General features: G+C 40.2%; 4 protein-coding genes across 34 annotated transcripts; all 4 read left to right on the top strand.

The window, feature by feature from the left end:
• Positions 1 to 12,224: 12,224 nt before the first annotated feature.
• On the top strand, positions 12,225 to 110,583 carry TRERF1 (transcriptional regulating factor 1). 10 transcript variants are annotated; one of them, XM_069009662.1, is made up of 17 exons: positions 12,225 to 12,459; positions 40,646 to 40,701; positions 80,816 to 80,913; positions 90,251 to 91,896; positions 92,502 to 92,548; positions 93,258 to 93,408; positions 94,350 to 94,598; positions 98,028 to 98,397; positions 98,982 to 99,042; positions 99,784 to 99,923; positions 100,629 to 100,732; positions 101,940 to 102,015; positions 106,835 to 106,923; positions 107,752 to 107,865; positions 108,553 to 108,741; positions 109,199 to 109,407; positions 110,046 to 110,583. In XM_069009662.1, exons 4-17 carry the CDS (start codon positions 90,514 to 90,516, stop codon positions 110,365 to 110,367), a joined length of 3,504 nt encoding a protein of 1,167 aa, XP_068865763.1. In that variant the 5' UTR covers positions 12,225 to 12,459; positions 40,646 to 40,701; positions 80,816 to 80,913; positions 90,251 to 90,513; the 3' UTR covers positions 110,368 to 110,583. The 10 variants fall into 10 exon arrangements, with proteins under 10 accessions (XP_068865763.1, XP_068865755.1, XP_068865759.1 ...); XM_069009654.1 differs by having other exon boundaries at positions 92,499 to 92,548; XM_069009656.1 differs by lacking the exon at positions 12,225 to 12,459 and adding an exon at positions 12,522 to 12,765 and having other exon boundaries at positions 92,499 to 92,548.
• A 3,313-nt stretch (positions 110,584 to 113,896) lies between these two features.
• On the top strand, positions 113,897 to 120,692 carry MRPS10 (mitochondrial ribosomal protein S10). Its single transcript, XM_069009665.1, has 7 exons — positions 113,897 to 113,952; positions 117,019 to 117,077; positions 117,185 to 117,257; positions 118,310 to 118,449; positions 118,931 to 119,039; positions 120,142 to 120,231; positions 120,494 to 120,692. The coding sequence occupies exons 1-7, from the start codon at positions 113,917 to 113,919 to the stop codon at positions 120,578 to 120,580; spliced, it is 594 nt and encodes a 197-aa protein (XP_068865766.1). The 5' UTR covers positions 113,897 to 113,916; the 3' UTR covers positions 120,581 to 120,692.
• Positions 120,693 to 127,867: 7,175 nt separating this feature from the next.
• On the top strand, positions 127,868 to 143,255 carry UTP25 (UTP25 small subunit processome component). Of its 2 annotated transcripts, XM_069009652.1 has the most exons (12): positions 127,868 to 127,975; positions 129,182 to 129,221; positions 130,441 to 130,690; positions 131,440 to 131,646; positions 133,742 to 133,830; positions 135,173 to 135,583; positions 136,651 to 136,870; positions 138,896 to 139,098; positions 140,313 to 140,495; positions 141,138 to 141,250; positions 141,649 to 141,894; positions 142,709 to 143,255. In XM_069009652.1, exons 1-12 carry the CDS (start codon positions 127,875 to 127,877, stop codon positions 142,953 to 142,955), a joined length of 2,310 nt encoding a protein of 769 aa, XP_068865753.1. In that variant the 5' UTR covers positions 127,868 to 127,874; the 3' UTR covers positions 142,956 to 143,255. The 2 variants fall into 2 exon arrangements, with proteins under 2 accessions (XP_068865753.1, XP_068865754.1); XM_069009653.1 differs by lacking the exons at positions 127,868 to 127,975; positions 129,182 to 129,221; positions 130,441 to 130,690 and adding an exon at positions 130,714 to 131,113.
• Positions 143,256 to 149,014: 5,759 nt separating this feature from the next.
• Positions 149,015 to 266,634, top strand: SYT14 (synaptotagmin 14). Of its 21 annotated transcripts, none has more exons than XM_069009637.1 (15): positions 149,015 to 149,449; positions 155,556 to 155,641; positions 158,665 to 158,744; positions 160,084 to 160,227; positions 162,819 to 162,902; positions 166,984 to 167,024; positions 168,097 to 168,380; positions 168,963 to 169,003; positions 175,037 to 175,199; positions 188,649 to 188,696; positions 203,137 to 203,301; positions 234,986 to 235,254; positions 238,440 to 238,889; positions 252,474 to 252,663; positions 256,955 to 266,634. In XM_069009637.1, the coding sequence occupies exons 11-15, from the start codon at positions 203,190 to 203,192 to the stop codon at positions 257,266 to 257,268; spliced, it is 1,335 nt and encodes a 444-aa protein (XP_068865738.1). In that variant the 5' UTR covers positions 149,015 to 149,449; positions 155,556 to 155,641; positions 158,665 to 158,744; positions 160,084 to 160,227; positions 162,819 to 162,902; positions 166,984 to 167,024; positions 168,097 to 168,380; positions 168,963 to 169,003; positions 175,037 to 175,199; positions 188,649 to 188,696; positions 203,137 to 203,189; the 3' UTR covers positions 257,269 to 266,634. The 21 variants fall into 21 exon arrangements, with proteins under 21 accessions (XP_068865738.1, XP_068865739.1, XP_068865733.1 ...); XM_069009638.1 differs by having other exon boundaries at positions 168,002 to 168,334; XM_069009632.1 differs by having other exon boundaries at positions 168,002 to 168,380.
• The last annotated feature ends 264 nt before the right edge of the window (positions 266,635 to 266,898 follow it).

The following is a 266,898-nucleotide window of genomic DNA, read 5'->3' as shown; positions in this document are numbered from 1 at the left end:
TTTTAGGATACAAAGACGTCTGTGAGCTGGTACCAATAAAGTCTATGTTTGTGGCGCAGGGGTGGTCAGCTTTAACACCTAGGAATGTGCAAGAACCACTTGAAATTTATTTCAAGGCTAACGCCCTTCTCCTGCACTTATTGATGCCAATGAATGTACAGGTTATGTTGCAACCTTCCCCTTCGCAGGACTTTCTTTCACGTGGTTGACTATTTCTCAAGTTTGGACTATCAGTTATCCTTGAGACTTCTGCCACTTGTGTTTGAGTGGCAAACGAAGTGGCAGGAAGGAGGGTATGCAGATAGGTAGTCATATGAAGTGTATGAAGTGCAACTGTTGACGCTGTGCTGCCGCAGGACCAGACCTTTAGAACCTCTGCACTAAGAAAGAGCAGTCACGGTACTCAGTATCCACAAGGAAGTGCACTGTCAAAGTTCGCAGCCCCAAAGCCGTTCCAGCGGGTGTAGGATATGGTGAGATAGGCAGGTTAAGCAGTCCTCCTGAGCTGTGCCCGCCGTGGGGGCTCCCCGCAGGAGCCTTCGGCGGGAGGAGAGTGAAGAGCCCGGGTCTCCTTGCTCTTCCCGCTGCCGGCGCCAGGTGTCGGCAGGCGGCGCGGGCGCGGCGGTGCAGGAGCGCCCCTCTCCCGCCGCTCCCAGCCTGCGCTCCCGGCTCCCGCTCCCTCCAGCCTGCAACCGGAAGGGTGTGGGTGGGTGGTGGGGCTGGAGCAGCCATGCGACTTCATTTTGTTTTCTTTTTTTTCTCCCCCCCTCTCAAATCAAGCTTTAACTGCTTAGTGGCTGATCCTTCGGGAAATTCAAGGTATTTTTTGAATGAGTCAAATGTTTGAAGAAGAGCTATGTACTGTGCGATGCATGGGGTCCATGGATAGGACTTTGGGTGGTAGGAGAGGCAGGAGAGGGAGAAAGCAGAAGTGACCAAGGAGTTGCCTGCAGAGATGGATGGCAGGACGAGTGCTGCAGTCATCCTTTGGGAGAAGAAACTGGAGCAACCTCCTGTAGCAAAATCCCTGATTACAGCACTGCAGAGGAGCTTCTGGGTGTCGTGAGCAGCTGGGTATCCGATGGTGACACTCGGTGATAGTGCTTGTTCTTGGCTGATGGAGACCACAACTGATACTGAACCGCTGGAGAGAGAGTTCCTGACTCCATCTAAAGCCACATTTATGCGCCGTTATGCAGGGGATGCACAAAGGAAATGGGAACATTCAGCCCACAAGCAAAAGCAGGGTGGATGAAAGATTTATCTGGGAATATGAAAATGCTTTGAACAAGTGAACTAACTCTTCTTCTTTTCCCCTTCATTCACACAACAGAGCAATTTTAAATTAGAACAGGTTGTAACAGATTTAATTTAGATCTCTATGGTGCCTAGTATAATGCTACAGCATATTCTAGTTTATCTTTTCCCCCAATTTTAAAGGGCTAAACAGTTTTTTAATTGTGGATTTGTTATAGAATGTATGGCTGCTAGGCAGTCCTAACCAATTAGAAATTTTTTACTGCACCATGATTAATTTTGTTAGATAAAACTACTGAAATACAACTGAAGGTAGAAATAAAAAGCATTTAAGTGCTCTACAGCCATGATTTACTCTTCAGAGATGCATTTAACGCTGTCTCCGGCAGAACAGCTTCATCCATTTTCCAAACATTCATTTGTTTATTTCAAGATTAGTCTCAGTTATAAACAGACATTAAATCACCTCCAGGCCCTAATACATTGTAATGAAGTATTGTAAACCATGTAGTATGTTGGTTTAAACAATGTAATCAGAAAGCAACAAAACCATTTTCTCCTGGTTCTTGCTGGCTCCCTGACTTCTGTCTGTTCAAAGAAAAGTTCTTTCTAGTCTGTAAATGTCAAGGTCACTCAGAGGTCAAGTTTGTGCTTTTGAGTCGTGGTTCCTTTCAGGTTATTGGCTTTGTTTTATTACTGAAAGGAACCATCAATTTTGGCATATAGAGCAAAGAAGTCGTGTAATCCTATTAAATACAAAACCAACATGTACAAATAATGGTGAGGGTTTGACAATTGCACAAAAGCCCCCTTTTCTGCCCATAGTTAAGCCTGCACTGAGTAATTAATGGTCCTTCCATGAGCCTGTCTACAGTGGGAAAACTGCTTAACTAGTTTTCAAAACACTTGCTCAAAAACTGGCCGAGAGCCCCTTTTGGGCAAGCTGGCATCCTTCTACTGCGATGCTCAGGAATGGGAGTGGGACAGAAGCAGCTACCTGTCGCTTTCCATCTCAGAGCAGAACATGGCACAGAAGGAGCCAGGGACAATCCTAGCAGAGGATCCTTGGAAACAGAGAGAATTAATTAACAAAGAAGGAGGAAAGCATTTTTAGAAAGTTAGGGATAAAAGGAGGTATTTTAAGTTATTAGAAAATAAACTTGCTTTGTTGGCAGCAGAGAGAAGAAGTGGAAAGCAGAGGTTACAGCATGCAAGTTGAGATGTAAGTGGATCATTATGTACTGGGCACAAAATCTAAGACATAAAAAATTAACAACAAATAGCTCACTGATTTCCCTATGAAGAATGTTTATGCATAGTAAAAGGTCAGTAGAAGAAAAAATTAGGAAGAGGAAATAAGGTATAATCAGAGTTTAAAATGGAGCAAAGAAAGTTTAGAATGATTTAAAGAAAACTGTCCTCAAAGTGGTATCTACATAGAAGTAACTGAGGGAAAATGCTGAGGATTTTCGTGGTCAGTTAGTTAGGGTCAGATGTGAATGATGGGCTTGCCATGCTGTCCGTTCTGTTTGTCACTTCTTTGAGGACAGTCAGCTACAGTATGTGAAAACAACTGAAGGCTGCAAACCCCAGTTTTCATAAACAACATTCATAACACTATTTTCACATCCCTCAGACAAGCATATAGGTTATCACAACTTTAAAATCTCTGTCTGCTGGCAAGACAAAACATTACCATCCTAGAGTGTATGCAAACATAAGAACTGACTGGATCTATTACTAATAAAGAGAGATGAGCTGATTGAGAGCACAGATAGCAATTGCAGATAAGATGAAGAACTGCATGAAATGTAGGCAGGAGCTGCAGAAATGAACCCAAAGACAGACATACAATTGAATATAACAAACATTACAGAAGTGGAAATGGGAAACTGAGAAATCTGTATTACCCAGTAAAAGTTTCTGGCCTATCATATTGCCAGGACAGATAGACAATAAAGATGCTTGGAGTTTAAGTGTGGAACAGTTCCAAGATCTTCAGTCTTCTAATAGGAAGGGAAAAACACTGGCACACCACCAGGGAAGGACCTCCATGCAGGATTGCTCCTTAAACACAGACTCAAGAGGTTTTTGGCAGACACTTCAGCGAGAACAGCCTCTCATGGCGCAGTCTTGAAACAAGTCTGGAAGAAGTCTCACTCAACCCTGGGTTTGCTTCTTGGGTTGAGCATATTTTAAGAAGGCCACAAGTTCAGTATGAGTAATTAGGGCTGAATTTCTTTTTTTGCCCTCCTTTGTTCCCAGCACATCACTCAAGTAGTGCAAAAAAAGTGAAATACACCCACAGCTCCTCATTTGGGGATTTCCTCAACTGATATACAATCAATGTATAATTAGCTCCCCTTTGCCCCTGTCTGGGTGCAGAGGAATTATCAGTGCCTCAATCTTCAGCTATTGCTAGCTGCTAGATTAGTCAGATGGCATGGGAATCAAAAATCCATGGAGCTGTACTTGTCCTCCCAAGTGGATTTAGAGGATGTGTTGGCATGATAAGAGGACACAAAAGCTGTAAAATGTATACCCAGAGAAACACAAATGTATGCCTTTTTGTTGTTAGAATTTTTGAATAAAGTGAAATGGATTCTGCAGACCAACACATCAACTAAAGCAAAAGTTGATTTGAGAAACCTCTTTTCCCTCTCCATATTCCTACAAGCTTTTTTAGCAAACTGGAAGTACTGTGGGTACTGCAGATTCCAGAGATGAGCCTTCTGGTCCTTAGGTTGTCCAGTCGTTATTGGTGGGTTCCCAGGGAGCTCTCAGATATGGGAGGACCAGCTTGTACTGCCCACGGCTAGAAGAAACCTTTGGAGACTTTTTTTTGAAAATTCGACACTTTAGTACCCAGAAGAAAGTCTCTTCTTTTTCACCTCTGAAAAAAAATCTCATGCCCAATTTCACCATTACCTATTTTCTCAACAGCAGAGACAGAAAAGTCTGAGACCTTTAGTCTCACAGACCTAAGCTTGCATCAGGAGCGTTACAGGAGGTTGTTCTGGGGATCCCCTGTTTAATTTCCCAACTTCCACATTAATTTGGAGATTCACAGGCCATTTGAATGTGATGGAGCTAGTTTCTTCTGCTCTAGAAGCAAAGTTGGTCCATCAGAAAGACTTCACGTATTTACATATGCCTGGATTTTTCATCTGCTGCCCTTCAGCTGCTGCTGGCAAAACTCTCTCAGGTATAGAGCAAGTTGTTTTTCCTCTATTATTAATTTTGTTAACCTGCTTTATAGGGGTTCCTTGCAGTTCCCTGTTTCACTGCAGTTGTACAGTAACTCCACTGCATATTCTGCTTTCTGTTTTTCAGGGCAGCTCTCACCTCCTCAAGTGTTTTGGGGCCACCAAACAAAAACACTGACACAGAAATGTAAAGGAGCTTGTCTTCTACTGTAAGTGCATTTGCATCACTGTAAAAATGTGAAACGATACAGCTTATTTCTGTTTGATGATGTAAAGTGCCCTACATCACTATAAACAGAATATACTGTATATATATTGGATATACAGTATGAGTCTAGCCATGGGAGTTAATAGCATTTTTAAATCTTGACAGCTGTATCCCAACAGTTTAAATGCATATCTGCCCACTGTCACATACGTAAGAAACAAATGAGTAAGACACAGTGACAACTTGAAGTAACTGGGATGTATATGACCATAAAAGACTTGTGTAAAAATTCAGATTACAGTTCTGAATGGGAAAATTCAGAGCAGAAGATGTGGATGGCTGTTTTAAACTCCTTCAACAAAACCTACACAGAGTACCTTCAACTTTGAATTAAATCAGCAAAATATTTTGCTTCTGTGCTGAGGAATATGAAATAGAAAACAGAAATGGCTGAAAGTTGGGTGACGGGATGACAGGGATAGTTCTGATCAGAGGTGGCTGTCTGCTCTTCCACACAATATGCAGTGTGTTATTGCCAATATTGCATCCACTTCCAACAGACAAAATTCTGAAAAAGGAACAAAACTTTAATCTTCATCTCAGTTGTCAGTGTGGACTTAAGACACATTGCACATTACAATAGAGAACCACAGTGACTCAATCATATCTGTTTAGAGATTATCCTTCTGTTACAGAAAGTTATTTAGATTAACTGTAACTTAAAGTTAATATGCCAGGCTTCCTTCTACTCTCATCATACATCTTCTCTATAACTTTTATTTTTAGAAAACTTTTGGTAGTAATCAGCTTCATTTTTCCTTCCCGTACTCAAAAATAGGATTTTTCTTGTTCAACAAACACATTAGAAATTAATTACCACTCTCTTTAGCAAGCCGTCCTAAAGCCTTTTTTTTATATATCAATTTTACCACATAACAGATTTTTAAAGCCAAGAGAAAACAATTCAGAAGGATTGGTGGAGGCATTCAACATAAGTAGTAGGAGACAGTACCTTAAATCTGTCATTTCCATGGATTTCACTGGATTTCAAGTTGATGGTGTCTCTGTAAAGGCAGTTTTCATCAAACAGTGTAATTGAATTGAATTTTTGTCTGCAAGCAGAACTACGTATTTCTTTCCAGTAGTACAACAGCAGCACATTTAGAGTAAGGTGTGCCTCTTCATAGAGCGGCTTTCAGCTGTTACCACCAGGGGCGCATACAAAACCAGTGGGATAAAGCTTCTTGCGTGTCAGCCAAAGCTCCGAACATTTCAAATTGGGCATAAGATTTACTTGAACAATACTGGTCAGTCTTCAAGACATAACAAGGTGCAAAGACTTAGGAGAATTTTTTTCATACTTGTCTCTGCAGCTACATTCCTGGATGACGCTGGACCACCTCTGTTCCCTACTTGACCCATCTGTAAAATGGGGACAGTATTACTGGCCCCTGATTGTATTTCCAACTCAGATCCACAGTGAATGGTTTTAAAGTGTAGAATAGCTCAAGCCACACCATCAACTTGAAATCTAGAAATTATTGAAAAAAAAAATTTACTCATGTTAGTTTTATAAAGATACATGAGTTTTATATGTTTATGCATTCATAATTTACAAGTGCATGTAATATAATTTACATAGTACGTATACATTAAATAATTTGTAAATTTACAAATACATATGTCAGTTTATTGTATAAAATAAAACATTTCCTCTTTTCTGGCATGTGAAAAAGCCACACAAACTGGAGCATTGCTCACTAGGACAAGATCTTGCAAGATGGCCCATGTCACTGCATCTCTTATGTGCAAATGTACATGCCCACAGATTATTCCTGACAGCATAATAGCATAAGCAGCTCTTCCAAGAGGAATGGGAACTGGCACAAACCAAATGAAGCAAGAATGTCTCTAGCTCATTTTCCTCTCTAGGGTTCATACACAGTTGCAAAACACTAATAATGTTACTGAAAAAAAGTCTTGAAGTCTTCACTATTTCTCACTTGCCTATCTGTAATTTCTTTACCAAAACATTCCTAAACACTTTACACGGTTTGATTTACTTCAGAGCATCCCTATGAAGTGGTATTGTATCTCCCGTGTGCCCAGCTGCAGGGAGATGCAGAGAGGTCAAGGCCATGTCCCACCACGAGCTGCCAGGACGATCCCACATCCAGCAGCACCTGGCTCCACCAGCACTGGGCCAGAGCCCCAGCACCTACTGCAGGTTGTGCTGAAGGAGCAGCTCAGTGGCTCAGTGATGGACTTATAGATGGGCAGCTTTAAGCTTTGCTAAAAGGCTCCTGAGGTTGAAGTTCAGAGAAAACTAGTGCTTGTGGATTTCCAGAGCTGACTGCAGTGCAAACAGCTGTGCAGAATCAGTTTTCCTTTTTTTTTTTTTTTGTCCACTACCTGGACCGACCTTCTTAGAGAGCATCTTATCTGCCAGATGAGATAGCAGCTGTGGCTTTGTGACAATTAGAGGCAATTTAAACTGGTGTGGCTGCAAATCCCACTTTCGAGCACACAGTCCTGCCTCCTTTTCTGTTGTTTGTCTGGCTGACTCAGTGAAGCTGTCTATGGGAAAAATGACAGGGAATTTCTGCCAGCACTGGGAGGTGATCTGGCTCACCAGGGAAGCAGTGTCAGCATTGGGTGCAAACAGGAGGCAAACCCATGCAGCTGGAGGCAGTAACTTGCATAAGGGATAGCAGGACCCTAGCCATCACAATTCACTTTTGTTTTAGCCTTCATGGAAAGAGTCATAGCATCGTTTAGGTTGTAAAAGACCCTTAGGATCATTGAGTCCAACCATTGACCTAACACTACCAAATCCACCACTCTCCCTTAGCACCACATCTTGCCTATCTTTTAAATCCCTCCAGAGATATTAACTCCACCACATCCCTGGGCAACTTGTTCCAATGCTTGACTACATTTTCCATAAAGAAATTTTTCCTAATACCCATTCTAAAACCTCTCCTGGTAAATCTTGAGGCCATTTCCTCTAGTTCCATTGCTTGTTACTTGAGAGACCAACCCCCACCCTGCTCCAGCCTCCTTTCCGGTGGTTGTGGAGAGCAGTGAGGTCTCCCTTGAGACTCCTTTTCTCCAGGCTAAACAATCCCAGTTCCCTCAGTCAATCATCATAAGACTTGTGCTCCAGACCCTTCACCAGCTCTGTTGCCCTTCTCTGGACATGCTCCAGCACCTCAATTTTTTCCTGTAGTGAGGGACCCTGTGAGCAGGGCTTTTACCAGCAGTCTGAACGAAAGCAGCATGCTTTCATCCTCTTCCCTCCTTGGCACAATTCCTGCACCATTCCTTATGCTCTGCAATCAGCAAAGCAATCTGGCTGAAAGAGAAAAATAAAATTTAAAAGTCTTACTTCCAGGATTAGTTTTCAAATGGCAGCAGCATGGTCTGAGATCAGATTAGGCTGCTGGTAAAATCCTTGACTTCACCTCATGTCTGGAATTAGAGCAGCCACTTCACTGGACAAGAGGCAACTTGGACCAGCAAGGCTGGGATGTTGCTTGTCTGACACAGGTCTGCTCCTCACCTGTGTGGTGAAAGTGGACAAAGGGAAGTACGTGATAGTTTGCAGCAGCTGGGGTCCTGATGAGTTTCTACTAAAAATTACTCAGTTCCATTTCAACCCTTGGCCATTTTTTCTAACTCGCAGTGGATGTGGTCAGAAGTGACACCGAAGAGGGCAAGCTGTTTTATTCTGCAAGCTCTCCATGTCCTGAGCTTCCTGGTGAGAGGACCTAAGAGGGAGAAACACCACACCCCAACATACATAAAGGCAAGAGCACCAAAGCGAGAGCAAGGTTAACATGACCTTGAAACAAAGCAGAGATACTGTTTCTTGAGCACAAGGACAACCTGGAATTATGCATTTGCTGTTCTCTGAGCAAGCCCATCACCAACTGTAATGTATTTGTTTTTGTGTTCGGGTTATGGGAAGCTGTGACTACTTCCCTTTTGATGCACAGGGAATGTGATCACAGAAAAGACACGTTTGGCTTTTTGAACTATTCTGGCCCTGCCAGTGTCACTCCTGTAAGACCCCAGTGTGTCTTATGCATCTAATAAGAAAGTGATAAATGACTGACTAAATCCATGGGATTCAGATTATACTAAACTGATTTAGAAGGGAAAGAACCAGCAACTTCATGCTGGAAAACTCACAAATTGAAAAGAAAAATCAAGGTCAAGCATTTAACCAAGGGGTGGATCAGTAATTACACCAAAATAGCAGGTAGCAAAGGGCATATTTGTCATCTCTTGAAATTTCCATAATGGCTTTTATTTTTTCTGGAAAATAAGGTTATAATCTCAATTACAAATATAATGTCCACATTATGTCGAATGTCAGGTTCTGAAACTGAACTTGTTTTTAAACCTAAATCTATCAGTACACTTTATGGCTCAAAAGCTCCCCCTTGAAACAAATCTAAGCCTGTTATTAGTCTTGTTCAATGAACTCAGATAATTGTGGTCTGATTATTTGTTTTAGGATAACATCCACAATTCAAAAGTCAACCTGGAAGCAGGCATCTAAAACCAAGAAACTGGATGAACACCCGTATTTTGGCTGCTGCGACTTTGACCAGTAAGATACTTGCATAAACGTGATTTTTTTTAAGGTGTCTTAAATGGTTTTATTTTAATGACTCCAGTTGTTGAACAAAGATATGTTGCCTCCTACAGCCATACTGTGTTTTCTTCAGCGTTGTCTTTCTTGGAAAGCGTACAAATGCAAGGCAAAGCCTTCGAATAAAAACTAAGGCGTTTGGGAAAACAATGACACAGCAATTCTGTGCCAGAAAAGAATGAACCAGGAAGATGATCAGAGACCTCTGTCACTTCTAAACTTCTGTAAGGCTTTCATTTTTGAAACAGCCCTGCTTAGAAAAAAATTAAAACGCATTCATTGCTAACAAGACTCTGACAGAGTGATGGCAGTTACCGTAAGACATTTGCTGCTTTTGTGGTGTTTGTAAGCAGTGGGAGCTTTCGGAGGCAGCTGAGCCACCTTGCCAACTTGCTGCAGGGCTCCCCTGGCCCTCCCCGTCCCATGGCCCCCCAGCTCCCCCTGTGCTGACCTCCCAGGGATCTCACCAAAATGGCAGGAACTTAGCCCAGGGAGGGAAGAGTATTCTGGCTTGGAGAGCTGAACCAGCTCGGCAGGCAGGGAAGAGAGGGCAAGGTCTCCCTCTTCTGACTGCAGCAAGCGGGCGGCTGGGCCGGCCAGGACCTCACCCCGGCTTGAGGGCTCCCAGCTCACCAACTCGCCAGGTATCGCTGCCAAATCCTTGTTGAACAACGCCACGACAAGCTCATGGAATTATTCCGAGGTTGAATACTGTAAATAGCAGTCTGGTTTTTTTATTCAAAAGTGGGAAGCTTGATACTCAAATCCTTAAAAGATTAGAAGAAGGATCAGGAAAACCAAGAACACAAATTAAGGCTTTGTGCTTTTGATGGAGACCAACTCATAACTGGCAGGATAAACACAAAGAATGCAGTCTGGCTATAGCCAGCCCACACAATTTTGTGGAAATGTTGTCCAGAGCTAAGAGTTTTGCGTAGCTATACTTGTTACGGCAGAGTAAGATGGGTCCAATTTATAGCATGTCAGAAAGCTGCTTGATAATCACGGAATATTCTGAGTTGGAAGGGATGCACAAGGATCAGCAAGTCTGACTCTTAAGTGAATGGCCCATACTGGGGGAAAACACACAATCTTGGCCTTACTAGCACCATGCTCTAACACACTGAGCTAATGATTCTTTGTTCAAATTAAAATTAGACATTTGCTTCTATTTTGAGTTACAACACAAACCCTTGTGTTTAAGGTAAATCAAGTAACACCTAGCTGATTCAACAGGGATTTGCTTGTATTGATTAACTGGACAAGTAGAGATGCTGAGACAAACCTAGAAAGACTGTTAAATTCCATTGCTTATTTTCAGAGGTCATTTTGGAAATCACAAGTAATATGGGCTATTCTGGGTTTCAGACTAGACACAAAAAACAAACAGAGGCAAGGCACATGTTGAGTTGTGGTTTTAATTCTATTTGCAACATAGTTTATATGACTTAGGACTCCAGCAAGCAAACAAGCCAACCATTGAATCCAAACTCAGCATAGATTTTGCATAGCTCAGCACAGAGAACCTACAATATCTGAATGGTATTTTTCAGTTAAGTAAAAATAAAATTAGAAAATTAGTAGCTGGCTGGGGAAAAAAAAAAAAGCCTTTCTCACATTTGTGTATAGTTCAAAGAAATTTAATAGCCAATGGGTGATATCATACTTTTTCACTCTTGCTCTAATCTACACTGTAAATCAAAACAATCTCATAAAAGGTTAAATTATTAAGAACAGTGGCCCGATGGAAGTGTCATGCAACCAGGAAACCAGGATGACCATAAAAAGAAAATGAGGCTGCTGGTAACCATTATAATGTAAGGCTGAATCACAAATGCTAACATAACACCAAAGACCTTTTTCTGTTCCAGTTATAACCCTTAAGAGTTTTGTCTGTTGGGGTTTTTTTCCCTCTTTGAAGGCAGAAGTAGGCCTATAACCATCCCCGTTTCAGTTTCTCTCTTACCAGCTATGGTTTCTTACAGTCTGTCATTGTCCGTGAGCTTAAACAGAGCACTGCATAAGCTGTATGCATCACATATCTGTCCTCAAGATGTAAAATCTTTCCCTGCGAGGGAACATTTTGGTGCAATCTAATGCAAATGCTGAGCCCAAGGGAAGCAGGACCGATGAGGTATTTCACCAAAATATTTCAGTAGAATTAAAAAAAAATCATTTACGACTACCAGTGGCAACGATCAGTGACCACAGGAGCAAGTTCCTACGTGGTTCGCTGTATTAGAGAATTAACTTCTCAATTAACCCAAAGCGGAGGAGCCGCCCTGGAGCCGGAGGCGGCCCCGGCAGGCGCAGCAGCCCTTCCCCGCTCAGGGCAGGAGAGCTCCCGGCTGAGAGAGAGCGCGCCTTTACCGCGGCCACTTTCCCCCTCCGGCGCCCCGGGGCTGGGGGAGGCCGGGCTACCGCGCCCGCAGCCCCCGGCCCCGACACGGCTGCCCCACTCCGCATGACACCCCTGGCGCCAGGGGAGCACCCCCTCCACCCAGCCCCTCGGCGGCGGGACCCCCTCGGCCCCAGGGCTGGCGCGGTGTCGTCCCCCGGCGCCGCCGCCCGGGCGGGAGCGGGAGCGGGAGCGGTTCCCGGCCCCACCGCCCTGCGGCATGCGGTGGGATCCCGCGGCACCCCTTCGCCCGTACCCCGCCGACCCGGCGGGAGCCGCTGACAGGTCGCCGCCAGTGGCCCCGGCACCTGCGCTGCGCTCACCGCCCTGAGAGGAGGGGCTGCCGGCCAGACCGCGGCGCGGCGGAGCGGGAGGGAGGGAGAGAGGGAGGCGGCGGCGGCGCACGGCCGGCGGCGGGCGGGCCCCCGGGGGCGGCGGGCGCCCCTCGCCCTCGCCCCGCCGCGGGGCCGGGCGGCCGCGGCGCCACCGACACCTTACTTCCTGCTTCGCTACCCGGGGCCAGACCCATCGCGGCGGAGGGATCCTGCCGCCTCCCGCAGCCTCCTCCCCCTCCTGCTTCTGCTTTTCCCGGCTCCCTGCTGCAAGGAAATTATTTGACAGCGATTTGCTGACACCGGGGTTTTTTTTCTTTCCTTTTTTTTTTTTTTTCTTTCTTTCTTTTTGCATCACGGACTCGGCAGCGCGGCGGGCGGGGGAGGCCGTGCCGGAGGTAAGTGCCGGTGCCCGGAGCCTCCCCCGGCGCGGGGCCCCCGCCCCGCTCCGCTCCATGTGCCGCCGCCGGCGGGGTGGGTGCCGGGCAGCGGGGCCGCGCCGGGCCGGGCCGGGGGAGTGCGTTTCCTGGCGGAGCGATATTTGTTTACAGGATGGGCGCCGTACTGTAAGTGAAGTAGGACCGAGCCCGGGGCAGCTCCGTAATAAATTAATATCGCGATTTGCTCCCGCCTCGCAGACACCGCCACGAGCCCCGCGCCCGCCCCCCCTCGCCCGCCTGCACTTGTTGCAGACTTCGCGCCAGGTAGGGGCAACGCTTCGCAAGTTTCGTTTTTGCAGGAGCCGGGGCTGCGCTGGAAGGAGAGGAGAAAAAAAAAAAAAAAAAAAAAAAAAAAGGGAGAGGGGGGGAGGGAGAAAAAAGTTTGCAGCTCGCGGTTGACTTTCGGTCTGCAGCGCCGAGGCCCTGCCGGCTGCTGCCGCCTCCTGCCCGGCCGGGCGGGGGGCACTGCCCGGTACCTGCCCGGGCCGGGCGGGCGGCGGGGCCGGCGCGGGGCGCCCCCACCGCGGCGCTGCTGCGAGTCCCGGGCGCCGCCGCGCCGCGCCGTGCCGGGAGCAGAGGCGGGGAAGGGCGGCTCGGCGGGGCTCGCCGCGGAAGTTCTCCGAGCCGCGCTGCCCGTCGCGGCCCCTGACACGAGTGGGCGACCCGCGCGCTGCTCCTCCGGTCCTTCTTCCCGCAGCGCGCTCGGTGCCGTCTCGGTATCAGTGTTGGAAGCGGAGCGGTCCCGGGGCTCGGCTGTGGAGCCCTTCCCGGGCGGCACCGCGTGGGGCGAGCTCGTTTTGGAGGAATGGGAATTTCTCCCTCCATTCCCGCGGGAGAGTAGCGCGCGGCGAGCTGGGCGCTGGCGGGGCGCTCCTGGTTTCTGGCCCGTCAAAATTACGGGGTGGTAAGGAACAAAAACTCTTAGCCAGGTGTTTAAATACTGGAGAGGCGATTTGCAAGTGAAATTAATCGGCAGTTAACCAGTTAATGGATAATGCCTATTCATCCTTCTGCTGACTTTACAGAGTGGTTTTCACGTCTGCCTGTCAACTAACCGGGCTTGACTGATCGAGATGTAAGCCTTCGTCCAGTAAAATCCGACCTGCACTTGCTGTCCTTGTGCATCAGTGCTGGTCATCATTCAGATAGGTACAGGTGAAGTTCACACATTTTTAAACACTGACATGATGGCAGCAAAACACATAGGATGACCCACAGAGTAACTATTTATGGAAAATACTGCGAAGTGCTTAACTGCGTGATTAATGCTTTAAGCAGGTAATCAGTGAGGGGGAACTTTTATGCCTTTGATAGCTACAATTTTACTGTAGATATGGGAAGAGGAGAGAGTTCACCTGGCACGGTTGGCCTGGCTGCTTAGCAGGGCTGCTCTGCTGCCTGTACCCATCCTGCCTGGGGCTCTGGCCTGAAGAGCTCCCCTGGGGACCAGGGGTTTGCCTGCTGCCCTCACTCAGGATGTAGTGTCCCAATGAAGTGACCCATCCTTACAGTGGCGGTGTGTGCGTGAGTTGTTCCTGCATGCAGTACATGCAACTGTTTGCTGTCATCGCTTATCTACTTTGTGGTGTTGGATGTTCAGTTGGATCAGAACGGAGCCATTGCATTAATAATGTGCATCTATCTAGAAATAACCCATTTCACTTTGTTGCCCACTGAAGTGATGGCGTTTGATATGCCCTGGTTGGCATCTTATGTTTTTTCTGAGTGTTGTCCAAGGCACACATATAACTACAGAGGGGCTGCTCCATGAGTGCTCTATGCATGCATACTATGCAGCTTTGCATAAAACAAATAAAGACTTTTTATAGCATTTAGATAAGTGATTTTTCGTATGAAGAAAATGTGTTGTATGTGTTTTTCTTTCTTCTGTAGAGGATACTCGGATAAACTTAGAAAAATTAAAGGCTTAAGTATAGCCTACTCAAAAAGTTTTGGTGCAAATAAACACTCTTACAATCTGTTCTGCTACCGTTGATTAGCAGCTTGTGTTTCTGAAGTTGGGAGACCTCAGTGAGGACCTGAGCAGCATAGTGGTGTGGTAGTCAAACATGTGTGTCTTGAAAAAAGCCAAAAAAACTCAAATACAAGTAAAGCACTTCACTGTGAAACTTGGCCTGAGTGTGGAGTGGAGAACTGGCCTCTCGGTAAGACTGAGGCTTAATCATGCTGCTATATCAATGTATGTCCTGCTGTTGGCATCCCTCCCTGGGGAAGAGGGATGAGGCCACGGGTAGCTAGGCAGGCATCCTGCCTCCAGTGTTTAATATCATGGGCCAACATGAGCATAAATAAACCACAGCATGACTAACCTCTCTACCTAACATTGACTCATGTTGTATTTTGATAGACTGAAAAAGTCTCCATGCCTGAGCCATTTCATTTTCTCAACCTGTATGTTACTGATGATGACCTGCCTATTGGGAATACTCCAGTATGCATTAAAGGCCATAAAGCAAGACTTTGTTTCAGGTTTGTTTTGCTTTTGGGTAGTGCTCAACTAGCCTAGATAGAGAAAAGGAATTCCTGTATTTTAAACTCAAAACTCTGTTACTTCTCTTCTTCTGGCCATTTTAATTCTTTGAGTGATACAGTGAGGCTTGCTATTGGAAACTGGGCTCATACTTGGCATCTGGCAGGGAGTGTGAGAAAAGTATAAGAGCAGTTCTGTAAATCACTGTAGGTTTCCTAAAGCAGTAAGTTAATATTTTGCTGTGAATATTTTCATCTTACTTTATTTTTTTTGTTTGTTCTAATCAAGTGGGGGGTATGTCACCTAAAAACTTACTCAGCCAAGTGTTTGAGAAGGCCCTTCTCTCCCTTTGCCAATACTGTAATGGGACACTATAAAAAAGAAGGGCCCTGCATTGTGCCTCCTTACTATGCGTCATAATAACTGTGAGATAAGGCAGTTTCATTTCAGCTTCCTTAGAAATATGTGTTTGTTTTTTGTTTTTTTTTAAGAAAAGCAAGCAGTGTTTGACAGATACAAAAAAATGGTTGATGTGGAAACAATTTGTCTCCTCCCCTTGCATTCTTTCGAGAGCTGCTTAGCTGCACAGATCCAATGAAAAATTATCATCAGAACTGTAATTTTTTCTGTCCCTAAAATTAACAGATCCTTTTGCCTGCCCTCCACCTGAGAGAAGTAGGCAAAAGCATCTTTTAAGTGCGTGTATGCATTCTGCCTGGAGTAGCTACCACACCCTTGGTTATTTACGTAAGGTGAGGAGCACAAGTGGTCACACTGACTTCCATGGCACTGCTTACAAGAGTAGAGTTACTGTGTGTGTAAGTGGGGAGAGGGGGGTTGCATTCAAAACTAAAGAAAAACGAAGGCAGCAAATTCCATATCTTTTGCTGCATGTGAAGTTATAAAACCTCTTCTTAACTTGTTCATCTCTGAGAAACCTATTACTGTAATCAGTTGCAGGTCTGTGAGGGGAAATCAGGCCTTCTAAGATAAAGACGAAAATAGCACATTCAAATATATTTTAAGAAAGGCGACTCTTCCTTCAAAGAGTAGGTTTGAACCTGGTTCAAAGAACAGTAGCAATAATTTTATTGGGTTGTTTTGTGTCTCTGACGGCTCTTTGCTTGAAACCAAACAGATTTAAGAGACTCACTGAAATTACTTTTGAGCAGCATGCATTTAGGCACCAAGAGTTAGCTTAGGGAGCTTGTGGGAGTATCTCCTATTAGATCTGAAATGCTGAGAATGGACTCTTGCACCATCATCTCCTTGCTGCTGCCACTGGCCAGACTGGCCAGCAGGACAAAGTAGGTGACACAGTTGGTCAGCAAGTCATATCAACACTGGTTCTTGCTGGATGTTGGTTTCTGCGGGCAGAAGGAATAGTGTTTTTGATAGCAGTTTGTTTTCTCTCTTTCTGGCTTGCCTGTGTCACTCCATGATGGTGGGGATGTGGGCTCACCTGGACCTGCTCAAAACAGCAGCAGGAAAAAACCCGAGACCATTGATTTGTGTGGGGAAAACCTAGAAAATGTGCTCATTTTTCTGCCACAGAAATTTGAAGGCAAATACATCATTTATGTTACTTTCTACTCAAGAGGATAATGGTCTGGGGAACCCAGGACATGGTCTAAATATAAGCCCTATTACCCTGTAGTAGTGTTTGATTTTATTGTTTTTTTAAGTTTAAACTCTTTGCATTTGAGTGGGGTGTTGCAGGGTTTTGGGGCAGTCGTGTAGCGTTAGGTATATTTTGAGGTTCTGAGTGAAATGAGTCTTGTGGTTCCAGCTTACTTTGTAACAAAGCGTAATGTGTTGCACACAAACAGCCCACCTAAGTTTTCATAATTGACTGATGATTTGCTCTGGAAAGACCCAAAATCCTGATATGAGGCAGATTCAAAAGGTAGTTGGGTTTTTTTTTAGATTTTCTTTTTAGTTTGTCATTTTCCAATTTACAGTTTAAATTTTGTTAGAATTTCAGACGAATTGCTTGTCTTCAGCTTCCCATCCCACCGCTCAGGTGGGCTGTTGCCACTTCTCAGGCACATGGTGACAAGTGCTGAGGTTCCATACCCCACCAATGTCTAAAGCAGCCATCCTGGGTCATGTAAAAATTTTTCTCCTGTCTGTTTAGTTCAGCAAGAAAATGGTTTTTGTCTTTCCCCTCCCTCCCCTCATCTACTGCTCATGTTAAGATTTTTTTATAGAGCCCGCATTGTGATATGTCCTTGAAGTGCAGAGCTGCAAGGTTTTGTTTTCCTTTGCCATTTTTTCTCTTCATGTTTAAAGTTCATTGCAACTATAGCAAAGCAAGATTGCTATAGATGGTCTTTTCTGATTCCCTGCCCCCCGCCCCTTTGTCAAAAATCTCACGTTCAGTAATGAGGAAGAACTCAGACTTAGGTACTAAAACTTACTCCAGCTAACCTTGGAGTGTAAAGACTGCAAAAATACGGATTGGGGAAGGATTGCCCCAGAAAAACAGGTAGGTGTAAGTTAAATGTTAAATTATCAGCACCTCCTTTTTAAAAGATCCCTGATGGTGAGGTTTTTGTTCACGCCATCTGGCTAGAACAAGACTTACCAGGACTCTTAAAGGACAGGGGCCATTTGAGGTGCAGAATTTATATCAGGTACTTTCTTTTTAAGTGAATGTCAAATCCTAAATAATTTCAGCATCAGACTGCAAAAAAAGTTTAAAATTTGAGAATGGCTTAAGTTCTCTGTCTTTAAAAAAAGAAAAAGTAATTTTTGTCTTTGTTCTGCACTCCCTCCTTTCTCCTCCACACCCCCCACCCCCCTCACCCCCCCCCCCCCCCCAATTTTCATTGATGGGGAAGTTTCATTTCCTTTATTTATATATTTTTAGTGTAAGTGTATTTGGGGGGGCATGAGGGCAGATAGGAAGGAAGTCTGTGTTCTAGTTTTTATATTTAAAACCAAAAAATATTTAATGCCAGTGTGTTTAGAAATGATCTTAAATACATTTTCCCCAGTAAACCAAAAATTCTGCTGGTGAATAGTGAATATTATTAGGGAATTGAGGGGTTTCACAACACTTCTGTGTCGGTGAGGGTCCTGTCTAAGTTCCAGCTGTACTAGCTGAAAAGTGTTTTTCCCAGTACTGTCATGTTTCACACGCCAAATCAGAACTAGAAGTGCATTTTCCTGGAAAGATCTCTATTTACTTGGAGGGTTATGCCAATTACAGCTACATTAGGGTTTTTTTTTTTTATTTTTAATTCCACACTTGACCTACATAGTAACTTCTTTCATTTTCTTAGCAGAATACCCGCTACAATCTTGGAATGTCAGTAAGGTAAACCTGCTGTCCTGTGGCTCTAATGCATATGGGTACTCTTGCAAGAGTATGATCTTAAGTGAGTCCTCGTGGAATGAATGCTGTTAGAGCTTTGCATAAATTGAAATAGCTCTCTGTTCTCCAGGCAGAATTAAACACATTATTGGGGAGCAGGAAATATGTTACGAAGTACGTCGTCCACACGTAATAATATTTTTTCCTCAAAAGAGATCCCACATACTTTAATTTTGAATACATTTTTTAAATACTGCTGGTTAGGAAATACTGCATTGCAAATCTGTGGAAGTTTGGAGACATAAGATGAGGTGCTTTTAATACACATTTTGATCAGAGACTAAAAATTATTTACTCTTTTGAACAGTGCAGCAGTTCATGAAGAAGAAGGAGGTAAATGGGGCTTCTTTGGCAAGAGTCTGTAGGTGCTGGGTGTTGGAGCAGGAGTGCAGCTGGCAGTGCTGCCTCCTGGACTTTTACCACCAGGGCTTCATTCTGCTGCTACCTTGCTGTCTCTTTCTGCTGGTGGAGAAGATGTCCTAGTGGAAGATCTTGTTTGTACCAGAAAAAAAAACAACCCTGGCTAGTAAATAGTGCTGTTGTTATTTTGGAAGGGGATTTGCTACCTACTTGCTCTTTTGGTGATGCTATAATTTGCATTGTTAGCAACAAGAGCAATGTATTAAATTAAAAAATGGATGCTGACTAGGCTTTACATGGTTCACAAGTATGAGTACTTGGACGACCCTACATAGCTAAACTGAGCTTTCTTTTCCCTAAAATGTAGGCTTTGAAATATTTAGCCCTGAAATATTTAGGATATTGACTTAAAGTTTCATAAACATCTTCTCAATTGCTTCTTTTTTGGTCTGCCTCTTTTATATTTTGTTTTATCCTGAGTTTGGAAGCTGAGCTTACTTTGCAGAGAGGTGGTGGTGGTTGAGTTGACCCCTTGCTGCTCTCAGCAAGGAGAGGGCTGCATGTTGCACTCTTCTGAGAGGCTGAAAGCATCTTCAATGTCTCCTAGGCCACAGTGGGCCTTGAAATAACCTTGAGCTCTGTGGCCATTACCAAAGCCGAGCTGGAGGCTGTAGTCACCTGAACCACAAGTACACGCCACGCGTAGCTCAATGCTGAACGCAGCAGTTTTGTCACTGCTTATGCCCCTAGTATATTTGGGGGGAAATGTGTGGAAGCAGTTCAGATGGTAACTCACTGGCATGATTTTGGGGTTTTTTTTTGGTTACTTTTCAAAAGGTTATATTCAAGTTGCAGAGGAACCCCTTAGGTATCTTGATAAAACGAAAGAAATGGTTAATGTTCAGCCACACTGAGTGGTGCAGCTTTGCAGGAGCACTGGTGCTTTGGCCTGCCACGCAGTTCAAATTCAAGCAAAGGTCTCCCACGTGGTTGCTTGCATGTGTCCTCCTATCTCTGTTTTATATCTGCAATTTCAGTATATGCTTCCAGGATGATTTTTATTCATTTCCAATCATTCTTTAAAGATAACTGGCAAAAACCAACAGGCTAGTTGTGATTTTACAGCAGTAGAAGGTAGACAACTTTGATCTTGTTAAATTAATTTTCTTCGTGTGTGGGCTGAGTGTGTAGTGTGCTGATTTAGTTTTTATTGATCATTGTAAAAACGTGAATTCAGCATCACAGCAATGATAATAAACAAGTACTTGCAGTGATATTCTAATGAGTTCCTGGCAAAAATAAGGCAGAAAACCATCTTGGAGATGGACATGCTTTAGTGGTGAGATGCTGAACCAGGATACTTTTTATGAAAGGGTTGAGTAAAACTGTTTGAAGTTCTAACTCTCTCTGGCAACACACTTGCTGCGAGCAGGAGCATGCCAAACGGGGCAAGATGCAGTCTTTTATGGAGGCATTTGAGTGTCAGAAATGGTATTCTTGCCTCTGTCTGGAAGGGCTTTCCTGATCATGCCAAGGTAAGACAGGTTGTGGGAACCAAGTATCTGCTTTGTTAGAAGGTGTCTCTGAGCACAAGCAGTGAAGCGCTAATGACCTTTCCATCTCCATCCGCAGGAATGCCCTGCGAACCATCACCATGTGTTTCAGTAAGTCTGCATGGCAAAGCGTCAGGTACAGAGTGGGGGAGTGGAGAGAGGTTGCTAAATTAGCAGGCAATTTATGTCTGGAGAAGTGAGATTCATATTCATAACTACGTTAAACACATTTCTGAATATGGTAGGGGCATATCTCCATTTAAGGTGGCAGTAATTCCTCCATGCCAAAATATTTGCAGAAGTATGGGCAGGCAAATTCTCTCTCATTCTTCAATTGATGCTGTTTTTCCAAGAGGCTTCTCAGTTGTGGTGGTGAATGGTGATTCTCTGGTTTGGTTTGTTTTTTTTTTTTGTCAGTTAAGCTTGTTTTATGCTGTCAGAGTTCAGTAAATTGGTATCTGAGCAGCATGCATCACAATGAAAAAGTATTGCTGCTGTCTGCATGAGTTTGATAAAATTAGAAAATGAGAGGAAAAATTTTTCTAAAGTGAGGAAAAGAAGGTTTTTTTAGGTCTATGAAATTTTGGAAGAGATGGTTTATAATGAACTTTAATACTTTTCTAAAGTTGCTGCTATTATAATGAAAGAGCATGAATAAGAGAATATGCCTTGCAGGTAAAATGAAAAAAGATTTCACCATTTATATACTTGAAAACCAAAGATGCATTGCAGAGGATGAATTTTACCGTTCCTATATTGCTTGTAGTAGAAAGTTAGTCTTTGAAGTTAAAAACAGCTTTAGATTTAAAGAAATAATGCACCTGAAAAGGGAGGTGCAAAGAAAAAAGACATTGGATTAAGTACTGTTTTGTTAATGAAAAGAATGTAAGTTAAGCCAAATGTGGTTGCCTGCATAGTAAGGTACTGCTTAACATGAGTGGGAATGATAAAATAAGGTCTTAGCAGACTTTTATTTCAATGATTTCCAACTTTCAGAAGTTTTAATGTGGACGTTGCATGCACATACATAAACGATAGACTAATACCACAGAATTACTCTAATTTATGAAAGGAGCAATACTTTGATGCTGGAAGTCTGTCAGCATATGATCCCTAGGGTAACTACTTGATCGTTAGTTAAAGTAGGGGTTCATTAAAATAACATGGGCTCATCTGGTTTTAAAGGCCACCTCTCAACCAGTAGGCAATGGTCCAAAACTAATAAGGTTGTAGTGCAGACATTATATGGCAGTGGCATGTAGATTACTACATAAAGCTGGCTGATGGGAAGGCTTCCGTTGGATTGCGTGCTCAGTATTGGACCAGATTTTTCAATTTTTAGTCATCTGTACCAACGCCTGCTTTTGCTATAGTTGGTTGAACTACCTGTGTGACTGAAAGAAGGTGCAAGGTTGGGTCTGTGTATGACTGCAGCTCCTTGTAATTATTTTACTCTGTGATAATTGTATTCTTCTAGTTGAAGTATCGTAATTACAAAGTGGATGATGGGCTTCAGTTATATAAGGAAAATCCTTTCAATTTAACCCCACACTATCCTTAGCATAAACTGCTCTTTTTTTTTTTTTCCGGGTAGAACTTTCAGGTTATTTCTGGAAAATCTGTACTGCTAATTATGTAAATTAAAAGAAACGAAAAAAGAGAACAAAAGAGTGGGGCATTTTATTCTAGGCTTCAGCAAATGCAAAGTCATATGTGGCCATTACAGCTATCTAGAATATGTACCTGCATTGTTCTGCTGCTGCTTTTGTTACCAGTAAAACTTAACTGGGCATTTCTCACAGGCTTTGTGTGTTAGACTGCCAAATGTGGGAACCGGGAAGTTTTTCCAGTAGCAGGGTCAGCTTGTGCCCCCTGGAGAGTCCCTCCCTGCAGGGCTCCTTCCTTGCACTCACAGAAGTTTCTTGCTGAAAGAAAATGTAGGGCTTTCTTTTTTTGGTCTGTTTGTTTTTATGCTGTTGTGTAGGTAAGCGTGCGTTTTCTTAGGGCAATCCTCTCCGGGAGCAGCAAGTTCTTGTACCCGCACCTTTTGCCTGTTCTGGCAGTGAGAAGCTCTCCTTGAATGGCGGAAGAGCAGATTTCAGATGTGCCTGCCGATCAGAGAGAGAGGAGAATGGAAGAAGTGGTGTTTGAGTGAATGAACAAACTTTCAAGCTGACTCAGTGATACACGCTGTAAGGATTAGTCACCAGCTTACGGTAAATCTGTATGGTGCTTGCTGGGGATGTGTCTCTATTGAGCTGCACTTAGCGAGCTTTGTAGACTGAGAATGCAGGTAAATGTTATTTCCACAGTATTTTCCCGGTGAACAACAACAACAAAAGCCAGTGAAACTCAAAGACTTGTAAATTACTAAGCTAAAGGCAAAAAAAATCTTTTGGTTATCTCATGGTGCTGCTATCTTCATCTGTGAAACTAGTAGGAAAGTGAATAAATTATGCAACAGCCTTTTTTTTTACTATTTAGAAACCTGTGCTTACATGTTATTACTACTGTTCTACCCTGTTCTGTGCGGGTTGGTTTTATCTGGGGTTGTTTTTCTTTCAGTAGGTAGGTTTCAAGCTGCATTTGTGTAAAACACCAATTTACATGATGGCAACAGAATAACAATTACAGGGAAGGATACTCATCTGTTGAAAACACTATTTTCATTTGCCAAACAGAAATTTCAGGAAAATTACCCTCCAGGTTGAATTTTCTCATAAATGTTCTCAAGTTCTGAAATTATTTAATGGCATAATAGGTAAGCACAGCACTTATAGCAGAGTTCCCAGTAAGAAGTTAGTTTTTTTGAGGGGGAAAAAGTGGAGGGTTTTATTTAAAATAAGTTATTATTTTTAAAAAATGGTAAAATTATTCTGCAGCATTTCCCGAGTTACCCAAATCTAGTAAGTATATTTTTTTTGTACTTTCAGATTGTTCTTTCAGCAGTTTCTTCTCTGTTTGGCTGAAGTTTTTTTATCTTTTGATAATTTAGCTGAGCATCTTTCATAATTCTAAGATGCCCTTTCTCTCTGATCTTCTGACCTGTTTTGCTTGGCTTGTTTAATCTGTCCTTAGAGAATAGTTAATTTCAGCCATAATGGTACCAAAAAGTACTTTAGAGCTGTTAGAGCAAGTTGGTTTGTTTCTTTTTTGATACTTTGTTTAAAATTACTTCCTCCAAAATAAAAAAAAACACCAAACCAAACATCTTGTTGAAGAGTGAGAACCAGACTATGCTGGCACTGCTGGGTGGGACGGCGCTGAGGGTGCGTGTCTGTACAAGTGGTTTGGCTCACTGCTCTCCCAGCGAGCTGATCCTGTCAAAGGCTTCAAGTCCTCTGAAGAGCAGGAGTGAAGGCTGAAAGCGTTATTAAGTTTTGGGGTTATCTCACACTGTTTATTTGAAATGGAAGCCAAGCAATTTAAATATCTCTGTATCTTAGATTTGAAAAAAAAGATTTTTTAAATTTTTTTTTTTTTCACTAGCCTATGTGTGGAAATGACATCACAGCTTACATCAGCCATGCTAAATTCAGATGTTTTTTCACCTCCCTGTTGGGTTATTAACTGAGCATTAGCTCTGTGCTGCGAGTCTTCCTTTGCTGACTGTGGCACATCGATAACTTCATCGTAAATACTCTGAATTTTGTGCGATGGGGAGAAATGAAGATCTGGTGTAAAGCCTTTTGAAGCTGGTGGGAATGTAGCTCGTTTGCTTGCTGTGCGTGCAGCCAGGCTGGGTGACCCCCTAATGCTGCGTTGTTCCCAGGATCCCTGCTGCAGCGGAAGCAACCGAAGGACGGCACTGTGCCTTTTGGCACTTCTGGTGACCAGGTCAGGAGTTTGCTGTGGCACATTGTTGGGTAGGTCATGTCCCCTCAGCCCTGCAGGTCAAAACCTGCTCTTGTGAGACTGAGTAGGTTTCGAACTAAATCTCTTATGTTGTGGCTGAATGTCCCATGTGCAAAGCTGAGCTCTGTGGCAGGGAATAGAGAGCTCCTCATCTCTACCAGAAATATCCAGGTTTTGGAGCTGCCCTTCTGAGGTTGATGTAGGGCTACAGCTGTGGCAAAGTGTGAAATGGAGGCATGGGGGTTTCCTGTGAGAGCCTGAGGAGCTGGGAGAAGGGAAACAGAAATCAAATTAAAGTTGACATTTTGAAAAGTTGATTGCTGTGTTTTTTAATCATAAAGCAATTTTTAAAGTAAGTCATATCCCAGAGGAAAAATAAATACATTAAGAAAAGGGAGAAATGTGATGTTGAATTGATGCATTTGAGTGCAGCAGACTTGATAGCATGTTGGTGGTGGTACCAGTGTGCACTGAGACAAAGCAAAAGGACAACCATTATTCTGACTCTCCTGCTAAATTTCCAGCCATAATGTCCTATATGCAGAACATTTTAATTTATCTTTACTATTTTGGGAGGGCTGAGGCTGTGGGGATGGGACTCATCCCAATAACTTAAAAAAACCCCAAAAAACACAGCAGAACAAACTCACCTGACACTTCAATGGATGTGGAGAGATTTCCCTTCTTGTCATGGGGCTCATCAGCTGCCCTTTGCCCTGGGAGAAAGGCAAGGAGGCCTCCAGGCACCTCCAGTAGGAAGACTTGCAGTTAACAGCTTTGGATTGGGCTCATAGCACGTGAAAGTTACAGATATCCGTTCACACGCTTTGTGTCTTTTATGTCTCTTCTGGCTCAGCTCTTCTGCTGCTGTAGTCAAGAGCAAGGGGATGCAGGGGGAAGGGCTGAGGGATGTCCTGGGAGGGCCCATGTTGGTGTAACCCTGTGTGTGTGAGCGGTCAGTGCTCACACACGCCACGGAGCTGGTGCAATTACTTGTCTTTTAGATCTTGCGAGGAGCCCTCCGTTGCTGCAGTTATTTGTATAGCCATATGCTATTTTTTTTCTTACATATGTTCTCTGATAATTGTCAGTAGCAGGTGCCTGCGAGCCAAGGCGGAGCAGTATTTAAAAATCAGATACTTAATAGGATTAAAGAATTGTGTGAGCTAAGCACCAGCAAAAAGGCCAGATTGAAAGCACTGGCCTCTGAAGGTCATGTTCCCCGCAGAGCAGCAGCATGGTTGGTCCTTCAGCTCCACTATCCACCTGTAGAGATGTGACCTTCAAGAACTAGTCAGGAGGTGTGGTTTTGGGTGTGTATATGTGGTTTGGCTAAATCAGGGAAAACACAAAGTCCCTTCTGATGTGTCTGCCAGCCCCCAGGAACAGAACTGGATATGTGCTGCATCCCTGCTTGGTGACTTGGGTGGTAGAGGGCTGGTCAGAGATGTGACATGAAATACCTAGTCTGGAAGACTCCCACTCTTTGAACCTGCCTTTCCCCCTGTGTTTGTCAAGCATCCCGAGCTGTTCAAGTTGCATAACTGGTTGCTGTTTCTTTGCATGTGTGTGCATTGGGTGCCTGTGGATCACTGCTGTGATAGTAGTTGCTGATGCTGCATCTCCTTCCATCAACTGAGAAGCAACCAGCAAGAGGAGGATCTGGGGAGACTTGTAGTCGCTCTGGACTTGGAATGATGCAGCTGTGTCCACTGAAAATCATTTTGGGGCATTGCATGACCAGAATCCCCCAGTATGCATGATATTGCTGTCACATCATCTTCACATCTCCACAGATAGCTCTCTGAATTACCCCTCCTTCTGTGTTTCAGTTGGGGGGAACTTAGAGCTGAGTGTAACAGATGTCTAGGTGACCAACATTCTAGCGACGAAAAAGTCAGAAGTATCGTGTATTTCAAAGTGTCAGGAAAGACATAATGCCCCTAACATTCTTTTATGGGGGGGTTGTTGGTTTGGGGTTTTTTTTTCCTTCATTTCTGGTGAAGAACTAGTAAAATATAGAGCACATATGGAAATGGCAGACGTTGTTGGGTTTTTGAATTTTTTTTTGTTGTCCTTGTTTCTAAAATTAAGCACACAGGAGTTTGTGAGATCTTGCAAAGAATTTAAATCATATTGCACAGTCATGTGTTCAAGGAATCTTTTTAATCTAGTCACATATATAGTGAACAGATCCAGATTTTAAAAAATATATTGCAGTAAGGAGAGATAAACCAAATGGGATAAAGACAAAAGACTGCTAAATATTTTGGATTGTACTTACATAGTTTAGTTTGCTGCCAGTAGTCTGTTCCCTTCTTGTTTGGTTGTCCCTCATGTTCTTCCTATGTAAGAAAGAAACCTGTGGTATGAGCTATTCTGCTTATCCCTTGCATAATGTTGGCAGCTGAGAATTGGATCACACGACTAAAGTAGGTCTGTCTCTGTGTGAGAAAACTAACAGTTTCTCCTTCCTGTGGGTGGGCATCCATGCACAGGGGTAGTAAGTTTTTATTCTGCCATGGTGTGTTTTTGTAGTATGTTTCTGAGCTGGATTGGAGGAGGAGGAGTGATCTCACACCTTGACCACAAGTGCACTTGGCAGTGCTCACATGGGCAGAACTGGTTGCAGAATTTGGGTCAGTGGGACAGTATCCTGGTGAGCTGTCTGGCATAGGACCCTCTAAGACTGACTAGCTGTATTAATTTACCCTAATTCTTGCTATATATACCACTAAAAGCTTTCTTGAATGTTTTTACTCCTGCATCTGCAGAACGTCGACCTTGGACTACTACAAAACCTTTGAAATAATTTTGGTGGCATGTCCCGCACCACTTCAGAGCACAAGCTACTCCAGTCAGACATGCTGAAGTCAAGCTTAGGCTTTGTAACTGGAAGAGATGTACAGCACATCATACAACTGTATGTGACATTGTTTTACTTGTTTCTCACAGTAAATTTAATGAGGAACTCTTGGGAGATACATGTATATACACACATGCCCGAGGCAGATCTGGAAGCAGTGAACACGGGCATATATGCATTGTGTTGTAATTGTTTTCTCTTGGGGGTTCTGTTATTGTTGTCCCTTTCACTAACTGTGAACCTGTAATTTTTCATGTGCTGTTCTTTGGCCCTCTCTGCCAGAGAGGCTCAATCTATCATGTTAAAAGAAATCAATAAAAAGTCTAGAGGTTTATTTATAAAGTAGAGCATGGAGAGAGGGTGCAAAAATTCCATTAAAATGGCAGTTTAGCACTAGCTACATCTCTTTGGGACTAAACTCCAATATTTTAAACTATTAAAATTGTTACAAGAGTGCTTTTAAAGTACCACAAATCACAGTAAAGCTTTCTAGCTGAAACTTGCCTTTATATAATGCACTAGAATTTAGTTTATATATGTTTTTGGAGTGTCTGATGCTGCCCTCAAACACCATTTTAGCATCCATTTTAGAGCTTTATTATAGTTAATAATCTTACAGGTTTATCCTCAGGGGAAAATACGTGAATGTAGGAAGTCAGAATTTATTTTCCTTCAGAAATGTGAGTGTATGTATGTCTTTGTGCAGATGCAGCTCTGAGCAAATTAATTATTTCTGAGAAGTCTATAGGCTTCTAATGTAGTTCATCAGGATTGCCTGGCTTGGCACATGCCTACTTGGTTACAGGAACTTATAAATTCAGGCAGCTGTGTGCTATTTTATGACATAGCAGTTTTCACCAGTGATGCGATGGTCATCTACTCCATGTTTTCTATCCAAAGAAATAAATGTGTCTGTCTGCTCATAAACACAGTACTGGAGAGTTTATGGGATACTATCTGTGTTGAACCTCTCAAATATCAGAAGCAGTGTATCTGAAGTGTGGGCTTTGCCTCCACTCAGCATGTTTTTGATTTTTTTTGATAGCTGAAGAAGATTGATCTTCAAACTGTTGAGTTTAAAATGCAAATGGCACTGTATAGTTTTGTGTTGTACCATCTTCTATCCTGGGATAAAATTGTTTCTACTGGAAAGGCCCTTTATTTACTTCCAAAAATATCCAGAAAAAAAAGGTGGACTCTTACTTGGGCCAAAAGTAGGCTTCTTCTCCTCCAGGAGACAGTGCAGACTGTTGGAGAGCGTGGCTCTTGGTAGGGGCCGTGAGAGCAGGCTCCATAAGTGAACATGGCAGAAGGCAAATGAGAAACTCCAATTCACCAAACATTTGTGTGTGGTAAAAATATGCACCCTGTGCCACAGTCATGTCCATACATACAGCTCAATAACCCAATTCATCGTTCCTGCGTTGTTCATCAATTTTTCCTTTTCTTACTGACCTACAGTCTAGTTCTAGATTACTTCTTGTTGTTGACTGTGAACATTTTCTTCTTTCCTTGCCATGTGGAGTAAAGTAATGATCCCAGCAAGCTTAAAAAAAGCAAAGCTATTAACACTGCCCTTTCACTGTTAATTAACATCTGAAGTTTCAGAAGAAGGGCTCTAACCTGTGTAGTTTCTGTGTGGTGGAGATGCTAAACGGAAAGCATTAAAGCTTACTTTCACAGGCGCAGGCAGCTAAAATAATTTCTGTAAGGTGCTTCTCAGTGTGGAAAAGGAAAGCCTCTAGTTGTTACACAGCTCTGAGCAGAAGTGACAGTTAGCTTCTCTGCTTTTGAAAAAAATAAGCAAGTGATGTTAATGAGGATAAAGTAGAAGAGCATCATTCAGGAAGATGGAGTTTCCTGTGAAGTCTGAAGTCAGCAGCCCACTGAAACTGGGATTGCAGGTGGGTTAATTAGGTTTGGCCAAATTGTGTTTGCTGCCAGCTAAGGTTGGCTGCTCTTATGGTGAAGGGGCTCCCCCTTCCTCTTGCTCCTCCTGGGCTTGCTCAAGCATGTTGGCTCCCTAACCCTTTGGTGCTGGGCAGTGCTGCTGTGCCCAGACCTGTGCAGAACACCATTATGTAAGGAGGGGAGTCTAGTGAGAGGTGTGAGAAGAGGCAAGTGAGAGAATGCCCAAAGCATTAGGCTGCAGCCTTTGGAAGGCATTTGTGAGGTCAGGGTGCTGCAGCAGTGGGGAGGCTGCCTGAGATCATTTAGGTACTATGATGTCCTTGAAGAGAAATGAGAGTCTTCTCCTCTCAACATACCGTGCTGACAGAGCTCTTATGGCTGTGACTCCCTCACTGTGTCCCTGTTGGCAGAGCAGCTGGTCATCAAGCTTTGAACATCCTGTAGTTCAGGCCACTGGTTTCCATTTCTCCCTCTTCCTTCCAGTGGTGGACATGTTCTCAGTCTAGCAGGATGTTTGTCTCCTTGCCTGCAACATTGACCTTTTGCAGATTGTAGTAAAACAATCTCGATGGAGTGTTGGTGGTTGTTGGTGCTGCCCATGAGGAGAACGGGCCTGCAAGGTGCACACCGAGCTGGCTGTGAGCAGCTGGCACACACTTCGTGTAACAGGTTAAATCTGTTGGATTGGATTGCTTCTGCTTCTAAAATTTCCTTGGGAAGAGCACTGCTTTTAGCCAACTGCTTGTGGGGCGAGTCTGGTGGTACACTGGCATCTGGGTCGCAGTCTTTGTGCTGGGGTTGGGGCATCAGCCAGCTCCTAAAGAAAGCCCCCAGTCCGCCTAGCGCGTTTTTCCTATTAGGGCAGTTTGGGGCTTGGTGATATCCTACTGTCCCCGTGGGGAGTGGGGAGCTGTTTTTTTGGGTTTGCCACAGTGAGGAGGTGGTGTGTTTTAGGATGTTGTTATGACCTTGCTGTGTTAAACAGCTGTCGTGTAGCTGTTGGTGGCTGGAAATGACTGTCCCCCTGCAAGTCTGATCCTTTAATAGTTTGAGGTCTGATTTTCAGAAGAACAGTGCTCTGAGACAATTAAGTCACTATTTAACCAAACTGGCAAAACCACATGTCTTTGGCTTTAAGGAGTTGTCCCCACCAGGTCTGTTTGGCTTACCCTTTCTCAAGGTGGTGTGTGAATACCTGCACTGGCCCTCTCTTGTGCTTGGGGTTGAGCCCACAGTAAGGGAGGGAGGACTTTCTCAGCTTTTCTAATGCTGTTGGCAGAAGGGAGGAAGTGGTAGATACAAATCTTGCCCTCTCACACAGCCTTCCACACGCATCTTGCTGGTGGCCACCCGAGCTGTCCCACAGAGATGCTACCCTACCATGACTAATTTCCTGGCTTTTAATTTGAAAATGCAGTTATCAAAGTTGTGCCAAGTTCCAGCTTTCGTTGTATATGAAAACCTAGAAAGCATACTTCTGGGAAGAGGTGTTGGAGATCGTTGGGTTTTGGGTATTTCTGGTCACTGGAAGACAGGAAGGGGATTAGTCAGTGTTGAGGATTTGAATAATTTAGTTGATGTACCTTGATTTCAAAATCAAGACTTAAGTGCATTGGAAGTAGTAGATGTAAACTCTGTCAGGTACAAAGAGTAATCAAGGCTGTGATTGTTAAAGATTTATACTGTCACTTGTAATGCCATAAAAGCTGAATCTAATTGATGAGTTGATCAACCTATGTAATAAACAGGTTATCTTTCTTCTGTTGTTTATACAAATACTTTTGTTTGTAGTATTTTGTGGGCAGCAGTATTGAACTGACCATACATGTTAGACATAACTGTTAGTTAAACTTCCTTGGGAAATATTTTGACTAGTAGATGTACAAGCATGTGAATCTAGTAAATTCTTTATGCATAGTTTTCCCAGCTATAAAAATGTGCCAGTTAAGGGAAATAACTTCTTTTAGTAAGTAAATACTACTCTTAAGGAAAAGATTTTGTGTTTTCTTGCGTGTTTTTCCTTTGGGATATGTGTGTGTGTTTTAAAGAAGAGTGCTAACTGAATAAAAATGCTTGCTTGAAGTATTCGTGAGTTGGTAATGCAAGGTCAGATACTTGTATTACTTATATGGCCACTTTTTAAAAAACAAACAAATTTTAATATGCATTTCATGTATATTTACAGCTACAGATGTTGTAAAATACAAAGCACAGAGTAGAATAATAGAAGTAAGTTATAAATATAGAGGCACTGAATTAACTGAGATGCCTAGGGAAGCAAATTTAGAAAAAACAGGTATTGAGATGGCTCCTTTCTTTATCTGAGCAATTCAAATGTCAGAAATTGTCTAGAAGGAAATTTTTATGGCTTGTACAGTTTCAATATCTGAAAACTGTTTTTACCAGATTTTGCACTTATTGGTGGAGCTATAAATAAATGCAGAATAATTTTGCTGGCCTTCATGGAGTTTTTGCAGATCAGTATCAGTCCAACAGCTCTGAGAGTCTGGCCTCACTTCCTCCTTGGCTGGAAGAGCCAACCCAGTTCTTAAAAGCTGTGGCAAAACTAGCTGGGCATTAATCTTAGATAAATTGGTTAATTAGGGGCTTTTTTGTTTTGTTTTTAATTAAAAGATATCTTTTTCAGACAGACAGTTTCCTGGGAATGCTGGGAGAAATGGTTAACTAAGCAATCTCTCATTACCAGTCTTAGTCCCAGTGCTTGAAAAAGCAAAATACAACACCCCCCTGCCCCAGCCTCTCAGAAGCCCACCAGACAGACAGCCTTCACTCTCCAGGGGCCACTCCAGCCTGAGCACCCCTGAGGGAAGTGTGGAGCACAGAAAATGTAGCAGTTTGGTGAATGAAGTAAAGGGGAAAGTAAAGTTCTCAACTGTTTCAGTGTGGAAAGCAAGAGAGAAAAAACAGGGTTGGCTGTATGTTAGCTTAAAAATCAAGGTTAGGAAGTTCCTTGGATAGTATGAACTCAGCTTTTTTTTGCAGGGAGCTGCTTTTGGATTGCTTGGCTCTTTAGGAATTGGCTGATAAATTTTAATTTTAGCAAAAAATGAGTTAGTCAGTTACCTAAAATAACATTTTTATTAATGCCTTGGCCTAGTGTAAAACATTTGAAATTTAAAAAGAAATAAACCCCCTTTTTTCCTGGATTTCTTCTGTCTTTAAAATTGTCTCTATGATCTGACAGCAAGCTGTGAAATGGTTGTGACACTCACTATCTTGACTTAAGGCCTGTATCAAGACTCCACGCCAGGCAGTGCAATCATGCGATAAGCAAAGTAGTCAAACATGTCTTAATTGCTGCATTTAGTTGCTTTCTGGGGCCTTCTCTTCATGGGGTTTTGCAGGATCAGGACCATGAATTAGCTTCTCCATACACTGCTTGTGACCCTTGACTGAACAGAGTAAAGGGGAAAAAAAGATAGACTGTGTACTCGTAGAGACATGGCAAAGAAGAGGACAGTTCACCTTTTACTTTAGCTTCTGGAAGTGCAATTTTTGTTGAATTGCTGTTAAGGGAGGCTTGGTGAGATGTAAAATGGACTTGTCCTGACTTCTTCCAGTGATCCCAGCACCGAAGTGCTGTGGGGCCTGTCCTGTGTTTCTTGGGTTAAGAAAAGTGAAGCGAGGCAGCAGGAAGCAGGGATGTAAACTTCTCAGAAGCAGCAGGAAAATAATGACATCACTGTTTTTTCAAACTTTGAGCAGTCTTAAAGTTCTAGAGCTGTTTTCATCATATCTATTTCATGAGGAAAAATGTATATTTTTCATAGTTCTTGATGTGATCATATTCTTAACTTTTCGCAGTGGTGGCATTTACAGACATGGCAACTACTTTGAAATAGTGTTTCTTTTATTACAGATCTGATTAGTTGGGAGGGAATGGGAATTAGAAATTTTTATAAGAAGTACTGGCAGTATCTCATGCCCCCCCCTTTAAATATCTTCCACTTTTATTTCTTTTTATTTGAAGTCATTGTGTGAGGAGCATGTTATCCACTGAAATAGAAGTACGTGAGGCGCTTGGAATTCAGCATTTTTGTGATGTAATCTGTTTCAGCAAAAAAAAGGGCTGTGAAACTTTTAATAAAAAGTAAAGAAAAAGTTCTGAAAGTTTCTGACTCTGGAAACCCACTTTTTTCTTCTGAAAGTTTTACTTGTTGGTGTAATTCTTTAAGGAGGTTGTACTGCTTTTGAAAAAAATGATGCTGAATGAATATCATGGGATAATACAGAAGCCTTTGTAGGATGTTCACTGACCTACCTAAGAAACCCAAGAGAGATAATTACAACCTTTGGTAGTCTACATGTAAATGCACTTTGCAAACGATTTTCCATGCAAAAAATGCAAACCAATTACATTTTGGAATCTGTACCTATGTGGAAAATGGATTGTAAAGGAGATGCTTATTTCAGGCAATTTTTGATGAGTTCCAGATTAAAAAAAAATAAAATTATGGCATATTAAATTATTAGGCATCTTTACTAGGGTATAAGGAAGATTTATGGTGCAATGAAATATAGCTGCAACCTAATTTAGGACTTGACAAATCTGGTTTTATAGTGTTGAATTATAAGGGATACCTCATTACTTGTGGGGAAAACTTTTTTTATTGTTATTTTTGGCACCCTGGTCTCCTCTTTTGTTGGGCTGTGCTCTGTAGAGGCTGCTTTGGGCAAGACGTCTCAGCTGATTCTTTTTCGAGGGAGCTGTGTGGGATGAAGTCATAATTAAGGATCACATCCTGGCAGGCCTTTCTTTCCACGTGTGGTCGCTGATTTCAAGTTAAATGCTTGCAGTCCTCATTGCTCTTCTCGGTCAGAAATGTAGTTCTTCTTAAAAGCATGGAATTGTACTTTATTGACAGATATTCCTTACTGATAGTGAATATCGGGTGCTGTATGTACAGTATATAAATAGAAAATTTAGCTGCGCCAAAATTACATGTGTGCTGCCTTTTTTAAAATCTTTATTCCTTTCTTCTGCATGCAGGCCTCTTGATTGCACAAGGGCATGCTTTGAGCTTAAAGCAAGAGGCAATTTATATGGAGTATGACCTGGCATTATGGCTTGCAGCAGTAAATAGAGAACATAAAAAAAAATCCCATGATTTTCTCAGTTTAGGAAGTCTATGAAAAATCTGGGGTAGCAAATACTTCGATCCTCTTTTGAGACTGCTGACCGTATTCTTACATTGCTTTTTACAGGTTCTCAGTTGAGGAAAAAACCTGGAAACTAAGTCTGTGCATTCGACTAAACTGAAGAGCAAATTTTACCTGGAAATGGTATTTCTTCATAGGGTAATACAAAGTTTCCTGTGTGCAGTGTTTCCCCCGCTGCACTGACATGCAGATTGATTGATCTTAAGCAAACTGCACACACGTGTAACTACAGCCATCAGTGTGCACATATAGGAGCATGTGACAAAAGAAAACAAAACCACAGGTTTTGAGTTCAGACAGTAGATCTTTCAGGGACCCTTCCTCCTCATTTTTGTGAGAGAGAAGTCTCAACTTCTCCCGATGCTGTCTGTGTTACCTGACGCTGTGGCTACACAAGTGTGCTTTCCGAGCTGTTGTGCCTACCACACGGGAGGAGTATGGCATTGCTGGATGGCTTATGTGGTCAGGTATAAGTAGCAGAGGAAGTGTTTACGTTTAGGAGACTCTCAGATTGAGCACTTAAATGACTTACTGGTAAGCACAGCTTCAAAAGTTTAAGGACAGTCGCAGTTTGGTGTGTGTTGAATGTGCACTATGTTATGCACTTAGCTTCAACTATAAACCATTTGCTGAGTTTTAGTGACTCTGATGTTTAGTCTTTGCCCCCCCCGTTTAGACATTAGTAGCCAAGTGTTTTGCCTCTGTATGTAGCCTTAAGCTGCACTTTTTTCTGATGTAGTCATCAGATCAAATTATTTATAAAATGAGGACATCCTTTTGGACTTCATGTGTAAACAGTCTTAAATATGTGCACAGGCAGAGAGATTCTTCTCTGTTTATCCACAGTTGCAGGCTAAACATTAATAAATGCTAACATTAAATAGTGGATTTTCTTCCCTCCTCGTTCTTCACTCAAGTTTTGCCTTTAAAGGTTCAGATTGCTTCTCTAGGTTATCCGAAGAACTTTCCCCTTGCCCTTGATCAAGGTACTGGTTGCAGTATGTCTCTGCTACAGTGATTATTGTGAGCTAGCGTAAGCAAGTGGTTCCTCTGAAGTGGTTCCTGCTGGACAGGTATTAATGTAATCAAAATTACGTCTGCAGCGCTGGCACGTGTGTTTGAGGGTAGGATCTACTGTCTTCAGGCAATATGGTGACTCCAGGACTCTTAATTCTGGAATTAGCAGTGTGAACTGGAAACATGCCACCAGCTCACCAGAGTACCATTTAAAATTTCCTTGGAGCCAAGTTGGTCTTGGACTTGGCTTATATCTAAGACATCTCAACAGGCAAAAAACTTGTAGTATGGATTTGGAGTTGATGGGGAGGGATTCTCAGTAAAGATCAGAGATGACTGATGATGTCTCAAAGTGCTGCAGCAGAGAGACTCTCCTTTTGCTCTCTCTGCTGTGTCTTTTTTGAATATGATGTGCTGGAGACATGGGAGGTGCCCATCCAAGAGGCTGCCTTCAGCTGGAAGGGGAGATGGAACAGCAAGCTGTAAAACGGGGTTTGAGAAACGTTCATATTGCATAGGTTTTAAAGGTACCTGCTGCTGCCAAGGTAACTTCATTTGTGTGTTTGTTTCAGCTTTCTGGCTTTTGTTTTTTGCCTATTTTAACAAAACTTCAAACATCCTCTTAGCCAATGACAGCAAGGTTTGCAAATCAAAACCAAATCTGAGCATAGCACTACACTTGAGTGAGCTGTGCTAATCTAAGACAAGCTTCTGTTTCCTGCTTGGAGCTTCTTCCCCATGCTCTCGTTTGGCACATGTACAGCACTGTGTGCTGACAGGCACCTTTGAGGCACAGATCAGTTAAAGAAGTGTCTGTGGTGGCAACTGCTCCAAGCTTGGTATTTCATGTGCTTTTTGGCTACCTACTTGTGGTTAGGAAGTAGGTGTTTGGAGTCATGTAGGCTAGAGAGAAGTCCTACACTCGTGAATTAACATCCGTAATGGAGTGGTGTCGGGTCATTTTTGTGTTCCTATGAGCAGACAAAAAGCTTAATCTGACAGTGAAAGTATTTCCCATAAGAAGTCAGAGTGCAAGCAGCATGTGAGCAGAATATTTTAGGCAGCAAATATGTTGAACTGATAGAGTCCTGCACAGCCCAGCGCTGCGGTTTGCATAAAAGCAGCCCCTTAAAGACCCTGTGGTCTCATGTTCTATCAGCAACTCTATGACTGACTTTCACTTTCCCTACAGTAAGAGAAGAGATAGAGAAGAGAATCTGCCATCAGTTTTCTCTCCTTGCGTTTTTCCAGACAGTTTGGCCTCAACAAATTGTACAGCCTCCCTCTCGTCTGCGTGGGAGAGTACAGACTGCTGCTGGCGGCAAGGAGGAGAGATTAACATTCATCTGTTCTCCTCGCTCGCTTTTCCATCCCGTGGGCATGGGAGACTTACGAATGTTCCGCTCCTTTGGGGTGCATTTCTACTCATTGCCCTGATGGGAAGACCACAGAGACACCAGTAAGGTTGTGCAAGTTTCACATTGCTGATTAAATAGGCATATGAGGAAGTCAAGTGCAGTGGCTCCCTAGAAGAGGCCAGAGGGGAAGGTGGGAGGACTGGCATAAGCCTTAGGTTGCTCGCTTGCTCAGAGATCTCCTTTTCCACAGTCCGTGCACACTGAGGGCTTCATGGAAAGTGCCTCCTCACTTGGGTCTTCCATGAAAAGTGTGTTTTGACACACTTTGAAAAGTCTGTTCCAAGCAGAGATTCTTACTTCTTTGATCTTTACTCTCTGTTTTAATGTTGCATATATAGCCAGAAAATCAGATGTGGAATATGGGGAAAGAAATGATGGGGGGTTTTTGTTTATTTTTTGGGGTTTTTTTAAGGAAAGTCGTTTCTGGTGTGGAAGCTGAAGTTGATACTGTATGAACGTCTGCAGTATCAGTTCACAGCAATGCTTGGTAACACTCACATGTAAGATGAGGAGTTTTACTTTCACTTTGTGGCCTTGTCAGGGGCAAGGAAGGGTTTTGCAAACAAATCTTTCTGAGTGACCCTGCTGCAAGGGGAGCTCTCAGCTGGCATTGTCCTTTGGTACCCATTTACCTACCTAGGAGTCAAGTACCATGGTGGGTGCACACCATGAGGGGTGATGGATCTGCTTGCTCCTGCTTCATTCTGCACGACACCAGTCTCAGCCTGCCTGTGCAGGAGCAACAATGGCCTCATTGTCCCCAGCATCTTCTGCTACTGCCAAATTAAAGACTCTCTCTCAAGTAAGAGCCAGGTATTCTTTCCCCTACTGCTCCCCATCCTAAATGAGGAGTGGTTGACAGTCAGCATTTGCTAATTTAGGACTTTGGAAGGTTTGTTCTCAATGAAATGCAGTTGGGAGGTCTTGCTCCTTCTTCAGTTAGTTCCTGCAGGAAAGAGGGCAGTAGGCCTCTTCCCATTGTTCCCAGTGCTAGCCACTGCCTGGTGGGATGTGATGAGCCAAGTGCCACCGCCATGGTGGCCTGGAGGTGATGGAGCTGCCAGTGTGGATGGTGGTTGCGAGAATCGCAGAATGTGGGAAGCCTTACAGCCGGGCAACCAGCTTCTTGCATGAGGTGGTGGAAGAATACAGATGTGGTAATTTCTTGAAAGATACGGTGAGGATTTTACCTGGGGTAGCATGTGTATTGCTTACAGTGGCAGGGAATTTCTACAGAGCTTGTTTGAACTTCTGGAAGGATGTTGCTAACAGGCATCAAGTCTGGTGAGGTCAGTACAAGAGGAACAAAACCTCCCATTCAGATAAAAGCAGGGAAAGGGAAACACTGCCACGTGTGGGACTGGTTCAGGCTAAACTGGTCTGTGCAGTAATTTCTGCAGCTCTCCAGAAGCATACTATGGGTTTGAGCTTCCCAGCTCAGACAGGTCTACGTTCATGTTCCAGGCTTTGGGAAAGCAGGAACGTCACCATCTGTGTCCTACTTCATTTGAAAATTAAAAAAAATCTTGAATGCCAGCCATCTGCTGATATTGCATCCAAACTTTATCCCCGTATCTGGGGGCAGAGCAGGAAGATGGTTTCTTTTGTGAGAGGCACTGTTCAAAGAGAAAGAGCTGGCTGTACCTGGGATGCTCCTGGATCCAGAAACCATCAGAGGAGCATGTGCAGGATGGCTTGGCGTCTCAGTCCAGCCACTTTCCGTAGTACCAAAACAGTCTGGCCTAGAGAGAGTGAATCCGAGTCCCATCCTGCCCTCAGAAGCTTCAACACTTGGTTTATGGATTATTAAGAGGAGATTTGAACATTTCTGTGCAGTGGATGCACGGTGATGGGTGCTTAAGAGCTACCATATTGATGTTTGACACGAAGAGATAAGTCACTTTTTCCTTGTAGCCCGGTCATTGGGCATAATGCTGTTTCAGAAATACATTGGGTTGTGGTTTTCCACAAGCTGGCTATGAAAATAGGCACACAGTCTCGATGGGAGCTAACACAGGCCCTTGGCTGGACACAGGACAAGAGCAAACTTGCTTCTGTTAAATTCTTACGACAGATCTTCCCCAGCAAATGCCCATTGAGTTTGGATTTGGTTATGAGGGTGCTTTTTCTGAAGTCAACATGTTGGGTTTTTATGTTGTATTTCTCTCCTCTGTATTACGGCAGTTGAATGCTGCTTCTGGCTTGATAGCTCTGTGTGAATGTGAACACAAGCAAGGCAGTAGAGAGTTAAAAAAAAATCCATTAATTAAAATATTTACATTGGAAGCTGCAAAACATTTACTCTTTGAGTAAAACAAACTTCCCCATTGTTCTTGTATGATTGCTACAGTTACTCTGAAAATAGCCAGGAAGAGGTTGTGCTCTGAGGAATTTTACTGGGTTGGCAGGGGAATAGGAGGGTAGGGATACTGAAGTGGGCTCTTGGTCAGTGGCTCTCTTTTGTTCAAATCTGCCTGTAACATGGACAGATCTTTTCTTCCTAAGGAAAAAAACCAAAAAACTAACCAAACAAATTGAAAAAAACCCAAACCCCATAGCAGTGTAGCTGTGTTGTCACATTATTCTGGTAATGCCAAAAAAAAAGCGATCATCAGTAGAATCTGAGAAAATGGTATTTACAGGATGAACAGTTTATTTTTTAGCACTTAGTGTGTACTAGTGTACACTTAGGGGAAAAAGGATGTACCTTTTTCGGAGAGCTGGCAATTTGGACCCCAGCTGGGGACCCACATGCTGCCATCCCCATTTTGCCAGTGGGGAAATGGCAGTGCAGCGTGGTGAAGGATGTCACCTCTCTGTGGCACTGAGCACCTGTGCTTTCCTGCTGGGGTCTGTTGGCATCATGGCTGCTCGGTGTTCAAAGGAAACCAAGTGAGGGTGCACCTGGTTTTGTACTTTAGGCACAGGGATTTACCTTCAGCAGAATCACTACAGGAGAGGTAGGCAAACATGAAAACTGTTTGCTTCAAATCGTTTCATTCCTGTTGTATCTTCCCCCAGGTGCCTGGATTGAAAAGTTAAGCATTGGTTGTTTTTTTTAATAGTATTCTCTTGTCTGCCGTTTCACCACTGCACGTTTCTGACCTTTTCCAGCCTGGCACTGGACTCAGAGGCTTCTGGGCTTCGTGGGCAGGACACTGAAAGGGCTAAAAGAGTGTGAAGGGATTGGTTTGGCTGGTTTTTTAGGTCCTTCATTCACACTTCTTACTCTAGGCAGACGCTTAGAACTTTTCAGGTTGCCAGATGGGAGGTCTCTCTTCTGCCCTAGTGACTCATGGGCTGGTTGGATTGCAGGTCATGTCATCTTTTCTTAGTAGTGCTGTGGCAAAGTGTTTGTTCAAGCCTGAGTCCATCCTGACTGTAAATTTTATTGGCAATTTTAAGGTTGCAAATTTGTTGGCTTGGTGTGTGGTATTCTTTCGTCTGATCCCAAGAATGCCAGGCTGTGTCGTGTTTGCCTATATTATAAGAACACTTTGGTTGCTTTGGAAGGTTGGTCTGTAAAGGAGCTAGGAAATTAAATATACTTTTTCGGGGTAGGCTTCATTTAAACTTGAGCATGAGAGTTTTGTTCCATCCATTTCTTGCATGCTTTACTGTTTTTAAGAGAGGCTGCATGCTGACAGTTTCTTGGCCTGGAGATAAAAAGCGCTGCTTACCCAGGTTTGATAGTCTGATGGAAAATTGTCTCCACGATGTATAACACCGCTGGGATTGTTTCTAGCCATTACCATTGGTCTCATTTTACAACTGTTCACATTATGTAATTTGATGCTCATTTAATTTAATGAGAGGATGCTGCAGACTTACTTATGACTCTGCAGGACAACCTGTATGCTTTGGCCACCTCTGTTAGCCCTGCCCGAGGAGGAAGAGCATGTTTCTTACAGGGCATGTTACAACATCTTTAACACCTTTATTATCCACACTTCCCAGATTGCCACAAATGGGGGAGCAATTTGCCTGGGGTGTAGATTATACTGGAATGGCAGGAGAAATTTAACTTTTTTTTTTTTTTTTTCTTGAACTGGCTATTAGACTTTTGTTGTAAGGTTATCAGGAAGTATTAATGGGCTTTTCCTTTTGTTGCAGATGGAATTTCGTGACTTGCTGTATTTTGAATAGGACGAGGAGATGTGTCTGATAAGGTAAGAGAGAGGGTAAGATAAACATGTTCCTACACAAAACTGTCACACTAGTTGGTTTTTTGGGTTGAGGATAATATTTTTTCCATGGTAGAACCCCGCAAATAATTGCAATAATTATTTTTAAGTTAAATCTGCCTCTAAGCCTCTGAGCAGAGGCCATCTCTGTTCTAAATAGTTTCTGACCGAGTCCTTTCTCCCGGTGAACTGATGCACAAAGACCAGAAGACAAAACTTAGGCCCTTTTAGGCATAGGGGTTAGCAAGATAGTCGTGCTATTATTTTACAGCTTTTTTTTTTTAATGTAACAGAGGGTGTGGAGCAGTTTTTCTTTAGTTTTGGTATATTGCCTCCCACCACATCCCCACCCCTGATATTTAAAAGTTCAAAAGATCTTCAAACTGTTTTAACTTCTACACTTTAAAACTTGTTTTTCTTGTTGAAGTATTTTTAAATTTGGACTGTTTTTTATTAGGACAGAGTATATATTAATAGAAATGCTCTAGATTTGAATTTGAAATTAATATTTGCTGTCACTAATGTGCTGAAGGAAGCTGCAAGTTTGCTGATCTTTTAAAATTAATTTTTTAATAGTTTTTTTAAAAGGCAGTGTTTAGATGGATACTTCTTTCAGTTTCTACTTATGAGGTTTCCACTGTTAGAGAGGAGTAGATGTCTCTAAAACTCTTAAGTGTTGGGAGAACCATATTCAAACAACAAATGGCCAATCACAAAAGTAATATTATTACCTAGGGGTTGTCACTGTCTTTCAGTGTACAATCCACACTGCAACTATCCAGCTCTATCACTTGTGTGTTTAATTTTTGTCTCCCCCTTCTTCTTGAGTTCTGTACCATTTACAGGCTTCAAAAATCCCTGTTGTTCTTTTTGGCTCTTGGTTGGAAAATGTCATGGAAACAGCTAAATGTGTGCTAAATTGTATGAGGATCAGAACTAAATGACTTTTTCCTTGGATTCAGACATTTAGCTCATGTAGATGCTCTTGAGGTTTTTTGGTTTGTCAATTTGGTTTTTGTTCTTTTTTTCATTTAAGTTTTAATTTCCAAGTAGAGTTGGCCTTTGGAGGGTGGCTGCTCAAGCAAGAACTGAAAACTTTGAATGGCTCTTGGCACTGTGTGGAGTATGTAAGAATCAAAGACTTGGTAGCTGCCTGTTTTTTTTTTTTTTTTTGCAAGTGTTAGACATTTTGTCCATTCAAACCACCCTCTTTCATGCCACTGTTGGATCGTGTTATGAATATTTTATCTAAAGGCTTTCTTCTCTCTACACAAAGGTGGTCTTGTGTGTGTATAGTTGGTAGAACACAGCTCTCCAGGTGAGAGAGCTTGCAGTCTGCAGCGCTGTTACACAAAGCACCTCGCATGCATACCTCAGTTTGTTATGTAAACAAGCTGCTTCACTTGCACGTGTTCCAACCAGTCCTCCTGTACTCCAAGAATGGGTAATTAAAATTGTTTTCAGGACTTCTTAGAGCTTTCAGCCCAACATTCGCTGGCACCCCTCTGCACCACCCCATCACACTGTGCCAGTGGCAATACTGTGGCTGGAGACTGAGCAGTAGTGGCACCAGTGTGCATGTGCTCTTGTTGAAAAGAAGCACAGCCAGAATGAGACAGGTAGAAGTGCTTGTGTTCAGGCTGCTTTGTTCAGATTCAGTTCACTGAGAAGTCTGTCCGGTGTCAATGCTGGGGACTTTCGGAGTGCGTCAGCAATTGGGACAGGACAATCTGGTGAGACAATAGTTTAGTCACAGTCATTCAGCTGCTAGTATTTCCTGAAGACATTATTCTCATGTATCATATAAGTATTTTATAGTGTACATATATTACATTGTTTAATTTTATGTACTGCTCTCTTCTGTGGAGTAAATATTGATAAATCTGTGTGCTGTAGCAAGGGCAGCTCTTGTGGCACAGCAGCTGATTGCTGTTGTACTGTCTCTGTCAGTGCAAGCTCACTCTCCCCTTTCCTCCTTAAACAACCACGGAGGAGGCTCTGTTTCTAGCAAGTTCTGCAGCTTGAGGCCATGACACCTCCTCTCACCACTGCTTTATTGCCAGCCCCAGGCACGTGCAAATTGTCAGCTAGGTCCCAGCAACTGGACTGGTTTTAAAGTGAGATTCTGTGATGAAGAAGTAGCACTTCCCACTGGCTCTTGTCTTTCACCTCTAGAAGGAAATAGTCTATCCTCATTTTTTATGATACCTTCTCAGTGTAAAATTAAATTCTGAGCCACTAATGGGTGTATCTTGCTCTCCTTTCTCTGAGAGGGCTTTGTTATCCTTTCCCAGCAGCCTGGGCTGGAGAAATGCTGCTGTTCCACTCCTGGTCCTCCTGTGTTGCAGGAAGTGTCTGTCCTGGTCATGTTCCTTCTCAAGGCTGCAGGTGTCACTCATTCTTCCAGCTGTCTCTAACTACTAAAGAGGTCATCAGCGATAGTTCATTTATTTAACTTTTTAACCTTTTGCTCCCTTTCTGCATTCCTTCTCCCCATTTCCATTTAGGTTTTCATCCTTCCAGATGGTCATCTGGATTCTGCCCCAAACATGCCCTCAGGTCTTGACTGTGCCTCCTATCAATGTTTTCCCTTGGTTGCTTACAGTTTTCATGGATATTTCCCGACCCATTCCCTTCTGTTTCTTCTTCTGGAGGAGTCAGTCTGAAGCACTCCCATGTTTCTTGCTGCCATTGCAATTAAAGGGGTTTAGATCCCATTTAAAACAACAATAGATGGTCCAGTCTTTGCAGAAATAATCTGGTTTTAATGCCAGCCATGGTGACTTATAATGTCTTGCTTTTGGCATCTGTTCTACTGATTATGTGATGGAGTAGAATAAAAAAAATGAATAATAGCTTTTTTAATATTCCTGAAGCCTAGTGATGAAATTACGAGACTTGGCAAGCTTGCAGCAATGTTGATAGGTGCCAGACCTCTCACCCAATATTTTCTTTTCCTTCCCCCTATTTCCCTGTGCCTTTATCTTGCTTCCTTCCGAGCAACTCGGAGCACTTGTGAATAGCAAGTCCAGTTTTGCTTGAGGTCTGCCCGGCAGCTCAGGTCACAAATACAAAATCATTCTATAAGGCCTAATCTATTTTCAGAGGTACGTTTATGAGATAAAAATTACTTTAATCGCTGAAACAGCATTGTGTCATTTTTGAAAGGAAATGACAAGGAAGTAACTGTTATCAGGGTTATTTTCACCCACCGTTAGCTTAGACCTGACAAATGGTGTCTGCAAGGTCTCTTGTCTTAACAGTTCCAAATTAGGCTGCCAATTAATATTGACTATCTAAAAAGCAGTAGGTTGATGTATATTCTATTATTAATAGCTGTTAATGCCCTTCATAATAGTAATCTGTTTTGCAAACATTTTCTGGTTGTTCTTTTCTAACGAGTCTTGGCAGTGAAACCCCCGATTTTACACATGCAGAACCACAGTAACTCGCTGAAGTGTTTGTGTGGGTTTTGGTTTTTTTTTTTCATTTTGGGCGTGTTTGTCTTGTTTACTGGGAGTAACGCCTGGTTGTGATGAGACCAAATAGATGCAAAGTCCAGCAATTATTTCTGTCCAAACTGGTACATTGTGGTTTCTTCTTGTGTTAGTGCAGGTCAGCACAAAACCCTTGCATCATTGCTAGATAAGTTTAATAATTTCCTTTGACATTGCCTGTGAATATTTTTGTCTCTGCAGAAGCCATCTTAGGAAAACTTTCACAGTAAGAAAGGTAATTAGAATAAAACGGTAGCAGGTAATTTGAGTTTCTTTTCTTGTGTTGTTTAGCTGTTATGTCACAATATGTGGAAAGTACCTGGAAAGCACAGGGAGAGAAATGGGAAATATCATGCATGAGGAAAAGCCTCTAGATAAGAGTGTGTAGGGGGAGAATATATACATAAATGTAGACATCAAGGTAAATGCTTTTTCCTTTTCTTTTTCTTCCAGAAAATTTGAATATTTGCACAATCTGATGTTGCAAGTTTTAAATGCTTAACACTTCTAAAAGAATAAATTATTTTAGTGCCTGGATTCATAGATAGCTGTCAGCTTGAAAGGATCAAGTGAGTTGGAAGGAATGTCTGGAGAACTCAGTATAGGCAGGTATCAGGCAGAATATAGAAACGAGGGAAGTATATTCAGCTAATATAACAGAGACCTAGATGTAATTTTATATATAAATTAAGACTAATTATGCTACAAAAAAAACAGACTTCTGTGGTTCTGCTTTTAGTGTAAATGTAGGATACTCACTTCCCCCTCCCTGTCTCTGTCACACTGGATTTCTGAAGCTGCTTGTTACAAGAATCGTGTGGCTTCTGTAAAAATTAAGATGAAAAATTCACCTATTTAATGCTTTTCCACCTACCCTTACAAAAAGGACTACCTTTGGCTTTGGAATATCCTTGTTGTGAGCTTGGCTGGCTCTGTAAGATGTAAGTAACTTTGCATTCTTGACTAAGCAATTAAGAGAAACTGAAATCAGTACTATAAAATGCCCATTAAAGCTATAGGGATGAGATGGAAAGAGCCATTTCAGCTTCAGCTTGAGAAGGGATCTGCAGCTCCCCTTGGAGTGTGTAAAGCATGAAGATGAGGTGTAGCTGAGGTGCTTGTTGCTTGTCTTCCACTCCACCCAGTGAACCAAGGCAGGGTACTAAACCTGGCCACAACCACTGGCTTAGACTTCTCCCTGGGGTTATTTTTCTGACCTAAGTTCTTTGGGCTTCAGGGGGAGCACAGGCACAAGGGGGTGTCAGGGCAGCTCCTGGGGTTGCAGCTGCCCCTTCAGGGTGGGCACCCACTGCAGCAGGACTATGGGGTGACGGGAGCATCGCTGCTGGTGCTCATCCCTGAGCCCACCACCCTGGCTGGACACACCCTCCTTTCATCCTTCTCTGATGTTGGTGGTGTGACTGGAGCTGGCAGATGGCGAGTGGGGAGCAGGTGACCCTCCCCCTGGGGGCACACAGGGTACCAGCTCTGGGGCTGTGGACTGGCTGCCAATTTAGGTGATGAAAATAACACTGGCAGCCAGAAACTTCCAACTGCAGCTCTGCTAATGACTGGTGGTGTGGTTTTGGGCAACTCCCTTGGTTGTCTTTGAGTCAGCTCCCCTTTCAGTAAAAAGAGGATGATACCAGTGAAATGATTAATTATTGTTCTTCAGATGTCAAGATCCTGCCATGTATTGTTACCCTTGGTATGGAGAACCTTCTGTGCTTTTTTTAAGCCTGGCTCGAAGAACATGACGTATTGTAGGGACTATTTTGTTTTGTTTTGTTTTTTCCTTTCTTCCTGTCAGTTGATGAAATGGATCCAATTGACTCTCAGTACCAAAGTGCCAACCACTGCTACCACTTGGCCCCTCTCTTCCTCTTTTCCTTTCTCTCTGCATCTCCCTCTTGACTGTCCATTCTTCATATCAAACCTTTCCTAAATTAAAGACAGGATGCCAGATAAGAGTTAAAAGGAAAATTTTAGTTGAGGCTCCTAGCAGTGAGGTTAAGGGTTTGTTACTGGTATAGTGAGACAGAAATGTTCTGATTTTTTCTCTGAAACCTGTTCCATGTGAAGGTTGTGCAGTTTCCAAGCTCAGACTTGGCTGCCAACTTCAGACATGCTAGTAACTTGCTGGTTTTTAAAAAATATAGAAAACAAACAAGTCTAAAAATAATATTTGGGGGGGAGGGGGGCTGAGTGAAAAATTTCATAATTCATACATGAGATTAAATTTAATTTAACCCCCCCTAGATATTTAAATTAAAGGAAAATATTAGTTAAGGTACCCAGAGAGAGCTCAGAGAACACCCAAAGCTAGTTTACTGTTAATCTCCCACAAAAAATGTTCTCTTTGGGTTCATGAGTGGCCTCCAGCTGCAGGTGGTAACTTCCTGCTCCAGGTGGAAGAGAGGAAGTATTGAAGGAGCTGAGAGGAATCCATATTCCACCCACTGGGATGCTGGGGCTGTAAGGGGCAGGCAGCTCTCAGTGCTCCTGCTGGGTGCCTGTCTGCAGCCCAGGCAGCCAAGCACATTGGGTGGGACTCTTGTTCACTCTCTGGTGGCCCTCTTGATGCTCAGACAGTAGCCAGGGCTCCTGTGACTTGTGGACTTCATAAACCCCAAAAAATGGGCTTTAGTTTTAGAAAACATAGTATTTGAAGTACATTCAAAGTCTTCAGTCTCCAAAATGAGCCTCTGGTGTCTGTTCATCCTGCCCTGCTGGAGCAGATCATGAACTCTCACTCACTGATTTCTATAGGAAGTCCGTAACTTCTGGTGTTACCTTACAAAGATGTCCATTCCTGGCTATAAATGACAGTAGGAGGCCTGTCCCATATTTTTTCCTCTGTATCCATGGAGGTATGTAATACAGTACCTGGGTATAGTATAATGCATGGTGCTTTTGTTAAGTACAAGTTGCTGTCAGTTAAAAAGTGGAGACATATATGGATATCATAAACTTTGTTTCTCGAATCTGCCATTTCCATACTTGGAAATCACTTAATGTGCCTCGTTTATGCACAGAAAAATTTGAATCTCCAGCACCAATTAACATTAGGTAGAGCAGCAGAACAGTAGATGGCTGTCTGTCCTGGAGCTCTGGAAAAAGCCTTGAATACCCTGAATGGAGGCCATGAAGCCCTTTGAAGACAAATGAACTTTGATTTTAATATTCTGATGGTGTGTAGGGAGCAGCAGGTGCTTCTGAAGAGTTGTGCTCCAAGAGCCATGCTTGTTGGAGTTACCTGAATGCAGAGGTCTGTATTTCTGAGTGGATGGCACTGCTGCAAAGTTGGAAAGATGGAAATACCAAAGGAATTGCACAAGATTTTAGTCAGCTTGACAAGATAGAAAGTGGTTCTTGGAGAAACTGCATTTAGCCAGCTTGCTGTCAGTGAATTTCTGAGCACACTACGCATTATATCAATCAAATGTAATTATGTACAGTCAGGCGGAGAAGATTAATTCTGAATTCTTCAAAACCTTTTCATCTGACCAGAAGCATCTTTTGGGGACCTGGTTTTGGCTAATGTATTCTTTATCTTCTGAGTAAATTTTGGTAGAGACATTTAGCCATTTTGTTGGTAAGTCACTGATAACCATTATCCTCTTGGATAAGCCAAATATGCAGACTGTTTAAACACTTGATATAAGATGTATTCTCTGAATCTTTCACTGTTCTTTTGGTATTTTCTTTTCCAAAGTGAATAGACCAGAAAAGCATGTTGCCCTTGTTGTTACTGTTTCTTAGATAACACTTTCCCTCCCTGCCTTGTCTTGCACGAAATAATGCTCTTACCCATCCAGAGGTTATGTTTCCTCGCTTAGCTGCAGATTTGTGCAGGAAATTTAGTGTCTAGATGGTGCCTGCTGTGACCCTTAGTCATTTTTTACAGGATTGCTGCCTTCCCAAATGCAGTTCCCCAAGGGTATCTCTCAGAGTTCTTTATTCTTTTTTTTTTTTTAATTCCTAGAAGTTTGTAATTTTGTGTTATGGCTGTATTAAAACCAGCTGGTGCTCTGACAAACTATACCTAGCTAAAAATATACTTTACCAGAAAGTAGCCTTAATAGTTTTTTGCTTATCATTGCTCCAGGTTTCATGTTCTGTACAGATGAGAAGAACTGATTTCATTTTTTCTTTCTGATCCCTGGTAATGGCTATGGACAGCATCCCATTAGGCCCCCAAAATGCCAAGAAAAAAATAAGGAGTAGTACATGGTGTCATTACAAATAACACAGGATTTTGTATCACTGAACTTCTTGTACCCTGCAGTTTAGGTTTGTGTGAACATAATTACAGCTTTGAATTCTTTCTTTTAAATATTGCATGTATGTGGGGGAGTAGTTGTTTTGTTTTTGCTAAGTAGCATTTTTCCAGACAATTGCATTCATACCACTTGTGTTCTTTTTTGAAGGTTAAATTTAATATTGATAGGGTTTTTTGGTCTAGTTTTTATATGAGATTAAGTACCAGACAGTTGCACGTTTACCATCAACTAATAGTCAAAAGGTACAGTCTCACAAAGACTTGGCTAAAACTAAATGAATAGTTCTCAATTTCCTGTGGGTGTGGGGTTTTGTGTGTGTGTGTGCACTGCTTACCAATAAGGAATGGAGCAACTTTCTTCTGAGATAGCTATGTTGCCAACTTTTATACTGCTGAAGTAATTTTGTTAAACAGGAGGAAGAAAAAAAAGTTCATAAATTGTCAAAAGGAATTTGACTGCGAAGTGTGCCAGCAGGGTTGGGTCTGTTTTTCCTCCTCCATTTTATCAGGAGGAAGGTAGGCTTGTTGCTTTTGTGCTTTATTGCCCTTCTGCTTTCAGATGGTGAGCCCTCACAGTATACTGCTTTCATGATTTATTCCAACAGTTGCCTGTGAGTGTAGTGTTTGAACACAGCTCATGGAGATTAAAAAGGCCAAGACTTTTACTTTCACTGAGGTGTCGTACTCGAGTAACCTCCTTAGGGCAGTGTGAGAAGGCTGGGGGATTTGAGCGATGATACCCTCCCACCAAAGGCATCTTCTTCTGGTCAGGGGATGTTCTGTCTGGTCTGTCTGTTACAGGTGCAGATGAATTTTACCTCTAATACATACTAGTGTTGTCACTTTAATCCTGTTCATTGCTAGGTGTCATTCTAATGATGGCATGGTACTTCTTTTACAAAGGAAGGTGTGCACTCTCTGGACCTTGTCCTAGTCTGTGCTGTTAAAAGACAGGGAAACAAGTAGACCTGACTGTATGCCACTTAAACTGCCTCTGGGTTTCTTGAGTAAACAACTTGGAAGAACAAATTATCTCCTGTCCTTTTTCTCTCTCTGCTTTCTTCTCCTGACTTGCAGCTTAAAATATCATCGCTTTTGTAGCCTTAAGAGAGGTGGATGATTAAGTCTTCATTAGAAGTAGTCTCTGAAGTTGAATTAGTTACACCATCAATCCCAGTAACAAAGCTCAGTGGAAGTAGAGCTTTTTGACACCGTGCTAGGAGGATATGCACCAAGCTTTCACTGATTGAAAAACGTGCTTGGGATATACCTGTGCAGCTTGCTGTGTAACTTTTTCCTTTGATGATCTTTTGGATGGCCCATGCTGCCTAGAAAATTTGGCATTTCTACCAAGAGAGGTTGTTGAAGAACTCTCCAGGGATGTCTACATTATCTCTCTAGCTATTGTTAAATGTGTACTCCCTGTGTCACTGACTCAGGGAGCAGCTGTTGTTCCTCACTTCTGGTTTGAGGGTCGGAGCAGGATGAGGGTGTGTTCTTGCTTCTCCAGTTTTCAGACATGGTGTGAGGGAATGAAAGGAATAAGATGGCATGCTCTGAGTACCCTGATGCAGAGTGGGTCTTGAAACTATTTGTAGCTCTGATTATTTGACACACAAAAGGAGGTGAAAACTATTGTTTAATGTAGATTTCAGCAGGATCAGTAGTTAAGTATCATCTGTAGGATGATCTGAAATTCTGACATTGGTTTTTGGTGAGACCTGGTATTACATGAGGTTTGAGTGAAAGTAGCAATGGCCACTGTTCAGCAAAATCATAGGTGATAGTGGTTAATACAAGGTATTCTCTTACGTTATTGAAGTGCTTTTATTAAAACAAGAAAGATGACTGTATGGCCAGATGTTGATGGATCCTGGTGCAAGAATCAAGGCAAGCAATACTCTTTAGGCACTAGTGAGTCATGTACAGTTTGGAGATCCTGTGCTGTCTGTCATGCAAGACAAGTTCACATTTGCATAGGCTGCCTTTTTTTATGCATGGCTTTTGTTTTCACTACTGATTAAATTTTAAATTATTTCCTTATGTTTTTAGCTGTTGATATAATATTAAAGTGTTAATCCTTTTCTGATTGCTTGTCATGTGTATTTACTTCTTATTAAAGAAATACTTTTTTATTTAATTGTAGAATAGTAGCTAAAGAATAGTAGAAAGTGAGAGGTAGGCCTTCTATGTTACTTTTCTCCTATTTAAAACAAATTGAGACTTATGTGATATTTACTAGCAGTCTCTTGCTGATCTAGGGAAATTATTTTTAAAGATCAGGTCCTGAGAGTATTCTTTTCATTTGGAAGGGGTTGAGCTTTTCATGTTCAGCCAATGTGGCTGGGACATAAAAACACAACCAGACAGATTGCTGTAGGTGAGAATGTGGTTTGTATAAGTAGTTTTCTTAGCAGGTGATGAACTTGTTCCTTAATCATTTAATTACTTAATTTCAGGAAATCTTTTGGGGGGAAGAAAATGTCTGGGAAGTTCTGCCAGAGACCTGCATAGATGTGGTAATAGAGAAACAAAGAGATGATGACATCTGAAGTTGGATGCAGGGCAGGAAGCGCTGGAGAAAAGGTTGGCCAGAAATGCTGAAATACAGAATTCAGGGAGGCAGGACATGAGGACTTCTGGTGGTCAGCCCAACAGCAAGTCACTTTAGCCTCAGAGTTTCCACCTGTGTGAGACAATTTATAATACAAATCTCAGAAGTGCTGTGAAAGTAATTAATGCTTTCAGTGGAAGATCACAGGATGCTTTGAATAAAGCTTTACAAAAGTGCACAGTGTTCTTACACACAAACTATTTGGTATTAATAGTACCTCTTAAATGACAAGGAAAGTGAAATGTGCCAGATTTGTGAAGCTGGAGAAATGTTTGTTCATTATTTTGAAACAGATAGAAAGTGCAGATGGAGAAGGGAGGATTGAAACCTAGGTTTGGAGCAGAAAGTCCTATGGGCTGTCATCAAGGATGTGGTTTGGAAAACCTTCATTTTGTTACCTTGTGTCTGTCAATTGGCTTTGTAGGTGGCTGAGCATGTTTCTGAGGAGGTTGAGGGGGAAGAGAGTGTTCGTCAGTGCAGAGTAATGGAGGGCAGAGGAAGCTGCTGTGCGAACTCTCTATTTGAAGATGTGGCAAACCAGGAACTGCTATAGTCCTTTTCTGAAATAGGAAATACATGCAGCCACAAAAGACAAGTGACTGGCTGGAGCCTATAATAGAAATATGAAGTTGCAAGAAGTAGTCTTTCAGCCTGCTTTGGTGTTTGGATAATATTTCAAAAGCTGAAAAAAAGGCCAGTGTGCAACCTTGCCTGCAGAATTACAACTGGCAACATTTTAGCCTGCGTGTGCACAGTACAGTTATGCTTTCACAGAATCAAAGAATGTTTTGGGTTGGTTGGGAGCTTAGGGATCATCTAGTTTGAACCCCCCTGCCATGGGCAGGGATAGCTTCCACTAGACCAGGTTGCTCAGAGCTCCTTTCAACCTGGCCGTGAACACTTCCAAGGATAGGGCATCCACAGCCTCTGTGGGCAACCTCCTTCCAGTGCCTCACCACCCTCACAGCAAAGAATTTTTTTCCAGAAGTATAGTGATGCCTTTATCCATGCTGCTTGATGTCACCAGGATGCAGGGACTCTTCATAGTGGGGGATCATTGCTGCCCTGTTCCCAGCTTTGGAGCGTCTCTGTCTTGTCCATGCTCCAGTTCTCCTCTGCCACAGGCTTGATGTGGGCTTACAAAAATGGTTTGGTTTGCTTGAAACCAGTTCACAGAGAACAGGAAAGATTCCCATTGTCTCAGATGGCTGGAGCTTCATGCTGTATTTCAGTTGAGTTGTTAACAGTGAGGTGTGACCTTTCTGTGAGCAGGTGAGAAGTGAAAGTTCTGCCTCTCCCTTGCTTGGATACTAGCATGCTCAGAAATGAGGAAGTAGCTTTAACTTTGTGATGGAGGCCAAAGCACTAAAAAAAACCTCAAACCCACTTATTCAGAGAAGTGAGTCCTCTGCTTGATTATTTAGGAATAGCTACATGATGGTCAGGGTGTGTTCTCCTGATGGACCAGTATGGCAAATGAAACATTTCATTTTTAAATGAGCTGTGGTAGATATGTTCCAATATCCCAGGGAAGGCTTTGTGGCTAGTGATTAATTCTGGTAATTAATTCTGCTGTTGGGCTAGTGTTCAACAAATGACTGCACAGTACTTAAGCAACACTAACCTGAGGAGTTGTGTTGAAATTTCTTTGACCTTTGTTAAAAAGTTAAAGCTCTATTGAAGTTTAGCCTAGGAGAACACCTTTAGGTCTACATTATATTCCTGTTCTGTGAATAGATCCATGTGGGAAAAACAGCACTGAGCACTTGGGTCTGGCATCTAGACCCTTGCTTATAAAGGGAATCCTCTCATACAAGCTGTAACATCAGCTGACCTCACCACCTCTGGCTCTGCTGTGACAATGGGTTCGGATTCTTCTGCTCCTGCTCCCCTTCGTGCTGCTTTTCCAGCACACCACTGCAATGCTGGTGCCATTTGTCTAAAAGATGAAGTGCTCTTACTCTAGAAAAGTGAAAGTAGTACAACTGAATTGCTACTTTTGTCTATAAATATTACTGCTATTTAATAATGATGATAGAAATTCTCTTTTTTTGGGCTGAAAGCAGAAGCAGCACTATGTTCTGACTCAAGTTCAACCACAGGGATTTTTTTTATAGTCATTAAACGCCTTATTGTATTTTAAAAAAACAAAACAAATATTTTTGCTTTGGAAGAATGAGTATCTGATATGACAGCACAGAGCAAAAGTTTATTATGCATATACAGTTGAAATAAGTTAACTTGTTTAAACTGTATTGTAGACGCAGTGCTTCTGCATTTGAAAAAGTTTCATGACTTCATATAACCATATCAACATGTTTCCATAGTTAATTTCCAGCCTACAATTGTATTATCCCTTGTCTAATGGAACATCATAATATTAAGTAAACTAATAACCCTAATGTTAATGTTGCTGATGCTTTATTAGATACTACATAAAGAAAAAAACCCAACCAAACACCAAAACAACAACAACAAAACAACAAACTGCAATCTTGCACTGACTTAACCAGGGTATGTTTTAACTCGTGAAGCTTTTCTGTAGGGGGAAAGTGGAGGTCACATCTAAAAATGCTGTATCCAGTGATCAAAATGGAGCAGCACACAACAGTATGCTGAGCTGTCGTGTACTGTTGCTTGAGAGGACATCAGATATGCACCCAGTGCTGTTCAGTACTTCTCTGCAGAGAGGAACAGACTATGCTGGAACTTCCATCACGTGTATTTATGTCCACATGCATGCAGCAAATAGAGAATTAATGTAGTGAGTATGGATGGGTGATGAGGCAATGTGGAAAGGGAAGGGAGAAGTAACAGCCTTTAGTTGGTAGAACTGAGGTAATTTTATTTCAAGGGCACTGGTAATTATGCTGAACAAAGCTATTTCTTTCTAAATTTGAAAATTCCATCGAAAAACAGGCATATGGCAAATATGTCCTCTGTCACACTGGGAGTTAATTTCCTTTTGGTGTGGGCTTATTTGAGTAGTCTGAATGTTAGCACAGGCCAGTCCAACTCTGTACATTATATAGAGGGTAGGGCTTGCTACACTCAGGAGAGAGTTTACATTGGAAGGGAGCTGGGGTGATGGGAAAAAGCTAACAAAACACAGAGGCCTTGCAGCACTGCTAAAAGAATGGATATGTTTTTTGGATGCTAAAGCCAAACGTGTCTTCTAGTAGCATACGATGTTTATCAGTGTATGATGGCACAGGATCATTACTGGAATACAGAGTCCCAATTCTTATGTGCCTGCAGAAAGCTGAGAGATTGATTACAGTTGGAAAACCTGTTTTACTGTTAGACTTTTTTTTTCCTAAATAAAAAGCTTTGCACGCTTGCTTCAAGTGAAGTGGATGAGTTGTATTTTGCAAATATCTAGAGAGGAAAAAAAGTACAAAACTCTTCAGTTTAGTAGGAGGAGGTGTAATGAGATTGAATAGCTGAAAGTTGAAACCAGATGAATCTGGGCTACTTGTAACACACAAATTATTAAACAGAATAAATTATTCGCTAAAACAGCTCCCTTTGGGTGTGATGGATTCCTGATCACTTGCCTGGGAGTTAGACCTACATGTTTTTAGCAGGGGGGAGTATTGCTGTGCATATGTTTATAGCAAGCAATATATCTGCATGTAGGTCTGTGGCACACCTTGGGTGCAAGGTCACACTGGTGATTGCAATGGGATGCTCTGTTTTCCACATCTGTGGGAGGTGGGTAGAGACCACCTGATGCTGTGAAATATTCTATCAGCCCAGTCTCCTGAGTATCATCTCTAGGAGGTTGGTAAGGTTTTCTGGTTTGTTGTTTCTTTTCCTCTCTTTGGCAAATCTGCTGGGTTTTGATACGTGACTCAGAAGGGAGAAAGCACAATTTAAGTCCTGCCTACCCATCCGTGTGGAGAGGGGCTTCTGTAGCTAGATTACAGGGAGTCCTGAGGGCCTTTGGGGTTTTTTGTTTAATAGTTGAGGGTGTGGGGTTTTTTGGTTTGTTTCTTTGAGGAAGATTAAAGGAGTCAGATAAGTCAAGTTTTGCATCGGTGCAGTATCCTGCTGGAGAAAAGAATGTGACTAGTAGAATAGAGAGGAAAATGAACTTACGATCAAGGGTTTTATTCAATTTTTGTTTGATCTTATGGGAAGTAGGTGAATTTGCACAGGTCATGGAAAAAGAAAAGCTAATGCACTAGGGAGCTTCCATCATTAGGCTGGTTTTCCAGATTCACTCCATATCAGTAACAACTGATTATTTTTCTTTTCCTGGTGACTCTTTGTTCACCCACATAAAATAAAATCTGTGTTAATCTAATTTCAAATAGAGACGTGTTTCCATCGCTGTGTCAAACTTCTGGCACGCTTTTTGCGATGCGTTGCCATGTGTTCCACAGGGAGAGGGAGATCAATACTAGTTAGGTTGCCTGCTTGCCTCTGGGTTTGCTGCTTTGGGTTGGAGTAGGGGACACGAGGTAGAGCTGTACAGCACTGCAGCATCTGGACAGTGGACCTAAGATGGCAATTCCGTATTATTCACAGGGGTGAAAATAAAATTCATACATGCAATTTAAAAGCAAAGGACTCGTACTTCCTCTCCCCACAGTAGCAATGCTTGTGTAGAAGTCTCTATCTGGACTGTGTTGGTGGGGGGAGCCTTTTGTGGGGAATGAAGTTTTGTGTTTTAATGACAATCCAATGTTCTCGTTGCATTTGTGACGTTACAGCAGAGCTCTGTTTCGCTGAGTATGGGAAGCTTCGTGAGGATGGCAGAGAAAATGTCACTGCCTTCACTTCTGACGTGTATTATGTGAGAATTATTTATGGTACTTCATTGCAAATGGAGTGTTCCATAGTATATGTGTAAATAATGAATTCTTTATGACAGGACATCTGTGTCTGGGGATCCTGTCTCATGGAACTAGTTTTCTAAGTATACTTTATGATAAGGTATCTATCCCTTTTCCTAGGCTGTCCTGTAATAAAGTATCTTTGTATTCCTGGTGTATGTTATCTATTCTGACTCTTAAATGATATAGGGATAGATACATATGTAGAAGTTTGTACTGTTTGTTGAGTCATTACGGTGTTAAGTTCACTTTATATTTAGTAGGTATCTTTATATGTAAACAGTCTGATTTTTGTGTTCTGTAAAATGAAGTTAGTGAAAGACTTATGTGCCTCATAAATTTTACTTATTCTAACTTTCCTGAAGAGAATGTATTTTGTAAGACAGTACTCTTTTTTTTTTTTAATTATTTTTTTAGTTAATAAGAACTAATTTCTGGTTATGCCAGTAGTTTGTGGGGGTAATGAAAATGCTAAGTGCAGTGTACAGTTCAGAATGGTGAAACAGGAAATGTGGGTTGAATGCCTGTTTGGCCCCAGTACATGACTTTGGGGATAACATTTTCCCTTGCTTTTCTGTGCTGCCACACTGGGGGACTTGAGATTCACCACCAGTGGGTGGCTGAAGGGGTTGGCATTGCCTGTGCTGACTTGTACAGCTGTCTGGTGAACCAAGCCAGTGAAAAAAATCCCAGCTGGAAAAATAATTTTCCACAAGAGAAAGGCCAGTTTATCATTTCAGTAATCATTTCAGTAATCTGGCTTTCTGTGTGGTGCACAGCTGGATTGGGCTATCTCAGTGAAGGGGCAGCTGCCTGGGGTCAAGGCTGGGAGCTCTGCAGGGCAGATATGCTGCAGATCCCTGGGCCAGGTGGGAGGATGGCTGTGCGTGGTCAGCGTGATATGGAAGCATGTTTGGAGTGACTGCAAACAGAACAGCACCATTACCACATCTGCTGAGCCAGTGTGATATGTTGGTTACAGTGCCACATGGATGAGAAATGTGCCAAGAGGGAAAAATGCTTTCGTTTTGGTATGCTAAAAAAAAAATAAAGAAATACTGTATTCCCAATTTCTGAAAAGGATGGGGAGTCTTCCATTAAATTATCTTCTCCATACCCTCCCTCAGTGCGAGCCTGGTCCCCTGCTGTCCTCTCCTTATCCCCCATCACTTCACTTCCCTTTCTTCTCTCTGCCCCATAATTACTCTCAGGAACTCAGTACCAGCGACCAGTTTTGCAGCTAAATGTACTGTTGTAAGCCTTTTGAATTCCCTCAAAACGAGAAGTTGACGCTGGGTGCCTGCCTGGCCCTGTGTGCTGCTGCAGTTGCTTAGCAGCCAGCGGGAGGCACCGGGGAGGAGCGGCTCGGCCCTCCCTGAGTCATCTGCGGGGAGACAGGAGAGCACGGTTATTACTGGGGAGCTCCGTTAGCATCCTGCTTTCTGCCTCTCCTGCATGCTCACACACACCCTCACCTGCCTCTGCTCAGCAGCTTCTCACGAGCTGGGAAATGGAGTCTGCTGCATTCAAGCAGCCCTTGCTGCTTGCAGGCTCACACGAAAGAGGCAGCAAAACCATCCCAGGCAGCTGCAAGGCCTTGGTCCAGAGCATGGCGAATGTACTGCGTAGATGTTTTACCATCTCTTGAAAGAGTGGCCTTGGTTAGGCGCCTCAGCTCACAAGGTTGTGGTTTTGCACAGTGGCCTCTTAAGTTTTCCACTTTTAGTTGTAGGGTGCTCATCACTTCTCATCTCTTTTCCTTGCAGGCTCTGACAGAGTAGCTCTGCTCAGTGTTCCTGTGTTGTCTTGGAGAAATCTCCAGCTTTCAAGCCAAAAGTTGTGGCCTCTTCTGTCACCAGGAGTGGTGGTAAAGGCTGCCAGCCCCTGCCTTGGCCTCACTTGCTGCAAGGTGGTCGAGATCTTGGATAGAGGGATGGGCTGTGACTGGGGAGGTTGAGGTGTGCTGGATTACTCTGAGGCTGCCTCAGGGAAAAAAACACCCTGAAAACACAGCAGGTGGCCAAAAATGATGGTGTCCGTTCAACTGCCATGGCAGTTTTGTTACACTTCAGGGCTGGAGACACAGGTCTTTGAAAAAGTATGAGTAATGAGATGTCATTTGTAGAACTTCAACTTTATTCCAGAGGGGTTTCTGTAAACCTGACCAGAGAAGAAAGAATTATTAGGAGTGCCTCAAACCCCTGGTATATCCAGTTAACGAGCTCACTGCGTATCTCGCCCTGGTTGTAAATGTCAAGGTAATGTACTGTTTTGGAGCAGAGGCTATCTCAAAGCTGTGACGTGTCCACTGCCATGGGATCCTTCCTTGCTTATTTCTTCTTTAAGAACATTTGTTTCTGATGGGCACCTCAGATTTCATAGATGCGAATGATCCAAACAGAGCAGCTGCTGGCTGTAACAGTCACACATCAGCCAGTTTGGTGTGTCATACTTTTCATTTTAATGCAGATTCCTAGATAGCCACAAACCTAGAGTTGGAGGAACAGGCACATGATTTATATGAAGAAATATAGTGGGTAGTGCTTGGATTTTCTTTTTATAAGGCTAATTGTGTTAATTTGCTTGAGACACAATTATCTCAATGGGATTGATTTGTTTAATTAACTCGGGATGCCTGCAGGTGAAATAGTGAGTATAAATAGAAGGACAGTGGGGAATGCATCACTAATGTTTGTATTGCAGAAGGATTGACTCATATGTAAATGAAGTGCTGCAAGCCTGCCAGGCTAACCTAGTTCTGGGGTGGTTTCTAGATAAAAAAAAAAAAATCTCATGCTGTCATGCTTAACACAGGGCTCGTACACTCAGGAATAAGTTGGTGAGGAGTGTACGCTGTAGTACTAAGGACAAGCATACCTTGCTCCTGTTGTAAATACCTCGTGTACGAGCACTTCCGTGAACACTGTGACAGGATGGTGTCCGAAGGACGGAGTTTGTGCCAGACCACTGTGATGGCACTGCCCTGATGCAACCCAGCAGCTTCTTCAGAGTGTCAGTCCTCAGTGGTGAGAAATCAGTGTGGTTTCTTGTTCCAAATGTTCTAAGGGCCACTTCTGAACAGAGCACACGACCCTGTATGTAGCATTCCTGAGATGAGAGCCTTGTGGCAAAGCTGTACATGTTCTCCTGCTCGCAGATTCCTCTGCCTTACTGTGTGGACATACCACTCTGCAGAGGATTAGGTGTCTTAAGAGACCAGTTCTGCAACCGGTGTGCGTGTCCTTTGCCTGCTGTTTGCCAGGGCCATATCCAACACTCTTAACATGTCCTTTGTTCTAAAGTGGGTGGTTATGTTTGAGGCCCAGAGGGGAAATTCTGAGTCTTTTCTGTCAGTTTGGTCCTGTACCATGAAAATCTTACTTCTTACAAATATAGAGGACAGATTGGCGTTTCTGATCTTTTCCCTACCTAAAGCAGATTACTAGTTTTCATTAAATTCTAGTCTTTCTGTGAATCTTTCAGAGATCTCCATCGTAGCTTGTGGCAAAATATTGTGCAAATTGAGTTTTGAATATAAACAAAATAAAACTAGATCAACAGAGCACTGCCACAGAACCAAACCAACTAAACAAACACACATTTCCTTTTAGCAGCCCTAAGTGTATTGCTATTTAAAAAATGCCTTTGCTTCTGCAGGACAAGAGTGTGTAGGAGCACTGGTGTCTTCACCACAATTCCATTTTTTTTTCCATCCTCAGTAGTTTATCCATCTCCCATTAGTGTGGTTGCTTCAAGCTTCTCCATTTTCTTCTGCACAGAAATCTGTCTTTGTTCCAAATTGTTCTTGTCCCCATTTTCTGAGGCTTTTACTACATCTGCTATCTCAAGAAGAGATCAGATGATAGGAGCTGAACACAGCACTCTGATGGAGAATACGCTTCTGATTTATGCTGTGGCACAACAGTGTTGTAGGTCTTATCCTTTAGATAATCATGTGAATGCTTTCATCTTGAAAATGGAAAAAAAATATTATTTCTGAGTTGTATCCTTGTATATCTAGCAGTGTGTTTCACTTATTTGCTGAGGACTTGATTCAAATATTGAGTTACTCCAGAACCGTTAAACCTAACAATCAGTTTTGAGTGCTTCACATTTTTCATTTAAATGCACTTTGCTTTTTATTGATCTGCAGTGGATTTAATTTGCCCCTTGGTCTGGCCTTGCATGGTTCATCTGGAATTCTTTCCAGTCTTCTCTGGTTTTGAACAACTGTAAATTTTGTCATCTGTGGGATTTTAGCTGTTCAGATTTTTGGTGGGGAGGGGAGAGAAGGTGTTGCCTTCCTGTTTTTCAGTTCATTCAAGAGCATATGGTAACACTGCTATCCTGGTATAGAGATGAAGGCATCCCTCCATTGACCCTTTTTTTTCCGTATTGAAAGCTGATTGTTTAGTTCTCATGCATTTTGTGTGTCTCTCTGCTGCTTTCAAATCTACATGCATGCTCTCCCTAATAAACCTCAATTTTCTTAGTAGCATAAAAGGAGTTTTTCAAATATCATTTCAAGTGCCATTCCCAGCCTCTTTGAATCCATACTTAGGCTGATGAGCCAAAAGTACTCATTAACAGCAAAGTATGGCAGTGTTTATCTGTTGGAGAAACTAGGCTTGGAAAATGGTATCTTGTCAGAACTATTAGAGTTGTGTGCACCAAGTCTAAAGCTCTTCCACCTTCAGGACACTCTTGATCCAGCCTTTGTTTGCCTTTTTTTTTTGTTATATGCTAAATCTTTGTGTAGGCTCATTTTGAATGCAGAGAACTCTTTCTGTCTTACTGTCTCTTGAAATAGTTTGAAATTGTCCTGCTTTATTATTTGTCTACCTGAAGGAAAGCTGTAGTTGGGGTTTTTTGGGTGTTGGCGCCAGGAGAGTGCTGTTTGATTTTTGTACCCAGTCCCTCAGCTTTTTCGCCCCTGCCTTGTTCTGAAAAGTTTCCCTTTCCATACATGTCACTCGAAGGTGGGACATCTCTCTGTGTTTTAAATGTCTTATAAAATATTGGAACCCTCAAGAAATGTCACACTTCTTCCATCTTGCCACCAGCCCTCTGAGTGCTGTTATTCTGCTGTCACGGTAGAGGCCTCGACCCTTGTGGTGTTTAACGCAGATGGTTTTTTGCCCTGGCTTGCAAATGTGTTTCTGTCCTGCCTGTCATGTGGGGTTTAGCAGGCTTTTGACTAGAACTAAGTTCACCCAGTAATGCCAGTTTATCTTTTTCAAGTTAATACTACAAAGGCAGGTGGTGGGGAGCCTTTTTAGCTCACATCACTGATCTCCCAGCATCTGTGGTTGCAAGGAGGGGTTTGGTTCCCTTTTGCCTGTTCTGTTTGGGTTAGGGTAAGATGGCAGTATCTGAGGATGATTTGACATCTGTTGAAGGAAACATTACAAAGAAACTTTCCTAAAGTTTCTCTGAAACTCAGGAGTTAAGGAATAAGAACTCTTCTCCCCAGGACACAGTTTCTGACCCAGTTATGTAGATTTCACTTACAAGGTTTCATTGACGTAAAGGAATTTTGGTTCTGCCTTAAAATCACTGCAAGCAAAGGTCTTTGTAGAAGTTTCGGTTTATGTTTGGTTTTTTTTTTTAATCTGTTACACTATTGAAGTATTAAATAACTTAAAACTGCAAGAGCTTATTCTTTCCAGTCCATGGCTTTCCCTGAGGAAAAAGTAAATACGCCTCCTCAGAGACACTTTGAAAATGATGCTCCGCAGATGTGCAGGGATGCACACACACACGTGTGCACCCCGACAGCGCCGTGAGCTCCACTGTGAAAGCCTCTGGTGCAACGGGGTAAGACTGTGGAGGGGGCACAGTAAGCTGATCTGACTGGAAACTGTCTATCAGAAGTCATGGAAGTATCATACTTTTACCATGTACTTATTTTATGTCTTCAAATGCATACTCAGGTGTGCTCAAAAATATTTTTCCAGCGCATGTAATTTCTAAATTATTAATTACTTGCACGGAAAAATTGCAGTGTGCTTTTCTACAAAATTGCAAGGAAGTTTCTTCCATACTCTGCAGAATAGCGAACTAAAGCATTTCTAGGCATTTTGTTCCTGTCTATAATTTGAATCAGGAAAACACATCAATGTAATTGATGCATTTAATGGCCTCTCAGGTTTCTTAAAGCTAGGTTCAGAAACTTGCACGATAGATTATAGTAGATTACTGTTGGCCAGGTAGAGAAAACTGATTGTGAAAACACATCAGGCACTGCAGAGGAAGTTAAATTGAAGTGGAAATCATTGTTTCTCTTGAGCTGGATACTTACAGGAATACAAACTGGGTAATGCAGCTTGGTGGAGAGGGCAGGTTGCATCTGTTGCAGGAGCTGTTTGAGAAAAGGCAGCACTGATAGAAAATGTAGCAAAGGGGCCTGGACATGGGCTAAGGAGTATGTTGATTCGAATTCTGGCTTTATTTTTAAAAAGTCCTCCAGGATGATGTTGTGAAACTGTGAAGAATCATCAGAAATGTAATGAAAAACTAGAAAAGACATCAGGTAGAAAAAAAAGTCAGAGAACAAGGATGGTTTGGAAAAAGTTCAAGGTTTTTGATGCAACAAAAGCTATATGTTGCTGCTCTTGAAGTATGCCATGCAAAGCCCCAACTGTCTCTTCACTGCAGGAATGCCTTCTTTTCTCTCTGGTATTTTAGAAAGCCACATCTTCAAGTAAAATTGAATTTGACTTGCTTTTGTCTTTATATTGTTGACACTGAATTACTTGCTTATTGGATACATGCTTGTCATGCAGGCCATCTAAGATGCCACTGAGGGTTGGTAACCTTGAAGAATATTTTCTATATCGTTTTAAATATAATACATTCTGAAATGAAAAATGCCTTTCTCCATATTACTTTATAAGATTTAAATATTTTTCCCCTGTTGCCTTCACTGGAGTGCAGAAAATAGGTTGACTGAAAGGCTGACTATCAAATTAAATTTGTGCATGTTTTAAATAACTTTTCACATTGAATCTCTAGAGATTTTTATCCCTGTATCTGCAGAAATGTCATTTGAAATTTTTCTTCCTCCAAGATTTTACCAGGGCAAAATTTCAAAAATGTATGCATTCATTTCCTTCACCCTCTTTCTTCCAGTTCTACACCAAGTTGTGCCTCTTCTCCTTCCTTTAGGTGTCCTTTCCTAGTGCTACTCACCCAGATGAGTTTAAACTTGGGGTACACAGGCGTACCTGCTTCCGTGAGGCAGCTGTGCCACTCCTCTGCATGTGTATGGATTTCTGTTTGCAGTAAACCAGCTTGTTTATACCTACTGTGTAAAACATGGCTGGTGACTGGAGGAGCTTCTTAGCACTACATAATATTCTGTGTGAGGGGAGGTGGTTGGAGTTGGGAATAACTAGTCCATAAAGTAGGACGAAGCTGTTTTTACAGGAAAACTTGCTCTATTTTGCATCTGTTTCTTTTGAGTGATAAGTTGGGGGAAAAGAAATCATGATTTTTGCTTTTAATTCTGTGAATTCCCGTAATGTTCAGAAAAAATGTGAATAGAATTTACAAGATTATTGAAGATTATGCAATGGTCCCGTATCTGTGAGCAGTTCAGGGAAAAAAAAGTCACTGCTACTTGTACTGTCACTTAAATATGATATGAGAGAGACACTTCCCTCCCCTGCTTCCTGCCTCCTTTTATGTTCTTTGCAATGTGAATATACTAACATCTATTTGAAAGTTATTTTTGTCACCTAGGCCTTCTCTTTCACATCTACCTCAGAAGCAACGCACGCATCTTGGTGGCGTGTGTTTGTTTAATCTAAGGAAGAGCAAAACTTGTTCAGATGACTGCAGAAGCAGAAACAATTGTTTGCCTCAAGATCATGGTGTGCATTTGTTTATCTCACCTTTAAGGTATTGCGTAATCACGTTTTCCCAGATCCAAAAGATAATGTCCTAGGAGATAACAGCTAATAGATGCAAATACTGTGTGAGTTACACTTGCACCTACTTGCATCAGTCACCCTGTGCGACAACAAAGGAAGAAAAAGAAAACAGATAGTGGTCCTTGTTCTGCACTGTGTTGAGGGCCCTTGACTTGCCCTGAGACAAACAAACAAAATGGATGGATACAATAGAGCAGAAATTACTTTATTTTTTTTCCACTCTCAGCTCTTCACTGCATCTGGTTCTGCATAGATGTGATGGAACTGTTGTTTTCGAGTGTTAGATAATATACATACTTATATAAGAACGAGCTCAATCCCTTTTTTGTGGGAGTGGTGCTGTGTGTTAGGATTTTTTTTCAGACACGACAGGAGCTTTGAGGGCTGCTCAGATCCTCGTAAAATTTTTTCCTCACGTTGCTGTCCAGTGGGAAGGGCCGGCTGGTCAGTGGCTTGTCCGTGGTGCACCTGGGGCATTTACTGCATGCCATGGCATTTGCTGCCGCAGCGGCCTGGTAGCACGCGTGGCACTTTGGTATGTTCTGCAGCTGTTCTGGTGGAGGTGCTTCTTGAGGTGGTTTGCTGTGGGTGGGCAGCTCTACGTGTTTGGGTGGGTGGGTGGGTTTGGTGTGTTTTAGTGTTAAATACAATTCCAGAGGTTGTTCTTTTGTGGTTCTCTCGCATAACAACAGGAAAGTATTGGATCTTTGATGTTTGCCTGGCAGAGAGTTTTCCCTCCTCTGTGTTTTGTACCACTTGCATCTGCCTCTTCAGAGCCTGCTTTCCTGTAACCTTGTCTTCATTAACAACGTGTTGTAGCCCCTCTACAAATGAGATGATATCTTGTCCCTAATAGGCTGATAATGCTTAGCTGCAAAAAAGGCTTAACTGAACTTACTGCAGTTGCAGTTTATTTCAAACAACAGAAGTATCAATAATAGAATGTTCTAAGTTGTCCTAAGTTTAAGCTTCTGATTGGACCAGCTCATTTCCTTTGACACCTGACTTGTCCTTGCAATCAGTAGAGACAAAGGGTCTTTTCTTTAGGGCAGCTCAGCAGAAACTGAATTTCAGTGCTCTGGTCACATTCTCTTCTGGAAAAGTTTTCTTGTATTTTCTTTTTTTTTTTGTTTTCTCATGCTTTTTTATACTGGCTGTAGAGGAAACCTGGAGACATGAACCAACCAAGTTGTTGGTGGTATCAGTTGCACATTTGTACCCACAGTTACCAGGTCAGGCATCTTTGGACAGTGATAATGAAGGCATTTGTTCAGAAGACCTGTTCTAGTAGTTTGCCCAGTGCAAAGTGTTTTTTAAAGACTTGAAGGAATGCTACATCTTAATGTAATAATAAAGGTCTGCATTTCTTGCTCTTCTAAATGCAGGCCTTTGTAAATGACAGCAATACAAGATTGTCTCTAGAATCTTCTCTCTGTTAAGAGCAAAATACGAATTGAAACTACCTGTAGTCAAATGGGTTTCAGAAAGTAACACACATCTCTTACTCCTTTCAGTGAAGTGCTCGCTAGCATATGAGCATCTGTATACAGATAGATCCCTCCTGTGCTGCTGACAGATGCTGCTGATAGACATTTTTTATGGTATTAGAAACTGCTTCAAAATCTGTCGAATGGTAGCCCAAAATGTAGGTGGTTCTTTCCTAAGTGAACCACAAGCCAGGGAGGGGAGTAGCATTTGAGAGCATGCAAGTGTTTGACACAACCTTGTGAATTTGAAAAGATGGAAAATTCTGTATCTGGCACAATTTGGAAAAGTGCTGTAAAACCAGGCAAAATTAATTTTGTTTCCATTTCAAAAATTAAATGAAAAATGGCTGTAGGAGTTTTCCCCTATGATGTTACATTTTGAACAAAAGCATAACCAGTTGGACCAGGCTGCTGGACGAGGTCTTCTTTGTAGGGAAACTGTGGGAGAACTAATGTGGTCTGAGCATGGGTGTGAGCCCTTTGACTGTGCAAGCAGGTCTGCTGTTCATTACTGGAGTTGGTTGTTTCTGGCTGTAAACTGGGAACTGAGGGGTAGAAGGGTGGGGATGGTATCACTCCAGCCTGGGCTGTTGGCATCTAAGGAGGGAGCAGTGCCATCTGTGAGGGGCTGCGCCTCAGCCCTGTCACTGAATGGATTGTGGTGGCAAAGTTGAGTTGGTCATTTGAACACGTGAGGTCAGTCCTTGGTGAACCTGCTCCGGTTTCAGGGAGATGATTCAGCCACTTTTTTGGAGATTTCAATAGCATGTTGCCTTGCTTGTGCGCTCTAGTTTCTCCCACAAATGGATTTTGTGGGAGAAACCACATGGTTTCTCTACACTTCCTTTCTCCTCCTGTGTGCTGCTGTTGCTGCAAATAGTGCAAAAGGGGCTGCCTGGGCAGACCCCAGCTTTGCCTTGTAGAACCGTTCTTCACTCTGGTTGAAGTCAGTAAATGTAATCTTTCTGAGCAGAAAAGACAAATTTCTATCTCCAGTGGTCACTTCTTTTGAGGGTGGAAAGAATGGGTTCAACTTTATATTTTGATGGAATGTAGATTTAAATATTATTAAAATGAGATCTTAAGAGAAAATGTTTATGTATTTATGGGGAAAAAAAGAACTATGTTAGATAGTTCCTTGAGGTAAATGTACTTGTCAGAGAATTTATTATTTGAGTGCTGTGGTCTTTCTGAATGCATTTGACATGATCATTATTCACTTGTACCGTTTGTTTCCTGTCTCATTATATAAGTTAGCAAACCACTCTAGGGTTGCCTTTACTTTTATTTGCATTAGAAACTGCACCATAAAAAATGTTCTCCTTGGGTTGCCTGCTGCTGAGCCAAGAGCTGTAAATAAAGTGGTTTCTAATTGAAATCCAGGAGAACCACAGAACCATTATAATTAATGTACCCTCTGGTTTTTCTCTCTTTTTTTTTTTTTTTTAATATTACCACATATCTTTTTCTATAAAGTGAACCAAGCTTCTCTTCTTTCTAGTTACCCTTAACTTGAAATAGTCACATCTTGCTGTTAGTGTTTCCATGCACTTTTCTGGATAAATGAGCAGTGCCAGTAAGAATACTTGAGGCGGGGGTTTATTTGTTGTTTTGTTTTAAAATTTTTTTTCTTTATTTTTTTTCCAATTCTTTTTATTTACAGAATTTACTTATCAAGAAGAACAGTTTTGGACAAGAGTAAGGAAAAAATATTTTGTGGGTAAGCTTGGTGTGAGCATCTTGTGATTTATGGGCAGATATTACAGAGAAGTGGTTTTCTGCTTTTGACTGGGAGGGTGGGCACATGTTGCCACTCATGTTTTAATGGAATACTCCCATCTGCTGTCAAGCCAAGTCTCTTTCTGAACATGAAAGTTTTGTGCCAAATGCAACATCAAATCCAGATAAAAGCAGTGGGGTGTTTGCTTCAGCACTCTGTAAATGTTAAAACCCAATGTGTCTAAGAGGGTGGGCAAATCCAGATCATCTTGTGTGTCTGGTTCTTTGCTTGTTTTAAAATGGTAAATACATGTAATTCCAGTTGGTTGTTAATTTGAAACACATAGGCAGGTATTCTTTTGATCTGTAAATGGCTCTTTTGTTGGGGATTTTTTAGTTAACTGGTTTGGTATTATCTGCTTTATTCGTAGAGTTCTCATCACAGATTACCTAATGTGTTGGATTCCTGTCTCTTGTGCTGCATGTTATTTTTACCCTTTTTGCAAAGGCTGGTGCTATGCCACCAAAGAGATATTTTTTTTCTCCCAATGTTAAGGAGATGCAGCAAGTCTGTCATCCATTCTTAAGGTTCAGAATCCATAATACTCCTGTATTTTTGCTCTAATCATCTGCAGTGTAATTTTTTTTTTTTTTATGCCACATATTGAAGGGGTAATTTTTTGTTCAGATATGACAGCCGTGAATCATCCGCTAAGTTACTTGATTTACATGGATGTTGATTCTCTTTTTTTTTAAAAGCACCTGGTGGGGAAGGCAAGAACTCCTTTCTTGCTGCTTTACCAGATTTAGGAGTGGGAGCTGTGAGGGTCTTTGCTTATCCTGCTTATTAGAAAGAAAGCAGATGCTAACAGCCCTGTGAGCCTAGAACTGCTTGTCTGCGGTGGTCCTTTAGGCATTGGGATAGAGTCAAAATCCTGAATTATGTTAGGATTTCCCATCTTAGCTAAGGTCTTTCCATTTAGGACCTTCCAAAGTACAGGAACTCACTGGAAATTGTGACGTTCTCAAGTCTAGGGCAACTTCCTTCCGATAACAACTGAGGCAATTTACCCATTTGAGGATATGGCTAAAATTGAAATGGAAATGAGCCTAGTTGCCGAAGTCTTGCCAAAGGTTCTATTTTTATTGAGCACCATCTTGTTGTTAAGAGCCTATTGAAGCTGAGAAATAGAAGTGAGATCTGGAAGAAGTAGGTGATGATGATTTAAAATATATGAAACTGTTCAGGTAATACGAACCAGAAACTTCTCGGTGACTCAGTGTTCTATTATTGTGGCCATATAAATTGCACCATTCTCGTGCTTGTGTGAAAGGTCTGTACCTGGGACAGCAGACCAGGAAAGTCACGTCCACAGAGTTATGCTACCGTTTTCGTCTCGGGTTGAATGGACTGTGTCACCCCATAAAGATGTAAAAATAGTCATCAACCACAGAGTGTAGAGTGAAACTGCCTGTCTGTTACCACTGGAGAAGTTGTACAGACTGCACTCGGTATTTGTCCTTTGAAAACGATGGACAGCTGTGAGGATTCCCAAACTGCCTCTTTCTCACCAGACTCACCAGAAACCTCAGAGAGGTCTATGGTCTCTCTGTCTCAGGATTTCGTGTCTTAAGTAGTCCTGTTTGTCCGGAGAAAATTACTAGTCATGTAAATGTTTTGCTGTAAGAAATATTTTTCAGTTCAGGACTTCATAGCTCACACTAGTGAATAAATCATCAGAATCTCATCTTCACGTTTTCCTGACAGAAACAGGTGTATCTATTGGAAATAAGGACATGATCATTTATCAAATGGATCTCCAGGACTATGCTGTGTAGTTGTACTGTGGTTTGCTGATCAGTGTAGAGAGGCATGACCAGCTGCCTCAGCACTGCCTGTGCACAGTGTACCAGAGAGGTGTTTTTCCTCTTGCACAAACAGAAAGATTTTCTCCATTCATCATCATCTCTTGATGTCTTTGTGGGGAAGGAGAGGACTCCTGGGTTGTGGCTTCTGCTGGTACACCAGGGGCAAAAAGAGGAGGCTGGAGCTGGCTGGAAGGAAGGCACACCAGACCAGCACTCCTCTGTTTTCAACAGGTGTTTGTATTGTGCAAAACCACTGCAATAGTTTTTGAGAAGAAAAAACATTATTTGTATGTCAGAAGGTCACTGGGGAATGATGGCCAATGCAGGGCTTCAGAAAGCACAAGAAAAGTTTGATAATTCAAGGTCTCTCTGTGAAGGAAGATGACTTTATGCCATCTCTCTTCCTGAAAAGGGCAGGAGATCTCAAAGGAACAGGGCACTGCAGTTGGTCTATTAAGACCATTTCAGCCTTGCAGAACTCAGGGAGGGTGCTGCAAGAGAGAACTCTGGAGTTAATGAGATTGAAACTGGAACTTTCAGTGTGTAGAGGAATTTCAGTCCACTCTTGGATCTAGACTTGGTGTCATGGCTTAACCCCAGCCAGCAGCTAAGTACCACGCAGCCACACCCCAATGGGATGGGGAGGAGAATCAGAAAAGGTAAAACCCATGGCTTGAGATAAGAACAGTTTAATAATTGGAAGAAAGTAAAATAAAATAAAAATAACTGTAAGGAAAAGGGAGATAACAAAAACAGAGAAGGACAAGTGTTGCACAGCACAGTTGCTCCCCACCTCCTTGCTGGTGCCCAGCCAGTCCCTGAGCAGTGATCCTCCCCCCAGTGTATATACTGGGCATGATGTTCTATGCTATGGAATATCCCTTTGGCCAGTTCAGGTCCGCTGTCCTGGCTGTGCTCCCTGCCAGCTTCTTGCTCACCTCTGCACTGGCAAAGCATGTAAAACTGAAAAGTCCTTGACTAAGAGTGAGCACTACTTAGCAACAACTGAAACATGAGGGATGATATTCCCTGTCATCCTAAATCCAAAACATAGCACTGTACCAGCTACCAGAAAGGAAATTAACTCTATCCCAGTGGAAATCAGACCACTGGCTAAAATTAATGTAGGAGATGGAGAGAGATGCAGCATTTGACATAGCTAGGCATTGGTGGAAAATATACCAGTAGAGATGAGACTGCATAGACTGATCTGAGTCCTGCATTACCAGAGATATTGACAAAGGGGAAGATGAGGTAAAGAATGCCTTAAGGTTTTTCTGTGAAATGGTCTTCCTCCAAGGCAGTGCTCTGTAAAAAACTAAAATGAAAATCAAAGCTATACTGGTGTTCCCAATATTTAAAAAATAATTTAAAAAAATTTTTAAAAATTAGGCTTGCTGAAACTCTTCACTTTTCAAAGATTTAGATTTTCATGCTGTTGTTATCTGGTACAGCACCTGATACAGACTTTTCTTGTAGCCTGAATTTGCAGTCCAGAAATGCTAAGAACATGACAGAAACAGTACTCTTGATTATCTTTTGTCTTGTGCAGTTACTGCTTTTCCAGAAGGCTTGTCTTCAAATTTTCCATAAGTACAATTGGATTTAAAAAAAATAATAATATTTTTTTTTAGGTAGGACCATTGCCTATTAAAAAAACAAAACATTATTTTGTACAAGCCAAAATCTTATTACTGTTGTTCTAGCCTGATTCTTGGCATCTGAAGGAAAACAAATCTTTGTGCATTAGGTATTCAGAGGCAACTTTAAATTATATGTGCAGTGCCTTCATTATATGCTATTCTTTCTTACTGTCTTTTGACTGAAGCACAATAATAGGAACTCTCCATTGCAAGACAACGGAACAAATGTAAGGTTGTTCATACATAGGAGAAAATCCTTTAATAATCTTGTAACCCTACCTGGGAGGTCTCTGCTTGAAGTCTTTATCAGATGAGGCTGCTGTACCTAACACTCCTGCAGGTTGGTGCTTTCCTCCTTTGGCTGTAATCTTGGGAGAAGGCTGTTTGGAATGCCCTGGTGCTATGCAAGTCTTGCAGCCTGCACCTAAATTCGAGGCCATGAGGTCTGGCCAAGAGGAATAATGGTGTTTCCTTAGCACGAGTGCTGGTGTGCCATTGGAGCTAAGCGCAGGCAAGCAAGGACACGGCCTGGGATCTCTTGGACCTGCAGGCCACACTGTGGTAGCACCAGCCTTCCCTGTCACAGTGTGCCACCATGCTTTCAGCGTGGGAATGGGTGTCACCATGGCAGGGCTTCTCGGGAGACCTATGGCCCTGCTATACCTTCCCTTGAGTCTGGCTGTGTTGAAGCTTTGGGGAGATACCAAAGCTGCTTACTCTGGGTGAGAGAAGCTGAAGCACTGCCTGCTGAGGTCTGGTTGGTGTTGCCCGAGCTGCTTTTGCTTCTGACCTGATTAGCACACTTCAATGTCTCTCACCTTCTCTTTCTGCTGAAGTTTTTAATCAACTCACAATCCCTCCTCACTCCCATTCTACAGCTCCTAGTTATGTTTTCTGGTGTTTGCAGTGATGAGGGTTGTTAGAAATGGCATTTTTGGTTGCATTTTTTCAGTCCATGAAGTCCACAGTCAGAACTAAAAATACCAGAGGTCCATGGCATTACTTGGCAATCCTCTGGTCATACTGCTTGTAGCCACTGTTGCTTGGGCAGTTCCCAAGGGTGCTTCAGTGGGGAGCATCCATGCTGCTCAGAGTTACAAATTACCAGTCAGATGTCTCGAGTAGATAATCCAGAGGTTTCAATCTGCTGTAAATGAAAAGTGAACAGAAGGGAAACCACGAGTGTGTCAGCATCACCATCTTCTTTCCAGAATCCTGTGATAAATCTGATAACACTGTTCTGAGAATTGCTTGCCTACTAATTATTGGAAAAGCATTACCTTTTCTTTGTGTCTGTAATTAGCATTTCAGCTTGAGTCTAAAGCCTGATGATAAATGAGCCTGGTATGCCATCAGTTCAGTAAATGATGAAAATCTGAAGTCTGTGTTTGCTTACTTTCTTTCTCCATAAAACAAACAAAACTTGAGCTGATCTCTGAGTAGAAATGGTGTCAGAAATGATGCGGTCTAAAAGAGGAGGTTGGTTTTATTTCTCCATTTCCTCATCGGGTGGCTCACAGTACATGTAAACAATGCAATAAATAAATAGTCCAAGTCCAATCTTAGCTAAGATAACCATGACAAATCTGTTTATGTGTTCCTAAATCAGAAGACAGAAATGCATCTCCTACAAACCGATAGGAGAATTATAGAGTAAGTCTTTAAAAGTATGATCCGGAGCAGCCAAGATTTCCAGATAGCACACTCTGAAACTTAGTATCCCTGTAAAACAATTGATAACAAATGTTTATGTAAACATATTGTATGTTCTTTGAGATAAGTCTTTTAGGGACAGAGAGCAGACTGAAAAGTTAAGGCAAGCTTTGTGAAATGGTGCTCGGGTTCTGTCTGCTGTGCTGGCTTGTGGGGTTTGAGATGCAGAACTTGGTACGTGGCCATCTGAACAACAGCGTGTCTGAACACGAGACTTTTCTGAGCAGGATTTGTGCTAAGCGTGTTATCTGGTTTGTTTAAAGGTATGAGCTTGCTCTGAAGGTGTCGGAGGTCTCTTGCAGACTATTTGGAGAGATAATTCATAGAGGCTTCTCTAAATGACAGCAGATGGGAAATCACAGAATTTAGCTGTAGTCTGATGTCTCAAGGAGAGGTAAACCAGTGGGCAGACTGTGGAAGGTTATTCCAGAGGGGAAACCTCAACAGCTTAAGTAAACAGGACTTGAGAATACGTCCACTGCTACCTCCTAGCAACAAAAACTTATGAGGTTCAGCTGGCGCAGATCTGCTTGCTTGGAGGACGATTATGCATAATTCATGCTAGATTCAGGTCATTGTGACCTCAGACAAAATTTGGACTTGAAACACTATCCTCTGGCTCCTCTTGTAGTTCCTTCATCTTCATGCAAAACCCTGTGCCAGGGTGCCAGTGGGATCATGGGCAAATGTGGGCAGAGCCTGTTGGCTCTTGAATTGTCTGGGACAGTAATTCAGGGTCTATCTGTGATAGAGTTGAAAATGGTATGAAAAGGTCAGGCATGCATTGCTTTCAGTTGGAGGAGTGATGCTTGGTAACATTTCACTAATTCTGAAGGATTTCTTGGTCAGCTGGTAAGACAGAGTCATAGATGACAAGCAAGTTTATCGTCATCTTCAAAGTGTTTCCTACTTATCATTTACAAGAGAGGAAGCTGTAGTGGTGTACTGTGCCTGCTATAGAGAAGGTTTCTTCCCTGGTGCTTGACAGGCATTCACTGGACACTCCTTCCTCCTGTTCTACTAAGAAACAAGATGGCGGTTTGGTCAGAAATAAAGCTTTAGCTGTTAAAATATTTAAAAGACCCTTTTCTTACTTGCTCTTGTTTTCTTCTTCTCACCCCACCCCCCCTCCCCAAGTTGTTCACAAAATAAAAACAAACAAACAGAACCCCAAAACCAACTGAACCAAATAAACCCCCTCTAGCCAAATAATTATCTTTAGCCTTCCCAGGAAGGGAGACATTACTCTGATCTGTGGGGGTTTGTTTATATTTCTCTCAAATAAGCGTTAAGCAGGATGAACTTGCTTCTTGCAGAATGGTATGTGGTTACTTTGTCATGGCCGTAACAATAAAGGTTTTCTGTGTGCTTTACAAGTTGGCAAACTGGAGTGTTGTGCAGCTGGACTTGGGCTGAGTCTGGGCAGTACCTGGAACACGAAGCTACAGGGCTGGGAACATGCCTGCTCCAAAACTGAGGTGGTCTTTGAAGAGGAATTGCAGAAGCCAGTACTTGAAGCTTCAGAGGCTGCGTATCTGTACCTGGATGGTGAATGGGTGAAACGTTCATAGCTTAGCTAGGAGACCTTTTGGGAGCATTGTTGTTATTTTTGCAAGTATTAAATGAAAAATCTGAATTTGTTACAAGAAACTGTCCATAAATTGGGCCTAGTTCTTCCTTGCAAGCTGAAGGCTCCAAGGTTTTAAAAAGCACTGCCCTTTCCCCTCTTCTGTGCTACTCCTGGTTATGTGGAATACTCAGAAAGGAAACTGACGATTGGCAAATAATACCCACCCTGCAGGAAAGTCTGTATAAGGGAGAAGATTACTACAGGGATGGCTAAGAGCTTTTAATGTAATGATGAAGAAAATAGTCAGTGGAGCTAATACTTGTGGGGAATAAATTCTTCATAGAAAGTTGAGAAATGTTCTTCTGAAAATGGTAAAAGTAATTGTAAAAGCTGAATGGCGTGGCATTTAATTATGTAAGGAACGAAAGAGGCTAAAAAAAATAATAACCTGGTATATCAGAAAGCAATTTAAAATATAAGCTAGGGAAAATGGAATATTTCTGTCACAATAAGATGAATTCCACCACTGGCTGCATTGATTTCGTGTCTCAAGTTTTGTTCCAAACAGATCTGTAACTGGAGGGGAATGGGGATGTGGGAAAGGCACACTTTTGTTCCCTCAGCCTTCCAAGCCAGCCCATTCCCCTGCTCAGCAAGAATGGTGAGAAAGATATGGATAAAAATACAAACAGGACTTAATAATTTAATTAGCACTGATGGTCATCCAATCCCCAGTTGTCTGGTAATTGTCTCTTTCAAAGGGATCATTTGAAGCAGAGCTTGATATGCTTTGTGCATGTCAGTAAACTAAGCTTGTTAGTGTACAGTGCAAAGGCCAAAGCTGAATTCTTCTGGGTATTCACAGCCTTTAATAAATAGCGCGGCAGTGCCGAGGAGGAATCATTCCTTACACCCACTCGCCCTTAAGATGTTTCCCTTCAATTCAGGAATTAATATTCAGTTGAAAAGTTATTTTACATTTTGTGTCTTTCAAAATATTCTTGGCACTGCATAGGAGTCAGTCTGCAGAGGGGTGGGATGGGTTGGGGTTTTTTTTTTTCCCCCACCTACCTTCTGCAGGAAAGATCTGGAGCCAAGAAGTAGCTGTTAGACTTGTAGGTCTGTCTGCTTATTGGCTTGAGGTTGGGGTTTTTTTCGGTCTCATAGTGCTGTTTCCTGAGCTGTGGAGCTCCTGCTCCATCTTCTTAGGGCAGGGTTGGCATGTTACTGTGGCATGAGAGGTCCAAACATCAGGTTATCAGGCTGTTGGCAGAAGATCTTGCTGTGACATGGTCCCAACTCTGCCAAATTGGAACAATTAAGGCTAAAGCTCTAATTGTGGCGAGTGTCCACATAGAATTTTTTTTCAAGTGATTGGGGAATTTCTTTTAGGAGAGTGTCTGGTTTGCAGTAATTTTGCAAAGGGGAAGAATAGTTTGAGGTTTTTTCAAGGAAACAGAGTTGTTTATGGATGTCATTTTTGGCAATGATTTTGTTTGAACAGTTTTAGTCACCTCATAGTTTTAAGTAAGAAACTGAAATTTTGCAAGAGTGTGGGCTTGAGGTATTAAGAATAACGAAAAGAAGGGCTGGCTGAAATGTGTTGCAGAACTCCCTGTGCTGAATGATTGGATGATAAAATGCTGGAGGAAATTGCTTGTAGATAAACGAAAGCAATGCATGTAGGAGGAGGAGGGCAGTCACAATGCAGAGCATGCCTGATGAGTGCTGCACCAGGCGTTAACTGCTCTGGAAGAGACTTAGTGGTTGTCCTGTAAAAATGGCAGCGAAATGACAGACAAAACAGGTGTCAGTATGTGTTAGTGAAGGAACAGAAGACAAAACAGAAAGCATGAACATGCTGCTGTGTAAATGTGTGGTGCTCCCCTGTCTGTAATACCATATGTGGCTCTGGTCCTCCCTGTCTCCCATTTCACCTCCCCCAGTCCGCAAAGTGTTGTACAAAAGAAGAAAAATACAAAGTATGGCATGACAAAAAGCTACCAGGAGTCCTTGGTCTGGAAGGAGACCTGCAAAAATGATGAATGTCACAAAGAGATGGGGAGTGAGTGTCTGCTGGCCTTCCGAGGAGATGAGCAGGAAATGAGTGCAAGAGAGCTGTGAAGAGGAAGATGATGGGTTCTGCTGCAGCTTCTCTTGTACTGCCAGCCAGCTTGCTCTCTGAATTCAATAAGAAGAGGACAAGAGATGGTCATGGGGTAGGAGGTACAGGGTAATTTTCTCCTGGATGGGCCAAGCTGAGTGCTGCTTGAGGGAGCTGGGTTACATTCTGGCCAGTGCCAGAGAGCAGTCACTTGATGCAGCCGCCAGGGCAGGAACCTCCTGGGTTATGCCTGTGGTGTAACTGGTGGTCACCTCTCATGTGAGCACCTATTTGCTTTGTGTGATGGGCATGAAGCTGACCAGTAGCTCAAGTCAAAGACACTTTAAACATAATCTCACGTTGTACTGTATGTGTTATCTGAAGCCATGCACCCTACACATGAAAAACTAATAAATTTTGGAATTCGTAATCTTTTCTGTGGAATAGTGTCTCATCTGTAAGATGCTCCCTTTGTCTAAGCCATTTTCTCTGAAAAGAAATGTCATGCAATATTCCCGAAGCATTTCAACGATGTAGAAATGAGCACATAAAAACAATTATGCATGCTTGGAGAAGCCTGTCCTTAGAGGAGAATTTGAATTCCTAGAGTTTTTTTAGAAAGGTGCAAGCAAGAAGCTGAACACGGACCAGGGAAAGGGAACAAATTCATGAGGCTGAAGATTAAGAGAGGACTTCCAGCATATGAGGATAGATTCTGCTCAGATGTAGTTGTGTTAAGTGAACCAAAGTAATGGTATATGATTGATGATGATAATTCTGGTACTGGTAACTATTTGGTTGCTGATTTAGCCAGTTGATATTACAGTCTTTGTTGGTATTGCTTGTTTGAGACATACTCTGTTGTTGTTCTTGCATTTCCTATCTTACGATGGCTAACTTTTCCCTTTCCTGCTCCAAAACTAATTAAGTGCTGTTTAATCATAACCAAGCAGTTTAGATAAGAAGATGCTCTTTGATAATCATGATTTTTTTAATATATGTATTTTTTTTCCTTTGGTATATTCTCAGAATCATATTTTGGATGCTCTGTTGATCTACAGGAAGTCTGAGTTCCCAATTTTAACACCTGGGTTAAGTTCTTAATATCAAATGATACAAAGTTAATGCCATCTAAATAACCCACAGAATCACAGAATGGTTTCTGTTGGAAGGGGCCTTAAAAACCATCCAGTTCCAACACCCCTGCCATGGGCAGGACACCTCCCACTAAGCCAGGGTGCTCAGAGCTCCATCCAGCCTAGCCTTGAACACTTCCCAGGGATGGGGCAGCCACAGATTCTCTGGGCAGCCTGTTCCAGTGGCTCACCACCCTCACAGAAAAGAATTTCCTCTTAGTATCTAATCTAAACCTACTTGCTTTCAGTTAGAAGCCATTCCCCCTGTCCTGTCACTAAATTTGCTTTGTGAAGACTCATGCAGGACTAATTCAGCTTTCATCTAGAAATCTTCCTCTCGTGTGTTGCAATAACATGCAAGCACGTGGAAACTTTGATTTTCTGAAGAGTAACATGACTGGGAAAAAAACACCAAATGTCTTCGGTGTGATGCCTAGAGTTCTACTGCCATCCTCCATTTTATTCCTGGGAAAATACCTACTTTAACTTGCAGTGTGAAGCTTTGCTGATCAATATGTTACAAGCACAGTAAAGTTCAAGAAATTGCCTCCATTACTATCTTGAGATGAGAAATTGATTCAGCTGCATTCTCTTTCTGCTAATTCATCTGTGCTTTACATTCCCATAAAAGGTATTATGTGCTCCTTATTTTCCAGCAGCATCATCAATCCTAATGAAGAGAGAAGACTGAAAATTTATATTGTGTATATGGGATAGCTGATCTCTGACTTAGCTCTTAATTTGTAAATTTTGCTGTGGGCTTCACTTCTCAGCTTCTCCTTACTGTGCTTTGTTTGTATGCAAAATCTAGGGGCTGGGATGGAAGCAAAGCTGAAGAATATGGCAAAGGAATAAGGAATATAAAGCTAGATTGCTTTCTAATCTAAACCTCAAAAAAATGAGATGGTGATTAAATTTGATGGAAAGAATTAAAATCTCCTTTGTGAATTTGATGTACATCTGCAGTGCTTGGTCCTGCATTAATTATGTTGGGACTTTTTTCAGTGCTTATCAGCCATCAGTTCTCTACCTCTGGCTCTAAAATGTCCAAAGTTTTACCTTTTAATTGTGTTATTATGTATGAGACCTTTGCACATGTCTGGTAATTTCTGTAACCCTGCATAGGGGTGGTATTGTAGCTCTAACGATGAAAGTGGTATAGTGGGAAAAGCAGCCAGAACAAATATGAAAAACAGGAAAGGGCTTTCCTGGGTATTTCAGTTGTTGTTTTTCTTAGTGTCCATCAGCCTGGCCTCTGTAGGAAACTACCAGGAATGATTTGTCTGTAGAATATTTCGGCATTTTTACACTTAATAGTAGCATCATTTATTCAGAGCAGACGGATAAATAAAAAAGAAAGCAAAACTATATATTGTGACTTTGGTCATAGCTCATGATATAGCAGTTATTTTTTTTAATCAAATTTAAACATATTGGCAGGTTCTAAATAGCTGTGTTAAACTGAGGCAAGAAATGCCAACATTTTCCCTCTTGGCTCCACTGATGTTCATCTCAGGTTTTTTCTGTGTGTCTAAGTATTTTTTCTTACAAACAAATGGTACTCAATTTTTAGTCAACTCTAAGGTTCAACATGCCTGTTACAAATCTAGAGGTGTTTAAATAGCAGTGTGAAAACCAAGTCAGATAAAGCATTAAGTACATGGGAGTTTATTAACCTTATTTCAACAAAGAGGCAGGTTCGTGGATTTGCTTAGAAAAGTTGTGAGCAGACAGGATGCGAGCAGGTGATGAATGGTTTGTGTTTGGGGGCATGTAGCATTTAGGCTCACGTTTGTTGCAAGACATGGGTGCACACAGGTTTTAGTTACTGGGGCTCAACATGATAATGTTGGCATCAAAAACTCATGTAGATCCAAGAAAATCCATGCGATGCTACCAACATTGACCATCAGCCGAGGTGTTCTGTTAAAGAGAGACCTTGTAAGCAGGTCAGACTTTTTAAGGGGCTCTGCTGTCTCTCATGGTGCACACTTTGATGGGTTGATGTCTGGATTGTGCTGTGCTGTTTTCTGTGGGCTTGGGGGAAGATGAACAGGGAAGAAGAGGCTGGTGTTGGGCAGGACAAGGGAGTTGCTTGCGTTTCTCTCCCTCACCCTACTGGATAACTAAGGGAGGACACTTGTTCTGTGCAAGGATCTGCTGGACTTGGGGGGTGGCTTTTTCCTGTCACAGTGCTTGGGACCCATTATCAGAGATTTTAAAAGAATAATTTTAACAAGTGAAGGTAGTGTGATGGTGAGAGGAAGTAAATGTTGGTTGAGATCACTGAGGTTATCTGTGATCATTTCTACATTTTCCTCTTAAGCCTGGAATGACTTTCCAAAACCCAGCAGGGCTTAATGCAGATGAAGAGTTTTCCACTGATACCAGTGAGCTGTGAATTGCACCCCAAGTTTCCAGGCCTATTTCACAGAATCATAAAATACCAGATGGCAAGGCACCTCAAGGACCATCTGGTCCAGTATGGAAGACCTTGCATGTTTTTGCTGTACGCTGTAAGGTTCTTGTCAGCCCACTCTTCCAGCCTATCCAGGTCTTCCTGCAGGGTGGCTCTTCCTTCTCAAGTGTCCGCTGCCCCACTTAGTTTGGTATCATCAGCAAACTTTATCAGGGTACACTTGATTCTGTCTTTCAGATCACTTACGAAGGTATTAAACAGCTCAGTGTTGGGGGACCCCCACTTGTGTCCCTTTGCCCTTGGTGAATCCATGCTGGCTTTTCCCAGTCACATGCTTCATTTGTGATAACCCCCCTGCAGGATTTGTTTTGTAACTTTCCCCAGGGACTGAAGTATGGCTGATGGGCCTATAATTTCTCAGGTCCCTCTTTAAGCTCTTCTTGTAGATGGGGTGGCATTAGCTGCTTTCCAGTCTTTTGGGATGTCCCCCAATCCTCTTGATTTCTCAAAGATCACGTAGAGTGGCCTCACAATGATTTCAGCCAGCCTTCTTAACACCGTCAGGTACTGAGGGCCTTCCCATCTTGGCAGCAGCATTGACAAAAACAAATGTGTTGTTTTCATTTAGATAATTTAAGATGCCTTGTCTAGATACCTCTTCTGCAGTGGGTGACAGCCTGATTGTATCTCCCACATCTTTGACTTTCATTAATCCCTCCCTTCCTGGTTGCTGTACCTGCTCTTGTTTGTGTGATACTTGTCATGTAGGTTGCAAGCTCTGGGCCAGCAAATCTCCTCTCAGGGAGAATGTTTACCCTGCCACTGGATTCTGTCAAAGCAGCATGAGGTGCTGTGAAATCTTCATGGTCTCTGCAATAGAGGCAAGATGTTTTATTTACTGCATCAACATAACCCATTCCTCATTTTGCAGTAGGCGCCAAGCTGAGTAAGAAGGAAAGAGTCACTTACTTGTATTTCAGTCTGTAATTTGAAGGTCTGTGGATGTATCAATCCCAGAGATTTGACAACAATGCAGTCTCTCACAGTCAATAAGGGAAAGGGGTTCTTGGTTGTTCTTTAAAGGAGTTAGAGTACTGATAGTTGCCTTCTGCCACAGTGACTTAAAGGATAGAGTAACCTGGAGACATTGTATTGAAGTCAGTATTTTGTTGTGTTGCAATAGGGAGCTCATTGTCACAAACCTGCTTGTGCCAGCTGGAAGATAGCCACATGTGGGGAAAAACTAATTTCCATTCTTTTGCTTTGTTTAGATACATCCCTTTGAGATCACAGAATGAAAGCAGCATGAAATGTTATGGCAAAGACAGCACAAAAAGATACAAGAATCTCACAAATCCTCAAAAATCAGGTAATGTCAGAGCATCATATGTCCAGTTTTTCAAAGGCTGTCTTGTTTAATAAGATTCAGTGCTTTTTGACTGTTTTTCAAAATTTGGGCTTCCGAGTCCCTGTGAGTTTATTGATGGACCTCTCAAATCTGGTTAACTGTGTGTCGGTTGTGTATCTAGTAAAATATTATTTTGTGTTCCACAATATGTCTGACACAGGAGATGTACACACATTTATATCTTGAAGGACTATGTTGGCTATGTTGTCTCATACAAGCAGAAGGACATGAACTTAAGAAACAAAGAAGCAGCAACCATGGTGGTCATGTTTTTTTAGCCATTGGATTTGACTTGGCTCCATTGCTAGGTACCAACATGGTGTGTTTTAGAGGGATGGACTTTTCAGAGGGTCCTGCAGCTGCATTTCTCAAAACTCTCCTTTGGGGGAGACACCAGGCTCAAAATAGGTGTTCCCTCCCCACTGAAAGCTTAGCCAAATGCTATTTACCACATGCTACTACTTGTGCTTGGTTGTTTTGATTGTTCATCTGTCTCAGGATGTTTCCTCCTTACCTGTTTTTGCAAATCCTAGCATATGTTCTTTGACTGTTTCGGAGCATTTCCAGTTACAGAAAAAGGCAATCACATTGCACTCTTCAGAGTGTAAACACTGCAGAGGTCAGGAAGAAACTGCTCAAGTGCATTACAGCAGTGCTCCCCTTAAACTAAACTTGTAGGCTTATCATGGCTGTGGTCACAGCAATAGCTGATGGATTAATGTTTGAAAATTTCCCCTTCTCCCCCAAATCAACAGCAGTGACCAAAGGTTGTAATGTAGCCACATACAGTAACTGAATGAGGTTTAACCTCTCTGTCCTGAGTTCTTTTCATGTCTGCAGAACCAGGATCTTGCTGGGGAATAACAAGTCACTCAGTTCAGTAATAGAAGTAAAATAAAATATGAAGCTGAAGACAATTTTGATGATAGGACGTGTTTATTTTCCAGGAAGCGTTTGAGAATATTGCCCTTGATGCAGGACTTGGCAGAAGGGACTACAATTTCACCTAAGCAGTCAGTAAACCCAGGTTGGCTGAAGAGATTTCAAATCAAGTTTCACTTGATCAAATATGCAGTAAAGTATCAGCAAATATTAAAGAAAATAAAAGTACTGTGTTTATCACAGGTGATCAGTCCCTTTAGTTAGTGCTGTCTTTGGTATGCTTTTTAGTCACTTAGTCATGGAACATGCAGTTCAAGTGCCCTTTTGGCCTTAGTCAGGGCTTGTATTTTATTTTTATTCCTAATCAGTATTGTGGGGAGATCACATCATTTTGTGTTTGCCATTTTTATGAAGTAATGTGATACCTGCTTCAGTTGCAGTTCTCCAAACCCTTCAGAGTACCTTGAGACTGTAACACCAATTCACCGACAGCAAAGATAATCAGATTTGTTGAAGCAACCTTCTTTGTTTCTTTGGGACTCATGAAATTGTATCTGCCTTAAACTAAATTCAGTTAATGGCTTTATTTAGAAATCAGCCTTCTCTTCTTGAATAACCAGAATTCTGTTAGTTTGGGGAAAAAAAGTTTTCATTAAATTACCAGTGCCTCAGAATGCATTTTTTACATAGATCAAAAGGAGAGGAAAATGTTGCTGATTGTTTGTCTTCCTCCTTTCTTCTCCCCCTTTTCTAGAGACTTTCCTGAGATGATCAACTCTTGTTTTTCCTGTTAGGTTCATTGGGGTTGGTGTTTGGTTTTTTGGTTTTTTTTTTTTTTGGCTGCCTTTTTTTAAACTTCACTGAAGTAGAGAAATTGCTCGATTCCTCTCCCAAGGCCATCGTTGTTCTCCCCTCCCCCAAGTCCAATGTGTTTTTTATTAAACTGAATTAGGACATTCTAGTCTCTCCTAAGAGTGGAAATGGGAACAGCTTAAATGAGCAGCCACATGAGACTCAGCAGCCTCTCCAACTGCACTGCAGAAGCTTAGCTGCAAAGGGAATGATAATTTTTGAAGGATTTGTGCAACTGTTGAAGAATTACCAGCATTAATATTAAAAAGCAGCTAATCTGTTTTTCTTTTCCATTTTAAGAGTATATAGCTTTTTTACTATGCTTGCTATAAAAATCAGTCTACTAAATATTTTGCTTCCTTTCAGTCCTCTTCCCTTTTGTAATTCATCTATTTGCATACTTTCTTGTATACTGAAGTGGGTTTTTTGTTGTTGGCTTTGCTTAAAAACGTCAGCCTCTGGGTTTGAATGCAGATACAGGAGTGGGTTTGAGATCCCTGCCATTCAAAACAGCCAAAACTGAAGTGCAGTAGAAACCATAGGAGCAACTGTATCCAGGATTGGGATGAAAATGTTTTCATCCCTATAAACATTTGTCCGTGAGAGCTGTAGAAAATTTTTGGTCCTTGAAATCCATATTGCTACTTCAGCGTTTACTCTAACCAAAACAGCCATGAGTCCGATATCTTCTGACCCTTATTTTCAGTCTCTGCCTCTCTTTATTGCTATATCAGATGTCTTCAGGATTTCTATAGATACTTTTTTTTAAAAAAACAGAGTAGGTCTTTGAGTTATCGTCTCACCTCTTTTTCCCTTTTCCTCTCTGCTGGCTCACCCAACCACCTTGCCTGGCATTGGAAATTATTCATTCTCTTTGAGTACTGTGCTGATTTTTTTCCCAGGCTTATTTTCTTTGCCAAGCAAAAAGGACCAGGGGCTTGAACTCTTGTCTGCATGAAAAGTTATGAGGGCAAACCTGGTACCTAAACAGGCTACAAGAGCACAGGGGGTCTCTGAAATATGCCACTCTTACTCTCCTAATTCTATGCTGCTCAGCCTTCCAGCATTACTCTGGTCTGAAGATGTAGGGACAGTGCCAGCTTCACACCTGAGAGCTGGGTGTGAGCAGTGCAGATGGGTCTGTTCTTGGGTAGCACTCCCTTGCTTTTCAAAGCTGCCCTTCTGGCTGGGGTCGCAGTGGTGTAGTGGCCAGCTGAAAACTGTGCCTGTCTGTGCCCAGCCTAAAGGCTGGCTTATGGTCAGCCAATGTGGCAGGGCTGCTGGTAGCACTGGTGTTAGCAGAATGCAGGCTGTCAGGGAAGGAACTGCTGTTTGTTCCTGTGTCTCTCCTAAAGGAAATCAGAGAGCAAGATGATGTGAATGATGGCTGTCTTGGTTTAGGAATAGCTTGGCTGGAGATCTGACAGTTCTGAATAAAAAAACAGGTCAATGAAAACATTCTCATAAAAAAAAAAGGCTAAAAAATGAATAAGAGAAACCCTGGTTTGTTTCTATGGAAGCTAAGTAGGGGGAAAAATTGAAATGAAAGAAGGGAAGGGAGAACTTGATTTTGGATTTCATATTACCCAAAGTTAAGAATGAAGCTCACATTCCAGTGGCAGAAAGACAGCCACACAAGAGAGCCCTGTGTCAGCCTGTGTGACTGAGGGGTGGTAAGGCATGATTAAAACATGAGAACACACAGCAGTGACGCATTTCTGTGCAGGCCTTAAGTGTTAAAACACAGTTTAGGCTGCTAAGGGTGGTGGTCAACTTCACTTTAGCAGACGTTTTACCATCCCGGAGGGAGGGATGGACACAAGGAGGGATGGTGCCCAGCAAATGAGTGTCTGCTGGTGCTGTTGCTTGCAAGTAGCTGCAGATACTCTGTCCTGAAAAAGCTGGTTGAACATGGAGGGGTGGGGGGTTTTTTGCCGCCTTATCCAGTCTTCTTTTTTTCAGGCTAGCTAGTAAGTAGTCTTTAAGAGCATGTAGATTTTTAGCTGAAAGGGACAGCTGAAAAAACTTGAAATAAGTTGGACAAACTGTAGGATCTAATTCCCTTTTGATACACAGCCATGCAGCCTACTGAGATGGGTTAGATTAGTGCTGTAATAACTTTACAGCCTTTTAGTGAGTCTGCTTCCTTCAGCATTTGCTCTCGTACAGTCTTTTGTCATCCCTCTCCATTAACTAAGTTCTGAAACTGGCTCTGGCTGACATTCAGCCCTGGTTTTGAAGCCCACACCCAGCCCAACTTTTATGCATTGACTTATTTGTAGTGGATGTCTTGTTCTGAAATTCATGTGAATTCAGGCAGTTCAATTGTGGGACTGTCATTTGATCTGTTATTTTACTCGAGTTGAAAAATTCTGTGGGTTTCGGGTTCTGTGGTGTGTGATGGAGCCAGAAGTATTTATTTTATATAACTATCATCTTCTTGGTATTTCACTGCCTGTTGTCTTCTCTAAGTTCATAGAATGGCCTGGGTTGGAAGGGATCTTAAGCCATCTAGTTTCAACCCCCTGCTGTCAGCAGGGACACCTTCCACTAGACCAGGATGCTCAGAGTGCAATCCAGCCTGGCCTTAAACACTTCCAGGGATGGGACACACACAATTTCTCTGGACAATCTGTTCCAGTGCCTCATTACCCTCACAATAAATAATTTCTTCCTAGTATCTAATCTAAACCTACACTCTTTCAGTTTGAAGCCATTCCCCCTTGTCCTGTCACTGCATGCTCTTGTAAAAAGTCCCTCTCTATCATTCTTGTAGGATCCCTTCAGGTACTGGAAGGCCACAATTAGGGCACCCTGAAGCCTTCTCTTCTCCAGGCTGAACAATCCCCATTCTCTCAGCCTTTCCTCATAGGAGAAGTGCTCCATCCCTCTAACCATCTTGGTTCCCTCCTCTGGATTCACTCCAGTGGGTCCATGTCCATCCCATGTTGGGAACCCCACAGCTGCTTCTGGCTCTCCAGTGAGATAGTTTACAAAGGAAAAAAATTGAATCACCTTTATTGAAGGCTGATATTTTCTTCCATTTCGTGTTTACCAGAATTAAGTTATGGTATGCTTCCAGGAGAGACTATTTATATTGCCTTTCAGTTTCTTGTGTTTGAAGAGGGAGACAGCTGGAGTGTGTAAAGGCATTTCAGCCAGCTTGGTGGGCCTCTGGCTTTCAGTCTGGAGAATGGGGCTGTACAAGTTGCAGGGGACCTTGTCGAAATTATGAGAAAAGAGTTGGAGCAAACCCTTGTCTCTGTCGAAATCAATTGAACTACCATTAGCTTGAGTCCAGATTTCATCCATAAACTTAAGTAGGGTATTTCTCTTTCTAGGCAGCCTACAGAAATGTTTCTGTCTGTTGGCATTTGTTTTCATGTTTCTTTGTAATGATTGCATAATTGGGATGTATCTGTAATGTCAGAAATGTAATAGGTTAAGTAGCATAAATGACTTTTAGGAAGAGAAGAAACACAGAACTGCAGAACCATTGTTGCTTTAAAACTTCTACCAGTTTAGTTGTTCAGTTTAACCATTTAGTAGTCAGAGTTGTGATAAATGGCAGTGATGGGTGTTTAGGCATCAGTGCTAAACACAAAGGGGGAAAAGCATCCTTTTCTTCCTGTCTCTTAAATGGAAATCATTGAGTGTGCTGCTAATGGCTTCTCAGTTGGCCAGAGACTAACTTTGGTGCCCCTGAGCCTTAATGATGTCGTGATATACTCTGGTTTTAATCTGACAAGAAATGTTTACTGTTAGCATTTTGTTAAAGCTGATAGCAAATGCTGTGTGTACAGCATCAAGCCTTTGAATTTAAGCCTTTAGTTCAAGTACTAAAAAAAACATTTGGTATCTAAGGGACTGGTTGATTACTGATTATGCTTTTATCAATGTGCATATCTGGGGTTTTTTCTGTTACCTGAAGGTAGAATAACAATGCTTTTTAAACATTTGCATTTTTTCTGTCCAGATCAGTGATGCCTTTGAAAGGAATGTTTTCATCTTTCTTTTATTTTTATTTTGGGGGAGGGGAGATGATTGTTTGAAAACAATGCAGTTTTTTTCAAATGTGATTCTGATTGTGACTAAACTTTCCAGTCCTTTTGTGGCTTGATTGGTATTTTAATGTAAAATCCCATTATAATCTTTACAGATTTTTACAGATGTTTCTGTATGACTCTGATGATAACTCTGTAATCTACCTGGCAGACAGCAGCATGTCCCAACTCCCAAACCAGAGCTGAGTTGAGGATGCTAGAACTCCTGGAGAGGAAATTTCAATGAACCATTTTTTAATTTTTTTTTTTTTATTCTGAGAGAGGGGAAGGAAGGTGTTTGTGCTAGTGCCACAGCTGTAAAACCTTTTGACTGCTATCCAGTGTCCTGAGACCTGTGACAGGCAACCCCCAGGTGAAAAGGTGCAGTAAGTGAAATTTGGCACGTGCCCAAGGGACAGCACTTTTTGTGGTGACTACAACACTAGCTGTGGCTGGTGGTACAGGTCACAGTATCAGCCACCATTGTGCATTGTGGGAAGAGAAGGGGTCAGGGGCCTGGTTGGCCACTTTATTCATTTTTGTAACAAAATCAGGTTGTTTGCAACCTTAAGTCTCTTACTGTCCTTACTCCTGGAATTCTTGTGGTTTTTTAATTGCCTCCTGGAGACGTTTGTTCTCCCTCACTGGTTTGTATTGTTTCTTGTCCTTCGACTAATACTTGTCACGTCAGACTTTAAAAAGAAGGGCCAAACTCAAGAAACTTGGTGTAAATTACAGCTCTGTTAATAGGTGAAATGGGACAAAGCTCCTATACAAAAGGTGTACCTATAGATCCAGAAGTGCCCTGTTTCTATGGGAAGATGTGTTCTGAGCATCTTGACTGAGTTTCCTTAATTTGGCAGGCATGAAAGTAGATGCACGTTCCCTCTCTTCCTCTAAACGTTGATGGCCTTTCAGTGTGAAACACCAAACAGTGTTTATTTTTATGCCCTTTTAATGTTTTGTGGAGGGTTTGTTTAGTTTTCCTTCATAATTTTTAATAGGAAGTCTTTGAAGTTGGGTCACGGATGAAAAATCATGTTGGCAGCCTGACTATTCATTGTTGACTCCTATCTTCTTTAATTGTTCATCTATAAAAATCTGGAAGGGAGTGTGTTCAGAGAAACTGTGAAGCAATGTATATTTCTGGAAAGGGGAAATAAACTTGCAATTATTCTCAGCTATTATTTGTCACGTGAAGATGTTACATACTAATGGTTGCAGATGGTTTACACAAAAACTATACACACTGCAAACCCTCTTCATTGGGAGCTGTGGGTTTCTGTTATACATTATGCTAGAATGGAAAAGGTTTTTTTCTGCCTGCAGCTATGTATTACCCTTATTTGCTGTTGCTAGCACAAACTCTCTTTAATATGCATCCGGCAATGGTTAAAATTTTCTCCATCAGTGACTTCACGTTTATCCACGTGGATCGAGGATTCTTCTAAGGTTAAAAAGGTAAGGACATTAGTGTGCAGGAGTCTTTGGTGGAGAGCTTTGCATTTAGAAAATCAGATGTGAAGGAGACAGAGTTAAGGCTTTGCTTTAATATTTCTGTGTTCTTGTTCAAGTTCAGGATCTGCTTTTATTTTAAAATGAATTTATGAGCGCATAAGCATATTGTACCTCTGTGCATATGTGTGACTGTAGACAAAGGGATTGCTTCATCTTGTGGAATAGTAAAACAGTCTTATCGTGTGCTTATGTGTTTTTTGTTCTTCAAAAACAGTACAGACATCTGTAAAATGTTATTTGAATTACAGTTTATGTAGTAAAAATTATAAAAGGCTGCATTCAGTAAAAATTTGCCTGTTAAAATCATGCAGCACAAAGAAGGAAGGGTGAGAAGGAGGAACAGAAGTTGGAGTTCAGCATCCCTGACGTAAGGTGACTGGGCAGAAAAGATATCAGTTGACTGGTTTGGTCTTAGCAGACATACTTCAGGTCAGTCAGCCTCACCTCCATCCCTGGAAAGGTGATGAAACAGCTCATCCTGGATGTCAACTCTAAGGATGTGGAGGAAAAGAAGGTTGTCAGGAGTAGTCAACAGGGATTCACCAAGGAGAAATAATAGTTTGACCAATCTGATAGCCTTCTATGATGGAATGTGTGGCTGTGTGGGTAGATGAGGGGAGAGCAGTGGATGTTGCCTGCCTTGACTTCAGCAAGGCTTTTGACATTGTCTCCTGTAACATCCTCGTAGGTAAGCTCAGGTAGTATGGGTTAGATGAGTGAGCTGGATTGAGAACTGGCTGAAGGGATGGTCCCAGAGTTGTGGTCAGTGGTGCAGAGTCTGATTGCAGGCCCATTGCTAGTGGTGTTCCCTAGGGGCCAGTACTGGGTCCAGCCTTGTTCAACTTATTTATCAGTGACCTGGATGAAGGGACAGAATGTAGTCTCAGCAAGTTTGTTGATGATACAGAACTGGGAGGAGTGTCTGATTTGCCAGAAGCCTGTGTAGCTGTTCAGCAAGACCTGGACAGGCTGGAGAGTTGGGTGGAGAGGATCTTAATGAAGTTCCATGAAGGCAGGTGCAGGGTCCTGCACCTGTGGAAGAATAACCCCATGGACCAGCACAGGCTGGGGGCTCAGCTGCTGGAAAGCAGCTCTGTGGAGAAGGACCTGGGAGTCCTGGTGGACAACACGCTGTCCATGAGCCAGCAGTGCCCTTATGGCCAAGGATGCCAAAGGTATCTGGGGGGGCATTAGGAAGAGCATTGCCAGCAGGTCAAGAGAGGTGATCCTGCCCCTCTCTTTTGCCCTAGTGGGGCCTCATATGAAGTGCTGTGTCCAGTTCTGGGCTCTCTAGTTCAATAAAGGCAAGGAACTACAGGAAAGAGACTGGAGCATCTCTTACATGGAGAGGCTGTTTAGCCTGGAGAAAATGGGATTTTATCAATGCATACAAATATCTTAAGGGCATGTGTCAAGAGGATGGAACCAGGCTTTTTTCAGTGGTGGCAAGGGGCAACGGGCACAAACTAAAACACAGGAAGTTCCATCTAAATATGATCCATCCATCCTTACTTTGAGGGTGTCAGAGCACTGGAACAGGCTGCACAGAGAGGCTGTAGAGTCTCCTTCTCTGGAGATATCCACAGGTCAACCTGCTTTAGAAGGGGATTGAACAGGTAATCTACAGAGGTCCCTTTCAACCCCAACCATTCTGTGATTTTGTGAGTCTTCACAGTCAAATGTCTGACTAAAACTCGTCACGAGAGCACAGTATATGGCCAACTTGAAACTGCTTGAATGTTTATATACTTTAGGGGAAAAGACAGTTTTGAAGAATAAGCTTTTATTGGTTTGGCAGAATGATTTTATCGGAGCACTAGAGGAGAGGCAGGATAATAGGATGAGATGAAGTAATCTAACTGCTCTGAAATAGCCCAGCTGCTACAATTTTACATCTGATTATGTATTTCAAACTAGAAGATCTTACAGTTTCCTTTGAGGCAATAACAATAACAGTTTGTGGAAAGAGCCAGCACTTACCTTGTCTTTCTCTTACTCTGCAGGTGCTTGGCACACTGAACTTCCTGATCTGTGTAGGATTTGTGCTGTGGTCCATTTCTTGAAGATGTGAAACAACATCGAGTCTGAGATTGGAATTACTGACAGACTGGAGGAAATTTTAGTCCTTGTGATGCACATGGACATGCTGAATTATAAGTAATTCTAGCTTCTTCTCCCCTCCCCTCCCTTCCCCTCAGCTATCTCAGGGTTCATAGAGATTTCAATGGTTTGTGTGCCTGTAAGCTTGGAACAGAAGTGACCAAAAATGGGGGACCAGCAATTGTATAAAACTAATCATACTGCCAACAACAGTGAGAACTTGTACTACGAACAACACCAAATGAACTCCCTTCCATCTCTAAATCATAGCTATGGGACGTCTGTTATGGATGCTCCCCAGGCATCCCCCCTCTCCCCTCCATTTCCCCAAGATTCAAGGGACAGTATAGCTTTGCCTGTAGGTTCAAAAAGTCTTGGGTCAATGGATACATCTAGACAAACCAGTTGGACACATTCTGGCTCAGGAAATCATGTCCCAGCGAGGAACAATTTGAATAATCAAAGCGCAATGTGGAGCCCCCTCGGGCAGGGGGAGTCCCATGACGGATACCAATATTCTTACCCCCAACCCAGTGAAAACCGATCGCAAAAAATTACCAGTGGGGTCCTGCACAAATTGGACTCCTTTACACAAGTATTTGCTAACCAAAATCTGAGAATTCAAGTCAACAACATGGCTCAGGTTCTGCACACCGAGTCTTCGATGGTGGATAATTCCGGTGACAGTGCGCTCAGGCAGCTGCTGTCCCAGAAGCCGGTGGTTGAGCAACAGCCTGTAACTTCCACCGTACAAAGATACCAACCAGTGCCACAGCAAACACACCAGAATTTTGCAAGCACACAGCAAAAACAACAAATGCAAGTCATGCAGCACCAACAGTTGTACTACGACTACCAGCAGCACTTATCACAGATGCAGATGCATTCTGCGCTCCAGCAGGGACAGGCGCACGTTCCTCAAATGCAGTCCCAGCAGCTCCTACCGCAACAGATGCAGCACTTGCAGCAGCCTCAGTACTACGCTCAGCCCCAGCAGGGACACCAGCGGCTCTCGATCCAGGAGATCCAGCAGCAGCAGCAGCAGCCAGCTCGGCAGCAGCGGCAGTGTCCAGTGCAGCTCGCTCAGTATTACCAAACACAACCTGTCATGCAGCAGTTACAGCAGCAGCAGCAGCAGATGCAATTGCCGCTTCCTCCGTATCACAGGGAACCCGATCCAAAGACTATGCATGAACCACACCAGTACTCTCAGGATCCCAGTCATCCTGTGCAGCTTATCCAGTTGGGAGCAGTGCCTCAGTATTGCTTCCAAGATCCCCACGAACAGTACAGGCACTTGTACCCCCAGAGTTTACTGCAGCAGCAGCAGCAGCAAGATCAGCAGAAGCAATACCTGAGTGAGAGCAGAGTGCCATCCCTGAACTCCCACCTTGGCCTGACTCCACCAGAGACCGCCGAGGATCCTGCACGGCAGGAGATTAATTCCATAGGGAATGCTGTCCCTCATCGAACTCTTTTGCCGCCCTTGGGAGTTCATCTGAACAACAAAAGTTCTCAGCAAGACTCTCCCAGCACCACATGGCCTCAGGTAGGTGGTATTTTAGATCCATGCCCAGCCAGATTTGTTTGCAGAGGAGTAGCAAAGTGTGGAAACTAAGCGGTTTCAGCTTAGTTAGTCAGAAAGTTAGGATGTGAGCAGTGGGCATCTCTGGGATGTTTTGGGGAACTTCATTAACAGACTTCTGTCTATAGCTCTGGATTGGCTTTGGGCCAGGTTGGCAGCAGCACAGAACTGCTGCTGTGAGGCTGCTGCTTTCCTTGTGAGAGGCTTTGGGAAGTTCTGCCTCGGTTTCTGGGAAAGAGGGACCCAGTTACAACAAAGCCTTCCTGCTAATTTTTCAACACTGTGGGCTCAATTGTTCAGGAGCAGTTAGTCAACTTTGTTTCCAAAGGTAGTGCTTCTGGGTCAAAGCAAAGGCTTCAAACAGCAGGTGAGTGAAGAAAACTTGAATTAGCTGTGCTCACAGGGGCAGATTTGTTGTCTGGGTCTCCACTCAGAGGCTTTTAATAGTAGTAAAATCGTATGCAAAATGCAGTCTTAATGCTGTGAGGACCTTCATTTACACAGTATTTCCTGAAAAATTCTTTTCTCAACTTTTTCCCCTCTATTCCATTCTCCTCTTTTGGTAGCAGGTGCAACTGTCAGATGGCAGACTGCAGCCACTGTCCCCAGAACAAAGGTATTTTTAAAATACTCTTTCTGTCTTTTTAATTAAATATGAGAAACGCAAAGGAGATCTGTATTTAGAGGGAAAAGAATGCAGTCTGGGTGGGTAATAATTGTTGTTCTTCTAGAAACATCTTTAGTTGTGTGCTTTGTGATTTTAAATTTGTATGATTTCCAGCATCCCCCCAAAGTAATAGAATCAAAGAAATACTTTCTTAAAAAAAAAAAAAGAAAGGGAGCCAAAGAAAAACCAAAATCAGGGAAGCTCCAGTGTTGCATTTATAAGAAAAGGGATGCTCCGTGGTTTGGATTTGTATCTTTGGCAGCAGAGATCTTCCATTTTGTTCTTAAGATCTCACTTCTGAAGGGCCAGGGTGTCCATCAGAGTGGTTGTTAGGGGCATTGTGTCCAAGTACTTGTTAATTGCTGTCATGAGTGGGGAAATGCAGGTCTGTCAGTCCCGTGGGTTCTCAGGCTCTTCTGTATTGATGAGCATGTCCTGCTCAAAACTTCCCTTCTCCCCATCTTGGGAGCAGCTGATCTAGGTTATTGGCCATGTATTCCACAGCAGTCACCACGTGCTTACTTGTGACTTCATAACCATCTAGCTGTAAAATGTTATTGACTTTCTTGATTAAAAAAGCTCCCTCTGCAACAAAGGGAACATGCCAGACTAATGTTTTTTCTTCTGTTCCATGCTTAAAAAATGAAAATGAAAATAGTGGCCAGAACAGAGAAACACTTCCTGAGAGAGCTGATGCGAAGAACAAGCTAATGTGTTCAATATGCTTGAAGGAATTTAAGAGTTTGCCTGCTCTAAATGGTCACATGAGGTCACACGGAGGAGTAAGAGCATCTCCTAACTTCAAACAGGTAGCAGTCCATTTGACTTCAGTATTTGGCACAGTCGTTTTGTGTTGATGTTTGCTTGCTTTGCCGTGCTTTGCTTTGCTGTCAAAACTTGTTCCTCTCAGCACTGTTTTGTTATGTCATACCCCGTGGAAGTAGAAATGCACATAATTCTGTTAGTTTGTAGGCCAGAAGTCTTGTTTTAAAGACAGAGGCAGTGGTGGAAGACAGATCAGTGTTTGTCCTTCTCTGTTTCTCTGCACGTTACAGAACACCCTACCAAGTCATGTCAGGAGTGTCTTAATTTTTTTCCTCCTCATGTTTGTTTATTATATTAGAAATACCAGGAACACCAAGTCTTCCTTATTTTCATTTGAACTACTTGGATGACTAAGGAATATTTATTGGAAGCTTTCCCAGGCTTTAACTGGAGGAGCAGAATTGTTGAATCTTTGACAGCTTTCTTCCAAAGTGTTTTAGTTGTATAGGTATCAACAAATACCAAACCAAAAATATGTTTGAGTTGTTCTGCATAAAAATAACTTGCCCTGTCAGTCAGTCTTTCACTATCCTGAAATTTTAGAAATTCTGTCCCAACAGGGAATACCATAGGGAAGGCAAAGAACTTACCAGAGTTCCACAGTTTGTGTTTTTGTTTTTAGTTGGGTGATGGAGAATTCTGTGTTTGTAATGATAAAAAGAGACATGTTTTTCTCCCCTCCTGCAAGTTACCTTGTAAAGATGCTTCAGGTGATTATTTGTCACCAAGATGGAACCCTATGTAGGAGTCACAAGTAAGCTGCCATCTTCATTTGAGGCAGATAAAGAGTCCCAAGAAGGAACACTGTTGTGTGTTTTGTAACCCTGGCCACTTCTTTTCAGCCACGGTGCACACGTTGCATAGTGCATCGATCCAGAAGCAGCGCTCCCTCACTCGGGCTGAAAGCCTTTAATTGTCTGTGCAGGATGAAGGAGAGAAACCACCACAGCAGCCGCTGCCTAAAGAGGTGGATGGCCTCGCGCCCATCGTCATGCCAGTGTCTGTCCCTGTAAAGCTTCTGTCACCTGAGCCCAGCACGCAGCCCTCTGCCAGCACTGCCACAGTCACAGACAAGCCTGCCAACTCTGTGTCAGATGACGAGATGCCCGTTCTCGTGAAGATGACTTACTCTCCACCGTGCAGTCCAAAAGTGGCCAACCCCTGCTCATCCTCTGTGAGTGCTGTGTTTCTTGCCACTAACTGTCCCGTGCTTGTTAAATCCCTTTGCTTATAGTGCTGCTGCTTTCTAAAACATCATTTGTATTTTAGAATATTTTCTGGAATCTTTACGATCCCTAATAAATAAAAAAAGTCCTGGAGCATCAGAGCATTACTTCCTCAATCATTTGAAAATATTAATTTTCCTTTGCTGAGGAATCAAGATCTCAGTTGAAAACAAATAATTTAAAATTGGAAGGTGATATTCTTTTATCACACTAGAACAAAGGGATTTACTATCTTTTTACTGGTTTTGTTTTTTCCTTTTCAGGCTGCTTCATTGTTACGTTATTGCTTAAAATCGGCAGTTTTATTTCTTCCTGTTTTCTGAAGTCAGATATATGTGCTTCTCATTTCAGCTGAAGAGAGTGCAGTGCTTAGAGTGTGTGCTCTAAGCCAATATGAAACTCGGAGTTTTGCAGTGAAGTCATTTTTCCCTTTCTCTCTGCATGCATCAGCTCTAAGGGTTAATCACTGGGATTTCTGATACAGGAAAAATAGCTCTGCTCAGTGCTTTCATTTCACGTATAAAATGCAAAATGAAATAGCCAGGCAGCACGAGGTATTGATGAGTGCTTGAATGAGATGTGAGAATACTCATTATTATTTTCCTGGAGGAGTCCTGGAGCAAACAGTATTTATTTCGTGTTCCGGTGTAGAAATGGATTCTGCTCATTCCTTCAAATCCATTTTGGCAGACTACACCATGATAAGGGATTATTGGGGAGTATAAGTACTGTATGGTATTATCTGTACAATGCAGAGAAATATCCTTGTGATATTTTTGATTTTCCTTCTCTGTGTGAGGCTGATGGCCAAATGAGGGGATGGCATTATACCATCATGGGTGACTCCTTACAATATTCACTCCTGACTCTTCATTCAGACATACACACTAATTTTAAATATATATAATGTATATAACTATATAAAAAATCTTTCCTCTCTTCCTTTAAGACAGAGGTTTTACACATCAACTTCCACTTTACTCTGAAAGCCATCATTTCACAATACTTAGTAACTCAGCAGTACAATTTTTCATTTCTAATTCTAGTTCCTCTAAAGAATAGGGACAGTCTTTTCTGAATCCTTGAGCTCTGAGTGGGAGATCTTCTCTAGAGACACCAGAGTAGGTGGCTTGGGCTTGTGTATTTCTGCAACGTATGTAAAGTGACTGTGATTAAATCTGCCAGTGTTTGGCTAAATGCACATTCATTCCTTCAAAATTATGCTTATGGTCTTTGTTATGGCCCAAGCAAACCAAACTCACGCAGTTCCCTCTGAACCCTATATTTTATATAAGCAGTAGCATTGGAAACATAAAAAGATCAAAAGATTCACAGCTTCCTCTTCTTCTGTAAAAAAATTGTGTCATTGGAGAGGGTTTTTTTTTAATACCAAAGAAATGAAGCTGTGTTGTATTTATTTATACTGTGCTTTGAGCTGTTCAGAAAAGCTCCTACAAAACTCATGGAATCAGTAAAATGAAACAGCAAAAAGGAGCTAAACATTCAGCAAGGCTACACAATGGTGAGCTGAAGCTAGCAGTCAAGTGAGGTCCATCTGGATCTGTCCAGAGTGGATCTATCAAGGTGCAGCAGCAGGGCCCACAAGGATGCATTCTGTCTCAGATAATGGGAATCAGTTACTCAAGCTTCAGAAAAGTATTGGGTTGGTTCTGCACTGAGAGCACAGGGACACCACTATGTCCTTTACTGTTCAACGTGACCTTTTTTGAAAGTAGTGTTGGCATAGGTATGCCCTAGGTGAAGCAGTGTAAGAGATGGAGGTGTTTGGGATTTCTAAGATGTTGCACTGGTTTGCTTTACACGAGAGAGAAAGGAGTACCAGCTCCTTCACACATGGAGAACAGAACAAAATGAGCCCTTACTCAAAGACTTGGATCTAGCCTTCTGGATCTCTTTTTTGGGTTTTGGGTTGTTAAGGTTTTTTTCCTTGAGTTTAGGCATTTTTTTCCCCTTTCTCTTTTGCGAACACTAAATGTTCACCATCCTGATGGACTATATCTGTCATTACAGGTAACTTTCACTGTTCTGAATGTCCATTATCAAAAAAATCCTCTGCAAAGATGCATTTTCTTCCCTGCAGAAGCAAAGCGCTTCCAGAACTAAATTTTTTTTTATAGAGAAAAAATGTCAACAGCTGTTGGAGATGATACAGCCATGATCTAACAACAAGGACAGGACCTCTGTAATCAAAACCATTTCTTCAAGCTGGAACTTATTAACATAAGGGATTAAGGGTGACAGCACTAATGCTCGTTTAACATGATTTTTATTGGGTGAATGTGATTCTCAAGAACCACCCATGGTGTAAAGATGTATGTTGTCTAAACATACATTGTAGTAATTTGCTTTATGTAGTAGTAGAATTTACCAGATGATGCAGACATTCTGGAGTAATGCTGTCAAAATTTTCTTCTGCTTCCCAAATTTATTCTAAAGATGGCCTACAGCCTAAGTATGTAAAAGCAGTACATTTAATAATACTGTGTTCATCTACCAGCTTGTGTGTTTTTAAAGCACAACCTGAGGACCTGTTTCTTCCTACCTCATCCCCACCCCCCCCAGAAATTCAGATTCCAGGTTTACCTTCTGTGCCTTCCACTCCAGTATACTCTAGGGATTTGTTATTAAATGATTTTTAACATTCAAATTCTAGAAGTCTGGGCATGTTAACGGTGTGTGAATTTCCCAAATGGTCATCTACTACCCTTTTTTCTCCAAGGGAAGAGGAGAGAGTTAAGTTCAAGATTTGTTGCAGCTGGACTGTAATCAAGCTGATGGGAATGTAGCGATAAGAGGCAAAGAATTTGAATTTATTACATTTTTCTTCCTTTCCTGCTGCTGAGTACTGCAGTAATTTCACTGAGCTCATGTGTCCTTCCTGGTCTCACTAAATAAATGCATTAGAAAGCCTATCATATAAAGTTTCTAATAAACTGTGACTGGATAATGAAGTATCTGCCACCAGCCTGTGTGTGTGTTCAGTGCAAACAGAAGTGCCCAAAGTGTCTGGGTAGCGGTGAAGAAGGGTGTGGGAGACTCATGGTCTGGGAGAGCTGTTCCCTGCACTTTCAAAAGCTGACAGCAGCCTCTCCATGTCTGTGTCTGTGGCTCAGCCCCACCTTGACCCAGAGGGCTTGCTGATGGAGGTGAAGGGTAATTTGTCCTGGTTTTTCTCACTCCCCTGAGGTTTCTGTGTAGTGCCAGATACTGTACTGGCCAGGGTTATTATAGTGGTACCTGAATAACTGCCTGGTGGTAACAGCTTTTCTGTGGCCATTGCCGAAAGCTGTAGAGGATTGTGTGCAAACCACATTTAAATGTGCCTAAATGCTAAGATTCTATGTGTTTTCATTTAGGAAACTAGCAAAAAGCCTCATCCAAGTGCTGTAAAATTGGAAGAAAACTTCAAACCGTTGCAGGACAAGAAGAAGTATCGGCACAGACCAGAACCTCTCTTCATACCTCCTCCTTCCTTCAACCTCAGCATGTCCCACTCTGGTGCCACTCTGTACCAGAGTCAGCTTCGCTCTCCCCGTGTTCTGGGCGATCACCTGCTGGACCGGACACATGAGCTGCCCCCCTACACTCCACCACCGATGCTCAGTCCCGTCCGGCAAGGATCTGGTCTCTTCAGCAGTGTTATCACTTCTTCTCACAGCACATCACATGCTCAGCTGCCACTTACTCCATTGACTCCCACTCCACGGGTGCTCCTGTGTCGGTCTAGTAAGTATTGCATTTACAGAGCAGCAGTACAAAGGAGAGACCACTGTCCTCTCTTCTCATGTCACCACACTGATGGGTTTTGTGTGTGCTCACATGCATGGCCAGTTCTGCTACTTCACAGGAAAAGTCCATCTTTAGTGGCAGTTTTGCCTTGGATTTTGTGAGGTGAGGTTAAGGCATAAAGTGAATAGAGGAGCCTAATCTGCCAGTAAGGCTGGAATCATTCCATGTGGTCTGCCTCAGGAAAGGACCACCATGCCTCTCATTACATCTGGGCCTGCTGAAGTGGAGGAAAAAGACCTAGTTTGAGACATGGGGCTTGCTTTAAGTATTTGTTGTTTAGTACTTCACAAGAAAAGGTGTCTAATCACTCCAAATCGGGGCAGTAGAAACTTCTGCAAGTTCAGACATTTCTATTATCTATAAAAATTTCTAATATCAGTATAAAGTTTCTAATATCAGTAAAGGGTCTTTTTTGCATCATAGACTGGAGTAATGCTGGTCTTAGTAGGGAGATGGCAATGCAGCCTGGGAGGGTCACCAGCAGCAGAACAGCAATACTCAAATTCCAATCTCTGTTTCAGATAGTATTGATGGAAGTGTCATTCCGGTGACGCCTGGACCTGGAGAACAGACTGTTGAACCGTAAGAAAAACCATTTTGTCACTGCTTTTGTAGATTAGCTCCAACCTAGAGCCATTGGCCTGAAGTGTTTTGAACCAGGCAGGAAGTGTTTAACTCCATTTAATGTTTCTGTGGATGATGGCTAAGGACATTTGGAGCAAAGTGATTGTGGAAGATTTAGGTGTCATGGCTCAAAAATGCTAGGGAGAGGCTTGGTGGAAGCCACTCAAAGTGAAACAACAGTTAGTGATGGCTGGGAAGAGTGCTGTGAGGAAAACGTGCTAATCCTGTACTCTTACTATTATGTGTAAATATTAACAGTGGGGCTTTGGTGTGGTGCTGTTACCTGGTAGGTTCCGCAGGGCAAAGTGCAAACAGGATGGTCCCTCAGCAGTAATGGCTCTTTTTGCTCTCTGCTGAAGAGTACCATTCTCTGTGGAAAAGAAATCTGCTGTTTCTGATGTCTAGCCTCTTCGCTAGTCATGCATATAAACTAGCTTGGGTTGTCCCTACGGTATGATGTCTCAGTATGGCTTAAATTGCATATTGAAATTTTTGTTTTTCCCCAAGAGATCAGTTCTCTCTAGTATTCAAAATACTTATCCCACTGGGAGTAAAGCATTGCGTAAAGCAATCTGACACAATTTCCTGCCACTTCAGTGCAATAAAAGTTTAGTTGGAAATAAAGTGAACACTAATCTGACTTTTGTTTTTTCTACACATTGTGTAGTTGAATACTTATTTATTTATTCTTCTTTATAGGCGAATCAATATTGGGTCCAGGTTCCAGGCTGACATTCCTGAGCTGCAGGACAGATTGTTAATGGAGAAAGATGTGCACAAGGCTACTTTGGTTTGGAAACCGTGGCCAGAACTGGAGAACAAAGTCTTCCAACAAAGAGGTATAATGACTTGCCATTTTAGAAGTTCCTACGTCAGCCTGTGCCTGTTGAAGAAATACGCATTGATTTCTCGTGTGTGTACTGAACAAACCGTTCAAGAGAATATTAATTACTGAGAGTGCAGAGCAGGAGACTGGAAATACACAGTATAGGTTCAGAGCAACAGCATTATATAGTGGCATTTAAAGGGAAGTCTGGATGAACTGTTTTCTGGCAGCCAGGAGGGAAAGGTCATTGCTGGGAAGTTGGGTACTGAACTGCCTGGTAAGGGCAGAGGTCACAGCTGAGAGGCAGCCAATGGATCCTGGGCCTGTCCTGTGACCATAGTTGAGAGGAAGTGTGGCAGGCTTGATGGGCTCTACCAGTCCTGAGCAGAGTTTTGTCCTGCTAACATGGTTCCTTCTGTTTCTCCACCCTGGCTGGAGCCTTCTTGGCACAGCAACGTTACTGGTGTGTGCAAGTCACTGCCTCACAGGCAGATCTCGGGCTCTGTAGTAGCCTGTCCCATCCCAAGGATGTGCTTCATTACATCCTCTCTTCAGTGATCCTAAAACAAGGAGATGAGATGCTGAGGAGAAAAAGTGTGAAAGAATCTGCTGCCCTGAACTATGTGGTCTTTGAGGGGCATTAGAGAATCCCTGGGCTCCAGATGTTTGACTGACAGGCTACTGTATTAGCAGTAAAATGTTGACTTGTTTCTGACAGTGGAAGACCTTTTAAATATGAGCTGTTCCAGTGTGTTACCTGGTGGAGGAACTAACTCAGAATACGCTTTGCACTCTCTCTTTGAAGCAAAAGGAGATATTATGGTAAGATAAAAAGCTGAAAGGGGAGATGTGATCCTCTTCTGGAGATAAATTAGCATGCTTTATTAAATGGATTTAGATATGGTTATATAAAAAAGATTTCTGATTGATTTGCAATGATGCTTTAAACATCCTGTAACATTTTTGGGGAATGACTTTTCCCTTTATTCTCTAATAAATTTAAATTTCAAAGCAGTGCCTCTCTGAAGGCTTACTGTATATTTCATATAGATAAGATTACTTAGTTTATAGCCTTGGGGCTTTGAATGTCTCCCAGTGCTTGCTCCAGCCCTGATATTTCACAGGCTTTATATTTGGTCACAGAGAGCTTAGTCCTCCTCTAGCCCTCATAAAAAACCTTTTTTTGGAGCAGCAATCACATCTACTTATTTGTTCAGAACTGTGAGGTAATTGCACACAGTTCATGTATAAATAATGCATTTCAAATATTTGCATTAGTTTAGTGAAGGGAATGTTATTAACTAAGGCAAAACATCCATTTTGCCCAGTGTTAGTGAAAGGCAAGGCCCCTTGCACCAGTTCCTGGAAAGCCAATATAAAACCAAATGCAACAAGACATGGGGCTGGAATGAGTCTCACTGGATAGGCTAATACAGTGGGTTTTAGCTTGTGTCCCAGTTTCCTTAGGCTCTGTTAGCTGTATCTGAGAGGTCTGAGAATGTCAGGATGTGGAATTTGCTTTACAGAGAGTCTGCATTTTCAGGGGAAAAATTTTAGCAATCCATAAATCCTCTGTTTTCCTGATCTGAAGGACGATTAGCTGTACTTGCTGTCATTCTTAACAGATGTTGACCTAAACAGATATTCTAACATACTTTATGCTATAAATACTAACGCTGTCAAACCAACCATTAAATATTAGTATTAATTAACACTATCAAGTCAAACACTATAAATGTATTTGTTTGTGGCAAGCAGAAGGGAGGGAAAGAGCTGGAAGTTGCCAAGTAATAGCCACATTTTTGCTAATTAAGGCAGGACCAGATGCACATTAGGTACTGTGTATTAGGTATTATGTACTGTGAGGTACAGTGTTACTGGGCCTCAGAGTAATTTGATGTGATTTTGTATGACAGAAAAGAGAAAAGAGAGAAAATTAATATGCTTGTACCAAATAGTCTTTAAATGCAGTTTTATTACACAGCTGATTGCTTTTCCTAATTCTGTTTTCCCCTGCTTTTTCATTTAGGTTGCTCTTGAAAAGCTGCTGTTGAGAAAGCCAGTGAGATTGAAGTGTCATCCTTTGGCAAATTACCACTACGCCGGTAGGTTTCCTTGTGATCTCTCTATCTGTTACACAGAGTCCAAGCCTAGCATCCCAAGCTGGAGCATGGGATCACATTGCACTCTCTGCTGTCTGCTGCAGGGATGGCAGTATTTAATAGAGAAGTGATGTGGACGGTGCCCAGGGTGCTCCCAGAGCCATTTATTGCAAGTTTAGCAGTTTCTTACATGACTGACAACATACAGAAGCTTTGCATCCATGTTGCTGTGTAGGATTCTACAGATTTAAAACTGCCTCGGGTGATTCTTTTTCTCTTTTAAACTGAAATTTAACAATTTAATCTCCTTTTAAAACTGCTGCTATTTGTAATTTATAATTTACTATTGGTAATGTCTTAATTTCCTGGTATCTGCCATCATGCCTGCTTCCTCCAAGGTGATGGTGCACAATAAATGCATATGATAATCATGAGCATCCTTCCAAAGAGGCAGTGCTGTAACTCTTGCTAGGATCCTCGTGCTGCTTACAGAGCCTCTGTGTGTGGCTCTAGTTGAAAAAGTCTGGGTTGGTGACTTGTTTCATAAACACAGCAAGAACTGCATTGTGGTGATGAAGCAGAAGTGAAATACAAATGTGGTGTTAAGCCATTGGACTTGAGTTGTGTCACCTGAGCATAGATGGCAAATGTCTCTCCTCTGCAGCTCTCCATGCTATTGCTTAATGCTTTGTAGTGGCTAACAACTGCTGAGACACAGAATAGGGTTTTACATAAGACATTTAAGACTTCATCTCCAGTTCAGGCTCAATAGGAAAGGAGCCAAGAGTCTTCTGGTGGTCAGTCAATCACAGTGTCCAAGGTCATGTACTCATTTCCAGTTACGGTCACTGTGCAACGTAAGTATAGAAGCAGGCTACTTCCTGGCTGTAGCAGCTCACTGGAAAGACTTCCAAGTAACAAGAAATCTTTGTAAAGCAACTCCTCAACCCCTTGGCCTGAGAAGAAGAACAGAAACATGTTTGATGGTACCTGGTAATGACAGTGAATAAATGTGAATGTTAGGTTTTCGATTTTCTCTGAGGGAGGTGCCTGGTGCCTGTGATAGCAGCTCTGTTGCAATCCAAAGGGTGGACATGGGAATGGATGGAGGAGGACATCAGCCAGGAACTTTGATCAGGGTATCTTGTCTGAAGAGATGACACCAAATCATATTTGTGAGACAGTTCAAGGGCATGAGAGCAGGAAGATGAGGAGATATCCCACAGCCTCATCATCAGTGAACAATCTAATTAGCAGAGCAGATAAGAAATTTCTGCCTGTGTGGAAGAGGAGGAACAGTCTTTACTAAGGCAATTTCCCAGTAGCTTCAGAAGGAATTCATTGGGATTCAGGGAGGAGCCAAGAGAGACCGTTTTGTTTAATCTTTCACATGAGATGATGCTAATCCTTGGTAACTAGCTCTGAGACCTGTGGACACCTGTGAATCCCTATTTCTAGAGAAGGAAAGAAGGTTTTTATCACAGCATGAAATAAAATTTCACCAGTCTGGATTTAAATGACATAGAATAACTAGACAAAGCATTACTTTCTAATGCTCTTGCATGCAACGTGATTGCAACTTATATTGACAGCATTGCTCTAGCAATGTGCAGCAGCTCTTGAATAACAGTTTTTTTCTGATTGATAATCAGCCACTCGAGGAAGATGAGAATTTTTCACAATCTAGTGCATGAATAGCTTTAATATGACTTCAAGTGGCATTGATTTGGGCTAACTTTGTGTTTTCTGCTCCATACTCAGAAATCATAGCTCTCAGGCCTGCCACATTTGAAGGTGGAGTACACTGAAAACAGAGCACGCCACTGACTCATGAGAATTAACTTGTTAGAGTACCACAAACAACAGATACCCAAACTCATCCTTAGCACTGCCTTTGAATGAGGGTGCAAGCAAATAGCTCACCTCTGAAACCTGTTGGCTTGTGAGGGAAGCCAGTTGTAAAACTTGAGGATTTTCTGTTGTGTGCCAAGAGAGCTGGGGATGCTGACCCACTGTTCCTTGGAAGAACACCCTAATCTCTGTCCTAAGACACTGCCATCTGTCAGGATGGTGTTTTAGGGAAGAGAGAGGGAACATGTATGTCATACAAGAGGGGCACTGTTGCAAACACTTGAATTGTTGTCCTTTCAACAGTGGAGTTTCTCTGGTCAGAACAGCAGGAGAGATGGTCTCTGACATAGGGCACTTGAGGCAGTCTGGAAGCTTCTTGTATGTGCTGTGACAGGGTGTGGATCAGAGCCAGCATATGTTGTACATAGTGGATTTCAGCTCCTCTCCGTGGGGCTCCCTGGGTGTACATGTAGCCCCCTTGGAACCCACAAGTTTTTTTGTGGGCCCAAAGCACACAAATGAGTAGAAGATATTTAACATCAGTTAGTCAGTGCAAAAACAGTATGGCAGGTAAAACAAAATCTAGAATAATTATGTAAACATAAAGATCAGCTTTAAAATTTGATCTGTATTCTAAAGCCCCAAATTCTTTTTTGCTGCATTGCAGATCTCCCTCTATGCACGTTCTCTATATCTCCCTCAAGCTAGCAAGAGCAAAAGTGGTTTCCCAGCAACCAGAGTTAAAAACAGCTTTTCTTCTGTTGCTTTTCCTACACAGGATTTATTCTATTAATTAGGTTACTTCCAATTAACCCGCATAATCTTATAAGGGTCTCTGCTAATACCACAGCTATTGGGGAAAGCCTGTAAGGCCCAAATTCTCCATAGGTGTACAACAAAATTAGTTCATGGAAGTGATTCTATGTTATTATTTTTATTGTGTTGGTTTTTTAGGAGGGTGGGGTAGATAGAGGCAGGAGAGCAGAATAAGTAGAAAAAAAATCTCTCCTGGTGTTGTCATGCTTTTTAAAGTTATGTTTTGGCATAGAGTAGCCCCCTGGACTGAATGAGTGCATTTACCCCTGCACAAAGGGAGGGTAAATGCAAATGACTGACAAGTGGTGTAAGAAGGGAATGATGCTGGTTCAGGGTGGGAAAGATGGAAAGGCAGTGTGTCAGCAGAAAGATCTCTGGGTGATAACAGAATAAGTAAAACTCGTGGCTTGAAGCCAGTGCCTTTCTCTGATGCTTAAGAGAGCTTTAAGTGTAAATCTCTGTGGAAATAACTAATGCATGCTTATATCCAGTACTGGAAGAATCTACAGAAAACAGGTTGCGGAAAAGTTAATTTTGTCGTTTTCAGCTTATAAAGGAGTGATGAGATACCTGCTCAGAGCTTGTAAGCCTGGGAGCTGATGCTGAAAAGCAAAACATTTGCAGTTAATAACACTGATACTTTTTTTAGACGAAAGGAAAAACTGTAGAACTATAGAGTTCAATGCCATGTGTGGCACCAATACCAAGTTAATTGAAATCAGTGCAAAGGCAAGCATTTCTATGGAGAGTAGTAACATTGACAGGAATATTAGGGACTTATTTTCATAAAAGTTTTAGATGTTTCAGAAATTCTCAGACTGAAGTAGAATCTTCTCATAGTGCAAGTCATTTCAAAGGCAGCCACTTTATGACTTCTTGCATATCCTTCCTTTAATGTATGTAATGCTGCCCACTCTTAACAAACAGAATACTGCTTTGATGCAGTAGAGCAACCCTGTGTTCCTTCTTTTTGACTAATACTGAAAGCATAAATTCATTTCAGTTTAAATGTTGATTTCACATTTTCATGGGCACTTAGGCCAGGGGACCAAACACAGAATAACACTATTTAGAAGTTTTATATACAGCTTTCATTAAATGATACAAAACACTTTGTGCAGATTGCACATGGCTACAGTCTCTACCCACTTGAAACCTCTGTCACAGAGGATTTAAATGTGTTATCCCAGACCATGCCAGTGAAGAGCTGCAAAAGGATGTTACAGAAATTATTGTCTGGAGAAAAAAAGGATGTATGAACTTCTGTGTCATTAAATGTAAAGTGGCATACATGGGAGTAAACAATACAAGCCTTACATAGGAAATGATGAGCTCTGTGGTGGTACTTCTCAATTAGAATGAGAGTTTGGGATTGTAATGCTAGTTCTAAGAAAGTATCAGCTGTATTTTACAAGAGCTAAAAAAAATAGTCAAGTGTTAAAAGAGTAGAAAACATGGTGATGCCACTGTGAAAGTCTGGATTATATGTGGACTGCTATGTGCCTTTCTGGTCCTGTTGTCTCTGTAGGAATGTTTTAGTACTGGAAAAGGTTCAGAGGGGGACAGCAGTAATGATCAAAGGTTTGGGAGTAATAGAAAGAGGGTGCACAATTCTGAATAGCATGGAGGTGATGGTCAAGGTTGGATTCACTTTCTCCTCCATTTGAAGAATGAAGGGTCATCCAGTGAAGCTACTGGGAGCCAAGAAACAAAGAAAGGGAGGTGGCTCTTCATGCAGAGGGTCCACTGATCTGTAAAATTCCTTGGCAAAGGATGTTTTGGGTACAAGAAGTTTAATTGGTTGAAAGGAAGAGTGGCTCAGCACTTGCGAGGGTAGTTACTAAATAAGCAAATTGCAACAGACTTAGGAAATCCCCTGTGCCCAGCGTGGTCAGAGGTTAGGAGAAATTAGGGGGAGGCATTGTATTTGCTTGCCCTGATCTTACTGTTTCCTAGGCAACTGCCTGTCACCGCTGCTGGAGACCAAATACTGGTTAGATGGACTTTAGGTCTGAGTCAGTACAGCCATACTTGTATTTGAGTAGCAGCAATCACTTGCATGTGCTTGAGACTTCCCAGTTCTTGTTTCGGATGCGGCATCAACATAAAGGTGGTGACCTTTTATCATTTGTAATGATTTCACTTTCTTTTTAAGGCTCTGACAAATGGACACATCAAGAAAGGAGGCTGTTCAAAGAGGCATTGTCCACCTACAGCAAAGATTTCATATTTGTACAGAGAATGGTAAGGTTATTTCTGTTCTGTCAGTTGCTGGGGATTTTTTCCCATTGCTCTCTTCTGTTCCTCTTCATTTTCCCTCCAGTGCCAGACCAGCTGATTGCAGGCATAGAGGCAGCAGTGGTTACAAGAACACTGATAGGAGTGGTATATTCATTTGGTGTACCTGTGCATTAGGTACCAGTAAAAAACAGTTATAAATAAATAAAAGGTGTTCCTCTTGTTATTACATGTGAAAGTTTTCACACCTGGAATCCAAATCATGGCATTCTATGTGTCGGACAAGTATGGTTTTCCACTATCATCTTGGTGTTCTCTGGCAGTTTGTTACAAGGTACTTGAGTCACTGGCATTGAGCTTGGCACCAGAAAGGGTTAAAATCTGTTAATAAAGAGAAAACATGTTTGGGCTTACTTTTCATGTTCTGCCACAAAGCAGAAAAGACTAGGTTATAAATCTCAGGGCACAAGACCTTACTTGTTAGCTCAAATGTTGAAAAATACGTGGGTTTATGTGAATCAAGCCTTAATGCCTAGTTTTCTCGGTGCTGTACACTTGAGCTACAAAAGTATATTCTGAGTCATTTTCTGTCTGGAGTCAAGAGAATTCCAGAGAAATCTACTGAAGCTGGAAAAGTCAACACAAATTTGACTGAAAAAAAATTTTAAAAGAAGTGTTCTACAAGAGTATTCCTGTTGTAGTCAAACTACCTTTTTTTTTCCCCTCCATTTGAATGTTTGAGTAATAAATCCTGCCTCTTGGAATATAGTAAAATTGTGTTGAATGAAAGCAAAAAATTAAGGCTGGACTACTTCTGCAATTCCTTAACTACAGGTTAAGTCTAAGACAGTTGCACAGTGTGTGGAATACTACTATACCTGGAAGAAAATCTTGCGTTTGGGACGGAAACACAGAACACGCTTAGAGAAGAAAAGAGATGAGTGCTTGGTAAGTCTAAAAGAAGATGAGAAAGTTTAACACTTGATAATTTTTGTTTGTCCTGTTTTGAGGAGGAGGTTGAATTAGGTGACACAGGTATCTTCCAATAGAAATTATTCCATGACTCTAAATTATGTTCTGTACAAACACTGTGTGACCTCAGCTACACCAAGATTTGTGTGGATGGACTGCAACAAGGTAAAAGTGCATTACCTAACTGTGGTCCAGGTACACCTCTGTAAATTGTGCCTCTGCCCACGTGTACTCTTAAGGGCTGCTCTAACATGCTAGTAGAAATACCACTTGAGATATGTTGGTTTGTGGGTTGGGGTTTTTTTGGTTCGTTGTTTTGGGGTTTTGTTAAAGTAACTTGACTACAAGTACAGCATACATGGCCTTTCTAATGGCAGGAGGACACCACTGTGCCTGGCATCTGTAGATCTTTGGAGGCACGGCTCCCTAATACTGATGGAGGCTGTCTTGAGCAATGCAGAGGAGCTTTATGTGCTATAACTTATCCATTAAGGGGTGGTAGCTCCAGCAAGACTAGAAGTTCATTAAGGATAGGAAGAAATACTGATACTGGCATGCACACTTGACTAAACAGCATGCTGTTCCAGAACTGTATATGACCTACTATCCAGTGCTGTCTTTGACCCTATTTGTAGTATTTCTTAAATGCACCGTCTGTTTTAGACAAGTGGAGAAGAGGAAGTGTTAGAGGAAGATGAGGAGATCGAAGAAGACAGAAAGGAAGAAAGGGAAATGCAGAAGTCACCTGACCCACCAGCTATCTCTCTTGTTGGACCTATAGATCTGCCAGCTGTTCAGGGTCTTTCACTTTCTTCGTCCTCCTTCATCTGTGAAATGCCAAACTGTGGCGCTGTACGTGTGCTTGGTATATTTAAGGGGGAGAGGGGGGTGGTGGTGGTGGTGTGTGTAAACTAGTGAATTGTGATTTTGACTGCTTTTAATTCTCACCCCACAAAATATAAGCAGTTTGATCTGTACTGAAAACTGAATTCTGAGATGATATATCAGTCAGAAAGGCTATATGGCAAAAGCTCCAGTTAGGTTACACAACTTCAGTAATAGGATACCTCATTGCTTTGTTTTATTGGGACTATCTTCAACTACAGTGGGATATTGCTGAAAGCACGCACCATTTGACTGAGTAGATGGTGCATATTAGATGTGTACACTTGTTCTGTTGTGATACGCATTCAGCATCCTACTTTCTGCAGTTCCTGTTCCAGTGCCTTCTTGTGATTTCTTGGGCTTTATTTTTTTTGTCTGTGTGTTGGTTTTTTTCCCCCCTCCTCTGCACCCTGCCCCCTGCCAGGTGTTCAGTTCCCGACAAGCGCTGAATGGCCACGCTCGCATTCACGGAGGTACGAACCAGGTGACGAAAACACGCTGCACCATTCCCAGCACTAAGCAGAAATCTGGTACGCAGAGCGGATACTGTTCCATCAAGAGCTCACCTGCCCACAGCACAACAAGTGGCGAGACTGACCCAACAACAATTTTTCCTTGCAAGGAGTGTGGCAGGTAAGTGTGACTGTCTGCAGTACTGTATCGCCTTTGCCTCTTTAGATTCCAGATCAGTAGCGCTGTGAACAAACTTTGTACTTTGCTCTGATGGTCTTGGAAGAAGTTTTCCCCCTAGATGATATGTTCTCGTACCAAAACTGTCAGAGATAGGTTTGCATGACATTTTGGATGCCCCTGCAGTATTTACTCCTATTTTCCACTTACCTGCTAGAATTTCTACATCTGACCTTCCAGCTTCCTGCTTCATCACAGACTTGGATGTGACAGTGGGCAACTTTTTCTGTGTTTCTGTGCTTGAGTTTGTCCATCCTAACATGGATTCCGCCACTTTTTCCTTGTTGTGCAAGATGGTTGTGAAACTGATGCAGGGAGAATTAGGATGTGCATAGATACTGAAGCTGGTGTGGGAGCTACAAACTACCTCTGGCAGAGTCAGAGTAGGCCATTTTGATACCATCAGGATGTATAAATCTGGTAATATGTCCCTGAAATTCGCACCATGGATTTGCAGACTTCACTGACTTCTATTTCAGGACAAGGAAGCAAATGTACTGATAAGTTGTTGAGTCTTTTTTGGCTCATTTCATCAAAAGCAGTGCATTTTTATCTGATTTTTTTTTTCCTTTAAAATTTAGGGTCTTTTTTAAAATCAAAAGCCGCAATGCTCATATGAAGACTCACAGACAACAAGAAGAACAGCAAAGGCAGAAGGCTCAGAAAGCTGCTGTGGCAGCAGAAATGGCAGCCACTATTGCAAGAACTACTGGGCCAGCTGGGCATAGTTTGATCCCCCTGGATCACATGAGTCTGGTTAAACATGTGGAAAATGTTGGTGACATTGATGATGATGTTGTTCCGGATCTGGGTGATGTCATGGAAGAGAATGAAGTTATGGATGCTGACCTCTTACTGGATGATGAAGATCCAGATCTACTGCAGGATGATGCTGAGTTGTAAATAAAGTTGTTTGATAGACAGCTACTGAGCACACCCTGAATGGATCAATCAGGAAACCTGGACTGCTTGTTTATTCCCACTGATTGTAAACTACCTGTTGAAAATTATAATTCTTTTATCCAGGTCTAGAAAAAAAAAATCTGCTTTTTTCCCTTTTTTTTTATTAATTTGTGTTTTGGGGGAAGAAATAAATAATTGGTACAAATATTCTTATAAGGTGTTTTTATCTGAGCTCTTTTTGCAGATAACTTCCAAGGCCACTAATTACAGAAGTTCATGGTTCTGCTATCAGTTCCTACCAGATGGTCTTGGTAGAATCTTTAGTCTTTAACTCTTCCAAGTTTCATTTTGCCCCAATTACAAGAATAAATTTCACACACTTCTGATGAAACATTTTTTGCCTATATTGGATAATTTCCAGCATCTTCTAGAGAGTAAATGTCATCTCACTTAAAGATATGATTACATTATTTGTCTTTGTGCTGCCATTTTAAGGGAGATGGAGGGAAAAAAAATCTGGTTTAACTGTGAAAGAGTTATTAATATTGCAGTTCATTTTCAGTTCTGTCCTGGTTACACAGGACATTTTAGACCTTCCATTTTAGCAAGGTTTTGATCTGCTGATTTTAAAATTACCTAAATCCAAGGATTGAAGAAGGAAAATGATTGTACTGTGGTTCACATCCTCTGATGCGAATACTGAATCAGGAGCACTGCCTTGGTAATGAGATTGCACTGGAAATATTGTCCTGTGACAATAGGTCACACTGTGGAATAGCCATCTCAGTGGTTTTAGGGGAGTGTGTGCTTGAGCAATGCTTGCTCTCTCACCAGGCAAACACAGGGAAGCATTCTTGCCATTGGAAAAGAGCCTGATACACTTTCAGCACCTAGGTATAATGTGTTATTCTTGTGCCATTTTCAGTCCTCTTCATGCCATCAAATTCAGCTGTTTATTTATTATACACATACTGCAAAGGTGAGTTGATATTGCTGTTTAATGACCATTTCTTCTCCCTTAGGTTCAGATCTACATGCTGGACACCTGACACAGTATATATAAATTTAGATTTGGTTCTCTGATTAAATAGGATATTGAAAGAATTGTACTTTGCAGAATAAAACAATTAAGGAAGAAATGGAGTTAGGTTGAGTAGACTTTTAATTACAGAATATGAATGCTGATTGCTGAGCTTTCACAGGCAGCAGCAGTGATTTTCTTGTGAATTTTGCACAGTAGAGGAGTATTGTTAACTTTATAAAATATTTTATAAGACTTATTTGAGATCTTCCAGGCTTCAGGTTTGTTTGGGGTTTTTTTTATGGGTTGGGTTTTATTTTATTGGGTTCTTTTTGCCATATTCCTAATATCTTCAGCAGAATCTGAGGGATGGTGGGTCTTATCTTCTACTGTCTTTCATCCTTGTTTAACTATGCAAAATGAGGGTAAATCATGGCACTTTTATAGGTGTACCGGACCACACAAGTTCACAACCAGTGGGACTTACTGACAGAGAGAGGTGCCTTCTCTGTCAAAGCCAAATATGTGAAGCCAAATGACCTCAAGCTTCTACTTAAGGTCGAATGTTCCGATACTAAAGAACCAACCCTTCAGGAGAATGGAAATAACTTCTCAGTTTCCGGTCAGTGAAGTTCCCGTGTACATGGTTGTTTTAGTGTTTTGGGGGGTTTTCCAGAGGTTTTTGCAGTTGGTTTTCACCAGTGGGTGGAATTTCACTCCTGTCACGCAAGAAGTGATGTTCTCAGTCATTGCACCCTTGAGCTTCTGGAGACCAGGCAGCAGCAGCCTTTTCTTTCCCAACCTGCCACTCAGCACATTCCCCAGCCGTTTGTTCCTGTCCATGCTGTGACATTTTACTTTTACAGGGGCCGTATGCAACCCAGCTTCAGCAGACTGGGTGCTCAGCTGTGTACCACCAGCAAGACTCACTGACAAAAATCTCATAGATCGTGCAAGTCGTCATGGTTTGCAAAGTGGAGGCTTTTGTGAGCAGTAAAATGTGTTGGCTTTCAGGAGCCTCTGGTAGAAACAGCCCAGCAGAGTCTACTCTTTCTCTCCCAAGCTTGTATAATTTTGAACTTTTAAAGATCTTTGTGAGAATGGCTCTACCGTGGAAAATGGACATGTTTTCAGGTTCCTGGTGGGGAAAAAACTGTTCAAGCAAAATGATGATTGAAATCAGAGTTCTGCTTGAAGAACTGAGTGGAATACAGTAGAAACTTAGCAGTTTGATTCTGAAGAGCAGCTCTGTATTAAAGAATCTACAGTGGCACTTTTTAGTAACAATTGGACAGGACCTGTGCTAAACTTAGTATCTATAAATATATATCTATATATATACACACACACACACAAATGCCTGGTTAAGTAACATTAATCGGGTGCTGTTTTATTGTACAGCCAAGAATATAATAGAACAACAATAACCAAAGAAGCAATTCATCAAGGAAAAAAAAAGAAATGCACATTTCCTAAGCAGTACATGATTTAGGCCTCAAACATTGACTTCATCATTATTAAGTGTTGCATTAGCTGATGTTAAATGTGCTGTTCTGCCTATTTGTACATGAGTTGAACTTAGTTTTGTTTCAGAAAACTTTTTTCTTGTTGATGGTTGATGATGGAAAACTATTCAATATTGAATTTAGTCCTCTTTGATAAAACCTGTACATACAGAAAACATATTTTATGAGAAAAATCTTATTTTCAATATTTAACTGTTATTTTATTAGAAGATGGTTGTGTAAATATTTTAGGTGTTTTAGTGTAAAAAGCAGACTGTAATTTTAGGTGGCAGAGGAAGTAACAAAATAAAAAAAATATATATATACATTTGATAGAACTTGTGATCTCTGCTGGTTTCAGATTCCCGTTGTTAGCATTTGACTTGCACACAGCTTAATTTCAGGTTACTGCCTACCTGACTGTGTGTATTTAAAGATCGTTTAGTGGCATAAATTAGTACTTGTTTATTTCCCCGCCCCCTGTAAAGATTTGGTACCTATCAGAAGGTGTGTTGTATTATTAACCACTATGCGTATGTATAAAAAGAAAAGGGTTTATGTGCCATTTCCAGTCTTTTTTATAATTCAAAATACAGTCGGATGGGTTTTGCTCTAATGGGCTTGTATCCCTTTTTAAAATATTTTTGAGAGCGGGGAGAAGGCTGAAAACTAGGGTTCGTGTAATTGGTTTTGCTTTTTTATTTTTTAAAGGATTCCTAGAGAACAGGACCGGGAGCGCCTGTGAGAGGGGACCGGGGGCCGCCGTTGGCGGGAAGCGGCTGAAGGGGAGCCGCTGCTCCGTCGGTGCTGCCCTGAGGCAGCGCTCGGGGCAGGCGGGAACCGGGGTGGGGAGCCCAGCTGGGACCTCGTATGGCTCATTCGCCGCCGAACGAGCTCCTAGGCCGCCTCCGCACCCCCGAGCCCTGCCCCGTGGCCTCAGCCCCCGCAGCGGGGAAAGGAGGTGAGGGAGCCGGCCGCTCTTCTCCTTCCGGGCGATGGAGGGCGGGCTGGGGCGGAGCCAAGATGGCGGCGGGGTGGCTGTGGCGGCGGCTCTGTCAGGTGCGGTGTGTGGCGGGAGAGGGGAAGCGGGAGCCCCGATCTCCTCCTCGTCCTTTTCCTTGGTGTCTTCCTGAGGGGAGTGGGAAAAGGGAACATGGCAGATATTATCCTTCGGGCTGCGGGAGGGTTGGGGCTGTACAGCGCGGGACTGTGTCTCTGCACGCCATCATCGCGTGGCGGGTCCACGGAACTCTTCCCTGCAGTTCTGTGGTTTTCCCGCAGTTAGTCCGCGTGGAAGGGATAGTGAAGAATAGGTGGGTTTGGAGGTCGTGCTAGGCGAGTTCCTAATCTTAGAAGTTTCAAAGCTTGGAAGTTATAACGTAAAATAATAGGAAAGCATTTCGCACTGCCGATGTTTGCTAGTTTGGACTTAAAAACAGTGATTGCTTCTTCTCAAATTGAGAAAATTGGATTTTCTGAAGCCCTAAGCTCTCTTTTGTGTATGCACTGTTTTCTGGACTTGCTTTTCAGGCATCTGTCTCCCCCTGACACTTCAGAGGCTCTCAGCCAAACAAAATTAAGGCTCTTTTGCCCTCGGAGATGGGTAGTTATGTTTTGTACAGAGTGTTGGTTCACCCAGGGAGTTGAATTCTGTTACGCTGCAGTCTTTGAGTGTCTTTTCCACCTTCTGTGATGGCCATTAGCGAGAGCACATCATTAAATCGGGGAATGAAGCTGTTAAAATACACTTTCCTGCCCACTGAATGTCATCTCTACCACCTAAGGTATTCAGTGTATCATTTTGTAAAAAGTTAAAGCAAAATTTAAATAGTGCCTTTAATTTGATGTTACAAAAACTTTTGACTTGATGCATATCTACTTAATTAGTAACAAAGGGAGATGGCATGTGGTGGGAATAACATGCGCTGTCACAGAATATTGGAAAGGCTGCAGACCTTAGTGTGTGGGATGGGACTTACTGCTTCATCAGGTTTTGTTTTATTAATTTTTATTGCACGAAGACTGAAATTTGTGTATCTAAAACCACATAGCACAATACACTATGAGTGCATATATCTTTGTATGTAAATAATAAATCCTTATTACCAGGTCAAGCAGTTATAAGTAAAGAATACATGGCATAGACTGCATACACACACACATAAACCCCAAAACAGATAACAATGTTAGTTATGATTACAGTTAACAGCCTCACATTTGTTATCTGGTGTCAGATTCTGTGCTATGTACTTGCACAGACAGTTTAAGCTCTGCACTGAATACAGTCTTTTATGCTCATGGGTCTCTCTGCTTCCTGAAGTGGTGTCAGGTGATTGTTACTGTACTTCATAGTGGCAATGGATGGAAGGAAGGGAGCATTCTGACTTCAGAGAGAGAGAATTGAGGTGCAAATGTCAACTTAATTTTGTCACAGAATCATAGAATGGCCCGGGTTGGAAGGGACCTTAATGACCATCTAGTTCCAACCTCCTGCCATGTGCAGGGACGCCTTCTGCTATATCAGTTTGCTCGGAGCCCTGTCCAACCTGGCCTTACTTCAGGGATGGGGCATCCACAGCTTCTCTGCACAGCCTGTTCCAGTGCCTCACTGCCTTCACAGTCAAGAATTGTTTTCTAGTATCTAATCTACCCCTACCCTCTTTCAGTTTGAAGCCATATCCCCTTGCCTTTCATTACATGCTCTTGTAATTAGTCCCTCTATTTTATTAGAGTCACTAGAAAATTATCAGCTGTATTTCATTAGTTTTAGGCAATAAGGCTCAAGTGTAGTTCCCAGCATAAACTTTGAAACTTTCTGAATGATTACTGACTACAGTGGGAATATTCAGTGCTCCTAAAATTGCTTATTCTGTCATGCACTTAAGGAATGTAACAGTAGTGCCTCTGTGAAGGTCTGGATTTAAAAGGATTGCTTAAGGGGAGGCATTTGTACCACAGTCAGCTTTGTAAGCAGAAAACTCTCCTGCCTCTTCCTGCAGTCATCTTCTTTATTGGAAGCAGCATTTGTAGGATAAACAGTGACTGAAGCAGAATTACTTCAGAAAACAGCTTTGTTCACTGCTGATGTGTAATGAATGTATGATGCATACTGGAAAAGGTTAGGGACCTAGTAGCATCGTAGAGTTATGCATATCCATGAGCAACTACAGTAAGATTACCTGGAAAAGTGTAAACTCTGGCTCTTTTCTGGTGTTTTGATTAGACAGTCACCTATATAACTCTTGGGTGGGGTATCTGTCTCTCTCTTGAAGCTATGACTCCAGCATATGTCAAAAAAGAGCATCAAGGAGCAAGATAAGTAACTAATTTGGCTTCAGCATTCTGCTGCAGTCTTGAGGTTCTGTTAAGCAAGTAAGAGTTCCTTTTCTTCACCCCTCAAGTAGTCTATAACTGTTCCAAATGAAGAATCAGTGGAAGGAAGCCACATAATGTTCTGAAGGGAACAATTATTCTAGTATGAAAGATAGCACTGTTGCATGATTAACAACTATATTCCTTTTCTAACACAGAAAATCATGTTATCTTTTAAACATGATTCTTTTACTTGTAAGAAGTATGTCTATTTAAATGTTCTCTTCAAAAGAACAAGTGTTCGAAATCACAGGGAACTTTTTTTCTGAAAAAACAGTAAATTTCCAGTTAAATTCACAAGTTGAATTTTTGCTTTTATAGGCTACTGATTTCAATTGCTTTTACAAGTACTACTTAGGCTTGTTACTTGACAAAACTTATATTGTACTGTGAAAGTAAAACTAAGCAGAAAATATTATTGTATACAGAAATGGTATTCAATGCCATAAAAATGCATTTTTCTGTTAAAAATATGCTTTGTGATTGCTATTCCGGTTCCTCAGTAGTAAGTGCATACTGTTACTGTGCCCTTAATGTGCTTCTTTTTTTAGGTGCTATTGTATACTGAAACACATTTCCATGCTCCTGTTTTCCTGGGTTTTCCAATGGAGCAAACTTCCTAGTGTGTCATGTCAGTGCCTAGGAATGTGCTGTGCTTGGTGTGCAAAAAGTAATCTTTAATTAACCTGTATTAACTGGCTGCTTTCTGGTTTGGGGAAAAAACCCACAACATAAATTATCTGTTTCATACAGGGATCAGCTTTTCCTGTCAGTTATGCAAGCAGAATTATGCAAAAGCAGTATTTTCTTCCGTAAGTATAACAGCCCCTCCTCCTTCCACTGCTCCTCCATAGTCCCTGAAAAAATAAAATCCAACTTTAACAACTTATTTTGCGCTTTCCCCATGATGTATTTCTAGGAGCTCCAACTTGATGGGAGCACGGCTGGCTGGATCCCATGGTGATACACAGGAGCCTAAGATTAATCCTTTGGTGAGTGTTCTGTAGGACAGTGTTTTGTATATTGTCTTAGTAATAAGCAGGGCATCCAGAAAAACTTGAATTCCTTTCTTGCAGCTTTTTAAAGTTCTGTCTTAGTGATGTCAAATTTGTCCTAGATTATTGGTACTTGAGATCTTCTGGGTTCTTTTTTTTCCAACAAGATTTCTGTAGCTCACAGTTGCCTCTCAGTAACTTTGTCCCTTTTCAATGCAGCTGTAACTGTGAAATACCAACTTTTTGGCCATATTCAGTTCAACACCTGGGGACCTTAGCAGCCTTTTGACAAGGGCTTCAAAAACATCTGACAGGCAGTATTAGATCTACAGTGCTGATCCAGCCTTCCTGCTGTGTCTGGTACCTGCTGGATTTGGTGTGCTGAACTGCCTAGGAGTGAACCTCTGGGAAAATCAGCACTTCTGCACTCAATAAGGCTCTTCCAGTTGATCAGCAAGCCCAGACCATCAGAAGTTGAAGTTCTAACTGAAAGTCATAAACTTGCACTTGTACAAACATGAAGGATAACGCACCTGGGGAAGCCTACTGTGTTTAAAGTAGTCTTAGATCTGACTTAGTAAAGTGAGAATTCTGGTTGCTGTCCATAATGTTCTATTTAATTTCCATACCCAAGCAAACTCTTAGCGTTTTGGGTATTCACACACTGTTATTTACAATACAAATATTGCTGCTCCAAACTTGCTTTAACAATGAGTTCTGTTCTTCCCATTGCTAGTGTTGTCCTCCTTATATTTATCTAGCATCCCTTTTTTTGGATGAAGAAATTTTACACAAATGTTCAGAAGTTAAGTATCGCCTCACACATTGCCTTCCCTGGTAGAGTGAGACCTACCTGTCAGTCAAGGTATTATAGTCAGACTCTGTTAGATAAACTAAAATAAGCAGCTCAACAGGTTGTGGGGTGTTTTTGCTCTTTTACAAATGGGGCATGCAGGCTAAGGAAATACATGCATGCATTAATTAAGGATGCATGCATTAATTAAGGAGAACATGGTGTGGTAACTCTTGTCCATTCTTCAAAAATGCAGGTATCTATTTCAGATGAGCCAGAAACACTGTACAAGAGAGTGTCCATTTTAGTTAAAGGCCACGATAAAGCTGTGTTGGACAGCTATGAATATTTCGCAGTGCTTGCAGCTAAAGAACTTGGCATCTCTGTTGAAAAAGTGTAAGTAACTGATCTGTAGAGTGATACAGGGTCAGATGCTTCTTCTGTCATCTACTGTAGTTCAGAGCCTCTGCTTAGAAGTCTTATTTTAATTTTTTTTTAAGAAATGGCTATAATCTGACATTTTTTTCTCAGATTGTAGATCTAACACTTCTTTGATGGCAGGATGGTGATGAGAAAGCAGCAGCAGTTCTGCGCTCAGCACTGCCATAGTGGAAGGGCTACGTGAAGGATATTGACTTTGTATTTTATGTACTTTCAGTACAGCTGTCAGCGTTGTAGCTTCCCTCACCTAATGCTGGTTAATACCTGAGTGTTAACCATGCCCATGTCAGTTAATAACAAACTGTACCAGTGTTTCATACTTCCTTGTAGATCTTCTAAACATCAAGTAAGAACAGAGATTTCAGCATAATCTTTCAGATAAACTTTTATTATCATCCTTTATATAACATGAAAGTTTCTTTTACTTCTTACTCAGAGATAAACCCCCAAAGACGATAGAACGACTTACACTTCTCAAATCCGTACACATTTACAAGAAGCACAGAGTTCAGTATGAAATGAGAACACATTACATGTGTTTAGAGGTAAGAAAGAAGGAAAGAAATTGTTCTAGGTGTACAGTTCAAAGATATTACTAGATCCTAATGCATGAGTGAAAATGATTTGGGGAGGTGAATGCAGGGGAATATTGGAAAACAGCTGACCTAGTTACATAAAATGCAACACAAGTTACGTTCAGCCTACATAATTTTTGGACCAAAAAGTTAATTTTGACCATCATCTTAACAGCTGAAAGAATGACTAAAGAAAATAAGGTAGAATTGAGGGTTACCTTTAGTGTGTTACGCTCTTGGTTTCCAAAAATCATTGGGATGAGAGTTTTCTCAGGAAGGGAAGAAGATGCAGCTAAATCATTGGCATTGCCAGCCAAGAAGAGTTCTCTTCTTTGTGATTTGATGTTTTTGAGCAGACAGACTTTTGTCCTATGCAGCATCATGTGGCAAGCTAAAACTGCATGTAGGAAATAGAAGAAAGGAAGCACAGACAAACCACCAGTTCTGTGGCCGATGACACAGACATCTGTATGGTTTAGAAGGCAGCTGTGGTTGACTTTCTTAGAAGAAACGTTTACTGCCAGCATTTTGTGGCTCCTGGGTGTCTTTCTGTGTATTTGCGCAGTGCTTGGCAAAATGGGACTTTAAGTCCCCTGACATGAGTGCCATACAAGTAGCTGCCCACAGACCATAAGCACTATTTTTGCCTTCCAGGAAAAACGAAAAGATTGGTAACTGAGTGGGACCAGGAGAAACTAAAAAAGCAGTATTTCAATGGCACTCTGGAGTTGCAGGATTTTTAACAGGCTTGAACTTTGAGAGTATACAAAAGCTGGTGATTCTTGCATAACTGGTCGTTAGTTTCATCTGATACCTGCAGTGTTAAGATCCACCACTTCCATCATAATCAATGTATGTGATCCCAGGCAGCATGTGGAGTTCTGTGAAGTAACTACCTTATACTTGCATGAGAGCTGAGTACAGGTGAACTGCTTCTGTTCAGTATTATGGAAGCTGCCTTCCCGTAAGATGGTTGGTCCCATAGCAAGGGCTAAAGAAGCTAGGGCAAACTTTTTTTTAAAATTCTGTATTATTCATAGTAGTTCATTAAAAAAAATTCTTTCTGTTTTAGTTAAAATACCTAACAAGCAGTACTGCTGCAGTTTACTTGGAGTATGTACAACGAAACTTACCTGAAGGGGTTGCCATGGAAGTGAAAAAGGTCAGTTTCCACCCCACATTATTTACGGTTACAAGTCCTGATGCAAGTACCAGTAACCACTGAAGTCTTTAGAAAGTCAGCCAAGAAAATGGGTGGTTTCATAGGAAAATTTTCCCAAGTACTATAAAGAGGCTGTATTGCTTGGAAGTGCCTCTAGGTGGCATTTTAAATCTGATACATGTCTCAAACCAGAATAAATAAAGCAAAGTAGTTAGATGGTAGCTAGCAGGTCCAGTAAATGGTTGTTTTTCTTTCCTTTTAGACTAAGATAGAGAGAATACCTGAACACATTCAGAAACCTGTTTGGGATACACTGCCTCAAGTAGAAGAAACTGAAGTAAAGTCATGAGCTCACCAGGTACTTGGCTCCATTAGTACTGAAATTCGTTGCTCCTATCAACCTAATTTACTGAGACAGTCCATCGTTAAATAAAGGTTCTCTTATAAAGAAATTATATAAACTCTTGTTTCATTAAGTTTTTTTGCTCGTAACTCCAGTACATGTAGACTGAACTGCTATGAAGTGAAGAAGTTTGACTGTGTTCTGTGATCAGTGACTATGGTCATTTATAATAAGTTTGTAGAAAGGTAAAGTTTATTTTTACTTGTATATATAAAAGTGTGTGTGTGTGTATATATATATATATATATATATATATAAATTCACCATCTCCTTTTGATAATACTAGATGGCTTCTGGACACTGAAATACTTGCAAATCCACTTCATGTTTGTGTAATATTTAATATTGTGGATGCCAGATTGTTATCCATTTATCAATTTTGGATAAACTAGTTTGTTGGATAAACTATTTCCCTTCTTTACTTATTTTCTCCTACTTATACCACATTTCTCTAGTTTGCTTCCTGCCACATTTCTTACCAAGTGCCAACAGCAACACTACAACCATTGCTTTAGGTCTTGTCTCAAGTAGTCTTACTATTGACCATCCCCTCTCATTTTCAGTCAGAAAATTTGTAGTTGCATTTTAGAGGAAGTTAATAAAAACCCCATGCTTCATACCATTTATAAACATCAGTGTTTGAGCATGCTCTATTGTATTCTTAGGAGTCAGACTTCCAAAGCTTAAATGATCCCTGTCTGAAGTGCCTGCTTTTGCATCCATACAGCAAATTTGTCAGGAACAACAATTTAATTCCCTTAAACAAAGGCAATGTATGCCACATGGGATGTTCTGTGCATCACAGCAAAGCTGTGTGCTTCCCAGAAATGTGCAGCACTTTCCTACCTTGCTAGAACTGCAGTTTGAATATGAAAGAGTCAAACCACTGTCATTTTCGCTGTATGTGTAAATTCGCACTTACCTCCTAAGGAGAGAGGGAGAGGATTTTCCAACATGAAACTGAACTAAATCCCTAGGATCAGTTCAATATCAGTTCAGTATCACTGCCTTTTTTTATGAAGGAAGGGTGAAGAAAGACTTTGCAGTATGCAGTAGCAAAGCTTGACTTCAGTATCCAGTAGCCTGCAGTCTCACCTTGTAATCAGGACACAGATTCTTAAGACTGCTGCTCTCCCCGCTGGCTGATAGTGCATTAGCCTCATGTAACAAACAAGTCTAACCTGAGTCAGTCATTCAGAGGAGATTTTTGGATGTTTGGTTAAGCTAATGCTTTGTCTTTCTGGATGGAGCTCTACTGTACATGAACTAGGGCAACAAAAAACCTTCAGCATAATTTCCTTTGCTTTCCCTCCCCCTGTAGTCCCAGTTCCTGTAAGATACAGGAATCAGAGAGGTGTTTCATTTACAGAAGGAATATGAGAAGAGAAAACAAAACCTTTCAATGCAAACAATTTACTTGTTCAGGTTGGTGCACAGAGTACAGGTAACGATTCTCTTCTGCAGCACTTTTGTACGATAAAAGGAGAGCAGTCTGGGATTTGGGGTTTGCATACCTGTCTCATTGTTCCAAGTTTCTAGTTCTCTTAACAAAATGTACCTTTCTTTTGAAATGCTATGCACTGAATTACAAGAAACACCAGTAACAAAAAGTGGAAATTTAATTCTTTCTACTTCAATAAAATGCCAGTAGATATTATCAAAAAGCACACAATCAGTGTATTGCATCTGCTGATGCAAGGTCTTTCATACATCAGCACATTGTTATCACTCATCTTTCATTCCCCCCACCATATAAATATTAACTCTTCTTTGCCTTGGTATTAGAATATTAAAATAAGGTATTAAAATAAGGGTTTTTTTAGTTTAGCTACTGAAAATACTCATAGGGCTTTATCCCCAAGCCATTAGGGTACCCAAGTTTCACCTTGTGCTCAGATAAAGTTACGGTATCTACATTATGGAAGACACAGTGACCTAACTGAGTAACAGACTCCAAACATGTACAGCAGCTTCAGATACCTGGAACTGACTGGAGCCACTTTAGCCTGCAGTAGCAACACTGCTAAGAAATGAAAGAGCAGAAGGCTTAGTTTGCCATCAGAAATCAAGTGCAGTGATGAAACTTCCTGACCAAAACAATCATTCTGCATTACTCAGGAGGGAGTCAAAAAATTAAAATATAGCTTAGTTTGGTAGGTACTTAGGAAAAAAAGAAATTCTGATGTTTTAAATAAGATCAATTTTAAAAGGACCAATTCTTCCCTAATGTTGGCACCCACCCAAATGTAGAGAAAGTCACAACAGATTTCTTTATGCTTTTCTCTAGCATCTCATTCAAATCTAGCCATTTATTTAACCTGTCCCAATGCAGGGTATCAAGGCTTGGAAAACCTTGCCTTGCATTCTCTCTGCTTTCAACAAACTGGATGTGGATGTACTGCAGAACTAGTTGGAAACACTGAAAAGAGTTTTGTCTGGGTGCGTACAGAAAGCTGAGGGCTAAGTCCCCATCCCCTTCCTTGACATTCAGTTTTGCACTTCTGGCATACAGGCTTGCAGTTAAACTCTCTACTGCATTAGACATGCTTTTGCAGAAATGATCCTGGGGTTTTTTAAGCTAATGTTGCTATGGACAACACATGGATTCCGGCAGCTTATGTCGTTAGCATACCCTGGATCTTTCTAAAATGCTGGGGCCCCCTCTTGCCCAAGGGACTAAAATTTTAAGATCTATTGCATTTTAGATGCTACCTTATTCTCTGTATTCCGTATTTCTCCAGTGTGTAAAGTTGGTAGTTCTCTAAAGAAGATTAATTCATTATGGAGTTTTTTACATTGGCAATGCGTTATAGTAACTGCAGTGCAAGGAATTACAGCATCGCTAAATAGATCAGCCATTTGTCAAAAGAATTGCAGCTTGATTTTCAATTACATCACTCAAAATACAGTTCATACTGGCAAAAAACAACCCCAACAAAACAGTGGCAAAGCAGTTTCTAAACTTAGCTTCCATCAGCAAAATAAGAGTATTAGGCTAAATATGGCTGAGAACAGATGTAGAATACAAAAGCCCCCAGCAATTCTGTTCTGAACTAAATTAGTTTTGCTTAATGATAAACAAACAAGTGGCTTGAATACGTAAGTAATAAATATTTGCCTGGATAACTTTTTGTTGATGATTAATGCTAGAGAAAGGGGGATAAAGTTATAAAAATCTGTCATGCAAGGATGAAGAAAAGCATGAAAGTGAGTTGCTGTGAGACAAAAGAGTGAAGGCAATAAGCCAGCAAGGAGGAATCTGTTCTGTTCAGATTAGCAGAGTTCTCCATAATAAAGGAAGTGTCTTTTATAAACCATCTGTTTCTGGAATGTCATGCAGATAAAAAGTGCTCGAGATACACAGGTAGCAGCAGCAGCCTTCTGCTGACGGGGTTTAGTTGCAGTTGCTGACAGAATGGGGTCAGCAGAACAGATTTCAAATAATGCAAGCTTTTCTCCTTCCTTTTCTTTCCAATATTATTGCTGGAATCAGAGATGCTGGTACATCAGAAGTCTGTAAAAAGAACATTGCTGGTGATATATTAACCATGTTAACAACTAGGAGATCCAGGGTAATTTTACAAGTCCATTTAGAAATTTGATTTAAAACTTTCAAGTGGAGAGATCTAATTTAAGAAAGGACTTATCATAAAACTGGGTGGTTACACATTCACTGGTCTATGAGCATCAGTGCTGCTTTACTGCCCATGCCTCACCACAGAGAAGCTGAGGTGTTCATCTCCTGGGAAACACACCTTCTAAGACACACATGAATGGCACCACAATGCTTTAAGTAGTTTAACCCTACACACCAAATGCTGCCCAAGTAGGATCCTTCTCACAGAAGGAATGGGGAGGAGGGAGGAAGGAGTTGAGCAGAAAGAAGGAAACAGTTCCAGGAATATCCTTGGTTTCAAGGGTTAAATTGAAGTCAGGATGGAGAGAGGAAAAGGGAGTGACAGTAGACATCAAGCTACAGAGCCAAATCTAAGCTCCTAGATAAGCTTTCCCATATCGATGAAAAGAAGTGTGAATAAGTGGCCACAGAAGCAAGTGCTGGCATTCAGAACATCACAAACTAACATCAGTGAGACCAAAGTTTTCACCTTCAGGCCAATTTGTAATTATTTCCAAAATCCCAGGGTGATTCAGTTTTCCGATACGGGTGCGCTGTGTGATGAGAGCAATCCATTTGCTCCGTGTGGCATTGGTGGCGTGGTGGGTAGAGGGAACCTCTGAACATCCACCCCAGCACCGGTAGTCGGGGTGCCAGGAGGAGTTGTGCCTCAGTTCCAATTACCTCTGAGGCAGCTTGGATTCCTTCATAGGCTGCCAAGATTTCCTTCTCTGTTGGGGTGTAGTTGGCTTCAGACCCTCTGCAGCTTCGGCTCCAAAACCCCAGTGGTCGACCTCGAGTCTAACCAGACACCTTCTGCCAAAGGCTCCAGGACAGGCCATGGCTCCCAGCTGCAGAGTAGAGCACGTTCTTCACTTCGGGTCCTGGCCCTGGCCAAGCCCTACGTTGGGCGCCACTAAATTTGTACTGGTTTGGCCAAATTTAGAAATATATCCTCTAAGAGAAGGCACAACCACCCCTCCCCCACCAGGTTCAGGAAAAAAAAAATTTCCTCGAAGGAAAGTGAAGAAGGTAAAACTGTTTATTTAACAAACACACGGGAAAGGAAAATGAGGTTAAATGGTAAAATCTTTCACTGTGGAGGAAAAACCTGGGAAGGCGTTAGAGTCCTCCCTTTGGTCTCCTCGGAGCTGGGGCTTGGCCCAGGGCCAGGCCCTCTGTGCCCAATGGAAAGTCCTCCTGATGTGCTCTGAGGTTGAAAGCAGTCCAGTAGCAAAGGGAGAAAATCCGGAATTCTAGGGAAGGAAAAGCAAAGTCCAACTCTCAGTCTCTCTCCGGAGAACCAGAAACTGAAAACAACTGGCCAAAAGCTGACTGGAACACAGCAAGCCGGGTGCTTCCTCCCTCCCCTGCCGCAGCTGGGGAAAAAAAAATCCTCCTATCTTTATGTGACCTTGAACAAGCTGCAAACTGCTTTGAGAAAGTTTTGCTCTGTTTTTCTTTCCTTCCCCCTCTCAGGCTCAGTTTAGAAGCATAGAAAGGCACAAAAAATTAATTTCTGGGCATAGGCAGTGATATGGGATACACATCATAACGTCACCCCAAGACATTAGATTAATGCATTTTTAATTCATAAGGCAGTATTAAAAAGCAGACTGAAACTCCACAAAGTAGTGTGAAGTATCATCATAACCAGAATTTTGGAAAGAGTGTACAAACACTGGAGTCCAAACTATAGCCTTACTATCAGCAAGGTCCTATAATTTTCCCTTTTTAAACACACAAGAATGCAATCCCCAAAGAGTTCCTGAGCTCTCCTGATTCAGCTCTGAACAGACTCCTGCTCTTCCTGCTGTCTTAAAATGCCAAATTATAAGTCAACAAGAAACAATTTTGCAACATAAAAATATACTGGCTTTTTCACACCCCTGACAGAGGTGGGATTGATTGGCAATATTTTTCCTCTTACAGAGTATGGCTGCCAACTTCACCAAAAAACCCTGGTAGTTGGAAATCATTTATTTTAGTCAGTTGTTACATAACATGTTGGCTTTGACAGAACCTGCCAAGGGAATTTCTGCTGCGGGGCACAGCCAACTGCTGCTGCTCTCTGTGTGCTGCGGGGTACTGGGTAAAGCAGGTCGGTAGAATGGTTTGGATTAAAACAACTTCCTGCACTCCAGAGGGGTTTACTGAAGAGACAGACTGTGGGATTAACAACACACAGGAGTAACTCCTGGAGGCCTCTGTGTAACTGAAGTGCAGTTAATGTGCTTGCTGCTTCAGTCAAATCCGTGGGTGCTCTCAGGTCAAGAGAGTCAAGAAGCTACAATCCAAATGCTAAACTGTTTTTCCCTAAAATATTCCATGCATGCCTCCACCCTATTTGGAATGACATTGCTGTCACTTAGTTCTTGTACTCCCAGAGATAAACTGAAACCTATTATATGTGCTTTGCACATTACAAAACCATTTATAACTCTTTTTTACTAAAGATCAGAGGAGTTTCAGCTAGGTCATACAGAAACACAGGGATATAAGGATTATAAAGAACTTTAAAGCAAAGAACTGAGTTTGAATTTACTTTATTTGACACAATGTAAGGTCATTTCTGAAAAACTGTTTGTCTCCATATGCAGAAAAGCACTCTTAAGCAGCACTCAGTAAGATACAGCAGTGTGGCATGTTAGAAGAGCCAGAATTTAGTCTGGTTTCATTTGAAGCTTTTGATTTTACCTTTTGGAATAAAGCAATCTGAACATTAAGGACTTGTGTTGGGTCTCTTCCTCTAGCCTTATTATAGAGGTTTTCCCAGAAAATGTTTAGCTTTTAGCAAAGCACTGCAGATCATGGGTCAGTTGGGAAAGAACCTGTAGCTCAAGTAGTGTGTACCTGAACAGGCCATTTGCAGTGGTCCCAGGGTGTGGAGAGGGTCAGTCTCTTAGGTAGGTCAGGCTGCATTTAGATTATCACTGCTTCTGTAGCCAGGGATCGGAAGTAACGTTGCATTCATGCGTAATGATGCGAGAATTAAAAATTTTCTTCATAGGAGTAAAGCTCAGTGCTTCCTCTCAGTGACTCGGGCAAACAACAGAGCTTGTCTAATCATATCTCCCCACATGTACCCGGGAAAAATGTTATACACAAAAGCTTGAGGCTACAGCGAATCCGGTGCAAAGAGAAACACAGCAGGTCTTCAACATCTCTCGTACCCACCCTCATTACAACCTGCGGTCAGTCAGCCCGAGGCGGTGCCGGGCCCCGGGTTTGCGGTGCCCGCCCCGCTGCGAACCCACTGCTCGTCAGCCTCACCGCCGCTCCGGCAGCGGAAACGCGTCACGGCCCGCACCAAGCTCGGGGTCGCGGGGCGCAGCTTCGGGACAAGGTTGGTTTTGGACACAGTCTGGGACAAAGCGTTCCTTGCCGGTACTTGGTGTTCCCCAGTGCGGTTCGCAGGCATAAACGCGCTCCCGGCACGACACACCGGCCGCCGGCGGCGGGGCGAGGCCCGGCCCGTGAGCTCACCCCCCCTCCGCCTCTCCTTCCAGCCGCCCGAGACCCCGCCTTCCCAGGGCACGGCGCCCGCCCCGGCATCACCGGGCGGTGCCCGCCCCCGCCGTGCGACAGCGCAGCGCGCCGGGCACCCACGTGGAGCGGGCCGGGATGGGCAAGCGGCGAGCCGGGCGGGAGCTGCTGCGCAGCCTGAGCAAGAAGCAGAAGAAGCACCTGCGGGAGTTCGGCGAGGAGCACCCGTTCTATGACAAGTGAGTACCGGGCTGGGCGAGCCCGCGCGGGGCCGCCCCTGCCCCGCGGTTCGGTCCCGGGGCTGCAGGGCCGAGGAGCCCGGGCTTCCCTGTCACGCTTCCCTGGGCTCCCGACGGAAGGAGGGGAGTTGCACCTGCGTGGCGCACTGCCGCTCGTGAGCCGGGAATCGCGAAAGCAGAACGGGAGGCAGGAAATCTCGGCTCGGACTTTCTTTCAACAAATGTAAACTCTTGTGGGAAGCCCGGAGGCTGGCACGAGGAGTGGGGAAGTGGCGGAGTGCGAGGTGGGCTCCCATTTTGATGCCAGGCCGGTCCCTTGGCTTGTCAGGGATCCAGCTTTCCCACTGTTTGCTCCGTGCTCTTTTCTGGTGTCGGAGAGGGTATGAAAATAGAGCAGCGAAGATCTGTGTGACAAGAGCCATTCCCTTCTCGGCGGGATGCCCTTCTGTCAAAATGACCACCTTCCTTCTGTACCCCCCGTGCAAACTTCTAAGGAAAGAGCTGCATAGTCCAAATGCTGTGCCATCTGTGCTGCTGCTGTAAAGCCTTTGGGAGCAGGCACACAGTGTTAAAGTTTGTTGTTTGGGTGTCCCCTGGGACCCTTCCGGCGTGGGTTGGGATGGAAGGCCTGCTGGAGAGAATGTCCTGTGTGTACAGTGATGCTCAGTCCCACACAAGACTGCATCTTTTTGAAGGAGTTGAGGTTAGTTTAAGCCCAGCTTGTACAGTGGCTTCTTTGAAGAATTGCAGTCCCAACACTGGTTAGTTAATGCTGTTTTACCTTTAATTTGTGTCTTTTTCCCACTTCACAGACCAATATTTAGCGCTAGTAGTCTCTGTCTCTGGTTAACTTTGTTACAAACTACCCTTCTAGCTAGATTCTTTTAATTCCTTTTGAGACCTCATTTTCTGATTAAAGCATTTAATCACAGAGATTAAAGCATAAAGATTTTCCTTTAAAATTTTTATTGATAAGTTGTAATGCCTGAGCACTTAGGCTTCATGTACAGAGGGTCACATCACCTGAGAGGGTGACCCTTAAGGGTCTTTTTTCTTAGGGAGACGTGTGATGGTTTGGTTTTAAGCTTTCTTTTAACTTCTTTAAACTTGCATAACTAATCAATTCACTCTTCCCCTCATTTCTTTCATCTTTTGACATTTCTTTCATCATTGACAGAGTAAGGTATTTTAGTGCTTTCTTTTCAGGGTTTCTGGAAGACCAGAAGCAACTCAAATATGTGAACTGGTAATGTATTTTTATTTCTTCCTTACTTTCATCTTTGTGTAGTTCAGTGAAGTGAAAAACTTAGCATTTCATGTTTCCAACTTATTCAGGTTGATTAAGTTGTTCCACTTGGAAAAACAGTATTTAGGAGAAAAAGATGAATGTGATTTTTTTGTGGCTCTGAATTGTTCTCTGTAATGTCTAACTCAAAACTGTAATACCATCAGAGGGCAGAAGCAGCAGGAAATAACTGCAGTTCTTAACTTTTTTTGTGTATTATTTAGTCACAGTGAAAATTAGATCATGCTTTAAGTTGTTTTAATAATGTTGATAAACTTAGTGTTGCATGAATTAGGAGACATTTTCTTCTTTGTTGAACAAAGAAATATGTTAATACTCCTTCAGATTGCTAGTGCTTTACTTTTCTTTCAGTCAGGATTTCATAACCTCCTGTATCATCAGATTAATAAAAGATTTCAAAGTTTTAGTTAGGAAAAATTAATTACTCTCTTTCAGTTGTTTCCTTTAGCAATTTGGTGCATTAACATAGTATTTACCGATTTTTTTTTTTTTTCCTTTTTGGGCTAAAAGGAACTAAGAAAGGAGTAAATAGTGTTGTGTTGATACTCACAGTTTCACTACAGTTTTGGCTGTAATCTGGATATGGGTTTGTGCAAGCCCAGGACAGAACTGGCTCAAGTCTGGCTTGCTCACAGTGTAGAGCTGTACAGCTGAACAAAGCCTGACCAACTACCTGGGGAACCACTGTCCATTGACAGCTATTTCACTTACCTTCTTGAAAGCCAGAAGCATGTCCAGCATGCTCTGTCCCTTGTATGGATGCCCTTCTACAATTTTCAATCTGTATGTGGTTTTCTTAGAAGATTCTAGTGCCAGGTCAGTCAGAGCCTTGCCTGTGGAGATCAAGTGTCCTCACTCAGCTGAGACTGAAAGCACTGGGTTTTGTGATGCTCCAAGTCAAGTTGGTGCAGAATGAGGCACTTCAGTCTGTGTCCCAAGATGCTCTCAAAATCTAAATGGGGATATCCAGCATAATTATTGGCATAAAATGGTGGATTTTGAAAAATTCCATTTTTCTGTGGGTTCTATGGGTTTTCTATGGCATCTACGTAAAGGTTTCATGGGAGAGGGAAAACAGAGCACTTAGAGGTAAGGGTATTTGCTTGCTGCTTAATAGGCTGTTACTGTGGTTGCTGTTAACTCGTGTTTTCCTTTCCAGTCTGAGGATTCTGATAAATCGAGTGCAGAAAGTGATTCAGAAACTGAAGTGGAACAGGTCTCTGGCTATCATAAGCTCCTGGCTACCCTGAAGACCTCCCCTGAGTCTGAGAGTGAGGAAGAGGAAGATGAAAGTGAATCAGAAGAACCTGAGGAAAGTGAGGCAGAAATGGACAGCGAAGGGTCCCAGGAGACTGGAGAAGCAGAGGGAGGTGAAGAAGATAAGAATGATGTTCCAGAGGAGGAAGAAGGTAGTTTTTCTTTTCCCATGCTTCTTTGGTAAATGTTGTTTGACTAACGAATGTTTTTAGCCAGGATCCTGCTGTAGACTGGCTGTTGGCTGGGTGCTCTTCTGCCTTGGAGACTCTGTTGCTCCATTGGCTTTGTGTGGGTGGGAGCAGCAGTTGCTGAAGGATTTAGCAGGGGAAAGGGTAGCTGTGCTCATTTTCCGCCAGACAGCCCGCTGCTGCTTCCTCAGATGTTGTTTGTGCGGCAGCACAGAGGAAATCCACATGGAGCAGCAGACCAGGGGTTCTCACCCACTCATGGGAGACACAAGCTGTTCTCTCAAGCAGCATCTGGCTTGGCTGTGCAACCGAGAGGAGGGAAAGGTTTGCCTCACAGCACGGGAAAGAATATGGAAATTGGAAGGAAACCGCCGCCTTTACAGCAAGGTATCCTCATTCATGAAGTCTGCAAAGAAATGCTAGGAGAGAGGAGTCAACTTTTTGTTGTTTTCAGTTATTTGGGGTCTTTGGAAACTAAAAGTTATATTCCCCAAATAGGTTGCTTCTTTAATTTTCTCCAGGGGACGACATTTTGTGTTATGTAACATTTGGCATCCTAGCCAAAAGTCGTCTTTATGGTAGAATACAAAGCCTGCTTTTATCTTTTTTGATACAGTACTGGGAGAAAAAAATCAGTAGCTCAAAGGGAGCAACATCTACAGACAGTAACTTTTCCAGGAGAAGATAACCTGTTTCTTTCTAACAATTGACAGTCACAGACACAGCAGAGCAGATACTCAGCCAGGAGCAGGCTGATGGCACAGATACCTCTTGTGACCCACGTCATGGAGTAATTGAGGAGTTTACTGATGTGAAACACGAATCTGAATTTAGCTTGGAAACCAATTTCATGGAAGAGGAGAGTGGAGATTGCAATGCAGATAAGAGAGACAGCAGTTCTTCACAAGCTCTTCCAGAAGGTAAAACAGTGTGTGTTTGTGTTTAGGGATCTGCCTTTAGAGGAGTATCTGTAAACATGTTTAAATTATCCAACACCGTAGCGATAGGCTGTATAGCTTCCAAGTTCTTCCAGTGCTTTATTCATTGTACTGCCCACATGTCAGCTGGTTATATAAGAGACCCTTAACACTAATCTGCATGTGTAGCTGAACCGTTTGTTCTCTGTAGCCCCTGGGAACTGGGATTCACGTGGGGTTTCTGCTATGACTGCTAAAGCTTGACGTATCAAGAACTAGAAAAGTGTCTGGAAGGTGTTGTTTTGTTCTGCTGCTCTAATAGTCTTTTTAAAAGCCACTGTAATAAAAAGGGCTCTGCCAGCCTGCACTTGACTGTGGAAGTTATTCTTGGCACAAACAGCACAGGAGATAATCACAAAGCTGACCTGTGAGGGCATCCTTCACATCTCAGTGGAGTTAGAGGTCAGATTCTGAGAAGCTTGGAACAGCCACAGTAATTTAGACAAATGCTCAGCGCCCTCAGAATTTTGAAGGTTATGCAGAGGAGTCTGACTGCACCAGGATCAGGAGAGTATGAAGCATCAGCAGAGCACATGTAGTGTCTTTTAAGGGTGTATCCCAGAATCTCAGTGCACTGATGGATGCATCTGGGCTTGGGTGTTGGAGTCGTCCCACCATATGTAACAAAATAACTGTGTTGCACGGGTGTGCGATCCTTCAGCGACATGGCACACACTGGCACTTGCACAGCTTCTGCTCAGATTTCATGCTCTGTGGCTTTAATATCAGATGGCGTCGTTTGAGAGAGAGAAATATGTTTGTAGCATCCCTAGTGATGCTGGCTTGTCATCTTGGAGCAGCAGCTGACATTAGATCTGGGAGGCAGCCTGGGTGATACATGAAATGTGTGGAAGCATCAAAGGGCCATGTGATAGAAAAAACAGCTCGTTCTTGTTACCATGAGAATATGACTTAGGCTGTTGGCATTGCATTTTAATGAGAACAGTAGCTCTCCAACTGCATGCTAAGTATCCTAACAGCTTTGTTCCACCTATAAATGATGCACTACTTCTCGGTGGGTTCTTGTAGCTTGGAAGTGTCTTTATAATCTATTGCAGAAAATGAGTCACCTAAGATAGCAGAAAGGGGATGAATTTCTACTCTGGTCCCAGGGTCACTAAAATTCCTGAAAATGCATCCCATTACTCCCTCTACTTTATTGGGAAAATGCTGGAATCAGTAAAACAACTGAGGGGAGAGCCTGCAGTCCAATTAAGTGATATCCTGTTCATTTGTGTTTCTGGGAAGATTTTCTCAATTTTTTTTCAGTGTCGTGATCAGTAAATGTCTTGACTTTTGCCTGGGTAACTTGTGTGGGGGGTGGATATTTGTTGGCAAGCACCAGTATTCCCTAATTAGTTTTCTTTATGCAGTGAGTGCTGCTGTGCTGCAAGCAGGATACAGGGTTTGGCTTTCAAAACAAGCTTTGCATGTGACTTTGTGCGTGCCACTGTCTATGAGTATAATATGATTTAACAGTTCTTTGCCTGTCCTTTCCAAAAAGAAATGCTGATTAGAAAAATCAGACTTTTTCTCACTTCGGGCAATTTTTGCCTCCCTTCGCCAAAACTCGCTTAATATTTCTGTGCTTTACTACAAACTGTGATCATATCACTGGCCAAAGCCCTGGGCAGAGCTGTTTGTAAATTAGGAGCAAGTTCTTGGGACTTTACTATTGACAGCCTTTTTCACCTGCAAGCAATGGACATGTCAGAGCTTAAGGCAAAAAATTGCCGCCGTTTTCCACTACATACTGTTTTCCTGTCTAACATTTGATTAGTGCTTGAAAATTCTAGTACTTCCATAAGTGCTTCTTTTCATTTTAAAAGCAATCTGTCAAATCTGTTCTCTCTGTTCTTCGCAGAGAGAATTTGACAACCTTTCTCTCATCTCCAAGTGCTTTGAAATAACTAGTTTTAATTGTGGTGTTGGCCAGCATGGAAACTGCTCATCTCATTTGCAAATCCATTCTGCAACTTGATTCTACTATTAGCTGCAATAGTTCTCAGGCTGTTTTTTTTGTTGTTGCTATAAATAGATCCATTTAAACAGCACATGGACAAAGAACTTGAAGATAAAGAAATAGAGAAAATGTCTTCGCTTCCTAAAGCTTCAAGTCAAAGCCAGGTAATAATGTTCTGTAGCCATCCAGCGTTCCTAAAGATGCCTGGATTAAAATAATCCTTTTTTTATACAAGTGAAGTAGATCATAATTATTATTATTAGCTGTTGGCACTAGAATTATCGAGATTTTGTCACTGTGTTGTTGTTGAACTGTTTTCTTCTTCACTTACTGCTGAGTAAGAGTTGAAATGTGAAGTCTGCTGTTTTGAAGGCATATGGTGACGCATCTGAAAAACATAGCTTTAGAGTTTGAGCTGTAGTCCCAAAACCTTGACTGGGGGTGGAAGCAAGGCTTGTTTCTGAGCGGTGATAGGACCATGCCAGGGATGTGCTCTGCAGCTGAACTTCTGTGGTGACCATGTACACTTTTAAAAGTACTTGTTATGCACTTTCATGGTCTTGCTTCAGGATGGCTCTGTCCCTGTACCCATTTACAAGCCAGTGAAGGGGAATTTATGACTTACATTGTTAATTCTGGCAATAGTATGTGGATTACAGTACCAGAAAACCACCTCCTTGCTTGACAGAGAGTACTGGTTCTCAAAATACTCATTTTTAGGAAAACCTTTGCTTCATAACTTTTCCACATCTGATTTTGTTTTGGAGAGTTGCCTCCCATTCTGGTCAGCCATATGCTGGGTGACATTCATTGGAAGATATCCAATGGTTAGTTAGTCAGAGAGAAAGCTGTGATTTTTTTTATTTCTTTAATTTAATTTACTTTTTTGGCACATGGCCAAAATTACCAGTGCCACCTGAAGCAATGCATGATATATCTTTGCTTAAATTGGTGTAGCTACTTTGCAGGGACAGCTTGGGACAACTTGCATGGCAGAAGGCTTAAAGTTTAGAGTTTTCCTCTACTACACTGATAGCTGTTCAAAATCAGACAGACATCCAACAAGACTGCATTTAACAACTGAATCACAGCTTCTGGGATTAGCCCTTAATGGGTTTATTTTCATCTTTAATCAAAGCGTGTACCTCAGTGGGGTGAGTTGGTAAGCATAGTTGGACTCCAGGGTTCTCACCTTGTCCCTGTTTTGAGGCACTGATTTGCTGGGTGGGTTAGGCAGAAAATTCCTCGATTTCCTCTGGCATGGAAACAGTTATAGACACATCACTGCAAAACTTATCCAGATCTACAGAGCTGAAGTTCATTCATCCTGGTAGACTCTGAAAGGGATTGCATATTGAAAAAAGTTTCCACTTGTATTATGAAAAGATAATTTCCTTAATTTCATGAACTTGATTAAAGTTGCTATCACCAGCTGTGGTGATGTGCTTTCAAGTGTGCAGGGTTTGGTACATATGACTGCTCAGTGTTTACTTGGTTTTTTTTCAGTGGCCAAGGGTGGGTCAACTAATCTTTTCTTCCACTTTGGAGAAACACAAAACTTTGAAAGCAGACAAAGAAGTTGATGTGAAACAGCTTCATCTCCACAAGCCTTTGGAATCAACTTGGCCAAAAGTGAATAAACAATTTCTGTCCTCAGTGGACAAACCAAGCGATTCCCCTTTTACCCCGTTACAAAGAGAGCTCTTCTGTATCATGAATTCGTACCGGGACTTGCTCTATCCAGAAAGAAATGCTTTAACAAACGGCGAAGAAATCCGGCATGCTTACTGCCTGCATGCCCTGAACCATGTCCTCAAGGCCAATGCCCAGGTGCTCAGCAACAACACCAAACGGAGGGACCGAAAGCCAGGGACTGACACCGATGACTACAGGGATCAAGGGCTCACTAGGCCTAAGGTAAGAGAGCTCTGATTCCCTCGTCCCCACCCTGCCTGCTCAGGCCATACAAACATCCTCGTAGTTTATCCACAAGTATTTCTGTTGCTGCTCTCTCAGGTGATGTGTTCCCGGGCATGTGCTTTTCCACATCCCTTTATCATGCCTGGAGGTTTGTCCTCCGTGGCCAGGGCAAATGCCCTGTGAGAAGCAGTGAGCTCAGGGTTGTTAGCCAGCCTGGTTTTGTGCCATGAGTTTGACTTATCTCTGTTTGTCCCCCTACCACCACAGTTGGACAGGTTTTCCTGTGTCCCTGTCTAAATCTGCCAGTGCAGACAGGTGCCTCCACATCAATGTTCGGTATCAGTGCAGGTAGTGGAGGCTGTCACCCAGTGTGGGACGTGCCAGAAATTTTTTTGTCCTTAGGCAGTTGTAAGGACTTGCCTGCATGGAAGGATCTTTCTGTACATGGGAGTACCTCAGGGAATTCCAGCCCCATTGTCAAGGCCAGCTGTCGTAGTTGGGGGAGTGGGCCCCAAACCAGTCCTAGCTGGATTCACAGCAACCTCTAGTTGATAGCCAGGTGGATTCAGCTATGGCAGCCTGTCACCAGCGTGCCAGCTGCCTGTTGAGCAGTTCCAGAGTTGGCTTTCAGTGTTTGCTGCATGCCTGGCAAATCTTTGGTTTCTATGTTGAATCCCCCATTAGCCATTTATATTTTGGAGTTCTGTGCAGGGACTATTGCCACCCATCCGAGAGCCAGCCCTTGGCTTGTCTCTGTGTCACAGAAGCTCTTGCTTGCCTGGGGGTTAAGGGAGGACAGGAGCACGTGCTTAGTTTTCAGTTCCGCTGTACTAGTACCCTGAGTGAACTGGGAAACCAGGCTGAGCTGCTGACCACTACCAATTCAAGAGCCCACTGCATCCCAGTGCATCTTCCCTTGCTGCTGCTTGTCAGAATGGCTTTGTTTTGATGGTTGGGATGCTCCATGGGGGCAGATCCAAGCCAAAAGTTTAATTAACATACAGTTAACAGCGAGTGTTCACATTTTATGGGTTATTCTCTTGTAATGGTTGATCTGCACGCAGGTACTGATGATAGTGCCCTTCAGGGAATGTGCTCTGCGGATTGTGCATGCTTTCATCAGTCTTCTTGAAGTGAATGACAAGAAAAAAATAGATGTAAGTAATAAAAAGCGCTTCAAAGGGGAGTTTGGCTCTGACCCAGAAGAGAAGCCCCCCAACCTGAAAAGACCTGAAGATTATGAAGCCATCTTTTCTGGCAACATTGATGACCACTTCAGAATTGGTAAGGACCTACTGAACAGATGATTTTTAGCTTGTAAAAATCAGGACTGCTAAGTAACAAATTCTTCCCAAATGCCTAGGAGCTATCAGGGCTGCAAGTTCTGGTGAGACTCTAGGCTGTGTGGTATTCCTGCTGGTTTTGTACTGGCAACTTGGATTTTTCTGAAAATCTTTCTTGCCTTGCCAGAACTTAAAAAGGAAGAAAAAATAGAAAAGTAATTAATTTCACAACAAGTTCAGAATCATTTAAAATGCAACGACAGCTTTATTCTAGCAGGACTGCCCACACCTCATTTTCAAGATAGCCTTGATTATGCAGCAAAGTCTTTTCATGTTATAAAAAAAAAAAATCTTTTGGGTTTAATTAGCAGGTTCACAATGTCTCTTGTAATGGCTGGAACAAAATTAAAGCTCAATACTGAGCAAAGCAGTTTTCTGCTGTGCTTCCCATGGTTTTCATGAAAGCAAATGGGTAGCCAGCAAAGTAGGAGTGTTGGACAAGCAGAAAATTTGAGACTGTTTCATAATATTGTAATCTTAATGCTGTTTAGTAACTCAGTATGCAGAGAACTAGCTAGTGGCTTGGTTCCTGGAGCTGCCAAGGTGAGAAGGCAGTTTTTCTAACTTAACTTGGCAGATCAGAGGCTTTTGAAATACTGCACCTTGAAGGATAAATTGGCACCCCAAGAAATGTAATGAAGCAGTGGAAGATGTGAGCAGGTCACACTCAGTCTTTCCTTCTTCCCCAGTGAATATCTCTCAGGCTGAGAGCATCTTACTTTCAGTAGCATAATAATTTTCCTTTCAGTCCTCTCCCGTACCACACTCTGCTTGTTCCACTTACTAAGTGTTAAGAAATGATTGAAGAAACTTTTAGTGCTGTTAACTCGCAGAAGCAAATTATAGAAGCAGAATAATTTCTGTTTCTTACTGTGCTGCACACCCTGTTACTTCTGCACAAAGATCTAATTTAAAGCACATTTGTTATGTCTTACTGAAACCACCACTCTTTCACATTTTTAAGCAGAAAAAAGACTTGATGTTTCTAAACTGTGTATATGCTTTGACAAGTGATGTCTTCTTCTTGGAAATTCAACCAATTGAACCTTTCTTCTTTTTCTTTCTTTTTCCATTTTTATGGGTTGAAATAGACAGCAGGAGGTGTCCCTACTGCTGTCTCTGAAATTCTTGGAAGGGTCTTCTGCTGTACCCATGATACCTGCCTTCACATGGACAGGGAGAGACGTTGGAGAGACTTTGTTGGGCAGATTGAAGGGGGTGGTTTGAATGTGGTCTGGACTAGCTGGATTTTTAAGACCAGAAAACTGTGGGTTCTAGAAATACTAGAAAAACATGTAGTTATGACACAAACTACTTTGATTCCTTCCCTTTCCTGTCTATAACATGAGAGGTGATGCATAAACTGGTTCAGAATGTACCCTGCAACACATGGTGTGAGAAGCAGTGGGGGTGCAAGACTGGTCATGCCTTTGATCATTGTAACATGAAGAACCTTGTCCTTTGTGGTTTAGTAGCAAATCTTTCAGCCCTGTGAATAAAGGCAGTTGCTAGTCAAGAGATCCACCCCAGAACTTTCGTGACAGGTTAAAATAAGTTACTATAATTCCCAAAGGCAGAGACCAAAGTTCAGAATTTAAGGAGAAAGGAGTAGTTAATTTCTGCATTTTTTTTCTTAAGTTGTTCAGTCTCTTCATTCCCCTGTTCAGCAGAAACTCACAAACAATATGTTTCAGTTAAAAATTTTTGTTCGGATTATGGAGAATCTTAATAATACAGAAATGCTTTGCCAAACTTCATGAAAATTTTCCAAATGCCTGTCAAATGGGGGTAGGGTGGGTAAGCACTTTTTGGAGAAAGGGAGAGTTTCAGCTGGATTAGTTGTGTCCAGCTATATTCATCAGTGTGGGTAGAGGAAATGGGGGGAATCACTGTTCCAGAGCCTGCTGGAAGAATGTGGTTGATAATTGATGTTAACTGAGACATTGCTCTTGGTTTTGTTGGACAGGGGTTGCGATTCTGCAGAAGAGCATGAGGCTCTATGCACCCTTCTACTCCTCAGACATCATCATTGCCTCTCCCCTGGGCATCAGGACTGTCATTGGTGCTGAGGGGGAGAAGAAGAGAGACTTCGATTTTCTGTCATCAATAGAAATCCTCATAATTGATCAAGCAGACATTTACCTGATGCAGAACTGGGAGCACGTTCTGGTGTGTTTTCCATATATGTGTTCATTTTTGTGCTGGGCTGGGTCTTGCTGGTCTGATGTTACTCAGTTTTGGCAGTGAGCAGCATTGCTGGTTTTTACTGACTTGATTCTAGACATGGATGTTCATTTCTTTTCCTCCCTCCACCCTGATATTTTCCTTATACTAAGAATATTCTTTCTGCAGATTTTGGTAGTATTCAGGACATGTTCTCTCTAAAACTTTGTTTGGTGCTTTAGTAGTATATTTCATCAGAGGTGTTTTTTGGACAGTTTTAATTATCTTGCAGCATGAGGTAATGATGGTTCCTTTAATCACATCTGGGAGAAATTATGCCAGCTGTCTGACTGCCCAGTGTCTCAGTCAGATTGCAGCCATGTGAGGAATCTGTACAGCCTAATTCAGGTTTTCACAGAAAGCAAGAGGAGCTGCCTCTTGTCTCCACTGACTGCAGAGGTACTAAGCATTAGTCATGTCCAGAGTTAAACAGTATGAAGGGATTCCTGTACATTTTATGAAAATAGAGCTCTTGGGGTTGTGGCAAGTCTGCAGCAGTACCCCTGCTTTTCAGCTTTTGGTTAGTAGAAGTTTTCAGGGTTGAAATGGTAGGGTGTTACTTTCCACATAAAAACACCTCAGAGGTACCTGGACCACATGTTTTGACTACATGATGTCACTAGGCATTTTGAATGAGTCCAGAAGATCATCTTTCCTCAGGAGTCCCAGAAAGGGCACATGAGCCTACACAATATCCAAGGAATGAGTCCTGGAGCCTGCTTCCCATTTTTCCCTTTAGGTGCAACTGCCTGCCAAGTGGTGGCAGGGATGACAGTCCTAGGCATCATTCCCTGAGGGCAAAATGCAGTGAATTTCTTCAGAGTTTCTCTGAATGTGATGAGCTTCTTTTAGCTCAGAAACCTTGGGCACATTGACTTTTAATACAAACAAATCCATTATGCTTGCCCCAGGAGAAGACTGGAAGGAAAGGTTACTGTTCCTGATGACTAAAGAGATGGTAGCTTTCAGTTCTGTGGCAGGAAATCAAGTAAATTGCTCTTGCTGTGGTCAATAAATTCCAGACAGTGGTGTCTTGGGAGATGCTGGATGTTTATATTCTGTGCTGCCGTGCTGGCCCCTGCCCTGTTCCCCACTGCAGTTAAGGCTTTTGCAGGCAGTCAGGGATGACAGCAGTGATGTGTCTCCATCTGTCTGTGCAGCACCTGATGAAGCACATTAACCTGCTGCCTCTGGATTCCCACGGGGTGGACTTCTCCCGGGTGCGGATGCTGAATCTCAACAACTGCTCCAAGTACTACCGGCAGACGCTGCTGTTCAGCGCTCTCCAGGACCCCCAGATTAACTCTGTCTTCAACAAACACTGCTTCAATTATGCTGGGCAGGTGAGTTCACAGAGGAGCTGGAATGCTGGTGGGGAAGGGAGGGGGAGAGGAACACGAAACCCAACATAAGGAAAAATTCTGTAACTCAGTTGCTGAAAGACTGTGTGTGCCTATCATTTCTCTCACCCAAATGTTTCAGTCTGCATTTCCATGACACTGCATACTTTGCCAGAGGTATGAAGAACTGCTCCTCATGCAGTGATGCTTATTTGATACTTTTCTTTCACAGTAGCTGCTGTCTCATGTCAGAAATGGGATTTTGTTTTTTTAATTTGACAGTCTCAAGTTATCTTGTTTTATATTTTTTGTTGTTAAACGGAGGGTTCATCTGCTTCCTTTTTTTTATCTCCTACTGTGTAAGATGCATGAACTGTTAGTATTTTGAAAGAAACAGGAAAACTAAAAACTTCAGGAGACCATCTCAGGTATAAAGGATTCAGGGCATAAGCAGTCGTGTATTTTACAGACTTGGTTTGTGTACCATGACTGTAGTTTTGTATTGGAGCTTTCTTAAAAACAGCCTTGTGCACTGGTTTTCATAAAAACAGCCTTGTGCTGTCAGATGTGAGCTGCAGAAAGCTGGCTGCAGTGTGCCTGCCTTTGGAATGCTGCTGCCCTAAACATCCTACTTTCTTCTCTCAGGTTGCTGTCCGCAACATGCCACTCACTGGCTCCATCAGCCACGTTGTGGTCCAGCTTCCTCATGTTTTTCGGAGATTAGAAGCTGAAAGTGTAACTTCTGTGATAGACTCAAGGTACTGTGTGTCTCAGACTGTGCCCCAGTGGCTGCAATTTCAGGTTTAGTGGAGCGTGTTGCAGAGTACACTGTGGGTTCACAGCAGTACATCTTCATTAGTCCTCGGATGTAGGCTGGGCTCTGCACAGGTGGAGGGGAGTAATGGCCTTCTCCTTGCCAAAGGCACTGGAAAATATAGTCTGGGGAAGAAATACCAGTCTCTACCAGAATTGTGTAGTGCTGGTAAAGCCTTTTATCTTCTACACATGTAGAAATCCTGTGAAGTTAAAAGAAAGACAAATGTAGTGAAAATCTTTGGTAGTCTGTTGTTTGATGATATTCCTGTTTGAGCTCATATCAGTATTGGGAAGCTGAAGTTTAACTCTGGTTAAAATGTATTTATTTTTTTTAACTGAGGTTTCAGTTTTTCATTGACAAAGTTCTGCCCGAGTACCGCGATGCCATCATGTCCCACACGCTCATTTACGTCCCGTCGTACTTCGACTACGTGCGCCTTCGAAACTACTTCAAGAAAGAGGACCTGAATTTCACTCACATCTGTGAATACACTAAAAAGGCTGCTGTCTGCAGAGCAAGGCGCTTCTTTCTCAAGGGAGAGAAGCAGTTTTTATTGTTCACCGAGCGTTTCCACTTCTACAAAAGGTGAATTGTGGATCGAGTTTTCCCTCTGAGTTGCGTGTGTGCTGTTCTGAAGGTAGAGGGTGATCTTAGTCATAGATGGGCTCTGCTGCTTTTTGAATCTGTTGGATCCCTCTGAGGACTTCTTTGACTGAAATAAGAGCTGTTAAGTTTACTTTCAAGTTTTTGCCTGTTGTCAGCAGTCCCTTTGCAGAGACTTTAATATTTTGTTACGAGCAAAGCTTTATTCAGGGAGGTAAGTGCTGCCAAGTCCCAGTGATGTCAGGACAGGGTGATATAAGCCTGCAAATGGGATTCATTGGGCCTTTTATTTGTGTTCATCTGTGCCACAGTAATTGCATAAAATTTTGGAAGGAGTATGTAATTGGTTCAATAATGCAATACAGCAAGCTGAGGCCACTTGGAAAATTTGCTACATCCTGACTGGAGCTGTTTACAAGTTCCTAATGGAACAGGATTTTTTTGTATTAGCAGATGTTTTGGCAAATATGAAAAATTTCATGAGGCCTGATATGGTCAGTCTTCACTGTATTACAATCCAAGCTGAAGAAGCTGACTGCTTCATAAATTGGTGGTGGTTGGTACTTCAGAGGAAGCCATTGTGCCTGGCAGTGTTAGATTTTCCCCCTAAATTCCACTTCTCTGTGTAGTCTTCAGTCCGTGACACAGGGTTTGTTAAGTTGAGCTACAGCTGATGTGCACTGAGGTTCATGGAAATTGGAAGACCTGATAGAGGATTGATGTTTTAACATGCATATTTTGTAAAATTTGCAACAAATTTGTTTGTTTGTTTGTTTGTTTGTTTTTTCTGCTACAGGTATACAATAAAAGGCATTAGGAACCTAATTTTCTATGAGTTACCAACATACTCCCACTTCTACAGTGAGATTTGTAACATGCTGAAGGCCACAGACAGTGGGGTGGATGCTACCTGGACTTGCACTGTGCTCTACTCCAAGTATGATGCTCAGAAATTGGCTGCAGTGGTTGGCATAGACCGCACAGCTCAAATGCTACAGTCCAAGAAGAATGTGCACCTCTTTGTTACAGGAGAAAATGATTAAGTGATCCTACAGACTGGGTGATTGGATGGACCTGCATTTTGCTCCTAATGCAGATTTTTATATTGCTTTTTAAAAAAGTGTTAAGCTTTTCACTTCCTTTTGTTAAATATTCTGTTGAAATTGTTCATATAGTATTAAACTTTGTATTTCAGTACTCTGCCCAACAAGAAATTAAGGATGTCATTCAAAAAAGCAGGGCTTAGGGGGTGTTTTCTGTGTAGAAACAAAATCAATCCAGGACTATTTTTCTTGTATGTTAAAAAACTCATGGGTCAGTAAAGATTCATGCAGTGATAAATAGCTTTTGATTGGACTGTTTCATTTCATTTTTAGGTGTAGCAAACTCACCTTCTTTTCTCAAAGGGAAGTTTTTCCTCTTGTCTAGGATAAGAAAATGCCCAAGTATTTAATGAGTCACTATTCTGTAAGCCTACACAAGGGAGCTGCAGGCAGGGCTTCTAACACAAGTGTGCTGCTGAATGAGAGTTGGACTTGCTTCCAGCTGACACTTGTGAGAATCCTTAAATGTGCTTGGGTAGGAGCTATGGTTTTGTGTTTTTCCTGGAGTGACCTAAATATCTCTGCCTCCTATTTCCAACAGACCCTCTGGCTGTTCAGTTTTACCAGGGATAAGTACAAAACCAGGGGATTTGCAGTTGCCAATGCCCATGGTCTGGTATCTCACACCACAGGTGGAGGTGAGGTGGTTGGTTTGTCTGGTTTTTCCTCCTGATGGTTGCATATGGACAACAGGGAAGCATCTTGGTGCTGCCTTTTTCTTCTTCCAGGAAGCTACTTTAAAGGGAGCTAAAAGTAGAGTTTTTGTAAGCACGTGCTAGAACTGCAGGAAGATTGTTCTCCAGAGGGGCAGGTGGGCCTTGCGTCAGCCCAAGTGCAGGAAGGAAACAGCCATCCTGTAATAAGCTTGTCTAGGAGGCTTAAGTAATAAGACCAAAGTGAAATACACTCCTCGAGGCACATAATTTCTGCCAATTTTTGTCATATTTCTGATTCCTATATTCCTCAAAGGCTGTGTACTTGAGTAGTTATCATTTAGTAGACATGAAAACCCATGCAGTTTCTTGCTTTGCATTTTAAGTAATGCTTTCTATTAATTTTACATACCTCTGCTGTAGCACACAAGAATTAAGAGCCCAAGCAAACTTTTCCTGGTGGACACTTGTCTCCTGTACAGCACAGAGCAGCAGTGGCAATCAAGGATTTTTATTGCATGGCCCAGGCTGGATGTGGGAGAATTATGGCTGTGCCTATGAAAACAAGCCCACAAAATAGGATTAAGGAATTTCCTTTCTACACCGGATGTACTTAGCAGAGATAATAGCTGACCTCTGAGGAAGCTAAAGTGGGATAGCTGCTTAGGGAGATAACATGAGTAAGTGCAGCTCCTGTTTAAAGAAGCAGCAAGAGTTTTGTACCAGAGCCTTAACTCTGCAAGGATTTTTCTGCCCACACTTAAGTTAAAAGCAAAGTGCCTTGATGGGAGGAAGGCCAAACTGTAGACTGAGGCAGTCATGATTTTTTTATCAACTACCTGGGTTTGTTCCTAAGACAAGCATGCTTTGAAATTTGTAATGTATATATACCAGTGTCACATTTCTGATGTTGATTACTAATTATAACTCTCGCTGATTGCCAAAGCAGCAATGCCTCTTCAGTGCCTTCAGTAGGTGCTCGGAGCTCCCAGCACAGAGCCTTGGAGAGCTCGTGTATGAGGTGTTTGTGCTCTGACAAATTCTTGCTTGCCTTAGTAGGGAGCCTCATCAACCAGCACTGATCCTAGGTAAGGGTTCTGCCTAGGGGGCTGCAGTAGTGACTCAAACAGGTTTGCTGATATGGGGAGCCCTTCTCTGTACTGGTGTGAAGGTCCCTTTTATATCATCTTAAATAATTCCCTGGTGCAAGGCTTTGTCCAAGAGTGGTTCCGGAGACAGTTACTGGGAGGTGGTGAGCACCAGGATCAGAGTTTGGCCCATTCTGGATGTGTGTTCATGGACACAAATGCTTTGTTTGCTGGGACAACTGCTGGCTCCAAATGAGTTACTTCAGAGCCCATCTTCCTGGTGATAATGTGGCTTTCAGAGATGAATTTCTGTGGGAACACTAAGTTTTAGAAATGAAATTTTAAAGGGTTGCGGTTTTTTTAATTGTTCAACACTAGTTCAAATTCTGACACAAATGGAATAAGAAAGGCATTAGCAAATACAATATTTTGCCTATTTTTACTTGACAGCATGCAGTCTCTGCAGGGTGAGAATTTTGCCATTTTTTCACCAAAATGCACTAATGATGAGTAATTACTCATCTTTAGGAAACAAATGTAAAACAAAATCCTGTTTATTTTGACCTCAGTACCACGTCTTCGTGGAGGTGATGGTGTTCTTAAGAATCCATTTTTTGGTCATTGTTTCAGGAGGATGTCAGAGCACTGACAGCTAATCCTGTATTCTTGGGAAATGTGCTGTACCATAGCATAGAGCCGACTGCCTGTTCCCTGCCCTACCACGCAGTGGTGCCGAAGCATTAGCACCTAGCTTTGGGAGATTCAAACCCAAGGGTAAAAAGAACTGCTGTTAAGATGCTAAACAAGAATTTCTTCTTAGCATCTTCTGCCTCAGGAAATTCCTAAGGAAATCCTACTAATGGATGACCAAGGGAAAGACATACCTATCTCTGTAGGAAGACTGTTCTTGCAGCTAATGAGTTCATGTTCTAATGGATCATTTTTTCACTAGCAAAACCTAATCAGGGTAAGAGGTCTTTTACATTTTGTTGCTCCTTTCAAAGATGACAAAAAGGCAATTTTTTTTTCTCTGAAAATGTGTTTGCAGGATAGGAGCCAGCCTTCTGCTACTGCCTGTATTAATGTGGAGGAGGGAGGGAAAGGTGACTTCGGGACAGTCTGTCTCCATGCTGGAGAGCTGCCTCCTGTGAAGAGGCAGGTTGTTGGTTTTGCAGCAGTTATTGGGAAACACGGGACGAATCACATGAGAGAGGAACTGGAGCATTCCTGTTAACAACAGCAGAATTAACAATTACTTTACAGCTGTGCTGTCACAGGCTGCTAGGGTTTCTCAGCTCTGCATTAGTCATGCTTCATGGCCTCAGCCCCAGGAGTTACTCTCCAGGGTTTGGGGTTTTTTTGGGCTTGGTAACCAAGCATGTCTGATGAAACACTTTGTGAGGGGGCAGTTGAGAAAGCCCATCCACACCATCATGAGGGGATGTACGAGCAGCCTGTGCAGAGAGGGAGAGGGGTGTGAGCAAGTGCAGGATGCAGTCAGTCCCTGCTGTCACCCAGTTGCCCAACACTGTCCTGCCTGGAGACAGCAGAGAGGGCTCCTCCCTTCACCACAGGGGTCTGGTCACAGAGCTTCCACAGGTTCTGCACAGGGAAGGGAACAGGTGCCCTGGGGGAGGTCACTGGGGTGAGCCTTCATCTTCCCCTCCGCAGATCCAGGTGACCCTTAATCCCCTAGGGAAGGTGAAGGTGCAGCTGGTGTGCTGGCTGAGCTGGGCCAGGCTGCAGCCCAGGAGGGAGGCAGAAAGCCAGAAGCCTGACTGGAAAACACCACACGAGGTTTAAGATACACGTGTATTACTGGAGCCAGATCTGGTGCTTTTGCTCACACTAGATCCAAGACACAGTTCAGTCCCTCTGGCTTTAAATCTCATCTTCTGTGCTGAGCTTGACAGTAAAGGGTAATTAACTAGCCCGGGGCTGGTTGTATTTTGGTGCTTGAGGGTTGCTTGTTTTATCAGGTGGACTGGGAGCTGGGCTGAGACCACCAGCTCTGGGATGGATAAACAGCTAACAGGTGTGAGCTGGTAATGGGAATTGGTTAGCTGAAATGGAGATGCTGGAATGGCCATAACATTGACTTGTACTTAAGGAATAAATATTTGATTATGTGAGAGAGGCACAGGAGTTTCAGTAAAGGAGATGGGAGAGATCAAGGTAAAGTACAGAAAAACAACACACAGGACAAAACCAGGATGGTAAACATGGAGCAGTTGACAATATAATTATGTAGCTGCAACTAAAAACAGGAATTTGGCCTTGTTCTTTCAGACAAAACAGGGAAATCACACTGATGTCTTACATGCTGTACATGACATTACATTTCTAGGGTCACTTACCATAAATCTAAAGAGATGTTGCCAGAATCGCTAAAGCAGGTTTATCAGGATGCTGTAAGGTCTCTTATTAGCCCCTCCTTTATGCTCTTACAAAAGGGGGACTTGGTAGCCAGGACCATAACTAAAAACCATTACGAGTATCTTGTTATTACTCATAAAGAAGCAGAAATTTCCATTTTATTTACTTGCCCTGGGTGTCAGGTGTCAAAAGCCCTCATTGTTAGTAAACAATGTTTAGCTTTAAAAAGTATGGTTTTTTTAAATCAAAGTAGGAAAAACTGGATCTGTTTTGTACCAAAACATGAGCTTAGACATGGATAAATGGGAACCAGTTCATACCATTTATTTGTACTTTTACAAGGTTTTTGAGAAGTTCCTTGGTAAGGGGGGATTCTAAATTGTTTGGTGAGGCTGGAAGGATCAGAGCAGCTCATTGCAACAAAAACCTCTAAGTTACTCCGTGCCACGTTCTCTGCTGACTACCTCTGTAGCATGAACTATCTCATTTCCCTCTCCAACATTATTCTGTGTGTTGGTCTGGCCCCACTCATTAGCTTAATAACAGAATTAATGCCCCTTTAGCCTGGGGAAGAATTTGAAAGGAGGGAAGCATACCTGGCCTTGCAGCTGTTTGGAGCTGAACTCAACAGGGAAGACCTGTCCAGGAAAGCCCACTGGAGCATCAAGAAATGGATGATCAGTCAGGAGGTGTCTTTCTGAAAGGAAGCCTTGTGGGTTCCTCCAGTGCATCCAGTGCTGAGTAACTGGAGAATAAGCCAGATTTTCTGACAGCTCATGTTTCTTAGACATCACTGAACACAGTACTATGACTTAAACGTTAAAATTACCTGCTCCTAAGCATGGCCTCATCCTTTCCCTGTTAAATTAATGGACCTGTTTAAATTAACTTTAAAAATTGCATTTGAGATTGCAGGTCTGTAGCTTGGCTTACTTCTGCTCTGCTGCCTGTTGCCCTCTCCCAGAGCAGGGGAATAGCCAGTGGTAATTTGGATCATCTCTTCTCTCATTCCAGATCCTTCAGGCTGCTTTGTGCTTCATTTCTCCCTCCCGTTCTCCCACACAGGTATTGCCAGTGGAGTTGGGTGGAATGCAGTTAAATGCTGGTAAAATGCAGCTAACCCAGGAAAGAGCCCCAAAGGAAGAAATTAGTGTCTCAATTAATTCCTGCTACAAGCTGGAAGTTCTCCAGTAACTTCAGAAGCTGCTTCCTTGTGTCCAAAGGAAGGGAGAGATCATTCAGAAATGGAGGTGCAGAAGCTCTTGAAGTGCTTACAGACTTTGTGAAACAGCTCACCTGAACTGCAGGCCTGGGAAGGTTTGGTGGAATTAGCCCATGGCAGACAGGGAGCCCATGGGCGCAAAGAAGGCCACCTTGTCCACAGGGATGAGAAGAGGCAGAAGTCAGAGTCACAGTGAGGTCCTGTTTCTAAAGAAGGAAGACCAAATGATCATGCTCCAGTTCTGAGCACCTAAATGCACCACATGAGGTACTTTTGTGTGGGAAAACACAGCAGGGCAAGTCTCTGTTACTGGAAGGAGTCTCACAGTGTGGGGTGTCCTGGGGCAGTTCTGTGAGCACAAGGGACAGGGCGTTTCTGGCAGTGCACAAGGAGCTCTCAGCATCACCAAGACAGTGTGACTGAAGCAGCAAGCAGCACCAGGGGCAAAGCTTCCTCCTGGGAGAAGATTTGACTCTAGGAATTTTGCTGCACTTCTTTTAGAGGTACACAACAGACAGAGTGTGAAACAAACTCAGATCAGGGGTTATTCCCCCCAAACTTTGCAGGAGGGAAGAAAATTAATTGTATAAAGTACATCTTTTTTTTCCATCAGTCAGATGCAATTAGGTATGCTTTTCCTTCTGCTGACTTCTGCTTAAGGGAGGAAAACAGTGAAGAGCCTCTCTTCTCTAGAAACTTGTGAGGTCTGAGGCCAGCACAGAACAAGCAGTGAGGGAAGGTGCAAAGCCTCCACCAGGCAGGGGGTGAAGCAAGAGTTGCCCTTCAGGTGTCACCCATTTACAATAAACAGATCTGCTGCCTATTTAGGGAGGGTTATACCACAATACCTCACTGTAGGTCTGGGTTTGCACGTGTGTTGTTTTTATTTTTAATTTCCCCCTAGTCTTTCCATGTTTTTTTGTTTTCTTGGAGGAGGGGTTCAAGCAGAGTTTAGCAATGCACATAGGTATGGTACAGACATTTTGCCTGTGGTGGTGAAACAACAGTGGTTTTCCTTCTAAAGCAGAGAAAAGAGCAGCAGGATTCGCTTGGGTGTTTTGTAGCAGGAACCTCAACAACCTCTTGGAGAGTAAGGTTAGTCTTTTCCTGGTATGGTATTTGATTAAAGTTGTGGAAAAAAAAGAAAATATATTCAGTGGGTAACAGAGAAGCATCAGTGATCATATTCTGGAAACCTCTATCCTTAAACTTCTGGTCTCATGTGGCAGTTTTTCAAATTTTTTCCCTTGGTCCAAAAAAAAAAAAAAAGGTAGTGTCTTCAGCAGGCAAAATATTAACATGTTCCACTTGCAAGTGGTGAGCAAGGGGCCAGGACTTTTCAGCAGGTTTCAGCATCTAATAAATAATTTATTGGGCAAGATTTAGAGCCATCGAACCTAAAGGAGAGCTTTTTGCCTCGACTCACCTTCTGTCCGAACTTTTCAGATGCTTGTGCACGTGTGTAGTAGTAAATTAAACAGATACAAGGCTCCTATCTTACAAACAAAAGACGTATTTGTTTCAAACTCTTTGGCTATGTGGGTTTTTTCAGTTCTTGGACGCAGGGGCTCCTTGAAGGCAGGTATAGAGAGTTTCCTGTAGTGGTTTCCCTCCCCAGGTGCTCTGGCTGGAGGTTCTGGGACACTGTGTTTGTCTGAGGTGGCCTACCAAGGCCTCCAAGGGTGTGTAAGCCACCTTTGATGCAGGAAGGGGCAAAGCAGGGGGGGCACCATAGAAGTGCCTCCAGTGCTTGGAAGGTGTCGCTGCTCTCAGTGTGGATAGGAAGAAGGTGGTGAGTAATTGAGTCTCGATCCTCCTGCTCCCTGGGGCTGGGCAGTAGATGTGTTACTGTGTAACATTCTCGTGTTGAGAACTGACATTTCTGCAAGTGTCACTGTGCTGAGGAACCCATTCCAAAGCCAAGTCGAAGGCTGTATCAGCCTTTGGGCATCTTCTGTTACCCGCAGAGTAACTCAGGCGTTTTCTTGTGCTGTGCTCCCTCTCTTCCCACCTTTCCCAGTATGCAGATAAGTTCCTGACTGACCTGTCAAGCGGGAATGGTGATGAGGAGTCGCAGTGATTCACAGCGAGGACACGTGGAGCGCTCCACTCCCTGCTCGTACTGTGAGGCAATTAATGCAATTTGTGCTGTTTGGCTGAATGAACAGTTTGAAATGAACCATTGAGCCATCTGTTCCTCCAGCTGACATCAGGCGTGGCAGGAGTAGCAGCTAGCTTTTGCTGGGAAAGAAACATCTCGCTGTCATTAAGGAAAGTTCAAGAAAGGGGGGCGTGGGTTTGTTTTTTTCTTCCCCTTCTACTATCTTTAAAACAAACTCTTCCTTTCATATTTTCTTGTGGCTCAGACTGTGTAGCCCTGTGAGACTTCTCTGGCCTCTGGTCAGTGTCTTGGCAGCAGGAGAGTGGCTACACCGAGTACCTTCTTCTCTGACTTGTGGCATGCATTTGATGAGAGGGAGGTGCTCGGCAGCATCTGAGTTTTACAGGATTCTTTTGCTCTTCCTTGTTCTGTCCATCTCCATATGCTGCTTTTTTGAGCTGAGGTGTTCTAGAAACAGTGTCCCTTGAAACCAGCTCTCATTAAGGTTTTCAAAGGGTCTTCTGGAGGTTGTATTTCATCCCCTGAAATTATTACGGCTACCTGATACAAGAAAAAAATCATTATCTCACCTAGTTGCAGGGAGACGAGGAAAAATTTGACCTGTTTCTCATGGAAAAGAAGTGCTATGTACAGATGACCCTCAGGAACTGGGTGTTTGATGCTTACTCTGTGTTTGTGCTATGGAGCTATGCTGGTGGCAAAGGGACAAGATGAGCTTAGGGCAGGGAAAGTGTAAGCAGAGACTTAAGCAGAATGTTTTAAGATTAAGTAGGCCTGGTGGACTGCATCTCTGAATAATACACAGAGATGTGATGCAAGGTTTCTGGAAACCTGTTGTGGACCTCTGCAAGGTGCCAGGAGACTGGGGGAAAGCTAGGACAGTGTCTGTTTTTAAGAAGAACGTCTGTAGGGAGTAGAGCAAAGTTAGGGAATTCTAAAGCCTTTATACCAGCTTAAAACTTTTAGGACAAATTCCCGAAACAGTCTGGAAGCACTTACCAGAGAACTGACTGATCTAAAAATAACAACAACAGAAAGAAACTACATCACACCAAGCTCATTTTGTTCTAGAAAAGAGTGGCCAGAGAAGAAGCCACAGATGCTCTTTGTCTTGATTTTCAAGGCTCTGGCAGTGTGGCACAACATTCTGGTTAAGAAAGCTAGGAAAACACTGACAGGCCTGGGGATGGGCCTGAGCTGATGCCCTGCTGGATGAGAAGTATCTCTGGAAGGCAGCAGACATTACATCACAAGCTTTCCATCATTGTCTGCTCCGGAGCAGGTCTTTTAATGGCTTTGTTAATAGCCACTGCTGGGCAAAGGCCTGTGCTTATTACATCTGCAAATGATAAGAAGCTTCAGGATCTGTAAAGGGCAGGGTTTGAATGCAAGATGTTATCAGCAAATAGGAAAAATGGCCTGTGAAAGAAAAACAAAACTAAAGAAATTCAACTAGGACAAGATTAAGATCATGGTCTTGGGCTGGAATAAACAAATGCACAACACAAGGTAATACAATTACCTTGCTGCTTAACAAAAAGATCTGCAAAAACACAAGGCGGTATTGTCACGGGTTAAACAGGAGTCTGCAGTATAATGATACTGATAAAAATAAATATATTTTAGATTTCTTTACCTCTCTAGGAGTATATTCAAAAACATCAGATACTGGAGTACCCATCTAATCTGGGACACTGCATTCAGAGCAGGTATGGACCAATTGGTCCAAGGAAGATTGAAAAACAAAAGAAGAGACTGAGAGGTGAAATGCTTTGGTCCTCAATCCACAAAATCTTGTCCTGAGAGTAGGAACATCTGCTCTTATGGTGAATAGGGTAAAAAAAACAGGGAAAATTAAGGCCCAAAACTAGGAGAAACATCTCAATGGAGATGGTATGAAGGCACAGGAACTGATTGCTCAAGGAGGTGGTGCTTGTGTGAACCTTGCTGCCTTCTTGGCATAAATAGAAGCAAAAGTGCTGCTGCCATTGCTGCAGGAAGATCTGCACATCAGTGCCAGGGGGTGGGACAAATGACAAGGGCAGGTGTTTGTGCCTTGAAATGGGAGAGTGGTCAGGGCTCTGAGGGCACCAGCAGCCTCTGCTCCTCTGCCCCAGCCCGGCCCAGCTCCCCATCCTGCTGCTTTCCCCCGTGGGGAGGGAGGAACCCTGGTGCAGCACAGCCTGGCAGAGCTGGGTGTGCTCTGTGGATGGTTAAAGGGCACCTGCAAGGCTTGGGCTCTGGGCTGAGTCGGGTGGGGGAAGTGCCAGGGAAGGCCATGCTTTAAGGTAGTCACCGACCCACCACCCTGCCCCAATTCCCTCAAGCAGTGCATTCCCAGTGGATGCCATCTCATGTTGCTGGACTTCTCTGTTTCTAGGAAAGAAAAGACATTTTTAGCAGAACAGTGTTTTCTCAGAAAAATGAACCAGGATTCTTCCTTTACTGCAGAAAGCATTTGTGCTAAATGGACAATAATTTAGCCAATTTTATGGTCCATTATCCCTTATAGCAGAAGAAAGTGAAGAACTATCTTAAGCAAATAGATAACAAAATAATTTATTTTTTAATGCAGACTGAATGTTCACTAAGCCCTCTGCAGTCATTTTTTTTTCATATAGCAGGAATTGCAGCCAAACCAAGTTATGTGGCTCATCTCTGTTTTGTGATCATTTCATTTGTTCATAATTAATGTCCTACATCCTGCAAAGCCAAGCAATAGCATCTGAGGGCTTCTTTTCTCTCCCAGTAGTCAGTAAACAGGCATCTGGCTGAGACATGCTTGGCATTGTTTAACCAATAGACAGTTGTGTTTTATGGGAGTGTGGCACACTGGGCCAAAATCCAGTCCCACTGGAAATCCTTGGGCCTGCTCCAAGGAATTCAGGATAAGGACAACAGAGATGTCAGGGCCCATTATTTTTATTCTGGTAGGTGGATCCATCCGTGCCTTATCAGTGGCTCCTCACTGGTATAGGGAGCATTGCTCTAAAGCTGTCGGCTGCTCTGGCAGGTGAGGTGTGGACTGAGGTGCCCCATGCCAGGCTGTGAGACAGAAGGGCATGAGGGAGTGACTCAACATCAGCTTTCTAATTCATCTATTAACTAAAGATGGTGGGGCAGTTTCCAAAAACTGCATCTAAACAGCACCCAAAGACGTTTTGGCTGCCTCTGTGCTTGGTATTTGTCACAGCACATGCAATCCTTGTACCTGTTTGTTTGGGATTCCTTAATAGGCAGCGCTTAATTGGAGAAGAATGAAGAGGCCAACTGTGCTGCACTTCCAACTGGAACAATTTAGGATGAAATGTCATGATTGTGCATCTATTTTAGTAGTTAAAAATTAAAATGTAAGTAATACCATCCTCCTTCGGCAGAGATTTTATGTTATTCAATGCACTTTGCAATGTTTCACATTTAATTTTATCTGTTCAAGGTAAACATCCCCTTAGAATCCACACTTACTAAACAACCTTTCCAAAATCCTTTCCCTATAGTATTTTACCAGGATCTCATGGACAAAACCCATTGTTTCCTTTTTTGAGACAGGAATTATCTCTTTACCCTATAAAATGCATGCCCTGACAGGATTTGCTGTCCAGGTAAAGGGTGAGAATTAATAAAGTGAGAACATCCTTTTCCCAGGCTTAAGAGGCAGTCCCCAAAGGGCTCCTGACGGGGTCTGGGGAGGAGAGCACTGGGGTCCAGCCTGAGTCCAGCCAGGGCCAGCCTGGTGGCCAGCCAGGAGACTCCTGAGGGAAATGCTGCTGGAGCAGAGAGGATGAGAGGAGCCAAAGCTGCCTCCTCTCCTCTTTTCCTCTCCCTCTCCTCGCTGTTACTTCCCACGCTTCTCCAAGTGACAGAAATTTTTCATTAAAAGGAGTGCTGGATTCCAACATTTAGCTTCCTCTCCATTAATGAAACTATTTTATTATTTGAAATTTGAATGGAAATCATCAATTTCTCCAGAAGAAGGCCAAGAGAGAGCAAGAGATTTTTTGAATACCCAAAGTTCCTCAGGATTTCTCAGGTTCAAGACTTTCTAGTGTGAACATGGTGATAGTTTCTTGCCAGCTAAATATTCTTTATGTTGCAGGAACATTTTTCTGTGAGGGCAGATGGTGTTCCATTGGTAGTCAGAATAATACATGAACAGCAGAGAATATGTGGGTTGATTAAATAATTAGCATACTGTGACATTCTATTGCTTCACTGTAACTTAAAGCTAGGTCAAAATGTTGGTCTATATTGCACCTCCCTCCCTCCTTCCTTTCTTTCTTCTGGTTGTTTTTATGCTCACTCCAAAGCAAAGTTTAACAGAAATCAAATAATTTCCTGGTAGCACAGTGTTCAAATTTGTTCCTCAGCCCTGTATGTTACAGAGTAAAAGTAATATAAAGGAAATTAAATTTTTCTAAATGAATTTCAGTTGCCCAGCAACATATCATACCCAGTGTGGGATCCAGTCAAGCATCATTGTGGCTTAATATGTGGCACAGATCAGTGTTCAGGCCAGCACGTGTGATCTCAGAAGCCACACTGCTGGGAGGGCTGAAGCCTGGTTTTCCATCACCATGTCTGTCTGAACAGCTCTTTGCCTGTTTGTTTGCATGTCCACCAGAAGTCCAATTAGTTAATCTTATCACCTCCACTGCTTCCTGTCCCCCTCCTCTCCAATGGTACAATAACAGTAATTACAGGCAGTTTGCCCTCAGCTGAGGAACAAACATAGGAAACATGCTTCTCCCAGCAAGGATGTCATTATTCACTTACTAAACACAACCCACTGTATTACTCATCCTCCTCTCTAACTCCTGCTATCTATTCTGGGATTTTGGGGACTTTCTGTGAATAAAAATGCAAGAAGTTGTCCCGCTAAGAAATCACTGTCCTATAAAATGTTAGTGCTGACTAAAAAGAGAGCAGTGTCTTTGGCTGCCGTGTAACCACTAGCCAGGGTGTAGGGGAGAAGTTGCTGTAGTACCTCATTGGTTTGGGGGTCTGAGGCTTTGGATGGTGGGGTACCTCCACCAGGAAGAAAAACACAAGAAGTGAAAGAAGTTATCTGCTACTTTCTAGGTGTTACTGCTGTCTCTAGAGCAGTCTTCTGGATGTCCCCAGTGTTCTAGTGTCTTGAAACATCCAGGAAGAGTCCCACGGAACTGGTAAATCACCTTTTCTTGTTTTGGCATGAAATCAAGGTTAAGATAAGGATTAACATTTCATGTCTGAGAACCATCATGGTAAAATTGACCAGTTCACAACCTCTGCTCGGGTGGGCTGACACTGTGAAGGAAGAGCAATAGTGCTCCTGGAGCAGCTGGAGAGGATGTACACTCTCACTCCAGCATCCATCTGAAGAAATGAGTTTAATATTTCTGTGTCAAAGTGCTGCAAACCCAAACTATACAAGAAATGCTGATGTCAATAGGTCCCCTCAGAGGTTGCAATTGGAAATTAAATTTGTCTTCTTTTGCTTCTTTAGAGAACAAAGGTTCAAAAGTGACCATAAAACAATCCAGTAAATTTATATTATCTGGAAGACATTTTAATATAAATGCTACAGTTAGCTACTGTTATTTCTGTGACCAAACACAAAATATTTGTACTGTGTGCAAGTAGAGTGTCAACCAAAAGTACAAAAAAAGAGAAATCACGTGCTTACAAATATGCATTGGGAAGGAGGAAGCTGCTGCCCTTAAAGGGATTGATGGCACCTTCCACTCTGCAACTCACAGCTCAGCTCCAGACTCATTTGCCTCCTCCTAAAGTCTGCAGAACCATTTGCTGCTCAGGACTGTGGCGTAAAGACCAGGTGCTACTCCTGAAGACACTTTCTGCCTCCCAGATTTCTGGGTGAACATTTATTTGGAAATTACGTTCTTTGATTCCTGTCCTGGTTTTCCTGTTAGGTTAGGACTTGCCTCCTGTGCCAAGCAGTTGCTTTGTTCTTCCAAATGATTAAATTCCACTGCTGCGAGAAATTATTCCAGTATACTCCTGTTCATCTTACAAAATGCTACACAACTTAATAAATGCATAATTTTAGGGTCTTTGAGTAATTACTGCTATTATTGTTTTTAAAGTAGCTTTTTAATACAACTGGGCCAGGAGGTTGGAATCATTGCTAAGTTATGCCCTCCTTGCACTTGAACTTGAAGGAGTGACATGACAAAGACACTGCCTTACTCAAGTACTGAGACCCACAGCTACATTTCAAGATGCAAGATAAATTGACTTAGATCACATAACTCACATTCATTTACTTTTTTAATTTATAAAATGCACCTTGAAAAACATATTTGCTTAATGTAGAAGCTCAAAGTCAAATAAAGAAGTCCAGACTGGGCAAGAACAAATATTCCAAAGCTGGCATCCCTTTAGCTCAGTCACAAGCAGCAAACTCACAGTGTTCCTAAAGTTCTTATTCACCAGATGAATTATGGGGTTAATTTTCTCCCTAGCCTAATGGAAGGAAGAAATCAAATTACATTCAGAATCCTCAAAAAGAACAGGTATAGCTCTTCACCTAGTTATTAATATTTACAACTGTCATCAGAGGGATTGTTTAGAAATACAGCAAATTCTCTTTCCTTCTTGACCTCTGGAAGGTTTGAAAATTTGCTATCCATAAAACATGAACAGAAATGGGTGCTCAGATGCAGGTAGTGGAAAGGACAGGCTGTGAGTACAAAGCAGATGATCTTTGAATAAGCATACTGTTGGAAAAATATGTTTATGGTATTAAAGCTGTGATTCTGAAGGTCTGGAGGGCAGTGGATATGCAAATCTAGTTGAAAGTCAGTGGGAGTGGTGGCATGATTAACACACTCAAAGTCAGCTGGTGATGCTCACCTCCGTTTTGTAACAAAACCCCAACCAAGCAGACACAATTACCAAGCAAAACATTCTTATCAAGCTCGAGATGTAAAATTCTCTGTGCTCCCTTAACTTTGCTCTACGTATTAACCATGCTCATATAATAAGAGAGAGGGGTCACCATACTACTGGGATGTGAGGGTGGTTCAGGACTGAATGTCATCACTTGGTTTGGAGGGTCCCAAAGAGAAGCAATAACACTGTTATTAACTATTATTGACATGTGTGGATCATAGTCCACACAGGTAAAATGGCAGCAGCAGGCCTAAAAATCATAAAAGTTTGCTATTTGAGTGTACAGAAGTAAAGAAGCATGATCATGCACCATATGACATTTAGCAAACTGTGTCAGTTATGCTCCTTTAATCTGAAGAATTTATCTAAAGAAAAGTTCAAAGGATGAGGTCGATAAAAAAGCTCACAAAGACACCAGTTAATGTGTACATTCATAATGATTCCTGGCTGTTTTCCTTTAGCTAAGTAAATCTGTTTTATTGGAAGCTTGATTCTGAGATTATTTCTCAGTGGCAAAAATCCCCAACCAAACAAAAAACCCAGCCCAACACCACCCTTTTTCCTTAAAACAAAGGTATCTTTTTGAGGTACCTGTGAGACTGGGACCCATGTGATACTTTTATACCTCTCCCATACTTCATAGAAATTATAGTGAAAAGGAGTTTTTTCTCCTTTATCTGCATATATTTTTTCAACATTACTTTGGAATGTTACTGTTAACTGCTGCAAAAGTTCCTTGTGTGACAACCTCTTTCTTATTTCCAGTTGTTTGTTTGGTTGAATTATAAGGGAGAAGTTTCCATCTCCCATTACAAGATATACTCAACCATCAGTATCAATAAAACCTGCTAAAAAAACGGGAAATTTTAAGGTTGCATTGTGGATTTTAGCATCCATCTTCTGATTTACTGAGAAGGTAAATGATGTGCATGAAGCATATGGATGATGTACTGTTCTGAAAGATGCTGTGACTAGAAGTGCTGAAACACGAGATGCTGACTCAAAGGTGAATTTATATATACCATTATATTTCTTTGGGTTTGTTCCAAATAACATTGGAATGGATTTTAAAAGCTGCTCTTTCTATCTGGAGGAAACCACAAAAACATTCAAAACCATCTTCAACTTGTTGCCTTTCTTTGGCATTGGCAAGTACTACTTTTTCTATAGTTAGAAAAAGAAAACTTAATTGTGCTTTAATTTGTGCTGTACCAAACCAATTTTGAAACTATTTACTATTTTACTGTTTACCATGCAGTAAAGTATCCAGCTTTCTCTCTGAATTGGCCCACAGGCTGCAGGAGACGAGAAGCAGGTTCTGGTGATCCAGCCCTGCTAGACACCCCACTGGAGAGCTATGGAAAGCCTCCAAAGGTAAACTTAATGCTCCCTGGTTGTTTGTCAGCTGCATGAAGGCCTGGTGTCTCTGAATAATTTAGAGATGTTTTAAGTTACTCTCATTACAAATGGCCTTGAAAAAGAAAACAAGTAACGATCTGGTGGGGCCCAAAAATATCCTGGCTGTGTCCTGTACGTGTCTCCATTCATTGCCTCTCTTCTAGCCGGGTAACAGAAGTCTGCCTTTGATTATTCATGCTCAACTTGTGTCCAGTAGCAAGCAGAGGTCTATTTCAGTACACCAGAGTAGATACACCGATGTCCAGAAAAGGATAGGCTCTTCTGAGGCCATACCACATTCATTGTACGAACCCTGTTTCCTTCTGGAAAACTTGTTTGACAAAGGTGGCTGCTCAGGTCCCGCATCCATAGTGGTGCTTTGCATTTGTTTTGCTCAGTAGCACCTTTAGCCCTCCCATTTTCTGTTGTGCTTTAATTATTCCTGTGGTTTTCATCCATTTTTGGACATATAAGTTGAATTAAAATAATTAAAGACTAGATGTTAAGGATTTTTGTGGCTGTGGAAAATGAAGTGAGAAGTATTTCATAATGATAAATAATAACAAAATTGATATTATATAGTTAGTTTTTCAAGATGTAATTATGAGTTTCTTGCAAATATCTTCAGTGAAGTCTCAATCAATTGTATAAGTTGTGCCACAAACATAAAACCATTTTCTTATGTGAGTTTAGAGGATTTTCTTTTAGACCTGTGCATGAGACTGGATACAAATGCTGTGCTGGTGCCAAATGGATAGCTGAACTTGTAGAGCGTGATTGAAGGAGACAGGCTGAGGTTTTGAGGATTGGCACTATCTAAAATGAAATTTTAATTCAGTCATACATCGTACTTATAACATTTCATGTCAGTAGCTTCAAAATGAAACATATAACAATAAAAGCTTTCCCTTAATAAAACTCCATCAATCAAAAAAGTTGGTTTTGCTGTATTTCTCATCATCATAATCAGTTTTAAAAATGATTAAGGACCTAACCTGCAGATTTTTAGAAAGCCACCAGGATGGCAAACATATTTATTGCATGAATGAATTGCCTGCAGCTTTTTGTGTTCTGCATGTTTGAAACAAACCAAGGCAGACTTTCTGTGTCAGGGTAAATTGATTTCCAGAGCATGCATTTCAACCATTAGTACCTAAAGAAACAAACTCCATGTATGTAGAGATTAGTACAATACAAGTCCCCAGAAAAAGGGTAAATTGGGATATTGAAAACTAGTGCAGATTTTTAAGATATCCCCCCAAATCAATACTGAAATATTATTTTAAGACTTGTTTTCTTCTTTCTCTCTGTAAAGCACTTACTAGAGGTCTGGTAAGCCTGAGACAGTTCTATCATTAATGTTAGCATCCATGCTATGCTGTCACAAAGTACTGATGCCAGCAGAGCAAAAGACACAACAGCGAACAGCCCATGGTCTATGCTGGAAAGGAGCCATCTGGTAAGCAACACACACACACACACACACACACACATATTATATATATATATATAATATGTGTGTGTGTGTGTGTGTACATATCTTCAATAACACTGGGAGAAGCAGCTGTGTTGGCTATGCAGGCAATGGGAGCTCAGGCACAAATGCATATGTAACACAGATAATGTAGATGTAAAGAAATAGGAAACTCTCTCAGAAATTCTTCTATAGGGTAATCCATCAGTGTACTAGAGCCAGCATCTCCTCAGGATCTTACCTCCACTGATTCTTTAGTGGATTAATTGTTCCTGTGTTTTTAGCACAGAATTCGGGTTGAAAATATAGGATAAGATCAAAAGGGGAAAAATTACAAGGAAAGAGAGGAATTCACTTGAAAATCTTTTAACTTGTACATAAGTGGTAGGATGTAGCTCTGGAGGAACACATTATCTATTTTTCTGGTTTGTGTTTTAGACTTCATGAACTGTATTGTGCTTGTAAGCAATGCATAATTGATAGGATATAATACCGACCTGATAAATTCCTGGCACTGTTTGTATACAGTTGGTAACTGAGATAAATTGTTTAACCAAGAGCTGGGAGGTGACAAGAGAATTGGTGCCTGCCCCAGTCACCCTGAGTCCCACAAAAGCTGGGAATTATATTTCCAAGTATTATTTCTGCATGTATGGGAACGATTCAGTCACTCACTCTGGCCAGCACACTAATGGAAGAGGTTTCTAAAGAGACCTGTACATGAATACATAAAACAATACTATCAGGTCAAGTGGAAGATCGATTTCTAATTCAATACAAAGCTTTTATCTTAAATAAATACTTAAATCACAATGTTAGGTGGCCTGTGGGCATCACACTGACAAATATGTTCCCAGTGTTACAAAGTGGCTTAAATCTGGGACAATGCTTGCAACAAGTTAGGTATGTAAAGGAAAGCTTTTTGTAACAAAGTAAATGAAAGGAGGGTCAGATTGAGCTATGAATAGCTATATGATACCAGGGGAACTGAAATGTTTCTTTTGGTTACTTGGCATCCCTTAATTACAAGAAGGACTGTGTGGGGTAACATAGCAGAGCATAACTTTTGTTTCAATAAAAAAAAATGGACTTCAGATGTTTTCTGTGGGCACTGTAATGCAAGTCCTTTACAATAGACTTCAGCTTAGGTTTGGAGGGCCATATGTCTCCTGGAAGACAGAAAATAATGCTGTTTTTTCAGAGATTGTCCTTTTGTTTGCAAGATCAGTTGCCTCGTGATTTGGCAGTAGCATTCTTTCCCACCTAAGTTGGGAAAGTTTCTTGTCTGTGCTTTCTATAGCACAGGAGCTCCTTTCTGAGTTACGAAAATGCTGTGCATAAAATCCTACACAAAAAGTGAAGAGAGGAAAACAGAGAAATGAGCAGGAGCAGGGCTGGAAGTGGATACCCAGGGGTTATAAGCAGAAAAAAACTTTCACGTGAAGGACAAGAAGTTGAGGGAAGGATTTTTTTCCCATACTCAAAACAGTTTTCAGTGGCCATGGGGATAGGGGCAGGGCACCACTCCTGTCTAGGAGCTAGAGAAAGAGATTATTGAAAATTATTTCTGCTATATCTGGTGAACTGAAACTTAAAAGCATCAGTTGAAGTGTTGCATAGCTTACTTGTGCTGTATGGGTATGTTCCTAACATAATATTACAAACACTATTGCCTTTGGTAGCAGAGTTAGCAATCAGAATCTCATTATGGATGGCATTTTACAAATGCTTCATGTTTCTTGGGCTTGTAGCCTTTGAGTACATTAGTGTTTTACTGGAAGATTTCCATTAGGAAAATATTTACCATCCTATTCTAATATAATTAAGTGCTTTGCTTGGGAATTTTCATGGTCACTAATTAGGTTAATACTGATCATTATAACAAAAACATAATTAATTTCGCATAGTAGTAAAATTAATTACATATTTAAAGCTAAATTGAATCAGTCAACAGTGAGAATGAACAATTGCTGTGCTTCTGATTTCACTGTCTCAAGGTTTCTGAAATAAAACCTACACAAAAATAATAGAGGTAGACTGTGTGTGTGTTTCCATAGCCATCCAATAGCAATAAACTAGTTAGAGGGTAAAGAAGAACAAAGGCTGACATTCCAGAAAATGTGAGGGAACCACTTAATCTTTTGGGGGGCTGAAGGGAGAATCTGGGGTTACTTATATGCTTTTGTTTCTTCTTTGCTGAACAAAAATAAGCACGGGAGTCTGAAGAGCAAATCCCCCAGACCTGCAAGAGAGATTCTCTGGGTTTGCTGGCTTCCTGATACCACTTAGGAGATAATTTTCCTTGAGGTGTCTTCTGCACATGTGGATGTGGTGTTGCCCTCTGCCTTTTTCCAGAGAAAAATGATAGTGGTGTGCCCTCTCCTGCAGCCTTGCTAATTGCCTGGCATCCCGTTTCTACGGCAGACTTTGGGCCCTGGGTTGTTTTAATGGGATGTATCAGGCAGATATATCCAGAGGGTTCTCAGGCCAAAGAGGGTCAGCAAAGCTAAATATCATTGCTTCAGGACAGTTCCTATCCTGATGCTTTCTGATTCTTCATCTTCCTTTCTTTCAAGGGAAAGAGACAAGAACTCAAGAGCCAGAGCTTCCTACCCCACCAGGAACTGGCATAAGAAAGCTTGAGAGACCCTTCTTTGCATGTAAGCCTCACCATGTAGTTCTTTCCACTGGAGGTGGGGAAATCACTGCCTGGATTTAATAGAAAACGTAATTAGGGTTAACCTTAATTTAAATAATTGTTAAGCTATTAAAATAGCTATTAGCATGCCCTATCATTTGCTATCAGGGAAATGCAAATATGTGTCACCGCATCAATTCACGAGAACACAGACTGGAAGCTGATAATTGTTACTGTAGTTCCCACCCCAGAGATCCAGGAGGTTTTTGTTCTTATATGACAAATCCCAATGTTTGCAATAGCCTCTCTATTAGCAGCAGTAAGCTAAGGTGGGTGTGGGCAGAAATATAAAGGCATTTTCATCCTCCTGCATTTGCAAAATGGATTTACCTTCAGTGATGCAAAATGGAATATGTCCAGAATCAAGCCTATGTACATTTTTACATTGTTTTATGGCAAAGATCCCATCCTGTTTCTATCAAAGATTCAACATTTTAATGAGCAATGGGTGAAAAAGATCTTTTGGCCTGGGCCCTAGAAGTGCACTACTGTCTATAAAATACATTTTGTTAAGAGTCACTGCAGTCAAACGGAGCATTATGTAATTCTTTGGCAAATGGGCTCCCTGTGTAAGTACTTGGAAATTATAAGTTTGTTAACTTTGTCTTCCCAAGCTGTAAAAGGGTCCCATAACAGCAATTTCTCTCAGCTTGCCAGGCACAGAAATTAACTCTAGAAACTATGTAACAGAAGATTAAAAAGAAAGCAGTATCTAAAGATGCATTATCCTGTTGTGTGCATTAATTACCTCCAAAAGAACTGAGTATCAGGTAAACAAAAGCCAGAATATTTTTTTCCTTTTTAGATGAAAATAATGTAAGTTGTAGTAGCTCTAAAGAATACTGATCTTAAGATAAAATTCAGGAGGAAGGTAGGTCTAATCCATGACTATTTTTACATGAAGCAGTCCTTGTTTTTGAGAACACTGTCACCATGTATTGAGAGTATGGTTTGATCTGTCTTTTAAAAATAATTTCTTTGAGTGTAGATTAAATTTCTTTTCTTGGCATTTATTCTTGTGCCACCAGTGTCAAAACAGAAATGGCAAGCATTGTGATAAAAGAAAAATCATTTCATTTCTCTGCAGCTTCTGTAATTGCCTTTGTGTCCTTTTTTGAACTGCTGTTCTGTAACTCCTCAGTCCCTTCCTTGAACAGCAGCTCATTGTTCAGAACTTCTATGCCTACTATGGCAACAGGACCTTAAAACACAGTGGAAAAACTCAGATATCTCCAAATTTTGTGGTAGAAAAGAAACTGATTATTTCTCCACTCATATTAATAGATTCAGTTCTCAGAGCTTAATTCTGATCACTGCCCCAAGCACAAATGAGTGTTCAGCAGAGTTATGCTGTGTCGGTGATGAAGCCACCCCCAATCTTTTCCCAGGTTGGGCAAAATTAGCATAAGTACTCCATGCACACAGCTGCAGCCTTCAGCATGAAGGAGCTTCTGCAACAGCTTCCCTTCCCCAGGAGGGGATTTTGCCAACGGAATGGCACTGGCATGGATTCATAAACCATACGCCTCCTCCTACTTCCCACGCAGTCTTTTGTACTGTCACCATGGATCAGTGTAGAAGCACAGCTTCACAGGTCAAAGCCTGGTTAGACTCTGCTGAACATGCTTCCTAAGTGTTGTTCTCTCCCTGTCCCCTGAGAGCAGAATCTCTTTCTCTGGGCAAAATGTAAGCCAGATGGGATAATGTATCTGAAAGCTTGAAAGTCAGATCCTTTGAATTTTTTTTCCTTTATGATCTTAATTTATGCACATATGAAAGTGAAGCATGGCTTTTTTTCTCTCTCTCCTTGTCTCTTTAGTACCCAAAACATTAAAAAAAATCTTTTCCAATAGCATTCAAAAATTCATTTTAGAATCGAGAAAATTTGGAAAGATAACTCATGAAAAACTGTTCCAGCAAACAATTGTAAAACAAACCATAAGCTTTATTTTTAATTTTCCTTTATCAGCTGTATAAGTAAACACCTAAAAAAAAGTTTTGCTGTGACTTCCAGGGAACCACAAAAGTGGGTTGGATTTAGACTTTGACATGTTACAACTCCTAATATTGAACCAAGAAAGTAATACAGCCAATAGATATCGGAAATGTAAGCATTAATAAGTTAACTTAATTGAAATGATCTTTTACCCTAAGCATGCTCTCACAAACAGCAAAAGTTTTGTCCAAACTTTACAAAATGTTACTTTTAAAGCTGAGGCTAAAGATGGAAAATTTTGGGCAAATGTTTTAAATTTGACTACAGTATAGTCAATTGAAAACTAGATGATAAAGTTGGGCAACCAAAATAATGTGCTGAAAGGCTCGCCCCTTAGAGTCATTAGTAAAAAGGCTGTATGGTCATTCACAGGCAGCAATGGCAAATGTTTATTTGCTTTCCAGAAGCAGAGAGTTTTAGAGGGTTAGCAGTTAACTTTGATGTTACAGCTCAGTGTAGTTTTCAGTACAATGAGACATTTATCACTGGAGTCACTCAGGACTATTCTCTGCCTCCTGAACATCAGCACGTAATTGCATACTCTCTGTTCAATCACATACTGCTGCTCATTTGGGGCACAGAACAGTATATTATCTTTAAATATAAATGTCTGATCATTAACTTGGAAGATAAATGATATCCATTTTTCTGATCTGGCTCATCTGATACAGCTGTAATATGCTGGCTCAGAGCAAATGCAGACCTTTAGAAGACCAGTATACTTTGTGGCAAAGCCTGTGAGTGAGACATGTACAACATGGATCTTACTCTGCATAAAGCTGGTTTATCTCTGCTCCTGTGGCCTTAATCATATCATGTGGGCATATAATTCTGCTAAAATTCCCCAGTATAAATACCTGCAGACAAGGTATAATACAGTTAAGGACTTTCAACTGTTGAAAGTGGAAACCTATCCTTAAAATTCTGGAACCTTTTTCTTTATAAACAGGATGTTTTATCCATAGATCATAGTTGAAGGCTTGATCTCTAAGGCATGCCCACAGAGAGCTAATTACCAGCTCAAAGAAACTGAGATAGAGACATCCAATGTCTTGCTCATGGTCAGACAGCAGATTAGTGGCAGCAGTGGGAACACCAAGTCTTATGACTCCAGCCTTGTGCTCAGTGCACTAGATCACACTTGTCTTGTTTATATCACTATATTTTCTGAAAGATTGTTTTTTGGTGTTTTTTTTCCTTCTAATCAGATGCTTGTAAATTAAGTTGCTGACTGTAATCAGAAATGTATTTATCACTGACTCTGGCTCACAACCAAGCACACTGTTATTTTTGAAACAGGACAGCATGTTCCTCTCATTCCAAGGAAAAGTTAATTGAGTCGCAGGACGCTATGTCGTGATTTTGTTGTGTCCATTTGTCTTCTGTTGTGTCACTATTGCAAAAGACAGTTAATTTCCTAATTCTCATTTGGTGCAACAGCATTGCCTCCAATGAGCTGAAGTTTTAGTATGCTGAGAAAACAAAGCAGGGTAATTTTATAAAGCTGGTGACAATGGGAAGAAATAATCCTAATGGGCATGTTTTATAAGTGAGAGAGGATGAGAAGAGAAAAATCCCTCACTGCTTTTATAGTTCAATAACCATCAGGTACCCTGGCTACATACTACTCTTTTTATCAACCAAGAATATTTTGTGGTTTGTAACTCATCATGTTGTCAGAATGTAAGCTCTAAGCTGTGTTGGCTGTGCATCATGGCAGCAAAAACCTTCCATGTGAATGCTGGCTGTCTAGCCTTGAGCAGGTTTGCCTCACCTAAGAGAACTGTGCTCTGTGCCAAGGCAAAGGTCTAGTAGGACTAGGAATTTGGATGGATTAAATGATGGCACTGGTCTGCTAGACTGAATGTGCTGGAATGCTGTTTGTCAGTGTCTGATAGCAACGTTAAGTTAGAGTTTAGTGGCAGTGTTTCCATGCAACGTCAGGCCCCATATGCCGTCACCTCTTACAGCCTGCATAGTAGTTCATTTAATGTAAGTCTATGAATTTGTGTAAGTTCATTAATTCAGTTTGTCTCTTAATTCATAGTTCATGAATTGTGAATCGTATCGACTTTAACAGCTAAATGAGTAAGTACTTGCTTCAAACCATACTTGAGACATGTAACAGAAATACCAGCACACTTTTCATTAAAAAATACTAACCCAAGGGAACTCAGCCACCAGAAAAACATTGCTGAATATGACATCTGTTTGAAAATAAATTCCCTAATGGCTTATGGAAGCAACTTTTCCACAGAGAGAATTAACAAAGCCAAATTGTTTTACAATGGTGTCATCTTCCAGGTTCTGAATTTCCTGGTATCAGTATCATTGTGTTACCTCTACCCTGAAATACAATTTGTAATGTGTAACTAACTTTACATCATTTAATTAGTGTAAGAAAAATCTACTCCATTGGCTATTCATGGCTGGGCAAAGTGAACATAGTACACCTAGCCCACCCAATAAACACAGCCGTGCTTCAGAGAATACCGATTCTTAGCCTCATAAAATGCTTGTAAGACATTTGTCACACCAACATTGCCACTGGGTGGTACAGAGAAACCCTTACCATGTCCCTGTAACCTGTATAGTTCTCCAACACATTCCCAGCAGACTTTTCACCCTTAACTACCTCTTGTACCTTCATAACCTGCCCAGTGGTATGCTGCACCTACCCACAGATCAATAAATGCCACGAATACACACTCGGATGGATTGTATGTAGCTCTTACAATATTTGAGACATTCTGAGTAGGGAAAAAAAATCATGGATACAGTAATGATATCACAGGACCACAGAAGCAGTTCATGAGACAAAAAAAGAACTCAGGACCATGCACAGTGTGGAGACTGTGCCAACTGACCCCAGAGAGACGGGATGGTCCCTGGTCCTGTTTTTACTGAGCAATGTGGTTACAGCTTCTATATCACTGTTATTTACCTTTAAAATAAAGGAAGCTTCATTTCCTTACCTTGCAATAGTATTGTGTGGATTGATACAATGAAGATGTAACCAAAGGAACTTGATTTCTCTTTGACTAAAATGTTCTATTATGCAACAGGTGATTAATCTCATTAAGTAACTTAAAGGAAGGCCAGATCATGTCCTAAACTATGATGATATAATTCCAGTGGAGTACTTTTCTCTTTTGGAAAGTCACATAGGCTGCAGTTGGAAGAATATTGGGAGCAGGTTCAAATGGAACACAGAGCCAAAGAATGACCTACTAAGGGCAAAAGTGCATGTAGAGGAGAGGGAAAGGAGCACACAGATGATGACCAGCAACAAGGACCAATGACTTTGGGAGAATTGGCAAAGAAAATGGTGGTGGAGAATACAGCTTTCACTTGGACTGAAAACATTTCTGGGAGCCAACAAGAACTGCCAAGGCAAAGTAATTGTGTAGATTGGGATCGGCAGTGGAGGGGTTCCAGATGCAGGTAACATGTAGCTGGAAAGAATGAAACATAAGTTTAATATTGGAAAGGGACATAGAAGGCAGAAATTTAGAAAGCACCATTCCAGACAGCTGTTGCCTCACAGTTTTAACAATATTATAGTGATAAATCCAGCTGAGTAACCTGGGATTTAGGATAAATATTTTTGAAGTTTCGTGGTGGGCTTGTGAATATTTTTCACATATATTTTGAATTTTCCATTACATTTTTTTCCCAAAGGTACTTGTGTATCTACCTCTTTTAGAAAAGACGTGAATACTAGATGGTCATTTAATACATCTGAAATAAAACAGTTTTATTTTAATATGTCTACTTTTTGCAGAGCAGAGAAGTTAAGATACATCTTTTTGGGAAAAACATTCAGATAGCTGAAGCAAGTTTATGACTAAGTCAAACTCACACCAAACAGAAATAGAGGTTTTAAAGCCATATGACTAATACCTTACTGCCCCTTCATATGGTTCCCTACACTACAAAAACAACTCATTCTTCCCCTACCAAACCAATCCTGCTCTAGTGCCATCATGCCCTGGAGGAATCATGTTTACTTATCTGCTCTTTTAGGACAGAAGATATTTCTCCATGGACAACCTCCTCATTTAAATGTAAGTTTGCAGTATTCAAATCCTTTATTACCATGGGGTATCAGTAAGATCAGTAGGATAATTGAGGGAATTAAGGAGGTCAGACTGGAATATATATCACTTTATTTCTTCTAATGGAAGAAGCTGGGTCTTAGAGAAGGAGAAAGCAGGTTGATTGGCTTTAAAACAGTTTGTTTTATATACTTGAGTGCCAACTAAGTTCAATTTAGTTTGTTACCAAGTTTTCTTTTTTTTTTCTTAAATAATTTCTGCCTCTGTGAAGTTCCCCATTTATATTTGTATTCCAGAAATCTTTGTGAAAGTTTCTGCTAAATAACAGCTAAATTCCAGACTGGAAGTTGAGCCATTTTCAAAATCACATGCTTAAGCTAGCAAATATAAAATGGTTTTAATGAACTAATTCAGTAGCTTTTTATTAATTACCTTAAAAATGTAGATTACGACTGAGTACTTCATACAAATAATACTTTAACTTTGTGATTCTACAGTTCTTCTGCAGTATTCTTAATCTTGATGTAGTTGTATAAAAGAGCAACCTTTAAAAGAATCAGCACTGTACTTCCAGTTTACATATAGTTTGATTTTTTTTCATGGAAGGAAGCCTTTTAATAAGGCAACAGAAATGTAAATCAAAAAATGTATTTAAGTAGGTTCCTGCATTTAACAGCAGTTTTAACAATTTTGCAGGTCTCATACATTTTTAGTAAAAATGTTTCTTTAGATTCAGAAATGTCATTAATGCATCAATAGAATATTTGTGGTGCCATAAGAATGAATGACATATTCTGGTAGTTATTTTAAAAGTAAGAACAGAATGTATGTTTAGAAACAGCTCTGCTAAGTCCAAAAATCAGAGTAGATCATATGTTGCTGTATGACTGAAATATTTGAAATAATTAAAAGGCAGGCTAAAGCTTTTATCGGTAAAAAGAAACGTAAAATTAGATGGATGCAACCTCTTGAACCCGTCTTACTTTTAAAAATATTTTTACAATACTGCTCCTGGGGACTAAGTTCAGTGGGAAAGGAAGTAACGAGTACTCCACAGGCTTGAGCTCTCAGCTGTGCAGGAACATATACAAAATAAGTCACTGCAATTAGAGAGAAATGAAATGCAGATTATATACTTAGCACAAGCCTCCCAGCAGGAATGGTTAAGGATACCATTTTGTTCCAGAGAGACCCTAAGAGATCGGGCTGCAGCTACAGCCTTTTCCCGTTGCTAAGGGGACAGTGTTTGTCAAGCACTTTCTTTTGTTGCTAGACACTGTTGCCCTCCTCTACAGAGGTCAGTTTTGCCTCCTTTACATGCAGAGCAACTACCCAAAAGTACTCAGTGCAATCCAGGAGCGGTGCCTTGAGCGAACCAGGTTACAGGTGGGAGGGCAGAGAAGCAAAGCACAGAATCAGAGAGTGCACTAAAGGCAATTAGAGGGAGATGAAGAGTGAGAGCGAAGGAAGCTGTTTCATGGCAACAGGAGTGACTTTGTCAAGGTTAGCCAAGAACAGCAACTGTGGGTAGGTCTGGCCAGAGCGAGTCAATAAACCAGGACTGGCATGCATGCAGTGGGTAACTAACGCTGTAAACCACCTTGTGAATCTCTTATCACTTCCCTTTCCTTGGCAGCACGATTAACTCCCTGTGCTGACACCACCACCTATGCAGGCACCACTTTTCCGAGCTGTCTGGGCCACAGGGAGGAGAATCTCTCCCACTCTCAGATTCTCAGTGCCAGTTGGTGAGCAACCAGCTTTAAGAACACCCTGACAGAAAAACTTCTGTACCATTCAAGCAATCTGAGATTTAAATGTTTTAATAACCAACACTGTGACAGCTTTAACTCTGCCTCTATTTGTGCTGTGGTTTTACAGCTTGTTGCAGCTCAGTCTCTGTTCACACCATTTGCAGCCTCTCCTCTCTATCAGATGAGGTTGTGACAAGCAAGGTCATTCATTTTATGCTGGCATGAACCAGGCCAATAGGCTCTGTTAGCATCCAGGACCTTGTTCTTTCTAAAAATAGCCCTTTAGGAGAACTGGATCATATCTTTCAATCCCCTTTTAATATTTTAAGTGTGAATAATGGAGATTGAATTTGATTTTGTTCCATGGTATTACCTCCGATGGCTTTTTGATGAAGAAGATTTTTTCCATTGAAAAAATGGGGGTGGCTTTCTGAATGGCTGGTTGTTCATACTATGTATGTGCCTGTTTTCATATCACTATTTTATACTATGGCTTCTCTAACTAGATGTTCACAGAGCTCTTCGGTAAGAAAGTACAATAATCCCCATCCATTTGTGTTTTGGGATATTTGTATGTGATACCTGTCTTTGAAAGAGCGGGGGGGGGGGGGGGTGTTAATTTGCATTAAAATGTATGCTTTGTTTTTTAAGTGGAGCTGAATGGTTCATTTTTCATATTTTGCTAGGGTTGTGAAGGCCATTTGCTGGGCTTTGAGATTTCTAATGTGATTTCCCAAGCAAACTAGGCTTATGAACATGTTCTCTTTGTCAAATGATTCTACCTGGGAAAGTTGAGGGAAGCCTCAGCTTAGGAGCAGTTGCTCAAATTCATCAAGATCCCATAAATAATTAGGTTCCTTCCAGTTTCATGGAGACTAACTTCTGTGTAGTAGAAAGAGAATGAAACTAGTGCCCTCATTGAAGAAAAGGTCAGGAGAATGAAGCAATTATGACAATTCATCATTTGTACCTTTCATTTGGCAGCTTCTCAGCTGTTCAAACAGGCTGTGCAAAGTTCTGGAATAATTGCAACGTGTCCTGTTGGCACTGGGAATGTAGCAGAGGGTATCTAGGGGATAAGCTGGAGAAGACCTACTAGAGAGGCATGAAGATAAGTGGTACAGAAGTACATCTGCAGGACACCCACTTCATTAGTTCAGCTTCTCATGGAAAAGCTGGCATGTCTGAATGGATTGTGCATAAATTTGGCATATGACTTTTTGCCCAGTTTTGGTTTACCATTTCTGTAGTTTGTGTGAGCACAAGGGCTCATTGATTGGCATATTTCTTTGGAACTGCATTTAATAGTCCTTGCTGTATCTTCATGAGGTTTTTGTTTTGGAACAGTGCAAGGCAACAGAGTGGAATAATGTTAACTTTGGTTGCTTGAGCCAGTTAAGATTTTTATGAGTGCACCAGCAAGAGTCATTACGTTATTCATCCACCTCTGAAGTTTGCATATAACTTACAGCTAACTGAACATCCACTAGAATGATTAGGCATCAACAATCACATTTTTGTTTATGTTTTCAATTTTTATTTCTGTAGCAGATGCATTACCCATGGATTAACAATGTGAATCTGAACAAAAATCTTTCCATTTTGATTTAGCTCACAGGACCTTTTCCAACTGTATCCCAGTTGGAAATTTGACCTTGTGGAGTCCCAAATTTGGCAGAAGGAAGGTGCTGCTGGAAACACTATTTTCCAGTTTCTCAATCATTTATTCATGAATATGAAGTTACACACTGAGTATTATCTGGCCAAGTCATTTGCTTCAAGAGTCAGGTTTATGATTCTTTTCCAAAAAGTGGAGACTTGAGTGTATCTGGTATATCACTCTTACCACATGTAGCTCTGCAGTTCCAGAGGGCTCAGGCTGTCTTCCATAGCTTTCAAAAACTATGAGAAGCTAAGTAAGAGTCACAGGTTATTTATTTAGTGCCAAAAAAACTTGATAATGCAAACTTTAATATTGAAAGGTCAGGTATTTAATGTCCTAATAAAGAACACTGTGCATGTGAAACTAATCTGATTGCAAATCTGATTGGCAGTGTTCACAAAACTGCTGCCAAAAATCCTTACGGGAAGTTGTAAACTGATATTCCAAATCAATTAGGACACAGCACTGTATTACAATTCTTAGCCATCTTTTCATCTGTTGGAGTAATAATATCTTTGGAGATCTTTCTTGAAGATGTTTCAGAGGTTGTGTTTTAACTTCAACATTATTGGTTAGAGATTTTGAGTTTGTCTATTTGTCTCTTCACTTCAACATTGCTGCATCAGGTTTTTGCATTCCTATAAATAATCTGCAAGGAGAGAACACCCCGGAGTTGCACATCATTGTGCTTCTTGCTGGGACCTTTTTAAGGCTCCTGGTCAAAACCCCAGAATTTCAGTTTTGTGGGAGTTTTGATCCCTTCTTTAAAAATCTGTTATTTCCAGATTGAAATACAACAACAAATGGAGAAATACACAGGGAGGTGTGGCTGCACACACACAGTTTTTCCATTAAGTGAAATTTCAACAAAAGACTGAGTTTTCTAACTGAAAGATTTTATATTGATAAAATCAAGATGCTTCATTTTAATGTCATTATTATGTTGCAATATAATATGAAGGAAAAAGTCTTGAGATTAAAAGTTTTTTTCTGAAATGCAAGACCTTGGATATTTTGCCCCCTTCCCCAATGGCATTTCAGTGAAATTACTGTGTTTCTGCAGAGTACCTGCAGCTGAATGAAATGGCAACATTCCACTGGAAAATTGACATCCAGCTGTTGGAAATTTTCTTCCACTGTATGTTCAATTGTGAACTCACTTTGTTCGCATCATGACAATTATAGATAGCTTATCTGTCTGGCATCTTAATCAGCAGATTACTAATCTAGGGCTTCAACCTTTCTGGTTACTGATAGTCTGTGTTTTCTAACCCTTCAGTTAGTCTTTTCATTCATATATGTTATGGTTTTCAAATATTCTAAGTTTTCATGAAGCACAGACTCTTACATTATATCTGGTTTAGTACTAAGATTATGGCTAAAATGGAAGAGAAAATCCAAAAAGGTTTGGCAAGGATCATGCCTTAAATGGATTTAATTTATTTCTCCTCCTAGGGCACTCATGCCAAAGTTTCCAGCAGCTTTTGGTTTTAACTGCCAAAGAGGCTCCACATCAGTGCAGTGGGAGAAGTTTCTCCTGTGTAGGTAGTGTGTTGAAAAGTTTAGGGCTCATGGGATTAAATTTATCCTGTATCTGTCAGATAGTTGTATTGCTGTCAGCAAACCTGTTGTCACAATAGGTTCTTCCCTTTGACAGGGAGCTCTTGATAACCTGTCAATTGTTTGTACATTATGGATCTATCACCTTTACTTAAGGTCTGGAGTTAAGCTGTAGTCATGTTTGTGTGCAGCTGTTCTATTCTGCAAAGGGCATACTCATGGGATCACATTCATCTGCTTCCAGCAGAATGAATTGCCCACTGGATTCAGTAGAAAGCTTCTGACACATCCAGTCTGACTAGCTGTGCTCCATTCCTTTCGTGCAGGGAACGGATGAAGCTACAGCTTACACAGTCTCGATTACACCACAGGAACAAAACTAAAATAGTTGAATTTTGGAAGTTTGTTCAAGATTTCTCCCTCCTGGCAACACTGAAAAAAATGAGACTGTTATGGTGGTGGGCAGGAGTATCTGCTGTTTGAATAAAGCTTAGAAATTTTAAACATGTACTTGTGAAACTTAAGCACAAATAGAACAGATTTGATTCAGCATAGCTCCAAAAAGTCATGTTTTGGTTTCTTACACATACTTTTCACACAGTCTCTTTGTTGATGTGGAATCATGTTTGTCCTGAAACTGTTTTTCCAAACCGAGCTTTCATTACTTTTGTGGAAATTATGTGTTTCTTTTGTGTTTTGAAAACCAAACCCCCGGACCAAGAGTTACAATAACAGTGTAACTAATTCACAAACATAGGTTCATTTCTCACCCTCAGAAAGAGTTTGCCCAATGACATGAACTTCTGCATTCCATTATGGTAATTGCATACATGAATCATGGAATCGTGATGACATGTGAGGCTCTCCAAAAATTTTGGATGACTTTTTACACATCTCAAAAACTATATGCTGGATTCTGTATGGGTGGATGTCTGTGCCCTGGAAAGATTTGATGACATCTGACTGGTAGTTCCTTCATACTGGGGATGCTGCCAAAAGTGGGGGGAGAAATAAAAATCAGAGCAGAGAAGAATAATAACTCCAACTATGTACTTGATCCCACAGGAATCTTCCTCCCTGTACTCAATACAGTAATATAATCAAAAAGATGGCCATCAACAAAAATTGTAACGAAAGCTTCAGGGCTGGAACACTTTCCAGGAGCAAGAGAGCTGAGGAAAAGGCATGGAAGGAAGAGGAAGAACAGAAAATCATTGGGGTATTTGAGGTAAATGTCAGTGCTGGTACAGAGAAATATATTTGCCATTAAGCTCTGCTGACATTTTCTCTTTTAAGGTCTTTTTTACAGTTGGTTCTGGTCTGGACATATGTCTGTCATTTGGGACTTGTGTTTTTTTAAGACGGCCATTTTGCTCAGGCTGACTGTGCTTTTAAATGCCTCACTTTTAAGTTTTCTTCTTCCTGAGGTGAAGAACAAATTTGAGAAAACACATTGATTTTTCTATATGACAAAAGATTTCTGAAGGCTGTGAGGCTGAAGGGGATTAATGCTTCCAGGATTTGAATGGTGACTAAACATTTGGCAGAAAGATGATGCTGGTATGAAAGGTATTCCTCCTTACCATCTTGTGAAAATTTTCCTATTTTTGGCCAGTCTACACATGAATGAAAAACCTGTTTGCATGTAGTAATGTGTTTCTTTATAGCTCCAAATGCTAGCATGACTTTCTGTGACAATAACAGAGTTTTATGTATGTCCTACATCCTGTAAAAGATTACAATATAAAATCCATAATACAAGCAATCTGCTCGGCTATTTTCTCTCTTAGTTGCAGGAGCCATGCATGGTTTGGCTCAGATGTCCTTCTGGATCCTTGTGGTAAATGCTGCAGGGCCTTGCAGAACCCTGTCCTCTTTGCTCACTATGATGATCCTCTTTTCTGGCAGGCAAGGAAGAGACTGTAGAAGGATGTCCTGGCTGGGACAACAACTGCAGAACTCTAGGGAAAGAGAGGCTGGTACAAGTGCAAGAGAGCTGAGGAAAAGGCATGGAAGGGAGAGGAAGAACCTGTAGCAGGTGGGACAGAGGAAGGAGTAGCAGCAGAGGTTCCAACACCTCTTGACCTGCTCCAACAAGTCCCCAGCCTTCTTATGTTGGTGGCCCCAGAGCTGGATGTGGTATTCTAGATGTGTTCTCATGAGAGTGGAATAGAGTGGGAGAATCCATTTCCTTTAACTTTACCTTCCAAAGACAGTTTTAGCATGGTATTCTAAAAGAAAGGGAAAAGAATCCTGGAAAAGACAATCTGTAGAGGCAGTACTAGAGTTGCCACAAGCAGTTTTGTGCAGTTATGGAGGTAATTAGTTAATTTAATGAACCAAGCCGGTTTTATCATAAACCTGTGAGTGGCTGAGGTCACTTGGTCTGTTCAGCCTGGAGGAGACTCAGGGAAGACCTCATTGCACTCTACAATTCCCTCCTGAGGGGAAGAGGAGGGGAAGGCAGTGGTGTCTTCCTTGTGGTGCCCAGTGACAGGACCCAAGGGAGTAGCCTGAAGCAGTTGTCAGAGGAGGTTTAGGTTGGATATCAGGAAAAGGTTCTTCACCCAGAGGCTGGTTGGGCACTGGCACAGGTTCCCCACGGCAGTGGTCACAGCACGAAGCCTGGCAGAGCTCAGAAAGCTTTTGGACAATGCTCTCAGGCACATGGTTTGACTCTTGGTATGTCTTGTGCAGGGCCAGGACTCGGACTCGATGATCCTTCTGGGTTCCTTCCAACTCAGGGTATTTTGTGAAGCACGGCTTTGCTGACACTTCGTGCCCTCAGAGCTTTGGGTTTTATTTCAGCCACTCGCTTTGGGAAGGAAACACAGAGAAGAGGCCCGTGGAAAGCGGCGGAGTTTCCCTCGGCGGGCACCCTTCGCCCCCGGGGCCGTGAGAGGCTGCGGGCTGCCCGCGGCGGGCGGGGCCGGGCGGGGCCGGGCGGCGGCGGCGGCGGGGGGGGGAGTGACGCGCCCCGGGCCCGCCCCGCTCCGCTCACCTCCCGCCCCGCCCCTCCCGCCGCTCCCGCCTGGCAGCCGCGGCGCCCGGCAGCGCCTCTCCTGCGTGCGCTCCCTCCGCTTGGTACGGCCCACCCCGCCGGGGATCATGGCGATTGATGGTAAGTAGGCCAATAACGGGCTCCTCTCTGTCGCCCCGAACCGCTCCCCTCCCCCAGCCCCCTCCTCTCCCTCTCCTCCCCCGGGCACGGGGAGAGGGGCGGCTCCGGGGGGAGGGAGGGCTCCCACCGCGGCGGGAGGTGGGGGCGCACCGAAGCCGAGCGGGACCCCAGCCGAGGAGGGCGGCGGGGGAGCGTCTCCTCTGCTCCCCGTCCCCCTCGGCCCGGCTGCGGGGGCTACGGTGCAAGGGCTCTTTGATGACGGGGGAGAGGTGAGTGTGGTGCTCCCTCCTCCCGTCTCCGTGCCCAGGAGCCGGGCGGGGAAAATAAATCCCTGGCACGGTGGCCGGCATCCTTCCTCCTCCTCCTCCTCCGCCGCCGCCGCCGCTTGCCCCGGGGATGCCGGGCGTGCGCCCGTGGGCGCCGCGGAGGGGACCCGAGGAGGACGGAGCCATCCATCCTCCCGTGCCGTGAGCCGCCCTTGCTCGGGACGGCGGGAGGCGGGGGCGGGCGGCGCAGCCCCCCGGGCTCTGCTGCCCCTGCCCGCCGCCGGGTCCCGGACCGCCGGGGCCCCCCGCACCCGGGCCGGGAGCGTCGGTGCCGGAGGTGCGCAGCCGTGCCCACCCTCCCCGCAGGGACTTTGCCAACTGCTCTAAAACTCGTTGTCACTCTCCTGGCCCCGGAGTCTCTGAAAACTGAGTCCCCAGGCGAGGGATGCTCCCTGCTCTCCACCAGTTCCTGGGAGCTAACAGGCGGCACCGGAGCTGCTGTCCGCAGATCTTTCTAGTCATCACTTAGAAACAACAACAACAAAGGAGCGAGATGTACTAGACACTTGTTGGGTCTGTTTGGAGATGCTCATCTTCAAAGGCAGGGCTTCTGAGCTTTGCTTTGAAACCTCTCCTCTCGACTCTGAGAGTAATTTTACACCTCGTTAGAAAGCCTTTAAAAAAAAAAACCAACAAACCAAACAACTTTATTTCGAGCCAGACAAGGACCTAAGGTATGCAGCTTGCTCGGCCGAGGTGTTTCTTTCTGAAAGCATCTGTTGTTATAACTTAAAGGATTTAGGAAAACAGTGTGTGTGTGTGGGAAACAAACTGTTCTGGTTTGCTTCGCATGTGGGATGCTTCTCTGCTGTCAATTTCCTTGGATTAGTAATTCAGGCCTCTGTAAGGAGAAGTTGCACTGCTCAAGCAAAGCTGCGTGTTCACCCTGTCTTGGAAGCTGTGCACACCAGGAGTCTGAGCTGGCCAGCTTTGTGTTGGCTGGGTTCTTTTCTGCTGAAAAGTCCTCTTAATATTATCAAGAAGATAGCAAAAAATTCTGCTGGGGCTGGACATTTTACATAACTCAAGCCCAGAAAAAAAATTATCCTTCAAAATCTGTCTCTGTTTTCATTTTAAGCAGCATTATCCCAGAAATCTGTGAGGATCTGTTAGATCTGAAAATATTCACAATATGTGAAATTCATGTGTAATATTTTCAGAGGATTTAGGGTATTACTCCTTAAAAGTTAAAACAAATAGTCATGAATGAATAAAGCAGTCTAGCCTTTGAAAACAATGCAACACTTCTCATTATGGCCAGACTTCAGAAATAGCTCAACTGTCTGGTAGATGCTTATGTGAAATATCCAAAATGGGACTTCAGCTCTTGAGAAAATTGGGTGCACAGTTTACATTTAAATGCGAGGTGGGATTAAAAAAAATTCCAATCATTAAAGTGGTCTGCTAGGTTTTGATTTAGGGCTCTTCCTGAAGACAGCAAATGCAATGCATTTTTCTGCTGTAGCCTGTAGCAGACATGCCTCCTCTTTGTTTTCAACTGACTAGCTGATTGCTGTAGAGTTGTTGGTAGGTGTTAGAATTTTTATTCCTTATCTTGATGATCTTTCCCTCCTGTTTGTGCCTTGACTGTGTTTTTTAGCAGTACTGTGTTATGGCCAGCAAAAAAATATGAGTTTGATTGGATTGAATATAAGCTCTTGAAGGCAGCATCGAACCATGGGATTTCTAGTCTAAACTGTCAAAATACAGAATTTGCACTGTGTCAAAGTGAATTTGTAAATGTATTTAAGTAAACAGAGAAAATACTTTGCTCAGTTTTAAGGACACTGCATTTAGCCAGATTTTTAATTTTTTTTTTCTTTTTTTTGTAGAGGCAGAGAAAATAAGCAAGATTGAGAACTTCCCTTTGAAAAATAAATATAAAATAGTTCAAAACTCCTTCAGGCAGGACATAGATGTGAAGAGTGCCTAAAACGAAAAAGAGCTCAAATTAATATAGAATTTGTTAGCTGCTTTTGGCTGTTTTTAAAAATTTGGAATGGAAAAGTACCATTCCCAGTGTCACTTTGTCAGCATACCAGCTTCCAGTGGTTCTAACACTAAAGCCCAAAGTTTTTGTAAAAGTGAGGCTTTTTGTATCAAGTGTTACAGAGAACCAGGGTGCCACTGGCCATGGCCAGTGACCCTTTTGGTCAATATCAATGCTTTGTTATGCTCACTGACAGACTTTTAAAACACAAGTATTCTTCATGTGACCAGGTTCAAAGCCCTAATCCAGTGATTGCAGGAACTGTTACATCTTTTTTCTTTAGAAAGTTCATGTCACGTTAAAGCATGTTCTCTTTGTATTTCTTTATAAAGACCCCAAGTTACGGTTTGCATAGGTCAGGCAATCTCAGATTTGTGAGGAAACAACAGAGAGCAACTCTATTGGAAAAGTTCTGGCTTCAGTGAGTTTAAAGAATTGTATTTGCAGTTCTTATTTCTGTGTAGTTATCTTCCAAAACACAATTAGTATTTACTAGGAGCTCTGTTTTATGATGCAAGGTTATTTATTGCTTAATATTTCCACTTTTTCATAGGGGAGGATTAATACAGAGAGTATCAAAATGGGGAGCTGTCAGATATGGTAGAGAGTAGGGCCAAACTGAAAGCAGTCATAAAACCAGACTTGTGGCAGTCTGAGATTAAAATCTTCCCATCTACTGGTGCCCAAGCCTGGGGTCTTGTTGCAGTTTGCTGGGAGGGGGGAAGAAAGTTGAGGAGTGACTTCTGAGAATCCTTCAGCACCACTGTTCCTCATGGCAGCATTAATTTGATTTCTCTATGCTACCTCTCCTCCTTTGAGCAATAGCAAAGCTTTAGTGCCTGCCTTAAGAGAGGAGAGGTCTGGGTGAGGAGCTAGCAATGGAAAACATGTTGCATTGCAGGGAGGGGGGCAAAGAAATGTTAGAGGTCACAGATGGAATGTTTTACAAACTAAGGCAGAATTCTGTGTCTTGTATATCCTCATGAATCTACTTTTATCAGATTTTTGGACCGCACTTGAACATGCTGTAATGTAGCACAGGCCATACAAGTTTACATTTCTCAAGGAGGGGAATACATCTGGAGATGAACCTTTTCAGACTGAGCTAAATCGTTGTGATTTTAAACTCTTTCATATGGTTTCCATTGTGAGGAGTTTAGTGCTAAGAAATGAGAATTAGTATTAAAGAGAGTAATGAGCTATACAGATAAAAGGAATCTAGTAGAGATGAAAGAATTACAGTGAGGTGTTGTCATCTAGTAAGTTACTGCTAGAGTAATGAGACTAATGAACATGGCTTCCCCTATTTTCCCCTTGTGTTCCTATCAGTTTAACACTTTGATGTCGAGGTCAAGGTCTTTGCCAAGTACATACCTTTTTGATCATTTTGTTCCCGAGTGTCTGTGAAGTGTCCTGATCTCTCTGAGGTTTCTCAGAAGATTGTCCCCATCTTCCAGCTGTTTGGTTTGGAGCAGGCAGCTGCACCTGTGTGTGCGGTGCAAGGGTTTATTGGCTGGTGGGCTGTCCTTGTGTTTGTTGGGGCCTGTGTTTGTGTTGTATTTGACTGCTGATTTTTATGAAACATTAAATTCGGTTCTTAAAACTTTCTGACAATTTTGTCTTAAATTAGCCAGAGAATTTGTAAACAATACAAGGATGAGGCAGGAAACGAACTGTTTAATTATATAACGCTCATTTCCTTGTGAAACAAAGACAAGAATTATGGAATGAACCTGCTTTTTGTTTATGGATACAAAAAGGGAGAGTATTTAGAACACTGCTTCATACAGGTCACATGAAAACTATGCCTAGTTGCACATTTCCAGAATCTAGAAAAGGAAACAGAGCAATGAGCTGCTTACAGAGCTTAAGTAGGAGTATCATGTGTAGCCTGTAGGTTGAATCTGGCCTGGGGAACAGTTTTATCTTGACTTCCCAGTTACCTGGGCTATTCAGGTGTCACTGCAGTGTGTACTAGAAGGGTGTAAGGTGACATGGAGATCCTCAAGTTAGTGCTGACTTGAAATGACAGTAGTGCTTCTGAATCCAAGTTGGTGCAGCCAGGGCAGGGGTTGAGCAGCATTTAATCAGTATTTAATGAAGCCTCAATATAAGAAGACATATTTTGTACTTAGGCCCACTTTTAAACACATTTGTCAAATGTGTGGTGGATCACATGTCACGGTATCATATTGGATCAGCCACACACGCAATTGGTTTAATGCTGTCTTATGCTTATTCAGTGTTTGTTGTGGAAACTGTTCAGTGAGTGTTGCATGGTATTGTCATTGTGAGGATGATTTCCTGCATTATTTGCTGATGACAGTGAAACCCTATGCCATAGGCAAAATCACCAGTTTCTGGGTTGGATTTGTCTTACACCATCATGTCTGTAGTGTTGAATTTATTGAAATGCAGAAAGCTGGTAGGTCTCTTATGTTTTAGATAACAAAGGAAGCTACCTCTTTTTAAAAACCCCACCTAACCTCTCATGTTTTACAGACTTCTTTTTGACAAGTTCCCCGTGGGCTGAGATGAAGCTATCATACTTAATATAAGAACAGTTGATGTGTTCAGAGTGAAATTTTTCTTGAATTCTCTTAATTTTTATTGCTTAGCACTTTTGCAAATTGGAATTCTTGGTGTTCAAGATGGGCATGCAGGAAAGTAAACACACAGTCACTACCTGATTAAAAATGTTTGCTCATATTGCCATCAAAATACAGGGAACCTCTAAGAAAACAGAGTTTTGCTGTCTTCCAGAGAACTTTAAACTGTTTTAACCATTAGGCCTTATTTTCTCTTTGACCTAATTCAGTTATACCTCTTCCAGCTTTTGTAGTGAATGATGCAAGGGTTTCACAGCTGATACTCTCAAATGTTTTCCTGAATATTGTCAGGTTTTGAACTGCATAAGTCCAAGGGCCCATGTTGCATGTAAAAGTTGAAGTAGATTTCAATTCAGCAATTAATCACTGAACCTCCTAATTTTTGTGCATTTCACTCTTGGAGATGGGAGATGTTTCCTGATTACTGTGTAAATCTGTTTGTAGAGTAAGAAGGAGAAATTCTGGGAGAATTTTGAAAGTTAATTCAAAGACAGCAAATTAGTGTTGAGTTTGTGAACTAATAGGTCCCATTCTGCAGAGAATAATCTTTGACGTGAAAAGGGGTAAATTCAGTATGACTGACACATCTTACAGGTACTTCTGTTCTGTAGGCTAAAAGAAGCAGTTTTCCTACTAAGTGGAATCTTTTGCAATACAAATTCTTTGTAGTAATTTCCCTTTGTATCACAAACTTACTGCATTATCTGAAATATTTGATACTATTTCTATGAGTATTATTCTCCATAGATCGTAGAGTCATTTTAAAAGAAGAAATGTTTTTCAGCTTACTTTCTCTTGTGAAACTTTGCTCTAGAGTAGTGATTAGTGGTGTTAATTAAAAACTGTAGGAATTTGCTAAGTCATACTAATTTTTTGTCCTTTTTTTTGTTGTCAGCTTTTGTTGTTGACATCTCTGTTATTTCCTGAACATTTGGTAGCATTGTACATTGCTTGGCAATTTGTGTTTAATCTTTTTGTCATTTTCAGTGAAGTTATTTTGTAGCTGCTGGTTTTCTTTCTATTTTTAGTAAAAAAAAAAAAAATTATAGGTTTTAGGTCAGATTCAAACCATTTATACTGGATGTTTCCATTGCTAGTTATATTTACTGTATTTCTTCGTTTCCACTAGTAAGACTTATCTGAGGAAGTACTTGACTGAGAGCAAGGTGAAATAAAGAACTTACTAATATTTTTTTTAGTGCTAATTATATTTCAGTTGTCAGAAGTGTAGGGAAAGAGAAGTTTCTGGTCATTCTGGAAGCAGAGTTAGTATTATTTTCATGATGAGGGGAGAAGGTCCCAAATAACCTCTCTACTTTATGGTTTAGCTTATAAAATCCATCTCTTTTTGGCTACTTTCAGTCCACATAGATGCTTCCATTTATTCCAGTGTGGGTAGGATTGGGTGCAAAATTTGTTTGAGACACAGAAATGGCTATGCTATTCTTGATCAACTGTCACTGCTACTTCATTGATCAGTGTCATTGGTTCTGTCAATAACAAATATAATTAAAAAGAAAGCATTTCCCATGAAAAAACGTACTAATGTTTGTCACTACTTTTATGGTTGGATAACAAAACCCAAAATATTCTTAGGACAGGTAGATGATGTATCCTTAGGGTAAGAAATTGCTAGATAGGGATCTTTTTAAATGGTGCTAATAAGGAATACAGTCTTTACAGTAGGAGTTTGTATTATAAAATCAGAACATAAGTTTCTGACTTTTACTCTTGAAAACTTCTGGTCTTGGACATGTCTGCTGATAATTTAGTCTGATAGTTATTTCTCTTAGTGTGTTAGACAGTGAATAATTGTTCTATATTCACCTGTTTATATCCACCATCTGTTGTGGTTTTTTTTTCAGGTCCAAGAGTCTTAGTCTATTAAGTCACCCCTCATAGAGAAACCTTTTGTGTTTTAACCACTTTCATTGGCTTTTTTTTTTTTTGTCTTTCTCTGTGTCTTCTGTGATTCTATTTTATTCTTGGAGGTTGTGGGATCAAGAGGAGACCAAAACGGCACAAAACATAAAAGATGTAGAAATACAAATAAGTATATAAAATAGCAAATAAATCTTTTTAGCTTGCAGTCTCTTCCCTTATAAATTCAGATGTTGTTTGCTTTTTAGTTTGCTTTTTGACTAGTTCTAAGCATTCAACTTTAAACATTTCAATTTCTACATTAGACTAAACTTGTAAAAAAGGATGCCAAAGGAATGCAGAGGTGATTTTACACCATGGGCTAGGATGGACTAATGATTGTATGTAACCTCTTCAGGGAAAAACACTGATGGCAGCTGTAGAGTTGCTGTTGTGCGAAAGTCTTCAGCTTTGTTTATTTTCATTACAGTTAGCTGTCTGATCATCTAAACCCAGATTCTTCTTTGTATTCAGTTCATGGTGTGAGGCAGTTTTTTAAGTAGATTAGTTGGTATATGGGACCCAGAAGTCTTTCATCATAGTTGTCTTTTTAAATAAATTTGTAGCATGTCGTATGAAACGCTTAGCATAAGAATGGGTTTCCTGAGTCTCTTGCATTCCTAGCAGAAGCAGTAGTGTTTCCTCATGCTTAGACATGGTAACATTAGCATTGTGTTAGGCTTTATCACTTGTATCCTATTTTATGTTTCTACATTGTAGCACCCTGTTCCTGCTACTCAACCTGCTCAGTGTTGTCGTTCTGCATTGGAATGTCGTGGGTTTGCCAAGGGAAAAAATAGTTGTCTATTGTTAAATAAAATGTTAAGAAAACGTTGGTTGAATGTGGTCCAAACTTATGAAAATGCTAATTAAAAAACAATTCTCAGCAGGAAAGTAATTTATCACGTAAAAAGTGCATCTGAAAAATTATACCCGCTGACAAAAGGCTTTTGTGATACAGTATAATGTTCTGCGGCAGCTACGAACATGGATTTGCTGCTGAACTGAAGAATAATGGATTTTATACGCACCAGCCTAAGTTGCATCACAGTTTTGATGCTGGAACTGGGACTGTGTGCCATGTTTGTTGGTGGGATGGAATGTACCCTGGCTGAGTTTATGGATGATGCCAGGGAGGGAGTAGTTAATAAGCTGGAGGGAAGGGCTGCTACCCATGTGCTCAGCAAGCTCAGAGTGGGCTGAAGGAACCTCAGAAACTTCCACAAGGACAGATGAAGTCCAAGCCCTGTGCTACCAACTGCAGGCAGGCTGGCCAGGAGCACCTCTGAACAAAAGACCCTGAGGATCCTGGTGAACAGCAAGCTGAACACAGACCAGCCACATGTCTGTGGCCTGTATCCAGCTGTGTGAATCCAGTATGAGAGGCTGACAAGCTGGAGAGACCTCAGAAGAGTGCCACTAAGCTGGGAGGGAACTTAGAGTACATGGCACATTAGGAGAGGATTAGGAAACACATTTGTGTAGTCTGGGGAGACCTGATTGGCACTCTTACAGCAGCTTTTCACTGTACAAGGGGGTCTGAGAGATGGAGATGGGTTCTTAAGCTGCCCAGTGAAACCATGTGTGGCAGTGGGTGTGAGCTACATCAAGGGGAGTCCTGGCTGGCTCTAAGGTTCTAGAAGTGCTCGCAGTGACAGGGGTGACACCTTCCCCCTGAGGACCACTGGTGCCCGGAGGGGTCTCGGAGTTGTGGTCGTTGCAGGATGTGGTTGGTTGAGGCTCAGAGGAACTTTCTGTAATGCTGGTCCTGTTCCTGCTCTGAAGTCTTTGAGAGCACCAGATGTCATTGATCCCCAACCTAAATCACTCTATGGTAATGCCTGTGCTACATTTCCTAGACAATTGTTATCAGCATCTGGTGGTGAAGTTCCAGCTAAATTCCTACTACAGTAGAATTTTGACTTTTGAGTTGTACTACTTCAGAAAGACATAAAATTTCTAGGTAATACAAAATTCAGCATTCATCTTCTTTGATGTACATATTTTCATCTTTTTGCTGCCTTAGTCATCTCAGCAAATAGAGACTTCAGTTTTCTCAGTTTAGGACAAAACTTTTGTCCTAAACTGAGAAAATTAAACTTCATCAGGTGTTTCAGCTGCCTCTGGAAAACATCTGGCCATTCTGTTTGTGTTAAATGTTTGAATGACTTAAGATTTTTAGGACCACTAGGTGGTTCTTCTTGCTCAAGAAAATGAAAATGGTTTGTTGAATGTGCTGTTCTAAAATTACTTGATCTTTCATTATTTTTCATTTTACTTCCATTGTCTGATATTATGAAAAACTCTTTGTACCCAAGTGGGTTTGTTTCTGTTCTTAGATTACATTTTGGACAGAGTATGATGTAGTTTTATACACAAACTCACTTAAAACCTTAAAATCTTAAGTAGGAGATCATGTTCATAGTCAAGATGAAATGGAACTAATAATAATTCGTGTCTAAATTGAGCTTAAATTTTAATTAACCATAACATTGTGGTGAACTAACACTACACTATGATAAATTACCTAAAAATAGTATTTAAAGAATAAAATTTAAATGTGTCATGCCTCTGAACCATTGGGATTTATGGGCTAACCAACACAAACCCACTATTTTCAGATTGAAATGCTAAATTAATGGTTGACGTCTTGCTGTCATGCAAAATGTTTCCATATTTTCAATTTGGTTTCTTTCAGTAACTAGTTTATTAAAAGCTGAGAGAATTCTTGGGAGTTGGAAACATGGAAAAACTTGGGTTTATTTGTTAATCCATGAATAAAAGCAAGGTGTGAATAATGTATTAGTTCCACAGTTTTGAGGACCACAGGGGAAAAGAAGAATCTGTCCAGGTCAATTGAGGATAAAATTTCATGTCTTTCCAATAGAGTTGCTCTCTGTTGTTTCCTCACAAATATGAGATCTTTATTTTTAACTGTCTGGCATCTGTAATTTTTATTTTTTCTTCACTGCTGAATTTAAAACTAACAGGGGAAAAATTCTGGAGAGAGAAGGCTTTCAGCCACTCTTCTGGTTTATCTTTTATACCCTGAAGATGATTGCAATGACTTTAAAGAAGATTGCAATCTTCCCCCTCTGTCTGGTTTTGGGGTTGGTTGGTTTGTTTGTAATGCCTTGTTATTTTAAAAGCGGATTATATTTTTAATTTAGTTTTCTTATGTTTTCCTTCCAAAATGCTTTCTGAATGAAAGTGATGTTGCCCAGCTTCTAAAATGCACAGAAAAGAGGGAATTATATTGCTATTACAACTGGATTTTGTAAGGGTGATGACTCCACAAAACTCCTGGGATCTTCAGACTCACTGATACTTGATTTCCCATTCAAGAATATATTTGAAGCTTGTATTTCATATTTCTGAGTATGTTGACATAAAATGAGGATTCTTTTTACTTTCACAGGCATTTAATTTTTTTTAGAAGAGTTGTGTTTTATTCCATTTATTTGATCCCTTTTATCCTTTCTCCCTCCAATATATGGATTTCCTACAGTTATTGCTTTAAAGTGTAAATTTAAGTAGAAATACAGATATTTTCTTAAAGCTTTACAGTACCATCTGGTAGTGTTGCCAGTTAAGAGTTTTAAGTATTGGTTGATATCATTACATGCTGTATTGTATGTCATAATAAATTTATTATGGAATGCAGGAGAGTAATAAGTGCTATATTCCATATTTTTGAGATGGGAAGAATTTTGTTACCTAAAGCTTGTTTTAGTACGTTTTGAAGTGTTTGGAGCCCAGGAGTGATTAATGCATGCAAAATAGATGTTTTGTGAGGTTTTGGAACTCTATTTTGTATTTTCATGAGATTGCAGAGAACTGGGTATGAAAACCCAGGCAGCTCCCCTCAGTTCTGTATTCACATCCATGCACTCCTTTGTTGTCAATGGAAAAAGGCTGAGTGGCTTAGGCTGTACTTAAGAGAAGCCATAGCATGATGTAATTTGGAATTTTAAGGTTTGATCATGGGGCATATAATTCCAGAATATTTTTTAGTTTAGATATTATGTGTTGGTGTTTTGTTTACGAGCAGTAATACCAACATTAAAATGTAAACAAAAATGTAGTATTTCTAGCAACAATTTTATTATTCTCGAATAAATATCTATCTAATTATAACAAATAATAAATATCTAAAGTTCTATACAGCTGATTTTTTTAATTTAAAAAATATCTAAAGGAGAAATTCTAGGCAAACCAAGCCTTTGTTAATAGTTTTTTTTGGTTGTGTTTGTTTGTTTGTTTGTTTGTTTTTGTGGGTTTTTTTTACCATGGTGGGTAATCATAATATTATTTTGGCATTCTATTATATTGCAAATATTTTTGATATTTTGACAATTCTTCTGTAGATAGCATTCAATAGGGTAGTTCCCTCCAAACAGGAAATTTTGTTTTATACGTGGGAGACATTGCTGTGGCTTCAGTTAAGGTGCTTGCTTTTGTAATTTTATCTGTATAAATTCAGTATAAAGCTCTTCAAACTGTACCACCATTAGCAATATTAAGCCAAAGGTACATTTATTGTTTTCTCCAAAGGATTTAATGTATAATTTGAAAATCTGTTGAGTCAATCTTCTGCGTTTTTATTAAATGAAGGAGTTTCGGAACTTTCTTTTACACTGTTTATAAATCTTATTAAGGAACAAAATCCATTTTATTTGTTACTGTTTTCTAATGATGTATTTCCTCACAGGTGGAGAACGAACTTGTGGTGTACATGAACTGATCTGCATTAGAAAAGGTAAGCAATGATTTGTGAAAGTGAACTCCTCAGCTTGTGAATAGTCCTGGTGAGAAATCTGCCCAGTGTTATGGTCTGACCTTTTGTGGATCGTAGTGTTGCATCTTTGTGTTGCAGAATCCTTTGATGCTGACAATGTCAATAGGAAAAAAAAGTGAAATTATAAAATAAAACTTGATTTTTCACAAGAGGGAAAAACGTGTTCCTCCAATATTCATGAAGTTACATGGATTTTGTTAATGTTGTTCAGCTGTGATGGGTAACCACAAAAACTTTGATCTTTGCTTTATCCAATGAGACATTTTCTAGGATTATATAATTTTTAGTAGCAACAGAAAGTTGTGAGGAGGTTTTAACTGATGTAATGAACAGGCAATCTCTGCCTCTGATTCCAGGTGAGATCCTAATGACTCAAACTTCTTTGAAAACAGCTGTAACAACAGTGAGACCAGCAACTGACAGCACAGAGCAGAGCTGTGCTCCAGAGAGGGCTGGTACAGCTTAAAGCTGAGCTACAGTGGCTGAAGTTGGAGCTCGACAGAACAGCTCAGCTGTTGTAAAGACTGGATACAGTTCTGTTTTCTGGTCCTTTTGGCAGCCCTATGCTGCTTCCTCCAGCATTGCTGTTGAACCTCTGTCTTCTCATCTGAAAGCTAATGAAAAAAAATAGTTTCTTCAAGGATTAGTTCCTTGAATTGAGTCTTGGTTAGGTCAGAAGAGTCTCAGTGCTTTCAAAGGGAAGGAATAAGAAAGTGTGGTGGGAGAGGAGTAAGGCTGCAAGACAGTTTTGACAACAACTTAGTGTTAGACTGGCTTAATAGTATTGTCAAACCACATCATACTCTGTGGGAAGACATTTTGTTTGTCCTCTTAGTTTCCATTGCATTCACTGAGACATTTTGGTAAAATCATTTGGGTTTATTGAAATATTTATTTAATATTGCCTAACCTCAGAATTAAGTCTACCAGTTAAGGTCAAAATAGCTTTATGATCACAAGTTATCTTTTTCAAATAGCTATTTAAAGAATTATTGAGTGTTGTATGTGGTTTGACAGTACCGTAATTAAGAACATTTTTCCACTTTTCTAAACTCTGAATCATTTAGATCTTCCTTTTTTAAAAATTCTTTTTCATTTTGGAGGGGAGGTGAATTTTTTCTTTTTGTTTCTGTCTCTGTTTTTCCATTGATGGATAAGTTGGCACATACAGTGCTCTGTATTCCTTCTGTAATAGGTCCTGTTTATCTTTCTGAATTGTGAAACTCATTGGAATTTCAGAAAGCCTTCTGATAAAGTTTCAAAAGCTGTTAATCTTGCTAATCCTTATTTATTTTAGGATGCTGTACTGATTTTAGGAAAAACAATTTTTCTGCATTCTTGGAGACAGTGCTGTATGGTTTTAATGTTAGTTGCTGGGAAGTTAAATTGAAAAGATGTTTTTGTTGTTTTGTTTTTAAGATTCTGTGTTATATTTGAGCATTGAATTCTGAACTCTGTTAGCCATTGATACAGTAAATTAAATAACAGTAGCGTGGAACTTGTGTTTTAGCTTTGGTGGTTATAAATTAGCCCAACGGTAAGTGTGATTAAAAGAGAAATATCCTATAAGTGCCGTTTATACTTGCATTATGTTTTATTTTTAGTTCACGTGAGTTTCCATGTATATTCTAACCTTGTGTGTCCCTATAAATTTCTCCTTGTAGCGCATGGGTTTGCTTCATTCTTGTCTGTCTTCGCTCCCTACTCAATGTGTACCTTTAAAGCAGAAGATGCTTGCCATTGTACTGCAAATCTTCCAGTCATGTAGAGTTTTAGTTACTTTATCTAAGACTTTACATCATCTGATGCACTTTCAAGATGCTTTTCTTGTCTGACCAAGGCCAGGCTCCTAAGGATTATTTTATTTGCCAGTTGTCCAGCCCTGCTTGCTTGCCAGGATAAGAGTACAGACTCGAGATCTCTACTGACATCCTCAGAATAGGAAGGCATTTCCAAGCTGAGAATTCCTGGCTGCCAGCAGTCTCGAGCTGGTCAAATCAGACCTTCCAGCTTTGTCCTTAATATCACTGAGTGCTCATGTCAAGCTTATACAGGATGGAGTTTCCCATCTCTTGGCTGTGCCCTGAAAGCCAAGCTGTTTTCTCATCTGTGAACTCACTGCAGAAGTTGAAGGGACAGATTAAGTGTTCACACTGACACATGGATAATTCCCTTCAGTCTTGTCTGGTGCTGGGTAAGGTTGCAGGGTGCCCTTCTCCTTTTTCTCTGGTGTCTGTGTGACTGTGGCACCAGGAGAGTACACTCCAGCACTCCTGGCATTCATCCACTCCCTCATTTACATGGAATATTGTCTGTGAAGCTTTGAGAGCATGTGGTGTTTGACAAAATGGTTCTCTATTTGCTATTTGCCTGAAAGCCTCTCGTGCTTTCTGACAGGGGTGGTGGGTAACTGTGACTGCCCCGTGACTGGAGTTGGAGTGCCCATGTGGAACCCCTAAAAGAAACATTAGTAGTAAAGAGCCTGCATTGAGTAACTGGAGTTCTTCCAGTGTACACTTGTGCTTTGCTTGTCTGTCCAGCTTTCTTACAGTCCTTCCAAATACATGGTTGTTGAGAAGCAGCTAACAGGATAAACAGCAATGTTCCATCTTGTTTTTCCTGTACTGAATAGGGAAAAGGGAAAAGTAAGCATGCATGCAAGCAAGCATGTGTTTTCTATGAATAATACATAGGAAAACTTTCCGGTTTCAAGTGATGGAATGTAATTACAATTTATATGGGGGTAATATGACTTGAAGGACACCTGTCGCTGGTGGTTAATTTTTCTTTCTAGTTAGTAACACATTCTTAAATTGTCTTTTTGTTGCCTGTCCTTTCATTTTTTGCTAGGAAAATAGGAACCTTGGAGTGTGAGATGATGGCATGTGTAAAGGGACCAGAAAGGTCTTCAAAGCTGTGTGTGACTACATCATTTAGCTCAAATAACATAATGAAAACTTCTTAGCTATAGTTGAAGGCATAGCTGTAAAAGCAAAACCGAAGCCTTAAAAAGCAATTGTCTGCTCTAAGATTATTCAGCTGTAAAAATGAAAATAACTTGAAACCTCACTTTCCATGTTTTTTGGGGTTTTGTATTTCTCAGATTAGTTAAAACCATAGACTCAAAGGTTTGCAAGTACCGGTTATAATGTTCATTGAATAACTGAGATTATATCGGTTCTACTGGGAATATGATCCCAATATGGTATTGGTACAGGACTCAGATTTGCTACCCAAAGATATAGCATTGTCTGGCACAGGCCTCCTCCCGTGTCACATTAATGTTGTTTCAGTTTTGTAGTTGCCCAAGAGAGATGGTGGTGGGTCCCCTTCTAGGCTTCACAAGAAGGATTGTGCTACTTTTATAGGGTTTTGTTATTTGATTTCCTTTTAACAGATTAATACATTTTTGAGAAGAATCTGCAAAGAGCTGATCAGGAGTTAGGAGACTGATAGGCTTTTCTGGAAAAGCTTTAGAACTAATTCTTATGTATTTTTAAAGAGGCTTCTTCTAAATGCATAAATATAGGGAGTGTGTGTCCTGAAAATGTGAGTATTTTGTGGCTGTTATATAACATCTAATAGCTAAAAAATACTGAACAAGTCACTTCCCAGCTATCAAAAAGAACTTTAAATATGTATGATCAGCTATTAGGGAAGCACTGAAATTTTTGTCTGCTATGTTTAACATAGTTAAGTAGTTGAACTGTTTGTGCAGCTTTATATTTACACATTGTTGAAATCTGGAAAAAAGGAAAAATAGATTCTTGCTTTTATTATAAATTAACTTCTTGTTTACTTCTATTATTTAATGCAAGTTTGTGTACACACACTTATTCAGTGTCTGACAGTACAAATATTGAAGGCCTGGCTAGGGAAAAAAAGAGTCCTGCTTTGTTTTTGACAGCAGAAGGTGACAGGAGTTTTTCTGAAACTACTCAGCTAGCAGTTCATGTTTTTGCTGGATATCTTCCTAGTATCCAGCTGTTTTTGAGGGGGTCCAGAGATTTGTCTTAAGTTTTTCCTATGGACATAAAAGAACTCAGGGAACTTGAGGTCAGACTTGAAAAAAACATATCTTTTTTAGCTGTGTAGTGCAGCTGCAAGTCTAACTTGGAATCAGCTGTTGTTACATTTAGTAATGTTTTAATTAAGGCTGTTTCAGGTTCTGTTTGTACAAACAAGACAGATTTCTGATGAGTGTTTACGATATTGAGCTATAACTGAAGAAACTCCTCTTTAATATATTCTGCTGTGTATTCACTGTTTGACATGTAAGTGACATTAAAGGAGAAAATATATGGCCATATTATTTTTAGGTCTCTTTCACCCAGCATTTTTCACTTGTTTATTTTTGAAGTAGTGCAAAGTGATACTTCTAACTCAGCAGTGTGTTTTGTGTTTAATTCATGGAAATGTAGATTAAGTATCCGAGTAAGGGCTGAGTTGCACTGATGTTTAAAAATTATTTTTAAGCCCTTTTTTTCTTTTGCAAGATGTTCCTTTCTTTCTATTGTTGTGGCAGTCTTGCAAACAAAGGAAATTATTCAGCAAACCGACTTTGTGACTAATAATGGAACAGAAGTGCTCTCTTTAATATGTAAAAGAGAATTTGCAAAAAGACAATGTCTTCATCTGACAATGAAAAATGTCATTGGTAATAATAATTTTGAAAAGATGAGAAGGTGTGAATTTTTGCTTTGTCAGAAGTATGTTTTAAGTAGAACTATTCCTCTTTAATGTTCTGGTCAACTATCCTTATCCATTTGCATGTGTCTGAATGTTAAGCTGCCAACTACATTTAATCCAAATGGAAAAAAGTAACATTTATTCATTAGTTTCATTTTACAGTAGAAACGTTATTATGTTGAAAGTCAACTGCATCTGATACTCAAGTTATCTTACACTATTTGTGATAGTCTATGCTAAGTAACTGCCTCCGAAAAAGAAATAAAATAATTTTCCCCTTTCTCCCTGCTGTCATCCAGTTGGTAGAACTACTTTTCTTCATCAGGAGAACGGTGATGCCACAGATGGTAGCAAATTTCTTTAAATTAGATAACCTGAAATGAATGTAAAATGCAAGTATATGTTGTTTCTATACTCATTTAGGGGTTCAGATTTGGGCAGTACAAAGTAAAGTGCACTTTCTCTAATTACAAAGAGGAATAAAAACTCCCCATTAGGAAAGTATAAACAATTAAAGCTATTTTTATAAAATATGAAGAACATAGTAATTAATACTTTTTTTCAAGGCTTGACAAAATGTTGTATCCCGTGAATACTTAACTTCATAGACTTGGGAGATATTTAGAAGTATTTCTACATGTTAAAAAAAAAAAAAGTAATAATGTTAAGATTAACACCATCAGAATACATACTGAATTTTGCACTCTGTTGGAAAAGTAATCTGCATGTACACATTTTGGATTAGAGAAAATTTAATACAAAGTAAATACAAAGCTTACTGATGCCCATACAGAAAACAGAATCTTATTTTTGTGTGTTCTATGTTTGGAGTCTTCTGGAAAGCAGCAGCTACTGGGGAAAGTGCTCTTCTGGAAAGCAGCACTTAATTCCAACTATGGCAGTATCTTTTTTTTTTGTGGCAAGTTTTGTGTAAGAACTTTGCTATATCCAAACCCTGGCCTTCACTCAAGTTCTCATGTTCATTTAATCATTTTTGCCACGCAGTACTTTGCTGTATATCCTGGTTAATTGCTGTTGGATTACATGGATTGTCTCATGCTTTGTTGTTAATTGTAGTGTCTGATAGGGAAAAATGAGGTTTTAAAGTATTTTTTTTTTCATAGATTATTTTTCTTTCTCTGTAGTGGAGAGCTACTTTGTAATGGGTATGAACTTTTAAACTGCAAGCTTCTAGACCCCTGTGGGTCTTTAATACCTTTGCTTTGGGAGGATTATTTGAGAATACCATTAAAAAATTATAATCACTGCTGTTCTCTTACCCACTGTGTGGATAATAGTCATGTAATATGCTATGTAATTGCAACAGATTATTGGGATTTGGAGGTAATCAAGATGATTCCATGATCAGTGTCTATTCCAAGTGGCAAATGTGATGCTTCCTTCGCTGTTTCTTTTCAGAGATTTCTGTTGTGAGATACTACTTAATCAGAGATGAATTCTGTGTAAGAGAGAAAAGGCATTGAGGGACTGGTAAATCAGCAGGGATGGCAGGCTGACAACTTTTTCAGCACATAAGGATTTAGGAATTAAAAGATTTCTGTCAAAAGTTTAAATCTCCATCTCAGACTATGACTTCAGTTATTCCTAAATTCTTTCTTAGATCAGTGGTTTTTTGGAACGAAGGGTCCTCTTTTTCCTGTAATTAAATTCATCACCAAAAGACAGTTTCAGCATCGTATTTTAAAAGAAAGGGAAGAGAATCCTGGAAAAGACAATCTGTAAAGGCAGTACAAGAGCTGCCACAGGGGCAGGAACTGATCTCTTCTCTGTGGTGCCCAGTGACAGGACCCAAGGGAGTAGCCTGAAGCAGTGTCAGGGGAGGTTTAGGGTGGATATCAGGAAAAGGCTCTTCACCCAGAGGCTGTTTGGGCACTGGCACAGGTTCCCCAGGGCAGTGGTCACAGCACGAAGCCTGGCAGAGCTCAAGGAGCATTTTCACTTCTTTGGGATGGCGCTATGTGGGACTAAGAACTGGACTTTGATCCTTTTGGGTTCCTTCCAGCTCAGGATATTCTATGGTTCTAGAATTCATTTTATGAAGTAAATGAACTCTATTTGATGTAAATATTTAGTCAAGTAATTTAATTGATCATAATAAAATAAACTGAATTTTTAAATCAAAACACATTCTAGAATATCTTCCTGTGTGTAAGGATTCCTGGAATCTAGATGTTAAAATGTATTTTTCTTATTAGCCCTTGTAATTAGATATTAAGAAAACAAAGGGAAAAAGAAGTCCTGCTTTGTCTCTGTAGCAGGGCATATTATCCCTCAGCCAGGGGGAAGTGACATAAACTGAATGTTAAAAAAAATTGCTATTATTTCTGATAAATTTCCACTGGAATAGGAGTGACAATTGAGTTAGACCAGTGTAGCTTTCATGATACCCTAGTTCCAGTAAACTTTTCATGTAAACAAACACATTTATTTTTTGCCTAAGATGGCACGTTTTAGAAATTAATCCAGAAGTGGCATCATGTATCACTTCGGGTAATTTAAGTTTTGTGTTTTCCTCAGTATTTCTTTGAAAGGTCTATTTGAAGGGCATTGTTATTCCAAGTAGGAAGTTAAATAAGCACTTTCATCCTCGTTTCATTCTATCAGTCTTAAAAAATTTCTGAGAGGTTCATGTTGCTGAAATTGTTAATAATTTTCTTATTTAGGAAATGCGATGCTCTTTTCAGTTTTGCATTGAAATTGAATTGAGTGGTCATTTCAAGTTCACGCTCATTTGAAATTGTGTCATTCAGGGTTATTTCCTGGATGTGAACACTTAAAATGTTGAAGTACAGGTAGCTCATGTTGCAGGGGCTTGTAATTTGTACTGGAGATTGTGTAAACTTGCTGTACAACAAAGTGCAAGATGCAGTGTCGTTATTGTTATTTTGTTGGTGCCTTATTATCCAAGAGATGGGACGATCATGATGATCATGATTTATTACTTGAAAATCAACAAGGCATCAGTCTCAAAGGCCTTGAGCTAGTAACAAGTCGCCATAATGGAGAAAGTCAGGAGTTTCAGAGTTACATCCTGATTTATAACTTTCTGGTCCAATAAGCAGACTTGTTTTGACTCTGTAACCTATCACCTTTGATCCTTGTTACTGCATTGTGTCTGTTTCACAACCAATGGCTTTCTAGCTCACGTTCACACATCTACTTCCATTAGAACATCTAAATTCTTAACTTAAACTATAAACTCACATTGCTATACTTAAAACCCTTCACCATATCACCTAATACATTTTCTTACTTCCAACTATAGAAACCTAGGTTTATAATTTTACTGCTTAAAGTATGTATAGGTTTGTCATTACATTAATACAAGTTCTTTCCAGGGCTGTAAATTAAACTCATTAATGCCTGTGGAAGTTTCTGTTTTTCTGTTTCCCACAATGCAGGAGCAACAAATCTAGAGGAAGGAACATCATAAAGCTGACAGAATAAAATGTATTTAGCATAGTATGCTGCCAGATGTAGCCATGAGTAGTGGGCCAAGGGAAGAAGTCTGTGCTGCATAAGGAAAGGCAAAATGCAATTTTGAATTGGAGGGGGTGGCATCTTTGTACAGAAGAGTTTCAGTTTTAACGTAAATGCAGCTAAAAAATTAAAACCATTGATACATGAGATGTAATTGTATGTTTTAAGTTGAGCTGAAAGACTTCCTGATGTCTCTTTTGGCAAAACATGGAAAAATAGGTAAATTTGTAGAAGGGAATTATGTAGTTCCAGTGTTTTATATGGCAGATAGAAGAAAGAATGAAACAGGAATCATAGGATAGATATTTGGAATTTTGTCTTTTGACATGTTCAATTAAATGTTTAGGGTTGATTGTCTGTCTCTGATTTTTAGCAGCAACATCAGCTAGTCAATTTTTGTGGTACAGTTGCTTCTGTTTTTTATATGGGAAAGCATTCTAATAGTGATGCTGCCATATATAGTTCATGTTTGGGAAGCAGTGCAGGTAGTCAAGAATTTAATCTTTTAAGTCTTCCAAGGCAACAGTGGATTAACTATTATCCCCTGTAGGTGTAGCATTTTGTTTAGGTAAAAAAAGTTGCATTCACTTGTTGCTTCTTCAACTACTCCAGCAAATAGAAAGATAATAATTATGTACAAATTCACAAATTGCTGTGAAACGTTGTGCATTGAGTTTCCATTGTCAAAGAAAAGCTCTTTAGAAAGAGCACAAAATCGTAGGTAGCCTTCAAGTTCAGTTACTCACTTTTGGAGAAGAGACAATCCTATGTAATTAGTAAAAAAAAATTTACATGTAAATTGACACATATGAAAGTACAGTCCCTACTCCTGTTTGAGTAATCAGTCAGACCAAAGTATTCACTTGTGAGCAGGCGGAGGTGTGGAGGGATTCATTTGGTTTTTTCTGTTATGACATGAGTTGTCTGTGAGAAATAAATACATCCTGTTTGGAAAGAAGTAATTCAAGCATGGAAAAAGGCAGTCAAGGCACAAATCTTGTTGTTTCGTTCAGTAACCTGCTCAGCTTTCTAAAAACATGCTAATTTCTTGTGCAAGTGGCAAAGTTGGAAAGAAGTGACAAGCAGCATTTGGCATTCAGATGAAAATGTTTTGAGCTGGACAGCTCAGATTATTTCCATGGAATGTCAAGATGTACTGGTGTAAAAAATGCATAACAGTAAATCATTCTTCTTCAGGACTAAATACAAAACAACAGTCCTGTACATTTAAAAGAATTTAAAGGGCTAAAATATCTTAGATCAAGTTGTAAAAAAAAACCCAAAACCCCAAGTTATAAATAAAAACAAACTTACATATTTAATTTCAAATGTTTTTTGTGCTAGGATCCTAAAGGTAATTGGCATTTTTCGGATCATACCCCCTAGTTACGTAATTTGTGTCCAGAGAGCTAGTATTGCATTTGTAAATGAGTAATTGAAACATCACTAAGATAACAGTGTGGCTTTGTACATTGCTAGCTAAGTGAGTAGTATGATGTAGAGTGTGAAAACTCAAAAAATAATTGACTGGATATTAAATACAGTTGGGGCTAGATATATACTAAGATATTAAATGCCTTTCAATTGAAAGTAAAAAATGTTTCCTATTTTTAAAATGTCTGAGGATTTTCTTTGTTTTGGTGCTATTTATTTGAAGATGCCATTATTTTTTGGAGAGTTTGAAACATTTTTTGGAAATAAAAAAATATTGCATAACAGCGAAGTTATTATTTGAGAAAGGTGCTAATTTGATATTTAAGATGAAGAGATGGTAAGTTTTTGTGTTCTAATACTTTTGATTCTAGTGTTGATAACAACAAAATGGAATTAAAGTGATGTTAATGTAATACTTCTGTAATGACTTTGACTTTCTATGCCACTTCCATAGCCAGCAATTCAATTAGTCTTGGAAACTTTGTAGAAAGACATTTGTTTTTTTAGTATTTCTAAACCTGCCTTATATTATAATGAATTTCAAACATAAATTCAGAATTTAATTGTTGTTTTTCTTAAGAACCAAGAGTAATTATGAAGCTTATACAAGTAGGACATTTGAACCTGAAGTATGATTTTGAGAAAATACTGATTTTTTTTCTGGTTTCCAATAGTAGAAGAAACCACTGAGAACCTCTGGGAGTTTTTAAAATGCTTTCCATGGTACAGTTAATGCCCAGACAAATCAGAATTTGACAGTGCTTTGAATCAAAGTAATTTTGGTGGCATAGATGCCACCAAAGGTGGCATAGATGCATTTTTTATGCAAAAAAAGAACTTTTTATTTTTTTTCTCTCTGTGAGGTATACCTGCTTGACACTTCAGCTGTGAGAAACTAACTGAAGGATTAATGTGATGTATAAAACCTGTATTCATGGATGGGAATCTGTACACATTTCATGTGGAAAATTGAAGTACTTTTTTTTTTCCTGGCTTTATAATGGTAATATATTACAGGATTTCAGCTTGATAATTTACCTAATCTGTGAACAAGTATTCCAAGACTCTTTACATGAGTGCAAATTGATACAGAAATACAATTTTCAAGTCCTATGTTCACACTGAATTACATAAATAATTAATTAGTCCTGCTGCAGCTAAAGTTTCATTCTTTTTGTAAGGTATCAGCCAATGTTTCTTTTTTCACTCCAGAAAAATGTCATCAGATACTGTGTTTCCATAGAGAACTATAAGGCTTTCAGACAGTGCCTTTTTTTAACTACTTAGTATCCGGGAAGTAGTGGAGAAAAAAATCCCAAAGTACTCAGTTTTCAAGTTCCTTTTAGGCTGTGGTTAACTTCCTTAAGCACATATTTTGGTGGATCAAAGCTGTTTGGTGAACAATATAAGCATAAATAAAAACTTAAAAGTTGCAGTTTAAATCTACATCAAATGTGACATATGGGAAAGTGTTTTTCCCTGAAGATGTTGTATAATTAATCTATCCTATTAAATGGAGACTGTTACTGCCCTTTATTGAGATCATTCCATGACTGGAATTCAGTTAAATCTCCTGCTTAAAGCAGTCTGGACACTGAATTCAGGCAAAGTTGCTTAGGACAGCCTGCTCCAATAATAAAGTAATCATTCTCATAGTTCATTCGATGGTCCCATGAGCATTTATCTGCCTTCTGATCTGTCTTCTTTTTTGCATTCTCATCACTTTCTGACTTGTTCTGTGGACCCCATATTGGTGTCACACCTTCTTCATATCTCACACTGGTTTCCTCCCTGATCATCATTAACCTGTGCCACCTTCTATGGCACTCTCACTTCTGCTGGTCCCTGTGTTCTCGTGAATCACAGTTCCCTCTTGCTGCTTTTTCTGCCACTGCCTCTGTGTTTGATAGGTGTTACTGCTGGAAGTTATTGAAGAATGAAGATTTTCTGCTCTGGGCCCCATCTCTAGTCTCATTTGGGTCAGGATAAATAATTCAGAGAAAATTTGGTGTTATTCCAATAGCCCCAGACATTCTCAGTTATCCATATGCAGTGTTGGAAGGGGTGAGAGCATGACTCCTGCCAGCAGAACTTTGGGAGATTTCATCTGTTAAGCTTTGAGGTCAAAAAATTAATATATATGAACTGAGGCTTTTGTCAAATCTCAGAGTATTCCCGTGTGTGGGAAGATTCCATGAAAGTGGTAAATAGACACCTGGCAAACAATAAATGAGCGCCTGACACATGCCGAAGTTCATGATAATTAAAATATTAATTTAAAAAAAAAATAGCTGCTTTTCCTCTCTCTTCCAGAATAGAAATCCACTTTTCTCACCTTGTTACCCCTCTTGATGCAGCAGGATGTCTCATTTGAAGTTGTTGGCAAGTTGAAGTTGTTGGCAAGTTCCTTTTCATGGGAAAATTTTCAGGGCTGGTGTAGGCAAAATGTTACATGATCTCTTCTGCTCAGAGGTAAGAAGGGAAGCAAAAATAATTGTCAGTTTTAGATAGGTCTGGATGTCCAGCTCAAAACAGAAGTGCAAATCTGTCCAATTTGTTTTTCATGGTGGAAGGCATGTTTCTTTGGATCTTTCTTTGTCAGATTTAAAAGACACCTGTGTAATAATTTAAGAACAGACACAAATGTTCCCTGCCATCCTGCAAAACGAACTGAGGAGGTTGTGGAACTACATGTGTTTCTCAGTCAGTACTTTTACATAGATGTATGAGCCCAGATTTACAAAGGGCATATGTCGAATAAGAGAATGATATCATTTGGAAGGCTCTTGGGAAAGTAATTTGCAGTTCAGTCCCTTGCTCAAAGCAGGGATAACATTGAAGTTGGATTCTATAACTGATCTAGGCAATCTGTTCCAGTGATAAACTCCTCTCATTCTGGATTTTTCCCGCCTCATCTCTACATTTTTCTTGTAGTTATTTCGGACTCCTGCATCTTGTCCTTTTGTATTGCATCTCTGAGAATGCAGAGTCTGTTGCCAGCTTTTCTTTAATCCCACTCCTTTTTACATAGTTAAAGATGTTACCATGCAGCATTATAGTCCTAAAGTGGAGTGCCAAGATCATGGCAATCAGAATTTGTAAATCTGATAAAACTTCATAAATCTTTATTAAATAGGAAAAAATCAACCCCCAAGAATGGGATTTATGGTGTTGTGTATAGAGTCTTGCAAAGTCAGCAGGAAGAAAAGGATATGTGAAATCCCAACTTTCATCCAGATGAATGCAGTCATGTTCAGCTTGGAAAGATGTGTTGTCTGTGTGCTGTGGCCACAAAATCCACTCTTAGGTGCTACTGTCCCTGTTTAGAATGCAGGTTTGAGACATAACTGAGCCTATAATGTTTCTTAATTATCAGTACACTAGTAATAAGCTGGTTAACAGATTAATTAATCTGTTACATATCACTAGGGATCACTTACAGTTCTGTAATGCTTTACACGTTTGTTAATTGCATGTAGTTATTGAATTCTATCACATTTTTGCCTATAAATTGTACACAAATATTGTTGAATTGCAGTTTTATAACCCTTCACTTTAACCTCCCACCCTACTTCACAACAAATTTGCAATTTGGTTGCTATTTTAACTTCTCACTTCAAGTTTTTTGGATGTAAACTGCATGGAGAGTCCACTGGGTTTCTTAAGGGGCTTCCCTCTGACATCCTGGCAGCCTTTATTAAAGAAGCAGTTCAGCTGCATTATAGTCTGTGGTCGTCCCCACTCCTTTCAAAAGATCTGCCCTCTCTTGGTCTTTAACTGCTTTTATAAGTTGTTACTTATTTCTCACATTTCTCGACTGTTGTTTTTACTGCTCTTCTATATCCCTTTCTCTACCCAGTCTCCTTTCAAATAAACAAATAAACCCTTTAAATACTCTTTCCTCATTGCTTCAATTTGCTACATCCATTTGCAGATTTCATATATTTCTAAAACCTGCTCCTTCATAATCTTGGTCATAAATGGTACAATTGATGTTAGGTACTGAAGGACTTCAAAGATTCTACACCTGCCAAAGATCCCCAACACTGCCTTTCAGTTATCTGCTTAATAGCAATTACATATTTTTTATTTTACATACTCTCTAAGACATATCAGTCTACTTTGGCCTTTTTCCCCCTCTGCCTGGTTTTAAGTGTGCTTTATCTCTATTCCACTTACCTCTTTCTTGGTTCATAAGCAAGTGAACTTACATGCTTTTTCTCACTCTCTTTTTTGCTCTTTAAGTATCCTCTTGTCAGGGAGCAGTATGGGCCAGCTGGTCCCTGAGAGAAGAGGAGCCAGGTGCTGGACATAACAAGGTGGACAGGGCAAGGGCTCCGTCCCTCCTTGGCAGCATTGTCTCAGAGCTGGCCCTGAGCACAGTTAGCCAAACCTCCAGAAGATGGGGGGCTCTTAGCTCCTTTCCAGTGCTCTGTCTCTCAGGTGTTCCATCTGAAATCATTGGTCTTGGCAACTTCTGGTAATTTCCCCATTTTTCTGCACAGACTGTCCCATCCTCCATCAGAGCCTCTTGCTCGCAGTGTCAGTCCCTCTCAGATTAGGACCAGATGCTTTTCTGTTCTTTGAAAAGATGATTAAGTGTTAACTCAGATTTAAATGGTGGGGTTTTAGTTATTTAAATGATGGGGTTTTCATTATGTTTTGCATATGTATTTGCATCTTTTGAGGTATTTATTAATGATCAATTCTGATAATATTACAGCTTTCCAAACTTTTACAAGGTTTTTAAAAATGTGTTTCTTTCTGTTTCTTTTAGTATCTCCTGAAGCAATTGGATTCCTGTCTGCGGTCGGGGTGTTCATTATTCTCATGTTACTACTTTTCCTATATATTAATAAGAAGATGTGTTTTGAAAATGTTAGTGGTTTCCCAGATCTCGATTCAGGATACACTACAAGAAAGAATTCACAAGATAAACTTTGTAAGTATCTGACATACAGTGTACTAAACTCGATTATAAGAATGCACATTTTTACAAGGATGTAGCAACACATCAAATGTTGGGTTTTCCTGTGACTGCAGTACTCAGAAAGGAACAAATGTTTGTATCCACAAGCCACAGAAATTCAACAGCTATGTAACCAAAGAGTTTGCATGGGGAGATATTTCTCTTGCCCTCTGAGAATACTCTTGACCTTATTTTAAACATTCCATAATTTTGTATAATTAAATCTTTTCGAGTAAATTTGTGGATGGGATTGTTGGATTTTTACTCAGCCTGTTAAAATCCTTCACCATACTTTTGGAGAAGGTCTTGCTTTTATTCACCTGGAAAATAATTTTAAAGAATAATTTTAATGACATCTTGTATCTGACTAACACATTATTGAATATTTTTTAATATAACGAGGTCTTTAAGGATCATATGTAATGAAAGAACATAGACCTTGAAAAAGATATTGAGGGTTGGTAAAACAACCTCTTCCTACTTTTGTGCTGTGAAAATTAAACAGGCTTTGTTATCTGTCTTGAGAGAAAGAGACAGGCACCAGAGAACAGAATGTGAAATTGAAGAGTCCTTCTTCCCCTCTACCTCTTTAAAAGATGTAGCTAAATTTTTATTTTCAATTTTCTAGGAAGAAAAAAACTTTTCCCCCCAGAAATTGTCTGTTCTTAGCTTTCTTTTTTTGCTACAAAACAAGTCTTGATGTTCTAAAATGTCTTTATGTAAAAGACAACAAATATTTTGGGGCGAAGAAGTCTCCATGATGTGTGTTGTGTTACGTTAAAAGCTTGTTTTAGTGTGACATGGATGAAAGGATATAATTTAAATGTCTCACAACTTCTTCTTTGCAGGTTAGAATAAAAAAAAAAAATTCCACCTCACACAGTAGTCTTGTTTTTGAAAATAATGAATTTTATTATGGCTAGTTGATGCTGCATTTGATGAAAGACTATGGTTTTGCTGGTTGATTGTGGCTTCACTTCAAGATATTTATTTAGCTGGTTTTTTATTATTTTCAATGCATATTGAATGAAAAGATGAAAGCTGCAACTTCCCCTGGTAAATGTATTGATTTTTGAGATAGCAAAGGCAAATAGCTCTGACATTGAAGCTGGAGAATCAGAGATGATCAGTTTGTGAAACAGAGGACCTCTCACTATTAAAAGCTGTTGCTGAATAAGCTGGACAAATGGCATTTTTTAGAAACCTTCACCAAAATCTGAACCTTCCCTCTGTGTCTTCCCTGGTGGACACGCTCAGCAGCGCTGTGGATGACCTGGCCAGTGTTGTTGGCGAGGTCGGCTACTCTGTAGCTGACTCAGTGACAGAGCAAGTAACAAGCATCATCAGTGGCCTGCGGGCAGAAGATGAGAGCTCCAAAACACATAGTGATAAACCTGTAGAAGGCAGAGAGGAACACACACCGTCATTAAATCATTCTCAGGAAAGTAATATGAAAACAAAGAGAAGTGCTGCAGAACACAAAGAGACTCATAATTCCGATTCGTTCGATTTTGTAAGAAAAGGTACAAGTCAAGTTGGAGTATCTGACCATGTCTCAAACAAAAGCCAGTGCCAGTTAAGAGGCACAGATAATAATAACCCTGTCAGTGATGCAGAAGTACCTCAGGATTTGAAGACTGTAGGAGGACCTTTTAAAAGGGAAGCAGTAGGGGGAAATGAATGTTTTATAAATGGTAAGGATAGTAACCTGAAAAGTAATAAATTTACTGTGGAGCAATCTATTGAGGAGCAAGAGAATTGTCTGTATGCAGTATCAGATAATTCTAAGAATCATGTGCATAAAAAAATCAAACCACAGTCACCTGGAGTTGATTTTAAAGATTCTGGTGAAGTGCACAGTATGAATGTTCCCCAAGATTTAGAAACAAAACTTGTTGAAGTACAGAAGGAGAAATTATCAGGCCCCAGCTTGAAGAAGATGCACAATGACCGTCTTAATTGCCTTAATGAAATCAAAGAAAAGAAATCTGAAGCCTTCTTTGACAGAAAAGGAAAACCCATCTCAAAGGATGAAGGCAATGTGTCAACTACAATTGCGAATAAGGGTAAAAGGGAAAGCTCAAAGAAATTAGAAAGAGAGCTATATAATAAGAAGACAGCAGGAAAAGGTGAGGAGTCTGTCAGCAAACTGCATTCTTCCGCCTTTCCTGAAACTTATGATATTTCCTACTTTTTTCACCTAATTCGCACATTTAGTAATAGCTTTTCCTGTGAGTGAAAGTAGGCTTGTTTGTTTCAGTGCTTCATTTTCTAATTATGTTGATATTTCTTGGAAGTTAGTTACTTGCCAAAATATTACGTAAAGGAACTGATTAATAAATGCCTTTTCTAAGTTTACTCTTTCTCTATACGGTTTTTCTTGCCTTCTCTGCTTTGTAGTGTTTTTCTGCCTTTCAGTTTCTGCTGAAAACTATGAATTAATTAATTCTGGAAATTAATACTTGTTCTGTGAAAGTGATTTTTATTTTGTTTCTTTTAAAAGCATTGCATAAGATGTGCTATGATGATAAAAGAAATAACTTCTTTTGCATTTACATTACAGTAGATCTTCAGAATATTTCTGGGCTATGTAAGATAATGATTTCAACACACAATGAGAATGAGACACTCAATGAGAAATGGCAATTAAGCGATTTTAAGTATAGAAAGAAGTGAAGGAGGCTTATCTTAAAGTTGTAGTCTTAAAAGAAAACCTGTGTTGTTGTTATGGATACTTTGTGTGCCGTCTTCGACATCTAATCTTAGTGTGATAAGGGAATTGCAATAACAGTTTGTGAGTAAGAAGTAAAACCTTGCAATTTTACATACTTTTGCAGGCTGCATAGTAAATTTTTAAAAAGCAACACATGTTTTTCCAGAGGTGCTGATTCTGTAAAGAAATGAATGATTTCCTAATAGAAACACATTTTTTTCTTCAGTTGTGTGTGTTTTCCTTATCTGAAAATTTCAGTTATCTGCTTTGTTGAGTTTTGGTTTGGTTTTGTTTGGTTGGTTTTTTTTTAATTTGAATTAGGAGTGTTTTCCATGTTTGTATGATAAACTATGATCTTATCTATCTCTTTCCATAATACTGTATTTGTAAGGTATATTCTCTCAAAAATGGCATTTAGGTCCCATAATAAGCAAATTAATAGCTTTCAATAGGTTAATAATTGCTCATGACCCATGTCAGCCAAATAAAGGAAAGATTTTACTAAGAACATAAATTCTCTTAGGCAAGTTTCCAAATAAGGTACAAAATTCAAATGAGAAGTAGCAAGCAAAAGGCATAAAACCCTGAGATTTTTTTTTTCTTGATGTACAGGAGCTATTTTTTCCCAAGAAACTGAAACCAAGAATTGTAATTTAAAAAAAATATTTGCATGAATAGCTTATTTTTTAACTTCAAGGAGGTTTTTAAGTCCTCTGAAGAGGTCTTGCTTCATGACTTATAATAATGTATAATGGTACACATTCTCTTTCTTTTATGATGGGAACTGGAGAAAAAATAAAAGCTGCTATCACTGAGAGCTTCTGGGTGCTTACAAAAGTCAGTGTATTATTAGAGACATAACTTTCAACTCTTCTTTCAAACATGTTGCTACATGTTTTATACTATTCCATTCTTTATGCAGGCTGATTAATGAACCTGATTTCGTATTTGTGAATACATTTCTTGTAATGTTAAAGGATGCACCTAATACTGATGTCTGGCACTGTATTTTAGGCCTGGTACACTCTGCTTTAATTACAGCTGTGGAAATCTGTAGAAGTTTCCTATGTGGCAGGTTTCAACCTCTGGAGGGCCATATGAGATACAGAATTTTACCCTGTGTTACAGCAAAGGAGACTCCTTTTTCTGGGCAGCCTCTTGCAGTGAATGTGTTAGCCAGAATATATCCTACTTGGTGTGATATTTTCAATAAGTGATCAGTGAAATTGAACTTGCTTTATAGCCATCTATAAATGGGAAGGACCATATCTGCTAGACTTGAATTAATAGCCTAGAGTTGAAAGATCTAGTTGCTCCTTAGCAGTCTTTTAAGGCACCATTTAACCTATAAATAGTAAATTAAGTTGATGTACACATTGTGTGTAGAGCTGGTAGCCCCACATTCAGGTAAGGTTTTCTGACATTTTGCATTTCAAGACCTTATTATGAGTTTCCTAAATTGTGTGCCAAATTTGAAAGAATTGTGAGGAAATGAGGCATACTTTCTGTCTTAAATCCTATTGTTTAATTTTTTTCCCTAAGTTATAGTTTAAAATCTTTATCTGTTTCCGAAAATAGATTATGGGAAAAACATGCTGGCTATTTGTGCAAAAAAATAAGTAGATTTCACATCAGCTTCATAAAGATGCTGTGGCACCTTTGTGTATTGGAATATGTGCTCGAAATATGGGAGAGCTCTTCTCCCATATCAGAGATGCCCATGTTCTTCTATGAAAAAACACCTAAGTTTGACAAAGTTGGAAATTTTTGGAAAGTTTGCTTTTTGAAAAGACATGGTAAACACTTCTTGTACTTTGCTTGTTAAATTCACTGACCATCCCATTTGCACTCATATGCTTCATTGTAGGGATTGAAGAGCAGAGCAGGACTTCTTACCCTGCCTTTGATACTTATGGTTACTGAAGGACACTGGGAGTTTGAAGAGAAGAATTCAGAATAAACATATTCTATGTGACAACAGAAATTTCCTGAGCAAATAGGACATGATGCACATGGTGGATTGGGATTTGAATTAGGAGGGGTAACAGCTGTGGAGAGAACTGATAACCTCATGTGAAGGTGGAGAGACTAAGGGTGAAAGACCAAGGTTACATGAGTAGTTGGTTAAGTGCAAACAAAGAGAGTTTGGGGTAGACTAGAGAAAGAGAATAGAGGAAATCATCATAAGAGACCAAAATTGGGTGCTTGGAGCAAGAACTTGGAATATGGGTCTGGGAGGCAGGAACTTGGGATGGGATGCTACTTGTATAAATGTAACTTTCCAGAAGACTTCTTACCTAAACTTGCAGCAGAGGTTTTTCTGTATGAGTACCAGGGAGAAAAAGACCTCTATGGGAAGCAGTTCCTAAAAGTAGGAAGGATGGACCTCTGTAGTACTAAGAGGCAAACACTTGACTGTAAAATAGCCTAGATGGCTGACATACATTGACTCATTTAACATGTACATTGAGTACATTTAACTGGCTGAATTTTGAGTAAGCTGAATCTGTCCTCTAGCAGGAATACCCAGCCAGAGGAGTGAGACTGACTGGGCATGAAGGCAGACACTAATGGGAGTGGAAATGCAGATCTAGAGCTGAGGGCATAAAAGCAGGGAGGGGAGAAGCAGTTGAGCGTGGCTGGATAGTGTGTTAGACAACATTCCCTCAGATTCAGGAGCTGAAAAACAGCATTATGGGCATCTCAGAGCTCTGCTGGTAATGGAAATCAAGTGGCAAATCATACACCGTAGGCTTGCTCTTACAGTAGAGGTAATGCTGACTTCTTTTGAGTTTCCATGAACTCTCAATGCCTATTGGAGTCTGAGATCTACAGAACCTCTGCAAGGCATGGTAAATTTGGGCAGAATCCATTTGAACTTTGGAAAAAGGGAGGAGGAAATTTTCCCTTTACAGAAATAAAAATGCAGCTAGTCTTTGATTTGTGGGAGGAAGTCATAGTCTTTGATTTGTGGGAGGAAGTCATGCTTGAGATGTAGTTGGAAAATGTTGGCCACAGGAGTGGGCACTACAGAACTGCTGTAAAAGAATTAACTAGGTAGATTCTTTCCTGTGTAATTTTTGCTGTTGCCAGATATCTGCAGTAAAAATCAGCATTAGTTTCAGTTATTGAACAAGGAGCTGTTTATTGTAAGTTAAATAAAATTGTGCATGCAAACATCTTTCACTAGCATTTTCTCATTTGTTATTGTGAGTTTAAGCACTACTGGCATAAATATCCTAAAGATGATTTTGTTGTAGGCTTCTTTTTGTAAATCAGTTTCATTTCTGTGCTATGCTACATGCTCACAGCAAAAATCAGCTGGGAATGTAGGATCAGGAGCTGCTTGCTTGATATGTTAGGTATCCAAATGTAGTATTGCAGCAGTGTTGGATTTACTTTACATAAATTATTTTAAGCATTTTCCTACTTAATGGTTTCAAGAATGTCTATGTGCCGCCTTACATGCATTGATCTGTTTTCTGTTGAAAAGTGTAAGAATGGTTTTTTGGGGCTTAATGATCTTTCAGGTCTTCCAGAAAATGAAAACAGCTCTCAGCAATTACAAAATCATAATGCTTGTAATTACAACAAGATATTTTAAAAATATTACAGAAATTTTAATTGAAATGGCTTAAATATCTTCAATGATAACCTCTTACGGTTATTTTCTTGTATTCTATTTTGAGCTGTAGTCGATTTGCTTTATTTTATTCAAACAGACAATTCTTATATGAGTAAAGACCAGCATGGTTCATCATCTGAGAGTGAAGATGAAGCACTGGGTAAATATCATGAGGCCTTGTCTAGAACCCAGAGTTCCAGGCTGCCAGTGGTGGATGGCAGACAGCAAAAAAACTATATATGGGAAACCAGACAAAAATATAGTCCCCTGTCTGCAGAATATGATGGATACAGTAGTGAAGCCTCAATAGATGAAGGTAAGAGTGATTTAAAAGCCTTCCTTTTATTCCAAATTTCAGAATTGTGTTCTGGATAAGTAAGTCCTAGACAAGAGCAGCTTGACTAGCAAATAGTCAATGTCTGCAAGAAATATCCAGACACCTCTTATATTAGTGCATGCTCAAAAAAAAACAAAACAAAACCCACACAATTGTATACAGTCTTCCAGAAATACTACAAATGATACAATATCTCGTTATATTAAGTTTAATTTAATTTTGCCATTATTCATTTCATTTTTGGGGCAATTTAAACTGTTTTGATTTAGGAAGGAGACGTGGCAACTCTTGTTGAATTTGTGGTATTATAAATAAAAAGAAGCCATGTTATTCCTGTATTGATAAGCTGTTCTAACAGCAAAGTAAATGGAGTGGGTTATTGGCTACAGTGCATATGGTCATTGCAGTGTGCATTGCTGGAATGTTCTGTATCTTTTCTTCTCATGAAATGACAGAAAGAACTTACTACAAAGGTTAGATTCATGTGTTTTTCCATGGTGCTAAAAGTTGAATTTAAACAATGGATATTTTCTTACATGCTATATATTTTTTGATTTTAAGTTGGGGTGACAGCTTGATGTAGAGGCTGAGAATTCTGCTGTCAATATTTTGTCAATATGCTTTTTGTATTTGAAAATAGCTATGTGAGAACTGTGTCTACAGCCAGTTTCAAGCACAAAAAGTGAACTTCTGTGTAGGTTAGGTAAAAGTCAGATTTTGATACAGATGCTGTGTTATAGTAAGGTATTTTTGGTCTCCCTTTAGTATGTTAAAATGCAAAAGGTTTTTAGTGTTTGATGTTTTCTAATAAAAAGTGGATACATGTAATTAAAAAAATGCTTCACCTTAAGTGTTCTATGCAGTCCAGACAGGCTTGTAAAAATTTACATTTTCTACAATTTGATATAATTAAATGATATAAAAGTCTGTCTGCTGTTGAAATTTGAAATTAGTACATGGTCACTCTTGATTCCAAGCTAAGACTTGAAGGACATGAAAGCCACAGTTAAAATAAGTTGCAGAGTAAAAGGATTCTTTTTTGATGATCAGAAAATTCATTTATTTCCTTTGCTGTTAAACGTAGGGAGGCAGGGATTCTGAGTTCCAGCAAATAGTGAAGGAGGTGCAGAGGTGAGGTCAGGTGGTAAGAACAGATCTTTGAACACTGTGATGGAGAAGGAATAGGAATAGTAAAAGTATGTTTGGTTTTAGTATCTACTGAGGTCTCTCAACAGAATTGGTGGGGGGAATATGAAAGATAAGATACTCAGGTTTTTTTATGGCTTGTGTTACTGTTGGGAAAGAATGATGATGTATATTAACAGGAGATGGAAAAATTACTAGGAAATAATACCAGATATAAATTACACAAGAATTATACAGGAAGATTTCTTTTAGATATCTAGAATAATTTATTTTTCTCTCTGCAAACTACTGAGGCTAGTTGTTGAAATAGCCAGTCATGTGACATTCCTCTTTATATTTTGTAATTGTTCAGAATTTTTAATCCAATTGAATTCATCTTCTCAGTGAAAAGTCCTGAGTTCATCTGAGCTTTTTACTTTGGCTCTATAAGATTTAAGCTTCAGAGGCATTGTGCTACTCTGTACCCATTTTAAAAAAAATTTTATTACTCTGTTCCTTATCATCCTCTTAATTCGTCAGAGTTTGTAGTCACCAATTTTTATCCTGGGGAGGATTTCCAGTCTGGAAATCTGGAGCAGGATTCCAGTCTAAGACAAAAGAACCTTTTTGGCAAGTCCAAATATTGCCTCCAAAAAGTTACAGTGGTTGCCCCCTCCTCATTTTATGTTATTCTTCTATTGCTAATATCTGTCACCAGATACTATTCTTTTTCAATGCTCTCTCCATTCAGGAAGCAGGCTGGATATAAACCCCATTTTAAAATTTATTGTAATGAAAGAACATTCAGGGTTTGGAAGCAAAAAAACTTCTAAAACAAAAGCTATCAAAACATTCTAATTTAAAAACTTAAAATTTTTAACCACATACTTCTACTTGCACAAAAACTTTAATAATGTCAGTATTTTGCTTTTGCTACTGCTTATGAGAGTATTCTCTTCCCACATTTTACAAGGAATGGAGAATCAGCAGTGTTATTTTTTTTTTGACAGCCTGCAATCATTCTACAGCGTGTTTGGCAAAATGCTTGCAGATTAGAGTGATGAGTTTGTCTCATTTTATTAATCCAATATTCTCAACAAAATTATGTTCACTACTATTAGAAAAAAGTTTTGGACATGGCAACAGATTAACAACCTAACATTTCTCACTTCTCAGTGACCTGAAGGTGGCACACTGGAATAATTAGTGTTAGTACTTTTTATGTTCTTCCTAAATTACTTCAAAGAATTTTTGCACAACGATAAAAATGTTTTAGGACAGAGGAAGAGACAGCACATGCCTTATCTGATGATCATTACAGAGGGAAAGCTGCCCAACATAGAACTTCAATGAAAAGAGGTGAAAACCTCATGAAGAAGGCCCACAGTCAGAAATAAATAAGACATTATTACTACCAAGCAGTTCATATTGATGCCTTAAGAGGCCTCCTAGACACAGAGACTGGACAGGAGTAAAAGAATAAAATAGGTATTTATTTGAAAAGCCTTCAAAGGTGCACCCTGGGAGCCAGAGGCTATTGCCAAGATGGACTCCAAGATGGATGACAGGTCACGAGTTCTTCACACTTTTATAGGTTTGGTTCATTTGCATATCAGGGTTAATTCTCCAATTAAAACTTCAGTTTAATGATGTAATTCCCCTCAGCTTACCCTCCCTTAGAGGCTCTTTGGTTCATACTTTTGGGCCTAAGACAGTCTAGGTGTCCTTGGAGAGCAGGCCTGGAGAGGCTTTGTTATGCCTGCCTAGCATGAGAGAACAGAAGTTAACAGGCTACAAGAAACCTCAGAGTTACACACTAAGCAGTACAGAATTTGAAAAATATAAAAGTTAAAACCTAAGGCATCAATATGTGTTCAGAGAAACACTTCACTTAACAGATGACATTAAGAATCTCAGATTCCAAGGAGGGAAGCATCAGCATTCCAGATGTTTCAGTGTGGTTTTTAAAAATGCGAAGCTTTACTGTTCCTTAAACTTGGAAAAAATCTGTAGAAGACTTGATGCCCTGAGAACATGGAAATTATTTGTTAAATACTTGGCTTTTATGGCTAGTGAATTATTTTTATAAAAAGCATAAAGACAGATGATAGAACCATTTCTTGCCTCTTTGGTGGACCAAGCAGTGTGTGTTTAAGTACATTGTTTAATCTGAGAAAAAATTGTCAGTGCATTTGACTTTGTGTGCTTCTGTTTTCTCATATGTGCTTTATCATGTCTATTTCTAAGTGTAACATTTTGGCTGTACTTTCATTGTAAAGCACTGATCACTCCATATGTTGAGCATGTAACACTTGATAGTGTTAAAGTGAAGTGACGAGAGGACAGAATTAATTTTTGTCTCACCACTGATTTCCTCCTGCTCGTTGCTGGTATAGCAGCCCCTGATCATCAAGAATAAGGACAAGGGGGAATGGTTTTAAAGAGATCTGAAAGATCTACTGAAAGTGAGTGGGTTTAGATTAGATATTAGGAAAAAATTCTTTTCTGTGAGGGTAGCAAGGCACTAGAACAGGTTGCCCAGAGAAGCTGTGGATGCCCCATCCCTGGCAGTGCTCCAGGCCAGGCTGGATGGAGCTCTGAGCAGCCTGGTCTAGAGGAAGGTGTCCCTGTCCAAGGCAGGGAGGTTGGAATGAGATAGTCTGTAGGATCCCTTCCAACACAAACCATTCCATGATTCCATGACTCTATGAATTCCATCAAAGGTAGAGTAATACGAGTAATGATATTTAATTTTCAGAAAATTTTGGATTTCTCTGCTGAATGTTCTCTTCAGCAGTTAATCTCTATCACATGTTCTATTTTGCAATAGTGAGCTGTGTGTTTTCAAAGGAGTCAATAAAGTTGTACTGATAATGGTTTACTCTGAGCTTCTGTCTTCACTTTTTAAATTCGTTTGTTTAGATGTGTATGTACTTAACTCTGCACACACAAAATTTAACAAAGACAAAAATATAATCTTGTCTTTATTAATACACCCTGTATGTTTTGCTTGCCTTGCTAAAAGCATGTATAATATTAATATGTTTGCATCATTCAGACCATCAAAATGTCTGAACATAGTATTTTAAGGTTTGTTTATTATCAATTCCATAATTAGTTTATTACATCCATTTTCTGGCTGCATGCCTCTAAAAGCATCATATTCTGAAGCCTGAAAAATTGTGTTGTATGTTTTCATATCATTCTTTTCTCCTCTAGATGGCCATATTAATCTTTCTTTTCAGCATATTTCTACAGAACTCGCATGGCATTTTGTATGTTTTTAATACTGAAATGAAGAAAGCTATATGCTCTGCAGGCTTTGTTGGTGTATTTTCATGATGGAATGTTCTAGTAGCACTTTAGGTAATGTTGTGCAATTTAGGGGTTTAAATTTTCATTCACAAATACCTGCTTATGGCCAGTGTCTGACCTCCTTCATATATTTGTATTGCACACTTGATACATTTAGATTTCTGTATGTTTTACGTGTGTATATATATATAAATGAAAATTAAATTACTACTGTGCTTGAATGCAAGTATTTCTACAGACTGTAAGCCATTGTAAATATATAACTTTTGCAGTGAGCTCCTCATGGACAGGCTTAATTCCAGAGTATCACTAAAGGAAAACCTAACTCAATAGAAAATCAAGTTGATGACAAATGTGATCATTAAAAGTAAAATGGTACAGAGGTTTACACCTGGAATTGTACACTCTTGCATAAGAGACCAAAAGTTTTCTATCAAAGAAAAGAGAAACCTGTGTAGCTACAGGATGTGTGGCTCAATCTCTGTGCTTAGGCCCAGAGTTTCGGGGTCAAAAGTTTGAAATCTTAATTTTGCCAAGAATATTATTTTTGTACTTTCTAATATTATCCAATAAAGTATGGATACTTACTGAAGTGACCTCTTTTCCCTGTTTTCCTGACAAAACTTCCTTTTAGGTTTTTATAGTGTGTATCCTACTTCTTATATTATTTCCTACCATTTCAATATGTTGAATATGTAGTATTGACTTTATATGCTTCAACTATTTGTAGTATTTTGGAAGAGGGGATTAATATAGACTATAATATTACACATCTATTTCAGAAAACAAAGAATAAAAAATAAGGGGAAAAGCAAGCAAAAATAGCACCATAAGATATTTCTGCTAACAAAGAGTTTATGAATTGAAATAGGGATCTAAATAAGGAAGTGTAAAAATGTTATGTTTAAAGTTGAAATTAAAATTAAAATTTTATTTCGTAATTGGAAATATTTTCTTTGTATTTCATAATTGGAAATATTTTTTAGTATCTATATTGGGATCTTAAATGGACCATGCTTTCTTAATAACTTGAATTTCAAAAAACCACACAATATTATATTGAATTGGCCTCTTTGTCTCCTGTAGTGGCTGCTTCCTCAACTTTGAAAAGTCAAGCATTATACAGGCAAGTTGTTGTGTTTTTACTATCTCCATAAGCTCCACAGGCAATGTATTTTCTTTAAGGAAGCAGTCCCCTAAATTCCTAAAAATTGAAGTTTTTAAACTTAGAAATGTTAGAGTAAGTATATTAAAATTACAGTTTTCCAGGCAGATGTCAAAAACTATGGATGGTTTTTTGCTTCTGAAATCAAGATCCTCTGAATACCCTGAGATGAGAAAGGTAGAAGAGGGGAAGAAAACAGTTTGGGTTTTTTCATAGTTAATTTGTGATATGCTTAAAGCATTTCTTGCCCAAATTACTTCTTTAACAGCTGTGCAAAATTCCTGACTGGGAGCAAGCAAGGGGGATTGATCCCATTTTGAAGCAGTATAAGTTGCATCCTGAAGGGAAAAGGAGTAAGCTCACTTGCTTATTTAGCATACTTAGATGTACTTTATTTAGCTATAGTTTGCCAGTTCACTACAACCACAGGTTCCATCTCCAGCCTGTTTTAAAATCTTTTTCTAACTTCTCAGTTGGTAAAGCCCCCTGGCTGAAGACATGTTATTTCTGAGATTGGCCCAAGTGCCTTACATTTCACAAGGTTTTTTTGAAACATATGGAAGCACTAAAAGACTGCAGCGAGAAAACATAAGTTCTCTTAAATGAGAATCTGCTGCTCTAGCAGGCATATGCTACTGGATTTTATCCATCTTTTCCATATTGTGAAGGTAGAATATGGTTATTTTTGTAGTTTATCTTCTCCACTTCTATTCTTCTCTAGGCTTTCGGCACTTTATGTTGATGTGTCTGTGGACATATGTTTGCCTTGTTCCTCAGTGTCAATCTTTGCACGTGAAGGCGACTGTTCTTCTGGAATCTCTTGGATCTAATTCTTTATGCAGCTTTTTGCCTTTTCTTCCTCTCTTGTTAGTTTTCATGTCTCAGGAAAAGTCTCCTCACTGAATTACTTAACGTGTATATATAGAGATTTCCTCTCAGTATCTTTCCAACGTAAACACTAAAAGCTCTTTCACAACCATCTCAGAACTGGTGCAGAGGTGAATCTCCCCAGTCTGTTTAAGCAACCTGACGAGTTTTCATTGGTAAATACATTCTGTGAAGCAGGATCCTACTTCTTCAGACTTACCAAGCTGAGGTGAAAGCCATTGGACAGGCTGAGAGAGGAAGAATGGAGCACTCAGTGAATTCCATGATAACCATATGTTTTGCAGTTTAGTTTCTGTATTATTCCTTGCATGTAAGTAGATCTATTTTCAAGCCAAGTGTGAATGAAAACTTACTGTTTTGGAATTATAGAGTGAGGGCCTCTGTATGGCTGTATTGTGTTCAGCAAAATAAGGCCACAAAGTTCTCTCAAAATTGGTCTCTCTGTACATTTCAGATGCTAAGCATTACAGGCAAAAAAGATGTCTGACATGGAAAAGAACTGTGTACTGGTGTTCACACTGGAGGACTGAAAGCTCAGTTGAATACTCAATCATAACTAGTTATTTTTCTTCTTTTTCCTCTAATGTGCCTTAAAGAAATGAATAAGTTCAATGAAAAGAGTATTTAGGAAGAAGGTGGCCACCTACTTTTTCCTGATGTGTCTCTATCAGATTACCTGTGAGATTCCTCTGGTGTAACACCTATTGGAAGTAAATACTCTTTTTGTCCTGCAACTTTGGATAGGCTTAGGACTTCAAATAGTACATTCAAGGTACTTTGAAAGGGTCTTCACTGAAGTGATTTAAGACAAGTCTTAAGACACCTTCAGAGCAGTGTTCCTAAATGCTTCAGAGTGTATTTTGAAGGCTGAGTCATGTTGCAGCTGTGAATACTCTAGATACTCATACTCGTGTATCTTATCTGATAGTACTTGTGTACCATCAGTTGATGTTATTGATGCACTTTTTAGAGGTTTTGGGAGATTTTTTAGTTACAATATTTCTTTAATTGATCCATCTTCCTTATTCTTGTTTTTCTATTATGTGGGCATCTATCCCTGACGTTTTTTATTCTAGGAGTAATTAAAAATCTTCCTGTAGTACGGGAGAGAGCATTGATGCAATAGTAATGATACAAAGTTCTGATTCCTCATCATGTGTGACTGCCTCCTCTGGTTAATTGAAATGAGTCTTCATTGGCTCCAAGCCCTTAAAAGTCAGAGAATGACAGTGTCTTGTGATTATGAAGCTTCTGGGGAGTGTGGCTGTTGAATCCATTGCTATATCAAGGGAATATTTAAGGATAGTTTAGTAAAAAAGATACTTTTGTAATTCAAGGACCTGCAGAGTAGTGTCCAGAAATAACTTGATTTGCCATGCTTTCTACTTAGTGTCTGTGATGCTGTAGGTTTGGGTTTTCTTGTGGTTTTTCTTTAGTGAGGGTTTTGCTTGGGGTTTAGTGGGATTTTTTTGAGTTCCAAAGTAGCTTCCTAGTGCATTATGACAGACTTCTATTGTTCTTTTGTAATAGTGGAAGACAGTTCTTTTAAGTGCTTGAAATTATGATGCATGTTTCCACAAAATATACTCAGCTGAGCATTGCAGAGACAAAGGTGATTTAAAGATTAACTCTTGCTCTTTTATTCAGTTTTGCAGAATTCATATCTTTTTTTCCTTCCCAAGAAAGTGTAGCCCTTTGTCTTGTGAGAAGCTCCTGATAGAAAGGAACTTTTCATGTAAGTAATTGGGCTATAATCATGTTGAGGTTAGCTTCTTTACGTATATGAATAGCAGACATATATAGCAGTGCATAATGTTTACAAATTCTTGAGTCCTGGAATAGGCTGAATTTACAGATAGGGGTAGAAAGTACATGTGCAATTAAATATTACTCATGTAATTTTCTTAAGGAATATTGTGGAGGGGCCAAGACATAAACAGGGAATTTAAATGCAAAGGAGATCCATGTGTGAGTTGAAGCACAGTTTGGAAGTGAATGGATTTGCATTGAGGATTTGTGAGTTTAAAAGCCAGATAGATGATATCAAAGTTGTGCACAGACTTTTCAACCAAAGGAAACACATGAAAGTGCTTGATAGAATGAATTTGGGTAATTCTGAAATTATGGGTTTACCCTGTGATAAGCAGAGATGCTGGAAAAAAGTTGCTGTTAAAATATGCCTACCATCTACTGCTGAGAGAATAAACCTAGTAACAAAACTTGGAGTTAGGGATTATAAGATTTTCCACAGAAAAATTCTTTTTCCAGCTAGACCAACTCCAAAAAAGAGGAAGAACTGTCTTCCGGTGGGGAAGGGCTTTTTTTCCTGATCTGCACAAGTGAGCAAAGTAATCTCTCAAATTAGGTTTCTCCTGCCAGTATTTTGAAGTCTTTGAAGAAATACCCTTTCCATTGATGTGAAGACTTTGAAGAAAGTCACCCTTAGCAATGTGATATCTCTGAAGCGATGTAAATCATACATTAATGATAACAGGAAAGTTTTCATTTTATTGTAAACTTATTCTTTTAATAGCTCTCTCATCTATTTGAATCTGGAATTTATGAGATGATCATTAACTTGGAAAAGTTCACAGACATATTTGTGACTGAAATAGTTCGTATTTAAAATAGATGCTCTACATTCACAAAATGTAGAACTGTTTTGTGATATAAACACAAGAGATAGTACTATGTCAGCAGAAAAGATCATTTCCTTGATGAAGCAACTGCTTTTGCTGATTCTGAGAGTTCATGGCTCTATCATGGAAGGAGTGACTAAGAAACAGGATTGAACAGTAGACTGGAAATCTCTGTGTAGGCATTTTTAGGTACATTGGAGAAAAGAATTTTACCCAGTAGTCTACTTACCTTCTGAGAGCAGTCATGCTACTTTATTCGTGCAGTGGAGCAGTTTAGGTAAATATGAGGACTAAAAACTGGAACAGCTTTCAGAGAATGGAACCATAGAATGTTTTGGGTTGGAAGGGATCTTAAAGATCATCTGGTTCCAAACCCCCACCATGGGCAGGGATTCCACCCACTAGATCAGGTTGCCTTAGGCCCCATCCAATCTGATCTTGAACTTTACATAAGAACATTACAAAAGAATGGCTTATCAGTTCTTCCTCCATAGCAGCTGTAGATAAATGGAGCATTCTTCTTACATTTAAAGGTTAAAATCAAAAGATTTTAAACTCTAGTCTGAGGCTAAAGTTTGCCTCCCAGTAGTGCCTTTTCCCTGTAGGTTAAGGACAGGTTACCATTAGGACTGTTATTATTTTATTATGGAAATTCGGATTCTGGTCTTTTGAGAGAAGCTAGCAGACGTGCTTAACTGGATATAAGATTTTCTGTGTGGTCACCTATGCCCAATTCAATTAAAGCTTGATCTTTATAAATAGGAAATCCTGCTGCATTCACCTTCTCACCACTTAATAGTTCAGCAGCATGTGTTTTATTGTATATATCTGTACGATTTCTTGAAAGAAAAAAAAATACAAACGACCCAGCTCTCTGTTTTGACCTTTGGTTTCAGTCTTGTTGAACCATTCTAAATTTTGTCCTTAAAAGTATTTTGTGAAAGATTTTCAATTATCATGATTCCCTAATTGTTTTAATTTTAAAGGAAGTTTTATTACATTCCTTTGCAAATAATATCAATTTGTCAGATAAAGGTTAAAAATTAGATACATTTTATTCATGTTAAAGTCACACCCAGCTTATTTAAAGGCAGCTTTGACTTAGAGTTGCAAGCCTGAGGATATTGATTTGAATTATGCATGACTGTCTGGTATGCAGTTCCATTAGCCTGCTGGATGGATAATGTAAACATGTTCAGAATTTTAAGTATCCTATATGAGCGGCAGGTTAAAAATAGAGCTGATAAGAGCATGTGTATCTGAAAAATCCAAATCTTGAAGAATGAAACTACAAAAGGTTCATGTCTTCAAGAGGCTGACTTCAGGTGTGATTTTCTTTCCTTTGAAGCTGCTCAGTCCGAACAAATACAGCTGATGTGTGTGACTTGAACAGGTGACACAAGTGGTGTTGGCTGCTGCAAAGCATTGACATCTGTACCACAAAACACACTCGGAACCAAAAGGCCAGGACCAGCTCTGTGACTTTTGGCAAAAAAAGTGGGGTTGTATCTGTTCTGGTTTAAATTGGTCAAGGCTTAGTCTAGGGATCAGGCTAATTTCTTTGTATCTTCCTTGAAGATACAATTTGGGATGTTATTTGATTTTTCTCAAACTTTCTGTGGCTTTCTGTTCATGGTTATATCTGATCAGTTGTTTGGTTATCCCTGTGTTTTAGCAGTCAGTAGTTTGGTAGTATAAATAATGACTTCTGAAACATTGTTTTTAAATCCTCAGCTCTGTGCTAGTAAGATTTAAAAACAGATTGTATCTTTTTAGAATTTTGTCCAAGTTCCTGTGAATTTTAATAGAAAAAACCCTTACTACTATGGAATGAAAAGTATCTATGTTACATTTTTTATTATAGCTATATTATATATTTTAAGAGTTATTATATTTCCAAGTGTTTCTGTTGCATCTGTAGCATTTGTGGCAATTTGATGAGTTGAATGAAAATCAGAAAAATACTATTGCAGTTATTTTCAACATCCAAATGTTGATGGATGATGGATCCAAACCAGAATTTTGCATTAATGTCTAACTTTGCATTAATTTGTACCCACCTTCTCAAAATTATTTTGCTTGGAATCCTTAGTATTTGGTTTGTTAAATGCTTTACATAATGCCAGAATGGAACTATTTTTAGATTATAAGAATGAGAGAGAATAATGATGTCTTTTCCCTGGACTTTACAACGTTTGTTTACTTACATCTTACTGTAGCAATAATCCCATGAAAATCTGCAAGTAAATGTATGACTTAAAAGCTGTTCTTGATGATGAAGTTAATTATGCTGCTCTGATATATTTTTTTCTTTTCCCCTCAACTCTTGGTTCATGAATTGTATATTCACACAAAATTTGGCCAGCAGATAATTTTTGGGTAGTACTGGTAAAATTTGAAAAGGTGCTTTGAGTTGATGGTCATTTTCCCTCAACTGAGGAACAGTTAATCTGTTAAGAGATGAGCATCTAATGCTCTCCTTCAGAGAAACTCATCACCCTGCTATTTGATAGTAGCTGTTATCTTGACTGTTTTCAGAGTGAAATTCCTTTTAGTGGCAATGAGAACCATTGCTCTCAATCATCTGCTTGTCCTGGTGCCATTTCTTTCCTATCAAGAGAAGGCACTTTAGAAGAAGAAAATCTTTTGAAATAGCAACAGTACCTGTCATTAGTGTTAAAGGCAAGCTGTTGGCCACAGAGGTCTAGGGAGCTACAGTGGCAATTTCCAGAGAACTTCAATATTTTGAAAAGGAAGAACTTTAGAGGGATGATAACAATGGTAGTTGTTTCTTAAAAAAAAGACTACTTGGTGCTTTAATTTTCCTCAGAGAGGACTGGGGGAATCTCTTGTGTGTTTTTCTGCACAGTGAAGATAATCCAGGAGAATATGATACAGAGGAGAAATAATAGCATGTGTAACAGTGAATGTAATGGCCCGAGTACAGAGCTATTCTGTAAATATCTCCTCTGTTCCAGATGCTCCTTTTTTTGTAAGTGGTTCTGACATAAAACTTCAGAACTGTAGTATTTTGGTAGCACAGATAAGTTAGCATAAATGCCACAATGTAGCAGTCAATTTTGAGTTCCTTTTCCTTGTTCTCCAGCTTTCAGTTACTTTTAAAAGAAATTTTCAGAGGACAAAAAAAGAAGTGAGATTTAATTCTAGTTGAAAGTTCACAGTAAAAACATTATGTGGATTTTTTTTTGTCCCCAAGAGAAAGTTTGAGAGAGTTAGAAGTTAAATTTAAAGGTTAAAAGAAATCCGGGTAAATATAAGTCTAGCCTACATTGAAACTGTTAGAAAAATGAAAGTATTTAATATTTCTTTACTTCATATATACTTGTGGAAAACTTGCAGAATTATACTGTTATTTCATAATACAAGCAAGGGTAAGAGTCTGGGATTCATGCATCAGTGTCTCTGGCTCAGATATTATAGTTCAAAATCTCTGTATTTTAAAGCAGGGTTGAGCCTGTGGATATGAAGAAGTGAAGTATGTTTTTTTGTTGAGTGTTATGTTGAAATACTTAGAGAAGTTTAGGTAACTGAGGAGAAAAGGCAAGAGCACCATTTGTCTACTCATTCTTCACTGTCTTTCTTGCTCTTAGTTGCCATCATGACACTCATGTATGCAGTTGATGTCTTTCCAATGATTTAATGCTTTGAAAGTTGGGAGATAGTTCTGAGTCTCTATCAAGTTCATACTACATTAATTTATTTTTCCTTCTGGTATTCCCCTTTACTTTTCACACATAAATTCAGATTGCTATCAGCACTTGGTTTTTGAATACTGTGTAAATTTTGCTGTCTCAATGAGAGTCTTTTGTTTTTAAGAAGAGGTCAGAATACAAAAACATAATTCGAAAAATCAGTTTAACTGCCCTCTTCTACACTGAATTAGTACAAATTATTGCCAGCTTGTTGGAAAGCAATCTGCATTTGAAAATGTCCATAAGAAATTGGTATAAAGAGGGAGTTTAGGGGAGTTCTATTTACTCTAGTTTATGCATAATCTCAGAGTTGCATGCAATGTTTCTGCAACTCCTTTCAGAAATGCTCATCGAGATTTGCCGTGTTTTACATCTTCTGTGGATATATTGATGTAGAAACACTTAAACTCTATTGACTCACAATAAACAGCAAACTCAGAATGATTCTGTGTACTCCCATTTCCATTTCAACACTGTTTCAGTGTTGGCCAGATTAAATTAATTTATGTCTGTACCTTTTTTTCATTTCGTTTTGTTGAGCAAAAGTACTGGATTTCAGATAGAAAAGAACCCGCTTTTTTATTTCATTACAAATGGTAGTATATGGCATACTTTAGTTTATTTTTTTTGAAGGGGGGAGAGGAAGACAAACTCTTGAAGGGGTTAGATATTCATCCTGTATAGATAGCTCAGATTCCTACTGTGCCAGTTTTCTGGTGTTCGATAAGGCACACAAAGCAGTTGTGGGAGAATGCATATCACTTGTATCCATGGTAACTCGAAAGATACTTTGGAACTCAAAAGGATGGAATAAGCCAGAGTAATAGGTCTCATTATAAGGGCAAAATACATAAAAGGTTCAGGCATATGCTTTTAATGAGTTGCCAAAAATAGCTGGAATCAGGGATGATGCAATGAAACAATAATTCTTGGTGTTAGAAATGAGCAACACTTGAAATCTAAAGATGTGCTCAGATGAAAGGCTTTTATCTTACCATCTTATGGGTACTCAGTCCATGAATACTAATAGGTTTGCAATGGTTTCTTAATCATGCTTAGGACATGAGAGTGCACACTGATAAAAGCTCCTGCAAGTCTCATATGACTGTAAGTTTCTGAAGTTCCATAGTGATGTTAATTCTCATGGCTGTGATGCAGCTTCTTATGAATAGCATGTGCAAAGCATTCTCTCCTGTCTCACAAGGGCACTGCTGGAAAATAAATGTAATGTGTGCTTCTGTGTAGGGATAACAAACAAATCGTTGAAAATGCAGATTAATTTGAGGTTAAAGATCCAGTATTTTTCAGAATAAGTCACTTTAATTAATTTTAAATAGGAAGGTAAGCAATGGGGAAAAGTGTGAAGACTTGAATGGATGGGCTAGAATTGAATACCAGAGAACAAAAACAGAGCAATGTTTGAAGGACAAGATATAGGATATTTGAATAACCATTTTAATAAAAATACTTTAATACAGTGAATAATTTTAAAGTTTTCTATTTGAACATCAGTGTTTGTAAGGAATCCATCTTGTATTGCAGTGCAATTCTCCACATTATTTCCTCTGTTGCTATAGAAACTAATTCTAGTGCAGCTGTGATGGCTTATCAAAATTCTAATGTTTCAATAACCATTTCTTATTTTGAGTTATTTAAATAGCCTTGTCTTACTTTGAATCAAACTGCACATTTCATCACTGCTGAATTGTTGACTGGTCAAAATGTTAATGCGAAGTGATGGCAAATGCTGTAGGGTTGTGGTTGGGGTTTTTTTTTTCTTTTTGCTATCTAAGCTATCATACTTATTGTTAAAGTTTGAATAACAGGCAAATTAAGGCTCTTTTCATTTGTTAAATTTTAAAGGTCAATATTTGCTGTCTACCATAGGCATTTTGTAATGCACATTACTTCCTCACTGTAATCTTAATTATATTTAATATTTCATAAACCTTAAATGGTTCCTGTTACTGGTACATGGCCATGGGGGCATGTGTGTGTATGTATATATGTGTGTTTACATATATATCTGTGTGTGTGTGTAAACTATTTTTAGGATGCCTTTAACCTAAAAATATATGTCTTGACATGTCCATTTTGCTGAAATAAAAATTTCAGTGACACTACAGTAGACTGTCAGCAGTTAGCAAAGTATTCTGGATCTCTTTTGCTCTTGTATTATATGTTTCTTTGGGATTGGGTTCAGGGTTGTTTTTTTAGTGATGGTAGTGGTGGGTTTGGGGGTTTTTTGGTGGTTTTTTTGTGTTTTTTTGGCTGGTTGGTGGTTTTGTTTGTTTGTTTCTAACAATGGAAGTGCTATGTTGGTAGGTCATATGTATTTAATGCAGGATGCAGCAACGTTCTGATTGTGAACCGTGTTAAACATCATTCTGCTGAATACGTTTTCAGCTGTATTGCTAAGATCTAAAAACTTCACTCACCCCGAATTACCAGGAAGGGTGTGATGGTAATTGGCCTGAAGACATGTGTTGTATCCTTTCTGCTGCTGTAGCACAGCTACCGAAATGTTCCTCTGGTACTTTCAGGATAATCGCTGACTTTCTAATGAGTGTACACTAATTTCATGTAGAGTGAAATAAATCATTTTCAATTTTGAAATTATCATACAAACATTTTGCAGCTGTAGCTGTCAGACTTTGATTACTAATTAACTGCTGTGCACCACCTTTAAGTCTCTTATTCAGCAAGCAGCATCAAACAGTAATTTCAAATTAGGTATATAAATTTTTACTAGTATAAGAAAGGTCTATGAGAAAAAAAAGTTTGATGGATAGGCATATTTTCACTCTATCCCAATGGCTAGTAGGTTTATTATTGTGAGTATAAGACCATGACAACACGATTTTCCAGATAGTGTTTTGGGAAGTTCACTGTGTTGAGAATGACTGATCCCTGATTGTTCAGTGCTGTTGTTTGTTTGGGTGGATGACAGGGAAGACCAGTTCCTCTCCTGCTGTTTGCTGTGGGCTGAAGCATCAGGCCGTAGGTCTTAGGAGCCCTTTTGCAGCTTGGCCACAGTTTTCTCATCCTCATAAGCTCTTGCTTAGCTCTTATGGCTGGTGCTGTGGCTGAATGAAAATATCTTTACCAGCCAGACTCATACTCATTTAGTCTTGTCAAAATGCAGAAAATTACCTATTTTGTGAATTGTATGACAACTATGGAAACATAGCAACACCTCCATCATACATTACATGTAAGCCTAGTAAAGCAGCTCATCTGTGACAGTGGGAGGTCTCAGAAGCGCCTCAAAGAAGTGCAAGAAATTTAGTTTCGAATAATTGTGTTTCTTTATGCCTGGAGAAACTTGTTTGAGGCCTTGCTGGAGTGAGCAGAACAGCCTGACATGCTCCCTGCTGCTTAATCTGTGCCTTTTCTGTGAATTCTTAGCCCTCTTACTGGGTGTGTGAAGGGAAGATACCTTGGTTTTGAAGCATATCCATTTCCTGTGAGTTCACAGTGTCTATTTTGCCTTTCTTTTTCTGGAGAGTTGGCTCTGTAAATGATACCAGCACCACTCCTAAGCGTACTTTCTACAGACACTAACGTCTAAAAGGTTTTAAAGAAGTTCTTGACCATACATAGACAATTGTCTTCTGTTACTGACCTGTTAGGTGATCCTGCAAACTGAGATCATAGTAGATTTTTTTCTGGGTTCTTAGCTGCTTTTTATTTGGTAAAGTTATGAGAGGTGTTTCAAAACAAAGCAAAACAAATCTTGATTTTTCTAGAATGCTTTTTACAGAAATACTTTAATTACTGCAGGAAAGACAGTCCATTTTATTAGAGCAAGTCACGGAGCCAGTGTGTCAAGTAGAGAAGGAGAAAAAGTGTGTGAATAGATGAGAAATCAAGGTTCTTTGGAATTCTAGGATCTGAATAAATAATTACCACTGTCTTCCCACCTAAAGGAAAAATAACAATCTAAAATACAAATGTAAAAACAAATGCTTATTGTGGGAAGTGTCTTGCCTCTCCTGGAATGTAACTAGCTGTGTTCTCTAGGTTGTGCAGATTTTCACCTACAAATATGGATATTCCCACCCATCAGACATCACTGATTTCTCTTTTATCTCTTTGCTCTGTTGACATTGCTTTTTTCTCAGATCTGAACTACTTTTTTGCATGTCATTTTTTTTTTTTATTTTCCCGTTCCTGCACCTTTCTTCCTCTGCAATTTTTGCTTTATTTTACCTGCTTGCATCTTGTCTGTTCTTTCTCTCTTTGCCCTTTTTCTCATTTTCTGTACAGATCTACTAAACTTCTCTCCCTTTATTTCTTTTCTTTGTTCACTTGACAACAAACCTCTTTTTTTTTCTGAATCATTGCACTGCTTTCTCCTTTTGCCTTTTTTCCTTATTCCCTGTACTTTTTTTCCTACCTGCATATTTTATTTTTTATTTTCTGTTCCTTCTCTTCCACTGCAAAGCTGATGGTATTGGAAAATTCTGTGGGGGCATATATATGGGAGTTTTTCATGTTGGTGGTGGTATTAATTTAAAGTGAATTTTAGATTAATAATAATGTAAAAGCTTGAAGTCTAAATAAATAAAAATTTAAAAGCAAACAAACAAAACCAAACCCTCAAAAACCAACAGAAGAAATGGCTAGAGTACTAGTTGTAAAATACTTGGTTTCTGTTTTTCTGTTCCACACTTCTCTGAAAGCTTTCTGTGATGAGGAGCACTTCTGAGCTAGATTCACAGCAATCTTTATTATCTCTTTTTTACCCCGTACTTCAGTTCTCTGTCTGTAAAATGCCAAATGTTAACTTCTACTATTATAATACTACTATTATCCACCATAATATATATTTCGCTTATATATATATTTAACAGCTGTGAGATAGCCAAATTATGATCATATAGCTAGCTGAAGTAGATGGGCAGAAAATTTAACTCATGCCCTACTGAAATGTTTCATGCATAATCCTTGTAGTGCTGCTTTGTTAGTAGCTCACTCCAACAGAGCATCCTTTGCACTCAAAATTGCTGTGAAAATGAGGCAGAGGAATCAAGCTTTGTGTTCCTATTCTGGAAGCAGTTCTTGATGGAGAATATCTTTCATGGTTTATTTTCACTAGTTAGGGTTAAGTAATAAATCCAAAGCTAAAATGGTTGGGAACTTGACACTTTTTTTTTTTTTTTAATTGCAAAACGCATCTACCAGGGTAAAGGTGTTTTTAAGAAACCATGAAATTTCTGCATTTTAAGTTGCAGAAGGAGTTCTCAATAAGGGAAGTAGTTTTATTTTATTTAAAATAAAAGTACGGAAAAAAGAATGATGGAATTCTGATAGTTAAGTACTGTAAGTACTGTATATACTGCTGAATGGGTCTTGTTTATATCAGTAAATTAATTAAGATCTTAAAAGGAGGGTTTTGTATAGCTTAGAAAACTTTGGGTTTTTTTGTTTTTGTCAAATATAAAACCAAATGTGCCTGAAATGACCTGCAAAAACATTAAAATGCTCAAGAAAATGATCCCCACAACACATTAATCTTGCTTTCTAATCATGCTTTGTTTCCTCATTTGAGACCGAAGAGACTGAGAACAGGAGCATTACGTGGATATTAGCTGTGTGTTACAATACTTCACTGGGAATTGATTCTAGACCTCTATGGGATCTTTTTCACCTTTTCAGCACTTTGTTGCTGCTCAACTCCTGTGCTTAATACCACAGCTGTAGTAGAATTAAACTGGACTGGAATTTGAGCTTTAATTTAAGGTGGTAACTGTACTCAAAAGAAGTATAGCAATGACAGGAAAATATTTCCTAAGCCCACATCCTGCTGCTGCTGTCTAGAGGTACGAGGGGTATGCTACTGTGCACACACTGGTGAAAAATGGGGGGGTCTCAGGGGCCTGGGATGGTTTACAGTGGGGGGAGTTTTCAAGGCTTTTAGCTGTTAAGCTCTGAATTTCCCTTAAGCATCCATAAACGCTGGTGAGAGAGCCGAATTTGGGAGAATTTTCGCAGAGATGATAAAAGGCATTTCCTTGTCACCAAGATACTCCTAAGATTTCAAAGCTGGTTGTCAATCACTCTCAGCAGGCAGGACTTCTAGCATATTTTAAAAGAGGGAAGGATAAATAAAAGGAAGATTCTGTGAATGCATTTAACTTGTTACCTTTTTGGAAGTGATGTTTTTCTAACAATTTTGGTAACTTGGAAAAAACAAACAGTGAGCAGAGGTGCATAGGGATACCTGTTTATTTATGAAGTTAGCCAACACAGTGATCTGAAAAGTAGTGTAAAGAAAGTTGGCTGCTTATAAAAACAGTAAAAGTGTAGCCAGCGTCTAAATGGAACAGAAAATACAATTTTCTACCTGAATGGACATACTTAGTACATATGCTTTACCTAAGGAAATATAATTATGGAAGGGAAAGCAAACAATTTCACTTCTTAAAGATCACAGCTTTCAAAAAGCTTTAGAGCTAGATGGGATCTCAGAATTTAAATGTAAAAAAAAAGCGTTCTGGAGCTTGATGCATTGATATTCACATCAATAAAAAATTAAAATATTGAACCATTAGGTTTAATCATTATTTAGAGGTATTTTGGACTACTGAAAAGCAGAAATACAGAACCAGGTAGCAGAACTCCTTCTTATTCAAATTAATATCAATGCTGTATAAGGAACCAGAGAATGATACTTAAATTGAAAACAAATTAATTCAATAGATGGTAATGTATAATTTTCATTGAAAGACGACCAAAATATTTGGGAAGGAAACAAAAGAATGTCTTTGACAGCTAGTTCACGATAATGCTTTTAATAATGTATTTGTAGTTAAAATGTTATAAATGGGGCTAATTTTGCAAAGTGATTTTTTTTCACCAGTGTTGGGCTTTTCTGTATTGCTCTGTAAAACAGACCATAAATTCTTACAAATAAGAAGTGCTCTAGTAAGTGCAGAGAGCAAAGAGCAAATTTATTTTTTAGGGAAAAACACACGCGCTGTAGTTCTACAGGCTCAAGATGTAAACAAACTCAGTAAAAAAAAAATACTACATGTGTTTTAGTTACTTCAGTTGGTCTTAGACCTTTTCCTGTGGAAGAAAATTGAAGTTTTAAGGACTGGACATAAAGATAATTCTATCATTTTAAATTACTGTTATTTAAAAACAAAAGAGAACCTTTTCACTACATGAATGACCAGTAGCATTAGCTTGAGAGGGTGAGGAAAATGCAGTGCTAAGAGCTTTGTGTGAGCTCAGGTGTAAATGACAGCAACGTGTTTTGATTTCCACAGGGCTGGGATTAAGCTCATACTGTATGGAATTTTCTAAATCTTAGGAAACAGAGTTGTCTTTTATTGGAAAGAAAAAAAACAATCAAATCGCTACAATATTTTTTCTTGTTTACTGGTGAATTGCCTAATGTAGAAGATAGTTCAACTGTGAATAGAAGTCTAAAATGTGGCAAATGCAAAAAGAAAGAATTTTTTTCTGTTGTCCATAATGACCCCTTACCACTCCTGTATTTCTCTTTTTTCATTAAACATGACTCATGCCATAATTCTTTTGGAAAAGAAATAGAATAATGCCAAGATAATTTGTTGTTCTGTGAAATAATTTGGGTTTTGTCCTCACAAAAATGCATGTAAGCTTTTAATTTTAAAGGAAGGAAAGGCCTGAGGTTTCATTCAATATTTAATGTTTATATTTTATACTCCCTGTAATGTGGGGTAATTCAGTCAACATAATATTTTTGGATGGTAGAAAAGTTCAAACATGAAAATTCCATTTGGACTGTCTGTGCTGCCTATCAGAAATCTCTAAGGGTATTTAATCATTCAGAATAAAAAAGGTTTCTTTAATTTTTAAACATGTATTTCATTTTATGTTTTATTTAAATTGTCTTAACATTTACATAGAACCCCTTGAAGGCTTGAAAACTTGAAATTTACGTTTGATTAAAAAAATAAATGATTATGTAGCAGAGTGTGAGCAGAGATGTATTAAAGAAAGGAAAGGTATTTCATTTGAGTGTGACGATACTCTTACAATTACAAAATATGACTTGCAAAAATTACTGATTTATGTAGTGATTATTTATTTTAAAGGAACTGGAAGCCAGATTCCAATAGGGGTGTTGTGGTAGTCTTGCTTCCCACAGCAGTGTGAATTTTTAAAGAAGGTCTGTACATGAGAAACTCGAAGCTGCAGAAGTGTAGTTAACGATGGCTTATGAGACAGGGGAATGAAAGGCACAAGAGTAGTTTCTTTTTCCATGTTAAGAGATGGGTGTTCTTGGAATTACTCAGGAAATATGGGCTAAGGGAGGCTGGGTTGGTGCTGCTGCTGTGAACCTTTGGGAAAAATAATTACGATAGGAAAGTCTAAACACTGTAAACATGGAAAAGGATATCACCAGCTGCATGGTGCTATGTGCAGCCTAGCATGGTCCATGAGAGACCAGCACAGGGAGGAGAAATGAGCAGCATTGGAAGCAGCAAGTTCAAGTAGTAACTGAAAACCTAGAGCATTTCTTATGATAAACTTCTGCGTCTTTAAACTTTGATTCCACATAGCCAAATTACTGAAAAAATTCTGTATTTTCTCATAGTTATCAATTGTATGTTCCAGAAATGCTCAGTTTGGCCTAGGCTGCTATGTCACATTTAACTTGAGAGTCCCTTGAGGTTGATGGCAAGGTATGTATCATCCCCCTTTAACTTGCAATCTGTCCTATGGGGGCTTATGAAAACAGGTGAACCTTCATTGTTTAACAAACAGTACTAAAAAGAAGATATAAATAGACTTCTGACTTAAATGTGCTAATGACAGTTTATATGCTGTAATTTCTGAGTGTACCAGCAAAATGCTAAGCTACTCATGTTTGTCAGGTATTTCACTTACGGTTCTGGTTTCTTTAGCTCTTAAGCAAGGTCCTTACTATCACCACTAAGTGAGTGTTTTCCCAGTTGGCTAAGGGAGGATGAAAACTTTCATTAAAGCAGTTAACTCTTTAAAAAGAGTTTATTCAAATCTTCCTATTGACACCAATACACTGTATTCTCAATTTAGAATTTACCAAATACTTGTTACTAAACAAATTTAGTTTCACTCATATCATGAGAATGCCAAGTATTTTCACATCCTTTGGTGGAGAACTGAATGTGAGGCCTTTCTTTCTATTTGTCTTTCCTGTGTTATGGCATTTTCTGGCTGGTAGGAACCTCAGACTAAACAGGATTTGATTCCTCTGTGATTGTATCTTGCTTCCACTTTTGGCACATATGCTGGCTTGTTTTTCACCCTGTCTACTAGTCCAAGGTGATGTGGTCATTTAGTATGATTAATTTCATTTACAAATTAATTTACAGAAATTATTTTCTATGTGATTTGAAACTTGCATAGAAGCAATGCAATGATTCATTTTAGTTTTTCAGTGTAACCATTTGCTTGTAACTCTTTAGCAGATATTTTTAGCCACATTCCGTGGTCTTTGGCAGGTATTCTTTGGCTTTGTCACAGTACAGAAGTACGCATAGCTGTGGCTGAAATTTACACCTTAAATAAAAGGCACAAGGTATGTTACGCACAGAGGTTTCATGTGTAAATTTGCACACACTTAAGATCATGCTTTCCTTTCAGCTCTAAATGTTTTTCTCCAATACAATCATATTGATAAGCCAGCAAGCAGTAACAGTGGCTTTGTATTTTAAACTTTGATACATATGCAAAATTTTGTTGACAGATTGTCAAAGTTAGTTGCTACTTCTGAGTAATTTTTAAGGCAAATACCCAGGATCAGATATTTGATATTGCTGTTTTCACTTCTGTCTGTGATATCATTTGGCTTTGATATCATCTGGCTTTGATATCATCAGTCATTAGAACGTCTCAATGTAATTCAAATCTTCATGGTTTTCAAAGAGCCATAACAAAAAAAAACCACCAAACATTTTATTGCATCATTTACTGTGGGGAGGGAGAAATGAAAATGAGATATTTTCACCTTGAGAATTAATTTGAAAACTTTGACTTTTTTTTATATAGAGAAAGCTGTTCAAAACCAGTTTATATCTCTCTAGACAGAGATATCCCTAGATTTTTAATCCCAGATATTTGTTTTAAGAATTTACATTGTATTTCAGTTTGCTAAACTGAAATTTGAAAAATATGTAGTTAAAACCTGCCCCAGTGTTTTAGCTTTTTCTGAGATTTTTGAATCACAGCTGGTTAATAAGAATTTTGTCTTCACTTCTTCCACGCCTACATTAAAAGCACCTTTTCTGTCACACAGCCTGTACAGTTTTCTCGTAGGGATATATAATGGGGTTCATCAAAGTGAAAAAAGTGAGTCACACAATCATTTATTTACTCATGTAAGACAATAATGGTGTTGACAGTTACCTGGACAGGCTTTCATTTCATTAGACTATGGAAAATCTGGGCGTTAAAAATTCGTAGCAGACTTGATGACAAGTGAACAGAAAGAAATTCAGTCAGGGCTGCATGGTGGTTACTGTCTCATTTAATGCTGTTTGTTGCCTTTTGGCAATAATGAGCAGAAATGCTGTTGCTCTGAATTTTCTGGAATATTTAATCATATAAATTATGACAAGGAAGTCCAGTTTTCATGGTATAGAGAGTCAAATTATATATATTATTATTTTATTATGATTAAAATACCAGTTTAGATTCTAAAATCATGTCCATCTAGTTTCATGAGCACAAGTGATTTAATAGTCATAGGTAAGATTTTATGTTTATCTGCTAGACAGATGACTACAATTCAAGTATAGGATTCCCTGCTGTCTGTTTTGCTTTCCAGCCCTGTGGGACTGGAGTTTCAAGAATTAGTAGCACTGGCTGACTAACAGCAGAAGACCTTTTGCAGGAGTGCTGGAACAGTATTTTGGAATCACTCTGAATGGTAGGCTGGCTCTCATCAGAGACAAGAAGGTTCCTGGTTTCATCTTGTAGGAGTGTTTTAATTACTTGTTTGCTACAGTTCTCTCAGGAATTGTTGAAATAGAGAAGAGCCCTGCATTCCCCAGTTAATATTTTCTTTAACTAGCTTGTTTGGTAGATTTTTCTGTGAGTGAAATGGTATGTTTGATGCCAGAAAACATTTTTGCTTTGAAATTTTTATGTGTAAGGTAATTCTTTATGTCAGGGGCATTGAAATCTTCATTAAAACCTCTACAGAAAATGTAAACAAAATATGAGACAGTTCTTTACCTGTCCTTGATATTCCTTTCATTTCAGCTGCTGCACACCTTGCTGTCTTTTCCCAATTCTGTTCAACTGAGTAATGCTGCATAGTAAAATATGAGATAAATAATTGAAATGTAATTATTTTGAATTAACTTACTATGTCTGTAGCCATGCATCAGGTTTATTTTCTGAGGCGATGTATAACCACATTTGTATCTATCTATCTAGTGTGAAAAACAAAGATGGTCAGCATCAAGTGTTCATCACAAGCACAAATTAGTCATGATCCTTTTTCCACTGTCTTTAGTGACTAGATGTAGTAACTTCCAGTCACTGGATACGTACCCTTTAGCTGTCCTTAACAAGTAATAAAGAATCTGACACACTGCTTCACTTTTAAAATTCACTGGTGAGCAGAGTTCACTTGTGTGAAAGACTGCCTTTATTAGTACCTTACTTGTCTTCTGAGTTTAATTTAGTATCTCCCTGGTGGGCAACTGCATGGGAGGTAATCAGCTTGATATAGTGGCTTTAGGGAGTGCATTTTGTTTCCATAATTGGCCTACATTCCATCTGCACAGAATCTGACTTAAGATATCCAAAGGTTTTTGCAAGGTAAGCATCGCTGAAATTCAAGCCTAGAATTTTTGTCATGTCATATCCGTGCTATATTTATTTACATGTGGTTTGCACAATCCATTCTGACTATACACTTAAAACTTTGCTTTTATCTGAATTTCTTTCATCTGAGAGATCACTCATTTCTGTTTTTAACAATTTTTTTTCAGTAGCATTTGTCATCTGATTTGAAACGTAAATTTAAAAAAAAAGACACACATAGATTTTTAAATTCTCTGTCCAGTCATTTAGATTTACATTTTCCACCGAGCTGTTTGAACAGGAAATTATCAGAAAGTAAGTAAAGCATTTTTACTTATTCTCAGCAAACTGCATTCAGAGGATGAGAAGAACACCTCCGCTGGATGAACTGCAGCCGCCTCCATACCAGGATGACAGTGGTTCTCCTCATCTTTCCTGTACGCCTTCCGAAGTCGGAGACAGCAAATGCGAATATTCCCAGTGTAGCAACAGTCCAAGATGTTCATATAAATGCCCAAGTGAGGGAAGCACAGGACACGAAATAGAAAGCTTCCATAACAAAGGATACGAAGAGGATGTTCCGAGTGATAGCACAGCGGTTCTTAGCCCAGAGGTAAATGAAAATAGTTGAGTGTGGTGAAGCACTTTTTTAATCTAAAGATCAGTGCACAGTTATATGGGCACTAATATTGCAGCTCGTTTCATTTAGAAAAAAAAATAAAGTTTGTCAGAAAATACGACCATAGGATTTCAGATTGTTCAGATTGCTGTAGTTATCTTTATGGCACCTGAACTTTCCAACCAGCTCGCAATAAGAGCCAATTATTATTTAAACCATTTTAAACCAGTCAGAAAATTTCATCACCCTACAAGGACTGCAGCCAAAATTATTCCCCTTGATTTTTCAGATAACCCAAAGAAAAGAAAAGTTCTGTTAATGCTTTTTCAAACTGAACACTCCATAATGTAAAACAAGTTGTATGAAAAAAAGAAAAAGGAAAAAAAAAATTACAAGGATTTTTTTTTTCAGTTGTAGATGTGGTATAGTGATTTGGGTCACTTAATTTTCCTATTTTCTTCTATAAATTCTAATGAGAGATATATATATATATTCTTCTGTGAAGAAATCATCTTTTCTGACACATATTTCACTGAAATGTCTTTAACAACCAGTTACTGCACTGACATCTATGGGTAAGTCTAATTAGTGATGCCATGTGCAGAAGAGGCTCCTTTTGGTACAAATTTGTCTTTTGTTGCTACCTGAAGTTTTGAAGTGCGTGTTAGAGTTCAGTCCTGATGTTTCTGTCTTAGCAGACCTGCTGGTAAGTTGATGCTGTGTACCTGGGGTGTTTGTGCAAGATTTGGAAGGCCCAGCTGCGGGCTCTTCCCATTTTGTGTCACTCCAGTCATTAACGTAAGAATACTCAATAAGAGCTGAGAATGCTGCCAACTTTTTTTATAGCCACTCAAAACTTCAGGAGTGAAGCCTTTAGAGGAATGCATTCCCACAGCTATGTGGCAGCCAGGTTAAAACAAGAATGTTTCTTAGCCCAAAAGGCTTTGTTTTGGCATCAGTTTGTTCACATGAACATTATCTTTGATAATATGAAGATAAACTTGAAATACCTTTATTTTACATACTTGGAATAATTTATTGTATGACCAGTAGGTTGACTGGTACTTATTAATGTTTTCTGTTTCAGTATCCCTATCAAACCAGCTGTTGTAACATTACAGGTGATCAGTATTTTATCCAAAATTTGAAGTGACAATAAAAAATCTGAATTTTAAGATTAAACCACAATATTAGTGGTTTACAGAGAGTTCAGAAGATGAGTTCAAAACAGATGCATCTTCTACAGTTCCAGTAAAATTACATTAATAAAGCCATGATAGTGAGGTCCTTGGCCACAGCAGCGGGGTTGGAAATGAAAGATCTTTAAGGTCCCTTCCAAGCCAAACTGTTCTGTGATTCTATGTTTCTATGATAATTTTTGGCATATTCATATAACTCCTGTGGACTGCAACAGGAGCTGCATGTGCAAGTAAGTTTGTAATTTGTGTATTCTTTGCTGGCATCTCACCATGCTCTCAGTTGTTAGCTGTCTCTTCAAGCAATGTGATAGGTTAGCTTTAAAATATGTGTATACTCACACTGAAATAAGGTGGTGTAGTGGGTTGGGTTTGTAACCGGGCGGAAACACCAATTTAGTGTAGTGGTTTGGTCCAAAATACTCATTACTGTTTATCTTCTGTGAGATAAGAATTAGGAGAAATTCAAAGCAGGCACCAAACCTTAAAGAATATAAAGAAGTTTATTAACAGACCTGAAAGAAGGAAAAAAAAAATTATACCACCTTCAGAACTCTCCTCCTCCCCCCACCTTCCTCCCTTCTCCCACTGACAATTAAAAAGACAACCCTTAAGATGTTCAGTCTGTTTACCACTTCCATAATAACCTTGTTCAGTCCATTTAGAAAGAGAAGTCTCTTCTTGCTCGTGCTATGAAAACAGTATCACACCAAGACAGCCGCTCACTTCCAAATATTGTTCAGTCCATTTAGAAAGAGGAGTCTCTCTGCCTTGCATGTGAATCCCTTCCCCCGACTTGCAGCTTTTCCCGCAACTGCTTTTGAGGGTCTACTCTCGAAGTTTTTTGGGGTACAATTTTAAGGTTGAGCCGTTCAGAAACAAAAACAGAGGCCCTTCTCCTTCCCTGGGAGCAAAGGGTCTTCCTCATCTTCATCGTTAGGACTGTCTCTGGGAGCATCTCTAGGAACTGAGGTTTTCTCTTCTCCCATTTGGAGCAAAAGTCCTCATCGTTTCCATCTCTCCCCGTCCAAACTTCTCATGAAATTACAGCTGCGTCAGCATCTGCCTGTCTCAGCACAGGTGCTTTTGCTTACGAGTTGAACACTCCACCCCCCAGATCTTCATGAAATTACGCTGGGATACTCTGATATATCATAGCTTCGCAACAGAATTTCAGCTTTAAGCATCTCCTCTCTCTCTTCCGTCAGGTTTTCAGCTCTTCACAGCAATAACAGGGTTAATCTCACCTCGGCCTTGCAGCTGTGTGGCTTATCGCTGTTGGTCACCTGACCTCTGCCGGACAGAGGTGCCACTTTGCTGAAATCTTGGCCGCAGTGGGGAGGAGGGGCGGTTCCGAGCCGCTCTGGCTGCCCACAGCCCTGCTGGGGGGGTCATCCTGGAGCTGTGGCCCGCTGGCCCCTGCACGGGGCCTGCAGCCACCTGTCCCAGTGCCGGAAACGAGAGAGAGCTTGGGGGGGAGTTTGTCTATTCTTAAGTGTGGATCACAGAGGCGGTCACAACTTTAAGTGGCTTAAAGAATTGTCCATGTTCAAACTGGCCAGCTGATAGGTTCTATCAGGTCCCAGAGGAAGCTGTAAGCACCCCTTAGCAAGGACATCCCTTCTGGGACTATGCTCGCTAACCTATGACAGGTGGTTTTATCTTGTAACAAATGTATATACTTTTTAACATGTGAGGCACAGAAGAAGAGATCATTACAGCTTAATTCAATCTGAGTTCAGACTGATTGGCTCCTGGATTTTGGTGGTATTGGCCAGGTAAAGTCTTGATTTCATCTTAACTGCCAGTTAGCCATCTGCTTGGGCATTCAGTGCTTAATAACCTTGTTTATGAAATGAACAAAAAGATCATAGTGCCTTCATATTGTCTAGAGTAAGCCTTGTATTTCCATGGTAGATTTAATAATAGAATACAATAATTAAATAAATAATTGCCTTTTTTTTTCTTCTTCTTCTTCTTCAGGATATGTCAGCTCGAGGATCATCTTCACAGCTTCCTAAACCTTTTGATCCTGAGCCAGTAGCTAAATATGGCACACTGGATGTGACTTTTGACTATGACTCACAGGAACAGAAGCTTTTGGTGACAGTGACAGCTGTCACAGACATTCCAACATACAGCAGGACAGGTGGAAGCTCGTGGCAAGTACACCTAGTTCTTCTCCCTATAAAGAAGCAGAGAGCAAAAACCAGCATCCAGCGGGGACCGTGCCCTGTCTTCACAGAGACATTCAAATTTAATCACGTCGAGTCTGAGATGATTGGGAATTATGCAGTTCGCTTTCGACTGTACAGTGTGCGGCGCATGAAAAAAGAGAGGATTGTGGGAGAAAAGATTTTTTACTTAACAAAATTGAATCTTCAAGGGAAGATGTCAGTGCCAGTGATACTGGAACCTTCTTACAGTCTGCCTGTGAGTATTAAATGAGGCAGAATAAGAATGCAGTGAGATACAGTGTCCTGAATTCTGGAAGAATAGTGTGTATATTTATAGAGTCATCACATCCACTCAGTTTTTTGAACAGTCATAGCACTGTGTTAGCACAATGATAATTTTCTTAGAGCTTCTCTAAGTACATTCACTTTCCACCTGCAAAAGCTGCCCATATTTTTCCTTTTAATTACTTAGAAATTTCCACTCCATAAATAGGGATATAGTGGTGAATGCACATATACATGCATATCGATATGTATATGTATGTAATAGTATATTCTTTTCTTTACCACCTGCAGCACTTCAATTTAAAAAGAAAAACACACCAGAGTGAAAAACAAAAAGGAGCTATATTAGCAAATGCCTTCCATCTGTTGCAATTAAGTCGTGGTTGCAAATAGGTATTTTCCTTTAAAGAAAGAAAAAAAGATAGGAAAGAGGAATTTTGAGAGTATAAAGCCATTTTTAATAACTTCACATTAGAACCTTAGAAATAATTGATTTCTGGTTCAGTCTGAAGTGAAAAGTAGTTGAAACTGAAAAGAATTTTTTCTGAAAAAGAACGACCTATCTGATGGACAAAATTTTATGTCCCCCCAAAATGATATTTTTAATAAAGCAAAGCAGCAGTAATTAGGTATAAACATAGGTACCATAAAAGATCACTAAACTGGCAGCGATCACCATCTTCTTTTTTGTTTTTATGAGAATTTAACTATGCTTTTGTCCAGAAAGAGAATGTTTGTCATGCTGTGATCTGGGCATCCTAGACTAGGAGTATTGAGTGTTCCTTGCTTAAGAGTTGCATGTGCGCTATATTATAGACTTTTGGGGGAAAAAATTGATGATTGTATGTGTTTTATGGGTGTTTTTTTAAACAATCAATAAAAGAAAGAGGAGGAGAAGGGAAAGAAGGGAAAATATTTTTTTAGGTGAAGCAAAGCAATTAATTTGTTCTGCGTTTTGGAAAAAAGTTTGGACCAATTTAAGTGGCATTTCTGTTGAACATGAGTATTGCCAAAGACTCAAAATGAAAGTCTGTAGTATTATTTAATGACTAAAAATATATTTATTAGTAAGAGCTGAGGTTAAATCATGGATCTGATGGAGAATCAGCTCACAATGGTCCAGATTTTTCACGGTTCCTTAAGAAACACAAAACAGTCTAACCTAAGGATGAAATGGTTCACCTCTCTAGAGAAAACTTTCTTAGCAAAGAGTTTGCTAGTTTCACAGTTTGGAAAAAAGCACCCCATGACAAAAAACATTGAATATTCTAAAGGTATGTGCTTAACTAATGTGTTTTCAGTAGGTTCATGTGTAAAATTTACCCAAGTCAGTGAAACAGGGCAGTGAAGGGGCCAAGCTTGTGATTAATTGGTGTATCTCATTTGTGCACTGGTTATTTTTCAGTATTATTTTCTTGAGTTTTTGGGATAGGCAGAGTGAAAACAAGTTCCATGAGGCATCAAAGATGATAAGGTTATTACTTATTTTCTGTTATAGTAAGGCATGGTGTGTCAGCAATTTTCACTCCTCAGTTTTTGGGGGTTGGAACAAGAATAAGGAGTATTGGTAGAGAGTGAAGGGATCTTCCAGAGTTTGTTGTAACAGCATTTAAGCAGCTCTACCTGTTGCCAGAAAGGATCCTTCAGACTCTTGATAGCTTGAATGAGGATCCATGGTCTTCTGGAACTACGCAAATCAGTTTTTAAACCTTTGGAAATTCATTCACTTCCGAGTTTATAGGTATTTTTATCTTATCATTTATAGCCAATATAATATTTTTCAGTGAGCAGATCTATTACAGGATTTTACATGTATTTGTTTTGCAGGAGTGTTAAAATTGTGTTTTTAGGATGCATGACTGAAAGTGGGGGGCATCCTTGGGTTCTTGAGCTCAAGCCCTGTTTACTCAAAACAGCCAGCTCATCTTGATCACAAAATTGTGAATTTTCATCTGAAAACATCAGGTTGTTTTGTTTGCAACCTGAATTTCTTCATGGCCAAGTTATTACCATTTGTTCTTGTGCCAGCATCGGCCTTGAGCTTAATTAGTTCCTACCCTTCTCAGGTGTTTGCCTCTGGGTATATTTATACACATTGATCGGATTCCTTTTCAACTGTCCTTTTGCTAGAATAAACCAACAGTCTTTATGTACAACTAATCATAAATGTCAGGCAGGAGTTATTTAACAGGAGAAGGTAAGTGCTGTTTGAATTTGGAGACATCCAGTTGCTCAAGGATATTGGCAGTTATAAGATCCATGATGAGGCACATTGTACATTTGGAATTAAATTTGCCTTGCTCAGTTGCAGAGGGTTTTGTTGCTGAGAAGTATGTATATGTGACAGCTTTTTATGAAGAAATTTCTTGGACACATGACAGTTGTCCTATTTTTTCAACTGCTTCTCATTATATGGATTTTGTATATTAAATATACCTTCTGTCATTGAAACTTCCTAATCCATTGAAATATCTGTGCTAATCTCTTCTGCAGAAATGTATTTTATTTCCTTCTGTCTATGCCTGATATTATATTAATGTATTTTATTAATCATGTGCCTTCTGACTGTATAAGAACAGTTTGTATCCTGTGAACTTCAGTATTTTTTCAGTGATACCTTAAAGCTGTACACAAGGGAATCTGGCTAAAGGTAGATCAGCAAGTTCAGTGCCTTTCAAACATAGTGACATGCTTACATGAGTGGGGCCTGCAAGTCTGGTTATTTTTAAAAAATGAACAAGTGCATGTTGTGGTGAGGACATGTCACTAGTATGTTCCTTAAATAGGTTTCAAAGCTACACATGGCTTCAAATTTACAAATATATTCACAAAATACCATTTTCACCTAAGATTTCATCCTGTTTCTCTCTTTCCCACATTGTGTGTAATGTCTTGCATTAGTAGCTATTATCCCCACTCCCGTTGCCATTTGTCTTTAACAGTCCTGTGTTGCTGCAGTTCTCCCACATAACAGGGAATTCCTCCTCAGCCCCCTTATTTATCACACGTTTCCTTCAAGTTCAGTGTATGTTTGAATGAGGAGGAAGCAGTGAAACCAATATGAGTTGGGCAGAATGCAGTTGTCACTGTTATCTGAGACCGTGTCCCTTTCAGATTTAATAGAAATTGTCCATTGCATCAAATGTTTAATAGCAGAGGTGTGGTTTCAGCAAGTACATTGTGGTTTTGTCAGAGTATAGTTTGTGTGGGAAGATATTTATTGATGCTTTCAGAGAAATTTTCACTTTAGTACAGCGGAAGACAAATTTTTTTTCTCCCATCTTGAAGTTTAGAAAAGCTGTTTATTTCTCTTCGGGAAATCCCTGTGGACCTGTTTTTAGTTACTCTTCGTTCTTCTCACCCACAGAAGTTTTCCTGACAGTGAAAAACAGCCTCCAGTATGCTGTGATTATAAAAACATATAAGCAGTTTATTGAGTGAAATCTGTTTGGAAAAGATCAAAGAAACACGTGTAATCCACTTTACCATCCCATCAGTTGCTCTTTGGTGTAGAATAACAGCAATCAATCGTGGTTTGTATTTTGTGATTGATTTGGGAAGCACCATTTGAGTGACCAAAACATACCTCTTGCTGCTAAGCAAATCTAGTGATCATTCATTATGTATCATCAAATTGCAAGGTGTTTAGTGGGAAGAATTCCATTTATTTTTCTGTCTTTCTCTAACATTCTCCATTTCTAGCACCTTGAACACCCAGTGTGATCCCCATAATAAAGAACAGATTGTGGAGGCAATCATAGGTGTTTTAAAGATTATTTTGTACATCTTTACTATAAATATCCAGAGTGTCTGAATAATTATTTTAATTAGTTTCTTTGAGTGAAGGCATTTATGTATGCAGTGTATAAAGATGCTCACTCTTGCACGCACACATGCACTCTCTCCACTATAAGGACAATGGTTAATCATCTAGTGTACACTGGTTTATGCACTGTGCTTAAGGCATTTATTTCATGTTGCCCTTTATGTGTGGCATATCTTCAGTATTCCTTGTAATGTTTAGCAGCTCATAAACTCTGCAGGAATAAAGGCTTTCAGAGTGGCATTTCTTTTTTGGGAATTCTTGCCCATTATAGAGTCAAGCTGTCAGGTTTTGTGCAAATTCTTAAAGTATAAGAGTCACTACTAATGACTTTACTACTGTGTTTTTATGGTATGATCTATCCAGGATTGTATTTGGAAGGCTAAATACTAAAATTCACATGTATAAACAGAGCTTTATTAAATACCAGTAGGATACTTTCAGCTGCTAATGAAAGAAATGACTAAGACTTGTCTAGGGAAGAAACAAAAAGACAAAATATTTTGTTCTTAGTATTTTAACTGGAATTCTACCTAGAATGAACAGTTCCTATGTGATGATATATAAATGCTTTTGGTTAGCTTGTATAAATTAAGTCCATCAAAGTAAGGGGAAATTGTGTTTAAACCCTGAGCACATTTTATCTCAGGAATAACTTACTCAATTCATCTGAGTTAGTGGTAGTAATACACAGAAAATCAGAACTGATCCTTTGACAGAGTGAGAAAGATGGCTCCTGCAGTTTCTCTGAAGAAAGTTATTAGGTGATTGGAAAATGGTGATAATGTTGGTGAGGCTACAGGAGAACTTGACAGTACCTGGCAAACAAAGCATTCTCCCTGTGTTTGGCTGCTCACATAACATTTCATGGCAGTATTGGCAAGCAGCAGCCATTTTCCTCTCAGTGTTGTGGCTAGGAGTAAAAAAATTGACTTTCAACTCCCTTGCTGATACACAAATGGGAAGCAAGTTCCTACATGGGTAACCAGATCTGATACCATAACCCTGAATGTAGGATACTGAGAGAATTTTTTGAAGTCAGCAATGTAAAGAATTTAATCTAGTTTTCAAAATCATCACGTGGTCACACAGAGTAAAATAATTTAAAAACAGGTATGCTTTGCCTTTAATCAGTGAGTTGCTTCAAAAAGTTACTTACTCACTTTGATTCCTACAATCTTTGATATTTGAAATAATGGAAGCTATGTTTCAGACATGATATTACTATTTTGAGTGTACAGTGATGCTTTTCAGTCTCTAAAGTGCCTCCAGTCAAATGACAGGCTGTGAATGACTGTTCTAGATTAAGTCAAAGTAATCCTCTTGAGCACTACTCTTACTTAGTCAGAAAAGCCAGTCCATCAGTGGCAAACATATTATCTAGAATTCTATGTCTATTTTTGAGCATCTTTAAAAAAATAAAATAGAGAAACCTTATCAATGTGTAAAGCTAAAAAAGTGAGGTAACTGTGAGATTCTGAGACTATCATTCTCTGTAGTAAAAGTATGGTCTCCCCAACCTGGATTGTGATTTCTAAGAGCAGTAAAGAAAATAATCATACTGTAAATTTCCCAGAAGTGACTTTTTAGAAGTTAAAAGTAAAGATTATCAAGGTGTCCCTTGTATGAAATTTCCACTTTCAAAGACTATGAGCTGCTGCTTAAACCTTCCTCAAGCAACTCTTTCAGTGGAGGTACATTCTTTAACTTACCAATCCAAGTAAAATTTCTGTTTCCCTTAGAGGTGCTGAATTTCCCAAATATTTTATTTTCTTATAATTTTGACTCTTCTTGTTGCATGTATATGTACACACAAGTATTTGTTGCTGTTCTTTCAAGAAAACTAGAAAAGGTCAAAACACAGAATCAGTTCTGTTTGCAGGTTTGAGCACCCTTCATCAAAAGCATGTGCACCATTTTCCTTCCATTTATTTCCATTGAGGGAAGTCCTAATCAGAGATTTTGCACAAACAGATGAAGTCACCTAGTCTGCAAATTCATAACATACATGGTTCTGGAACTTTTGAATTAGTTTTTGATTTATTTACTGGATGATTCTTCTTATTGTTCTGGTGGGCTTTGCAGTATAGCATAAATCTTCTTCACTAGTATTCTTCATTTCAGACTTGAGGATCTTCAGGTAATCACTTCTTTTGTATATTCAAGCAGCCTGTATTTGGTATCAGATAAGCATTTCTGTTCATAAGGTGCCTTTAGCAAGGGATCCTTTTAGTAATAGTGTGTCAGCCTCTTGTCAGGTTTGCCCTTTGTATCATTTGACCTTGAGCTGAATCTTTCACAGCTCCCGTCTTTCTGTTGGGCTTAATCAGCTGTCAGCTGGCCCCAGGAGAATCCAGCTTATCTGTTCCCTTTCTTTTTGGTGTGTAGGATAGCTCTAAGAACCGAAGCAGATCCCTTCGACTGGAAACACCTGGTGGTCCTCTGATCATGAGATTAAATGTGACCTGAGCAAATCAAAAGGGCACCACTAGCAAATGTTAATCACAAAGAGTTTACCTGATAAATACATTTTAAATGTACAGTTAATGGTATGGGTTTGTTCATTGTGAAAAATAATTGCATGTATGTTTATGCAATCAAATACTATTCCATAGATTGACTACTCATAAATTCTGCTTACTGTTTGATGGCTGAATCGTTCTCTTTTCCCAGACTGAAAGGGTATAATCAAGAGAAAAATGAAATTATTTGCCATTGATCTCCCCAATGAGCATAGACCAAATCCAGCTGGACAGAGCATTGTCATTTAAAGAAGCCTGGTCTTGGAAGCTGTCCCACAGTAACATCTCCATGCTGTTACATATTTGACAGGGAGTAAAGAGAGGGGGAGGTGTGAGTGGATCCGGGTGGGAGCTGTTAGTGTAGCTTCATCAGGAATGCAGGTAAAATGTCTGCATTTTGTGTCAGATGTTCTTACCTAAATTGCTAACACAAATATCTAACAGCTTTTAGTGCTTGGATGTTTCTTTATGCTACCTGTCTTATCTCAGAAAACAGAATTCGATAGTAAAAGGCCTTTTGCCTCTTTTCCTCCCATGGCCCATGGCTGTATAAAAAGCTGCTGGACTTCTGCAGTGTAAAAACACTACTTTTGCAAATGCTGTAAATTCCTTTGTAGGTTCTTTTCCAAATGCCTTCACTGCTTCTTGGGTTTGCTCTGCAAATTTCAAGCCTGTTACATCTGTGGAATAGCTAGATGACCTTTTGTCATCTGCCAAAGGTGTAATTTCAATACAGACTAATAGAAGTTATAGAAAGTTTAAATGTTTCCTTTTCAGTAGAAAACTAATGTTTTGTTCTGCAGAGCTGATAATTTAAAAAAAATTTAGGCACAAAGTACTAATAGCAAATTCTCATGGAACTGGAAACACAGCACAGAAATCTCTCTCTGAACTTGTTCAAAATCTTTCAGAAAAGTTGAGTGTTGATTTGCCATTATAAAGAATATGTAAATTTTATTTTGTTATTTTTATATTACTATTAAACTATTGTGTCTTAAAATTTGAAGCCAAACCTTTCTTTATCAATACAGTATTCTTATTAGAAAGCCCACAAAGATTTGAATGTTTATTTAAACTAATTAATTTTACATTATTTTGGAATGGAAATTTGTGTACTATCATAATGTATCTTAGGAAGTTTGTTACAGTGTCTATGGTAAATTAAAGCTGTGTACAGAACTTTTAAGGTTTTAGTCCTTTGAATCTAGTGAATCAAAGAATTTTAATTTGAGCTCAATTTTTCAGTGTTCTGTCTGCGTGAAAACCATGTGTTTTTTAGGATTTTGTATCCAGAAATTTTTTCTCTTGAGAGTAAAAAATAGGGTAGAGCAGAAGCTTTTGATAAAAAAATGGGAATATTATCATTTCAGATAATCTGATTTTCAACTACATTAATAGTATTTTAATAATCAAAACAATCAATTTGATGTGAATACCATTGATGTTGGGTGGAATTATTTGCTAAAATCGGAATTTTTGACTAGGAAGGCCGGGTAATTTTTAAAGCTTGCCATTCTACCCAAAATAAATGTTTTCTTCCTAAGATCAAGTCGCATAATGGAAAGATTATTAGACTACTTAGTTTCATGTTTGTGATTTAAGTTGACTAAGTAATGCTGTAAAGTGTTAAGTACATGAATAAAAATGCGCATTATACTTAATTGGAACATGCTTCAAGGAAGCTATTAAGCAAAAAATCCCAAATAATTACCTGTCATAGATAATTGTGCTTTCCTAAACTTGAATCTTTGTGAGATGCTTAAAGCTATATGTTTCAATGTTGGCAAGTTCAGATTATAAGCTTAAAGCAAAATACTGATAACTATGTGTTCTCTTAATTTCACCGTACAGGACAGCTGGCTTTAAATTTTGACATTCTTAATTATTTTACATCCCTCTGTTTTCAGGGCTGTGTTTGTCAGGTGGTTGAAGTTCTCTTTCCCAGGAATGATCTGGATATTTTTTAAACAGTGTTTTAGCTTTGAAACATGTTTTTGTAAAATAACTGGTGCTGAAGCCAGAATGAAGCACTAGTGAAGGACGTGGAGGCCCTAGGTTTGGTTTTCTCTCTTGGGTGCTGGTCTGGAGCCTGTGTGGGGCTTGGGTGCTCTCCTCACCTCAGCAAGCTCAGAGGGGAACAGGAGCTTCAGGGTTCAACACTGGGGTGGTGATTGAGAGAGATGAATGCTTTTATCTAAAAGCTGTTGGACACCTGGGTTGAGGGCCTTCCTTTGCCCACCAGGATTCAAATTTTTTTTCCCTAACCTCTCAGTTGTATTGATCCAGAAGTAGAAAAAATAATGTGCAAAAAAGTTCTTTAAGGGATTAGTGGTATAACATTAACATTTAAAATTAGAGAGAGACATTTTGACAAGTAACATGCTGTGAATCAGATTTTTGTTGCTGAAGAATTGTCAGCAAGGTTTCATCTTTTCTGTGTGTATTTTGAAAAGCCAAAAGAATCAGATGCTCTTGTTTCGTAAGCTTACAGAGACATGATTTTAACCTGTGCATTGAGGAAAATGAACTTTTCACTGCCTTCAGAGCATGGCCACATTATTCCCTGTCATTAACTCCAGTTGGCTTAAGAGCAGAATTTATAAGCAGAACTTCAGGGTATAGAAAAAGAACAGTAGGAGATGAATATGTAAGTAGCAAATACCATGTTTCCATGGAATTGTGGGGAAGGAAGACAAATAAATACATTTTACATACATTACCATGGATGCAAGTAGATGATTATGCTGTAAGAGGTAAGGGAAAAACACTATTGAAAATGCCTCTCAAGTTTCACATGATGCATTCTATGTGTTCATGTCCATTGGCATGAGGGGAAAAAAAGAGTGTTCTTTTTTTGATTGCCAACTTTTGTACAATGGGAACATACAAAATACAAAGCCTGCTTAATGGGAATGATTTTATTATATATTTATTTAGAAGTAATGTTTCTTCACTAGATAATATATGCAAAAAAGTCATCAAGGACAATAGTTTGGAGAATTAGTAATTAAAGTTTTGTAGGATATGACAGGTATTACTTTTACAATCCAGTGGAAAGCAGCAATTCTTGTAAGTGTTGATAAAATAAAATCAGACTAACTTTATTACAAAGTACATTCCTGTGGTATATATGGGAAAGGTTTAGGTCCTTTGCACACAACTCTGTGTTAGAAAATTGAGAAGCTGAACATTTTTTATTTACTGCAGTAAGACAGATATTTGAACCAAATATTTGGAATAGACTTCACCATTTCTTTAGCTGTGCTTACTGTTAATAATGTATTTATGCCTAAATTGACAAAAAGGGTTCAGGATTTAGTATTAATATTCTGGAGACAACCCCAAGAGACAGTTTCTTGCATTGCGGGCAGATCAGTAACACTTTGACAGTTCATCTAAGTTCTTAAAAATCCACATATGAGGTTTTGTGACAGTTCTTCCTAGGCTCTTCTGCTGCTTCACTGACCTTGAAAAGCCTTTGCTCTTATGGAACCTTAGTCCTTCTTTTCCTTGCTTGTTAAATTACACACAGTGTTTATAGAGGGTGAGCGGGAAGAGTTATGAAAATAAACTTACTTAGACATTATTTCAAACAAATAGTGACTTTTGCTCTGAGTCTTAAGTTTCCCACAGGGAAGCAACAGTATCAAAGTGGGCTACGGATAGCTTTACAGACAGATTGAATGCAGACCTGCATGGAGATGAAAAGCATCTGGTCACACTGTAATGTTGTCATTGGAGTTCCATCTATATTCATGTTGTACCAATGAGCAATTTCAGTGTTAATCTTTTACAATTTGCCACTTGATTGTGGAGCTTATATTTTGAGCAGGTAAAAGTGTGACTTCTTGTCTGGCTTTTTTCATGATGAGTTTGTTAGTGCCCTTCTAGAATTCTGACTTGTGTAAACAGAAAAAAGCCCTCTAAACAGAAACTTTAATAAAGCTGTTATTTCCAGTTCTAGTGCAGCGTATGACTTAGCACAAAGTCAGGTTCTTTGCCCACAGATGTCATTATCATGGAATATCTTCCTTAAAACAATTAATGGATTTCCCTAATGTGAACAATAAACTGTGCTGGAGAAAATACTTTAAGAAGATACCTAACAATAATCAGTATCTCTGCTTTTAACTTTGTCCTGCAATGGAAAGTCTTTCTTCAGTTGTTGATCTGAGCCCAGTTGATCTCAGCTGTGTCTTACCATCCCTGATTCAGCTTTCTTCTTCTCTTCCTCATAAAACTTTTCTGTTTTCTTTCAAAAGAAAACTGACAAAATGTAGCCTTGCCCTCCCCGTTTCCTCTGGTCTTTTACATACTTGTCCCCAAATCCTCTGTTTTCTCCCTTATTATATCCACAGAAAGTACACTTTGGTTTATGTTGTTTAATCTTTTTTTACCCAGGAATATCATTCTGTCTTCTAATCTACTTCATTTTCCTTCTTAACATTTCACTTTCTTTTATATTAGGATTTTCCAGTTCATAACTGAAAAGCAGAGTATTTTTTTTAATACATTTGGGTCAGCATGAAACAAAATGAATTGAAGCTGCGTTTTTTTTAGAGTGAAAGGGAAAACAAAACACTACTTAGACTTTTCCTTCAGTGCATTTGAGTGCTTTATTTTAATGTCTTGTCTATGTCCCCACAGCATTTTGTAGGAAAGAGATTCATAAATTTATGATACAATAAGGATTAAACAACATTCTTTTTCCTCAAACCTGCAAAAATATTTTGGTTTAGAAAATACTGTAGCATAACATTTAAGTTAGACTCTCTCCCCAGGTTTTTATCTGGCTTACATCTACCAGTCCTTTCTGTGCACCACTTCTAAGGTACAGTCATTTACTTGCATTTCCATCCACTTAGAGTTCTGAAGCATCATCTTGGTCTTCTCAACCCACCATTCAGCTGGTGAGATACTTTTGCCTGGTCTTGACAAAGGCAGTCTTGTCCTTCTCCTATCCACTCAGGATTCTTCTGTAAAGGAATGGTATTTCTAGCCCATTTTGTAATACCTCACATTGAATTTTTCAGTTGTTTTCCTCCTCTATGATTCCACACAGAAGCTACTTGTCTTCCCTTTCCTGGTACTTCAGGACCCATTCCCACTCAGTCGTCATTCATTTACTACTCGCTATTTCTAACAGGCTAAACCTTACTCTGATACCCATTGTAGTGAGTTTAACTCTGCCATAAACTGATTTCTAAGTCCCTCTTAGGACATCAGTAAACTGTACAAATAAATCCCAGTTAGGAGAAGGTGCTATCATCACCTTTCTCAGCATATCAAAGCCCTTTGAGTATTTGGGGCCACTGTTACTCAGCTGCCTGCTTTGTGTTACATCTTTTTTTGTGGGCTTGCAGCATGATCTCAGTCAAATTTGAGACCTAAGCTTTGAACAGTGTCAGGTGGACTGTGTTAAAATTCCTGGCTCAAGAAAATAATAAGGGGAATAAGCACCACAGGGATAATGTGTTACAATTTCAAAAGACCAGAAAACTTAAGTAATAGCTGCAGTTGTGACAGGCTGAGGCTTTCAACTGTGCAGTGTATGCTGTGACTGCTGAATCAAATCATCTTTCTTTTAAACTTTCCATTTTGTTTCTTCTGTTGAAGTTAGGAATCAAAAGTTTCCTGTTCTATGAATGACAGGAATCAGAGAATGAATGTATACTTGTAATTAATTTTCAGCAATTAACAATTTGCAAGCAGTTTGAAATTTATTCTTGGCATGGAATAAAGAGCTTTTGGAGAAATAACCAAAGATTTAAAATTCTGAATTTGCAGCTTGGGAGAGGGAAGTCAGAGAAATTTGTTGAGGTCCTTCTTCAGTATTAAGAATACATTTGCTAACAACAGTGAATGTTTATTAATGAGGAACTGGATTGCTACTTTAAACTGCAGCTAGACTTTTGGAAATGTTCTGTTGGAAAGAGGTAGTTAAAATGTCAATAAGAGGGATATTATTGTAGGTATCATGTCTTCTGTAATTTGAGATTCTGTAATGCATGTGGGCTTTATATGTCAGCTGAATTTACTTGCTTATAATGTTAGCATTTATCTTGAGGAGGATTTGTGCTATTTAGGTTTTAGGTCTGATCTTATGCCCATGTCAGCTGTTGCTGGAAATGATAGAGACATTTGGAATCTGGAAGAATCAGCTTCACAAAATCATCATGCCTCCTTGAAAGAGTGATGTCAGGTTCCCAAATGAGTCAAGCCATATTGGAAAAATCTGTGGACCCAATTTACATTTTTTCTGAGGGAATCATAAAGAGATGTGCTGATAATTCAGAAGTCCCTTCTTGGCAACCAAACACATTGCCATTCCATTGGCTACATTCCATACAGTTTTTTGTTTTCTGTGGTACCACTCTTATGTGCCAGTGCAAATGAAAATAGGAGCAACCATGGTGTGATTAGCATGGCAGCATAAAGAAAGTATTTTTTTTTTCCTTTTTTTTTATGGCCAATAATGAGGAGTTAAAATGATAGAAATTAGTATTAGAATCTCCCTTTAAAGATGTGGTGTGGTGAGAATGCATGAGAGATCTGAATTTTTTGGAAGCTTTCAGGGTGGAAATTAAAGCATTGCTTCCTGAGCTTTGGATGACACTTTTCCTTTCCCACCCAAGACAAAGGGATTATTGCAGTTCTGTATCCCTGGATCAATTAAATTCCTTGTAAGCTGATTTATTCTAGACAGAACGCATTTTTCTAATTGCATGTGTTCTGTTATTTCGCTACTCATAAATTCAGTCTAGAGAATAACCTTTACAAAGGATGAATAAGAATTTTCTGCATTTTATTATCTTCAAGGTTCCACTGGTGTTTTCCATTTTTGGAAAGTAAAAGATCCAAGGTTTAATGTTTTCCAGGATGTGGGCAAGTTATGTTACAGGTCTTACCTTAGCAATTGAAGTAAATGGGGACCATAAAGACTGTTCTTCATCTTTTGCCATTATTTCTCCTTAATCAAGAAGCAGTAGAAGCACCTAAGAATTGTTTGAATTTCAGACCACTTTATTGTTACCTCTAACATGTGCAAATTAAGTATATATTAAGAATGTACATTTCTTACTGGGTGATTGAATGGAACTTTGTTATTGTCAGTAAGTTGCTTTCAGAATTTTCTATGCATTATTCTAAAAATCGATTTCCCAGTAACATCATTCCATAAGACACACAGAACTTTTTATCTGTTTTATAGGGTTGTGACTCTCAAATGAGCATGTCAGAAGTGTCCTGCAGTGAAAGTACCTCCTCTTGTCAGTCTCTGGTACATGGCTCAGCTCCAGAAATCCTCGTTGGCCTCCTTTATAATGCTACAACTGGAAGATTATCAGCAGAAGTGATAAAAGGCAGCCACTTCAAAAACTTGGCAGCGAACAGACCACCCAGTGAGTGAAAATCTTTTTTCATCCTAATGCTTCTCTACTGGTGGGGCTCTTGGTAGCAAGGACTTCAATCCTATCACTTAGTCTTACCCAATCAAAATGAAATAGAGCAATCATCAACTAATCTGTTTCATGTTTTATGTTTCTAGTCAGTTGGGAAATAGCAAAAATCTAAAATTCAAAATATTAATTGTAAGTTGACAAGCCTGTTTTAATTTTTCATGATGACTGACTAATAAATTACCTTTATCATAATGATTAATTGCTAAATTACTAATGCCTCACATCACAGGCCAAGAATAAAAAGTCAGTGTTTAAGGAGAAAGTACATGCCAGTTAATATTAATATAAACATTCTGAACAGTTATTGCTGTTCCTAGAGGGGTTGATACTGCAGTTTTTAATTGCTTATGTGCCTGTATATATGTGGTAATATATGTAACTTGGGAATGTCAGTGAAGACAAGGAGCAACCACTTGAGAGCTTTGGCATATTTACTGAGGAGTGTTCACCATCAGAAAGGACTTGAATTGTGTCTTCAAGTATTTGTTCAAAAATACATTTGTCTGCAATATTTGTGACCTTTATATACTTCTTATCTGGAGCCAGATGGAATGGAGAGAATGTTATTGCTGTCTCTAGCTCTTTGACGTAGCTTGAGAATGTTCAGTAACAAACTTCTTAAGAAGATATTTTTTATTGTTTTTTAAGATGGTGTGTCTGATTTACATAAGTGTTAATAAGAAATACCTACCTGTTCCTTTTGATTTTGTCTGGAGGCTCAGGTTTTAGCTACTCTGTTTTTTAAGCCCCAGATTAGTATGGCACTAGCAGATTATCTGCTACTGGATTATGTATTAGGCTGCCAACATTTTGTAAGTGGTTTGCACATCTCACTTTGTCTTCACAGCTTAGGAAGTAAGCCAGACTTGACACTGATGCTCTCTCCTCTTTCTCACTTTCTTGACCCACGTTTATTCTATTCATTACTTGGCTCACCTTACTCTGCTTTGCTTTCTCTATACTTTTCACACTGATGGAGCCAGACTTTGTTAACATGGCCAGAGAAGGAAGGCAATAAACGAATCTCTAATACTTTTATATAATTAGGCAGCTGCCCCAGAGTCACCTATTTGGAAACAAGGTCTAGAAAGAGATGGGGAAAGCCAAAGAGTTCCAAGGACACTGGGGTGTGGGAAGAAATGAAAGGGAGAGAAGAGACCATGTGTTCCCTTAAAGCAAAACCAGATGCTTATCTTTCTGAAATCTCAGAGAAACTCAGTTTTTATTTAATATTTAGAATATGCAAGTTAGGAGGGGTTCAGTACTTGTTTTGAAAACAGAGAGGTTCATTCCCTAGTATGTTAATTGCCAAAATGTGCTCAGTGGGCCCCTGCTGCGTAGCGAACAGTTGTGTGTTTCTTTGGGGTCAAAAATCTGTTTCAGATTGCAAGAAAGGAGCCTAGAACATGGTATGTAGCCCTGTAATACCATGTTCTGTCTAACCTTTTTGGAGGGAAGGTCTTCCATGCTACTGTTTTTCCTCCCCTGTGAGAGATGGGGGAAGATTTGATATTCGTAATAACAATAGCCCAGCTCTGTTTAGGCAAATGTGAGTTCAGAGTTCTGTTGTTTCTAGAAAGCTGGGAACTAATGGACTTTCTGGGTCTGGTAAGACCATGCACAGAATATTATGGGATCCAGATTTCCCTTTTGGGCTGTTTCGTGCCATCCCCCTCCCCTCCCCCCAGCAGTGGTGGCACCTTCTTTTAAACTCCTGGATCCAGGTCCATGCCACTGCCATATCCTATCTCCCTGCTGAATACATCGTGGACATCTGCCAGCTTCAATCTGTGCCATCATTTCCACAAAATGAAAACTAAGGCCCATAGGGATGATGATGATGATGATGATGATGATGATGATGATGATGATGATGATGATGATGATGAAGAAGAAGAAGAAATGTCCTGGTCACATTTGTTGTTTGGACTATCAGTGGTCCAAAATCCTGAGAAGTGCTGCAAAGTACATGCGCAGTTCAGTTTTCATTCATGTATTGAGGAACTGTGATAGAAATGGAAGCAATTACTCTTTCCCACGTTTCTGTAGTCTAGGGCTTGTGAACCTGTGAATTTTTGTGAAGTGCTTCTGCAGCAAATATGAACTGAATACTAAATTTCTACTTCTTGCTCTACATGCTCCTCTGCTGCATAGTTGTGTGTTACATAGTAACTAATTTAGCAGTTGAGTACAGGCAAATAAGCCAAATCCTGCAGGCAGTGACAGTGGATGTGTCTTCTTTGCTTCTCTGTGTGACAGTTAATATTTTGTCTGAGAAAAAGATGCTTCTCAATTTTCCTTAAAGTTTAGTTGAAACAAGGTGTCAGCTTTTCCCTATTAAATCCATTTGTGTGTATGCATGCACACACACATTAAATCCATAAAAATGTGGATTTTAACAAGCGAGATCTTTACATTCTGGAGACCCATCATTGAATTTCAGATATGAGTGTCCCTCAGCTGTTTTTAGAAATTGCATCAGAGTTATTCTCTTGCCAAAGTTCATAACTACTCAATAACTGAAGTATTAAAGTTGAATATCAGTAACTATAAAAGCTAAGGGCAAAACCAGCTTGGTTTTCAGTTCAATGATTTTTCATTTTGTTGCTTTTAATATATGAAGTTTAATTACTATGTGCAGTTTTTCTAAATATGCTGGAGTTTGCATGAAAAAGCATAAGGTTTGATAAGGATTTTTACCCAATCTGTTATAACTTAATCATTTGCATGATTCTTGCTATGGTGAGTGTAGTTTAAAACCCAGTGTCTGTTAGTCCTAAGATAACCTGTGATGTAAGCAATGTCATTTTTGTTAAAGGTTATACAAAAACTGCACAAAATTTTCATTTAATTGAATTTTACCTAATGATCCTTTTGTTCAGTCCTTTTTTCTGATCTGTGCTGCTAAGGTTTCATGTTCTTACACTCCAGTGAATAGTATTTCCTCTTAAACTTTAACCTTTGATCCTCTCTCACCTAACTATTGACATCTGGTCATTATTTCTTTTACTGCTTTCCACCCCCTGTTGTCAGATGGACTGTTCTGTTGTCTAAAACACTTGATAGGTGGACAGGTTTATATAATCCGAGGTGAGTTCCTGTAGAAACTAATTGGATGTTGTCTTTTTCATGCAAAAGAAAACTTGCCAGCAATAAAACATCCATGGCTGCCTACCATACCAGTTTATAAAAGTATATGTTTATATTTTGTGGCACTCTCTAATGCAAAAGTTGCATTTATCTCTGATTATGGATGTTGGGGTTTCAGTGTACCTGCAAAATGAAAATACTCGATGTGTTTCTTTTAACAAGCTCCAATCTTTAATATTGTCCATTAACATGAGTAAGACAGGAATAAAAATGAAATGTGAGATTGTTTTGTACAACGTTAAATTTCGTGTAATTAGTTAACTTCATGAAATGCACATCCTTCTGCCGGAGCATGGGTTGCTGCTTTTGGTCCAATGAAAATAGAGCTTTAAAAATAAGGGTTTATACCCAAATGCTAACACATAATGTGAGCTAACTACATTACTTGCATCAGCTTCTTAAGTGTATGCTTAAGAGCACCATACAAGCTACTTTTTGAACAATCATCTTGAATTATGCAAAAACTTGCTTTTCTTTAAACATGCAGTAAGTGTATTCCTTCATGAACCTAGGAATTAAAAGGGTTTTTTTGTATTGCGTTAACTTCCATCTTTGAATGCACTTTGCTACGTTTTCGTTTTCAAAATAAATAAAACTGAAAATCCCAAAATGAGAACCACATCCATGCAGAGATTATTCTTAAGCATTTTATCCTGGCTGTTTTGATATCATAGCTGCATATTGGCATTGTTTTTTTTTTTTCCTCTTCATTAATTGCCTTTATTCCACTTCAGTTACCCATATTCTTTGAAATTTCAGTGGTATGCTTTACAGTGTCGTGGCTAGTTGGAGCTTGCTAAGTGTTAATGCAATGTAAGTCTGTTTAGACTAAACAAGGGGGTCAATGGGAAGAGGATTATGAGGTATACCTTTAACTTAACCCATGTACATAGTCCTGGAGCTAGTTCATTTGCTAGTGTGTTTATAATATTTTGTTTACTTGTCATCTTTCCATGTGTCTAAACTCACCTGTGTTCAGCCAGCCTGGTATACACCATATCCTTGTTCCTTGTAAATACTTCATTCTGCAAATCTTCCGTTCCAAGGTATCTGACATTCCACAATGTGACTTCTTTTGTAGATACCTATGTGAAGCTAACACTGCTGAACTCGATGGGGCAGGAGATGTCCAAATGCAAAACTTCAATCCGCCGAGGGCAGCCGAACCCCGTGTACAAGGAAACCTTCGTTTTCCAGGTGGCACTGTTCCAGCTCTCGGACGTGACGCTCATCCTCTCCGTGTATAATAAGCGCAGCATGAAACGAAAAGAGATGATAGGGTGGATTTCCTTAGGTCTCAACAGCTCAGGAGAAGATGAACTCAATCACTGGACTGAAATGAAGGAATCTAAAGGACAACAAGTCTGTAGATGGCATACTTTACTGGAATCGTAATGGATGGTGGAAAGTGCAGTCTAAGTGGTTCTAAGGGAGTTTGTTCTCCCGGGAAGATGATCGTCCCTGGTCGCAATCAGCAGATGTGTTGTGGGAGTAAAAACTGGAAATTGAGGTCAACATTCCATCATAAAGGATGCACAACATGCAAAATGGTGGGATTTAATATAGAATCTTCACTTAGTGTCATGAACTTCCTCGGTGTCAGAGAAGCCTTGCTGTGCACAGATGTGATAGCAGTATTCCCTTCCCCATCCACCTGATGCTGTATTTGTTTGGATTTGTTTTGTGGTTTTCAATTCAGAAACATTTTGTGCAAGGTTCTCCAAATTAATGTAAGCTCCTCCTTGTGTACCTTTTGTATTGCTTTAATACTGTAGCTTCTGACCTGCCTGCATTCAGATTAAAGGTCAATAGTTTGCACTTTGAGAAAAAGTTAATGGTCTGTAAAGCAAAAGCAAAAAAAAAAACCAAACCACTGGTGAAACAACACTTAATAATATAGCAAATAGAAATATACTGTTGTTTTGCACTGAGTTTCTTTCCAGGAGCTTAGTAAAGTAAATTTTCATTTTTTGATATGCAGTTGGTTTGAAAAATACTAGCATTTGGGCATCAGGTGAACTTTGACATCAAACTAAAGTTTCTTCAATCTGTGACAGGAACGAGCTCTATATATGGCAAAAATTGGGTTTTTCCCTCTTGCCTGTACTTCTGCCTAATCCAAAGAGACCAGATCATCAGTTTGGTCCCTTCCAAAACTCCTTAGACAGGTTGTACTGTAAAACTATGTAACTTTCTGTTGAAAGCACTTCCTGTATTCATGTATTCCAATGTAGGAAGCTCATAGAGCACGACTTTACTAAAATATATTTTCATTAAACAAATTGATACAGGTTTCTTTAGAATGTCAGCATTTGGAAGTTAGGTTGAATGACAGTGAAGGAAGTGGCAGCAGTTGAACTACTCTGAATGAATGCAAAATACTATGGCTTTGCTTGAAACAGCTATCCATTCAGGCCTCTTGTGAGCTGTTTTAGGAATTACCATATGCTGTCTGTTGGAAGTAGAGAGCAGACCAGGAGTTTTTACCTTTCCTCTTGGAGAACATCAGTAAGTTATTTTTCTAGTGATTTGCCAGCAATTGAATGAATGTTCACACACAAAATAGAAGTTTGCTTTGCTTTTGTTCAGGCTGGGAAACACAGCTTTCTAATGACGCAGTTGAGAAGCTGCAGTATCACAAGAAGGTTTGCCATCAGATAAACACTTGTGGCATCCACTAAAACTGGGGAAATATCAGTGCTTCTGAGATGCTTATTGGTCCCAAAGCCTTTAGCTGGACTCACACTAATTTATTGACTGCTGAATCTAATTCATATTACTGAAATTGTGCATTACTGAGTAAACATATTTTTTAAAAGCTTCCCAATTCAAATATTCTTTTCGCCTGTAATTACAAGCTTTGTTTATTTTTAATTATTGCTGTATAGAAAGCAAGCAATTTATTTTATCTTACAAATGATGGTGATGTCTTACTAATATGAGACCTCACTGACTTTTAGCACTTGGTGGGTAGAAGAGTAAAGTGTTGGATTCTGTTGAGACAATTGGTGTTAGTCTAAAGCGTTCTCATTAGAACAGGTTTGTTCCTCTTGAATTTCTTTATAATACCTTTGAACAATCCTGGCTTTGGGGTATACAGACAGTCAAGTACAGTGAGACTGGTGATGGTGAGTATGCTATAATAAAGATATTTCACATGGTTCTCAAATTCTCACACTATTTAATTTCTTTAAGTCCTTTTTAAAGGATTTTGTAATTCTACATCTTGGTTTATTTGGTGTCTTTTGAGGGATTTATTTGCAGAGCCAGGCTTTCAGTTTTTGTTGATTTAAAGATTTAAACATTATTACAGGCCTTTGGTTTGTTGTTTTTTTTTTTTTTTTCTCCTGATATTACGCTGCTGCTTCATTTACAGAAGCTTTGTTTACTAAATACAAATGATGCAAAAACTTTCTTTAAACATGAGCAGTCTTGCAGTAATACAATGCAGGTTGTCTCTCTCAGTCATTTTTGTTAGTCCAGTTTGTGAAATGTAATGTTGAGTGTAGAATTTAATCAACATTAATTTTATATATGTAAGGAAAATGCTCAGATTTTCCCAATCCTTTATGCTTTCCATTTAATAGAAGCAATGATGTAGAAGCTGTTGAAAAGCAGTTTTTCACTGGATATGGAAGTGGTTTTATCTATTCTGTTTGTGGATACTTAGACGCTCTTTCCTAAAACTGAAAATTGTCTCTTGATGGTTGTCTCTTTGTACAGGTTTTGCTATTTAAAATAATGTACAATATTGAACAGCAAGAACTGGGTCAGGTAATTCCAGTGGAGAACGTACTTAACATCATCATTGAACAAATGAAGAAGTCAGTTTGGAAGGTGCAGCAAATAACCTCTTACAGAACCAAACTAAACTAAACTGTGTCATGACTTGGATTCCTGTTTGTAGTTTGCATTGCTTCAGCTTTGCATTTCAGCCTTTAGATTTCTAAGGCACTGAAATCTTAATTTAGACAGTAGAGATTTGTGGTACTCTGTGTTGGGCTCATTTGGGAAGAGGAATCTCTCTCTAGGACTTTTCCTGAAGTATCCAGGACCACTCTGTGCTTCACAGAAGGAAGATTGGTTTACTTGGATTTATACTGTACAAAGGCTAGGAATGGAATGTATAAAGAATGGAAATGAACATTTAATTTTGGGGCAATAGAATATGGATTTGTTGTGCAAAACCAGTCACACCAATAATTGGATTTGCCTTGGGATTTTTGTGAGTTAATTATTGTACCAATAGCTGTCATGTTGGTTTTTTCTTCCTAGAACCCATTCTTATTATTTGATTTGTTTGTAAGTTTGTTTTTCTTATTGCTTATGCAAACCTATACTTTTGTATTTGAAATCTGCCTTCAGCTATTGTGGGTTTTTTAAACCCTACATAAGGGCTTGCACACACAGTGTGGTTTTGTACATTCAGGTAGGTCTTATGCATGGAACAGAATTGCTGAAGAACAAAGTATCAGTAACAAATTAGAGGCACTTGTATTTTCCCCAGAGTTGGCTGTGGCTTTTTCATAGCTTTTTGTTGTTTGCCTTTGTTCAAAAGTACAGTAAGTACTTGAAAAAATGTATCAAATTAATTACTTTTCTGTGTGCCAGCAAACCATGTAGAGATTGCAGATCTTGAATTGAATCTGTTTCCTGTCAGTGTAGCCTTAAATAATTGTAGAACAGTGACTTTCTTACAGATTCTATTCTTGAAAGTATTGCATCCTTTCTGTAAGTGATCTGTTTGGTTTAGTGCTTAGAACATTTCATGTATGTCCTAATGTATTGCAAATGTGAAAAAGCTGGTCAGTTCCTTTCTGTTAAGGGCAAGGTTGTGAAGGGCAGGACAGCCAAGCATGAAATCACTGCACTGAAGGAGGAGAGGTTGTGCAGCGCCTGCAGGACATCGCTGTCTCCCACATCTGAGGAGACAGGAAGGCAGCAGAGCCATCCTGCTGCTCCTGTTCAGCCAGGGGGCACGGGGAACGAGGGGAGCACTGGAAAGATGCAAAGCTTGGTCCTTGTGCTGCTGCCTCATGCTCAGGATGTGAGACATCCACGTTGTAGCTGCACTGTGAGGTCTGACTGCAAAGGCAGAAGCAAGGCAAGGTGTAAGCTCTGCTATGGAAGAAACATGACACAATTTCTAAACTAAATTGAAGTCCTCTAAGCTCACTAGTAATTATATTTGGAAATTTTGGGAGCCCTTGGAGTGAATGTATGTGCTTTTGCAGGAGCTGAACATTGTTATCAATTTAGAAAATACTTGAGCTGCAAACAGATTTTATGGCATTTACTGTGGGAAATATTTTTACCTGTAAATTTTTGCAACGACTTTTGATGGCAGATGCAGTGTCAGCATCAGTACCTTCCCATTTTTACACCTTTGGAGCAATTCTTTTGTTGTCTAAAATCTGTGTTTGTGTTCTTGATTTATTCTCTTTTCTCCCCAATGACTCACTCCTGCAAACTCCCCAGGGCCCTGAGAAGCTGCCTGTGGCAGTCACTGGACCTTAGATGTCAGGAACACTGCAATTTAAAGTACTGGTGCAAAGTTTCTGTGACCTGTCCAGCTCCCAAAGATTTCTGAAATGCAAACCATCAGTTTTAATATAGCAAACCAGAAGAAGAAAACTTTGAGGGAGACATTTTCATGTAAGAATTGAGTACAGATCATTCTTACACATCCCAGTTCTAACAAAAAGTCTGGGGTAAGATCAGGGAGTGAGGTTTGAGGGGAGGCCTTTTGGCCTGAACTGTTCCAACCGGAAACTAACAACAGAGCACCTTTCACTGAACTCAGAGTTGTATTGAGCCCTCTATTTACCATACTTTTCTGGAGGAAAAAAAGCTGTCCTGTTTTGTAGCAGTCTTTAGAATCGTGGCTTGTCACTTGTAAGGCAGACTGACTTCCTCCTGAAACTGAATTCTCAATAACTAAACCTCTTTTTAATCTTTCCACTGATGTGCGTGCCTGCCTGCCATTAATGTTAGTGAGAGGAGCCCATGGGCTTCAAGTGGAGAGCAGACCTCACCTTGGAAGAGTGAAGAGCAATGGGATTGGTACATTAGAGGGCTGGTACAGCCTGGCACCTGCAACACAGTCAAATATGATTTCAATTATAAATGGAAGCAGAAAAGCAAACATCTGGATACTGTCACTTGGATACTGGAAACTTGTTATTTAATCATGATATCTTATTTTTGTTTCTTCTTTTCCTCAGCTTTTGAAGTATTTTTACAACTTATTATTAGAAATGTTCAAGTGGTCCCTAAACATCTTGATCGTTTTAACTGGAACATTTAGCAGTGCTTATTGTTAGAAGGAGCCATCAAGAATGTTCTGGTTTTTTGGTCTCTAACTCAACTGCTAGATTTTGTAGTACATCACAGCTGGATTTCACAGGATTTCAGACTACTTTGTTCTGATGGTAGTTCTTGAGGGAAAAGTCACAGGAGCATTTCCTTGTCAGCAAATCACCAACACCCATTGAAGAGATGTCATTTGAGAGCAAGGGCATTTAAATAAGGGATGGCTTTGTACAGTAGCAGCAACAGTGACTCATATTCCGCTCTTGGAACCTTGTGGCCCTCAGAGGGCCCTGCTCAGAGAAACTGTGACATGTGAGTTGTGGGAGTTCGTGGATTCAGAGCAGCGCTGGTCTCTGTGGGCATCATGTGGCTTCTAAACCAGTGTATTTTACAGAGGGTAGATGGTTTTTTATTTGCCTTGGGTGAGTAGGGCAAGTGTCAACTGGCCTACAGTGACATGGATTAGTTTAGCCTTAAGAACTTATCACTGCCCCTCCTTAAATTCAAGCAGGGTTTCTTCCTTTCTGCAGCCTATGCAGGAATCTTATGCACCAGTATCTGCTTATATTATGTCTACCTGAATATGGCACAATTATTAGTGCTGGCAAGCTTAATTCTTGTGTGGTGTGACTGTAGTAGTGGATGGGCCTGGTACATGCTGGATCAGGTTTTGCTGGATCAGGTTTTGCTGTTGGTCCTTATGCAGAGGAATGTGCCAGGAGTTAGGAAAGTTGGTGGTACTGCTCCTGTAGGAATGAAGATCAGGAGACAGCCCTGCCCAGAAAAAGGGCAAGGCTGTCCTATAGCAAGAAGGATTAATTAATTTCCTTGGAAGCATCTGCTGGTTGAGCTGGCATAAAGGCCCTACTCAGGAGAGCAGAAGCAGTAATACCATACCACTGAAGGAATACCTCATGGACATTCAGGGATGTAATTAATGTCATCCTTTTCTCTCTTGTATCTGATGACAAGAGTCTTGCCCATTGTATCAATATAATTTTTTTGCTGTGTTTTGCAAACCCCATGGACACTGATTGCATGCTGAGGGTCTAAAGTGGATTGCTTTTTAACTTTTGGTTCATTTCCAGGGTGTGAGTTTGAATCAATTTGCAGAATTAACTAGAAGCATTATCATAGCTTTGAGATGTAATCTCTAGGCCATAGTACAAGCAAGGAGCAGGGCTTTGAACCAGTTTTGATAGTCAATTTTGCAAATGGCTTATTATGACATTTTAAGAAAATTTCTAAGCAGTTGAATGTATTAGGGAATATTTACAAAAAGAGGAGATAGAGCAATGATTTTTTTTACTATACAGCTAGGTTGCTGTCCTTTCCAGTAAACCACAAGGTTCATTAGTGCTCAGTACTGTTTCGTTTACGATAAATGTTTTTAATGTGATTTTCAGGACAAAGTGTAATTAGTGAAACCTTTTATTCAATTTTTCCCTTTATTTGCTTTTTTTAAGGAGAAATTTCTCCTTATATAGTATATATACTTTCTTACAGAGCTTTCTTACCTATTTTTGTATAAGATGATTTAACAATGTGAAATTAAATGCTCTATGAGCAAGCTATATCACTGTTAACGCAATCAAAAGTGCTAATATAATGACTAAGGGCCTGAACCTTCTGCCTTTTACTCAGGTCCTGGTTTAACCAGATGTCGTTCATGTTGTGTAGGACCTTTCCCTGTAAGCACTTCCATCTATTCCTGGGGATGTCTCAGGGAAAGGCACTATTAACGTGAATAACAGTGGTAAAACTGAGCCTCCTCTCCATTCTTAGTGGGACATCTGTCATGAGTAAAGGCTGCTGGCTCTGTCCCAAAGTATAGTTTTAGATTATAGTTCCCTTGATCTTCAGTGATTTTGAACTTGTTTTTCTGGTGACTATAAGCTAATAACTGATCTTAGTGAATACAAATATTGAACTGTGCTGTTACCAGCAAGATTATTAAAATGTGTTTCACATTTTAATTCATTCTTTCATTGGGATATCAGGAGTTGGATTTGTGAAGCATTATATTGCGTAGAGATAGCACACATTCACCACATTTCTAAAAGGTATAAAATATACAGTATGTAGCATTTTCTTGCATACTTTTATACTGCCTGTACGTCACCGATGCACTCGGTGCCTTCCTTCTTTTGTATAAAACTTAGTATGTAGAGAAACTGAAGTTGTGGTGTGTAAGCAACGTCACTGCAACCGAAGAGATGTCTTAAACTGATTATTCCTAGTCCGGGAGGTTTCAAAGGGCAGTTCAGTTTAACACAATGCATTTCTTTGAATCTGAAGCTTTCCCCTTTCCTTCCTTGCCCCCACCCCACCCCCTGTCCAAGAAACTTCCTCATATGGCTGTTTATTCTTAATTGATTCCTGTGTCTGATGTAAGTCACATGGTGTTAACCAAAGAACCAAGTCTGTTTCTAATTATTTGGACAAATAATGTTTGGACTTGCAATTACTTAAAGACAAAAATGATATGATGGATCTCTGTTAACAAATATAAAATAGGCTTCTGTAAATGTGACTCCCAGCTGAGAATTCCAAATACCTCTTTTCTGACTGGATGTGCATTGTTGTATCAATAGCAGTGTTTGGATTGTGTTTCTTGGTGCATTTTGATCAAAATCCTATCACAAACAGAAATATCAGTCAGTCAGTGCTGTCAGATTAGCTTGGTTTACCATGTTATACCTATATCTGAAGTGTGCTGCTTTGAGAACAGATTTTGCTTTCCTGTGTCTGAAGTCCTGATATAGTCCAATAAGTACCTGGTGTATGCTGGTCTCACAGGAACAAACAGACTGATGCTGCATTGTATGTACATTTCCTACCAGATTTCCTGCCAGTGTCCCTTCATGGTACAACTTCTGTAATATAACACAGTTTTCAACTACTGTTTCAACCTAAAATTCCTTAAATTTCAATGCATGTATAGCCTTAAACATCTAAGACACCAAGCACAGTTTTAATGGGAATAGGTTATATTTGCAAGTCCTGTTTGTCTCAGAAGTCATAGAATTATTTTTATATATCAATCAAGGATTGTAGAAAATGGGTACATTGCAGTCATGTTATCAACCATGCTCCTACTTATATGCAGAAAAAAAAAGGCATTTTTGCTAAATGTTTTAGAGGTGAAGTATCAGTGCTCATTTCCTTTCTTGAATTTGTTTTTGTTTTCATACTTTCATTTCTGTACAGAACCTTGGTGCCCTTAACTAATACCTGTGACTGTATTCACACTGATTTTCAGTATTCCTTGAGCTGCTTTTCTTTTCTCTTCCTTTTTTAAACTGAATAAGCAGTAATTAAAATTCCCCTAAAAATTTCCTTTTTTCTTTTTTTTTTTTTTTTTACATTTTGACAGTAACATAATTAGAGCAAATGACTGTTTGCAGCTGTTTATGCAGCTTATTAAAGCCTGAGAACTTTGTTTGAAACTGTCATTATAATCCAGATGAAGACATACATTTCATGGCATTTCAGTCCACATCAGGTGAACGCAGGAGCTCTGGCGATGAATGTGCAGATCTGCACATGGCGTGTCAGACTCTGAATCCCCAGAGGGATTTATAATTAAGTGTCACATTGTATCTACAGTATCTCCAGTTGTGTGTTGGCAGATACTTGTTGTTTTGTTTTCTTTCTTATTACCTAGCAAAAAACTACTTTTATCATTTTTGTGCTACTGTATATTAACCTTGAGGGTTTCCAGCGTGCAAGATCAGTTTAATGTTGTCAGTTCTCTTTCTGTAAAAAAGCTCTGGACTTCCAGCATACACATCCCATTCCTATTCTGGGGAGAGCCAGAATGCCACCAGCTGGTTTTAGTTATATTTACCTGTACAGCACAGGTAACTTCAATCCCATGTTAGTTTGATTGAAACATGCTATAGTGTATCTTCAAACCACGGATCTGTCACAACATTAAAATAGTCATTTCTCATATCTGAAACTTTGCAGCTGTGAATTTGTATTTTGTTTATCTCTGTGAAATGTATTTTTGTCAGTTTGAGGACTTTGGATATTTCAAAGTATTTTCTGTACGTGAAATCAGCTTTTTGCATGTGAATTGAATTGCTGGAAAGTATTTTTAAAAAAAAGGAAAAATCACTTTTAAAACCTGTTGTTGTCACTTTGCTTTGGAGTTCATTGCATCGTAAACAAAACCAGACTTCACTGTTCAGAAGATAGTAACACTTGGTCAACCATTGGAACTGCTGTCTGCATTAAAGAAAAAATATTTTTTAATTTTGGCAAGGTAATCCTAGCCCTTACACACATTTTGGCTCTGTTTACAAATTTCCTAAGTTTCCCCAGTTCCCTTTCTGTTCCCCAGTCTTTGTTGATGTCATGGACCTTCTGCTTAGAGAACTTAAAATTAACCAGTGTGACCATGTTCTAACAAATATGATGTGTATACTGGCAAATAAAGGCACACTCAGGTGATCATTGTTTGACTTTATACAGTTTTCTTCTGGGGTTCTCTGTGGTTCTCTTTGCTTCTTTGTCCCACATACATTTCTCAGAAAAGATCTCATCTAACATATTAATGCTTAACTTCTGCTTGCTAAGGAATAAGTAGGATGAAATAATTGAGGTTTGATTTAAACATGAAGGAACACTTGCCATAAGTAACAATTATAATTTTGCTGTGATCCAGCTTAGATCTTCTATCTAAGGTACTATCCTCTGATGTTTTTT

This window comes from Aphelocoma coerulescens, chromosome 3 (assembly GCF_041296385.1).
Source record: "Aphelocoma coerulescens isolate FSJ_1873_10779 chromosome 3, UR_Acoe_1.0, whole genome shotgun sequence".
NCBI classification, from domain to species: Eukaryota; Metazoa; Chordata; class Aves; order Passeriformes; family Corvidae; genus Aphelocoma; species Aphelocoma coerulescens.
This window is presented reverse-complemented; position numbering and strand designations above follow the sequence as displayed.

Excerpts from the sequence above, each read along its gene's own strand:
- TRERF1 (XM_069009658.1), top strand. The coding sequence starts at position 90,514 with ATGGGGGACCAGCAATTGTATAAAACTAATCATACTGCCAACAACAGT. Across the intron at positions 91,897-92,498 it reads CCAGCACCACATGGCCTCAG|CAGGTGCAACTGTCAGATGG; the intron begins GTAGGTGGTATT and ends CTCTTTTGGTAG. Across the intron at positions 107,866-108,552 it reads AGAAAAGAGATGAGTGCTTG|ACAAGTGGAGAAGAGGAAGT; the intron begins GTAAGTCTAAAA and ends CGTCTGTTTTAG.
- MRPS10 (XM_069009665.1), top strand. The coding sequence starts at position 113,917 with ATGGCGGCGGGGTGGCTGTGGCGGCGGCTCTGTCAG. Across the intron at positions 118,450-118,930 it reads GGCATCTCTGTTGAAAAAGT|AGATAAACCCCCAAAGACGA; the intron begins GTAAGTAACTGA and ends CTTCTTACTCAG. Across the intron at positions 120,232-120,493 it reads TTGCCATGGAAGTGAAAAAG|ACTAAGATAGAGAGAATACC; the intron begins GTCAGTTTCCAC and ends CTTTCCTTTTAG.
- UTP25 (XM_069009652.1), top strand. The coding sequence starts at position 127,875 with ATGGGCAAGCGGCGAGCCGGGCGGGAGCTGCTGCGCAGCCTGAGCAAG. Across the intron at positions 130,691-131,439 it reads TGTTCCAGAGGAGGAAGAAG|TCACAGACACAGCAGAGCAG; the intron begins GTAGTTTTTCTT and ends AACAATTGACAG. Across the intron at positions 131,647-133,741 it reads TTCACAAGCTCTTCCAGAAG|ATCCATTTAAACAGCACATG; the intron begins GTAAAACAGTGT and ends TGCTATAAATAG.
- SYT14 (XM_069009628.1), top strand. The coding sequence starts at position 204,515 with ATGGCATTTTTTAGAAACCTTCACCAAAATCTGAACCTTCCCTCTGTG. Across the intron at positions 205,458-209,763 it reads TAAGAAGACAGCAGGAAAAG|ACAATTCTTATATGAGTAAA; the intron begins GTGAGGAGTCTG and ends TTATTCAAACAG. Across the intron at positions 252,664-256,954 it reads GGCAGCGAACAGACCACCCA|ATACCTATGTGAAGCTAACA; the intron begins GTGAGTGAAAAT and ends CTTCTTTTGTAG.